The 243,793-nt window shown below is 45.7% G+C and overlaps 3 protein-coding genes across 15 annotated transcripts in view; all 3 read left to right on the top strand.

Annotated features, from left to right (window-relative positions):
* Positions 1–904: 904 nt before the first annotated feature.
* On the top strand, positions 905–107,018 carry HS6ST2 (heparan sulfate 6-O-sulfotransferase 2). Its single transcript, XM_039572109.1, has 2 exons — positions 905–1,551; positions 104,183–107,018. Exons 1-2 carry the CDS (start codon positions 1,040–1,042, stop codon positions 104,883–104,885), a joined length of 1,215 nt encoding a protein of 404 aa, XP_039428043.1. The 5' UTR covers positions 905–1,039; the 3' UTR covers positions 104,886–107,018.
* A 20,033-nt stretch (positions 107,019–127,051) lies between these two features.
* Positions 127,052–221,962, top strand: MBNL3 (muscleblind like splicing regulator 3). 12 transcript variants are annotated; one of them, XM_039572350.1, is made up of 10 exons: positions 127,078–127,159; positions 160,999–162,000; positions 188,789–188,953; positions 196,922–197,122; positions 198,554–198,790; positions 206,292–206,442; positions 208,717–208,752; positions 210,854–210,948; positions 212,376–212,449; positions 214,359–221,962. In XM_039572350.1, the coding sequence occupies exons 2-9, from the start codon at positions 161,827–161,829 to the stop codon at positions 212,430–212,432; spliced, it is 1,116 nt and encodes a 371-aa protein (XP_039428284.1). In that variant the 5' UTR covers positions 127,078–127,159; positions 160,999–161,826; the 3' UTR covers positions 212,433–212,449; positions 214,359–221,962. The 12 variants fall into 12 exon arrangements, 9 of the variants coding, with proteins under 9 accessions (XP_039428286.1, XP_039428284.1, XP_039428280.1 ...); XM_039572346.1 differs by having other exon boundaries at positions 214,356–221,962; XM_039572348.1 differs by lacking the exon at positions 127,078–127,159 and adding an exon at positions 127,344–127,393 and having other exon boundaries at positions 214,356–221,962.
* A 13,166-nt stretch (positions 221,963–235,128) lies between these two features.
* RAP2C (RAP2C, member of RAS oncogene family) overlaps positions 235,129–243,793 on the top strand; it is a 10,869-nt gene continuing 2,204 nt past the window's right edge. The window contains exons 1-4 of one of the 2 annotated variants that reach the window (XM_039572010.1): positions 235,129–235,225; positions 236,231–236,620; positions 238,334–238,653; positions 243,499–243,793. The exon at positions 243,499–243,793 is cut by the window's right edge and continues 2,204 nt beyond it. In XM_039572010.1, the coding sequence (XP_039427944.1) occupies positions 236,348–236,620; positions 238,334–238,612 (552 nt within the window). In that variant the 5' untranslated portion in view covers positions 235,129–235,225; positions 236,231–236,347 and the 3' untranslated portion in view covers positions 238,613–238,653; positions 243,499–243,793. Of the gene's footprint in view, positions 235,226–236,059; positions 236,621–238,333; positions 238,654–243,498 lie in introns of those variants that run through there. The other variant, XM_019287797.2, reaches the window with a different exon arrangement.

The raw sequence follows: 243,793 nt of genomic DNA, 5'->3' as shown, positions 1-243,793 counted from the left end.
GTCCTTGTTGTTATTGTTTTATTTACAGAACACTCTCGTTGTGCAGAGAGGTTTTGAAATATGCTGACAGAGATAGCGCAGGTATTTGCTACCTGAATCAACAGAAACCACTTGGGGCATCAAGAAAAACAGTTAATGCACTACCTCCCCACCCAAAAAAAAACCCAAAACAAAACCAAAACACTGGGTGTTAGTGTAAGCTGAGGAGAGAAAGTGGACAGCTCGGTGCCCAGAGATGGGAGTGTGTGTGATGGACGGGCGGGATGGTGACACCGCAGACGTACCACTGCCATTAACTGGGATGTTCCCTGTGGAACAGCACCATCCGCCCTGCGCCACGTGCTGCCAGCGGGCACTGGGGCGGGCAGGACGGGCACAGGGCCACGCACGCACTGACGAGGATGCGACGCTCCTCGGGCCGTCGCCCGGTCCAGCACGGGGACGGGGGGACGGAGCATCCCGGTGCGCCCCGGGCCGGCCACGCTCAGAGTACACTCCGTGTGCGTGGCGGCCGTTGCCGGCGGAAGCGCCGGTCCCGGTGCGGTGCCAGTCCCGATCTCTGCGTGGAGCGCGGTGCCGGTCCCAGTCCCGCTGCTCGTGCGGTGCCGGTGCGGTGCCAGTCCCCGTACCGGTGTCGGTCCCATTCCGGTCCCATTCTCGGTGCCGGTGTGAAGCGGCCGCGCGGAGCGGGGCAGTGCCGGGGCGGTGCCGGTGCTGTGCCGGCGCGGTGCCGGTGCTGTGCCGGCGCGGTGCCGGTGCTGTGCCGGTGCTGTCCCAGTGCCAGTGCCGGTACGGAGCGGCCGCGCGGGGCGGTCCTGGCGGGGGGCGGTGCCGGGAGGGGGCGCGGCCGCGGCGGGGCGGGCAGAGGAGCACGGCGGGGCCGGGCGCGGGGGCTGCCGGGAAGGGCCGTGGGCAGCAGCGGGCGATGGCGGCGGCGCGGGCGCCCCCGCGGCGGCGGCGGCGGCGGCGGCGGCGGCGGCGGCTCTGAGCGGGGGGGTGGCGGCGACGGCGGCGGCGATGCGCGGCGCTCCCGGCGACGATGGAGGACCGGTCCCACAAGGTGCTGCTGGCGCTGGTGATGCTCTTCCTCTTTGCTGTGATCGTGCTGCAGTACGTCTGCCCGGGCACCGAGTGCCAGCTCCTGCGGCTCCGCGCCCTCAGCCCCGCTGCCGCCGCCGACCCGTACCGGGCGGAAGACGAGACGCCGGCGCGTTTCGTTCCCCGTTTCAATTTCTCCGCCAGCGACTTGCTGCGGCGGGTGGACTTCAACATCAAGGGGGACGACCTGATCGTGTTCCTGCACATCCAGAAGACGGGCGGCACCACCTTCGGGCGGCATCTGGTCCGCAATATTCAGCTGGAGCAGCCCTGCGAGTGCCGTGCCGGGCAGAAGAAGTGCACCTGCCACCGGCCCGGCAAGCGGGAGACCTGGCTCTTTTCCCGCTTCTCCACCGGCTGGAGCTGCGGGCTGCACGCTGACTGGACCGAGCTCACCAATTGCGTGCCCTCCGTGGTGGACAGCAAGAAGGAGGTGCGGCTGCGGCCCTCCAGGTGAGGCCGTGTCCCGGGGGGCTCCCCGTGGACCCCCGGTCTGCGGCGGTGGCGGGGCGGGCGATGGCCCGCGGGGCGCAGCGGTGGCGGGGATGCTGCGGCGGCGGGAGGAGGAGGGAGCGGGGAGCGCGGTGTGACCCGATCATCCCGGCACGGAGCGGGTGACGCCTCCGGAAGCCGCACCGGTCCGGGGCCACCGCGGTGGGTGCTGCGTGCCCCGAGGTCTGCAGAGCGAGCAAAACCTGCCCCGCTCCGCCGGCAGGAGGTGATGGAAGTGATGTCCCGCTGGCTGTCGCCATTGTGACCGCTGGTGGGGAGAGCCCGGGGGTGATGAGCCCGGTGACACAGGAACAGGCCTGGCAGCCTCGCAGCTCGGAGACCCCCGGAGCGGCTCTCGCAGGAGAGAGGGTGTTTCGGCTGCTTCCCCTAGAGCTTTTCTATCTTTGGCTGTACAGAACTCCTACAGCTCCTGTGTACGCCAAGAATGAGTGTTGATTTTGGGAGTGTTGGTGAGCCACCGTATCTTCTTGGTACCTGAAGTTTGGCTTATGCAGATGGCGGCCTTGCAAAGTAAAGGTTACCGTTATGGCTGAGTTACCTGTAAATATTTGCATTGTTCTTTAGCCCTAACCTTGATTATTTTGTGTTTGCATTTTAAATTTTAGTGGCACTGCTCTCTCTTCATCCCTGGACCTTCCTTTGAAGTTGCCAAAACCGCACTGACCATAGCGAGGGGATTGCCTAAAAGCTGCCCCTGCTTTTCAGAAGCCCAGATGGTTTTTCCCCCTGAGCAGTGACGACCTCCTTCCTCTGCGCCCAGAGCTCTTTGATCAGAGCCTACCTTCGGTTGTAACAGACTGAGGAGCTTGTCTGTGGCTGTGCATGCAGCTGTACTGTGTAGCAGAACTGCTCAGGGTTTCAGTGTCTTTTCCCCTTATTTTGTGGGAAATTAGAAATTAGAGTATCGCTCCTATTGCACTGTGAGACTAATGGCAGGTCCCTTTACAAAGAGGCTGCTGTTATATATGATGCTATCTGAAGTCAAGTCTAAGCACAGATTCACTTGAAATACAAAGCAATTTCTTTCTAGAATTCCTTTTATATAGTGTGACACTACACTGCCATCTAGTAGGAAAATGCTTAGCATCATTATAATCCTGTACCCAAGGAGCAGCTCCTCATCAGACTTGGCTACTGTGATTCCTGCTCTTTTGTCTTCCCTACTGCTTTAAATTTTAATTGTCTAATTTTTGTGACATCCCATTTGCTAACATCAGGACCAATTCCTTGCCCACTGGGTGTATTAGCTTCCCGGTTTCAGGTTGCTGAGCCTTGCAGGCTATGTAGTTTATTTTACCTGTCCTATAAATAATGTTGTTTGTCAGCAGAAATGGAAATGGCGTAACATGTGCTCTGTTTCTCTGTACAGCTTCCAGTGATACATGTTTCTCTTTCCCCAGAGATGGGCCTGGCCTGCAAAGCTGTAGCTGTGGGTCAGGGATTTCCTTCCTTTCCCAGAGACAGGTCTGTCTGTGCTTGGTCTTAGCTGTGCCCTCCAGAAAAATGTGAGGCTCCTTGTCCTGAACCCCGCACCTGAGGGGGAAGGGAACATCAGGCTTGGAGAACTGGGATTTTGCCTGCAGCTTTTGGCTTTGTATTTTTTTTTTCCTTTGTTGGATACTAGACATGCTTTCCTGAGTTGGAATGGAAGTGGTGCATGTACCTGCTGAGGAGTTGAGAGCAATGGTTCCTCATTCTGCAAACAATGTACATTGTCACAGCTGACTTCTGAGAGGTCGCTAGGACATATGACTTGGGATTGAAGCCCAGAGAGAGGGAGGAAAATGAAGCTGTGATGATTTTGTGTTAGGTAGAGGTCTACTCTCTCAAAGCCTTCAAAATGATATTATACTTTTAATAACCTAATTACACAGCTTGCTGAATAGCTACAGTTATTCTCCAAAAAAATGTTTTGACAAGCAATTATTTGGACTGCAGCTTCTAAATGTTTAAAAAATACAAGAAGAGAAGTTCTTAAATGAACAATAGTCCTTTCAAGTCTTTCTGCCCATTTTAATACCTTGTCTTTAATTTTAGTTTGCATTCTCAATTTAGCAGTGTTCAGCTGACAACTAGTTAATTAGCACATCTACTTACTGCCAGTAACAGACAGAAATTCTAAGCCCTTTCTGGGCAGATAAAAGCTGCTTTCAGAGCAGCAGTAGGTGTAGGTTAAGGGTGTCTAAGAAGGGAAGCTGTGCTAGTTCCAAGTGGAGTCAGCCTGGCCATTCCTGAACTGAGGTTTTTAGGGAAAGGCCTGACCATCCTGGGTCATGTGTGCTGGTGGGAAGGGAAGGAAGTCATGGCCCTGGTGTGCAAATCTTGAGAGAAGGGGAAGCAACTTGGAGGAGTGCACAGCCCGTTTGGGGAGCATTGTGAGGTCAGGGAGAAGGATTCAATCAGGAACAGAGAAGAATTTTCTCAAGCGAATCTTGGCTTGACAAGGGTGGGAATTCCTGCATTTATAGTTGAGATGATTGAAAAGTGAGACCTGTTGTAAGAGTGATTTGAACTCCTTGGCAGCTGCATAAAGCAGTCTATAGCTACTGTCCTGGGGCTGTGTAGCCTTGTCTGGAAATACCCAAATGTTCCATCAAACCTTTTAGCTTGCACCTGTGTGTGATTACTTTGCACAGATGTTTGCCTTTTCAGGCATGGCAAGTTTACTTGTCAGATTACTGGTTACCTGGGCTGGTTGCTGGGGGCCTTTTGTTTTGTTTAAAAGTTGAGTCTTTGTTAGTCTGGAGAAAACTCTGTCCTGGACCATGCAATGCTCAGCAGCAGGTACAGAGCATCTCTGTGGTAGGATCTGATGGGATCAGCCTGGAGGGTGTACACATGAAGAACCTTGCTGCCTGCAGCAGTCATCCTGCAGTATCTGCTCTTAATTCCATTAGTAGTCTGCCTCTGCTTTCTCTGGGAATTGCAGGTTTGGAGTGCAGATTCCTTCACTGGAGCAGTAGAAATGCTCAGGATGGCTGTTGTGCTTTACACAATCCTGAGATGGATTTAACACAGTGGTGCTTTCCTGTCTATGAGCATGTAGGTTCTCAAAACTTCCTTTCCTTTGTAATGGTGGCTCGTGCTCCTTAATAAGTACTAAGCAGGTAAACAGATCTTCTCCTTCTTTGGTTCTTTCTTCCTCTGGAGGAACATGGTTCTCTGGATGTGAGGGGAGGGATTTTTGGGTTTCCCTCCTTGGATCCCATTGGAGTGCATGTTCTGTATGCTCCTGTTCCTGTTTGTTTCCTGTTCCATCAGCCCTACTCAACGCTGCAGCATCCAGAAATCACAGGAGAGGGAAGGGGGAAGGTATAGGCAAAGTTGATGCTTTCAGTGCTCTGGATTTGACGCTTGGGAGGTCAGTGGAATGGGCCGATGGTGGTGGCAGAAAGGAGGGAATTGTCTCAGCTTCTTGGCACCAGTGGTGAGAAAGGAGAAATGTGCCTTTTCCTAGTAATGAGTGACTGACTTGGGTCACTTGATTGATTCTGGAAGCCTCAAAGCTTTTGGCACACTGAACGGAGGCAGCATCCAAAGTAACTGTGCATCACAGTACTGAGATTTCTCTCAACTCTAGCTAATTATTATGGGAAGTGTCTACCGAAGTTGTCTGTAGCAGTAAATCCAGTGGCACCATTGCAAGAAACAAAAGGCCTTGAGGTTAGACAGGAAAATGTAATGAGACATGGGAGCAAATACAGGTACCAGCGTTCTTAAGTGGTGTCATGGCTTTGTCCCCTCGTTGGGTGAGAGATGTGTTTGTGGTTAAAGGTTGGGCTGTATTTGATGTTCCTCCTGGGTAGCATTAAAGGAAGGAGATGTTCCCTGTTGAAAGATGAACAAGCTTGTAGTACTGCCTCTGGAGCCAGAAAGTCTGAGATTGGAAGAAACTTCATGCTGCTGGTACTCGCCTGTTGGACCAGGTTGGTGCCTGCTGGCTTTTGGGAGGCCTGATGTTGGCACCAGGTTGTTGTGATGTGGGGCAGAAGCTGCTGGCAATATGCATGGGTGTTCTTATCTTGTCCCTGTGTGTTAGTGAAACCCTTCCAAGTTGAGTCTTACAAAAAATCTGAAAAAAAAGTTGTGTTAAAAGATTTCCCAGCAAACTGGAAATGCTTACTGTGCGTGTCTCTGTTGGCTGAACAGATTAATCCGCATGCTCATGAAAGTGGAGTCATCTACTTTGAGGTCTGCAGTACCGGGTCTGACTGAGGTAGGGTTAGTTTAGTTTTCCTCACACTTAGTTTTCCTCATGGTGCTGTGTGTACGTAGCTACAAAGGTGTTGATAACAGTTTCCCAGTAAACTGCTTTGGTGTGGAGGGGGAAAACAGTCATGTAGCACTGCTAGGGAGAGAAAAGTAATTTATTTGAAGGATTTGCTTCTTAGCAGCTGTTTAGTGTGCCTCTCCCTATTGCAGAGGTGATAAATGGCTGCACAAGTGGATGATCTCTGTGTTTCACCTGTAGTGGTGGAATTTGGGCAATAGTTAAGCCCCATAAATCAGCACTAAACCCCTTGTAGGCAGAAAAGATGCTTCAGGGTCCCATGGTGTCCCAAGACTTTGGGTGGATAATGGAGGCTGTGGCAGGAGGTGAACAATTTAAAACCTCTGGAGCTGGTGGAGCAGACACCATTTCCGAGGATAGAGTCCCCTAGTGCTGCTGCTTTGGGGGTGAAGCCTGGGGGATTGCTCAGGGAGAGAGGGAACCAGCACGGCTGAGCTGGAGGCTGTGAGAGAGCAGATGGGGTGACCTGCTGTAACTTGGTTTCTGGCCAGAGCACCAAGAGGGTGCCTGCCTGCCCTTGAAATACACATCACTGAAACTCCCTGGGAAAAATTAGGCAACAATTATAAAGAAAAAAAACCCCAAAAAACAAAAACACCAAGAAAACCACCACCAAACCACAAAGAAAACCCAGCCAAAACCCAGAGCTTTTGCAGAGATGCCGCCAGGCCTGAGTGACTCTGAGTCACTTCATTTGTCAGCAAGATTTCCTAATGACTGTGCTTGTTTTGGCCTGGTGGCTGCAGGATGGGATTTGCACTGAATATTATCTTGCCACCTAGAAACGTGCAGCTGCAGCAGCTGAATTTTCCTGCATGGCACCTGGTGAGACCAAAGCAGTAGAAGTAGTGGACCAGCCTACAGAGTAAAAAAGGGGTTTTGAGGGGAAGGGCAGGGATTATTTTCATAAATACAAGTGTTTCCTTCACCTAATCCCATTACAAGGCCTAACCTTGAAAGGCTTGGTTATAAACTTAAGTTCATGGACTATAGGACTTGTAAAGCTCTCTAAATTGGTAATGCTCGTTTTGCAGATAAAGTGTTGGACTTCTTAAAGGGATTAAAAAATCATTTTCCGTATTAGGTCTCTTCAGTTCTCCTCTAAGTCTTTAACAAAGTGCAAATTGACTTCTTGTTATTTAGAAGTATATGTTTCCTACTGCCTTTTACTTTAAATTTGGAGAATTTTTTGTGGGTATAGAGAAGGCATTCATTGTTGCAGAAATAAACCCCACTGATTGCAGTAGAAAAAGAAATGAGGCACAGGTGTTATACCTTGAATTGTTTATTCCATATACTATCTGAGTTGGTTCTCCCTAAAGAAGAGAGTGGGAATTTGAACACTGTTTCATGGTGCTGTTGTACTAAGACATGATCACTTTTTATTAAAAAGGTACCTTTCTGCTAATTTTCCTTTTACAATTTATAAATATTTAAGTTAAACTATAAATAAATGGTCCAACCGTATAAAAACAGCTTGTACCTCATGATCCCTCTTGATAACTTTATAACCTTTAATAATGGTTATCGAAGGCACTTGGAAGTCAGGCATTACCAGTAAGTTATTTTTATTAAAAGACAGATTTTTAAGTTTAACAAGTCGAGCGTTGGTCCTGAGACATATTAACTGAGATTAATTTGTGCTTCATTTATTTAATCTGAATTTTCAGGAATCATGTTCTCTACTGATGTAAATGTCAGCAAAAAGGACTTATTAGTAGATTTGACTGCTTTTTAAATTTAACTAGCAGAGATGCATTGGCATGCCTAAGAGAATTGGTCTATTTCTGTGAACAGTTCAGTGCCTAATGAATCACTTCAATGTACTTTTCTGAAGGAAAGCAGAGCAATTTAAATGTGCGATGCATTGATTTACCTTAAATGGATTAGGCCTCTGTGTGGAATCCTTTGCATTAATTTACTTTCTCCACAACTGTAATAATAAAAGCAGCATTTCTGTATGGCATTGGCCCAAATTAGCTCACATAACTTGCTAGAAAGCAAAAATAATTAATATGTGGCTGAAAATGGGATGTTGGAATGGGTCTTTCTGAGAAGACAGTGGCTTTGGGAAGTGCAGCAGGGTCCAGGATGCCTCTGGGTGCCATGCCAAGGGCAGGACCACTGGACTGGATGGAACCCATATCAAATGAACCTTGTGTCAGAGGTTTTCTTGACATTATTATGGAAAAAAATAGTATGTATATAGGTTTCTGTGATTGGGTGCAATCTAAGAGATTTTGGTGATGTGGCCAGGTTTATTTTTTTTAAATTACTGAAGAAAGAATACAGAAACTTCTAACTCCAGCATATTCACCTTATTTTATTCCTGCAGTAACTTTTCAGTCATCTCTTCCCCTCCCATAAGGCTCAACCTGTTGAGCAGCCAAGCGGCCAAGTTGCAAAGCTCTGGGTAATTCCTTTTTTAACCACTTTGCTGCAGCAATTGTGCCCGGGCTTTGTTTCACTCTGCAGGGATTACTGTGGGCGAGCAGCCCTCATCCATTTTTGAAATTACCCTTGTAGGCTTATTATATACTTGTGAGGATTAATCTTGCTTTCCCTTCTCAATCAGTTAATTCCCATTGCTGGATAGCTGCCTGCCCAGATGTGAATATGCAGGGAAGCAAAGGGGTGGAGCATCCCCACCTGCTGCCTTTGTCCCTCGGGAGCCTGGTTCCTTGCTCCCGGTTTGGGGATGGAATGCTTGCCTGAACAGTGCCTGTCTGAGTCTGCAGCATCTTGGATGGAAGCAAAGCCAACCAGAACAGCAGATGTGGGACGCTCGTTTTCTATGGGATGATGGAGGCAGCATGGTGACTGGAGTGGGTGGAGGTGGGGTAGTGCCATTTCTGCCTTCCTCTTCCTCCTCTTCTTTTTCCTTGGCATCTGGCAAGCGTGGATTATTGTTTGTGATTGACTTGCTGATGCTGGCAATTGTACACTGTGTTCTCGGACTAATAGGGTAGCACCGAATTATTCAGGCGTTATTGAAACTAATCACATTTGTGGTGAGTAATAAGTAGGAGACTTTGGTATTTATGAATAATTAACACAGTAAAGTTTTTCTTAGACATGAAGAAATGATTTGATTTCTACTGTGAACACTGTAAAATTAATGAAAGATAATTGCATTTGCTAATGTGAGACTAAGAAGCCAAAGCAACCTATTCTTTTGCATTTAAGTTCATATTGCTGATGTAAACAGCCAATGTAGAATTCCTTTAATATGTTTTCATTGGGTGGGACCTGTGTTTAACATCGACTTTGGTGGGCTTTGTGGAAGTAGAAAGTCTAAACACTTAATTTTCTGTTGCCTTTTCCATCCACTCCTGTATATCTGGGTGGATAGTGAATATATGCATATAACAAGATAATGTTTCTGAGTAAGTGGCAATTAGGACCAGCTTTTTTTCTTCTTCCCCGACTTTAGTCTTCTTTCTCAGCTGTTCATGCTTTTAAAACCAGAATCCATTTAAACTATTATATACAGCTTTGAGTGAAATCTCCTCTTTTTTAGTCTTGAAAAAAATCATTAGTCTTTAGAGGCCTATAAATCATAAGATCCATTAGGAGTGAGGCTCAAATCATGTTACTTCTTGCTTCTCAGCTGCTTATCCAACTCTGAAGGAGCCAAACTTTTGATGTAATATAACTAAATATATGCAGCTACGAGGGAAATAATCTTGCAGCATAAATGATTTTGCACATCTCCATAAAGGCATGAAGAAGAGTATGCCTTTCATGAGATCCTTGTAGCAAATGCTCCTAATTTCCCGTAATCAAAAGGATTGTGAAGTTTTGATGCTCTTAGAGGTCCAAGTAGCTGGAAGATCAATTGTACCATAACTCCATTTTGTTGGCTAAGTTAAAACACTGCAAGGCTCCCAGCAATGGCAATCTGCTCATTCAGAGTGCTGTTTGAACTGTAAGATCCTTCGGCAGACGCCCAAATCAAGTGACTAAAACACTCTCTGCCACTGATTATTTTCTCCAGCCTTCTTTGGGTTCACAGAAAGCAACTATTTTAACCCCCCTGTTAAGCAAAACCATGTTTCCTTGGTCAGAGCCAGAGAAACTGCTTTTGAGAGTTCATTTTCAGGGTAGAGCATTTCAGGGGAGAGCATTTCCTTCTGCCTGTGGGAAAGTTAGTCCCTGGACCAATCCCAAGCCATTCTGAGGTTGCAAGTTTTTTTTGTTGTGGGTTCAGAGAAAGTTATTTGGAATAAGCTTATGTCCTGCTTAAGCAAAATCTCCCAGGTACTAACTTTATCATTTTTTGCCAGCAGTTAACTTATCTTGATGGTGAAGGTGCTGTGGGGGTTCTCCTCCCCTTGGAGGAATTAAATAGGGCCGGAGGTGGGAGGAGGCATCTGTGCCTGCAACACTTTCAGAAGAGCAGCAGTTTTTGTTTTTGTTTTTGTTCCTCCTGGAACTAATTCCACCAACTATAGAAAGGGAGAAAGATGGCTGTGTGGCTTCTGCCTTTCACAGAGCTGTTTGTTTTTCTGTGGGGTATTGGATCTAATCAGAACAGTGGTAGAAGTGGTGGGAGAAGGGAGAAGGAATTGTCAGACACAACAGAATGTGCCTGCTGAATGGTAGCTGAGTGACTTGCAAAAACATAAGCGGCATAAATTAGTCTTTACTCCTTTAATTCTTGTGTGCTGCAAGTCAGTCTCTGGTAAGAGAAAAAGCTTGTGTTGGCATAGTCGCCCCATTTTCTCTTTTCCTAAGTGCACATCTTTAGCCGAAACTTCAGTAGGTTTGGGGTTTTTTACTTTGGTGATTTCCAGTAACTTTAAGTCTTTAGGTCAATAAAATGTGGGGTAGAATTTTTGCTTTCAAATAAAGCTAACTATAAGGGTCAGTTGTTTGTCCTTCAGGTGGCATGCTGCTGTTGGGGTCTGTATGCTTGATTCTGGTCTGCATGAAAGAAAAGTGGTACATAAACATGAGAGTGGGATTTGAGAAGCCAGGACATTACACCTGGGATGAGTCCTGTCTTCATCACCAAGTCTGTCATCTCCTCTCAGCCACTGCCTTGTCTGTGTAATTCAGCTCTTTGCATGAGGATATCTTTCCATCTGTACGTAGCATAAAGGATGTTGGATTTCCTGGGCTGACTGCATGTAGTAGCTTTGCTGCCTATATGTGACTAGTCCTAGGTAGAAGTGCTGGAAATATTTGTGTTCAGTTTGAATTTAGGAAAGCTGTAGTGTTCAAGTATAAAACGAATGTGCTGTAGTGACAGGTGACTCCAGCCTGCCATGTATGTGCTGGTGTCCTGGGAGGGTTGTGGCCTTCCTTCCTTTCCCAGGAAGGGAAGAGGGAAGCTCCCTGTCCACATGGCTGCTGGTGTGGGGTCACACCACTCCGTGCTTCTAGGCCAGAGCTCTTGCATGATCTTGTTTTCTCCCCTTTTCATGGATGAAGCAGTGTACAACTCTGCTCTTTGAAAGGAACAACTTAGGAAGATCCTAAGCCTGGTACATTTGTCCTAAAGTAAGATCTAATCATGCCCTAAAAGTGTGTTTGTGAACCTGATGCTCTGAATTATAGAAGGGTTTAGTGAAAAAAGCCAGGACCTGCCTTTTGAACAGGAGACTTTGGGTATCTGACACCAGGTGTCCTGACCAAAGTCAGTAGGGATGAAATTGCTGTGCTTTAAGCTATTGCTTTGTCTGGTGGCTGTCAAGGCTGCAGCTGCTCAGAGTGGAGGGGACTAGACCATCAGAACGCACAGTGGTAGCAGAGACCTAGGAGAACCTTCAGTAAGTTCATACAAGACTTCCTTCGTAAGTCAGTTCATTGTATCTCTTTAACTCTGTTAATTTGCAGAACTATCCTGTATTGCCGTTTAAGTCAACCCTTCTTCAGATAGACCCCATGTGAGCCCGTAAACATAACTAATGGATTTTGCAAAGCAGAGTTATGAAAGCCTTTTTTCATCCCATTTCCGGAGAAGAGGCATAAAACAAATGAAAGAGTAGTTGCACCTGCAGCTGCTTATCCTGAGATGAGCCAGCCTTCTACTGCCTCACTTTCCATGCTGATAGTTGCATTTTGGATATCAGTAGTGTTCTGGGTTGGAATATGAGCACTCTCAGAATTTTATGGATAGAGACAACTTCCTCACTGAGTTAGATTTATGGGGTAGTGCTGATAACATCTGCTGGAGATTGGAGCTCACAGTTCCTAGCACTGATGCAGAACAGCTGAGCAAGAGGGCAGTGGCTAGGGGTGAGTTTTGACTGGGGAACAGTTCTGCAAGCTGCTTTACCACCCAATATTTTGTGGCATAGTTAACATGCTACCATGTGCAAGAAGAAATTACAATTTTGCTAGAAATACAGTCAGCAGAAAATACTGCACAGGAAATACGTTAGCGTTGCCCTGTGTTTGGAATTACTGAGCTCTTTGTTGCTTGCAAGGATGAAAATGTGTTAGTAACTATCTTTGTGAGCATGGCTAAGTGCATTTGGCATGGGGTTTGGTACAATACGGCTTTTTGAAAAATCTGCCATAAATATTTTTAAATTTATTTATTGGGACATTTAAGTGAAGGCGTGTAATGGTGCTGGTATTTCTGGAGATGGGATCAGAAGGAGGTTGTGCATCACTAGGTTTAAGAGGCACACAAACTATGTCTTGTCAGGCCTGAACTCTGTTGTGTTAACAAAACTACTTAAATAGGTTGCTTAAGCATAGAGTCAAAGTGTTTAAATTTATTGCTCAGGGCTTTTCAGAATAGGGATCAGTAATGGTGTCAGCACCTTTTGTTGCCCTGGAGTGGTGAAGTTTTGTGCTCTGCAGACTTGGGATTCCATGTGTCTTTGCTGTTGTTTGGGATGCCAGTTTTCCCTTGCTTATGTAATTCTTGTTGTCTTGTACCTTGGGATTGGTCAGTGCTGCAGCTGTGTGTGCACCAAGACGAGCAGAGGATGCAGGGTCTAGTGTCTTGCTGAGACAAGTGAAAGTTGAGATTCCCTGTTACAGGACCCAAAGACCTGGGGAAGCAGCTTGGGTAAGTTGGTGCGTCCATGTGATGTTGTCCGTCTTGGCTGGTATATTGGGCTTGGGTTGGGGACCTGGAGAACCAAAAGCAGTAGCTGTTTCTGACTCTTGTGTTGCCAGGCCTCTGCAGGAGAAGGCTGTAGGAAGAGATGCCTTTCCTGGGCAGTTTTGTTTGAGGGTATAGGTGAAAATGGGGGTTTTAGATCTCTTTTCCATCAGCATCTGAAAGAGCACAGTAAAAAGGCCAACTTTCTTTGACCTGAATCCAGACCTCCCGTCAGCCAATCCTTTTCATAAAATTGGTCAGTGTATCAGGCAGCCTAGAAAAAAACACAGAAAGGACTTAAGAATAACTGAGCTCATGGTGAGATAAAAATTTCTCAGAGCCTAGATTATGGAATGATCCAGTTATTTGTAAAATATATAAGCAGATTCTCTGGCTCAGCTGTGGAGGCTCAGCAGTTGTGCTGGAGGATTTGGTTATGTGCTCAGCCCATCCTGCTGCTCTCCTAGGTACAGCTGAGTCTGGAAATTGAGGTTTAAGGCTTGATGATACACAACTTGATGACAAGTTGTGTATTAAATGTTACAAATTAACTGTACTTTGGAAATTGCAATTATAGGCTTTTTTAAGGAATCTAAGGCTCTCTTGTTTCTTGTCTAAAGGGTTGGGTTTGTTTTTCCCCTCATGTTATGTTATTTTTCTGGAATTAGCAGGACATTTTTGCTTCTGCTTTTCCTCGTGTATCATCTGATGTCAGGAAGGTGAATTGCTTCCTGCAATAAACCTGTGTATTCATAGAAGAGGTATGGGTATAAAGTGCAGTACCATATTTAATTTTTTCCCTTACAGGAAAAATACTTAATGTCTTATAAAATGGTCCATCACGATAAGTGATATTCTGGTCTCTTTACTCTTGTGATTAAAACTCTTTTTAAGGATATTTGTATGTCTCAGTACATGTTAGAGTCCCAGTACTTTTAGTTGTTTATAATAGAGGTTAGGTTGGTTAAACTTGAGGTCTGGCATCTCATTATGATGGGCACTCAAGCTGAAATCTGATCATCAAGAGAAGATAACACAGTCTGTGAAATGAGTTGCTCTTTTTTGGCAGCAGGTGTTACCAAAAGGCTTTTCTGTGACTTGCGTGTATTCAGCTTCCCAAGAACCTATTTCCTTATTGAGAACAGCTTTGGGGTGTTCTCAATACCTCATCTCCTCCTACCAAATACTCGGCAGAAAGAAGTCAGTGGACACATGAGCATTTAGAACCGGCTTGCCTGTCTAGGACTTTATCTTTTAAAGCACAGCTAATCATTTTGATTACAGCAGAGTAATTTTACTTAATTTTCTATGGAAAGGAGAAGCAGGCATCTGAGATGCAATACAAAGGCAGGAATTGCAGTTCTGGGCTACCAGAAGTCATTCACTTTTTGTATTTGTGGAAGTTTGTGTTGGGCTCTATTACAGGACTTGAGAGATGTACTTTCTTTTGGATTTAGGTTACCGTAGGATTTATGGAAGCTGAAGAGTAACATTGTGTCCCAAGGGCATGACCTGTGCTAGAGTAAGTGATCCTAAAATCTGCAGTGTGATAGCTGGTGGGAGCCAATCTTGGATGTTTGGAGAAGGGAGGAGCAGAAGACAGGCTTTTTAGCTCATGTGGATGACATCTTTTCATTTTGCAATGAAATTGGCTTTTCAGCTTTGCTTGAGCAGCTGAAAGAGATGAAACATCCCTTTCTGTTAAGGACAAAAGCAAAACCCTTCTCTTTAATGCAGGTAGCAGGGCTGGGATGTGCTGAAATCACTTGGCTTTGATCCTTGGTTGTGGTGTAGGAGTGCACAGTACTACTCAGGAAGGTGTAGTGGTGAAGTGATTTTAAGTCCCTGGTCTAGACTGACGCCTGTGTTGCTGGCGCAGAGTAAGCTGAGATCACTCCAGGCTGTGAGTGCTGTTGAGCTCTTTGGGGCCACCTGCAGCAGTCACATCCCAGCCACCTCTTCCTCACTGCCTGTTCCCCCTCCACAGGTGCCCCACAGGCAGGGAGACTGGAGGAAAACTTTCTGGAAGGAGTGTCAAAAAGCTGTCTGTTCTCTTCCTGCTTGAAGATTGGGATACTCTTATGGCCTTTTATTTTCTACACAGTTTTTGTGTTAAATGAGCAGCCTTTTTGCAAGCTCCACTGCTCCTTCAGCTGGGAGCAGGGTATCTGCCTAGCAGAGATTTTGTGGTAAAATTTATTGTGCTGTACTTGAACACTAACCTGAGTGGTTTTTCCCCTTCTCTCTTTAAAAAAAGCTAAAAAAGCTTTCTTCTTCCCCCCCCCCCCCCCCCCCCCCCAGTGGAAAATTTCAACTTGTCCTCCACTTAAACACAGTTCAAGCTTTTCTGGGAAAATGGAATGAATCAGTAACACTTTTCTCTTTTGCTTCTTGTATGTATTATTTTTATTGTTGTTTTGATTGCATAAAGGCCGCCTTCTGGCATAATTTTCTGCATAAGAGAGGGCAGACAAGATCTCTAATGTGGTGCGTCTCCCTCAGGAGCTGTGTTATCCCTAGACCTTCAGAGTTTGGAAATCACAGCTTTAGGAAGAGGCTGAATCTGAACAAGGGCAGACAATTCTTACAGTGTGTTGTTCTTCCACAGACTGAGGGGTTTTCGTTCAAGTGATGCACAGGGATGAGCATCCAGGAGCACAGGATGACTTTGAGCTTACCCTTTGGCAGCAGAGAGAGGCAGCTTCCCCCCACAGCTCCCAGGCAACCTCTTGGTGCTCCTCGTCTCCTATGCTGCCACTCACGCTCCTTGCAGATCCTAGCACTGTCCTAGAGGTTTATTCCTAATTGTTTCACTTTTCACATAGACTCGATGCTCTCTTGATTGATGTCTTGAAGCATGGGTTTAAAAATCAAATAGCAAATGACTGCACTCTAATGGATGTTATTACACTAGGCATAATGTTTTAGAAGTCACTGTGGTTAAGTGGAGTATCTCTGGAATCTTGTTTTTATCAAGACATTTATATTCCTGTCTAATTTTTGTGGAGAGTCATTTAGACGTTTTCCAGATTAGAGCATAATGGAACTGCTAGCTATAAATGTTCAGAGGAATCCATTACACATGCTGATTTAGTGGTTAGTCACAAATACTTTGGAGCTACAGTGTCAAATTTAACATCAGTCTTCAAAACCACATATTGTGAAATCCGGTCATCATTCCTATGAGATGTTCCTCCAGCCTCTCTAAGAAGAAGAAGACACTTTGTACAGCAAGATGTAAAAGCAATTTGCAGGGGACAGACCGATGCTGGAGGAACAACTTGGTGTAAGAAGCAAGCCAGCAGGCAGCTTTTCCCTGTAGAGTTTTAGCCTGTTTCTTTCTGCTTAATTAAAGTCCAGAAGACTGGTGGTGGCAGTGGGTTCGTGTGCTTATTTTCATGTGTGGCAGGTGCAGGTGGAGGCAGTGACTGATGGAGCTGGAGCAGGACAGTCCCTTGTGCTGCAAACCTGTGTCTCCTTCCTGCAGCATTGCAGGGTGCAGGGCTCTGGCTGCTCCCCGACAGCAAAGAGCTGGTCCCCTTGAGATCAAGACTGGTATTTCTGTTAATGGTAGTAGAGATGTTCCTGCAGGTTCTTTGGAGAAGGCACCATAGGCTGTAGAGCTGTAGTTAATAATTAGAGTGACTTTTGCATAACACAAATATCAACAGACATGTTCACTTACTGTAACTATATATAGGTGTGAGTTTAAAAATCAAATAGCAGCTGCTTTAACCAAAGCCTGTGAGTGGAAGCTGTTGCCTGTTTTGCTTTCAAAACACCATGTTTTCCCTGAGATAACTCCCTGCTTGTTGCAGTTGGCTGCGTGTTCCCGCATACCACCATTGGGAGTTGTGTGCAGTGTCTCTGACCTCCTGGGATGGGAATTATTGCTCTGAATTGGATGACCTGCATCTTGCTGGGTGTTGCTTGCTGAGGGAAGGCTTATGACCTGCAGGACTGTGTTTCCTCGCTCTCAGCTTGTGAGTTGAAAGTGAGTTCATCTGAAGGTTGTTGTAGCACTCTGTCTTGGGTTTTAAGCCAAGGGTGGAGGTGGTCAAAATGAAATTAACCTGAGATTTAGAGGATGAGCAAGTAAATCCCATTGAATTTTTGCATGTTAGAGTCTCAGAACAATATTTATATTAAGGGATGAGCTTGTGCAGTTAGCTGGGCATCCAGAAGCTCTTCGGTTGCCTTTGTTGTCCAAGAATATTTGTTTCCACGGTGGCAAATCTGGAAGTGTTCACAGGATACCTGAAAGTGCTTCACTGTCAATAGTTTATTAGCAATGATTTAATAGCACATTTAAAAATAACATTATTTGGTATTGTTAAGTTACTGGAGTTTCTTCTTGATACCTGGAGGAGATACTGAAATTCTAGGTTTGTGCAAGCTTGAGAGGGTCAGTACTCTAATCGATAGCTGAGTTTACTAGTAAAACTTCCTAAAACTTGTAGGAATTTTTAGCTTTTTTGGGTCAGATCCCCCTTTTTATCAGTTGCCCAGACATTAGAACACTTTAAGACCTGTCTAATGCACAGATCATGTAATGCTTTTATTCCCTTGGCTTTAGAACGTTACTTTTGTTCATAAGCACAAGGTAAGCTTTTAGAAGAGGTAACATTAGAGGATTTCAGTTCTGTGTTGAAATTAAGTTTTCTGGGAGTTAACAGCAAGGTTGCAGAGAGTTTGAACTACCTGGGGAAGAAGTTTGTACTGTCTGTTACGCCTCTGGCAGCTCATCCTCAGCTTGCTCCTGGAGGCATCCACAGGGCATTGGAAATGTCAAAGCAGATACTGTGCCGTGGGGTGCTGCCAGGTCTGATCATGATTTGATCTCCAGACCTGCCTCGTCGGGCTGCTGCGGAGCTGAAACCTGCAGACTGCCCATCGTGTGTGCCCTGGATTTGGCAGGGGTGGTGCTTTCACGGCCCAGCTCATCCCTATTAAAGACAATGGTGCTCATCCCACTGATTGCATGAAGAGCCCCCTTCCCTGGAGATGCTGCCTGCCAGGAAAGGAGATAATTCATGGCCTGCATCAGCTCTGTCTTAAATTGGCTGAAGAACAGGATTTGGTTAGCTTTAATGATAAGAGCTGGGATTTTGCAGTGTCAGCTCTTTTCCATGGGGTTTATGCTGGGATCTCAAAACTCACAGGAGTTGTATGATGGGATGAGAGGTTAAAAGCCAGTGTAATAGCCACAAAATGCTCCAGCCTTACAAAGAAATGTCACTGCATCCTACTTGGGTACTCATAATTAGTAATTCCCAATTTGCCCTGGCTCTTTAGAGGAGTCTGCTGGGAGGACAAACCTGTGAGCTGCACTTGGCTGCCTGGTTAGGGCTGTTAAACCAGAGTGCTGTTTCTGACATTGTTCATTTTTAGAACTAGGTTTCCACGTATTGCTTTAACTGTTATTAGCAATTTGCTGGGCTTCATTTTGGTGATGGGAGAGCACTTTGTGATCTCTGAAGCATTCAGAAGTGCAGCAATGTGTAGCAGTGACGGTACATAAACCAGAATGATAGTATTGCTTTCTAAGAGTATTTTTAAACTGTTTTCTCTTTAATTCTTCTGGGCAATTTAACTGAGCATATGTATTATTGTTAACATTTTCTTAAAATCAAATCCAGTACATACAGGTTTTTTATTGTTGCTTTTAGAGGACTAATTTCTTTTTTTCTTCCCCAGTAGACTGTGTTCATCCTTACCTCATGACTTTTTTCCTGTTTAATTGCTTCAGTATTGCACTGAGTTCTGCTTTCACTTTTTAATTGGCAGTCATATTGTGTCCATGGTAAAAGAGAGGGAATTTCACTGTGGAATTGAAGGCAGAGATTTGGACCACTGTGTTTTCATTAAATGAGGAAGGTACTTAGTATTTCTCTTCAAACTGTACCTATTACACCAGCAAGTGGTGTCTGCTTAAGTGAAGCCTATCAGATATATAATAGGCACTCTGTAAAGGATGGTAAATTAGGGCATTGATAGCAACTAATCAAGACTTTATGCCATGGCACAGCCAAGGAGGGAGGTTGGTGCCAGTGTCACAGAAGGTATGGGCTGACATGGGTGGTAGGGTTGTGGCCAGAGGAGCCTTTGCTTCTCTGGCTCTCAGGTGGGTGAGTGAGAAGGATCTCACCTTGACCGATGGACAGCTCTGTGCCCTCTTCTGTGCTCATGGGCAAGCTGGGCAGCCTTGCCTTAGCACTGCAGTAAAATGATATAATTCAGATGATTTCAAGGTTAGAAATTTCTTGTTCACAATGGGTTGAGATACCACTGATGCCTTTATATTCCTTATGTATGGAAAGCTTAGTTGCAGCTTTCATGCATTTTCTCTCTACTGGTTGCTCTGGGAGCTGGCTCAGTGTAGAGATGCACCTGATACGGGGCAGCAGAGCTGCTCAAACTTCTGGACCTGGGTGCTGTTTAAACCACCCAGCCAGTTTTGTTAGCAGATGAGCACTTCAGCTCTGCTGAGTTAGCGTATAAATAGCTTTTGTTACAGCAGTTCAGCCTCTATAAGTGCTGTAATGTCTTGTCTGTGAGGGTTCCTGCACTTAATATTTTAGGGTTCTTAGGGTATGGCACAGACTGTTATTGATGGCTTCTTATAGGTGCCTGTAGTTAGCATAAAACAGGAAAGTACAACTTGAGTTGTGGGCACTTATTTATAAATATCTTGCAGCAGCCAGGAAGCATTGGCAGGCACAGTTTGTGCCCCTTGGTATGGGACTGTGAACTTGGGTCATCCCAGCTCCTGTACCAGGGGGTTCAGAGCCAAACCCTCCAGCCCTGCCACTGGCAAGCACTGTGCACCTGGAGCTCACTGCCTGGATAAGGAGATGTGAAGGAACACCAAAGCAAGTTGTACTTTGGCATAATAACTACGAGTCTTATCCTGCCACCTGCCCAGGCATTGTGGATTTGAAGTCACATTGATGCAAATACGATGTTTGGAGTGCTGGGAGAGCATCTTTCCTGCTACTTTACCCTTTTGAAATGCATGCCTCATGGTCCTGGAATTCAGCTTAATCAGGCAGGAATGTTTGTACCAGGATTGGCTGATGTATTTATTTTACCTAGGATTAATTTATAAATTATATTCCTACCTGTAGAAGTTTGATTAGCATTATTAATCTAACGTGCAATGGATACTAAAGGAACTTGAGCTTAAAAAAAAGATGGGAAATTAGAGGGAGAAATCAGATTGAAATTGCAAGGCTGCCTGTGGTCCTGGAGGAGCTGGATATGGTCATGTTCCTGAAAAAATGTAGCCTATGTGGAATCTACTTGTTTTATTTATACAGGTGTTCAAAACATGCTTAACCCGGATCTGGACATGCCTTAATTATTTAGAGGTGATAACACTAACAGAACGTTTTTTTTAGTTGTAAAACTACACAATATTTTTTCCCTAATGTGACCTGTGGAAATAAATATGTAAATCCCAACAGGCAGCTGTGATTCTGGTTTTCATTTTTGTGATGCACAAGATTTTGAGCCATTGCTAGGACCTGACTGATGAAACCATGCCCATGTGAACACACATCTATCCTGCAAGCCAGATGTCTATCAAATCCTTGGTCAAGCTTCTTGTGGCCACCCTGTGAATATTCGTAGAGCTGCTGCTTGCAAACTTTATTTCTACAAAGTCCAAAACATTGGGATTTTCCTCCATTGGCAGACAAATGGCTTAGAGGAAAAAAAGGAGATCTTTTCCTGGAGAGTGGTGACCAGTATTGATGAAGTTTGCTATTGAAATGGTTTTTAACTGCAGACCTGTTGGACCTATTTGAGGGCAGGGGATATTTCTATAGAATAAGATTTTTTTGGGTGTTACTCCCAGAGTGTTGCTTCTTGCAGTTGCCTCTAGGATTTGAGAGTCATTGGGGGAGGTCCTGGTCTGATTTTTTTTTTTTTGCTTTGGTTGCTTTCCCAACTGTTCCCCACTACTGAATGGGTCCTGTAACTTAAATGGACACAGTTGTATGGATGAAACAAGACAGCAAGAGAGAGAGGAAGAAGTGAGGAAATGTTTCATGAGGCAGTTGAAGTGAATGATTTTGCTCATTGGTGAGGTGGCAGGCAGCCATCTGCTCACTCTCTGCATCCTTTCCAGCTGACCTTAGCTTTGTTCTTGATGGGTTTCTCCTAGGGCCCATCACTATGGAGAGGGAAGACATTCACCACAAAGAGATTCACAGCAGGTCACTCCTTTGTCTCAGACCTTCTCTCTCTATACCAGGTTGCTAAAGCCACCCCCGCATTCTGTCCTTTTCCCAGAGCGAACGTCAATGGCCCCAGTGTCTCTGTGCTGCTGACGAGGGCAGAGGGTCCTTGAAAAGCAAGGCAGTGACAGTGCAGAGCTGGCATTTTCCACTAGGTCTGCTAATTAAGGTCACATGTCCCAGCTATTAGTTTAGCCATTGCTTTTCTCCATTAAGCAGACTGCAAAATGCCAGGGAAGGGAAGAACAGTTCTCCCTTCCACAGAGCACCACCGTGACACTAGGTGATGGTCACAGGGTGCTGTTGAGCTGTGGGCATGCCAGCCTACTGATGAAGCAGTATTTGCTGCTTCAAATAGGAAAATTTGGGTTATATGACAAGAAATTATGCATGCTGGGGTGTTTCCCTGAGTTTTCTAAGGGTGTGCTTCGGTGAAGGTTTGCTAGGGAGCGAGGTGTTACTAGCTAAGCTTGCTGGGTGCATGCTGGCAGAGCTGAGAAGCAGGCTTTAGTATTTTTAAATAAGCAACCATTGCCTTGCTTTAGAAAAAATAATTCTTTTAATCAAGACTTAATGTGGAGGACATTCCAGTGCAGAGTATGTCACCGCTGCAATTGTCTAGACAGGTTACCAGTGTCCCTGTTAAGCAACCTCATTATTTATTTAGAGTTATTTATTATAATAAATGTGGTTGCCTGCAGTGAGACGTGAACTCCACAGAGTCATATTTCAGATCTCACAGCTGTGTTGGTTAAATTTTCAGAATAAATAAAATGTTTTCAGCTGCAAATAGAGCAGCCTCTTACACTCCTGGGTGGCTTCAGTTGGTGCTGTTCTTGGTAAAGGTGCAAGAGGAGGAGATGCTCAGTTTTGGGGAGGAGGAGAAGGCGACATCCTTCAAGTCCCCGCACACTGCCTGACCTTGGATGATGTCCTTGTGGGGGTATAGGAGCTGGTGTAACTTGCAGTCATTGCTGACTTCAGCAGGGCTAGAATAGTACCTCAGGTGCTGAATTTAAACACTTTAAATGGAAAACATCCAGTCTGTACAAGAAAATGGAGACTTTATGGATATGATGTGTTATCACAGGGATCATGTTCTCTGCTGCAGGCCCATAGACTTTGGTAGAGTTACTTAAGATTTGCCTTTCTCAGTGGCTATGATGAAAATTTGGTGTGTATTTCTTCCCTGGAATTTTGTTGTGTGGCAGGAGCTTGCCAGCATCCCAACAGCTCCAGTTTTCTGAGAGGAGCAAGAAGCTTGCAGGTATCTGACTTCAGTCCAAAGGGAATTACTTCCTTTTTGACCATTTACCCAAAATCTGGAGTTCTCTGAGCTATCTGGCCAAGGAGGGGAGGTTGCTAGTGAAGCTGGAGATGAACTCAGGAGAGAACTGACCAGAGGGAACAGTTTCCTTGCTCACCATTTCTGATTGGTGTTCAGCCTAGAAATGGTCCTTGCTTTCTCCCCTTGGAGTCTCAGGTCTGCCTCCTTCTGGGCGTTCTGTGGCTGCTGTCCTGGTTGTTAAGCCTCTTTCAGAAGCTTTCCAAAGCTCCTCTGTATGGATTCCACTAAGTTTTAGGCATGTGCTACTTGTATGTACCTGTCCTCTTGGGTATATTGTGATTACTTCAACTCCTTGGCTCTAGGGACAAATATTTATCCTAAATGAGGTTTATCCATCACGCCCATCTGTTTGGTGGGTGCAGAAGATAATCTTGTATGCTGCCAAAGAATGGTGGAAAGCTTATCCAGTGGTGTATTTTATATATATACTGAGTGGCAGGATTATATATAGTAGATCTGTGTTGGTAAGGTTGGTCGGATGGCTGCATCTGGTCAAAATGGTTGAGCTTGGCTAGACGTATGTTTTCTTTCCTATAGAACTTAATTTTATCAAAGTATGAAAGAACATTAAGTTTGGCATTTTATGAAATGACTTGAGGAAATTGAAGTTAGTTGTTCCTTGTAGCATTTGATAAAATACACAAAGGCCAGAAGGAATGAATGATTCACGTCTCGACTGTCAGCTGTGGTGGAAAAATGAGGTGAAACTGGATTCGTGATATAAAAATGTGTTCATCATCACTGAAACTTGTCAAAATATAATTTCATCTTGTTTAGGGAGTTATTGACTCAAAAGTAAATAATAAAGATTTGTAGAAGGAGAGCAAAACAGTGTTTTAGAGTGAGTGCTTATTTTTAGCTTGATTTTTTTTTTTTTGAAGGAAGATTTAATAAAACTTCCTGCTGTTATAAAGTTAACGTGTTCTTGCTCCAATAACGCCTGCCTCACTGCAGAATTTGAGGTTTAATCATGCACCATCAAATTCAATTTTCAAATTTAGAGTTAAAACAGTCTTTTGAGCTTAAGTTAATGTGCTCACTTTCATTTCAGTGCACATTGTGACAGATAATTATTGTGTGTGCTGTATTTCTCTCATTAGTAGGTTAGTATTACGGCTTCTGCCAGACCACAAATAATTAAGGGTTATTTCAAGTATGACTTTAAAATAAAAAACAAAAAGTAGTTCTGAGGAATCCTACACAGTTAGGTAATGAGTGTCTGCAACAGAAACCACATAAATGACTTAATGTGCCCAGATAGTCAAACATAAAACCTGCTCAAGCTTGTTAGCTAATCTCATCCATAGAACTAACTGCCTATTCTTCATGGATGTTAACCCAATTATACTAACTTTTTAAGGTAAAAAACCCACATACGTGGAAAAATTACATTTGGAAAGGGAATAATAAATGAGCCTTCCTGCTGTAATTAAACAGACCATTGATTCAACAGACCTGTGGAGTGATTCAGACACTGCCGTTCACCGTATGCAACTGGTTTTGTTCAACCACTGCTATTGAATGTGGTTGACCAGCCACATTCTAAGCAAAAGCTGCTGGGATGGGGACTTTAAAATTTCTATGCTAGTGTGTGCCTGCAGCAGATGGACTTGTAACAGAGGGGAGGATGTACTGTGGGGAGGATGTACATGGACTGAAGGAGTGCTTACAAAACCCTCTTGTGTCATTGACTTAGATGAGTTTGTGTCTAGCAATAGATGCAAGTAATGCAGCATTTTAGGTCTGGAAATTCCTTTAGGATCCCTGGATGAAAAACACTCTATTGCTATGAATTACTTATAAGTAGTTTTGCTGGAACTCTAATGAAATAGCAAAACTTGAGTGGTTTGGGCTGTTCTTGGGCAGTGCAGGTGTGCCATGACCATCCATCCTCCTCCTGTCTCCAGAAACACTGTGTAATAGAAAATGCACAAGGGTCCAAAAAGTAGTGGAATGTGTAAGAAGTAGTGCTCATCTTCAAAACTGGATTGGCTGTCAGGGTCCCTCTGCAATGCAGATTTTTTTCAAGTGGTGTTTGCTTGGTTTTTTTACTGCTAAAAAACAGCGAAGTCTTGGTATCCAGCTGGTCTTCCCATTCTTTTGGAAGGTGCTCCAAGGTGTGTGATGGTCTCACCTTCAAGAGGATGTCACTTGATACAGGAGAGCCCAGGCCAACCAGGTCTGTTGGCAACATCAGCGGAGACCTAAAGGAGCTGGAGGCTCCTGAAGATACTTTTTTATTGAAAGTGTTCTTGTAGAAGAAACAGAGCTACTTTCCAGCTGTTTTTCTTTAACTGTGTGGAAGATCTTGCTATGGAAGCAAGCTCAGAGGCTGGTTTTGCTTGGCTTGTGGATGGTGTGGGTGGCTTGGAGGTGGGATTCAGCTCTTCCCAGCAGAACTGGGAGATGACAGTCAGGAAAGGTGGGAAGGTTTTCCTGCATCTGAAGCCAAATAGCTGGTTGAGTAGAAAAGCAAAAAGGAATGGAGGACTGTATCAATGGAGATGCAGTTGAAATTGCTGGCTAGGAGAAGGACCTTTCTCCTCAGCTCTCTGAGTGGATACCAGCAGGACAAGATTCCTTTGCAGAGGTCAAGAAATGTGCTGTAATTGAGTTGTGCAATGAGCTGTCCCTGGGTAGAAGCTACTATGTGTGGCTGGGTAGAGAAAGGCTGTTCTGTAAATCTTATGCAGAAAGAATCAGCAATCCTTAGGTTCAGGCTGGCTGTGAGGATCTCAAGTGATTTGTTAAAAGCATGTTTGATGAGTGTAGAGATGAAGGGAAGATGGGAAAAACAGCTGGAGAAAGTGCATCTGAGCCTGGGAGGGAAAAGTGTATGCAGGGCAAGGGCAACAAGCTGGTGGAGAGCAGGAAGGTGGGCAGAGGTGGGCTGGAAGTCACAGGTACATGGAGTCATCACTCTGGGTGCAGTGCTACTCCCCAGAGCTTTACATTTCTGGTGACAAATGTGGAGAACTAATGTGTTGTGTTGCCAAAAGAAACAAAAATCCTAATACTTTCCCACTGAGAATGCAGGGTGCTTGTACAGAAAGCTAGAGGAAAGGCAAGTGTTTAACAGTGAGGGTAGTTTGACCCACTGATGGTTTTCTGTTCATTCCCTCTCACTGGTTTGTTGAATTTTAGTAGGACTGTAATAAATGACAAAGACAAAGATACCGTGATCGATTTGCCTTGCAGCTATTTGGGAGCTGATTCGTGGTGGTGGTGACTGCAACTGGGGTGGGCAGGCATTAGGAGGAGTCTTTAGCAGAGAGATGCTCCTTGGAAAACCAAATCAACCCTCCTGGCTGTTAACTAGTTCTTCCTTCCTATGTCCTACTTTAAACGTCTGATTAAATTTTCCTTATTTTAAAAAGGAGATGGCTTCTAAAAGAACTTGACGGTATGTTAGTGAAACCATTTGGTGTTGGCTGTGTCTGCTTTATCCTTTAGCAATGTTATTGAGAAAAAGATCCTGTGATTTCCTTTCTCAGATTCTGCATAGGAGTTACAGAAGTAGGGGAAATTGTTCACTGCTTTCGTGTTAGCTTGTAACATTCATGCAATTGGTATTTGGCAGGATCTTCAGTATATATAATCTGTCACAGAAATATTCTTGAATTGCAAGGTGAAGAGCTGCAGTAGTAATTTGGGGGGATGCATTTCTCTCTTCTTTTGCTTTTGGGGTTTTTTTTCGGGGGGGACTCTTGTTTTGTTTTTTGTTTGGTTTGGGGTTTTTTTCCCTTGGTGTTAAAATCAATATTGAATGAGTGCTGCTTTGAAAAACAAAATTATATTCAGGTGTCCAGAACCAGTAACCAACAGCAGTTGAAAGAGTCCAAACATGGCCAGGCAGAGGAAGGGGATCATTCATCACGCTCGCAGTTTGTTAGAGAGATAATGTTTGAGGAAATTAAAGTGTGGTGCAGAACTGCTCAGGGGTGCTTTTCCTGCACCATGCATATGCTCATGCTTTATTTGCCATTATTCTGCTGTAATGTATGTTTGGCTGCTAGCAAGCACATGGAAATTTAATATCAGGCTCAAACTGTGCCTCCTTTATTTATAAACAGCTTTTCTTTTGCTTTATGCTGATAGAGCATGATACAGAGACATCTTGCCATAGACTATGTCAGTATAAGGTGCCAAGAATGAAGAGGAAACATTTTATGTGATTAAACAACTGAGACGTTCTGACAGATGTTTGCCTGTCATAGTCTGCAGGAAAGGCAGCGACGCTCAGATCTGGTTGGTGCTCATGCATGTGTTTATGCCCCAAATTCAGGGGGAGGTGTTAACAGCTGGCTGTATCACACAGGCTCCTGGAACCCCTTCCCATGTGTTGTACAGTGGGTCTGAGTGTGCTTGGTATGGGCTCTGTTCCTGGTGCTGGGCTACCTGCAAAGTCCTTCCCCCTTCCAGCACCAACAGCTTCCTCTCCTCTCCAGTCTTCCTTTTTCTTGGCATCATCGCTTTTGTTTTCTGGCTCTTGACTCTGTTTCTTTCTTGTACTTCAGGAAGTGGTTACTGGTTTCAGTGAAGGCTTTTGACACAGATCTTTCCAAAATAAGATCACACTGAAGGTACTGGTTCTCACCTCTTGGCTGCAGCTGAATGTCCTTCCACTTTAATTCCCAACCAGAGGTTTGTGTGCTTTAAGGGCAGTTTATGTTGGGGTTTTGATGGTTTTTGACTATTAAAATAGCTTTACTTTGAAGTATGAATTCAAGATAATACAGCTATGGCTTTGGAAAAATTGCTGTTGATTATTTCATATTCTGATGTAGGTGGTAGAAAGGCCCTAAATATTTTGAAGTTGTATTTGGAGAAGTAATAAAAATTACTCACACCTGTCCAAACTAGTCTGTTAGGGTTTTTTTCCTCAGATTAATAGAGCAGGCTGGATCTTTTTGTGATGTGTAATCAAGGTGGAAGTTTTTTTTGAGTCAAACTGCAAAGGTATAATCCCCTTCAGGGATTATGGTACATTTTGCATATTGCCTCCAAGTGACTATCCAAGTTTTCAATGGATGCTTTAACCCTGCTGCTATCTGTAGCACTTTGGAAAGCATTCATTGATAAAACTGGATTTTACCAAGAGCTTTGCAAAGACCTGAAGGAAGGCAAGATGCCTGGGAGAGCAAGGAATATTATTGCCAACGAAGACTTTGCGATTCTGTCAATTGCAGTAATGAAAAAACGACACCTACCTTGTGTGCCTGAAGTACTTATAACTCATTTGGGGTTGAGTTCAACCCCAACAGCATGTGTTTGCTTTTCCAGACCAGCTCTCTGCTTGTAAACAGGTGGTTGTGTTGGAGTAAACCAGTCATGGTTTGCCATTAAGTCTTAATTAGTTAACAAATGGTAATGTGTTACATTATATCTGTTCAGTCTCATTTGCATGGGGTGGAAGGTAGTGTGAAGACTTCGTTTGTTGGTGTGTGGCTAAGAGGATTAGATCTGGCTGTGCAGAGGTGGGGGCAGATGACGGGGAGCTGGGGTGGTGGAAGAGCATCTGCCATAGTACTGCTTATGCCATAAACACTTATTTAAAAGAAACCCCCTCTTTATCCTGCTGTGTTTGGGTTGAAGGAAGCACATTTATTCCTTTTGACTTGGTTGTGGGAGAACGCTAAATAATTGCTTCATCCTACCAAAGGCAGTTGGTGAACAGGGTGGAGAGATAGCATAAAGGCTAAATAAGTGTAAATGGTTTAAGTGTTTCTAATTTATGGCACAGCGCTCACAGGGGAATATGCTCAGTAAGACCTGCAGCATCTTTCCTATTGAATGAACGGCTTAATGATGGCAAAGTCTGCTGTGTTAGGGACTTGGGTGAGGTCACTCCTTGTCTTTGGCCATAGGAAATACTTCAGCTGGAAAAGCCACTATTTCCTTGCGGCTGCTTTGGATTCTGCTTTTACGGTTGAGAGAGCAGACTCTTTTTCTGGGATAGTTTTGGAAAATATTTAATTAAGCGGCTCTAATGAGGGGCCATTATAACTGCAAATGGAATTGTTGTTACCATCATTTCAGCAGTTAACATTTTAAGGGCAGTTGTTCACATACTGTTCAGTAATTAGGGCCCAATTCACTGTGGAAAAATTGTAGCTGGGCTGCTGCTGCAAGTGTAACATGGAAAAGAACATTTGAAAGGAAGTCATTCATCACAGAGTGTGCAGTGGACATGTGGACCCATCGCTTTTCAACACAACATGGTCTCCTGTAAGTGCAGGCTGCAAAGGTTCAGATCCCAGAAGTGGTGTGGGCTACTGTGGCATATGCACGATAGGCTTATTCACTCACAAGTACTGCGAAATTGTCATGGTCCTTTTATAGGTGTGCAGAGCAGAGGTTTGGGACAGAACTGTGGAAACTCGTACTTGTGGCACAGCTGTTCTAATGATCACAGTCTATGGCAGTTCTGCAGACTTGGTGGTATTGTGGTATTAATGGCTAGGTGAGCCTTTGAGCCTCCTAGGAAATTAAACAGCACAAGCAGGGGAAAAGCACAAATTACCTGTCTGATCTTGGTAAGAAGCAGCACCTTACACAGCTTGATGCAAATTGTTTCTCGTTAAGGAATGTCTTAAAATGCAACTCTGCAGGGTTGCTGAGCTGTAGCTATAGTTAGAACTGCAACTATAGGTAGCATTAAATTTATTTAAGTGCTTATGAAGTGAAGTTTGCCATTTCCTCTGAGACTTATTTTAGAGCAAGTCTAGTGGAATTTTTGAGCATCTTTGTGCACCTCATGTTCAAGCACGTTCGTACTGCAGAGGCTGGGCAAGATCGCAGGGTTCTGTCAGTGTCTGGCTGAGTGGGCACTTTGCTTCCTTAGTCTGATTTGGGATGGTCCTGCAGAAGCTGTGTGGTTGTAGCAGCCTTCCTGCTGGTCCTGGTCCTGGCAAGGTGGCCAAGTGTGGCTGGAGCACAGGGCTCTGCTTCCACAGGGAACCATGTCTGGTATTAAATTAACTTTGTGTCAATCTCATGCTGGTTCATGTAGTTTTGCTTTCTGGATTAGAGTGTATTCTGCAACTCTTGATTGGTAAATCCTCTTTCTAAGCAGGGGAGGAAGAGCTTTAGCTCAAGAATGGGGCTTGGTGGCAGCACCAAGGAGCTCTGTAAAATGCTGGGTGCCACATCTAAGCCCTGAGACTGTGGATTTTCTTGTACTTACTCCTCTTCAACTTAAGTAAATGTTATCTCTCCTGAGAGCAGATGGATAACTTTTATTGGATCTGGGCAAGGCTTTTTCCAGGTAGCAGTGGTTTGATCATGGCAGAGAACATGGTAGAAAGTCATCAGTGCTCCAGAAGATGTGTTGTCAAACGGCTGTTGTGGTGGTGGGAGACCAGGGTGTCCTTATCCATTGACTCTGTGGGAGCACATGACCTGTTGTTACAGGACCATCCCTTGGAAAGTGGGTCTAGGGGTTGGGGTCAGGGTCCCTAGGTGAGTTTTTGGATGGAGAGCTGGTTTCCTGCAAGGCCCTGCTCTCCTGCAGAGGAGCTTTCCTGTTTTACAGGTAGGAACCACAGATAAATGGGAATTCTCTTTGGCACCATGTTGGAGCTCTGGGAGAGGCAGGCAGTGAAGTGCTGTGTCATTTTGGTCTGAGAAATGGTGTTTCTCCAAGAGAAGGGGGTTATGTCTCCTCCCATGAACAGCAGCTCATGCAGAGGGAATTAGAGATGCCTTCAGAGACCTGTGGGCCAGCCAAGGATGGTGGTAGCCCCAGGAGGTGTGCTGGGGTACGGAGGGAGCTGGTGCTGCATTGCTTCCTTGCAGGCTTGTTCCTGGAGCTAAGGCAGAAACACCTAGCAGTGAACTGAAAAACCTCTTTAGGTTAATATTTCCCATCCAGGGAATACCCTAGAGCTGAAATACCCTAGAGTCTATACCCTAGAGCTGAAATCTTGCTTTGCCTGCAGGATAGAGTCAGGACAGGCACAACCATCTCGTGTGAGAGCTCCTCCACTGCTGTGCTACAAGAAACAAGCCCAAGATTTCCAGCTGTGGAGAAACTGATGCTTTTCTCCATTCCCATACGAAGCAATCTGCCAGCAAAGGAATTCATGATAATGAAAATATTTTTTGTGCGAAGTACAGTAGCACAGAGCAATAAAACCCCATAATTGCAGCAGGAATATTCTACATTAAACCAAACTATCAATTATAGTTTGCACAGAGGTTTGCTAGACTAAAAAGGTGATGCTTTCATGTGAAAAAATATTCATTATCGTCTTTCAAACCCACCTTAATTGCCAACATCAAAATTATTAATTAAGCAATACATCTTGCAAAACTGGATTGGCTCATCCAGTGCATATCGAGTGTGGTAAGAAAGGCATGGGGAGCATACAAGTCCCTGGATCCTTGCAAGGGAGAGCTGTCTATGAAGTCTGTACTCTGAGTTGATTTTGTGGCAAATGTAATTTTTTGGGGTGCAGTGTATTTAATTTGGCAGCAAAGCTGTAACAGAAAAGGTGACAAATTCTTCAGCCAGTCCTTCTCCTAAGGTTCCCTGTCTGGCAAACCCTCTGGTCCTGCAGCTGACTTTGGGGATGGCCAGGCTTTGTGCTGGGCATCGCTGCTGCCAGATCTCCCTGTCCCTGGGGCTTAGCCCCAGGTGGTCCAGGTGCCCCGAAATGTGATTTAGAAACATCCATAACAGTTGTAGTTGGTGCAAAAAAAGGCAAGGAGAGAATCTTAGTTCTGTTTTGCTCATCTGTCCCCACCCCGGCTGTATCTGTGCTGCTGGCTTCCAGTTGCTTCCAGTACCGTTCTGAAAAGCACAACTGCTTGGAAAAACAGAGCTATCATTTTCATGCTAGCAGAGGCCTTGGATAAAATTAAATTTTAAGACTACCGGTTGAGACCTGGATATTTAATTTCTTCAGCTTCTGATACCTCAGTCCTTGCACAAAAATGGCTTTTATGTATAATGTGGTTGGTCAGCATCATATCTGATTAGTGCAAGGAGAGTCTCAGACCTGCTCTGTTGTGTATCAGATGCTTGTTGTTATCTTTCTATTTTCCTTCTCCTTGGTTTTATCACTCAGAAACGTCCCCAAATTAATGGTGAAAAGCTATCACACAGAATGGTCCTCACGGTTACAGGTGAGACTCAAGAGTACAGCTGGATCCATGGGTATCCATCCAGCTTATGCTGAACCAACCAGACCTTTCCTCTCCAGGCACTCCAGTGCACCTTCCCCGGGTAGAAACTCCCCTCACTCTCTCTTGATGTGCTTAAAGCCCTTTTTGTGCTTGACCCTGATTTTATTATATGTGTGAACTTTCCATGATAACAATGAATAAGTTTTTTTCCTCTATATATGATTTTAGAGAATGCTATTATCTTCTCTTTCCCATTAGCTCTGGAGGAAAGTATGCCTCTAAAGTATTTGTCTAATCAATTTACAAAGACTTCTTTATTGCCCTTGGTGGATCATAAAGGCTGCTTTCCAAGGGAATGTTTACTGTAAAAGCTAATGAAGACATCATTGCTTTCTGTGGCACCTTGTAGCTTGTTCTCCAGCAAGAGTGATTGACTTCTTGTTGTGGCTGTATTTTAGCTTCTAGGTGTGTGTTTTAATGATTTTTTTTTCTCCTCAGGTTGTTAATGGTGGAGTTGGTGGATTGGACAAAGGCAGTGTGGTCTAAACTGGCAGGGCTTGTAGCAGGCAGGGAGGATATCTGGGTGCTCTCTTTGCTTTCCAGATTTTCTTTGCATAAGAAAGTGCTATTGTGTGCATCACTTAAAATTTATTTAATAATTTTTTAAATAATATTTTTAATATTTTAATAAAATTTAAAATTTTATTTAATAATTCTTTTAAGATTTTCTCTCCCACATCTCAGTGCAGGTAGGGTGTTCCCAATTACACTTTTACAAGTATAGATTTTGCACTTCGCATTCTCAAGAGCATGGAAATGTGATTAATGTAAAAGATTGTCAGTAATAATCAACAGCATTAATCACTGTTGATTTCTTACCTGTTCCTGCCCTCCATTTTACTAGAGAGCCGTTGTGCTTGCACTGGCCCATCTACTTCTGTGCAGTGAATAAAATCTTACACCTTGGTGCCCTCTTGCCCTGTGTTTTAAAGAAGTACTGTGAGGAGCCAGGGAACTGCTCGTCTGGGATTATTGGGTAGCTTTAGTCACAGTGGAGAGAAATAATGGGAGGAGAGAATAAGCATATTCTATTTGATGCCATTGCTTTGCTGCCACATGTGCTAAACTATGCACGCAAGACAAGTGGTTTTACATCTAATGTATATTTTCAGCTGGGGTGGCCTTTGTGACACATAAGTGACATAAGGTGAACAAACTGCTTATTAAGGTAAGACAATGAAGGCCCAATTTTAAAAGGTTAAGATGTACTAGAAAGTATCAGAGCATCCTCCAAGTCATTAATGCTGTACAGAATGCACAGCATGTGGTATTTTGAAAGGCCACTGTAACCTTTTCAAGCATGAAGCATGCTAAAAGGAATATATTTCCTTACTGCCTTGAAAAGGGAAATCAGTCTTTAAAAGCCTTAGTTTTTATTCGTTTTAAAAAAGAAACAAATTTGGTGCATAAAGAGAGGGAGGATCCTTAAAGCTAAGTGAGCAGTGAGCTGTCTGCAGCAAGGGAGCAGCCCTGGAAATCTGTAAGTGCTGTGAGATGTGGAACTTTATTTATTAAAGAGAAAAATATTCTCACTGTTGTATTTCTCCCCCAAATTCTTATCTGTGTTTTAAACTTTGCACAAGCCTGGTTTTGGCTCTATTCAAAGCAGCAAAACATGGTTGGATGAATGTATGGTGTGGTATCTCTGCACCTGTTTGCAGTGGGGAGCAGAGGTGAGGAGGCTGCAGAGTAGAGCAGGAAGGGGCAGTTTCACCCATCCTTTGTGCTGGCAATGTCCTGAGCTTCAGAATCTGAAGTATTGAAGCAGCAGTTAGTTCAGTTGGTGGGGGGGGGGGAAGAGGGGGGAGAAACAGGAGACAAGTCTTCAGGCAAACAAGCTACAAAGACATGAAAAGGGTTTGTGTATTCCATAAAGCTTGTCTGGTCCTCTGAGTTAGTGTTTGGTCTTATCTAAAGGACAACAGCTCCCTACAGAGCCAGCCTTGCTGTCCTGTGCTGTCACACAGCAGCACCACTGCCCCCACCCAGCTGGTCTCTGTGTTTCCAAGCCTGGCACATCTCGTTACCTGCTAGCATCTGAGAGCAGGAACAGCCCATTCATTTCTGCCCCAGGGATGCTGCAGCCATGCACCCATCCACTGGGGCAGCAGTAGTGCTGAATAGTGATGGACCTGCTGCCTCACTTCAGATCTGTTAGGATGACTTGGGCAAGACTACACTTCGAAGTGCTGTGGAAGTCCAGTTGTACCTCCTCCTAGCATGGTACAACTTGAGGACTGTTTTTTTGGGGATGTTGTTCCCCAGCCTGCTTTGCATTTTAACAGAGAAGATTGTGAAGAGTTAACAAGCCTCCTGAGACTTGAGAAAGCCCCCAGGTTGCCTTTTGCTGAAGTCAACTTACCTGTTAGATGGCCACTCTGCATTGAAGCAGCTGGGCTTTGCAGCAGGCATCTTGCTTTTGTTGCTGAGAAGGTCTTCATGAAACAAATTAACCAGATGCAAGTTCTGACTTAAGCCCACTGGGAACTGGGAAGATAACAGACCGTCTTGCCATAAGTTAAATATGAGCTCTTTGAAAGAATAATTTAAGTGCTACTTGTAGTCTGTCCTTGGCATCTGTTGGCTAAATGGCCTCTTCAAATATACACTAGTGCTCCAACTTCACTTGCTGTAGCTAAGCTCCTGATTGCAGGATGCTTTTTACTCCTGACTATTCAGCCTTTGACTCTTGCAGTGTCAGTGGAATTAAAGAGCATAAAGAGCAGGATTTTACAGTCAATGCTGCGGCTTTTGCTCGTGAATCCTGAAAGCTGCTCTGGAAGAGCAGAGGTTTTGTGTGTGGAGAGAAGAGATGAATTAAAATGTTTTATCCCCTCCTGAACACAGAGAAAGAGAGTCCTTATGTTTAGATTATCTCGATCAGTGGATATCTAAAGGCTGAGTGATGTGCAATGTGCCAGGGTTTTCAGTACATGTCTCATGGGAGCAGGGCTATTTTGCTTTTCTGAGGGGATGGGGGAGATTTTGGTCTATCTGGGGTTTCTCCAAGTTTTGAATTTGGTTTGCAAGCTAGGTTGTGCAGACTTGCAACCAAGCAGTTGTCACCCAGGTCTCTCTTTTCATACTTTACAGGTTCATCATCCACCTCTAGTTCTCAGTTTCCTGAAAACCAATGGCAATTTCAGTGTCCTTGTTTTGGGACTCCTGTGGGACTGCTCCCAGTGTGACACATTCAACAATCAGATCATAAAAGTGAAGTCTAGCCCATGCAAGGAAGGGACAAAGGATCTTGGCAGCTCACCAGCCTCGCTGTCTTTCTTGGCTGAGGCTTGCAAGCATCAAGTTGCACTCCTGTGTGGTGAAACAGTGGTTTAATGTTTGATAGTGATCAGATCAGGAGTAGAGCAGAGCACCAGGCATCTGACAGGTTGTAAAACCTGTCATATCCCAGACTTTTCTTCCCCATGACAGGGTTAGCCACTAACTGACAAGGGTACACTTTGCCAGAGTGGCAGCAGAGCCTTTAGGAGGAAGAAAAATGCTTTCAAAAACGAGTTCAGCTGCTTTCCACGTATCACAACATCTCTGCACAAAGCTGCATTCTCAGATGTGCCTTTGCAATGACTTTGAATATTTTCCTTTCTCCACTTCCCTGTTACCGGAAAAACAAACACACAGAGAGCCTTCTCCACAGGCTGCAGGTGCCCATTGGATGAGGCACGGGGCAGGATTGTAGGGCCATAAACATCCCTTGTGGTAGCTCCTGGTGTGGGGTGGATGTCTGCAGTCTGAGCACCAGATGCACACAGCTGTGAAAACCCACCTCTGGTGACACTGGTGTTACAGATCAGGCGAGTTTGGAAAGGGATGAACTTCTTGTCTGAACTGGAGAGGTTTCTCTCTTGAGCCTTTCCTCCCCTACCCATACATGCCTCTGTTCTGTTTTTCAGGATATTGAAGGGGTGAAAGTGCCACAGTGTCCATCTATTCACAGCCCACAGTGCTGACTGCTGTGTTGGTAAAACGGTTCCAACTAAATATTTTTTTTTTAATGCGCTTTTAATACTCCCTCACCCCTAAGTGTCTGTGACTTTTGCAAGGCAGCTTGGCCCTGGGATTTTGTGATGCAGCCCAGTGTATGCTTGTGTTGCACACTTTTCCCTACTGCGTGCACATAATCATACATAAATGCATGTGCCCTCGATCCACTTTTCCCAAACTGTGGCCAACCTCAGTCACATTAATATTAAAACTATAGGTTTGCAAAACCTTTGTGGCATCTGCATTTGCTGTAGGAGTATAAGGATGTTTGTTAATCCTTTTCCCATGACGCACTTTATACTACCTTGGATCTGGTATAGCTTTCACACCTTCGAATCAAAATCATAAAGATGATCGTCATAAGGCATAAAAAGTTAGCATGCTCTTATCTATTTTAATTTTGTTTGAGTGATGCCATCTGCTTTTCTGAATATGGCAGGTAGCTGAAGCAGGAGAATGTACCAGTTGGGAACTGCAGAAACAAAACAACGGTGTATTTCTTGTGGCTGATGGATCATTATTTTATGTGCTGGTTAAGTGAGAAACCCGGGCATCCTGGTAGAACCTTTCTGCAGAGTTCATCCAACAGCCTTTCCCGGCTCTGAGCTCTAATTGCAGCCCTGCTTTTCTCTAAATACCAAACGCTTGGTAATTTTAGCCAGACAGAAGCAGATATGTGAGTGCTTTTGCAGGATAGGTTAGTTGCACGAATTCCCCTTTTGGGAATCAGTCATGCTTGTACCTTCTCTGTCGGTTTCTTGGGAGGACAAAGGCTGCTCTCCTGCCTCTCTGCTCTGGGAAATGCCACTGGGATGTTACTTAACCCATGAGTGAGGATGCACTTGCTGTGATCTCAGCTATGGGGCAGATCCCAGCCTTTGCATGTGCGTGGCCTGCATGGGTCAGTGGCTTGGGATTAGGCCTGAACTGCAAGACTTTGAATTAACGTGGTTATTCTTCTGCTGAAAGTGATTATTTTTCTGCTAAAGTATTACTACAACAGAGTGGGTGTGTTATGTAGAAAGCTGCATATTTGGAGTACTCACTGTTGTTTGCCATCAGATCCAGAAAGAAATAAACTGGTTTTGTTAGCTATTTTATTAGAAAGGCAAGAAGTATCTGCTTAGCTGCGCATTGGTGTGCAAGTTGGTTGTTTGATTTTCATCTGCTGTAAGCATCTGTTGACAGGTGAGAAGAGCTCTTGGTGAGCAGGCTTGTGGCTTTGTTGCCTACCTGGATATAGCTGCTGCCCAGGAGGCCGATGGGTTAGGAGAAAACCGCTGCTTTGTGCTGTGCTGTTTGTATGAATGGATACAGACTGGCCCAAGCAGCTAAGACAGACATTAAATAAATGCCCTTGACTTCAGAATGAAGAGCTGAAGCTGATCTGCTGTCATGCTAGTGCTGTGCAGGAGCATGTTTTTAAAAGTGGTAATATATGAGAGTTGTTTCACTAGGTTTAGTTTCCATGTCATGTTATGGATTCAGTTTAACTCTGGAAGCTGATACTCATCTAATGAAACCAGAATTGGTGTCCAGCCAAGTGAAATAACTGTCTTTGGAGAAGAGTGAGAGGATATTGGGCTCTGTAAGGTATTTGCCATGAGTAGGGTAGCTTCTTTGGGAATAGAAAGCAAGAACATTCAAGTGAATTTCGTGGTGTCTTGGTACTTCTCAACTTTCCATGTTCTTGGTGACTAAATGAGCTAAAAGACTTTAGTAAGAAAAAGAAAAAAGTTCCTCTTTTGACACAATGCTGTATATCTACTATATGTCTTCAGAATGTATGAAGACAGTCTTTGACCTGCACAAATATCAGAGGTCCATACAGTTGCTTTAAGGTCACTTGAATAACCCTGTAGAATAATATGCTGGCATTGCCTTTGACAGATTGCCTGGAGATTTGCTTTCTGAAGCCAGTCTTCAGAGCCACTGTGTCTTGGTAGCAAAGACTGTAATAAAATTGTTTTGTTCAAAACAGACCGTTCTTCATTTTGACTCGTAATCAATAACTGTCTGTGGCTGGTGTCGCCTCGGACTGTCTCATGGCGACATATTGTACAGTGGAGTCCTGTATGCTAATCTGTGTCTATAAATAAAGATCCATCTCTGTGGAGACTCATACATCCTTCTGGGGCTGGTGGAGAGCTAGGGGCTAAGAGGGGAGATCTTGTTCAGTAGACTTTGGTTAATTTGTATTCTGCTTTTTCCTGAAGGGAGACAGGATTTAGTACTTCTGGCTGGACAAGTGGTATGTTTGCCGTGTCTGTGGCAAATGTCTTTGCATTCCTCATGGCTGAATAAAAGAACAGCCACAGTGTTTCTGGCAAACATGCATAGATGACAAGTTCTGGCCAACCCCTCTTGAGTGTGGGTGGAGTAACAGCACATAGGGTCTTGTCCCTGCAATTAGGGAGGTCAAGTCAGTAGTGCTCAGTGCCATCTTTGGGTCAGCTCTTGGTGGGTACACAGGGATGGGTTTGGGGACAGCACAAACCTGTGCCAGTGCTTCCTCAACCTCTCACCTTGACAGGACCGTGTGTTCCATTGGCACCCCAGTGCCTTCCAGTGAGATGCTGGTTGGTGATAAGGATTTATTTAGGGATGTGGCTAAGTGCCACAGGAGTCTGACTGGTTCCACGTGTCCCAGTTTAGCACTGTAGACGCCAGGAGGGAGCTGTGGGCAGAGCATCCTGGTTGAAACGTGAGGCTCGTGTGGGATCTGCTGACTTACAACTTGCTTCTGCTCTGGTGGAATTGCAGGATTTTTTTTTAAAGATGCTTGCAAAGGCTTCTTTATATGGACGTCTGAGGGAGAGGCTGGCAGTGTGGTGGGAGGATACTGAGTTACTTTGGGCTGCAGGACACAGTGTCTGTGGAGCAGATGAGTCTATTTATACACACAACTGATGGTGGGCATGCGGAAGCTCTCGGGCTCCTATGTGAGCTGTTGTCTGTGCTGATAGGAAACAGCCGGATGGATACTGGGGAGGTCAGAGATGCTCTGTCATCCCGAAGTGGGGCTGTACATTATAGCTGGTATATTTGTTGTCCTGTTGCTGACTTGCTGCAGCATATGCAGGATGTGACTTAGATGCAGCAGAGTACTCGCCTTGAATGCCATGGTCTGACCAGAAAGGCATGGCTGCCATGAGATGTAGGAAAAAGGTTGTATGATGGTGGTATGGGGTTATTCCTGCAGTCCTGCTCTCTCATGGGCTCAGAGGGGGTTTAGGCACAGCCCAGCAAGGAGGAAGGCCCCGTGCCTCATGTGCCAGGGAGGGAGCAGGGTGGCCATGCGTGGCTGAGCTCCAGAAGAGCAGGCAAGTGCGTTGGTGGCTGCTGCTGGATGATAATGAATATGAAACAGGAGCAGCAGAACATGGATCTAACTCAATGTCTGCCTACACTGTTTCAGACCATGGCTTAAAGAGCATTTCTCTCCATCAGCTGAAGCTGCTTCTGCTCTGCTGCTTTCCTCATCACGGCTCTGTGGTGAACCAGGCTGGGGAGTCAATGCAGAGTAAAAATAACTGAGGTGGAAGAGAGTGCAGCTATGGTACACCATACCACTGAGGGAAATGCCAAAATGTGCCCACAGGGGTGAAGCAAGAACATGCACGTTTTGAGTCTTAGATGGCACGTGGAAACCAACCAAGAGCTGTTTTTCTGGCTTTATACTTCTTTTTTGCTGTTTTTGGAGTGTCTCTTCCTTTATATGAACTCTCTTTCACTGCAGGGAAGGCTTACAATTGGTATATTGAGATATCCTGCCTCTGGACAGTTATCTTAGAATGTGAGGTGATGGTCCATTTGGGATCTTTCTCTCTTTGGCTGTTAGATTCCATGCTTAAATTGCATAGCTGGCAGTAAATGCTGCCAAAATGTCTTGTAGATGAAGCAGCTTCATAAGAGCTTTAGTGCCACAACCTTTCCCAACCCCTACAATTACATTTTAATTCAATATTTCACTGGAGTTTTCGAATAATTCTAAATTAATAGGGACCAGATTGCAGAGGGAGGAGCTGGCATCATTCCCTGTTTGCTTATAGAGTCTTCTGCACTGCAGATACCCAGTTGATACACACAGCTGGGAAACCAGGTTTTCTCCAAGGACAGTTGAACGATTCCTGTTAGAGCTGAAATGCTCTAGAGTTTAAATGCTGAAACAGCTCCTAGGCAGGGCGCTGCAATGACAAACATGTTACACATTGGGGGGGGGAAGGGAAGGGTGTGGGAAGAGAGAAAAGCACTATTTTGGTTCCATCTTTAGTTTAAGAGTGTTGTTAACAAGCAGCAAAGCAGTTACAGGAAAGGTCCTCTGCTGTCATGCCTGGCTCTGAGCTTTTGAGTTTATGGATTGTGAGCAGGCATGCAGTGATGTCAAGGGGGCTGTGTCATTTGGGGTGCCTGCGGTGCTTCTGCCTTGGTAGGAATGAAGGCTGCACTTAGTTCTGCATCCACAGGAATCCCTGCAAGCTCATCCATGGAGAGCTGTGGGCACCTTCCCCTTGCCCTCATCACCGTGCTTGTGGTTTTGTCTGGGCTCTGGCCAACTATGACTTTAGCTGAGCCATCTCCTTGCCACAGGGACTCAATTATCTTCCCCCGATGGCAGGGCTGAGGGGTTTTCTGCCAGGGGCTGGCTAGGAGCTGTGCATGGCTTGAGGCTGGGTTGCCAGCTTCCCAGACAATCCTTGAGCAATGGGCATATAAAAGGATGGTTAAAATCTCATGGATTCCCCCAGAGGCAGTATTTCACCCCTTTTGCTTAAAAATGGTAAGGAGAACAAAGAACAGCACCAATAGTCTAGTGATGGACAGACTTGTGTAAGACTTCGGTGTGTTGGGCTTGATGTGTTTAAACCACTGGATTTAGTCACAACAAATGAAAGCAACAGCCTTCATTTAAATAATTGACTTGAATCTTGGGTTTGCATTTATATTTATTGAAGTGATTCTCATGGGCTGGTAGACATAAAATACACTGAGGAAGAGAGGCTGTGCTACACTGGATTTGGTGTTTCCGCTTTCTTATCCAGGAAAAAATCCAGTGTCCATGCATACATATTTAATAAGTTGTATAGATTTATATGTGTGCATTAGGATTTGTAGCATTCTTGATATAATAATTACTGTTGTTTTGCCGGTGATTTTGTCTCAAACTCTCTTTGAAAAGAGACTGGAATTCAATTCCTGTGCACAAAAATAGCATTTGCAAAGCTGTATTGAAATATAATTACCTAAAGCATATCAGATGCACACAAGAAATACTGTCCTTTGCATTAGTACTGTGCTTCTAATGAGGAAGTTTAGAATGTGAAAAATCTGGTCTGATGGCCTGTCTGTACCATGCTTCTGAAAATCTGAGGATTAGTAGATCTCACTGTTTCTTTGTAAGAGAAAACTCTACTAAGCTCCCCACTTTCAAGTGTGAGAGGATAAAGTTATTTGAAAAGCCTGGGGCTAGTGTGGTACCTTCTTACAGGGTAGATCTGCTGAGCCCCTGCACGCAGAAGTCACCTTCTTTAGTCCAGATTGGTGGCTTATTTGCTGTAAAACTTTGTCACCAAACCTAATTTTAAAAAGTTTTCTCTTTGAAATCTCATTTCTGGTGGTAAATAATTAATAAAAGTATTTGAAATCTTCAGCTGATAGTGAAAGAGTATTACAAAATGTATTTGTGATGTGGTTTGAGAATACTTTCTTGTTAAAAAAAAAAAAAAAAAAAAAGGCCATGCAGATCCCCAATGCAAATTGTTGCCTCAAATTCTGGTCCTGGTCTTGCAGTGACATTACTTTCGTGTGGGAGATCCACTGGAAAATTTGCTGCCCATATGTAAGTGCAGGCTTTGAGCCACTGGAAGTATTTCTAGTAAATTCACTTTTCAGGCAGTTGAAGGAAAAGCAAGTTTCTGTCAATAAAAATCTTTGTTATCTTGAAAAATCAGTTCTGAATGGAGAAACCATAACATCATCAAAATGTGTAAGACTAAATTGTATTTTGAGCATTTACTAAGGAAAAGATGACAAGATAACATACCAAAGTTCTTTAAGAACTAAAGATAGGAACACTGACTGTGAGAGTGAAAAATGGGCCATTTCAGGGCTCTTGTGGTTTCTGATATGGGAGGGAAATTCACTTAATTCAAAAGGGAGAAAGTTATCTATAAACAGTTTCATTAAGTTTTCATGATCAGTAGATTGGGAAAAAGAAACAATATCTATGTGACAGACTTCTTTGAGGTCAGAAATTCTGTCATTTTAGTGGTAGTGAAAAGACTGTAGTTCTTTTTCTTGACATAAATTGGGCCAGACGTTGCCAATAGTATTTTAAAAATTGGTAATGTGATTAGCAATTTAATGCTGACTTTACATAGGAACGTTGCTAATATTTAATCAATGTAAACACACTTTGTGTCTGCGCTTTGCAAGCAGGGGTGGTGTGAGACCTTGCAAAGCTGCCATGGCATGTGCCAGCTCTGTGCAAGCTGGTCACAGCCTGCCCCAGGTCTGCAAGGGGGAAGAGCTCCTCTGCCTCTCTATAGCTGTCACGTCCTGGTCTGCCTGCAATATGAGCAAATTTGATCTTTGATTGCCTCCAACATTAGAGATGTCCCAAGGGATCATTGTTTGGCCCTTTGTATCTCTGCTCTGACCTGTCAGGCCTTTTGGCTGCTCCTCCCTGGATGTTTTCTACCTCAGCGGTACCTTTCTGGTACCTTTATTTGCACCGAAGCTCATCCACCATCCATACCTCTTTTTTTCTCATTCACTCCACTTTTGAGGTCTCTCATCACTATTCAAGCCAGCAAGAGAGATGTTTGGAGTCAATCTTTTTCCAACTTCCCATGTTAGATTGATAGTTTTTAAGTAATTCCCATTTATCAGTGGATAGGAGTACTAAAACATGCTGTTTACAGTTGTTAGTATTCCTGCTCTAAATTTGTTGTTACACTTGCTGAACAGGCAAGCACTCTCCAGGCTAGTATGTGGCTTAGCACATGTCCATCTGCACGTATTTTTTTGTTGGGAATGGCAAATTCCATGGCTCATTGTCTTGGTTTGAAAGACAGGTGTCTGCCAAGGAAGGCAGGAGTCTCCCTTGAAATGAAAAAAAAAAAAAAAATTGCAACCCCCTTCCCTCCGAATTATTATAATTTTGAAATTAAGGGGCTTTCAGGCAAAGGTATGAGGAATAAGAATAACAGTTCTCAGCAAACGGAACCACAAACCCAGTCCCAGCCTTCTCGGCTGTCAGACCCTTTCCCCTCGGGTGCAGTTCCGCTCGCAGCCGGCAGGGGCGCTGGCGGCTCCCGGTGAGCAGGGCAGGTGCGGTGGTTCCCCCGCGGCTGCAGGGGGCGCTCCGGAGCGAGCTCGGGGAGCACGCGGCACTGGTGCCCTGGGAAGGGATGGAACAAAGGCTTCACAAACTCCTGGGCAGCCGATCCCAGTGTCCGGCCGGACCCTCGGGAACAGCAGGCTGGAACGGCAGGCTGGAACGGCAGGGATGAGCACAAATCCCAGGTGGCAGAGGAGATGTATCCAAACGGGGAACCCCCCGGAGGTCTGGGCAGGCAGGGTGAGCAGGGCTACAACACAGCGAAGGCTCAAAGCAACGGCAGGGCAGGGCGGCCACAGCCCAGCTCCCAGCGGGGCAGGGAAGGCGGGCTTGGGATCCCGGGGCTTCTCCAGCAGAATGAAAAGCAGCCAAAGAAAGCAGCCTCCCTCTCCATCCAAACGCCAGGGACCGACTGCCTGCACACCCAGGTGAAACAAAAGAGTAGCCAGATGCACCCCTCCCCAGTGGCTAAGTCTTTTGTTTTTCATATGTACCCAGCAATTTGTCCCCCTAGCAACACATATGGGGAAAATTCCTTTAACAGAAAAAAAACCCCAGGAGAACTCCTGAAACCTCTACACACCTCATCATCAGAATTGTGCCAATACTGTCTCCTACTTCACTGAGTTGTAGAGCTGTTTTAAGCAGCTGAGAGCCCTTGGCTCGAAGTATCATGGGTGTTTTCCAAGCAAGTTAGCAAAGAGAACACCCAGCTGGTCTGAAGTCAGCATGGAGCACAGGGGAACCCCTGGGTGCTTTTGCTTCAGGGGAACACGGGTGCAGTGTGACAAGGGCTGGGACCCCCCTGGTGTTGCTGGTCCAGCCTCAGCTGTACCAGGTGGGCTTGCTGATGGCTCCTTCGGTTCACAGGACTGGTGTCTGCAAGGAACACAGTTTCCTCCTTAGTTACACTGAGCTCAGAGCCTGTGGCTTGGAGTGTTAATGGCTGTGGTCATTATCAGTATGTGCACATGAGGCTGGGCATTTTTTCTGTGCAAATGGACCCATGGAGAGATGCCTCATTTTATTTTACAGACAGTGCTAAACCATGGTTTTCTCACACCCACCCTTTCTTCCCTGCCTCCACTCAGGCTCGGGGTGAGTCATGGATGAAGGAAGCAGCATGCAACTCTGTGAGAAGGTGGGGTATAAGCATTCAGTGAAACGTGCTCCAAGTGCAGTATTCAGCTTCCCAAAATAAACTGCGAAGTAAGCCCTTTCAGGGGCAGGCAGCAACAGCAAACGTCTGAGGAAAATACAAAAGCTGTCTGGAGAGTCCCTAGGGCTGCGCTCTGTGGAGGGGCTCTGGGCACCACAGGAGCAGTACTGAATACCCAGGGGGTCTTTTTCTTAATGAAAAACACAGCAACCCCCCCCTTGTGCTACAGAGACTTAATTAAACAACAGCATGCGGTTCTTGTGCTTCTTGGTGATAACCGAGTGCCAGATGATGGGATGTAGCAGAGCTTTCCTCATGTAAGTATTAGTACTGTGCTGTGAAAATGAGACTGGCATTAAACAGTCCTCCTGATTAATACTGGAAGTTGAGTGCTCTGGGTTCTTATGTATGAAATTAAACGTTGTGCATCTGATGTAAAATGCTTGCAAGACAGGTAATTAATAACATTAGAAACGAATTAACTGGAAGTCCTGTGTATCTGATGATGACTACATGAGCAGACTTGATTTGCAAATCACTCTGGATGTTGTGGAGAGGACTGGGGCTTTTATTCTCTCACAGCCTCCTGCTTGCTCAGGTGGGGAGGGGACAAGCCCAAGCAAGGGCTTGGTGCTGTTGTAGGCTTGTTGCAACCTTTCATCTTCCTCACCTGGAAACGCAGGGATGAGCGAATTAGCAAACAAGTTCATGCTTCCATGTTTTCCAGTCCCCATGACAAGGATCCAGTGGGAACTGGTGGCTGACACCTGGGAGGAGGATGTAGCAAGGCTGGGAGTGGGTCTGCATTAATGAGATGGTGCGTGCCTTGGCCCATTGCTCCCCTATGCCCAGGTCACACCGAGTGACATCTGCCAGGGCCACAGAGAGGCAGAGCTGCACTTCCAGCCTAATTAGCAGCAAAACATCTTTCCAGCACAGGAATGCTTTGGCTTCTCCCACATTCCTGCTTCCATCCATCAGTAGCAGCACAAGGGTGGATGGGTCTTCAGTGGGAAAGGGCTCAGTGACGCCTTGTGGTCCCCATAATCCATTCCTGGAGAGCTGCTGCCTTGTTCCTTCATTGGATTTGTCATTGGTCAGCTCAGGATGGATTTTGGAGGGGGGGAAAACCCCGGAGGTTAGCAACTCTGTGCTCTTGCTGTCCTGTGCTCCAGCCCCCTTCCTAGTTGACAACATCATCTTCAGTCTTGGATGTGGGGTTTTGGAGATGCTGTGGTGGGTGCTAGGGATGTGCAGGGGAGAGTGCAGCATGCCCAATCTGTAGGATATGGGCACCTTGCTGCAGAGGGGTGATTGAGTTGTTCCCTACCATCCCTGGCTGCGGGTCCTGTCTGTGGAGCAAAGATGTTTCAGGTGTAGGTGCTGCTTTTAATGCAAACTCCCTCAATATGAGCACTTGGAAACCCTGATGGAAGAGGGCCAGACACCTCAAACCAGCAAGGCCAGGGGGAAAAGTTAAAAGGGGAAAAATGTAAGAGTGAGCTGTGTGTCTGCTTTTGCCTGGTTTGGAATGTTCTCCCAGCCATGCGGAATACCACAAGCTGCTTCATGCACTGCCAGTGCAAAGTGGCAACTTGAAGGTGCCAAGAGGGAGTGAGACTTCTTGGAGCTTTTTTTTGTCCTTCCAACAGGTAGTAAACAGGGCTCTCTTCTCATTATTACTAAATCAAAACTCTATTGATTCTTTCTGTGAAAATCCAGTGAGACATAAAATGTTTTATTTATGCTTTTAACCCAGGCTTGCTGCAAAAATGCTGGTTTTGTAAATAAATAAAATTAAATTCATTGCCAAGCCAGAGGCTTTAAAAACAGACCAGCTCTCTCTGGCGTCTCCTGGTTGATGGGAGGCTCAGTCATGCTGGCTGATCCCTGCATGCCTGTGAGCTGCCCTGGGCACCACTGGTGTGGGAACAGGATCCAGCTCTATGTGCAGTGTCAGGACCAAAAGTGCTGTCATGTCCTTGTCTGTCCCCTGCCACTGCACTTCCTCCAGGAGCTCAGAAGCTACCAAAGTGCTAAAACACCTTTCCCTTTGTCCTGGGTTGCAGTGTATTCTATTACCATCCCCATCAGCCGTTGAAATCAGGTGGGGCAGTGTTTCCTTGCCTCCTCCCCCCAGACTATCTTTCTGTTAATTGCCCATCATTGTCCTGCCGCCTGACTCAGAGATAACTCCCTCTGGACTATCTTCTGTTAATGAGCCTAATCAACACTTTGGCCTCATGACTCATTACCCCATTGTGAGATGCTCCACCCAGAGGGAGGAACCAAGCATCCCATCGTGGATATAATCTGAGGCTGAACACCAGAGACACCGGCTTCCCACTGGATTTCCAGAGGACAGGAGCTACACAGCCACCACTGGACTTCCTGAGGAAGAGCAGACTGTTTTACTACAGGATCACTGCTTCAGAGGACTGCAGCCACCATTCTACCAGACTGCTACCACCACCCTGCCTAACAGGGTGTCAGGTTGTACCTTGACTCTGTCAGTTTGACAGTGTTTTCTTTTACCTTTTTTTTTCCCCTTTTCTTTAATTTCCATTAAATTGTTATTCTGACTTGGTGCCTCCCACTGGTTTGTTTTCAAACTAGTACATAATTTGGCGCCCAATGTGGGGCAGCTCTGAGAGAAAGTCAGAATTACAATTTTGTGTTAACCGAAACCTATTCACCATGGTGCTCAGCTTGTCTACGTGGGTACTGTATCTTGCTCTCTATATTTTTCCTCACATGGGGAACTACCTGCCTGTAGTATTACTCCTGTTAAAACCAGGGAATGGTATGAGAATTGCTTTAATGGTTTATTATGCCTACAGCATAATAACCTGTGAGGCGATGAATACCATTCGGAGTATATACTCAGTTTTGTTTGGCTGTCCTAGTCTGGGCTCCTATGTCTGGGATCTCCTCAACAATCGCACCCAGCCCCTGGTGGGAGGAGTAGAGAGTGGTTTCTTCCAGCCTTTCAGGCCAGGCACAGCAGTTTTTGAAAATATTGAATTCCCTCTGGATGTCAAAGATGGCATAAACTTGCTGTCAGTTCTGCTTGGTCTTCTCTGTACAGCCTGCACCATCTACACCATGCTTAGAATCAGAGCTATGGCACAGCATCCTCAGGATGAGGGAGGGAAAAAGAGCAGAGCAACAAACACCGTGCCTACGCAGACTGACACAGAGGAGAAAGAACCCAGACACAAGACAACAGCGTCCATGTCCACACAGACTGACACAGAGGAGAAAGAACCCAGACACAAGACAACAGCGTCCATGTCCACGCAGACTGACACAGAGGAGAAGGGAACCAAAAGCACTGTCAGCGTCCCCATGCAAACCATCACTGAACCAGAACAGCCTAAACCGATTGCAGTTGCCCCCGTCCAGAAGAAGAAATCAAAAAGCAAATCAGTCCGCATAGTGACTGACGAGGATGCAGCAGGACCTTCGCACCCAGCAGAAGAGGCAGAGCCAGAGATCATCACTCGGTCGCTATCCCTGGGTGAGCTGCGAGACATGGACGCTGTTGCTTTGCATTTGGTTCCTTTCTCCTTTGTGTCAGTCTGCGTAGCCATGGTGTTTGTTGCTCTGCTCTTTTTCCCTCCCTCATCCTGAGGATGCTGTGCCATAGCTCTGTTTCTAAGCATGGTGTACATGGTGCAGGCTGTACAGAGAAGACAAAGCAGAACTGACAGCAAGTTTATGCCGTCTTTGACATCCAGAGGGAATTCAATATTTTCAAAAACTGCTGTGCCTGGCCTGAAAGGCTGGAAGAAACCACTCTCTACTCCTCCCACCAGGGGCTGGGTGCGATTGTTGAGGAGATCCCAGACATAGAAGCCCAGACTAGGACAGCCAAACAAAACTGAGTATATACTCCGAATGGTATTCATCGCCTCACAGGTTATTATGCTGTAGGCATAATAAACCATTAAAGCAATTCTCATACCATTCCCTGGTTTTAACAGGAGTAATACTACAGGCAGGTAGTTCCCCATGTGAGGAAAAATATAGAGAGCAAAATACAGTACCCACATAGACAAGCTGAGCACCATGGTGAATAGGTTTCCGTTAACACAAAATTGTAATTCTGACTTTCTCTCAGAGCTGCCCCACGTTGGGCGCCAAATTATGTGCTAGTTTGAAAACAAACCAGTGAGAGGCACTAAGTCAGAATAACAATTTAATGGAAATTAAAGAAAAGGGGGAAAAAAAAAAGGTAAAAGAAAACACTGTCAAACTGACAGAGTCAAGGTACAACCTGACACCCTGTTAGGCAGGGTGGTGGTAGCAGTCTGGTAGAAATGGTGGCTGCAGTCTTCTGAAGCAGTGATCCTGTAGTAAAACAGTCTGCTCTTCCTCAGGAAGTCCAATGGTGGCTGTGTAGCTCCTGTCCTCTGGAAATCCAGTGGGAAGCCGGTGTCTCTGGTGTTCAGCCTCAGATTATATCCACGATGGGATGCTTGGTTCCTCCCTCTGGGTGGAGCATCTCACAATGGGGTAATGAGTCATGAGGCCAAAGTGTTGATTAGGCTCATTAACAGAAGATAGTCCAGAGGGAGTTATCTCTGAGTCAGGCGGCAGGACAATGATGGGCAATTAACAGAAAGATAGTCTGGGGGGAGGAGGCAAGGAAACACTGCCCCACCTGATTTCAACGGCTGATGGGGATGGTAATAGAATACACTGCAACCCAGGACAAGGAGAAATACTGATGCAGCCCCAGAGCTGCCGGGTGCTCCTGATTGTTCTGCAGGGTTTCTTCTTTGTGCTTTGAAATAGATAAAACTCAATTTTGTGTGGTAGGTCCTGGGATAGATGGTGTTTGCAGAGCCCCTGATGCAGCAGATACTTGCAGAGGTGGAAACAAAACAATGGCAAGGAAGGATGAGCAGCAGGCACCCAGAGAAGGAATCGTGAATCATGTGTTTTGTAAAGGGCTAGAACAGCTCCCTTGCCGAGGTGCTGCTGTGTGTGGGACGCTGCAAGTAACAACAGGAGCATTGCAGCCTCACACAGGGTCAAGTGCAAGGGCAGGTTTCTGAGATTCTAAATTGCTTTCAGACATGATTTGTGCAGAGTTGGTGTCGAAGGGGAGGCTGATCCCAGGAGACAGTTGTTGGAAATGAATCTGCCTGTCTGCACAGCCCCTCCACGTCCCTAGGTGAATAAAGTTTTGCAACTTTAAACAGTCCTGTGGAAGTCTCAGAATTGTGAAGATATGATTACACCCCAGTGCCCTCACTGCCAATTCTAGTGAGAGCAGTGTAATCCCAGTGGAGGAAGCATCTGAGAACAAACAAGTTACCAGTCAGTCTCAGTGGAGCACTTGACTTGTAAAACATTTTTTAACAGGAGTGATGCAAAGTAAATCAAAAAATGGGCCAGTCTTCCTGTGCCAGCTGACTTTTGCAGTGATATTGAAATAAAAGGGGTAACAGCTCTGTACTTGTAAGCTGGGAAAAATTGCTAGCAATTAGTGCGACACAAAGATTTTGGTGTCTTTCTGGTGCTTTTCTTAGGGGATCGAACAATGTTTTTTAGAAAAGGATGCATTCACAGTGGATAAGCAAAACCTGGGATTCATAACTCATTGTTGCTCATGGGAGAAGCTTTCTTAGGCCTTTTGGCATGAGAACAGGAAGAACACAGCCTATTCCATGTAAGGCTGCCTCTGTACATGATTTGACTCCATGCTGGAAAAGGGATGCTCCCTATAGAGCAGGAAAGTTTCCTCTGAAATTTTGAGGCAAACGGTCTTAATATGAACATCTCTTTGGTGGTGGGTGCTTCTTTGCAGGAGTCATTGCAGCTCAGACAAGTCTCCGCTGAGCAACCTTAAATTTTATAAATAAATAAATAGTGGCAAGGCCTTCAGAGAAGAACATTTTCAAAAAATGAGGGTTTTGACCAAGGTTGGTTTAACCTAGTTATTTGGAGGTCTGTAGTCCTGGCTTGGCAGGGGAGTGACTGCACTTGCGGGATGTGGGCATTTGTGTGCCATCCTGCTGCCACGTGTCCCACACAGAGCTCAAGTGGGAACTCTGAGGTGGGGAGACCCCAGGGGTCCCTGCTATGAATTGTCCTCATCAGCTCATTTCTCACAAGTCTCCAGCTACCAGTTTTAATCCACTGTAATTGAGCAAACGTTGGTGGTGCAAAGGTTGGGAGATGCCAATGTTTATTTTATGTGATTATTTTATTAGATTTTTACATTTATTGTGTTTCTTTTATTAGATTTTTACATCTAATCTGATGGTCTGTCTTGGACTGTGGCTCACCATCAGTTTTGAGTTAGATGACCCCAGGAAGTATAATCCCAAACTCTTGCACAATCACCCCAATAGCTGTGCACCCTTAGCCTGCTGTCTGCAACTTGTGTTGACACAAGCCAGTGTGGAAGCATTGGAGATCACACTAGTGAGTCAGGCACTAGATGGAACTATGAGGTTTTCAAGGCAGGAAGATCAAAATTTTCATTTCTGGTTTTTAGGGGCCTCGCTTCCTCCTTAGAGGACCAAGTGTAATTTCAGGTCTACTTGACCTTTTAGCTTGGAGAAAGGCAACCTTTATACATGATTCATGAGCACAGGGATGGTTTGTTCGTTGAACATGCAAACAAATTACTTGCTCCAGCCTGGAATTTAAACTGACGTTAAGCTCTGAGAACATCTATATTTAATTACCTCTAAGGGCCAGAAAACAAAATGGTGTAATTAGAAGTGAAGCCCTTCCTACATAAGGAGTTTATCATAATAAAACCCTGGCTTTCTACTCTGTGGAGATGCAAAGAAGTGTTAACTAAAGCAAATCATCTTTAGCACAGGTTTCTTGGTTGTGTTTTGGGACTCGCTTTGGGTCTGGATGTAACCTTCTGCAAGTGGTGGTTTGGAAATGTAGCAGGAATAGCCTGTCCCTCTGGCATGGGGTTTTTGTCCTGGGTAGCATCTCTCTCGTGAGCACCAGTGGCAGGTGGGCAGTGGCTGTCCTGGGGCAGCTCTCCCCTCTTCACCTTCAGCTCCTTCAGAGCAGTGATGCAGAACACTGACCCTGAATGCTTTTAGCCAAATGTTTAATGTTCTTTCCATCCTGCTTTTATTAGTGCATGTAATCTCAGGCCAGGATGGGCAGTGACTGAGGGAGGAGTAAAACCGTTTTCCATTTTTTTCTCATTTGAGGAGTTCCCAGGGGATGGAGACTTCTAAAATAAATATATACTTGCGTAAATAATTTTAGCAGCCCTGGCCAAGTTACGTTGCTTCGCTTTTGATTTTGCATTTCTTCTTTTTGCAGCCATATTTTGTCCCCCTCTGCCCCAAAACATTGCCATTCCAGGCAGGAAGTTGGACTCCACCTTGGCAGTTTGCCAGCTGCTGTCAGAGGTGGCAGCATAAAAAATTATGGATGTAATCTAGCCCTTTGAAAAACTGACTGTAAAATGCTGAACTGTAAAACCCTTACCTCCTCTCAGAAGCAAGGCCAGGGTTATTAAACACAAAATATTGCACATTAAAACAGCATTAATCAGCTTGACTGGAAAAAAAAATCTCTTAAGAATCTTCCAAACTCCACATGGACGCTAAGGTTTGTAGCTTTGTCCTTGACTTGCTGTGTTTTACTGTGTGCACAGTTTCTCCAATTTCTCAAGACCTCTGCAAATGCAAACTCTTGACTGAAAAAGCCAGACAAATTGGAAAGTGTTCAGGCTATTAGCTGAACACTTAGCTTAGACTACAAAATTAGCTTAGACTACGGTATTTGGTGACTAACTTTTAATAATTCTTAATATTCAAATTTTCTTTTAATATTTTTTCCCAGCCTTGTGGCATACTAAGTTTATGTTTCCAGAGAAACTGATTTTACCGAGGAAAGTGAGTGCAGGCTCTATCCTGTGCCTGAACCGAGTAGCAGCATATGTGTCCAGAGCTGTTTCAGCCCATGGTTCATTCTAGGGAGATGTGGCATTCTACAAAGGCTGCAGAGATGGCAAAATAACTGGTCTGTGTCAGAGGAACCTGCCTGTAAACTGGGAATATCACACTGCTTGCAGTATTGAAGCACCCTACAGCTGCCTTTGGCTGGTGCTGTCACGGTGCTTGGGCACAGAATTGCACATCTGCATTTCTAGACTGTGGATTCTGCATGCTGGCATGGGCTGCCTGCGGATGCATTGGTGTCGGCCTGGAGTCAGAGAATGTGGGAAGTTGGAAGGGGTCTCTAGCCATCTTTTCAATCCTTTCCTTGTACCAGATCCAGCTTCACAGTCAAGTCAGGTGGCCTGCAGGAATTGCAAAGTGATTTCTGCTTTTGGGGCAAAAATCTATGTGTGGACATAGATATCCCAGCACTTGGACAAGTGACTCGTCACATAACCTGTCATCAGAAAGAAATTATTTAAACCCTCCTGCTTAGAAAAGTCCCTTGCTAAGGTAGGCAGGAAACACTTTAGGAAAACCAGCTGCAGAATGTAAGACTCTTTAATGTTTGTGGAGCTTCAGGCAGAAACGTGTTTTACAGGGAAGGTGTGCACAGATGAGTGTGAAGTCTGCAATGCAAATCACAGTGGCACTGGAGGATGTGTGAGAGATAGAAATAGCCAGACTTTGCTCAACTAATTCGTTCTCCAGATCAGGAGAGCTGTTTCTATAAGTACAGGGAGCTGAGTGCTTTAAGGACCAGTACATCAGTTGGCGTTGCATGGTTAACATTCGCATAGGCAATAAACACCATTTGCTGAAGATTTGTTCAGCAGTTCTCATCATCAAATCCACTTACTTTGAAAAATGTCATTGGTACCTTAGTGAATACATTGCTGGGAGAATGTGCCTTCATTCTCAAAGAAACTGGAAGAAATAGTGGAGTCGCTTGGCGTTTATCATTGCAATCCAGCAGTAAAAACAACATTTGGGGGAGAAATTAGCATTAGCAAAATGTGTGATTATGGTTTAACAGCTACGATAAAGGAGTAATTCAAAGTGTAGTTTGCTAATGGCTTTCAAGAATAGTCTTTATCCTACTTTTGATTGCAAATAGTCAGGTTTAAAACAAGGAGATAGCAGAGGTTTAGTCTACTTCATTACTGGTTGCACTTCAGCTCGCTTTACAAAAGTACAATATCTTTTTAGTTCAGGGATTTTTTCCTTTCCTTGAATTCTGTGCAGTCACTGTTTTACTGATTTTTTTGTACAGTATCAGCGTTGATGTGATCTGCTGACGTGTCTCGTCGGGCTCTTTGGAAGAAGAGCCTTGGTGAAAGTACAGTGGGTGCTTTGGGTGGGAGAGGAACTTTGCCTTTCCCTTCGCCCACCCCCTTTGCTTGCAGGGACTGTCAGGGCTGTTTACTGTCATCAGGTACCTCACCCTGACTTTCTAGTTCAGACTCATTAAAACCAAGCAGTAGTAAAAGAAGAGTAAGAAGGTGCTGTTGAGTCTGGCATTGATTTTTTGATTTTCCTGTCGTTAGTAACTGTGTGCAATGTCCCTTGGGGAGATGCTAAGCCAGTGAATTTCCATCAGAAAGATGTCTATTTTGAGGACTGAATTATTTGAATTATTTGAATTTTAAAAACCCCAAACAAAAAACAGTGTTAAGCTCATTCTGAGCTCTTGCTCTTAGTCACTTTCTTGTTAGCTGATATGAGCAAATATGTTGATTGAAGATTCATTGGGCCATGCAGTGCCTGGCAGACATTTGAGCAAAATTATAAATTTTAAATTTTTTTCTTCCCAAATGCTTCAAAATTTAGACCGTTTCTGTTATTTTACTTTTCAAGGTTGTAACAGTTCGGAGTAAAGTGCAATAATAATTTTGAAGGGGTTTTTCCATTTTAAACTATGCAGACTTGAAGTGACACGGGTATGGAAATAATATTTATGTTGAAGGCACTGGATAAAGTGCTGTAATTATGATAGAGGTAAATGGGGATTTTGTCTTCTATGTTTTGGGTCTGCTGCTATCCCACCTGGGGACACTGGGGTGGTGGTTGATAGATGCTCTGTCAGATCCCTCACTGAAGGTCTTCTAAGACCTGTCACCTTTTTAAGACTGCTGAGTAAATAATTTTATGCAAACATATTAAGCTTATTCCTCAGCATTTAAATTAGAACTTTAGGCATTAGAGAAGCTGAAATACCATTAGGTTAAGACTTAAGACCTTCAGATGTTTTTTTCTGATTTGATCCCACAAATCTCTCATGAGCTTGAAGGTCTCTAGAAGCTCACAAAGTCCCATTGATTTTGCAAAGCTAAGCTTCCACTTAAGTGCTTTGCAGGATTACAGCCAAACTTGGGTTTTCGTTATTTGCTTATTCCAGGCCTGTGGGGATCACGTTTTCAAGCTTTTCCTAGTAATCAGGGGGTAGAAACGATTTATGTGTTTAACAGCAGTTCAGATTCTGACTTCACATGATTGCAGGAGCTCAGGTTGTCCAGTGTGTAATCAAATGTAAAGAGATAGAAATACTGTAAGGAACTATCTGTTTATCCTGTGTTTCTTATTTTATCTTTGAGATACCAGTTCACACATTTTCCTTAATTTTTAAAGGAGGAGGGGAAAAAAAAAAAAAACAAACCAACAAATAAACACAAGAAAAAGAAATACAAATTCCAGGCAGAATTTCTTTGTAGCAACCCCCAGTGTGTCTTTTCTAAGGATGCACTGCAAAGGTAGATTCCTCTTACTGCTCAGATGAGAACTGCTCCTTCTCCAAGAGCCAGATCAGTTGTAAGTAACTGCCCTGCAAGTTTCCATCTAGCTGCTGGGCAGGAATGTGAGCCACAAAGTAGTAGTGAAAGCCACCTGAAATGTGCAGTCTCCAGGAGTAGATGGAAAACAGTGTGCTCCATCAGGTTGGAGGAACTCCTCAGCTATTTAAATGTATGCTCAAGTATTACAAAACTATGTTTTACAGAATTCCTTCATTACGGTTATGTGAGGCTTGATCACATATGGGCAACAGCCAGGTGCTGGAATGAAGTTCTTACGGCTTTGTTTTGATTTCCACAAGGAAAAAGAATTAATTTGAAATGCACCATGCAGCTACAGATAGAAATCTTGGTAAAAGCAGAGCAGACTTTGAGTTCTGCTTGCTACAGGGTATAAATTACAGCTGTCTCCTTTCTGGACCTTTTCAGGGGTTTTTTATATTTTCTTTGCTAGAGGACCTGTACGTTCAGGCCAAGCTTTGCAAAGTTTTCCTTGTCTCATCTGCAATTCTATTGTGTGAGCTTTACCTGAGTGAGGGCTGTAAATTGGAGCCCAGTATTGTGAAAAGTGGTGTAAATCCAATCACAAATATAAGCAAATACTGTAAAGGAAAACTGGTATGACAGCTCCTGGTTCTTACTGGTATTATGAATGCAATTACAAGTGTTAAAAAAGTGTTTAGAACATTGTATTGTTATGCTAATCAGTGTCTTTTTTGTTTCTCTCCTAATGCCTTTCACCTGCAATAATTGGAAACACTTGAAATGATTGGATATTTGGCATCTTCCGGTTTTCATCTTAACTCTTCTGGAAATTCCTACTTGCAGGTAAGCTCATTGTTATTACACAATGCATGCAGATTTGCATCTTTCATCTAACCTAGTTTTTACATTACATTTTGGCAAGGAAATGGTCAGCAATTGAAATTGAATAATCCGTGGTATATTCCATTCTGTCCCCAGTGATTAGGTATTAGTACTGCAAAATATCAGCCAGGGTAAAACTGAATTTGATGGGCCATGTGAATGTCAAACACAGCAAAATACATTTAGGAACCTACCAAATGCAACCTCTTGAAATTGGTTTTTTGATGGTTCCTCTCTAGGAACAAAGATTTTACTTGCATTATTCTTCTTCAAGAAGCAAAACAAGTTTCTAATCCTCCTGCTCCTAAGAACAGCTCGAAGACAAGAACCTAAATGCTGAGAGCTGAAGTCAAAAAGCATGGATGTGTTTGTGTAGCTGAAGGATTCTTGCGGTTTTTCTCAGGTTTTGAAGGCTTAATCCTGGATTGCCTCCAGTTGCTGTTTTTATGTTGCTCTCCTGCACAGCCTTCACTCCTGGAAAGCTGCTGCTGTTAGCTGGACAGTATCCATGCTTAGGTGCAACTCTCCCCTGCTGTTGCTGTACACCCTCTGCAGGGCACTGGGATGACCCCAGAGGAGTGCCAGGAGGCCCAGCAATTCTGATGTGCTGAGTCTGGCACATGCATGAGCACCACCAGGCAAGGGGCAGCAGTGGCAGGTTGGCTGGCGTGGGATGAATGGGGATCCAGCCCTGCACAAATTCACTCTTTCACCTGCTCACCTCCAGCTCCTTGCAAGCAGAGGACTGTGCTGAGCTGCAGCACCCAGGTGTGGTGGCTGCTTTCTCGGTGCCAGTTCAGGGGGTCTCTCCATTCGTGACCCCTTTCCTGATGCCCTGCTCTAGTCACTCACCCAGCAGAGACAATCAGGTCTGAGCAAACTGTTTCTTTTTTTGAGTTTAATATCTCACCAACAGGCATAACAAAATCGTTGGCAATTCCTCTCAGGTCTGTCCAATCGGTCTGTTCCATTTTCATGATGCAGCAGGTTTTTTTGGCAGGACACAGATCACTGTTCTTATTTTGTGAAAGGAGATTTAATTACAGTGTGAGTGAGCCACATCCATCATTTCCAGTTCAGAGCCCATCCAGAGCTTCTCTCTGTGTTTTGGGTATGTGGAGTCACAGGGTTGTTTTCATTGCATTTCCCTTGGGTTTGCCAAAATGATAGCTAATTAGGGCAGAAACAGGCCCCCTGCCAGGCTGTTTCCTTATGGGATTTTCTTTGAATGCCACCATGCACTTTCCCCAGAATTGCAGTACTTTGTGCTCTTACCTCTATTTTTTTTGCACTAAGTGGTGTAAGCTTTGGAATGTGGAGCCTTAAATGAAAATGATAATGCAATGCTGGTTTTATTGAGCTGGAATAACTGGCCAAGAAAACTGGACAGAAATAGCAAGGCGAGTGTATGCTCGCTGCGAGTAAATGAGCAGGAACTGCTCTCGGCTGGGCAGGTTTGTGCTTGTGTGCAGTCTTCCTTCTCCCTCATGTTTTTGGTTTTTGTTTTATGACTGTTAGGTGTTTTAAATCAGTCTCCCCAAGTGTGAAGCAAAAGGACATCCCTGAAGCTGATACTTTTCATGAAATGAAGTTCAGGATAAGCATTGAAGCTTTTATTTCATGTACCTACTTCATTAGTAGTAGGAGGATCACTTCTTTGGGTAGCTCTGAGTCTTCTTCCTTTTGATTTATCAAAAATATGAATACCGATCTAATATCGATATTCAACTGAGACAGACAAAAACTCTCTAACAGTTTAGAGTTAGAAAGTGTATGTTATATTTGGCGCCAGGCACTGCGTGGGATAGCTCCCTAAGACGCAGGGCCCCGATCCAAGCAAACACGATACCTTTTATTTCCAAATATTATGAATATCCAAAATACAAATGCATATTCATAACATTAATACCTCCCATTCTCCACTTCATATGGAAATGAGCTTAAATGTCATTAAGCATGCATAGTGTGTGTCCTGAATGGAGTCGGTGGTCTTGAATTTGGTCAGTGGTCCTAAAAAGATGAGGTAACTCATCTTCCTCATTTTGACCTTTTTGCCTTTCTGAGCTTTAACAATCCTAATTACTTTAGTGACCTCTAAGTTTCTTCTTGCCTGACTTTTGAACAGGTTCCTGCCAAGGGAGGAAATTGGTAATTGTCCTTGTTCCCTACACCAACTTATCAAAGTTTCTATTCCTCGTTCTAAGCACAGCTAAGCAAACATACAAATGACAGATCATCAGTTATTTGGTAATCAATTACTAACATCTTAAAACCCATTTCAGGTCCAGCTCTCTTAACTATTTTAATTAACTCTAGCTGGGCCCAAATTCCTTCCTATTCTAACTAATTTCAACACAGCTAGCTTTAACTAAAATCTTTATGTTTCTTCTAAATCTATGTTTCACTTTCAGGCCTGAGAGTTAATGCTGCAAAATGGGCACTCTGAGGATCCCTACCATCTCGTGTGCTTCTGTCCCAAACACACCAGGTCCGAATTTCAGACAGATTTTGAGCGGGTGGAACTTGACCCAGTGGTGTCCTGAGAGCCCAGGATTTGAAGCCTGGCACCACTGAAAAGTGGCTGCGCACCTACCTATGCTTGGGGTGCAGCAGGTTCTCAAGAGACAATTCAAAACCAGTGGGGATGCTTTGATACTCGCTCTCCCATTTATTTTTCTAGGAGGTACCTGGAGTTTTTGTTCCTGGGACTGTGTTATTTTCTAGTGTATTAAACCTTCTATTTTGTGGCATCCCCGGGGCATGTGGCTGCTCCCAGGCTGTAACACCCACTGTGCCAGGCTGTGCTGCCAAGCAGTGAGCTAGCCATTGGCATGACTTTTAAAAATGCAGTGAGGACAATAAGGCACCTATTGCTTTAGCTATCCCTGTTGTACGTGGTTGCATAAATGTCCTAGATTATGATTATCTCTGCCTCATAATTAGCAATTTGCATAACTGCTTGCTGTGAACAAGAAGTCCCATCAGTGTTATGAAGGATTTATTTAGCTGTCTGAATATATTTTTGTTATCCAGTGCAGAAAGAAAACAATCAAAATTGAAGCACTCCCAAATGCTTGGTGTTATTTCTAACCCACACGCATAATTAACGGGAGTACTAATTGTTCAGCACCAGAAACTCCTTTGTTTCTCTGTAGACTGGAAGAACATTAATTCTCAGTGTGGCTCTCTTTTTTTTCCCCATAGCCAGTTGTATCATAAACTCTGCAGTCGATTGTAACCAGATTATATTTGTTGTGTTTGCAACATAGCGTCTGCGATAGTCTTGTCTTTTTCCAAGGTTCTGTCTAAGCAGTGAAATGTATGTAAATGTATGTAGTCATGGCTGTGTTTCAGACTCTCAACAATGGATTCTTGTATCTGCTGTTGTCATAAGAAGTGAGGGCTCAGCCAAGGTACCAGTGATACCTTGGGTACCTGCTTGTTGGCAGAGCATCCCTGCCTAGCGAGTGCCGAAAGATGAGACCTGCTTTGCTTTCTGGCTTCACCTGTTCAATCTGCTCCTACGCTCCAGATGATAAAATACACCTTCGGAAAAGAAATTTTGCATTTCTGGGTTTGATTTTGGAAAATGGGGTGCAGAGTTGGTCGTTCCCATGTGAAGGACCGGACTGACCCCATATAAAATTGTGGTTTTATTTGCACTCATGTACGCTGGAAATTGTGGGAGCTGGGAAATCTGCCTCTGTGAGCAGCATTTCCATTCAAAGCCATTTAAGTGTAAGTCTTGGGTGAGTCCTGTTTTGTGCCACATAGCCTGAGTTTGATGTAGAGCTGGGTTAGTAAGATGGAGCAAAGGATAGGCTGCAAAGAACCTAACTCTTGGAATTATCCAGTTTTTAATGTCTGCTGAATCCTGAGCTGCAGTAGACTTTATCTGGGAATTTTAAAAAGTACATAGCTCTTCCTCGGGAAGCTGCTGGGTCCTGAAAAAAATACAAGTTCTATTTTTTCTGATCCTGAAATGGGGCAGCACGTCTCACCACGTTCCTTTTTTTTGCCCAACCTTGTGCTGTAGGGCTGCATGGCCACTTTGTCCTTGGTGTTTAGGAAGGAGCACATTTCTCCCTGGTGGCAGCAGGTTTTTGCCCACATCAGAAGATGATCTGCAGAGCCTGTGGTTGAGTCTGTGCAGTGAGGAGTTAGGAAAAAAGTGTGAGTAGCTTAAAAAAATGATTGGATGAGAAGGTCCTTTTAAGCTTTTGGTGGCCATCCTGAAATATAAGATCCTCTAAAGGTCTTTTCCTGTACTAAGCTGTAGCTTTTTCTGCATAAATAATGCTGGAGAAAGTAACTTACTTGTGGAACATATGTCCTACATGGTAGCAAACATTTACAATGTCTGAACAAAGGAACCACTGCTGCTAGGAGAGCCTCGAAGGACAGGCCACTTGAAATCATGGGTCCCTCAGTATGGGGTTGAGAGTGCTCTTAAATGGTGGCCCTACTGCATGGTGGCTAAAAGAGCAAAACAGGGTCTTTAGAGAACTTGCTTGAAATGAGAATATTGTGTAATCCAAGAGCCAAATGATTTAATATGCAATGAACACAAAATCTCATTTAAAGGAGTGAATGTCCAGGCTTGCACCAACATAATTTACTTATTTTTATGAGTATCTTCCATGCACTGCTAATAAATATGAGCTATTAATGGGTTTTTAATCTGGTTTGCGTTTATTACAGGTTGAGTGTGAGGCTATAAATAATGCTTGCTTAGAAGCATGAAGGGTAAAGCTGTGTGAGTGAGTCCTCAGTCCTTCCTGGAGCTGGACTGTGCAGGGCAGTGCTTATTTGCAGTGAGCCACCAACTCAATTCATCAGGCTGTGAGGGTACTCTTCTGGAGCATTTGCACCACCGTTTCCTCTGAAACAGGGTCCTGCTCTGACTGCATGGGTTTGAAACAGGTATTTTGGGGCATAATCAGTGTTTCTCTGTTCTGACTTAGAAGTCAAACTGCTTATGAAAGGGAAGAGAGGTCTTGGAGATACTTAATGCTGATGTTTCCCAGTCTCCCATACTCTCATCTATCTCTCCCATCCTTCCTCAGCCATCAGGTAACACAAGTAATACAAGTAAAAAATGCTCATGTGAGGAAGGGAAGAGTTGGGCATAAATCATTAGAGGGAAAAGGGAAGATATCTTAAGGGCTTCTTTGCTCCTTTTTAATTTTTTTCTTCTTTCATGGAGCCATTTTCTCCTACAAGGTTGGATCCCCAAATGGATCTCTCTCTGGAGGGGGTTGCAGATTGAATAAGAACAAGAGAAGTTGCTTATTGGAGTGTTCCCTGTTTCCAACTGGGAGATTTCAACTCAAGAAAGGGAAGAAATTAGCAGCTCTGGCATCCTGGAATAGCAATAGCTAGGGCAGGTAAGAAATTTGTGTGTGTTCCCTGCTGGAAATTTAGCTTTTATCAAGGAGAAAATATGAAACAGGAATTGCAGAGAGGCTTTGCATCCTTATTTCACATCCTTTTTCTCACCATTTGCTTGTTGTGTCCGAAGGGTGTGCAGGGCCAGAAGAGCTTTCCCAGCCTGTGCTGCACAACCCCTCTTGCTGCTGCAGCCTGGTAAGAGATGCAGCCCAAACCAATTTGTCCAGAAAGAAGAAAATGCAAAGAAAAGGCAGCTCTAGGACTGCCTGGTGAGATGTGGCAGCATAGCTTCTCTTTGTAGCTGAAAGTTTTCTGATTGTTTTGTCTCAAATGTTTACCTTTCTGATCTGTGGAAGCTCCCTGAGGAAAAGAAACACTTTGTGATAGTTTTGTCAACAGCCCAGTTTTTCTTCAAAAGCATTCTCATGGAAACTTCTTAGGAACATGCAGCCTTGGTCTTACTTCCCCTTTATTTGCACAAGCAGATGTGATTTATTTTGCCCTTTGATGTATTGTGCAACTCCTACTGAAAGCAACCATGGTTGTGAAAAAGTTGTGGGAGCAACTCTTTGATGCATCCCAGGATTTCATTAATGAGTGGGAGTGACCCAAAGTCTCAGGGACTGTTTGATGGAGTTACAGCTGGCATAAATTAATTTATAAGCATCAGCCTGAAGTACACAATGACGTGGGCATGTTCTGGATCTTGTTTTCCTGTGTTTGTTGGTGCACTGTGCTTTTCACACTGGTTTCCATTCTGTTATGTGGCTGATACTAGTTTAATTGCAGAGAGGAGAGGCCAATGCCCTGGTTTGATGGAAGGAAGGGCAGAGGAGGTGTGTGTCCACTGAGCTCCATCTGAAGTTTGTGTAGCACTTCTGTTAAAAGCTGCATGCCTGCTTTACTGGAGAATATGATAAATATTTTATTCTGAGGTGGTTTTTTTTGTGATCTTTATAGTGTCATCCAGTACAAGGGTAGGGAGATTGTTCAAAACTTCCTTAAGGCACCAACTTGATACTGCTTAATGCTTTTTTCTTGTTGTTCTTTGTCTTCATGTTCCTTGCCTTGCATGAAAATCAGTAAATAAAACATCGGACCTGAACCCCACAATCTTCCTGGGGCCTAAGAGAGGAGGGGTTCCCAGCACAACTGTTGCGACTGCAGCTGATTTCCACTGGGGGCTTCAGAGATGGATGAAATCCCAACAGCGTCTGCAGGAAATGCACAGCAGAGGTCTTTAACACAGCACTGCAAAACCTGGCTCTGCACAGGATAGGGGTTCTTTTGGTGCCTGTGCTGCTTAAAATTTGGCAGCTTTGTGTGGCTTCAAAATATACACTGAGTGCCTTCAGATGCTGCCTTCCCCTTGGGCTGTGGCTGCCCAGTCGGGCCTTGGAGTGTTACTGGTGAGAGTGACAGTGTGGCCAGTCAGTGGTCAGGGCTGTCGTGAGCAGTGCAGGTACTTGTCTGTCCCAGATGGCACCTACATGTCCAATTTTTCATATTCATCCTTCTTCCTGCTGCTGGAGGTGCCTATTGAATGCAGTCTGTATCCCAGGCTAACTTTGCTGCCCAGAAATTATTAAAGGAAATTAATTGGCAGCACCTGCAATGCTGTTTGCTGTTTTGTTATGTAGTCCTAGAGTAAGAGCAGGTCAATACTGCATTAGTTCTGGCTTGATGTGACCTATCTGAAGCCACCAAAGTAAATTCAATATGTGTTTATTTCTGTCCTGGAGTCTGTTCTTCATGGGCTTGACAAGGAATTAATCTTACCATGCTTTTACTTATTTTGAAAGGAATAACAATGGAAGGACTTAATCCTGGAAAGACTTTGTGCTGGCTTTCAGATATGCCTTGGCTAATGTTTCTGTACAGTTTTGGGCTGATGGTGCTTAGCTAATCCATCTGATCGTAATTCTCACAAAGTCCTTTGCAGTCTCCACTGCTCAACCTCTGATTCCCAGGAAAAGTTTTTATAGCTGAGACAGTGCGGTAAATACTGCAGCTCTTAGCTGGGATTTTTTTTCCACCACATAATTCATGGACCTCAGTAATGTGACTTCCCCAGTGAAAGGGCATTTATAGATTTCACTCTCTAGTACCTGATCCATGACCTGCTGGAGTCAGCAGATGTCTTCCTGCTGACCCTATCTGACTTTGGCTCAGGTGATAGGGAGCCTTTTGAGGGAGAGCTATCTGCTCCTTTCTAATGGCTGTTTCATATGTCATAGATTTTTCCTGGTTAGAAAAGGATACAAAAGCTGTGATGTTAGAAACCATAATACTTTGTTAATTGAATTGCATTAAAGCACGTTAATCAAACTGAAAGGGAATGTTAACTGGATTTTCATGTCTGCTACCGCAGCACTTAGAGCCTTCTGCAAAGATGAGGACCTGTTTGGTGGTGCTTGAGGACAGAGGAGTCAAACCAGGGGTTCTTTGCAAGGAGCTGAATGATGCTTGTGTGAATCTGTGGGTGTGAGAATTAAGGGTGAGCTGCAGGATCCTGCATTGTGATCCCTTCCAGCCTGGTGCACCACCAGGCCCCAGAGACCTGAGCTCAAACCAATTGAGGGTTCAGGCTCCCTGAGCATCTTGAACATAGCAGATGCAACAAAATATTCATGTAAAGAAAGACTGGAGCTTGTCCATCAACTTTCCTGGTTTTAGAAGCTGTTTCTCCCAAGCCTCTCCTGGCACAGATGGCTTTTTCTCTCTTCCCAGAAAAGTTCACCAGGCAGAAACAGCAAATCCAAGCCTGTGAGCACATGAGCATCCTCACAAATGTGCCATCATTGCAGGTTTGTGAAATGATGCTGGTAGGTTTTAAGTCTACTTTTATGTAGAGATAAGTACGTTAAAAGACCTTTGGGTCCTTTTCTAGGAATCAGTTATAAAGGACCACAGGTGATATGATAATGATTTACCTTTCAAGCTGCTTTTTTGTACATCTCTCTGTCTTCTGGGAAGCCTGTTGGCTGCACCAGTTGCTCAAACACAGCAGTTTTGGATTGCTGGGAGGTTTTTTGCAACAAACTGGTTTTTATTTCAGTAGCAGGTTCTCATTATGCAAAAGGAGAAACAGGCAAGGCAAGTGTTTAAACCTACTTAAGATTTGGACTGCATCATCTGTATAATTGAAAAGCACTGCTTGGGTTATTGTTCTGTTCCAGCTTTGCTGCTACTACTTTGGCAGATGTTTAAAGATCCTTCCTGATGCTGAACCTGGCACAGGGACTTGACCTTGATGTGTTACAGGTCCTCCTGCTCCCCTAACAGATGGAGCTGCAGCAAAGGGAAGGGGCTGCAGCTTGATTTCCCCCAGTACAGCCACCCCACAAGTAAACAAGCATTAATCATCCATCCCAATGCGCTGGTCAGTTGAAAGTGGTTGTTAAATTCCTGATTGTAATTGTGATTTGCATTGCCAAGCAGCACCTCGGGTTTAAATAATCGATGTTTCATTTTCTTGTTCCATTCATGTGTGCTGGTTGTATCCCTGAAGGGAGGTTTGGTCTGATTGTTTGGTGCCTCTTGCTAACCCAGGTCCCCTTGTCTTACCTTTGCAGCTCATTGGTGAGTTTGATTTTTGATTCACCACTTGCCTTGGGTTGAAAGAAACATTCCAGAAAGTCACTTCTTAGAATTTGGTGTTAATTGACTAAAGTAACTTAAAAGTAAAGGATATATAAGAAAACAAATACATTTCTTGAAAAATTCTTTTCTTGCGTTCAGCTTTGACTGGGAAAGGAAGTATTGCTCACAGTTACACTCAGACCTGGTCATAGCTGGTCATCCCATCCGTTGTACATGATCGTACAAATTTTGCACCTTATTTTCATTCATAAACTGACAGTAGACCAAAAGCTGTCATCTTCTGTTTTTTCTTGTTCTGCTACTCAACCCTGAATGGTCTGATCATTAGCAGACCTACTTGAATAAGTGACTGGAGAAAATACCCTCTTTCCTCAGCAGATGGTTCCTAGGCTGTCCTGATCCTGTCCCATCCAGCAGACCTGATAGCTGGGGGAGGTGAAGTGTGATCATTCCCATCACCCAAAACTCAGGTCCTGGTCTGCTCAAGGGCTGCAGGACACAGAAGGTGTACCCCAAGGCAGGGGCACTGGGCCTAAGGAGAGGTGAGCCCAAGTCCCTGCTTCTCAGGTCTTGTGCAGTTTATCAATACAAATGTGCACCACTGTCTTGGCAAAGTGTTTTAACACACTTCTGAGAAAGACGTGTCCCCCCAGTGCTGTCAACAGTGTTAAAACAGCAACAAAGTATTACCGTATCCCACAGACCTAGGGAGGAGAGGAGAGATCCAGCAGGCAGGCATTGTGCAGCAAGATTGATTTATTTAATTATTTTACAAAATCTTTTATAGACTTTTTTCTTCATAGCCTAATTGGAAAAAGGATCAGCCACCCTCTGGGATGATTGGCTAAAATCCTAGAACATCCCTTGTCAAAATATTTTTCTACTGTACTATAAACATAGTTCTACAAGGTCGCAGGTGTTCATAGTTTACAGAACTTTGCAAATATCTTTGTGAGAGAGAAAAGTATCTCACACACCTAGAAAGAAGCAGGAAAATTTCTTGCTAACAGTATTTTTATATCCACAACAAAGCAATAAGCTTATCAAGTATCAAAGCCAGAGTAAATCAACAATGCAGTGTTGATGGTAATTCATCAAATTAGTGAAATCACTATGTAAGTATTTATTAATTTGGCTACTAATTTGAAGTCTAAGGGGTGACTCTCCTTCTGAGGGAGGTGATCTTCTGGGATTTCCAGTCAGTCAATCAAATCTATAATTGCAAGCTGGCTAAATCATATGGAAAATAAATTATCATCTGACACTTCAGCCACTGCAGCAGAACCAGCTGCACACATGTGGCATGGGAGGGCTGGGAAGGACTCTCCAATACCTTTTGTTTTGTTACACAGGGATGAAAAGTCATCAGGGCTCAGGAGCAGAGGGCTGCTAAGATGTGGAGCACATTTGAAGCTGTGGTCTGTCCCTCATCTGTGGTTGCGGTTGGCCTGTCAGCGTGTTCCCAGGGATTGTGGACGTGTTTGGTTTAATGAGAGGGAACTAAAAGGCCTGCTGCATTTTCAGATGTGTTTTCATGGCTCACAGTGCTGGATGCAGGCTCTTTTAATGTTGCTGAAAGAGGTCTTGCTGACTTCAACTGCATGCAACAGTTTGATCACATTGCTTTCAGGATATGGTGAGAAGTTGTAGAGGGTACTGTAGCTCAATCCATCTCTAAAGGAGACCAGGGGGTGAAGGGCTTTTCTGGGAGCTGGTGATGTTGGTGGACTCCTCCTCTTTGCCGGTTCTGTGACTCCAGCCCTGTTCAAGCACCTCACTTGAGTGTGTTATGCTGCAGGCTCTGGCCAGGGCTGCGTTTCTGATGCACCCAGCCGGCAGGAACCACCCATCCCTGGAGAGCTAATCTCATCGAAATGGCCGCTGCCAGGAAAGCTCCAGATGAAAGGCTGCGAGTTGCTTTTGCTTTTTATCCAGCAAAATGTTTTGTTGCCTTATTTATGACTTCTGTAACACAGAAGCCTGGGATGAAAAGGCTGATGTCTTCCTTTTATTTTTGTCTGCAAACTCCCTCTCACTGCTGTGGATTTGCAAGTTCTTTATCGGGATAAAAGTTGTGGCTGAGGCTGGCCTTCCCCTGAGTTGTTTCATTATGCTGTTGACATGAACACTAAATCCTGCTTTCCTTTGCTGCGTGCTGAAGGTCACTGCCACGGTATGATTGTAATGAGCCTCATAAGCCAGTGTCTCATCTCAACAGAGCTCTCTGTGGATTGCCCAAAAAAACCCCCAACCATTTATTTTTTAACCTTATCAGTCTACAGATGCCAAAGGCATTGTGTGAGCCTGAGTCTTGTAGCTCATCGATGTTGGATGATGCTTTGATCTTAAGGGACTTGGGGGCTAACAGAAGGAATAAGGCAGTGGAATAAAAGTAGGCAGCGTTTCAGGTAGTAAATGCAAGACTCAGCATCAGAGTGCCCACACTGGAAGTAATGACCCTTGTCTCGGGTCAGCAGGAGAGAGTTCATCTCCTCCATCTTTCAGATGTCTGAAAATTATGTGGAATTTAAAGCCTATGGGAGTAAGGCTACCATTGCAGAAAAGAGGGGAGGAATGGGGTTGTCTAAAGGCTAATTCCTTTCTCCTTCCCCCTTGTCTTCCAGCAATAAGCCTGAGAGACTGTGCTGCTGAACAGGGATGTGCTAGGGAAGGAGGGGAGCATCCCATGCTCTGGTCCAAGGCAGAAGCTTCTGAAATCTCCTGCCCTACCTGGCAATCTGCTCTGGTGCTCTGCTCTTGGTCAGGCTGGCTGTGATATGATATGCTTGCAAAGTCCTGCTCTGTGTGACTCCAGGAGAGTTAATTGACTCCCCCTTAGCCACCTGCAGGAGGGTGGATTGCACGAGCTGTAATTAGAGTGTGGGAATTTTCCTTTGGATTTGTGAGCTGAAACGAGGATCCGGGGACCTTTATGGGGCTGTATTTAGGACCATATTTGCTGCTCAGCACAGTGAAGAAGAGATTGCTGTGAGCGACACGGGAAGGCGCTCATCTGTGATCCAGACAGTGTGTGACAGCTGATTCAGCCCAGATCGGGCAGCCTAGCGTGCAGTGCACAGTGGGTTTGTATATCCTCCTCCGATCCCTGTTAGGAATAGTCCTGGGGAAGAGCCACTTGCTGACGGTGCAAACACCCCTGGGGGAAGGGAGGGAGGCAGCTGCAGAGCCAGTGCTGTTCGAAAGCCAATTATCTGAACATGTTTTTCAGCAGGAGGGACTTCCCAAAGCACGGGAGCAAAGAAATTTGCAAACTCCAAAAACTGCCTTATTCCTAGGTTTTGCTTTATTTTAAAGCTGCATCTGCCTCACTAGAGATCCAGGTTTTCTCCTGTGTGCTCCTCCTTGTCCAAGGCAGGCTCTCCTGTGCCTTTGCCATCCTCGATGTGCTAAGAGGTGTCTTAAAAACTGCAAAGAGTGGAAGTTCCTCCTCTTCCCTAGGCAATCTGTTAGTGTCCTGGTTAGTGGTACGCCTGCCCACGGGCATCATTCAGTGCTGCGTGAGCGAAGGCATGTGAGCACCCTGCATAGAGAGGTGGTGTTCTACCCCTGAGCATCATGGCAGCTGTGAGGAGCTGGCTTTGCTTGAAGCTCACTCCTCTCAGTGGACCTGATCAGTGAGCAGAAGAACTAAGTCAAAATCTGACTGCAAAATGATAAGGGCATGGCATTATCCCCCCACTGCTCGCTGGAGCCCTCAGAAGTATCAGTACGGTTTTTACATTTATAGCTAAGGTTGGCTCCACTGTGGATATATATTCCTGCCAGATTCATGTTCTTTGACATTAACTTGTCCAATTCTTTTATGATATAGCTAATTTGTCCCATGATTTCGTACTGCAGAGCAGTACACAAATCTGCATGTTGTGATCTGTTTAGCACTAGAGTGTTCCCCATTTGTTTGCCTTTGCATCTACTACTTTTAATTGTCATCTGGACAAAGTAAAAGTTTTATATTGTGTTAATAATTGCTGGTGCGCTGGTTCTGGAGCAATGCTTACAGTACCTGTGATGCCTTCTTGATGGGAAGGTGCAACTCCCACCAACCAACTCCCACCAGCAACTCCCTCCTGCCAGCATCACACACTCTTTCAGCCCCAAGATGTATAGCCAGGCTTTGAGTTGCAACCAGAAGAGAAATGTTAAGTCAGACAGAGGTGTAAAATCATCAGAGGTTTGATCCTGAGTTTTTGCAAGCATCTAGTGTGAATAAAGAGATTGCTTCTATCATTTGGTCTTTGGAAGAAGAATGGGCTGACACAAGCCAGCAGGCAGTTTTCTGGCCACATGCTGCTTAAAAGCACATTCAGTATTGATTAACTGTAAGTTTTAAGCCCGTTTGGACAATTCAGCCACTTAACTGAGGGGTTGGAACACAGTGGAAGAAATGTTAATAAGTGTAGCTCCCCATTTGATCATGAGTTTAAATTTTAAAGTCCTTCGTGTATGAATTGAGTTACTGTATTCCCAGGGAGAAGCCAGTTTGATTTATGACCTTTTGATGTCCCAAATACAATTAGCACTCCATCAGTATGCAGATACTATACTATCACGGGGTCCAATGACTTGAATGACTTCCAGTTACCCCTGTATCGGGAAGAGGTGTCAGAGCTAATGAAATTCTCTTCAAAAATTATTGATTCATTAGACAACACAATCCTTTGGCTGTCCTTTGCCCACTGAACTGTCAGGAAAAATGCATCTTGGGATGCCAGAATGTTCCTCTTGTTTCTTGTCACAGTTCTTTCTCCTCTCTGATGCTTCCTGGGATCACACACATTGTACACTGCTCATAGTAACACACTGGGGGCTTTTGAGCACCCAGAAAGTGTGACCCAATCCTCTGCTCAGGGTTATGCAGTGCAGATCTGCCTGGCAGAACAGATGCAGTCTCCTGAGCTGAGGTACTCACATGGCCAAAACCCAGGCTGAAAGACAGCAAGTGCATCTTGGAGGATGTGGGGTAAAGGAGTGATAGGGTGATTTGCAGAAAACCTGGTAATTCCTGTGTTAGACTTGGCACCAGGGATATTCTTAACAGATTGGTGACAGCCAGAGCCCCACAGAAATACCTTTTAAAAACTTAGTGACAGCATCCTATCCTTATGTAAATAGATATCTTTCCCGTGCTCCTGCAGTATGTTAAGACACTGTTAATGCTCTTTTTTAACATGCAAGGGAGTTGGTGAACACAGAGCCACAGAGCTTAGCCAGAACTTAGCAGAACTTGATGTTTCCAGTTTCCTTTCTTCACGGATGCACTTTGGGCTGTTTTCCCTTCATTTAATTACTGTGATGATAACTGCAATGTTTCCAGATGCTTTTTTAATCTATTTCCTTTCCCAAACAACCACTGGACTGGCAGGAAATGCTAAAATAGCACCAGACAGCCAGGGTGCTGCACAGCTGAGGCCAGGTTCAGTGACAGCTTGTGCCTGCTCACGTAGCACAGAAATCTTTATTCACCCCATATCTGGAGCAAATGAAATTTGATGAGCCTTGTGCCTTTTCTGAGAGGGAGCTGGGCAGTTGTTTTTTCCCCTCTTCACACTGCTGGCTCTGTGCACCAATTAATCCATGCTAAAAGGTCTTACAAGGAGCTTGTTATTCTGTGGGCTTGTGAAGTGGCGGCTCACCAGATTTGATCTCGTTTCAGATGTTTAATAGAAAGTTGATCACTTGACAGCTGAACCCATACCCTCTCAGTGACTCTCCCGAGGCTGTAAAACACTCTGGGATCCAGCAGCTTGGGAAAGGCCAGGTATTTATGAGATAGAATAACTTTTAGCCTAACTAAAAGAAACCACATAGACATCTGCCTGAGCTTCATATTATTTGAAGTCTGTCATGGCTGCCCCTCTGTTGACACAGTGCTGTCCTGTTTCATCTCCCCATCGATACAACAGTGATAAGCAAATAGAAAGATAATCACTAGCAGATTAGCTGTTGCTTTGGAAGATTATGCTTCACAGTTATGGAAATTTTGTTCTCTTCATTTAATCCAGCATGCACACAGAACTAAATTTTCTTGGTTTATTAGCTTTGTTTGTAATACATAAACCCAAGCTGAAAAATACATCTGGAGTGTATAAATATGGATTTGTTTGAGGCAAGATGCTTCTCAGGCAAACTTAGAAAAATCCTTGCCAGTAATTTATGAGGACAGGCTGTATGTGAACCCGGGAGAATATTTTGCCATCAATATCAGATGACACCTTAAAGGACAGAAGGAAGTCTTGGCTAAGGGCAGCAGCAACCTAGGCACGGGGAGACTTTTTTTGTTGTTGTTTTGCAGCCTTGGGATACCTATTTTTTAACCAAATTAGTACAAAAAATAAGAGCATCCAAAGTATCACTGTTTGGGGACAGGATTAGAGGTCACAGTTTGTACAGACAAAATCAAAGCAGGCTTGCTGCAAATGCTTTCTGTATAAAGCTTGAGGAGGGGCTGTCCAGGGGAGGAGTATGGGCAATAAACTGCCTGCAAGTTTGCAGAGTCCCTCCATGATGGCAGATGCTGTGCAAAATAGTCTGTTCCAGTGTTCTGAATGTTGTGCCAGAAAATCAGCAAAAGTGATTCTGTGGTTGAAAGCAGCGGAGGGAGAGTAGTTTGTGCTGGGTGTCATTTTTTCTTCCAGATTACTATTTTTTGAGTCTTCTGGACTTTATTGTGCTTTGGTGGACCTAGGCAGTTTGAGCATGGCCTAAGTCAGTGTAGTGGTTTGGCCCAAAATACTCATTACTGTTTATCTTCTGTGAGATAAGAATTAGGAGAAATGCAAAGCAGGCACCAAACTTGAAAGAATATAAAGAAGTTTATTAACAGACCTAAAAGAAGAAAAAAAAATTATACCACACCTTCAGAACTCTCCTCCTCCCCCCACCTTCCTCCCTTCTCCCACTGACAATATAAAAAGACAACCCTTGAGATGTTCAGTCTGTTTACCACTTCCATAATAACCTTGTTCAGTCCATTTAAAAAGAAGAGTCTCTCTTGCTCATGCTATGAAAACATTATCACAACCAGACAGCCGCCCACTTCCAAATATTGTTCAGTCCATTTAGGAAGAGTCTCTCTGCTCGCGTGTGAGTCCCTTCCCCCAACTTGCAGCTTTTCCCGCAACTGCTTTCGAGGGTCCACTCTTGAAGTTTTTGGGGTACAGTTTTAAGGTTGAGCCGTTCAGAAACAAAAACAGAGGCCTTTCTCCTTCCCTGGGAGCAAAGGGTCTTCCTCATCTTCATCTTTAGGACTATCTCTGGGAGCATCTCTAGGAACTGAGGTTTTCTCGTTTCCCATTTGGAGCAAAAGTCCTCATCTGGTCCATCTCTCCCTGTCCAAACTTCTCATGAAATTACAGCTGCGTCAGCATCTGCCTATCTCAGCGCAGGTGCTTTTGCTCACGAGTTGAACACTCCACCCCCCAGATCTTCATGAAATTACAACGGGATACTCAGATAGATCATAGCTTCACAACAGACTTTGAGCTTTAAGCATCTCCTCTTTCTCTTCCCTCAGGTTTTCAGCTCTTCACAGCAATAAAAAGGGTTAATCTCACCTCGGCCTTGCAGCTTTGCAGCAGGAATGTTGAATTTTTCTTATCGCAGTGGAGAGGGGGGAGAGCCAAGCTGCTCTGGCTGCCCACAGCAAAGCAGTGGGTGGGGGTTCCACGGCTGGAACAGATCCATCGACTCCAGGATGGCCGTGGCCCGGCCCGGCCTGGCCTGGCCCGGCCCAAGCAGGGCCTGGCTGGGCCCGCTGGCCCCCGCGCAGGGCCCGCAGCCACCTGTCCCAGCACCAGAAATGAGAGAGCTTGGGGGGGGGCGGGGGGGGGAGTTTGTCTATTCTTAAGTGTGGATCACAGAAGCGGTCACAACTTTAAGTGGCTTAAAGAATTGTCCATATTCAAACTGGCCAGCTGATAGGTTCTATTAGGTCCCAGAGGAAGCTGTAAGCACCCCTCAGCAAGGACATCCCTTCCGGGGCTGTGCTTTCTAACCTATGACAGTCAGGCTTTTGCAGACTTGGTAGGCAGAGGTGCTTTTGGTTCATCTGTTGTTGCAGAGCCTGTAGATAGCCCGGGAAATGGGTGAAATCCATGAAAATTCAGTGTTCAGATTGCTGCCTCTTCCTACATCCTTTCACAAGCACTTGGAGTATCTGATCTGAGCCTTGCTCCTTTCTCTTCAATTTGCCTCTCTGCAATTTGTCTTGGGGGAGCCCTTAGATGGTGATGACAAAAAGCCACAAAAGAAATATAAAAGGGCATGACTTTGACGGGAGGGCTCACACCTGCTTTTACCCTTTGTGATCTGCTGTGCAGGGAACAGAGTTTTGGGGAATTTGAGGTTCCTTCACTAAAACACATTTGATCCCACGGTGCTGTCAGGGAAGCAGAATCCACTTGCAGTTGTCCCTGGTTAAATGAGGGATAAAGCTGAATCCTGGTGTTTCATAGCCCCAAGTCGATTATTGGACCCTGGCAGTGCTCTGCTGTCCCCCACCACAGTGGAATTATCTTCAGTGGCCCCATACCTGGTGCTGCAGCATCTGGAGAGGTGCCCAGCTCCAGCTCCTGCATCATTCCACCTTCCAGCACAGGAAGGTGACATGGTGTGACTGCTCTGGGCTCTTCTCTGGCAGCAGATGAGCATGTTGGTACATAAATGCCTGTCTCACACCTCGATGCTCAAATCAGCGTCACAGCGGAGCCTGGAGATGTCCAGATGCCCTGCAGGATTAACCAAGATTTAAACATGTTTGGGGTTTTTTTCTCCATCCTGGTTATGCAGTAGGTTTTGCATTACCTGTTGGAAAAGCCTGCATGTGCCACTCAGATCCCTCTCCTGGCTCTTCAGCCTATTTTGGGATGGACTATTTTTGGATTGCAGCACAGGTGACTGACGTGCCTGGGAAAAGCGGCATTGCTAACAATGGCTGTGGTGCTGCTAGGAGGATGACACGGTACTGTTCCTCTGAAGCGAAGGGTTTAAATGAGTCACTGCCTTGTGATTTATTGGAAAGTTTTGGTTGTCGTGCTGGTTCTCAGCAGCTGACACAGAGAAAGAGAAAAAAGCCTGCCCCACCACAAAACCCTGCTAGAAAAGAGAACTGAATGGTATGTTCTATCCATTGCAGCCTTTGGTATAGGATGGGGTGATTGTTACACTAGTCTAGATAAAAATATAGTATAGTTACAACTGTGGATATGTTTGCTCTCAAAAATGCGAATGTTATGTAATTATTCTTTTTTTTTCACATGTATCCTGCCTATCAAGTGAGATCCAGCACTAGAGCATTTGATTAGTACCTTCAGTGTTGTGCTCAGTTAAATTTCCTGGTTGAGATCTGTTCCTAAAAACAGTTATAAAGTTATGTCTTGTTATAAATGATGTAAAGCCTGTTATTTAGCTGTGATTGGTATGCTTGCATGCAGAACAGAAAGTGCTTTGTTTATTGAGGCTTTTATTCCCCTGACATACTGCAACTGGATTCGTGTCCCAGGTGCCACACCCTGCCCTAGTGAAGGCTGTCCTTTGTTCAAATATTCTGTTTATTAGCCATATCTCGGCGGTTTGTTAAAAGCAGAAATTAAGATGTTTTCAGTCGCATTCCCCTAAGTTGTCTTAGGCTAAGTGAGGCTTGCAAATGATGTGCTGGAATTAAAACCCAATTACGTTAATAAGGAGAAAGCAGTTGGAAAATTGCATGTGGGTCTGTGCTGGGGCACCAAGGATGTTGGGTGTCAGCAGCAGACACAGGGATGAGGTTGCAAGAGCCCTTGAGCTTGCAGAGCTGTTCCTGTTAGTGCTTGCAGGAAAGTTTGTCCCTTTGCTTTATACTGAGACAACACGAGAAACCCGAAATAGAACAGGAAACCCGGAGCTGTCCTGTTACTGCCTTAACATGGTAGTGAAGAACCTATCCCAATGTTGTAAGGATGGGAACATACTGCAGCAGAAGAAATCTTAGAAGCAGAAGGAATATTTGTAAACCTGTTCTTGGTGTGAGTTTGGCACAGCCACCCTCTTGCTATCCCTCCCTCCATGAAATCCAGAGCTACTCCTCTCAAATGAATCCATCAATGTGGCTCAAGCTGTTTTGGCTGCAAGACCAAAGACTGGAGAGCATATGTTTCCTGAGTAATTCAGAGAACCCATAATGTATGGTGTTCACAACTGGTCTCCAGTTGTGAATTTTTAATTATGCCAGATCATTTTCAGTAAATGGCACTCCAGGCTCAATTAGGACTGTCAGATCCAATTTCTCACTCACCTACTATTGAACTCATCCTATATTGTTTGCAATAATTGCCAAATCCACAGGAAAGATGAGATTTGCAAAAAAAGGAATGTCTGTGGCATTTCCCATTCTCACAGCCTCCTTCAGCAGAGTTGATAGGAGGACTGGATGCAAGGGAAGGTAATGTGCTTGGAGAGATGTTTAAACTGTTGAGGAGTATTTTTGCCTGAAATAGCAAGAATACAAAGTCTGGTCTTTGTATACATCAAGGCAGCTCAGCTTGCCAAGTCCAAGAACTTGCATCTTAAAAAAATCAGATCATTTTCTCTAGTGTGAGTGCAGTTTTGTGGGGCACTGCTCTGTTGCTGGGTCTTGGGATGGGACACCAAGCTTGTACCTCAGATGTGATGGTCTGGTTGGAAGGGTGTGACTGGCAAGCTTGCCAGGAGCTTGCGCTGGTACTGGGGGGAGCAGTGGTCCTTCCCCTGCTCCTCCTGAGGGCTCGTCCCACCCTGGGACTGCCCCACTGCTCTGGTAACCTCACTGGAAGTGTACTTGACCTGTGCCTTTCTATTTCTTCAGCTTGCTCTAGCTGTTGTCTCCCTAAAGTGGAGAAAAGGAAGATGCCCAGATAGCAAAAAATGCTGCCTTTGCTCTATAGATCCATGCAAAATTTGGTTTTGAAAACAAATGGGCATCTCTGTATGCACTGACCTGGAAGAGACTGGAGATTTCTGTTTACTAGGCTGGAGCTGTGGAGGGGCAGCTTTCCTCCTGCCTTTGGCTCCTGGGGTACTGCAGAGCCATGAATGCACAGAGCGTCTTCTAAGATAAACCCTGAGTCTACAGAATGGTTTATCCCTCACAAGCTGCCTGGTGCAGGTAGATGTGGGGAGGCCCACTCTGCTCACCACAGGGAAGTGGGGTGTGTATCCAGACTCCCTATCTGGGTGCAGGAGTGCATGGAGAGGTTTACTTGGAACAGAAAACAGCACACAGAAATAGCAAACTGTCTTGGGTCAGCCAGCTCTGCAGTGGGATGCTTGGCTGTTTGCAGACAAATTGCACCCAGGCTCTTTGCCACACTCCTTTGGTGCCTCTCTTGTGGCTGATATGAGCCTCTTGGCCGCATCTGACTGAGGAGTCATTGAAGCAAAGTCCCTAACAGATGTTGAATGGTGCAGTGATGTCCATTGCATTCCTTCTTCAGCCAAAGGCAGTGGGGAGTCAGGCTGGCTGTGCTGTGAACCTGCTCTGAAGAACAGAAAGGCTGTGGATGTGTGTGAATGTGCTGGCTGTTCCTGGGAACTGCCTGCCCTCACTGGTCCCAAAAGGTTTGGAGATGCTGTACTTATTTTTTACTTAAATCCGAGAGCAGAACAAAACCTAAGGAGTGGGAGGGAAGGGGATAAAATGAGCTGAAACCAGTGTGAGTGTGCAGCGTGCCTGTCCTTGTCTGCTCCTTAAAGGAATGGGTACATGGAAAGAAAGGGGTGGTGAAGTGTAGATGGTGGAGCTTTTTCCTGACCATCCACTTTCTGGCACTGTTTCAATCTGCTCAGAGACTGCACTGAAATGAGAGCTGGATTATAAACAGCAGCATCCATATGGATCGCTGTCCCTTCCGCTCTCCGACGATGGCAGCACTGGCTAATGGACCAGGCGGTGTTGGGCAGGGAGATGTATTTACCCAGCCACTTACCTGAGCTCCAGCAATTTTAACACCACCGCTCCAGATTTTAACACCACTTAGCCCTCTGGCAAGTTAATAGCCTGCAATCTCTCCTCATCCTCTTAGTAAAACACTGACCCAGGTGAAGTCTGTGCTGACTGGGCAGAGAAAAACTGTTTCTCCCAGCCAAATGCTGGCAGCTACAGTCTGGTCCTGGCTCCAGCAGGCACTCTGCTGACTGGCAGCTTTGCTCCTGCGCTCCTGTTACCTTGCAGCCTGTTTCCTCACCCATTTCTCCTGTGTGTATACTCTTCTGATCCATGTATTTTTGTTGCTGAGCCCTTCTCTGTGTTTGATGCCTTTTCTTGCTGACAGGGAACGGCCAGTTCTTTCTGCACACTTGGATCTTCTCGCTTGTTTGATCCAAGAAAACCATTAAACAACAATAAAAGTACATCAACAGTGGCACTCAGCAGAACTGGCTTTTCCTACCCTTTTGACATTTTGCATCTTTGTCCCATTTTTATGCCTGATTTGAGATGATATATCAGCTGCTCTTGGCAGGAGGTCTGTAAAACGTCACTGGCACTTTTGGGACGTGGTGAATGCTGCTTTAGCAGAGCCATCGAGCGGTACCTCTGCATTCCGCCTCTGCTGCATCTGCCAGCCTTCCATGCTAAATATCACTGTGCGTCTCCATCCCATCTCAGGCACAGGTGACACGAGGCACTTGTGCCATCAGGCTGACCACAGCTCCCAGCAATTCCTGCTCTCCATAGCCAGCTGGGTGTTTTCCCCTATATCCCTTCTCAATGCTTATTTATCTTCCACCCCAATCTCCAGATAAAGGAACCAATTTAAAAATTATGGGGAGTATGGTGAGAGAGGAGGGAGGTGGACTGTGTGTTCGTAAGAGGCGGATTTCTTTAGAAAATGAAGCTAAAAAGAAGTTTAGTAATGTTTAGTGAGCGTTTGCTTCAAAGCAATCTGCTGAGTGTGTTTCATTCCTTCCTGCTCTGAGCATCTAACTGCTATCATGTTCTTGGCTGTAATTTTCTCTGCAGTTTTAGGGAGGCTGCGAGATCTTTGCTAATCACAGAGTGCAGACAAACCTTCCATTTTAAAGGTCCCATAATAAGCAAAAAAGAGAAGGAAGTCACAGAGTAGATGGCACAGAGCTCCAGTGAATCTGCCATGGAAAGATGAAAGCTTGCACTCTGGTAGCCAGCATTTGAAGTGGCACCTCTGAAGTCTCTGGCAGAGTGTTAAGACAGCCCTGCTGGTGGCATGAGCCAGTCACTGATTAACAATCAGCTCCCCCACACTGTGTCTGATGTGGGGGTGCCACAGCACCTCAGATAATGACACATAACCAGGGACCAATTCCGCAAGTGCAGTAATGGTGAAAAGGATGTGGCTTTGATTTCCCTTTGTAAAATTAGCCATATGGTGCTGCCTGAGTCTCCTGCTTGATGGAGGTAAGGATCCAGAGAAGTGAGGAGTCTATTGCATTTTATAGATTTGAACTGCCTGGATGTCTGTGTCCTTTACAAAGCGGAGCACAGCCCACAGTGCCCCTACATCCAGACCCTCAGGGACATGACATCCTTTCTCACCCGTAGTCACAGTGGTGCTGGATGGTTTTTCATAGAGCATCTCAGCAGAGCTGTGCTGAGCGCCATCAGCCTGACAGCCAGGCAGGAGAGCACTCCGGTATTAATTAACTTGTCCTGCCAAGAGCAGGTATTGATTTGCTTTTACAGGTCTTTGATGAGTCTTGATTATGATTCTATGGAGGTAAAAAGATTTCCTGCCCTCAGAAGACTAGAGCAGCCATAATTATAAAATAATTGTGCTTGTTTTCTTCCAAAGTAGTATTTTATTATTTGATGAATCTGTTGTTTGTACTGAGTAGACAGTATGACTTCACAAATTACTTGTTTACTGTCATGCTTTGATTTATAATTCTCCCTTAAAATTTTAGAGGGTGGGTTTTTTTCCCAGATATGCATTCAAATTACTGTAAAAGTAGGTCACATAATATTCGTGCAGATGTTCTGCTTCCCCTCTCGCTCCAGCTCCCCAGTGGTGTATGGGCTGATGATAAGTTTGTGCTGATGACCCAAGGCAGCACTTTGTGAAAGATGAACCAATCTCATAAATCTTTCACTGTGATCCTGCTGTGTGTTAAAGGCTTACATGTAGTTTGGAATATTAATTAAAGACAGTTAAACTGCGTTTTTTTAAAACTGTGTCCTTAGTGTCTTCTACCTAGAAGAGATGCTTGTTCTGCATTTGCCTTGCATGCACAGTCCCCTGAAGTGCTTGCTGAGGTTTGAGGAGTGTTGTTGGTGTGGGAGGGTGCAGCCTTGCTGCGTGTGCCAGCCCTGATGTCCCCTCTGGGGCTGTCCCCGAGCTCAGAGGAGAATAGTGGGAGGGGTCTCTTCTCCCACTCTACTCCATCAGGGCTGCTGCGACCTGCCGTGAAGGTGGGGACAGGATTTATGTTGGTTTGTGTGGAGAAAGAAAGCAAAAATAGGGTAGAAGCACAGTAAGGTAAGGCAGAAGCTCGTCTGGCAACAGCTGCGAGAGCAAAGGGGGTCAGATACAGCAGGAAGCAGATTTATACCACTGTTTCCTCCACACTGAATAGGAGTTTTCCCTTAGGAGGTTTTTATGGAAAGGTGCAAAGAGCTGTTAAGTCATTAGTGCAGTTTCCCATTGTGGCAGCATTATTTCTTGTTATCTCCACTTTATAGCTCCTCTTTCTCACCAGCGACTAGTGACCCAGTAAATATTTGTCCTGACTGTATTATCCACATCCCAAATGCTTACCTTGTCCTCTGGCGTGCAACTTAAAGACATTATAGCCCTTTTTTCTACCTGACAGGGAGAGTCTGGCGAGTGCTGGCCGCTAATTACTGCTCAGGAAACAATTCCTGACCTTCAGTAAGGGCTGGGCAAGTTTTCCCCCACAAAAGCACTTTTCTTCCTTCAGCTTTTAAACCCTCGACTTCGAAGGCGTCCTTGACGAAACAGCTTCTAAAGCAATCTCCCTATTTCACAGCAGCAGCTCTTTGCCTTCTTTTTTTTTTTTTCTGTTCCATTAAGTCAGTGTTTTGCAGCCAACACTCCTGTTAATTAGGTGCTAATTTATTATTCCAGCCAGTTGTTATTACTGTGTAACCCACCCCCCACACAGACATACCCCAGCCCCAGGCTGTCTCAGGTCTGGGTTTTGGGTGTTCTTCCAGCCATGGCATCACTATAAGGCTAGGTGACCAGCAGCCCCAAATTAGCATGCAAGGGAGACACCAAGGCTGCCCTGGCCACGAAGGGCGAAAATAAGGTCCCCCTGGGCCCATGGACCCTCTGGGGATGTTTCCCAGTGTTTCCCTCCCCAGCTCAGTATCATGCCTGTACATGAACCCCTACTCCAGCATGGTCTTTTCCAGGCAAACCATCCCCATGAGCACTGACAGGATCTTCTCCTCAGAGTATTTATGTCTCGTGGTCAGTTGATTTTAAAGAGGTGTGACTGCTTATTGGAGCACATGCAATCCCTCTCCCATCTGGACTCCCTCATGTCCATTAAAACCCGACAGCATCTCTGTGGGGGAAGGATGAGTCACAGTGGCAAAACTGGACAGCAGTTTTCTCACTCTATTCTTACAATTTTTTCTTTAAATATTCACAAGAGCTTTTTTGATGGAAAATCAAGTTTGTAAAAACTCCTGAAGACAGGAGTAATTATCCAGCTGGCTCTTGTTAGTGCATTTCATAGCTATCAAAAACAGTGTTTTCCTAGCTCCCTGCCCTTGCTTCAATTCATTAATTAGTGATATTAATTAGCTGTATTAATTGCAAGCTGATACTTCTAAAGCAGAGGAGGCTGATTGCAAGAATGTGGTTCATAACCTCTCTGTGGATGAGTAAAGGTTTATTGGAGGTGCCCTGAAGAGTCGTGGAAATGCCTGCCAGGTAGCAAAGGTGGCTATTGAATCACGCCGCAACCGGGCCAGGAGACACTTCTGAGACAGAGTCAGAGAAGTGGGTATTTGCTTTATTCGGCGCACCGGGTGTGTGGGGATCGCTCCTCCAAACACACACACCGGTGTTCCCTACAACACAGTATTAAGGGTTAAATTATGAATATTCATCACATTCCTTGGAACAGGTGTGGTTATACAAATTATTTCTTGGAAGTCATTAATATCATTAGCATACGGGCTATGCATGCGCTGTGTGTCCTGGTGGTCGCACCGAGGAAGGCTCCTCTTCTTCCTCCGGGGTCTTTCTGATGAAGACCAGTAGTCTTCCTCACAGTGCACTTTTCACCTTTCTCCCTGGGCATGCGTAGTCCTTTGAGGAATGATTCAGCAGTCTCTGGGATAATCCTTGTCCCCTCTATCTTGACAAGATTAGGGTGAATTCGGCTTCTTAGGTTTTGTAATTAACATCTTCTGTCTGAACGAACATTTGCTGTCTCCCAATAGTTAACTTGTGCTTACATGAGTTAGTTATTGACTGCCCTTTCCTCACTATGTCCATTACTGCTAGCAGGAGCATCCTACAATTTGGGAGATAAAATACTGATTTTAATGATGTTGTGTGTACAGGATCACAGCTGCTGTGCTGATGTCTCCCAGCTCAGTGGATGTTGTTCTTGCCTATGTGTTGAGGACATTTCTGTTGCTCCGCATCCTGGTGTGCCCTTCCCACCTGTTACAATCCAGTTTAAACTCAGAAGAGCAAAGAAAACTAAGTCTCTGTGTATAAAATGGAAAGAACTGTGCAGGTTTAAAATATACCCAAAAAATGTGATTAAAACCTGTGAGAAACGAAGCCCACTCCTCTTTTGGGGGTTTTATAAGTTTAATAAGGGACAATAGGGGACAAAGGTCACTTAAAGCAAAATTACAGCACTGGGTGTGTGGCTCATAGCCAGAGGCACACTCACACAAACTTTCCGGTTATATGCTTTAGCATTATGCATATTAATAAACTACAATGCATATGCATAGGTTTTTTCTTTGAACTAATTTACATTTTTTAGACTGTATTAACATAGTCCCTCCCCCAATCCATGGTTTAGAACATGCGTAATGTGATCATGGGGGTCCTCAGGGGTCTTCTCTGATGAAGGCTCAGGTCTTCCTCAGATCTTGAACTTTTTAATTTTGTCTTTGGAGCATGCACAGTTATGGTGTTCCTAGGTCTTTCTGTATCCAACCAGTTTAAATTCTTTACTTTGTGGCTTATTGGCTTCACTTTTGCCAATTTTTCATTAGTACATCCTACTGCTTCCCTCATCTAGCTATACTTGTCTATGTTTGAGATTATTCACCTGGTGAGTTTCCGTTTATTTAAGCATTAAGCAATTAGCTAACCATATACTAGCTATTACATTGTATAAAAAGTTATGATTCAGATTATATAGGTATAGAAAGTTATGAATCAGAATATATAGGTCTCTTATAACTCAAACTATAGAAGCATCTTGTAACTTTGACCCCAGTTATAATGTTAACTGGTTAATACCTGCATAGCAAAGTTATTCTTAACATGTTTGCACATAATATTTCCTAACATATTCTAATACATAATATTTCTTACATTTCACTCCCCGCGAAAGCCAATGCTATAATAGCTGTTTATCACAAACCAAAGGAGGTTAGATGTTGGTGCCAAAAAATTGACATATTTTATTTAATAGTAAAAGAAGCAAAGAGAGAAAAGAAAGAAAGAAGGGGGGGGGGAACAGGGAGGGAGAGACAGAGGTTAGGTAGAAGCACATCACCCTTCTGGGGGTCCCAGCAACGTCTTGTTGCTCCCCTCCATCTGGTCTTCTTGTTGGTGAGGGTCCCCCACCACCACGCTAAAAAGTACAGAATCCAGTGGATTAATATATGTTTAGAGCCAGGTGGGAACACCCACGTGCCTCCCTTGCAGGGGGCCAGTTTGACACTGTCCCTTGCAATGCTGTGTATTTGTTGCATCATGCTGCAGTGCTCTGGTGCAGGGTCTGGGACAGCTTTGGGGGGGGGGGCCTTTGATGGGCCATGACACCCCTCTCCTGTGGATAAGCTTTTCCGTGGGTGAAGGGTCCTGCAGCTTGGGGTCCCCTGCACAGCAGAGGATGGGTGTTAACTGCACCTCTAACCAGAGGCTTTTCCCGCACAACCAAAACCTCTCTTCCCCCCACCCTTTGGTGTGAGGGTTGGGCAGCTGATAGCCCTGGGGCTGCGGTCTCCACTCCGAACGTGTTAAGCCTTGTGGTTTGTGAATGTATCCTTTTTCCCCAGCCGTAAGTTGTTACTTTATCTTATCTTCATCAGCAAGTGGTCCAGGGCCTCAGTCAGAAGGCCTATTCAAAGTGTGCTGGTCTTTTCTGCAGCTTTTGTAATACAGTTTTGCTATAATAGGCAAAGGTCCTTCATAAAAATGTTTAAGTCATAAAATACAGTATTTCAGTCTCCAACACCTCTCCTCTCTGGCTGTGGTGTTCTGGGGGTTTTGTCATGCTGTGGTGAGCCCAGATGGCTTGAGAGCTCTGCTGGCTCAGCTCTGCAACTGGTGTTGCAGAAGGTGGTGAGTCCTCCTGACTCCACGTTCACTGCCCTGTGGGATGTTTGCCATGGCTCCTTCTAAGCCATATCAGATTGAAAGCCTGCATCAGCCCCAGTTCCCTGCTCTCATGCCAAGAACAGATCTGTTGTTGCCCATCCTGAAGGTCCACAGTTCAGTTCCATGTTTGTTGCCAAAACAGTGGCCTCTCTGCAACACGACTGTGTCAAGTCTTTGTAGTCTGGTGGCGTCAATCATGTCACTTGAGGATATAGCACGGTGTCATCAGGCCCTGCAATGACTCAGACTTAGCAACATGGTTGAGGTCATTTATGTAACCAGATGTGCTGAGGCTTTAAGACAGGCTGACGCTTGCTGTGAAGATGTAAGGGTGTATCATGTAATTTAGGCTTTCAGGTCTTTTGCATATGCCACAGTTGCTTAAGAGGATCATTTTTGTCAAGGAGAGCAAGGTACTGCCATCAAGGAAGAGACCTCTGTGGAGATGGGCATATGAGGAGACAGGTCACAATGTGGTGGCAGAAAAGGCTGAAGCTGCAGATTAACAAAAGATGGTTTGGTAAGAGAGTTGGAGTGCTGCTGTCAATTATCCCATTCAGTTTTGTTTGTGCTGTGGTCATTTGACTCCCCCATGATACTCCAATCCTGACAGGAACAGGTAAACAATCTTTGCAATTTAGTTAACATAGCTTCCAGTATGTGAGTTGAACAGAGAGCCATGGAAGCAGGGAGTTTGGGTACAGGTCCCTACTGTGCTCCTGCAGGGCAGTGCCAGGGTGAGCAATCCACACATCCAGGCCTCCTGTCAGAGATACTGAAATTGCTCGGATTTAATTCCAACGATGCTTAGAGATCAGGTAGTGTCCGTGGAATTTAGGGCCTTTAGTTTGAACATGTGCCAGGTATTGCCAACTCCTGCAAAATACCTGAGCTGGTTTTTGATTTTCCTTTTCCCTCTCCCGCATTTTATATCTAGAAATGTCACTAAGTATTAGTGCAATATTTTGGGCTGGATAAGCCATCAAGGCAGGACCAAATGGTGGCATTGAAGAGGTGGCGGGACAGTCACAGTTGGAGCATGGGCTCTCCTGTCATTGCTTCTTTCCCTGCTGTGGAGAGCTACCCCATTCCCACCATCACCAGGTTTTTCACTTTCTGTGGCACAATTACCCTGGGGCGCTTAGCAACTGAGTTGGCTGTGAGGTGCCATTGTTCCAACCTATGGGCAGGAGAAACCCACTTGGCTGAAAACATGGTGCTGGGCAGCCCTAAGGAGCAGTTGTTCTTCAAGCAGTTCTTTTGTCCATATAGATTAATGGTCCTTTAGACCAGGAAACTGTGCAGATTTTAGGGGTACAGCAAGGGGCTGCCAAGGTGGGACCATGCATTTGCAGAGTGGGGCTGCCTGTGGTGTGATCCTATGCTGTGACTGGGGGCATGCTCAGACCCCAGAGCTCACAGTAAATGTTCACTTGACTCCTTTCAGTGTTGATCTACAGGGAGAGGCTCAGTAGGTAGTTAACACTTTTCCCCCTGCTGTGTGCTCTCACAACTTGAGGTAATTTGGTGATTTGACATAGTTTCTCCCTCATGCTAAATATATATCAGCAAATTGGCACAGTCCTGCAGGAGTGCAGCAGCACTGCTGGCACTGGGGCAGAGGCAGTGGAGTAGGTGCTGTTAGTGTGCAGCCAGCATGCTGCTGGCATACTGAAACCTGAATTTCTGCAGTGTGCCAGCCCCAGGAGAGTCATACTGCAAGCAACCCCTCTTGTCCTTGCAGACCCTCGGCCCGTCACCCAACCCCTTCATGCCCTGGACCAGACAATGAGTGCGTGCTCTGCCCCCCCAGCTCATCACTCACAGCTGCGCTGGGGGCTAGCTCCATCCATGAGGTGCCCTGATGGCCTGGTGTGGACACAGGAACCCGAACTGGCCCACAGTTAATTAACTATGAGAACCACGAATTTTGTAAGGCTTCACAATTAATTTCTTAGTTTCTTTTTTTCTTGGTGTTTTTGTTAATGAATTCATTTCATGTGCTCATGGAAGTATCCTGGTGAGACTTGAAGAGCTGATTTACAGGGGGGAAAAAAAAGCCTCCCATTTTGCACCGGCATTTAGCTGATGAAATGTAAAGATGCAATGAGCTGATTAGTGATTCTGGTAATGTAATTAGTGCCTCTGTTCTTTCGTATGTGCAGAGTTGGAGGTCAAGCTGAGCACTCAGTGAAAATTTGCCCTAAATGCGCAGTTCAGCATGCTCAAAGTTATTGCTCCCTCGTTATGATTCCCCCCATAATTCCAAATTAAAGTTGATATACTTGTAAACTAAAAGCAGGGCATGCCTTTGAATTGTAAGGGCTAGAGAATTTGTTTGCAGGATGGGAATGTTACTGCTGTGATTCGCCACAGACTGGGCAGGGAGGGGCTGTAGCAGAGCAAACACCTTGGTGGCTGTCACTCCTGCCAGACGCAGAGCTGGTGGTGGGGTAACGCAGTTCTTGTGCTCGAGGCACGAGCTCTGGCGTGCCCCAGGTCAGAGAGAGTCCAACTGCGTTCTTCTGTGCGTCGCTGAAGCGACTTCGGCATCAGGAAAAGAGCTGCTGGCTGAGCTGGCTAGCTGGCTTCTTTGCAGAGGGAACACGGCAGGAGCCGATGGTATCGGCTCACGTTAGCTTGGAGACAAAGGAAGAGAGAGGCTGTTCTGGTCTGGCTCATAACAGGTTTATTGTTAGAAGTTTTGAAACCCGAACAAGCTCGGAAGGGATGGAATGCGATGGGATCCTCCCTGGAGGCTTGTCCTCAGTTTTATAGGGAGTTTGAAAACCGCGGGGAAAGGGGAAAACAACCAATGAGTTACAAGCCAGGGGGAGGATACAATTTAACAAGAACCACTGGGGGAAACCGAGAGGCGGGAGTTACAACAGAGTACCAGTGAACAATGGAGTAACCGGGAATTTTCCCGAACCGGGGGAGGCGGCTTGTACCCGGGCACCGCCCAGGGGGTGCGGCTTAGGCTTCTGAGCCGCCCCTCGACCCACCCTCTGAGTCTGCCTCTTCGGGAAACTCGATCCAGGGGATGGGCTGGGATTGATTGGCATCACGCTGTCCCAGCCCCGCAGTGGGCTGGGGCACCACGACAGTGGGGCCTGTCTCAAATCCTTGTCTGCGCTTCCCTGGCTGCTACAGGCAACCAGCTTTGTGTGGTTCTGCAGTTACATCTTCTTAACATCGCAACCGTCATAAACCATTAACGTAATTCCCAGTCTGAAACCAAGCTCGGATGAGCTCATTTTTCCATGCCACATGATTGTGGCATGCCTTACATGAAACTTCAATCTTTTTTTTTTTCTCCCCCATTTTTAATAAATATCACATTATCAAAATATTAGTGATGCTTGATTTGCTGCCGTTGGTTTACCATAGATAACAGCATGGAGTGTTCTTCCTGTTCTGATTCAATAGTGCATGACAAGGGAATCCAATTTGTTCAGATTTAGATGACATGCCTCCAATTATGTAATTCCATTAGGAGATGCCTGCAGCCAAGTCTGTGCTCACAGACTCAGCAGACATAACTCTAATGGGATGTGTTGCAATATTGCTATGTGGTAAGCACAACTTTGATAGAGAGCATGACCTGTCTCTCCCAGTCGTGTTTGTGGGAATGGAGAACACTAAAAACAACCCAGCTGTACTTGGGGCTCTAATCTGGCAATAAGTTATGTCACTACAAGAGCAAAGCTTTGCAGTGAAAGGTGAATTTGCAATGGCTATACATTTTGTGTATTCAAAATCAGTCACTAAGAGCAGTACTTTGAATATGATCTAATATTCAATTCCATAAATGGAAGATATATTGGTTGCAGTTTTTTCTCTTGAATACCATCTCAGATTCCTACATACTTGGAAATGTTGGATATTTATGAGAATATAAAGCAGTGATGAAAACATAAGACTACATCTTAGCACAGTTACTACTTGCTTTAAATTATTAATCTTTAAGAAGCATGATAAAAAATTCTGCTGTGCAAATTCTGTGGCACTGGAGTTGGTGTACATATCCATTATCATAAAGCTATCTAAATAGTGGTTTTAAAATAATTGTGTAATGTTGATGCAGAGTTACAGTTTCTGCAGCCAGGAAGAGGCAATTCTAGTGACAGATCTGTCTCCCCAAGATGTGGGATGTAACACCTCTCATAAATAAAGCTGTTTAGATGAATTTAGCATCACTTGCAAACCAGATTTCTGCAATACCTTTGGGTAGCATGGCTCAGGGAGGATTTGGCGGGGCTCAGCTCTCCAAGGGCTGGGAAGAAGCTGAATGGGCCATGTGGGGTGTTGTTCCGGTTTGGCCAAATTTAGAAATATATGCTCTGAGAGAAGGCACAACCACCCCTCCCCCACCAGGTTCGGGAAAAATGAATTTTCCTCAAAGGAAAGTGAAGGAGATTAAACTATTTATTTACCAAACACACAGGAAAAGGAAAATAATGCTAAATAATAAAATCTCTCGCTGTGGAGAAAAAACCTGGGAAAAAGTGTTAGAGTCCTCCCTTTGGTCTCCTCGGAGCTGGGGCTTGGCCCAGGGCCAGGCCCTCTGTGCCTGGTGGAAAGTCCTCCTGATGTGCTCTGAGGTTAAAAGCAGTCCAGTAGAAAAGGGAGAAAATCCGAAATTCCAGGGAAGGGAAAGCAAAGTTCAACTCTCAGTCTCTCTCTGGAGAAAAGGAAACTGAAAAAACTGGCCCAAAAGCTGACTGGAAAGCAGCAAGCTGGGTGCCTCCTTGCTCCCCTGCGGCAGCTGGGAAAAACTGCTATCTCTGTGTGACCTTGAACAAGCTGCAAACTGCTTTGAAAAAGTTTTGCTCAGTTTTTCCTTCCCCCTCTCAGGCTCAGTTTAGAGGCATAGAAAGACACAAAGTTAATTTCTGGGCGTAGAGCAGTGACATGGGATACACATCATAAAGTCACCCCAGGACAGGTGTATTTTTGGTAGAGGGTGCTCAGGCCTGTGAAAACTGCAGAAATGTAAAGGCATTTAATAGCCATAAAAAGGTCAAAGCTCTCACAAGCATGTGATGTCTCTTGCCCGGTCTTGCCCTGTGTTTGGGCTGGACCTGCAGACAGGTTTATTCTGCACACCAGGGATGTGAGCTATACCTCTGTTGGCCAGTGCTAACTAGAGCTTGGCCAAACAGTATTTAAATATATAGCTTTTATTAGGAAGAAAAGCTCCCTAATCCTTGCTCTGGGAAAGTATGAGTGATAGCATCTCTACTTTCATAATCTTTTGCAGTTCTCACATGAATATATGAAAGAATTTAATAATGTTCTAGGTTAGAAAATGATCGTGCATATGCATACATCTTTAAAATCTGTCTTCTCTGACTTACTTTCCCCTTACTTATGCTGAGAGAGGAAGCCAGCAAATGATTTCAATGTATGATGCATCCAGTATCACCTTTCACGTAAACAGAAAAAATATGCTTCCTCTGTTGATGTGATGAGACCAGGATGCATTTAAGTGTCTAGAGAAAGTGTCATTTTGTTTAAAATAATGTGAAGAGGAGCCCAGTCACAGTATGTTGAAATGAGTTACGGGGGTGCTGCTGTTCTAATGACAGGATGGGGGAGATGCAACTGAGGATGCTGCTGTTGTGCCTGAGCCCTGGCCCAGATCACCACTGTTGGGAGCCCTTTTGCACCTGCTGCTCTTGTCCCCATCCCTGCACAGATGCTTTGCCAGAAAACCCTACTCAGGTGGTGTTTAGCTGTGCATTTATCTGGCCCCTCGGTGGATTGCTAAGCCTGCAGATACAATGGAGTACATCAACCTCAGTTCAAAACCCAGTGTAATTTTATGGGAATTAATTGTTCAGATAAATTTGGTAGAGCACAGTTTCTTAATCTATTAAATGGGAAAAGACACTGCTGCCTGCAATTTGGGAATAAATTAGATTATTCTAGATTAACCCCTCCAGGGATGGAGACATAGGAAGAGGCTGTTGCTGCTCAGACAGTAGATTTTCAGGTTTATTTATTGCAGCAATCCAGCTGCCAGCATGACTGAGAGCAGAGCCTGAGCTGCTGCCATGCACTTCATCATGCTCTGGAGCACCTGTTTGCTGAGTTCAAATGCACAGGCATTGATCTGCTGCAAACCAGGCCACTTGCCCCAGCACTGGGGGCACTGGACACTGCTTTGGCTTCTCTCCCTGGGGACAAAATACCCAGGCGTGTTTCCCTGGGTGTTCAGGAGTTCATTGGTAAGTTTTGTTAAAGCATCTGTGCTCCAAGACAAGCTCAGCCCCTTCTGATCTACCAGTGCCCTGATTGGTTCCCTTTAGGAAGAGTTTCCCAGGTGGGCTTAGAGGAACACCACAGGTCTTGCCATCTTCACCTCTGGATGCCAGCGTGGTGCTGGATTAAGTGACAGTGAGAAAATCTACACACAAGAGGCAGAGTCTACATGGCAAATTCTTTTGTGACTAAACATTACTACCTGTCTGCAAAGCTGGCATTGGCCTCTCCACCTCCAAAGATCCACTCAATTTCAAAACAAAATGGCAAAAGTCTGGGGTCCAAAAGATCCATGCCTTGGCCTGTGCAGCCTCTCCCTTTGTCTGATCTTTGCAGTAGTACTTCTACATCCCAGGGGTGTCTGCACAAGCTGAATGGTGAGAGCAGAGCTGGTGGTCCCAGCACTGTGCCAGCACAGGGGCATGACAGGAGGGGTGCCCTTCCCTGGAGACCTGGCTTGAAGCTGATGCTGATGGTGAGAGGAATTATTGCTCAGTGGTGAGAGGAAATGTTCATTGTATTACTTTCTGGGACACCTTTCCAGAAAACGTTTCCTTGTGTTAATTGCAGCACTGATGCCATAAGCCCTGGCAGGAGCTCCCCTTTAGTGGAGGTGAATGGAGTGGAATATCAGGAAAGCTTTCCAGGATTCAGTTTGGTCACAGCCCGTTAAATCAAGAGCCTGTTCAATGAGGGCATCATCTGCTCCTCAGCCTGGCCACACACAGCTAGGAGAGACAGCTGAAAGCTCACAGTGTTTGCTGCTTGAATGTGGGGATGCTGCTACATCTGTTCCCCAGGAGTCACTGGACCCACACCCTCTCCCAGTGTGTTGTCTGAACTGGATAATAAAGCTCCTCAAAGCAAAGACCGTGTTTGCCATGGTGCTGTCAATCCAGGAGATGGATATTCGCAGGTCCTCTTTGTCCCCATCCACATGTGTGGCTCCTGTGTCTTGAATTATATTTCGTATTTTGTAAGAGGGGGGAAATATATACATGCGAAAGTGCAATTCTGATCTTAGGCATTGAGGATTTTTTGGAAGGATGGTAGACCAGCTATGAATGGAAAAGCTTCTGGTTTTGCTACTCTGTTGTTCCCCAGTGATGTGGGACTTGGCACTGGTGGGTCCTGAAGGGGCACTCATTCCATCCTGTACCTTCTCCCTGGAGACACCTTCTGAGGGGACTGCTCAATACACCAGATGGGTAGAGAAGGAAATCTCAGGACTTATAACTGATATGAGTGGTGTTCACTGAGGAAGAGGATGAGATAAACAAATCAGGTCCTTCATGGAGATGGAGATATCAGGATCACCACTTAGCTTCCTTGAGTAGGGCAATTCCTCAGTGCTCTCCCACTTCTTACCTCCCATGCTTTTGGGATGTACAGAGTTGTGCTCCACTTCATTTCCTTATTGGAAACATTTGCTTGGAGGAGGACAGCTTGGGTCGAATTTCCCAAAATTTCCCAACTTTCCCAAAGCTGCACTCCCAGCTTTGGAGGGTTGTGGTGTTTCAGATGGGTAGGGGAGATGCAGTAGAGACAGAACTTAAAGCTGATGATTGGTGAACTGTAAATTTGAGCTGGAAAATGTGGCTGTACTGTAAAATTCAGGACACCATCTGTTTCATTGCTTGCTTGCAGTAACATTTGTACTTGATAATTAAAATGTCACACACATTTTTAGCCAGAATAATCCATGGAGGAGTAGAACTGTGTCTTCTGAAAATATTTCAAGAGATACTCAGATAGGAACGATTCTGTTTTGAGCCATCTCTTGCTGCTCAAAGAGGAGTTTTGCTTCTTGCCTTTTTTTTTTTTGTTTTGTTTTTTGCCTTTTTTCTTTCATATTTTGAGGAGGAGGTATGGGGAGTGAGAGCAACAGCAGATCCTTTTGGAAGGAACTGTGACCTTAGTGAATAACCCTACATGTCATGTGGTTTATTTTGCTTTAGGTATATCATACTGGGTTTATCATATCCCTTCTGGCAGGGGTAGGTTATCTTTGGTTTCAGCTGAAATCAGCTTGATTTTAAGGGTTTCTCAGCTAGTCTAAGTAAGAATTCCCTCCAGCTGAGGGTTCAAAGTGCTGCCTGCTTGTTTGGCTGTGGGTGGTGAGGGCTGGGACCTCAAGGCTCAAGAACTGCAGTAAGAAGTTACTCAAAGAAAGGTAAGATCTTGACCCTCACAGTGAGAGAGCCATAGCAAAGGGTGAAACAAGTAGCACTGTTCATGGACAGCAGAATTGGATGCTTTTTGCATAGCTGTGCCAGTCCTTCAGCTGGCACAGAAGAGAGCTGGACTCCTCTCCTTGCCCAACCCAGGTTTCTGCCTCTCTGTGGTGGCCTCAGTTCAGCTGCCACTTTGGCTGGAATTTGCTTCATGGCACTGAAAAGATGGAAAAATTGAATTCACTTTTGACTATCTGCAAGTAGGATTTTGAATGTCTTAATGCTACAAATTAATTAACAATATAGGGTGCATCTGAAATCTAGAAAAATGAAATGTGTCCGAGCTGATCTCAGTGCCGAATGTGCTGTCACTGACCACCAGGAAACCATCTGATGAGGTTTTGCCAGCTCGGTCTCCAGTATCCAGGCACACCACAAGTTTGGACTGTGTGGATAGTCCTTCTGAGCACAACACAATGGACACATCCCTGGGGTTGTTCAGGGTTGTATAAGAGGCTAAAGTGACATTTTCCATTAACGTGGCTTTTTGAGGGCGTTGTCCTCACTGACTCAGACTGAGTAAGGTATACTTTTACTGAATGTTTGGGGTGGAACTAGTAGATGTGGGAAACAAGATGTTCTGCATATCTTGCAATGTTTACTTAGTCTTGCTTGCTTAGCTGATGTGAAACCCCTCCCAGCTGAGCTTTGACACAACAAATGCATCCATGGAGTTTTACTAAAAATGCACTCTGCTGTTCCATGACAATTTAAATCCAGTTATGTCAACTGTGTATGAATACGAGTTTTAAAATCCTGGTCTGCTGGGAGCTGTTTGGAGCTCAGAGTGTTGTGGTGCATCGGAGTGTGCCATCAGTAAGTAGTCAGGATTAAAGATGAAGTCTGGGGAGGAACCACAGCCAGTACCTCAGAAACACTTCCCAGCCAGCCAGCTGCTTTCAGGGCTGTCTCCCATCTTAAATCAAACATCCCAGCATCCATGCAGACCTTGTACATCAGAGCCCAAGATGTATCCACAGGATGAGGCCCAGTGCTTCTGCCAGGAGACTGTATTGTAATGTGTGAGACAGGACTTAAAATATTCTAATTGTCTACTATGAAATTGCAATTTTGTTCCCTGGAGTAGAAGAGTGAGTTTAAATCATTAACGCCACAAGTCTCAGTGATGATTACGGAAGTGTTTGCAAGTGACTTAATCAGTATAGCTTGTCTGAGTGGCACATTTTAATATTATTGCACTGATTAAGTTTTCGTAGCTAATATATGTTTCGTTTCCAATTCAATTAAATGAGAATCCCCTTCTGTTACATGGTATTACAGTAGTGCCCTAGTGGGGCAGGAGCACACTTGGTATTTTCAACTGATTCAGATTTCTTCATTATACAGTCTCATGGTGCTCAACAGAATCAATGAGAGCTGAAATTAAAACTGTAGAAGTGACAGCTGTAAATACACTGTCCGTTCCTCTACCCCTCTTTTGGCAGCAGGCTGAGAATTATTTTAGTATCAATTCATTAATTACATTGCAAAGACGTTTTCAATAGAGGCTTGCTTTTGACAAAATTTTAGAAAGACTGGGAAGGATTTTCCTTGGATTTCTGTATGCACAGTAATTATGATCAGCAAAATATAAGTTGCACTAATGTGCCTTTTTAATGTGCTATATATCCTCCGTTTAGTTTTTAAAAGGACTTTCGTGTAACCTGTCATGGGATGTATTAACTGGCATATGGAAGATTATCTGCAAATGGCTTGTGAAGGAATTACGTTCTTTCATGTGAGCCAAACCTCCTCTTATGTATTATTGAAGAGAATTGATTGAGCTCTGTTATAGTAACAGATGATTTTATAAATACCCTCTGGAGTTAATTTCCCATTGTGGGAAAAAAGCAGAGTTCTTGGGGCTGATAGTATGGTCTGTTTCTTGAGAGCTCCAAGGTTTCTGCAGGGCTGAGGCAGGGATGTTCAGTAGTAGCTACTTTCATATACAAAGGAGTAGGAAAGGGTGTTCAAGCAGCAGTGAGTGCTCAGGAAATAGGATAAATCACAACTTCATTTTCATGCATTCCTAAAGAAGACAAGTGTGCATGCCAAGCTGAGATGGGGGCCCTCCCCACCCACTTCCTGGATCGTGTTAGCCAGAGAACTTGCAAATGAAGCGCACGGGGTTCAGTGATCTCCTTCTTCCCGTGGCTGGCTGGTAGCTGGCAGGATGAGTGTCCACAGCCCTGGGGGACCTTGGGCAGGTTCAGTGTGGCAGCCCCTATCTCATTTCTCTTCTTTCATGCAGCTCCATGCAGCCACGTGTCAGCTCGTGCCCTCTGCTTGCACACAGCAAAGCCTGTCTGAAATATTGGTTTTATATGATTATTAAAAGTATTTTCATCTGGTCACAGAGTATGTGGCTTTGCGCATTTAAGACATAGCTAAAATATATGGATATAAGGATAAAGCTTTTTTATTGCTAAATATATGCTTTTTATAAACAAGAAGTTGTATTTTTTTTTTTTTTTTAGAATATAATAAATATTTTAGCATAGTTATTCTGGCTCCATAAGTGCAATGAAAATGTTAGCCTTGGCATATCAATCGCGCTTTACGGATGACTGTAATTTCCTGAATGTCAAAACTCCAAATTTCTCTACTAAGCAAACTTTTCAGTGGCAAAATAGATTGCCTCCATAATATATCACTGTGTGCAAGAAAAAATGAAATCTTTATGTACTGTATTATGAATCAATGAGGCATTAAGATTCTTGGAAGGGTGAGTGGACTCTGGAAAATGAAAAAAACTGCCGCTATTCCATCTCTGTAAACTGCTGCTTATGCAGCGTAGGCTTTGCAAACCTCAGTCTTTGCTGCCGCAGAAATATCAGTTACACATTGAAACTAATTCCTGCAGTAGCATTTAGGTGGGGTAAATATTGTTGTAAAGATCTGATTTATAGCAGCATCCTGTGGTTATTCACCAGCTCTGTTGCAGTGGCCTCCTTTTCGCTTCGGGATATCTGCCATGCTTTCTAATGAATCCATAAGAGCTCTGTGATACCGGACCACGCCTGGAAGATGTGTGTGATGCAGCTCCGGGAGCTCCAGGGGACAGGGACAGCTCCTCACACCAGGAATAGGAAGGTGCTCCTGGCACTCTGTGGGTGTCACAGCTCAATGTTTTAAAAGACATTGCTTAGACCTTGAGTTTTCTTGGTGTGTATTAAGAGCAAAATTCAGCTCTGCCTCGTGTTTATTAAGGGATAATTGCCCTAGGCAAGAAAGGCACTTTCCAAAGCCAAGGTCTTGCATGCTGCCGAGACCTCACAAATCCAGCATCACCTGTACTGCAGCTCGTCATCCATCACGATGGAAGCATGGCACACACTGATCCTCCTGTCACGTTCTCTCTCCTTTTCTTGGGTTTTACCTCCCATGTCCAGCCTGGGGGCTCAGTACCACTGCTGCCCTCCATCCTGATGCCTCTGTCATATACCTAAGCTCATGAGGTGGGAAGCTTTACTGCTCTATATAGGCTGTGGTGGAAGCTGGGTGTTTCCAAAGGGCAGTTCAGTCCTTTATCCAGCAGGTCAGGTGGGTGGGATAGTTCTGGGCCCCTCTGCCCACCATTGCCACCCTTTCCTATGCCACACTCCAGCCTGGAGGCAGAGGACTGGGGACTGGCACCAGCAGCTGAGCCACTCTTCTGTTTGCTGAGTCTAAAAACAGAAACTTGCTTCTCTTTTTACGCACTACTGAAAAAAAACCAGTTTAAAAGGCCACTATTCTTGCTGAATTGGTTGTGAGCAGGGGTATCCTGCAGAGATCTTAATAATACAGGCAATTATGAAATTAATACCATTCTGGCAGATCTGCAGGGCCACTCTCCCCTCCTCAGGCAACACTGTGGACAATTATTTTGTGCGTGAGGGTAGCTGGGAGCATGTGTGTATGTGAGGCTGCATATTTTTTACTTATTTAAAGCCTTATTTTCATTATCTTTGTTTGCATATGCCATGCCTGCACATATATGAATGTGTACCTTGACCTGCAAAATCACTGCCTTCCTCTGTGCCTGAAATGCTTTTTTTCTGCAGATCTTTCCTATTTGGTAATTTCACGGGCAATGATGGGCTGGTGTCATTGCTGTTCTTGAAAAATTCAGCTCCTTTTTATGGGTTCCTCTGGTACTTCTCTCCTGCTGCCGTTGCTGTGGGTAGGCTGCTGGCTTCCTACCCCCACCATTAGTGTTTCTAGACAAAACATCTCTGTGATTCATTGGGTGCTGATGGAAGTGAAAACATAATGATTACTTAGAGGAAATGTAAATTTGCATTTGCTAAGGACTTTAATTTGCAGTCCTGAAATATTTATCTCCTTTCCTTCCAGGCCCTTTTTCAGAGCTAATGCAGGATTTGCTTCTACCACCCTGAGACCCAGAATAGAGGAATACAGTCCAGGTAGTCTTGCAGGCTGCTGCAGAGAAAAGGGGTTTGGTCCTCCTCCTCTCCCTCCCCATAATCTTTATCCATCACTTCTTTAATGAAGAAGGGATTTGTTCATCTAGATTTTACTGTACTTTGAATTTTGGATGAGATGGACCTGGAAGTTTAGTTCCATTTAAATGACTGAATAAAGAGACGTCTCATAGGACCAAGTAGGAGCCAGCCCAGGGTCTGTTTGCTAGGCAGGAGCTGCACTGAAGTCCTTGGGGAGAGGAGAGAAGGGGAGCAGTCCTCTTCCAATACCCCTGCTCCATGGTTGCCTCCTTGGAAGAGCTGTGACAGGGGCAGGGGAGGCCCTGGCATGGGCAGCCAGGCTGCAGATCCAGGGCGTGGAGGCAGCCATGGAATACTGGGCATCAGATCTTCTCCCTGCAGCTCACAGGGAACTCGACAGCTCCCCTTGCTTCTCTCCCACTCTGAGATGGGGTTTGTTACCACTGTCTGTGGGGCCGGGAAGCCTTGGGAGCAGGGCAGCACTGTGGAAAGCCCATGGACAATGAATGCATCTCCACTGCTGCCGTTGCCATCCACATCACTGCTGGGAAGCATCTGGGACTGAGCTGGAGTGGATGCAAACATTTGATTCCCAGCACTTCCTCAGTAAGCTTGCCAAATGTTTTGGTCTCATCTCTGTGAGTTATGCTGTGGGAGCAGCTCTTGGCAGGGAAGAGGCTTTCTCGTTTTGGGGGGAGGTTCCAAGCAGGGATGGTTGAGGCAGGGGAGGCTCTCACCATGATGCTCATCCCTGTCCTCTTAGTTGTGTCTCTAGGTGACAAAGTTTGTCAAGAATCAGGATGAGTCACAGTATTAAATGAGCGCTTTGCCTATTTCTGAGTGATCTCCAAACAGATGCCAGACTCCAACAAATTAGGCAGCAGGGGTATTTTTCTTGGAGGAACAATCTGTGGTATTAGCAAATCAAACTCTCAGTTTGATTCAGTTATCATTCTCTTGATGGGAATTAACCTCAACTTCTGGGAGCAAAGCACTCAGCGCCCAGCGTGGCGTAATTGAGTTTGACTTCTCAGGGAGATGTGGTGGCCATGATTGATCAGCTGAGAGACCCTCTGCCAGAGATTAAAATCCATCAGCAGCTTTGGAGCCCACTGGGAGGGTTTCTAAAAGCAGAACAAGGAATGTGAGACTTGCACCGTTTGCATTCCTGACCTTCCATCATTGCCTGTGACTTTGCTGTCAAATAATCCTGAGCAGGGACATTTTCCGAGTGGTGTGGGATGAGGGAGAAGTGCAGGAGCCTGTCTGCGACAGGCTTCATTGCTGGGAGCAGTGGAGGAGAAGGAGATGGGATCTCAGATCTGTGTGCGAGGCCACGGTGTAGGAACATCTTCCTGTGGTCAGATGAGCTGCAACAAGTTGCCATCTCAAACCCCAAATTGCTCAGCTTTTAAAATAAGTATGTGACTGCTCTTATAAACGAGCTCTGTAGATTTTTATTCAGCAGCATGAGCAGTTTGTGCGGAGGGGGGAAGGACATGGATGTCCTTGTGCTGCTTGCTGCCTCTGGTGATTGTGCATTGTTTCTGGTGCTGAAGTACCAACCCTGTGATTATTTTTCTTTTTCAGTAGCTCTGTCCTTAATCCTTTGCATCATATGCAGAATCTCTGTTGTGGAGTTTTAGTTTGTTTTGTTTGCATTTCTGCTGGATGTGGCACAAATCTGGTCTGTCCCTTTGCCCCTGCACCTTCAGGGGGAACTTTCCTTTCAGAATATCCATCTTTGCCTGGAGCAGAACTTGGTTTCTCACTGATTCAAAGGAGTCTACTGCACAGCAAGGTACTGTAAAGTAAAGCACGCCTTTATTGGGCAGGCTGGGAGCACGCAGGGGTTAACACCTCCATATGCGTGTCTGCCATGGTCATCTTATAGAGGTTTTTTATATGTTTACAAATTTGTCATTCTCTGTTTACAAGTTCATCATTATACGTGTACAAGTTCGTCATCCACCTTTGCTTTGGTCACTTATCTAGAGTTACAGTCCTAAGGGGTCTTACATGACTTGTGGTTTCCTTATCTTAGGGTTACAAACACAGCACACTATTCTTAATACATTTATCGTATCTATTTTGTTAATACACACTTAATTCTACTATTACACATTTTGTTGCTATATTAGTTATACTTTATTTATAACTGTGTATTGATTATGTTCCTATTCTCCCATTACATTTTTCTACCCTTTTGTGGCTGTTCCTCTATCTGTCATTAAAACGGCAGTTAGCATGCATCTTCCCCCTTATCACTTAGCCTGTAGGGGTTAGGCCTCTGTTCTGCAGACAAGCAGTTAGCCAAACCCATTTGCTCGCATTCCATTCCCTTATCATCCTAGTCCACTCAGGTTTGTTTTTTAAGAGCAGTTAGTGTTAGGTATAGCATATCCTATTCACTTATCATCATAGCCCCTTTCCAGGGCTAGGCTTCTTGTCTTGCAAAAGCAGTTGCAGTCAAGCATAGCAGCCAACACCCAACTTTTACTAATCCATACTTTATACTAAAGCACCTATGTTAAAAGAATTTTATGTTTCATATGTTAAGAGTCCTGTGTTTAAAGGAGTCCTGTGTATCAATACTGCCCTGTTAATGTACCACAAAGTCCATGAACTGGGGAAAAAAGCGCACACAGATTTGGAAACTTAACAAATTTGCTTGCTTCCCCTCAAAGAGATGGAGACACTTTTATTAAATTGCCTCCCATTCACTGCACAAGCCCCATCTGTGATGCCAAACGTCCTAGCCAGGCTTGCCATCTGGATAAGCTTGACCTAGATACAAACTAGTGTGTTTGAGCCAGCTTAAAGCATAGCCTTTCTTTTGCATGGTGAATGGGACTGCTCCAGTACTTTCCCTGGAAATCATAGCTCTGCTTCCTCAGCCCTGTGCTGAAGCTGTGTTTTCCTGGGTTAGCTTGTCCTTTGGAACAGCCTGTGGGGAAGATGGGGATGTTTCTGGGGCTGCAGTGCTCCCTTTGCAAAGGCTCTCCCTTGGTAACCTACAAAGCCCTTCTTACTACAGCCTCATTTCTCAGCAGAAATGGGAAAAGGTCACTCAGTCCCTCACCTACTAATCCACTAATGGATGCAATGGTGAGTGGATGTTCAGCTTTCAGCTCCCCTCTCCAGTCCTTGCCTCATAGCTCCATCAAGTTGGGCTCAGGTTTCCAGGCTGAAGCCATGGCAACTGCCAGTGTCTGACCTCCAGCCTCCCTCGACCTCAACAGGCAATTAAACAGTGGGGCATTGGGGTTGGGATGAGATGTGCTCTGACTTTGGGAGATTCTGACCCATTTTGATGCATAGTAAGAATCACCGTCTCCTCACCTCCTTAGCTCTGCACACAATGACCCCCCTGAGCACCATGGTGTGGGTGCCTGCATATCCCTTCCCTGGCAGTTTCTCCAGACTCTGAAGTCGCTGGCTTTACTCAGTGTTGTCATCCCCTGGGGTTTCACTCTTCCTCACTTAGACTTCAATTTCTTTTTTCTTTAATTTTTTTTTTTAATGTTGCAATTTGAAGTTTGATGCAAGGATTCTTAAAAAAACTCATTAGATTGAAAAAAGGGAATCTCATTCTGCCCCTGTGTTTGGCAGAGGTGGGGAAAAGGCTGGCAGGAATGGACCGTGTGTCCTGGGGTGATGTTATAAGGGGTTTTTTTATTCCTTAACCATCTGCTTAATGCCCAAGGACACTGTGTATTTAAGATGGACCCGGAGGGCAGGGCCAGAGCAACGAAGCCAGGTGCAGGTCGGTTGAACGGCTGGGCCCAACGGCTGGGGGCTCCAAGGGTCTCGGCAGGGCTCGGGAGGGAGTGCTCCAGGAGCGCTGTGCTGCTCTTTGGGTTTTTTTGTTCCGGCTAGCTGGAAAAAGGTTGTGTTGGGATTTTTTGTTCTTTTTCCCTTCCCTCCCCTTCCCTTCCCTCCGGTCCGGGGAGCCTGCAGGGTGGCCCCGGCAGGCCTGCAGGGTGGCCCCAGCTGGTCCAAGCCCGTGTGTCTGTTCCCTCTCCAGGCATTTGTTGTATCTGGAGTTTTGTTTTTTTCCTATTCTACCCTGTTTTGTTTTGTATTAATAAACAGTTTGGTTTTTTTCCCACTTTCACTTGCTGTTACTAATTTGTCTCATCGGTGGAGGAAAAGGGCAGGCCCTTTTCCCTTTGGAGGAGGCACTCCTGGAGCGCTTCCTCCTAAAATTTTGTCTCCAAAAACCGAGACACTGTGTGACCACGGGATTATCCCTCAAAGCAAGCAGATGCAGTATGGGGAGCAAACTCAACATTGTGGGACTGTTCAGTCCCCACATTCCTCAAGGAATAGCAGTGCTCAGGGAGATACCAGAAGCAAGTCACTGTCACATCACCCTACATTCCTGATGCCTCCAGGGTCAACCTAATTTGTGAGTTGCCCTCGAGCTCCCTTTCTCTGCTTCATGGCCACCCAACTTCATCAGAAAAGCAGTGTTTCTGGTGAGTGCAGCTCTTAAGTTGGAGGGATGATTCGTGGTAGTTGGAGCTCTACCTGCAAACATGTTGTTTCGGGCTCTGAAACACACACTTCAAGGAATGGGCAGGAGCTCAATGCCCCCTTGGTAAGAAAGAAAGAACAAGGTGTTACGTACAGAGCTAAAAATAATTGAAAAGCTTTGAGTCTTCCTCTGTTGCAGAAGAATGATGCTCAAAGTGCTGATGGCCGAATATATCTCTGGCACGGCTCTGACTTGAGGATGCCTTAAAGCTTTTGTGACTTTCTGAAGCTCAGTTCAGATGAATGCAGAGCAGTGTGGCTGCTTTCCTGGAGCTGCCATGATTCCTAACTTGGAGGAGAGGCTTGGGGCAAAAGCAGATGTTCCCAAAACGGTCAGTGCATCTTTTGGTAGAATTTTAATAGGCAGGCTTAAGAAGGGGAGAAATGCATAAAATTGCTGAGATTGGCCCAGCAACTGACAAACCATCTCTCTCTAAGACATCTCTTCTCATTTTTTGAAAGCAGGATTCATCTGGGAAGTAACAACATGGAATAAGTAACAGCTGCGAGCCTGTTTCAGCGAGCTGTGCTCAGGCCAGGGAGGATATGGGCCCTGTCTGGGGCATCCCATGAATATCCCTGCCTGGCATCCTGAGCTCAGGATGCTGGGGAAGCCCAGACACCTCCATACTCACTGCAGAGTCCAGTGAGCATCTTTACTGAGCCTTATCCCCCCTGGTCTCCCTCAACTGCAGCATTTCCCTGGCAGGCACAGATGGAGATAACCTGTCCAGATGAGGCAACCCAGGCTGACGGTGATTTGTTACAACACAGCCTCTTCCACCAGCACACGAGTTTTTATTCATTCTTTTGTTTTTACAACAGCAGCCAAGGGAGACACTTAGTCGCCGCCTGTGGCCAAAGAGCACAAAGGGAGAGTGGCTAAAGAGTTTGAACTATAATAAAATGCTCACTGTATTGATCTTGGCTCAGGATGTGTTTCCCTTCTTGCATTAACTCCCCATCGATTTCTGTGATGACCTTGGAGCATAGAGTCTGGTTGGCCTTCTCCCTCAGCTGGTAGCACCCCTGTGCCTGCACCCTTCTCCCCTGAGCTGAGCTGCTCATGGGCCAGCTTGTACAAGGGTCTCTGGGGTAAGCAGAGCTTTGCTTTTGCCTTCTCAGTAATCAGAGGTTTGTTGCTGTGTGTTAGTTGCTATAGTTAATGTAGAGGTTGGTGCTATATGGTTGGGTCATTATTTCAGTGCAATGTCCCAGTAAACTAGCTCCAAGGCTCAGGAGTCCTGGCAGAAGGTAAAGAAGGGTCTTGGCTTTGTACCACAGGTGCTCCATTTCCCCATGTGGGGATCCTGATAAGGCTGTGTTGCTGCTGCATCAAAGGAGCCTGAGACACAAACATGATCAGGGACAGCTCCTGCTCATTGGAGCAGCTGATTGAGGTGGCACTCATGGAAAGCCCTTTCACTTTGCCAGGCTGGGTTCTCCAATGATACCTGAGACATGCTGAGATAAGACAGAGCAAAACTCTTCCCCATCTCTGCAAGGGACAGTGTGGGGTTAGCAGCTGCCACTCACTCATGAAAAGTGAGCTTTATTCTTGCTCCTTCTTACCTCCAACTCTCACAGTGAAATCACTGAATGGCACTTCTGTGGAAAAGGACCTTCCTTGGGATTGTGGCAGGGGATTTAGCTCCCTTTGCCTGTGTGAATCTGTGGCCAAATCCCTCTGAGCAGGGGTGGGGGGTGGCAGTAGCACCACCCCAGGTGAGGATGGGGATGGTGCCAGTTGTGGTGTCCGAGCTCCAAGCATCAAGTGCTATTGTTTCCAGCTACTGATGCTGTACTGGGCTCATTGGTTTTATTTGGTTTTGCACATTTATTGTACTTTCTACTTACTTAATTATTTATGAGTGTGGATTCTCTAAATAGGAAGAGGAATGGTGACTCTCCAGGTTCTCTTTCCTTGTGCAGTTGGATCCTTTTTGTGCTTGTGAATCACTTTTTAGTCCATTCAAAGACAATTTTCTGTAAAACATTGACATCTAGTGGTTTTTCTGCCAAAGGATATGATAGGGAACAAAAGTTTGACTTCAAGGTGGCCAGTCATGATGTCACTTGAGAAAGCAAATTAATGTCCTTCTCCTCCTAGGAGAAACACAGCACCTAGGACATGGCAATCACACCCTAGGTGCTCAGGGCTCCTGGGCACACACTTCTTGGTGTCCTCTTCCTGGAGGAGTGGCCTTCCCTGGCAGGACAGTTCGCTTATTGAGCTACTTTAATTCCATTTGCTTAAGCAGATAGCTGGTATCCTGATGGTGTTCCTCCAGCATCATCCAGGTGAGGCCATGGTCATGTTAGTGGAGGTTCAAAGAGCTGTGTCTGTCTTCAGGCTGTAATGGTGGACAGCATAGCGTTTGATGGTGGATATTAATGTGCAACCCAGAGTGAACTCTGGGCAAGTTCTGTGGTTGAACTTGCAGCTTTTCCAGCTGGTGGCCTAATGGGTTCCCTGTGGCAGCGTCTCCCCCACATGTGCTGCTATCCTGTTGCTTCTAACCAAAGCCAGCGCTTCCCTCGAAAATGTTTTCTCTTACAAAATGCTGTAATGCATCCTTTAATTTCTTGTAAGTCACTTAGCTCTCCTCTCTCATTGTTTCAGTCCTATATCACATGAAGGCAGGAGAATAAAACAGGATTTACATGACCTTTGTCAAGGTCCTCATTAGGGTGGACGTGGTTTGGGGCTTCTGGGCACACCCTATTTATCTGGCCTGTGAAAGGAAAGGTCCTGTAGGAAATGCCTTCGTCAGAGGTGTTATGCTGCTCTGAGGCTTGTGCAGCTGAGACCCACAACTGCTCATCAGGGAATGTAGCACGGGCAGCTCTTCGCTGTCTGTGGAGACCTGCCAGTGCAGCTGTGTTGTACAAGGAAATTAAAAGAGTCAGAGCTACCTGTGTCCTGCTTGGGTTGTGGCTTACATCCTGGGAGATATTTCAAGTATTCTCCCAAGGTGTGAGGTGACCAACCAGCAGGAGCATGTTGCCACATGGACAGCTCAGCACAGGGGGGAGTCTTGGGTTCCCTTGACCTTTGTAGACACAACACCTGTTAAACAGAGACAGCTCTGTGTATGTGCAGGTAGATACAACCCTTCGCACTCCCCCCAGGGAGTTGTTCAGCCATCCTTCGCCCTGTGGAGGTGAACTTGCAGAGGAGCCTCTGCAGCAGGGCTGCTGAAAGCCTCTTAAGTGCATCTCCCAGTTTGTATTGATTTTGAGCGTTAATGCACTCTGTGCTGGAGGCACACGGGACTAAACGCTCTGTTTTCCTCTCCCCTTGGCAGGAATTTCTACTACATCACCATCCTGCGTGACCCTGTGTCCCGATACCTGAGCGAATGGCGCCATGTCCAGCGAGGAGCGACATGGAAGGCGTCCCTGCATGTCTGTGATGGCCGGTCCCCGACCACCGAGGAGCTGCCCAGCTGCTACACAGGGGACGACTGGTCAGGATGTTCCCTGCAGGAGTTCATGGATTGTCCCTACAACCTGGCCAACAACCGCCAGGTCCGCATGCTCTCCGACCTCAGCCTGGTGGGATGCTACAACCTGTCGGTCATGCCTGAGGAGCAGAGAAATAAGGTTCTGCTGGACAGTGCCAAGGAGAACCTGAAGCGGATGGCCTTCTTTGGCCTGACCGAGTTCCAGCGCAAGACTCAGTATCTCTTTGAGAAGACTTTCAACATGAACTTCATCTCGCCATTCACACAGTACAATAGCACAAGGGCCTCCAGTGTGGAGATAGACAAGCAGACTCAGCAGCGCATCGAGGCCCTCAATTTTTTAGACATGGAATTGTACGATTATGCAAAAGACCTGTTTTTGCAGCGGTACCAGTACATGCGGCAGAAGGAGCACCAGGAAGCACGGCGGAAACGCCAGGAGCAGCGGAAGATTCTGCGGGCGAAGCAGGCACATCTGAGGGAGCAGGGGGAGAACAGCTCCAGCACTGACTACACAGGGAACGTGGAGCGGTGGCGGCGATAGTGCGGGGCATCTACCAGGTGAGGAAAAGAAGCAGAGCCCAACTCAACCTGAAAAACAGAGACGACAAGTGATGCTTCTCAAGGGTCTGAAGCAAAATGAGGTCAAAATGTTGCCTTTGCAGTTGCCTTTGCATAAATGTTGTACTGTACGTGGAACACTTAATCTTAGCGTGTAATTAAATTGTCCTTTTTAGGTTTGTTGGATTATTTATGAAATACAGGAACCAACTCGGCTCATCAGAAATGTTTGCTTGGATATTTATTTAAAAGAAGTGAAAGAAAAAAAATCCTTAAATTAGCTATGAGTACGAAACGGGATGCTGGAAAATGTTTATGATGCTCAGCTGAAATCAATCTGGGAAGCAAACTCATTTCCTAATAAGGAGCATTTAGCATACTCTCACAATACAGTATATGAACAAAACCTTTTCCCTTTGATTTTATCTTAATTTTGTTTTAATAATGTGTTTTCAAGGGCACCAACTGCTTATGGTATTTACCAAGTTAATGAGTGGGCAATGAAGGGAACAATAAAGGTCTAGAAAAATTATCAACTAGTTTTATGTATAATATTGGCTTTTAAAAGTAATAGAAGTAATTTCTCTAGTTCTATAAATATTTAAAATTTTAAACTTTTTCTACCTACTGCTGTTTAGAGTTTTAAGCTTGGTCTATCTCATACTGAAAAAAAAAAAAACCAACAAACATACATCTCTGAACTCAATGCCAATGTAATTTGACACTGTTTCCAGAATTTTTCAGGGCAGTATGATTTTAACCATTCTGGAAAATTTACAGCACATTCTCATGTTTGTTTCATAAAGCCTTCTCGAAATTATAATCCTGTAACAGTGTCTCATTTTAAGTCTTTCTTACCCACTAGAATACATAATGCTGAATTTATCATTCCTTAATAATTGGTGGTATAAACTAGGTGAAATTATGTTGCTGATATTTGTGTAGTGTCTTTAAAAAGTCATAAAGCTCTCTAATCCCAGCAATATTATGAAGAGAATTGCTCAACAGAAGTAGACTTAACACTTGAATTAGGATTTACTCCCAGTAAATCTTTGCTACACCAGATAAGAACAGGGCTTTTTTTTTTTCCTGTGCTCTTGAGCCCTTCACAGCAATGACAGATGAGGACTGAAAATGATGGAAGCCAGTTTTTCCATAGCCATAGTTACACAGGAGGAGAAGGATGTGTGGTGCATGGGGTGCAGCAGCTTGCTCCCAAGCAGGCTTTGCTGGGGCTCAAGGTGCAGAGCCGGAGTGGGATCACCTGCAGCCCTCCAGCCTCCCCGAGACCCACAGGGAGAGCAGACTGGGGACATGGTGCAAGGGGCTCCAATAATCTCTATGCAAAAAAATATAAACCTCTGCAAGGCTTGGGCCAGACATTCAGCAAGTTCAGAACATTTGTCCTGCAGTGCTCCTGAGCGTGGCACTGAGTGGAGACACCTGGAGAGGGCCCCCTGTATTCCCAGGGACACAATGCTTACAAGGCTCACTTGCACTGTTGCCTTTCACCTGTATTACTCTGTACACCGTGAAGGCAGGGGGGCAGAAAATGAGGCAGAAGGCTTTAAAAACATCTTACAGCTCCACACCTAAGTTACCTGGAAGTGGATGTTGTGTGGCAGCCTGGGGGCAGCAACCCTGCCAGGGGCAAGGGGAGAGCAAAGCAGCAGCAAACCAATACCCTGCATTAGCAGCTTCAAGAAGAGAATAACTTCATGTACAGCAATTTTTTTTTAAACAAGAACTGCAGTTGCCAATATGATGTCTCAGTTGTATTTTGGTTTTCACGGGGGAAAATAATTCGCTCTTGAAACTGAAAGGCACTGCTGTAAACAGGACTTAACTGTGGGCGAGCTGGAGGCCTGTTGCAGGAGGTGCATCTTTTTTTTATGCTGTGGTGTGCATGGTTTACAGAGACTAGTTGCATTTTCTTTGTGTATACTGTTTATTGTATATAGGGGATGTACGAATATAAGGATACCATTTTGTCATAACCATATCAAATTCTACTGATTTCCACGGTAGACGCTGTCTTATTGTGTAGATTTACAGGCCAATCCACTGACTTTGTGTCATTTAACAATAGAACTGATAAATAAAATTTAACCACAGACTTCTGATTTTCATGTGGTTATTTCTTTTTCTGATGATGTGTTGAGAGCTGCACAGTTCAGAATGGATGGTAATTCCGACATGAGTGAAATAGCAGTTGACAGCAAGTATGTGAGTTTGAAGTCACAGCTTTTCTGAAGTGTATTTAAACTACAGCTTTCAAGGGCAAAGCCACTGTGGGCTTTTGTCTGGTTCAGGAGTTACAGAGGTTTTGACTTCTTTTCTGAGCAGCCCTCATAAAAACAGGCTGTGGTTTTTGATTATTTTAAATATGATTGTTAGTGGTCTGGAGCATTAAGGAATTCTTTCTCTGTATGTACATATATGTGTGTGTATGCATATGATTTATTTTTTATCCTTTATGAGATACCCACTCCATTTTGACTGTGGGAGGATGCTGCCTAGGCACTGACTTCCAGTGCATCTCACTGTATCCCTCCTGGGGACACAAAAAAAAATTGACTGTCCTGGGTTGCTCCAAGCCCTGTCCAACATGGCTTTGAACACTTCCAGGGATGGGGCATCCACAGCTTCTCAGAGCAACCTATGCCAGGGCCTCACCACTCCCAAAGAGAGGAATTTCTTCCTAATATCTTAGGTTTATCTTCTCTCGTTCAGTTTTAAGACATTCCTCCTTGTCTATCACTCCATGCCATTGTCAAGACTCCCTCTTCAGCTCTCTTGGAGCCCCTTTAGGCACTGGAAGGGGCTCTCAGGTCTCCCCGGAGCCTTCTCCAGGCTGGATCCCCCCAGCTCTTTCAGCCTGTCTCCAGAGCAGAGGTTCTCTTGCCTTCTGAGAATCATCTTGGCCAGAGATGCCACAAAGATTCTTTTTGACAGTTTGGATGGAGGCATTTTTTTCTTGGTGGCTATTAAAGATCCACAGGTTTGCCAGCCTTGCAGCAGGACAGTTGACATGAAGGTGTCTGCAGGAGACTTTGCCTTGATCTATGGGAATTCCCCTGTGAGGACAGAGCTGCCCTTCTCCTGCCGGGGCATCTTACCTCTGTAAGGCTTTTTGAGCTCTGGGGAGCAGGAAGTGGAAGGGGTCTGCCAGCAGATCTGCGTTTGACTGGCTTTATAGACGGGTCTGTTAGTGCACTGAGAGAGCTGCTGCAGGAGCTGCTAATGGGATAGAGGTCATGCAAGATGACTCCCTGCAGCTAAAAAAGCACCCAGCAGTGAAGTCTGGCATAAAACCAATTGGGGTTGCCTTTTGAGAGGAGTAATTTGGCAGCTGAGAAAACTCTTACTGCAGGAGAGGAAGGATGGAGGAGTGGGGGATGTGTTAGGACAGACAAACTTCAGAAGGTGAGAAGCTACAGCAGTGAGTCAAGTACCTCTCAAACCCTCTGGCAAGTTTTGAAAAGCCTGGAGACATGTTAAGAAAACTCTTCGGAGCACTGAGATGCCTCTTACGTTTCCAGGGATAGAAAGGCATGTCAGCACCTCTGGCACTGCCAGCACCTGGGCCTGTCAGTGTGGAGCCAAGGGCTGTTGCAGAGATGGAGACGTGTAGTGCTAAAACTAATGTCAAAGAGAAAGTCTTGGTTCCTTCTGCCCTCCCAAAGATTGGAAAGTTGGTAACTGTGAGACCTCTGTGGCCTTGCAAAGGGCCGTATTGGGTCTTAGAGTTCAGGACTAAAGCTTTCCTAAAGAGCACCTGGTATGCAAAGGTTGTTGGAAGTGAACTGCTCAGCTGATTTTTGTCAATGACCTCTTTATATGACGTATGATCCATTTTAGTGATCTGTGATACGTCTGCTTCCAATGATGTAATTTTTTAGTAAAAACAAACTAATGGGCTTTTTCGTGTGGTTTTTTAAATTCACACATTATCTAAAATATCAGAGCCATGGGTAACACCTGACAGATACCAATGCAATTCCTGTTTCAGCTGTTTCTGCTCATGAAATCAGTGAGGAGAGAAGAAAACCTGATACATCTCCCCTCTTAAATTTGAGCCAGAAATATCAGGTAATTGAGGGAACCTGTCAAACTAATGCAAACCTTGAGCTGCAACCCTGAGCTGCCAGATTGGCCCAGTACTCCCAGGGAGGCACAGAGAGCACCTCTGGGTGGAGAGGTTATCCTTACGGAGACATCTTCTGCAGGAAGATATTTTTATTTTCCAAAAACTAAAAAATATTTTCCAAGCAGGTGATAAATTTAAATCTTTCAGTTACTAAAAATATCCCTGTCTCCAAAGCATTTGGGTGGAGCTGGGGGTGGTTTGGTTATTGCTGGACCCTGCTGGAGTGGCAGTGCCTGGGAGGGGGGAAGTGGAGGGTCCTTTACAAGTGGGAATGGGGGTACTGGGATGGGGACCTGGAATCTCCTGCCTCCAGAGTGGATGGAGCACTGCCAAACCAAGCTGTGATTCAAATGCAGGTGTGCTCCAGGCTCTGGAGGCATCTGGCACCATGTCCTTCCTGCCCCGCTGGCAGCTGTGGCTCCACAGAGGAGCAGCCTGCACAAACTTTCCTGAGCAAAACAGCGCAGCATCTGAACTCTTAACTATGAAATTCAATTCTGGGTTTCCTAAAGCAATCTCCTTGTTCCACCAACCTCATCAGGGAAGAGTGTAATTTTGTTTAATCCATTTCTTGAGTTCAGAGTGAACAGTGTTGCCATCATGCTAATATCACTGCTCTGCCATCTCTAGGGACGGAGTGATGAGTTTGGGCCTGAAATCAAATTTGGCTCTGAGCTTCCATAGAATCTATCAGCCAAATTACCCGTAGACTCTACCCAGCAGCTCTGTCATGCAGTTTAGCTCTGTGAGGGTACATTAGGTCAAGCAGGAAAGGTTATATTGCTTTTTGTTTGGGGAGCAATGAAATGCTGAAACAATACATATGCAAAGCAATCAAAATAGTTATAGTGAAGGCTGAGTGTTCATTTTCAGGACAATACAACCACTGCCTTTTGGTGTCCTCAGCTATTTTATCTATGTATTCCCTCATATGACTGCAAATAAGGTTTTAACTTCATAGGATGTGCACAAGCAGTTGCGGACATAAACCTCTATATAAGCTATAGAGATTAATGTCAAAATATATGTATTTTCTGATGGGCATTTACAGACAGAGGCATGCAAATGGGTCGTGGCACAGCACTCACTTGAGCCCTCGTTCTGATAACTGTATCTCAGCTCCACAGCATCAGCTGGTAGCCAATGGCACAACACTTGTTTTGCCAGTGAGTAGCAAATTTTCTGATCAATGAAGTTTGGGAATGATGAGAATTATGGTGGGAAAAGGATGACTTCAGGGGATATTTAGACCAAAGGAAAGATGAGATTTTGGAACAGCTCTGTGTTTTGGGGTTCTCAGCTCACATTTCATTATCCCTCCTTGAAGTTACATTCTTCTTTTGAATGCAGTCTTTAGATTGTAAAAGCAATCTGTAATGAGCTCAAATGATCCACAAAATGAATTAAACCTTTGATTTCAGATTAGATGGTTTAGCCTGACTTAGGATAGAAATATTGTGACCTTTTCCTTTCAAAACATCCTACAAAAAGAAGATGCTGGGTTTTGGGCAGGCTGTGGCTGTAAGGAGTCTTTCTTCCCTTTGCAATCATTGCTTAGTACTCAATACAGCAATAGCTCTGTAATGTTATTAATATTAGGTGAAGCACATGGAAAGTATTCTTTTGTGCCACATAAGCAGGTGAATAGGGGGGTTATGCCTCGTGGGAGGTATGTGTTCCACAGGGGGAGACTGGGAATTTCCCCTCTGGGCATGACAAGCTGGGAAGCATATTAATAGACATCATTACATTAGAATAATTGCTGTGGAATCAGCAAGTTCGTACATAATCTATAATGCCTGGGAAATCTCACACCGTTTCAAAATAATTAAAAGTGGGATTAATCTAGATGCCAGACAACGCCTGCCTAATTACTAATGAATAAAGCTGTCTGAATGGCTGCAGCACCCTCAGCAGCATCAGTCTTTGAGGTCAATCCCCTGCTAATGGGCGATAGGGTAGAGGCCCGGCCCAGTCCTTGTCCCTGTCCCCGCAGGCAGTGACTGTCTGGAGGTCGGTGAAAGCCCACCCAGCCGCGGCACCCAGCGGGGACGCTCTGGGGAGATAATGCTGCGGGGCTGGAGGCACGGGAGGCAGGGGATACACGGGATACATGGGACGGGGGGGCCCAGTCCTCCTGGAGCATCCGTGGTTGTACAGGTACACTCTTCATGTGGCTGAGAGCTGGCCCCGAGTCGGCCCCACAGCAGGGATTTGGGGACAGAGCGGGGTGTAGAAAGTGATTGTATGGCTGCGTGAGGAACCACAGCTGGGCAGGGGCCGTCAGCACCAGCTCCCATCCCAAACATCCACTCAGCAAAACCCCTCCTGTCAAAACCCCAGGTTGGCTGTAGCTGATGGTTGCTCACGACTCACAGCCTGAGCCAAGCAGGAACTTCTGCTCCCGGGAGCAGCTTCACAGTTTTGTGAGGCTGTAAATACAAGAAGAGCCAAAATCCTCCCCACAGGGGAGGTGTTGTGATGCACATCCCAGCTGAGCCCCGGTGATCCTGGGAACACACCAGCACACTGGGGCATGCTGGCTGCCTGTCCGAATCTGGTGGGTAGAAGCTACTGTGTCCAGATTGACCCCAGCTGCCGCTGACTGGTGCCCAATGTGCCCCATGGTTGTGCTCCTCAAAGGAGTTGGCAGACACCAACCACAGATTTACAGTCATTACTGGGATTTGTGTGTTCTCTGAAGAACTGCCACACCTGGAGTAACTCCTGCTGCTGGACTGAAGGCCAATGTAAGGAAATCCCCTTTCCTCTGTTCCCAGTGCTGGGGGTTTAGTGATAATGTGGGATAACCTCTGCTGCTGCTGGGAAGTGCATTTACTGCTGCCTTTGCCCCATTTGTTGTAATCCTTTGAGGGTTTTATGGGCATGTGTTTATTTTGATTCAATAGAAAATCACATGGTTAGCCCCCCAGATCAGAGGGACTAATTGTTGGGGTGGACAAAGGAATGCAACGAGCAGATCTGGGTGGATTGCTTATTTATATATATAAAAGTTACAGGTGGTTCCTGGGAGTAATGAATTGTGAATAAAAAGTAATGACACGCTGAGTTTTTAAAATAAAGAAAAATATATTCTTACAGTACAAGTGTATGGGAATAATGAGGAGGGAATCACAGAACTGATTCCCTCAGGTCCTGTGCTCCAGTGTCTGAGTTTGCACATGGAGGACTCACACCTGGAGGTGGCCCAGGTGGTGCCAGGTACCACCATTGTTGGCAGGCAGCTAAGCCAAGAGGTGACACGTGGGCAGCTATTGCCAAGACGAATGGTGGAGAGCTCTTTCCCTTGCCAAGGAGCCTGGAATGTGACCATCATTCTGGAAATCACTAAAGATTTGTGAGCTGTGAGCGGGCTAATCCCCTCCTCAGAGAGACATTTGGGACCTCACATCTGAGACTGCTCAGGGAGGGTGAGTAGGGGCACAGAGAAGGACAGACAGCATCCATGGTGAGTCCTTGTTACAGCCCTGTGCCCCTCTGCCCTGCCGTACCATGGGTATCACTGCTGTGTTTAGGCTGCATCCATACTGGGATTGCTCACAGATCCCCCAGTCCAGCAGGCCGGACCCTGCCCAGGGAGCCCACATGCACCAGGCTCTGCCAAAATAACACTGCCTGCTGGAGCTGATTCAATGTGCCAGGGAGGCACTGCCAGCTCCACACCAGGCAGAGGGGGCACGGTTGGCAGCAGCAGCTTTCCCAAACAGTCCCTTCCATCATGTCCTCAAGCTCCATCATGGAGAGAACACAAATTATAATTAAGGATGTCCTGCCTTCCTCCAGTGCCCTTCAGAGCACATTCTGCACCGTGGCTGCCTGGCCATCCGTGCCCAGGGTTGCTGTGGTGCTGCTGACTCACACACAGTGCCACTTCCCCTCACCAGCCGGCCCCACCATTGCAATGCTGCCTTTTTTTTTTTTAGTTCCCTTTTTATGGCCTTGCTGAGAAAATGCTCCATCAGCATCAGTGCATGCAAAGTGCTGCCTGCAGAATTCTAACTCACTTCCAGGGCCTTTCGGGATGCTGCTGCCAGTCTGGAAGGAGTTGTGCTGACTCTTTGTCAGACATCACATTGATTTTAAAATTGCTGTGATGGCTCTTTAAGGCAGTGCACTTTTTGTGGCCTTCTGCATTTGTCATAGCTGATGCCTCTCTGTGGAATGGCAGAAGGGTGGCATTATCTGGTTTGGCTGCATTGATTTTCTGGGAGTGGCAGATCAGATTTTGGATGGGGAGAAGAAGATCAGAACTGAAATTTCCTACTCTCCATTTTTTCCCCAGTGGTGCTCAGCTCCTGAGCAGGATGGGACTCACAGAACACAGAGTTTTTCCTCCCAAGACACCTGGGTGGTGGATAAGACAACAGTGCCTGGGCTGGAGGTTTGTAAGGCACGGATCATGATCTGTGATGAAGGGGAATTGGGGTCCGCATACTCCTACCTCCTTCTTCTTTGCTGAATCAGTCAACCCATGCCCTAAAACCTCACCTCTTTGACCTGGCTGCTTTTCTGTCACTTCTGCACAAAAGTGAAGGCCAAACCAAAGGCTGCAGAGGCAATGCTAGAAATTAAGATGTAAAGGTGAGTCATTCTTCACCTTCTGCAGGCTGCAAAACAGCCTTTCCATGAGGATAAATAAAATCTCTGTATCTGTACACTCCGCTGTTAATATTGTAAACGAAGTACAATGTTTTTCAGATTACTGAATCATTGCTGTCAGTAGAACAAGCAGCCCAAGCAGGCTGCCAAGGCAGGAAATGAACGAAATCATTCATTTAATGTTCCTGGTTCATGCACAAATTTCTGAGTGGGGGTGATTAACTGCTGGAACAAGCCACTGAGGGGAGCAGGGGATTCCCCAGTTCCTGCTGTCTCCAGATGAAGGCTGGCTGCTGTTCTGTGAGGGATGCTTTTGCCAGACAAACTTGCACTCTGTGCAAGTGGCAACCAGCTGAATTGTGGAGGGAGCCCACCAAGTGCAGGGGCCAAATGAAGACAATCTAATCAGCCACCCTTAACACTTGTGACATACTCTTAGAAAAGTTCTTGCTGCTGTGCAGGTTCTGAATATTCATGGCTCAGTTCATTCTGTCCCCTTAAAGAAATACCTCAGCTGGCACCAGCCTCTGGGGCAGTGGTGCTGTCCCCTGTGCCTGCAGGGATGCTGCAATAGCTGCAGGCTTCTGTCCCCTGCAGGATGCTGTGCAGGGCCCATTCTGTGCAGCCCTACAGCCTTCCCTGAAGGGAAACCCAGCCATGGAGAGGTGCAGCACTTTGCTTTTGGGGGTGGGAGGGAAGCTGCCCTGAGGGCAACAGCATGGCAAAGCTGCCTTTCATCAGTCAGCTGCAAAACAGAACTCTCCTGCTCTGCAACCTGTTGATCATTTTATATATTGCTTGTGTGCAGCAGATCATGGTAGAGGCCAGTGGTCCTCATCTGACCCTGGCACGGCTCATCTTCCTCACAGACCTTGTGTGGGGGTTTGGATGCATCCCCTGCACTTGCATGCAGCACCATAGGTCTGATCCTGGGAAATGGTTCTGATTAATTCTCAGGGCTGATAATAATTAAGCAGGATGCACCTTGGATTTGCTTGAGCAAAGTGTTGGGGTGTGGCTCATTTATTTTGCTTTGACTGATGGTCAGCCTGGCTCCTCAAGGGAGGGCTCAGAATCCAGGGGAGCAAAGAAGATGCAGTCAGGATAGGAGGGGACTTATCGAGCTCATCTCAAGGGTGACTTTCTTGTGAGACATCAGAGAAGAATCCATCTCTCAGGCCCCCAAAACCAAGGATGCTCCTTGACATAGGCTGTTGTGTGAGGAAAACTTTGCTGCTGATTATGGAGCTCAGTATTAGACGTTCTCACCTGCCAAGCAGCAGAGATGCATGGACATCACAAGCCAGCCTGATCTCTGCCATCATCCAGTGCCAGGATCTCTGCCCTTAGGGCAAAGTTCTTCCCTCCCTGGCCCCACCTGAGGTCCAGGGTGAAAAGAAGCATATATTGAAAGGATTTCTATGTGCTGGCCAAATTCTGCTTGGTATTCAGAAGTGGAAGAAAGCAGGAACCCTAATGTTTACATCCATACCAATTTAGGCTTTAATTTAGGCAATATAATGCAATCTTTCCCTGGACTTTAATAGCTTTTCTATTATTTTGCTCCACAGATACTTGGAAATGTGAGCTCCTTTGCTACATGACTACTTAGACCAATAAAGGAGCTGTTTACTTAACACATTAGTTTGCAGGCAGCCTCCTCCTTTCTCAATTTGGCCAAACCGGAACACTGCCTTTGTCCATGGCTGTGAGTATGAATATGCATAATTAATAAATGTTATTTGCTGGACATTTACTCCTGAGTGTCTCAGCTCTCCTTGACCGAGCAAATCTGTCTCTTTGAGATCTAATGAAAGGTTTAGACTTTTAAATTTATTTTCTTAGATTAGTCTCAGAAAATAATCCTATCATTCTAATAGGTAGATCCATCCCTGAGGAAGATATGAATAAATGAAAAAGTAATAGGTGAAAAATAAGCCAGAGCTGCTATTACAGAAGAGTCTTTCTGACTTTTTAATTTTTGGTTCAGAAACACAGGAAAACAGACTGTGAGCATGCAAAATGCAGCCAGCTGCTCCTGCAGACCTAGCAGCTGTTTTTCTGTTCAAAAGTGGCAGAATTTCTACTAGAGCAATCTTCTCTGGAAATACATTTTAAGTGTCTGTTGTATTAAATCCGTTTTAGGTTGCATCGAGTGCACGAAATTCAGTGTCTGTGTTCAATCCCATTTTGTATTGTACACACTAGAGGGAGCCATGGAAAAACCAATCCCCAGCCTGCTGCCAGGCTCCTGCCTTTCTCCCCAAAGGCCTGGGGCCTGCCTTCTCCTGACCTCTCCCCTGGGAAAATGAGTGTCTTTGAGGAGTAAACTCTTAAAAAAAAAAAAAAAAAGGCTGTAGGAGCAGTTTGTTGAAAGTAAAGTGTATTGCTTGAATATTCTGGTGTTGGTCAAAATTTTAGATCTGAAAAATGCATTTATTTCAATACATCTAAATGTTGCCTTCTGAGAATGCTCCAGGTTAGGTGATGTTTGTCCTTTTGGATGTTGCCCTGTACTGGTGTTCCCCAGTGAAACATTGTGTATACATCCAGGAGATGCTTTTACACAGTAGCCCACTCTCAGGAGGACAGCCATTGTTGAAGGTATCCAGGACTCAATTAAAATATTTCAGGAGACAGGAAATTATTTTTGCAACTCTGTTTCATCTGAAATTCGACTTGTTTCTCCTGCTTCCAAGATCTTTGTGTGCCTACCACCCACAAATTCACCTAATCTATTCTTAAAGTCCCCTGTGCTCCCAATGCTACTTCCCAGAGAGGTGAGTCCTTGGGGCTGGGGGAGAGGGAGCTCCTCTGCTTTCCTTCTGCCTGAGCCCTCTTTGCGTTGGGAAACAGGGAAAGAGAGCTCCTAGCTCACCAGCAAAGTCCCAGATTCTGACTGCCTCCTGAGCCCCCATTCTCCTCAGCTAAATGATGTTTGTTTATAAGGGATGATTTAGCATAGCAGATATTCATTTTTGCCTCCTTTGGGAGCTAATATTGGGAACTGGTGATGCAATCCCTGTGTGCGGATGGATCTTTGAGGAGGTTAATGCACTGTGCAAGGCCAGGATGACCCATGCAGCCACTCCAAGGCCTGTATTTTCGCAATGACTATTTGCTCTGGCATCTTTATGGAAAAGAGTGGGGCTGTTAGCGGAACATGGCTGGAATCAGAGCAGGGATATGAGAATTTAGCCCATGCTATTGTTAATGGTGGTCACAGTGCTGCACATGTGAAGCCCAAATGATAACAGGCGCAGACTGTTTGCTTTGCTGCCTTACAGCACAACAGCAGCTTTGTTGGAGCTTTGATGAGCTGTCTCTGCTGCAGCTTGGGTACAGGCTGCTTTTCTGTCTGCAAGGAAACATCATCTTTGTTAAGGCAGAAATGTCTCCCTCTGAATGGCAAGGAAAGAAAAGCCAAGCAGTGGTCTTGTCAAGTGCTGTTCCACTGATAAAACAGAAAATAGGACAAAAGTTTTCTCCCATCAAACAGGGTTATTCTCAGCCCAGAGCAGACATCTCCCATTTATTTATGTCCTCTTGCTCCTGTGCTCTTTTCATGCTCCCATCTGTATAAAGTTTCAAAGGGGCTCTGGGCCTGACCTTGCAAGTCCTCAAAAGACCTGTCACTGAGGTAAATAAATCAAGCAACAGGCTGTGAGAGAGTAACAGACACCAGCTAACTAATCGGGAAGGCTTTCTGGGATTGCAGCTGAACCCTGGCACAGAGGTGGATGCACAGCTCGGCAGGTAGGATACGCACACTGTCACATTTGAGGGTCAGGAGTTGAAGCTGTGGCAGTGCAAGGTGTAGCAATCCTTCCTGGCCTCTCCTGCTCTCCCACAGAGATTGGTGCACCTTTTCTAAGTCATGGAAAAAGAAATATTAGCTGAGTAATGCTTAAACAAAGCCTCTGTGTGTTTGGGGATGGTGGGGAGTATGCAGGCTGGGCTGCCCAGGCAGCCCAAGAGTAGATTTAGAGCAGCTTTTAGCTTCTGATGAAGTCTGGCACACTCTTCTGCTTGGACCAGTGACCCTGGAGGAAGAAATGAGAACCCATTTGGGAAACAGTGATACTTCCATAGCATCATCATATCCTCAGTCCACTGATGACCCAGGGAGGTTTCTTTCCATCTGAGATGGAGATACTATTCCAAAGTGATCTGCAATGCACACCAGACACAGTGTCTCTCAGTGCTGTGATCTTCAGGGAAAGGTCTCCAGGGGGGATGGTGCTGGTTGTGTTTGGAGACGATGCCATGATTCAGAGGGACACACCTGGGACAGTGTGTGTTTGGGTTTGCCTGCATGCTGGCCATTGTTGGGAAACAATTTTTCTCCTCCTCAGATGCATCTTAGGCTCTCCAAAGGCACAGCTGAGTGCTGAGGGGCAGAGTTGTGCCCCTGTGTGTTGTTCCCCACCATTGTACCTGGTTTTATTTAGAAAAAAGCCAGCAAGGCTAGCAGAAGCCATTCTTTGCCATATGATGTAGCAATTGAAAGGAGAAACTCTGCTTTTTATGCCTCTCAAGGAAAGGCTTCCCATTTAGCCCAGGAGTAGCAGCTGTTCTCCCAGTTTACAACACACAAACAGACTGCATTGTTTTCTGATTTGCCTTTTTTATTACAGCAGATATTGGATGGATAGCTAGCAAAAAAAAGCAGGGGAATACCAACCCAGCTGGGTCACTTTATGGCATTTGGGAACTGTAGGAGCTCAGCACATGCTCTTCAAGGCAAACACCACCCAGGTACACCTGTGATCATTGTTGCTATCTCTGGGTGCATGGGAAAAGGGTCTTCTTACAGTGGGTGGGGCAGAGAGCTGGTGGTCCCAGGGGACCTTCTTGTATATGGGATGTATACAAGAGCTGGGAGATGCCCCATGAGCCAGGCAAGAACCAGCCTGTGAGGGTGACTCTGCAGCCTGTTGGGAGCACTGCACTCAAAGGGAACTTTTCTCCCTCAATTCATCAAACACAACTGCATTAATGCGAGGGAGCAGAGCACTGAGTAGGCAGGGGCCATTTTAACAATGTGGCAATGTCTTTTATTTATTTGTTTACTTAACCAAGATCACACCTGGAAATGGCTGAATTGATTTCTGTAAGTCAGGCTCTTCTGTGTCAGGTCCTCAGTGGGTATTGCTGCCTCAGCTGACATTTATGCAGCTGATATTTATGCACTGGATGTTTTTTTAGCGCTTCCTCAAGCTCATCTACCCCTCCCGGCTGCTCTCACGGTGTAGCAAGGCAAAGGGGCTTCTGCCAAGGCTTGCCAGGCAGGCTACTCCGCAGGGCTCTCCTCTGCCTTCGGGTGACTTGAACGCTTGTTAATTGGCAGCAGTTTCTTAGCCCTCGCTGGAGGCAGAGGCTGTGCCAACACGCTGCTTCCTCCACCGCATGGCTCCAGTGATTACAGCTTGGCTCAGCCTTGCAGTGCTGCTGTTCTTCCCTTCTGAGCCTCTCCTGGGATCCAGAGGTTTTGGCAGGCACTTCCTCCGTGTAAGGTGTCTCTGGGGACCGGGGCTCACTTACCAGGACTGTCTCACATGTGCCCAAATTGGCTGCAGGCTCAAGCCATCTAGAGAGAGGAGCGAATGCCAGCAGCCAATGAGTCAGTGCACTCCCATGGTATTTGCTAGGCTTGGGTGGGGTTCCTCAGAAATGCCAGTTCACTTCCAAAGGAACATAAATCACGACATTTATACAAGCTTCAGTTCCACAGATCCCTGTTTAGCAGCCAGGATGGGGTTTACAGTTAATTAAAAAAGCAAAGAAGAAGAGGGCATGTGAAAGCAAGACCCAATGTCTTTAATAATTATCCCAAGAGCAAAAACTTTCACTCTTCTTTCAGATGATGACAAACACTGGGGAGCAGCCGCCCCCGGAGACTCTGGCCCCTCCTGCCTCCCTCCCTTTGAAGCTTGGTTTCCTTCCCCTCGGCGGTGCAGCAACGTGACGGGGGACAGTATGTTCATCACATGCTGGCACTCGGACTCTCTGCGGGGCTGAGCCCGACTGCTCCTGCAGCCGCCCATGTCCTCCCTCCAGAGCAGTTCCTCCGTGGCTGCTTGGGAGAGGGGCAAATGGGGCGGCTGTAGCCATTTGCTGGCTTCGGAGAAGGAATCCCTCCTTCCCCATCTTACCTGGCTCTGCACACCTCTGCATGGGTGACTTGTGTGGGACAGGGGGGACAAGAACACTCCCTTGCTGGAGGAAGGGACCAAGCATTTTTCTGTGCATAATCCACCGTAACAGTCATCAAAGAAAAACTCCCAAACCCTTTTGTTTAAAACAACTGGATCTCTCTTACCTGCTTCCACAAATTGAGAGCATTTTTTCCTGCCCTCTTGTTGCTGATCCAAGTCAATTGATTTGAAAGCCTGGATACCTGATGGCTGGGGTCTCTGATGCATGTACCTGATGCTCACAGCCACCCACAGCTCATTGCCTCCTTTGTGAGTCTTGTTCCCCTCCTGTGTTTCTACCTTTGACGTTACACTCCTTGTATTGCAAGTCCAAAGAACAAAGCTGTTCTCCCCACGCACTCAGGCACTCCTTCTTTTTCTGACTGATCTCTGCAGTGCAGAGTTATTAATAAAAAATCACAACGTCATGTACAGCCCGCACCATCACATCTGTCAATATCACCACCACGCAAGATTGTGTGTTTTTTCCAACTTTTAGTGTTTCTTTGCTGCAGAGGTTGTTTAAAAGGAGGAGGAAAGCTGAGAAATCCCTCCCCACCTGCCAGAAGAAGTGAGTGATGATTTCAGTTTGGGATGTGGCAGTTTGATGTCATCATGCATGGTTATTAAAAACTGTTATTTGCGAATCTTCAGTTGCTAAAAATAAAAGAATTCTAATACTTTACCATGATTTATCTTATTGAAGGTGTCAAAATGATCCTGGTTTGTCAACCCCTTATGTAAAATGTAATTTTCTAAGCAGTGCTCATGGCCTGTGTCTGCTCACTCCTTGGTAACATATAATAGCAGTGGCCATTAAAATCAGCCTCTGCTTGAGTGGGTTTAGGTTTTGAAAACTTATTTTCAGCATTTCCCATAGTTAGTAAAATACAGAAGTGCAGGAATATAATGCATGACCCTGTCCCAGCAAATGCTGGGTTTCACTGCCATGAGGGTGACTGATGTACAAAGCAACTTTGGACCCAAGGCCCCTCTGCCCTGACACACTGAGAAGCTCAGGACAAAACCTTCTGAAGAAAATGTTGCAGCAAAAAAATACAACACAAGAGAAAGCAGATTTTATGGTGGGGATCTTTCTGTGTATTCCCTTCGCAGCATAGGTGGGACCTCTAATGGGTTACCACACTCCCCGACAGCAGTGTTTGGCTCACTCTGCTGATTGTCTTGTAGCAAGAAAAGAAATTAGCTTGTGGCTTTCTTAGTACCTCAGAGGATTCACAATACTGAAGGAATATGGAGCAGGGGAAGGTGTCACAACATCAGCCTGAAACACTAAGTTCCTCCAGCATGGGATGCAGGGACCATGGGTCTCATGGCCCCCACAAAGGGATCTGCAGGTGGGTGTGAGGGTGACACTGGCCCAGAGAACCTCTGCAGCCTTCATCAGCCTTCTTGGCACAAACACTTCTTAAATAGTCTCTTTCTGTATGTGTGTGAATTGCCACTGGGGTGCAGCTCTGCAATCTTGTTTCTGCTCAGCACTCAGATTCTTTCATGTTACACATCCATGGGCAGCCTGTGTGTACCTTAGTGGGGCTTTTGCAGAGGACAAGCAGGGCTCTTGCCATTGCTGGCTCCTAGGGAGGTGGCACAGGACCCAAATGGGTTTGTTGAGAGCAAGCCAAAGCCAGAATTAGAGTGTGACTGTTGTGTCCATGGGGAGAGTAATGGCAGCCCCAGACCAATTCACTGTGTAAGCAAACAGCTGTCAGGAGGGCTTGGTAGAGCTAAGGGAATAGGGTGATGGAGAGAGGGCTGCCCTGGGACTGGAAGTCCCATCCCGTCCTCCTTTTTGTCTGGTACGTGAGGCTACGTGGGAGTTTCCTCATTTGCAGGTTTAAAATCTTGTGGGCTTCAGGGAAGAAGGTGGAAACTGCTGTGGGCTAGGCAGGAAGTAGATCTCTTTCAGCTGTAAAAATCCCTGAATGCCTTGTGCCAGCTTGTGTGAGTGGCCATTTACTTGCCAGCTGGAGAGCTGCACAGTGAGGGGGAAGGAAGTTCCACTCTGTGCTAGAATTGCTTTGGTGTAGAGTATCAGGGATATTTCTTCCTCTGTTTTTACAACTACCTTACACCACGTGCTACTTTCTGCTGTTTTATTTATCAATAACAGCAAAATGTCGCTTGCTTTTGCAGCCTGATGATGTGTATGTGCCATGGGGCAGAACATAGAAAGGACGTTGAATATACCTGATCCTTCTGCTATCCATGGGTTGTTCACAACACCACGTTAATAGCCCTTCCCTCCAGACACCTGCCAAAGACACAAACCTCTCCTGCTTTGTAATCCCTGCCCAGGAAGTTTGGGACACAGAAGAGAGGGTACAGACTAAGAGGCCCCAGTCTGGTCCTCTCTGACTTCTTCCCCTTCCCTGGGGCAGTCCCAAACACAGAAGCTCAGGATATTCCTCTTTCTCCTCTCTGGTTCACCCAGCTGGTCCTCTGACTGCTCACAGAGTTAAGTGCACAACCCAGCTGAGTACCCAGCCCAATACTCATGGAATGCAGCCCCTTTGAATCCACCAGCTAAGCCATCTGCTCAGGTGTTGAAATTTTGTGCAAATTCCAGCCCAAGTTTCCCAACCATGAGCATAGACAGGCTTCCTCAAATGGATGCTGAGAGCAGATCACACACTTGTACAGTGTGCAGGCAGCTTGACATGTAAAGCACCACCTCTACAGAGAGAAACCTGCCCTGTGCCAAATACAGGATGTGGCATGAGTCAAAATGAGGGACACCAGGAAATAATAGACTTCACATGAAAGAGAACAATAATTTGCAGCTGTAACTCACCTTTCATCTACAGATCACAGAGGCGTCTCAAGCACTAATTAGCACAGCCTGGCAGCATTGCTGCCCCATAACTAGTGAGGGGCAATGGTTATTCCATCTTCTGGCATGCAGCCACATGTCCTTGCAGGCACCAGCAAGAGGCAATTGGCTTGCAAGGTTGGTCCTGTTCCACTTCTCACAGCTGTGCTGGAGGTTCCTGAGCACCTGTGCCAAGGCGCTGCTTTGTGTCCCAAGCCAGTGCAGGTTTGGTGTCTGCTTCCACAGCAGGTAAGTGAAGATGGGCCAGGGGGAGCAGAACACACTTGGGATCCAACTAATTTCTGCTCTGGGTTCCATCTGATATTTTCTATGTGGAAATCACTACTTAAAGAAAACTTGAGTGGGAAAGGTAAGATCCTTCAGGAGCAAAAATCCACCCTTAACAGTATTTTAAGTGAGTATGGCAGGGAAGTTTACAATCTCCTAAAGTTTTCATAAATATACGTGTGTGTATATATTTAAATACATATATTTACAAACATTTTCAAAAAATCTAGAGTTCTTTAACCTTGGTAGTTATCTCTGTAGTGTTGGGGAGACACACCCAAAGCACTTGTTAACTAGGGCATGAAGCAGAGAAGACAGGTTTGCAAGGATCTGTACACGGAGTTGTTCATATTTCTCGGGAAGTGCGCAGAAGCCTAGCCAGCCCCAGCCTCAATCCCCTGCTTCTCCGAGTTGAGTCACCTTTCCTAGGAAAAATGAATTATGCTTTTCATGGAAGAATTTAAGTGTGAGAAAGTGGCATACACAGGAAATTTCCCAGTTAGCTGTAGGTGAACCAGACCCATCTTCCCTCCTCCTAGACTGGGTAGTTACAACACACCAGCAGCACCCCAGTGCATGAAGGGCACAGCATGAGTCTCTGGGTTGCAAAACTTGTCTGTTTTGAGTTTGCAGTGAGAAAAATGAAGCAGAAGTTACTGGACTTCATGTGGGAATTGAAATGTAAGAGAGAAAGAAATGTATGTGAAATATGAGAGAGGGGAATCAGACTGGTTAGTCTCTCTGCATCTGAAATGTCTATGAACATTGTTGAAATACTGCATGCAATCATTTTGCATGGCTGAAAATAGCTCTGCAAGGTGCTGGGTGGCAGTGCAAGCCAGCCCTTGGCATCACACAGCTCCCAGTATCACTTTATTGTCACACCAGGAGCTTTGCTGTACAAAGAAAGCACAACTGGAGTCTCCTGCTTTGTCCATGTTATAAGAAGCTAAATTAAAGGCTAGAGAGATTTTAATTTGCTCCAGGACATAAAGAATGTCGGGGCAGAAGTGAGACCTGCAAGCCCCAGCCGACAGTCCCTTGCCCTGACTTCTGAATGATGTGGGATTAATTTCCTTCGTTAAAAATAACCTTGTTTATAACCTTTGTTTCATGATTCAGCTTTTCTGCAGTCAACTGATCGTCATCAAAGCAGGGCAGCATCAGATTTCAGGAGGAGGATGCAATAGGCTGTTGCAGCTCAGGCGTGCTCCTTGCAAAGGGCAGTTCAGTGGAGGAAATGAAGGATACCTTGTCAAAGGGCTGCTCTTTTTCGAGAGGAGTTCTCTCTGAGATCGCTGTGCCAAATCCTAAAGTGCCTGGAGCTCCTGTTATGCAAATCCCCACCCATGGCTTCTGCCCTGCCAGAAACACCAGTGCCTCATCACCATGAATGTGGCCCCATGCAGGCCCAAAGCTACAGACAAACGTGGTTTTCCTGGTTCCTCTCTGCCTTCTTGCCTGTAGGTCAGAGCATCAGACATGTGCTCCTCTACATATGGTGACCTGGAGCCCTACCAGTGGCACAGCTACCAGTTCTGCATTTAAAGCAAGACTCATTGCTAAGAAAAATCTCCTAGAAAGTCCCACACACCCACTTTTATTCCTCTCACTGTAGTGTGACGTGTCCCACAAGCAGCACAACTCCCCAGGCTTCTAATGACCATGTTGCGAGGGTTTGCTCACTGCTGTATTATGTTGCCTGCAAAAATCAGGCTACACAGCTGCAATCCTCATCCCATTTAGCAGACTGGAAAGCAGAGGCACAAAATGGAAAGGACGATCCCTTTCCAAAACCTTCTGGTGATTTTTGGCTAGCTGTGGATTAAGTGGCCGTGTTCAGGTGATGTGCTCATGGACACACAAACAATCAGTAGCAAAGACCCAAGCAGAAGCCAAACCCTTAAGACACAATCTTGTGGTGCAAATTTGTGCTCATCCTTCTTTTTTCAGGAGCTAATCCTTTGTCCTTGCAGGAAGAGGAATTTTCCATAAATGTGGTATTTTTTTTACACCTCGTTGTGTGTTTAATGTTTAACAGTGGAATCATTATGGTTTTATTAGCAGCAAGTAACGCTTTGTCATCTTCAACTGACTTTGCAAACATTAACTAATTGATCTCAACTATGAATCAGTGGTGGTAACTAGGAAGGGAGGTGAAGTGGTCTGCTGGTGGTCACTGGGGAAGTGATTGTCAGAACAGGACACAGAAACCAGGGCTCACACTTTGCTGCTCAGACCACGAACACGACAGTTTTATTAGTGTTATTTCCATTAGTGCTGCTGTCAGGGAGGGCTACTCTGTGTGTAATAAACAACCCTCAGCTGCTTCTCTCTATGTCTGGTTGAATTCATACTTGACGAAGTGTCACCAACCCCCAAAAAATTCTCAGTTAAAAGAAAAAAAAAAACCTAACTGACTTTGTTTTCTTCAGTGACCTAGTGGTTGCTGGTTGTTTTCCACTACCCTATTGCAAGCATAATTCAATTATCTATATTTGTGGGAATTAGATGCTAAAGTCAGAAAGGAGCAGGGCTGCCTGCAGCCACAGTCTGAGAGGTTTTTAAGGACTGCATTGGCAGAGACTGACTTGAAGCATCCTGAAGCTGGCTGCCAGGAAGTTAGCTCCTGGTTTGCAGTATGCAGAACATGCATGGCGGCTTCATGATTTACTCATCTGCTTCACATTGTGCCTACTCTCCCTCGCGACTGTCCTGGCGTATGCAATCTTCTGTTGCAAAACAGGAGTGAAAATGAGCACTGCAGTGTGGAAGAGCTATGCCACTACCCAGGTAAGGGTGGCCAAGCCTGGCAGGGACACAGCCCCTCTGGGGGGGGAGTGACAACAGCTTCGGCGACGTGAGGCTGTGGTGGTGACTTTGAGGACAAACGAAATGTGTTTGGGGGGAAGTGATGATTGCTTGGGGGCAGTGGGGATACAGCCCCTCAGTGAGGGGGTGCAATGATGGCTTTGGACATAAGGATGGGTGTGATCAGGGGAGGTGATGGTGACTTTGGGGACAGCAAGAACAGAGCAGCAAGGTGTAATAGTGGCCTTGGAAACAGCAGGGATACAGTGGGGACATGTAAGAGTGGCTTTAGGGACAGAGGGTACAGAGTAGGAAGGTATGATGATGACTTTGGGACAGCAGGGACAAAATGGGGGGATGTGATGGTGTCTTTGGGGACAGTGGGGACACAGCAGGGATATGTAATGGTGGTTTGGGGACAGTAGGGATTCAACCCCTCAGCAGGGGACTGTGATAGTGGCTTTGGGGACAGGGGGTACAGAGTAGGAAGGTATGATGGTGGCTTTGTGGACACTGGGAATACAGCCCCTTAGAAGGTGGATGTGATGGTGTTGGGGGACAATGGGGACACAACAAGAAGGTGTGATGGTAGCTTTGGGGACAGCAGGGACACAGTGGGGACACGTGATAGTGACTTTGGGAACAGCGTGGATACAGTGGGGGTGTGTGATGGTGGCTTTGGGGACAGAGGGGACACAGCAGGAATGTGTGACAGTGATTTGGGGACAGTTAGGGATGCAACCCCTCAGTGGGGGGATGTCACGGTGGTTTTGGAGACGGCGGGGACCCATCAAAGAGGTGTGATGGTGGCTTCAGGGATAGAGGGGACACGTCAGGGAGGTGCGATGGTGGTTTTGGGGATGGAGTGGACATGCCAGGGAGGTGTGATGACAGTTGGGGGTGGAGGGGACACGGCAGGGAGGTATGGCGGTGGCTTGGGGATACTGGGGATGCAGCCCCTCAGCAGGTGGCGGTGGCTTTGGGGACAGGTGGGCTCGGTGCGGGGGCGCGGTAGCTCTATGTCCGGCAGCCAGGCAGAGGTGCGGGTGCCGGGGATGGCCGTGGTACAGCGGTGCCGGGAGGCGTCCGGGCATCCCGATCCAGCGGCGGGAGCAGCGGCCCTGGGGCGCGTCCCGCTGGTCGCGGCGGGGCGGGGGTCGCGGGGCGGTTGCCATGGCAGCAGCCGGGCGGCGCGCGCGGCCGGCGGGGCGCGGCGCGGCGCGGCCCCGGAGCGTACCATGTGCGCCCGGCGGCGGGAGGCGGCGGCGGAGGGGCCACGACGGCGGCGGTTGCTGCTGCTGCCCTGCTGCTATAGCTCCGCCACGGCGGGCCCAGCGACCAGGAGCCGCTGCGTCAATGTAACGGCGGGGACGGGGGCGGAGGGGACGGGGAGGACGAGGGGGGCCGCTGAGTGGCATTTCCACGCCGCGCGTGGCCGCGGGGAGTGGGGGGTGGGGGGGCGGAGGACGGGCGGGAGGCGTTAAAATGGCGGCGCGCAGGCGGCCCCCGCGCTAAACCGGCCCCCGTGGCTCGCCCCGCGCCGCCGCGCGTGGCACGGAGCGGCCGCCGCTGCCTGCGAGCGCCGCTGCGAGGTAAGGCCGGGACGGCCGCGGGGCGCCCGGGGACGGGGGGCGCGCTCCGGGGAGGGAGCGCGGTGGCGGCTGGTTCCGGTCCCGATCCCGCGGGCGGCTGTCCCGGGAGCGCAGGCGGGCTGGCCGCGGGTGCTGGCGCAGCTCCGCATCGCTCCTTTGTCTGGCAGCGGCGGCGGCGGCGGGCCGGGCCCTGCTCCGCTCTGGCGGGCGGCTGCGGAGGGCGGCTGGCGCGGTTGGAGTGTGGCGGGGGCGGCGTTCCGTTCTTTAATAGGAAAAAAAAAAAAACATAAAACCCACATCAGAACTAATTTTTGCAGCCGAAAGTGTCGCAGGCGCTGCCGTACCCCCGGACGCCTGGTAGCGTGGCAAACCTCTGCTCGGAGCAGCGGGAAGCGGAGCTTTACTTCTGGAAAAGCAGCCCAAACTCTCCGGAGGGCCCCGGCCGCTGCAGAGGCGAGAGAGGGGCCAGAGGGGAGGGGGGATTTTTTTTTTTTTTTTTTTTTTTTTTTTACTCTTATGAAGACATGCGCATTTGTTCATTCTTGCCACCGCACTGGAGTCTGCCTAGAAACAAAGAACACAGCCTGGCGAAGTTGATGCTGGCTCCCAAAGTGTCTGGCGCTTCCCCCCCCCCCCCCCCCCTTTCTTTTGCTTCATTTACTTGTGCCATGGTTAAAAGCCTCGAGATGTTTCCTTCAATTATTCCCATGTGCCTGCTGATGGAAACATCCCCCCCCGCCTTCGCCCCCTTCGCTCCTACCAGGCCAGGTTACGCATTTTGGAAAGTGCAGCCATGATAGAGCAAGTTCTCTCTCCCATTTTGCCCCGGCCTCGCGGTGTGACAGCTCCCGGGAGGTGTGCCTTCCCACCGGGAGCCACCCCCTTGCTGAATCATCGCTGAGCCGTGGCAGGACAGCTCGTCCGCCCGGGCAGCGGAACATTCCCCGGCCGAGCATGAGGCGGTGGTGAAGCTGACGCGAGGCAGAGACCTGTTAACATTCGGCTCAGGCGCGGGCGAGCGGCTGCGGGGAGAGCACCTTCCCGTTTCATGGCAGCGGGAGCCGCGGATGCAGTTTTGAGCTCAAAAGCAAGACGTGCTCTGCTGTAAGGAACATCCCTTGTCCGACTGCCTGGTCCTGCAACTTCTGCCTCTCTGAAAACTCCCCTCTTGCGCAGATAGGATCAGCACCTGGCTCGGGGAGCAACGTGCGAATTCGTGGTGTTGTGGCTCTTAGCAATAGTCCTCTGTTGCGTTTGCGTGGAGAAGTGTATGAACAGTAGTGTGTCTGTGCTATTTGCCTAAAACTAGTTTATTTTGCACTGTTGGAAGTCATTGCCTTTGTTACTGCAAGGAAATAATGACTTAATCTTTTTGGGGCTTGGGGTACGATTGTGTCAGATGCTGAGGTGTTGCTAGGTGTCCCTGCCTCCATTCAAAGGTTGCCAAAAAGTAAGAGAGTGAGAGGTGGGATGAGCAATTTTCAGCTGGGGTGTATCAGGCAAGAGTAAATTGCAGCAGTTGTTGGACATGTAATATGATCCTGTAATTAGAGTGAGGTTATAGTCTATACCGTGTTGAAACTATCGAGTGTCTGAGTTGGAGCAGTCTGAATTAAACTAGTTATTCTGGGATTATGCAGAAGCAGAAGTAATGCAGTTAAAGTTTCCACAGAGCAGCTTCCATGGGGTTGCAGAGATGTTTTCCCCCTATGGGTCCTCCTTGTGGGTGTTTTGCTGTTAAGGTAGTATGTGGAGGCTGCAATGGTGCTGTTCTTCAAGTTGGAGAAATGCCTTACACGGCACAGTCCTGCTCCTTGGAGCTTAATTTACTAATGAATGTCCAAATCATGCATCTCGGTCCTGGGAGGGAAAAAAATCCTGAAGGGAGGACTTGGGGGTTCAGCTTTGTGCAGAAGTGAAGTACTTAAAAAGGACTGTCATTTGGTCTTAAAACTTCCCTGCCCCCATTACTCTCCATACCCCAAGAAAGATGAGTGTTAGCAAGTCTGGTGGAGAGCTTGCAGGCTGCAGTCTTTTCAGTGCTCCTGCCAGTGGGGCAGGATCTTCCTGGGGCAGCTTCAGGTAGCTCTGGTTTGCTGTTGGATTGTACTGGTGTGGAGCTGCACAGGCAGACCTGGGAGGCTGTGGAGAGTTACAGTGTGTGGGCACCAGCTCTGCTCACGGGTGCTAATTTCCCTTGGGTGTGTGTGCTTATATATATAGACATGGTGCATAGTTAAATGAAGTCATTTTAAAGTAGAGATGGCCCAGAAAAGTTTGAGAACTATTTTGGTGTTTTGAGTGTTTCTCTGAATACAATGGACTGTGCTGAAGCTTCTAGGTATTATGGGATGTACTTATAGCAGGAGAAGGAGCAGTCTGCTTTGGGCTCAGTTGGCCTTCCTAGGAGTGGCTGAGTTTTATGTATGCACCTGGTTCAGCCTGTTTACAGCTGTGTGGCTGCTGCAGAGCTGGTGCTGCCTTATGGGCCTTTAGTGGGATATGTTGGCAGGGGCCCAAAGCAGACCTGGTGGTCAGCAAGGAAATTAGCCCCATGGTGCTGTAAACTGTCCTGCTCAGTGTCCTGCAGCATCTGGCCGGGTCAGCAGAATTCAGGGTGCCGCATCCTTTCCACTGCTGTGAGGGAGTGAGGGACCCACATGGAGAAAGAGGGAGTGGATCTAGACCTGTCATTCCTCCCTCCCAGTGCTGCAGGAAAGTTACTGACACTAGGGATACTGGGAGTTGTCCCTCTGAGATGTTGAATCCACACAGAGGATTTTTTTAGTGGTTTTTGTGCCCAGTTCCACTTCACAAGCAATGGGGGCCTGCTCTGCCCTCTTATTCTCTGTTGGGGAATGGCTGGCATTCTTAGAATTGTTATTCGTAGAATTTTATAGACCTAGAAATTTTCTCCTGGGCTTGTCCCATCTTGGCAAGAGGAATATGTGGAGCTTAGAATTTTGCACTTATGACGCCATCAGACATGAGGTTTTGAGGGGCTGTTCTGCACATTTAAGGGAATCTCAAAGTGCAACTTAAAAACCTGTGACTGCAGAGAGAGAGAGGCTGGCTTTCTTACTTTTTACAGCATAGCTTGCAAATCAATTTTGAAACTGGTGCTGTGGTAGAAGTGGTCCTGCTTCTGGCCTTTTTCTCCAGTCTCATCCATCCATGTGAATTAAGAATAATCTTGCAGAATAACAAGGAAAAAAAAAGATGCTAATTTGAGCCATCACTCTGCTTCTCCATGTGGCCACAGAAATGGTTGTGTTGGCACAATGACTTGGGGGGCCCAGGCAGGACAGGATGAGACTGGGCCACAGCATAACTGCGTTGCTTTCTGGCAAATGGATCTTCCTAAAGGCACAAGTCAAACCATGGGCTGTCCTAGTCACCAATGCCTGCAGCCTAGTCAGGAGCCTGCAAACAAATGAAGATTTTCTTTGTGGCTAATGCAGGCAGAGGTGAAGATGAGGAATCTACAGTCAGGATTTGGTGACTGATGCCCACAGTAGGACACCCCTTCTATGCTGGTGGTGGCCACTTGGCTTTGTCAGTGGAGTGAACCATTGCATGACTCAGATGTGTTGGGCAAGAGTATAGAGCATTCATAAGAGCAGGCTTTTTGGACCATGAACGTACTAGAAGTCACGTGTGGAAACTGAGTACTAGAAACACAAGGCTGCTCACTGAGAGGGAGGCTGAGCACTGAAAAGCTCAATTTGCTTGGATCTCAGTATCCAAAGGTAGTCATAGGAGTGATGGCTCTCTTGGTGTGATTTGAGAACAGTGCAAACATCCACCCAAAGAACTGCCACCTCAGACAGACACGGCATCCTGCATTTCCATTGCCCAGATCCAGCCTCCCAGCAGCCATCAGGAAAAATGTGAGAAAAATCTATTCTCATTTTGTGATACTTTTGCAGAATGCTAGAAAACCTTGGTTGGGGAGCAACTGCAGGCTGGAAGCAGGGAAGAGAGAATGTCTTCATTGAACAGTGTGTGTTTGCTCTTAAAATCCCTTAAAAGCTCTGAAGCTCAAGCTTGCTTGATTTACTGTGTTTGCCGTATGTAATATTTCAGTGAGAAGTTTCAATTCAGTGTGGCTGAGTTGATGCAGGAGTGCCTTTTTAGGTGATAGGGATCCACTTACCCATGTGTAATGTACTGGTTTGTTTTTTAGACTGTTTTTTTGGGGCGGGGCGGGGGGGAGAGTTGTGACTTCTTTTTAATTGGTGTAGTCCAGACCTCTGGGCAGTGCATGCATCCATCTCTAGGGCAATGCTCAGGTTCTAATTTTTCATATGATTTAAGCACAGACTTGTCTCTTTTGCTGAAACACAGTCTTTACACTGGAGCATTTATAATAAAACATTTTGTCGTTCTCTGTTCACCTCTAATGCAACATTATAGGTACCCCAGACTTTCTATCTATGTCTGCTGCTGAAATGGAATTCCTTATCATGCTAAGTATAGAAATTTCGTTTGTTTTCTCCAGATTCCCATGTGTACAAAATTACTGCCCCTGGCTAGATGATTTACCTGAATTTGTGCTTGTTATGCATTTGCAGTTGGGCACTTCTTGCCTGTTAAGCTATGCAGTGCATGTTGTTCTTTTAAAAGGTGTATATCCTCCTCTTTTTCCATGCCATCTTGCAGGAAGGATTGTCTACCCAGAGTGATATTATCGTCTCCCATTTTAAATGGTGTCAGCAGATACTTGTTTTTTCTCTTCTCCCATTCTGAAGCTCAGTACTCACCATGGGAATGAGTCCTGTTGTATTACTGACATGGAACAAATCTGTGTCTTGGCCTTCAAATTATATGGCCTTGCTGAGTGAAGGGGAGGGCCTTGGGAGCCCAAATAAAGGTGCCAGGATCTGTTTGCCTGGGGATTTTTTTGTAAAAGCACGTAGGCTGATAGCAAGCTGAAAAAGCGGTGGCCTTCTGAGCTGGATTTTTTATGTCTGAGGGCTTCTGAATGCATAAAATCAGAGAGAATGTGTCTGTGTAATCCGATCTGCTCTTGAAAGCCTTGTGGAGGGCTGCATGCTGCAGACATGAGCTGTGTCAATAAGAACTCTATTCACCCTCAGAAAACAGCCTCGTGATCCGGTTTGACTGGCAGGCTTCCTAAGGGAGAGCCTTTTTTTGAGAAAGAGCTCCGATTTTTTGGCGGTACTTCTGTCTGCCTTTTTGGATTCTCACTTATTGTTCTTTCCTTGGAGTGATAAACTTGGATATTTTTGCTGGAAGCTTGTTGGGGCAGAGGGAGGATTTCATGTAGCGCTGTAACCAGGAGTGTGGGGTGAGTTTCCTTCCTTGCAGTGCAGCCCCTCTGCCAAAGCCGTATTTATGAGCATGAAGGTAAGGGATTTAAAAGAATATGAGGTAGGACTAGAGGTCTCTGTGTGCAGGAGATTGTACCATACACTTGTGCTTGCTCAGGGTACTGTCTTGCAGAACAGTGGCACAAAACACCCATCCTTGTAAAAGTCTTGGATGTAATGCACAAAACGTGTGGTTGTGCATGCTTATGTGCTTTTTTTCCCCTTGGTTCTGCAGATGTCTGTGTTACCCAGAAGTGTTGCTGGGTGAAATTCTGCTTTTGGTAATGCTGCCATAAATCTGCTGTGAAGGCAGTGTTGTACTAATGGCTGTAATTTTCTGGTTGCTATTATTTATTAAAAAAAAAAAAAATCACGCAAGGCAAAAATCTAATTCTGCTTTATGAAGTGTTCTACACCTGGCATGTAATCTTTTAAAATCTTGTAGGAAAAATCTGCTTGACCTGGTAAAATGATACTTACGAGATTTGCTGAAAGCAGAATTTTAGTCAAGAATACCAGGTTCTGAGCTGCTGTTAAGTGTGTAGCATTTGTGTAAATGGCATTTTCTGCTGCATTACATGTGTGATATTTGGTGTTTGCTCTGCTGAGGTCTTAAAGCCATTCTCTTTGGCACTGAGTTACTGGCTTTAACAAAAGAGATAACGGACTTTCAGTTTTGCATGTTTCATTTTTTTTCTTCCAAGTCCTTTGGTCTGTCACTTTTCTTAAATTTTCATGTCCTTCATCAAGTGATGATTTGAAAATTAGCTCATCTGTATGTCTTTCTGGGTTATTCTTGTAGCTGCAAATGAAAGCTTTAAAATATAATTAGAATGTAATATGCACAAACTCAAAAAAACCAAAACCAAACCCAACAAAAAATGAAATAATGCAAAGCTATTTAAGAGAAATGCAGTTATGTTTTGAGCCAATTGAGGCTTGACTAAATTTCTCAGAGTTCTCTGGTGATGATGCAGTAAAACCAAAATTAACTCCTGAAACATGCCTGTCCCGAGTCAGGCTGGTGAAAATGGAGAGAGCCACTAAGGGAAGGGTAGTCTTGTTGGGGAGCCTGTCCCTGTGCGGTTTGCAAATGGATCTAGCATTTGGGGTGATTCCTGCAGTTCCATTTCCCTGGCTCTTCCCAGCTGAATCCCCTTCAGTAAAGGCCTGATCTTGCCTACAACAGCTTTAATAACAAACTGTCTGTTTTAGGTGGGATTGGCCCCTGAGCGAACAGTGTGCAGACCTTGGCGGCCATGGACAGGGCAAGGGTGGGCAGGAAACGCTGGCTGCTGCTCCTCTTAGTGTGGGGAGGCTGCAGTTGGATGATTTATTTTTACTTCCTGTTCCAAATCTGTTTGGGTCAAAAGTAGAGGTGTTTTTCCATATTAAGATGTTTGGCTTCATTCTGCTAGGCAGCAATATATTTCACACAGTGCACAATGCGTTTCTTATATTTCAGAGACACTTTATTGCTGCCTTTGACTTTTAATTTGGATGGTGAAACCTTTATTAGTGCTTTCTTTGTTGCACGACCTGCTTTTCAAGGAAAACAGAAAGCTTTTCTTTTTGTCCTCCTTTCCTTCTGTTTTGGGAAGAGCCTTTAAAATATATCACAGGTCTGTAGCTGAGCAGAGGGAGGGAGCTTGCAGGTCTGTCTGCCATGCCTGGCTCCTCAGCAGGCTCACAGGGAGACAGGGACACCTCAGTCTGCTTCTCTGCTCCTGGAGTTAATTAGGATGCTGGGACTTAATTCATTAGTGCTTGTGTAGCGTTTGGTAATGTTCTGGTGGAAGGTTCTGGGACTGTGTGGTGGTTAGATGTGGTTGTGCAATGCAGGGCTGTGATACTGGGAGGAGCCCGTGTGGGTTAATGGACCAGCTGTTAAAGTGGTCCTAAAGGCTGAAATGGTGAGCTGTCAAACATCCCCATGTCATTGATGGGAAATCCTGCCTGGTAAAGGACAAGCTCTGAGCCATGGCTGACTTCCAGGCTGCTGCTGGGAGTTGTTCTCCAGAGCACTGGGTTAGTCCACAGCATGCAAAATGTTACTGCAGGCCATAGGGTGCAAAACTGATGGAGAAGAGAGAATTGGGCTCTTTGGGCTCTTCCCTGTTTGGGCAGCAAAGGTGTTTGGGTTTCACTCCCCAAAATCTGGTCAAAACTCTTAATCAATGCTGGTCACTCTTCTTAAGTTGCTCAGTTGCAGGATCTTCTGTTCTGCAGCCAGCAAGTCAGGATGGATAAACCTTTTTATAAGCCATACCAGGTATCACTGGGCTCCTTTCAAGTATAGTGTGAACATTTTTATATAAGTAGTAATAAGCAGTGCTGGCCTGGGGGCTTGTATTGCATTTTCAGATACATTTCAGTGAAGTTATTTTTGAAGTACAAAAAAGAAACAGTAGCATGGAGCCCTCCACAGGGTTACAGGTGGTTTATCCTCCTTTCTTTTAAACCTCCAGATGGTGGAGTTGTATCCGACTGCGGAAGTTGGAGTGTAGAGGTGTTTTGTGAAGCCTCTATGCCCTTAGGCAGACTGCCCAGGTTTTGGCACTGGCATCTCCACCTTGCGTTTGCACTTGACTCGTGGATCCACAAACACATGCCTCCATTCTGTGTACTCTGCTTGTTCCTCAGACCAAGTCCATCACTGATGAATTTGGCTTGACTGATTACTCAGTGAAGCACTTGGTGTGACAACTTCAGTGCCCTTCATTAAGCAGAGCCTTGGTAATGAGCTAACGTTGGCGGTGTCCCAAGTGCCCAGGCGTGGTCTGGCTAATGAAGCAGCACCTTTCCCATGGTGCTTGAGGAAGCTGCATTTCAGGTCATGTAAATAAGGAAACCAGAGTGGGCTGCTCTCCTGCAGGATGAACGGCAAGCCGTTTCCCTCCTGCATCTCCACAGTGAGGTGACACCTCCCCTGCTGCCTCTGGGTACAACCAGTCTCTCCACCTTGCTCAGAAGTGCAGGCAGGTTGTTCCCACTCCTCCCCATGCCTGCACTGCGCACTCCCTTGGACCAGTCTGCCCAGGGCACCTCTCTTGGGTGGCTCTCACACGGGATTGACCACCTTCATCATGATTTTCAGGGTCTGCAAAGCAGTAGGTTGAGTAGTTGTGATCCATGTTTCTTCTAAGACTGTGGAGATGAATATGGCATGTAGGGTGGATTCTGTATGAGGTTTTATAGACCTTGCTGAAGGGAGAGACTTGCTGGGTTGAGGACTCTCCAGCTCTGTGACTGTGTTGTAATATGACTCATTCAGTAGCTGACACTCAGGTACCAAGGTTGGAATGAGGATGCTGCTGCCAAACGCCAAATTCTTTCTGTGCCCTATGTTAGGTGGAAGGTTATCCTTCTGACAAGACCTTGAGATCTATTCATAAGGTACAGGGAAGCTTCTGGTGTGCTTAATAACAGATTTATTTATTTTCTGTACAGTGCTACCTGTGTTGTTTTTCTAGAGATACCTGGATTTCTGAATTCGGCCCACGTGTAGAGACTGTTGTAGATGCCCGTAGTTGGGTGGTGACACCATTTTGCATGCCAGCTTACATGATAAAGTTTTCCCCTAGGTCTTGGAACTTTTTATGGGGAACGTGTGTATTTGGGAGAATTGTGGAAACCTCTTGACAATGGGGCATTGCCAAGGCAGAGCCATTGGCTGCTTGAGCTCCCAGGCTGTGCCAAGTGCTTTTGGCTTCATGGGTGCCATGAGGAGCTAAGCCTCCTCTTTCATGCACTTCATATGGTTTTTGGCACTGAAAAATGTGTTCTCTTTCCTCACTGCTGCTGTCCTCTTCCTTCTCCTTTGTCAGTCTCATGAATGCTTGTCCTGGCTGAGGGAGAGGGCAGGAATGATGCCTGGGCCGATGCTGCCTGTGTTTGGGTCAGCTGGAAAAGGTGGTGAAAGTGGAGCTGGAGGATGCCCAGTGCTGTAGGAGAGTGTCTGCATGGGTGAGGCTGAGTCAGTCACTGGTGACCTTTTGCAAGGTGCTGGGGTTTTTTGGTTCAATAAAACACTCTAATAATTATGTACTAATTAGAAAAATGCTTAGAGCATCCATTGCATAAGGCTGTGAGCTAAGGCAGGTGCCTTTTAGCAGCAGTAATTCCCTTTTGTTTCAAAAAGGACTGGACAGTTGAGTTGGACTGATCCCATGCAGCGGCAATTCACCATACATTGTATTTCAGATAACTGCCCACTGATTTCAGTTTTGTGAGTATGTGGATGTGTTGGCTTGACTTCCCAATGTAGGGACCAGGAGAGCAAGTGGGGAATGCCACAGTCCAGCCAAGCATGCCAGATTTGGGACTGAGTGGCAGTGATTTGCAGGTTTTTTGACATGGAGTTCCCTCTCTCTCAGTAAAATGTAGATTCAAACACTTGTGAGATGTTTTTTTAGCACAATCATTCATGATGTTCAGCAGCAAACTTGACTGGTGTCTTGCTTGTCTGATGGCTTTCTTTTGAGCATCCTTAGATATTTCTCTGTCGTGATGACTGGGGAGAGGGATTTTACAACTGAACTGAAACTTAAATTTCAAAAGGAGTTTTTTCTCATGAAAATAAATCTGTGTTTGGCTTTGCTGCTGTTAACTGTTCTCTATCTTCAGTTTGCTGGTGCTGGCTGTAAAACCATTAAATTCCTAGTGGGGTAGTGCAGAGCAGTGTCTTCAGTTTGAATCTGAATGTTAGTGAGGAGCAACTCGAATTTAAAATCAAGTTTTGGTCACCAGCAACAGACACTTTTTTGTTGGTCCCGTGTGCCTGCGACACGTGCTAGTGCTGTGGCATGTTCTGCGCTGGCGAGTGTCAGCTCCTTCTCCCTGGCAAAGCCCAGGGCTGAAGACCACTTTTTCCATCTGTGGGAGTGACACTACTGCAGCACAAGTGAGACTTTCCCCTTGCCTGTTGATAGGCAAAGAACCCATTAGGATTGCAGAAACTTATTCACAGACTTAAGCAGCAATTGTAAGCATCCTATCTTCCTGTTTTTTTAGGTTAAACTAACACTACAAATACTTTATTTTATAAGACTCCTAATACAACAAAATTGTCAAGGGGGAGAAGTCCACTGTGGTGATTATTGTACAAATATAATAACTTTGTGATAGGCAGACAGTGAGGCTGACTACAAATGGGAGTGATTCTGGGAGGAAGGTAAAAAACCTTAATATTCTGAATGATAGATGAATGAATTTAAATTCATTTAATATCAGTAATCTTTGTATTATTAACCATAATCTGCTTCTGAGAAGCATACGGATGTGGCTTCTTTTTTTTCCCCAGCTCTCTGTAGAACTGCAGTAATAAGAACAGAGTGTTTCTCCTGACCTCTGCCTTTAGACTATGAGCTCCCAAGGGCACACATTTTTCTTCTGTATTTTTGGACAGCATTTGCAGGTAGTGAAAGCTGCTACAAATAAATAGCAAATCTGGGAGCATGTTACCATAGTCCCAGATCATTTAGCAAGGGACTAATCCTGCATGATGCTTACAGGAGAGTGAAACAAGGGCTGCAATCTACTATCCTTGCGTGGGTGGTTTTAGGATGGTCTTAAACCTGTGTTGCAAAAGAGATTCTCAGTAAGGTGATCTAAGGAGGAAACTGAAAGTGTGCAAGAGGGTTCAGGCTGCTGTAGTTTTGGATACACAACTTTCTAGATGGTTTACCAGAGGGGAGGTACAAATGCAATGGTATCAATGAATTTGATGTAGTATTGTTAGCTGGATTGTGGAGGTGAGGAGGCAAGACTAGCTTTAGGATTGTTGTTGGGAGCTTTCAATGTGGGAAGAGAATGCCGTGGCACATCCAGCATCTTTGGGTGGGAGGTTATCACGATCAACCTCATGTATTCCCCTCTTCTGAGGGAGAGAGCTGGTGCACATGAGTTTAGGTTTCTGTAGGAATGTGATGTTGCTCATCCTGGAGATCCAGACAACCAAAATGAGAGAATTAAAGCATGAGATCTGCTTGCTTATGACCTGAATCCCCTAATCACAGCCCTGTGTAAGTGAAGGTCTTAGGCTGGGTTGAGTAGAGGGCGTCTCCACCCAAGAAAATGTACATCTGCCCTCCACCTCCCAGAATTAGAGCTTACTCCTGATGAAATGCAGTTTTAAGAACCTTAAACGTTGCCTTAAACCAGATCTGCTGTTTGCAACATTGCTTCCCCTGTGGCAGGCACATAGTGAAGGCATGGTGAAGAGAGGTGTGTGCTACCTGAGCTCTGTGTCCTCAGGACACCTACCCTGGGTGCCAGGAAGTGTATCCTGGTGAGTCCATGCCTTCTGGACCTGGTCTTTCATTTGAGGGCTTGGATTAGAGCCTTAATTGTATGTAAGTGTGATGCTACTTACGGAAGTAACATTGAGGCAGTTCATGCAACAGGGTGGCCACTTTCACTGACCCTGTAATTTCCTTTTGACTGTGGCTGTTTTTCCTAGGGTATCCCACTAATGCCAAGACAGTGGTAATCCCATGCTTTTCAGCATGGTGTTCAGTTTATTCCGGGTTGTAAGACTGAAGCTAGTGATGTAAGACTTGCTGGGTTTTTTTTTTTCAAGTAGGTAGCTAAACTGAAAAATCAATTTTTAAAAAAAGGATGGAATTTACTCCATTTTGCGTGTTTTCAGCAAAGAAGAATAGAAAAAATTGTCAGCACATTTTTGGCATGGAGATGAAGGGAAGAGCATATTTTTATGGAAAGATGTGTAATTTGTTTATTTATTAAATGAGAGGTAGAGATGTTTCAGCTGAGGGTGGAGGAAAAAAGAAAAGGGAAAAACAAGGGAAGAAGTCTAATGTTCTTTGCCTTTTGTAAAGAAATGCTTCAGTTTTTCTTTTGAAGCAGTCTGGAAATTCAGGTTAGTCACTGTAAAGCTGAATAAATAATTTCTCTAAAAAGCACTGCCTAGGTTGCATGCATAGCAGGTAGAAAGACAGGTTAAAATATTTTATAAAAGGACTTTAAAGCATTTTTGGCTCAAATCTGTGGTACTGTAAACTGAGGGAGAACCTCTGATTTTTCTGTTACCTGAGAATCTGGCTTTCGGTTTTAATCTCTTTTTCTCTCCTTCCCCTCCTCCTCCTGTGATATGAAAGGTGTGTTTGTATAGAGGATTTCTTGCAGCATATATTCAAGGACTATTTCAGAGCTCAGAGAATTTGATCCAAAGGCTCCTCCTAGCCTTGATGGAGTTTTGCTTTTACACCTCCTGTGAACTAGGGGAGTATTGGTTTAGCACTGTGTCAGATACAGATAACTGGGGTTTTGAACATCCACCACAAACACTTAACAGACCACTGTGCAAATGTTTTTGAGAGCTAGCAAAACCCTGTGTTGTTGCCTGAAGGTTGAATCCACAGCTAGCTGCCTTCTTGGAATAAGCAGATAACAAATTAGCTACTAATATCTTATTTGTGGTTTGATATTCCTACTGCTGCTACTGATGTGTGACTGGAGTCGAGGTTTTTGGGTCACAAGGTGGAGTGCAGGAGCTAGATCCTGCTCAGTGTTGACACCCTGTTTGTATGTATTTTTGGGCAAGATAGGACAAGGACAAGCTGTTGTCCATCCATCTCTAGCCTGTGCCTCCTGCATACTGGCCTCATGGAGTGGGGACAGCAGGGACCAGGCCATGTGTGGCAATATAAAGAAGCCATAAGCCAGCTCGCTCTTTGTACCATTGCAGCAGGTCACTGAGCTGTGCTTGGTAAGGTGCTGTCAGAGGGTGATGTGGTATCTGGTTGAAGTCCTTCGTGTTCAACTGGTGTCCTGGCTTCTGTTTCTGACAGAGGATGAGTAAGTGTTCAAGGCCAGGTTGGATGGGGCTTTGAGCAACCTGTTTTAGTGGAAGGTATTCCTGCCCATGACAGAGGCATTGGAAATAAATTATTTTTAAGGTTGGTTTCATCCCCAACTCTTTTATTGTCACCTTTAGATGAAGCTGGATATACCAGACTTGGCTATGGTTTCAGTGTGAGGCCAGAGCTGCTTCTGAGAAAACTTTGGGGACTGTTGATTTAAGGTTCATGTCCTTTTGGGTGAGCTCTAGGGTAAGGATTCAGCTTTCAGAAAGTACTGTGTGTTTTGTTTGCTTTTTGGCTTTTGAACACATGTGGTTTTTAAGAACAATCAGTTCTGAGGGAGCCTCCTGTCAATAATTGTTGGTATTTGTGTAGGATGATCAAAAGAGTCTCAGCAGGCTGAAGGGGAGACTGAGCATAGATAGGCCCACATTGGAGTCCTGTGTGTTCGCTGTGCCCTTAAGGTATAGGATTAAGCTTGCAGAAAAGGAACGAGGTCAGGTCTAGACCAAGAAGTAGACTCTGGAATCCAGCCAAGAGTGTAAGTAAGGTTTTTTCTGTAACAGCATCCTAGATGTGGCAGTTGTGTTGACTTAGCTGAAATGAGGCTGACATCTGTAGGTCAGGCCTGATTAAAAGAGAAGGAGGGTGGAGAATAGCTCTGCAGAGTAAAGAGGATTTAAAGATAACAGTGGGGGGAGATGCATGACCCTGACTTGCAGAATTTGGGTTGGTCTTGGGAATCTTGCTGTGCCTGGGAGCAGGGGCCTCCTGGTCCCCTGAGTTCTCTGTGAGCCCCAGGACACTGTGGCTGCTGCTCCAGTTCATGGATGTCTTCTGACTGATCCCTTCCCCCTGAGTCTGACTTTTTGGATAGAAGTCTGACTTAAGCTTTCCTCTTCTGCTGTTCAAGGGAAGCCTCCCACACAAACCTTTGGCTTGGTGTAAAACCCTACTGTGATGACAACACCCACCCCTCACTTTGTTGTGTTGGAGGGTTTAAGTGTCTGGGTCTCCTGCTTGGTGCAGATGAAAGGTGCCGTAGTGCTGTGCTGTATGCTGGAGCATTATGTGCTGGAAGCTGCTTCAGAAAATGTTTCTGTGCTCCTTTTGACCTCCATTGTGGCTTCCTGCCCAAATTCAGTTGTGCTGGTGGCTGAGGCTGTTGGAGGCTGTTTCTTTTTTGAGAGAGAAGGAAAGAGGAGGGTGATGGCACTTCAGAAGCAGTAACCCCATACTTTGGTAGAACAGCATATTGTGCCCAAAACTGTGCTTCATGATCATTAGCTGCTGCTTACACATTGAGTATGTTGCTCTCGGAAGTGCTCTGACACCAGGGATGGGTGAGGTGACACTGCCAACAGTAGTATGAAGGAACATGCCACCTCCAGGGTCAGGAATGTAATTTATATGTACTTCTTGCTTGGAGACCTTCAGGAGCTGGTCTGCTGTTCTGATTTTTTTCCACAATGATTCCTTTCAGCCTTTCAGAAAAAATGGCTTGTTTGATTAGATGAACACTTCTGTGGTATAAATCAGAAAGGAACAGGGTGCTTAGCTTCTTCCTGAAGCAGGAGTTTTAGTTTCCAAATGAAAAACTTTCTTAGTGTGATAAAAATAGAGAATTACTTTATGGGGTAAGTACTTGCTTCCCTCCTGGCTCTGCTGGGCAGCCTTCAGCCGGGAGGAAGTGGGGAAATTACCCTCAGCTCCCTTGGACCACAACCAGTCCTAGTGGTTTTCCAGTGAAGTAACTAGAGTTACACCAGACCTGTGTTTTAGCCCTTCAAATTTAAGGGATAAATGAATCCATATGAAAATTGAATTTTAAATCCTGCCAGGTGTGGTGTCCCTCCCTGTAGGACCTGCAACCTGTGTGGCACTGCATCATGAGGCGCAGGCCATGTTGAATGGTGAGATTAATCACATTGGGGTGCTCGGTCCAGCTAAGCAGCACGTATAGCTGTAGTCACCACTCACATCAGTCATTTAATAACTTTTATATTTAGAGAAATAACTGCATATGCAGTAGTGCCCTTGCTTAGAATTCTGGGCGTCTCTGTAAGGAGATGGGCAATTATTTGGTGATTTTGTAGAAAATAAATTATCTTGGCCTTTATTCTGGTCCCTAAATTCATTTTCAACTGTGACAAGAGCCAGGATTTAAGCCTGGGTCTCCCAAAGTAAAATGCAGTTAATTAGCCCACTCCATCATGTAGCCTTCTCTGTTAACAAAGGCAGTATGCTCAGCCAGACAGCTCTTGCTCACAAGTGATGCTCACCTTTTGTATGGCAGAGTGTTCGTGCTCAGAGCCCGGAGTCCTTGTTTGCATCCCTTTTCAGCAGTGCTTCTTAACCCCTCTGTGCTGCCCCATTGTAGTGCTGCCTGTCTCCAGTTGCGAGACTGCTGGCACCAGGATGTGTTTAGGTTTGAATGATGGTTTGTGTTACTGGCAATGACTGTGGAGTTTTACCAAGGCCAGAGACTGCTGCAGGGTAAAGGAGAAGAGGGTTTCTACCCCGAGGAGCTTGTAGCCCTCAGGGTGATGTGACATTAGTGTTGTTAACTGTAAATTGTGAACAGGGTTCAAGCAATGTTGGGGAACAAAGTGAGACAGTTAAAACAGCTTGATTTCTGAACTGGAAGAAGGATGTGTGAGCTATTTTCTGGGGTCCTGGCTTGCTGTTCCCACCAGACCAGATCTCCTCACTGGCTGGAAGCTTGTTTGCATCAGACACTGATAAGCAGGAGCTCAGCACTGAATGCTGCTGCGGTGGATCAGGTGTGGGGAAATAAACCAGCAAGAAAGATGAGTTGCTGGGGGACTCTGCTGCACTGCTCCTGGCAGATCAGGGGATGTGTTAGACATTTTTGTTTGCCATCTCCCCACTGATTTGGGTTCAGAGGCTGGGGTGAGGCAGGGTGCTTCCTGAGCAGGGCAGGCTGTTGTAAAGTTTTCCTAACTGGCCACTGACCTCAGGGAGATGACTTAATTCTGTTCTTCTGCAAAGGAGTTGCTTGGGTTAAATGTCAAGAACTTTGAGTTTTGCAGTATCATGATATTGTATAGTTTCAAAATACTATTTTTTTCTTGTGTGAATATATAATAAATAGTCAAATAAATTTGACTGTTGTACCTGCAATGTTACAGGATTTAGCAAACTGGGGAGAGGGACAGTCCTTATTCTAGGTATAACTATTGGCTGTAGTCTGTAAGAATGTGTCTGCAGTTTAAAAAACATAGGGCCTTATTTTCAGATTCTGTCATCTAATTAAACCCAGGCTCTTCAGTACTTGGCTGCTTCCTGAAGACTGCACTCACTGATATTGTAATCCAGAGCCTGTGTATGCATGTAGTGCCATGTGGTTGAATGCAATCCTTGCACAAATAATCATCTGTATGTAGATACTAGAACGTGAACAGTGATGTCTGTGTGAGTGGATAGCAGGTCACAACCCCCTGAAAATAGAAGCATATTGATGTTGTTAGCAAAAGCTGTGGAGCATGTTTTCCTTGAAAATTGTTATTCAATGTTGTCCTTGCTGTCTTTTGAATTAAACATACTGTAAGAGTTGGTTTGCTGGAACTTCGACTGTCTGGAGCACTGGATATTGGGTAGTCATTATTAACAGCCAGAGAAGGTAGCATGACCTACTGAACAGACAGCAAGATGCATAGACGCTAGCAGCAGGGAAATCTAAGACAACGCATGGAAAAATATGTACAAGTTAAAACTTGCGCAGCCAGCCCTTATGCAGCAAATAAAACAAGGTCTTACTGACCTTGGCAGCTGTACATGGCAGTCTTTGCATAAGAATGACTTGTGCTTAATATGCTAGAGAAATTATTCAGGGACAAATACTGCTGTTTTCTGCGGTAGTGGGGACAATGTCGTCTTCCATCTCCAGTCGCAACACAAATGCATTGCAGATGGGGTACAAGGAGGACCCGACCCTCTTCAAGCACAGACAGTTCTGCTTCCCATGGCCTAGAAAAGGAGATCTGATACTGTCGTCCTGGCAAAGCTGGATCCAGTGCTGTATAGCAGCCACCTTTGAGACTGGCAGTGGCTGGATAGAAAAGCAGCATGATGAGTGTCTTCCATGATTAGTCTGTGCAGTTTGTGTCTGCTAATAAGAGATCTGCTAGACTTGGAGATCAGAGGGGCACTTTGCTCTTCCTGTTGTGCTTTGTGGAGGCAAACAGGGGGACTAGACCTGCAGGCTGGTTAAATGCCAGGAGATACCAAGCCAGTCGGGCATTTCCTGTGGCCCAGTGCTTGCTTGCAGTTCTTGGACAGACTCAGCTCTCACCCACTGTTTGGAGTGAGCAGGAATTGCAAGGTGGCAGTGGGACAGATGGATGGTGAGCTGGCTGGAGTCTCTGCTGCCTATGTCCTGGGGCCCAGCCAGTCCCCATGCCACCACCATGGCCAGGTCTGCGCCTGTGCATCTTGACCGGTGGTGTTGCTTACTAAATCTTGCTACTTACTACTGCTATTTCTCATGGGTTTTTTCCTTCCTCTTCTACTGGATAGATCAGCCCCATAAATGTCCATGTTCAAGAGCAAAGCTATCTTGAGTGTTTGGCAGAGCAGGGTCTCCAAGGTCTCTCTATCAGGAGAGAGCCAGAGACGGTGTTTGTTGATATTGATCATGGGAAATGAAATTAATGCGGGTATAAAGTGTTAAATGTTAAATTAAAATGTGAGATTTAGAGGCAGTCAATAGATCAATTCTGAGGCTGGGATGAAATGCTCAGACTTTCAAACAATAATCAGATTTCCGATAAAATCTCACTGTGTGTAATTAAAGGGGTTGAAATACTAAATCAGATATTAAGGGAGTGGTATTTAGATGATGTTGAAAGAACAAAGATCCAGACAAAAAGAGCCCTCCTGTCTGCAGGCAGAGCTCAGGCTGGGCAGAAATAGCGTGGAGCTCAGGGGATGTGCTGATCTAGCAATTAAAACTGCGAAGAGAAGAGGATGATGGGAAAACTGCATAAATCTACATTGCTGAACATCTGCCTGGATGGAGATGAGACCATTTGGACCTCATAGCTCCCTTGTAGTCTGATAACACTTCTTAGACCTTGGTCCATCCACATGCACAGATGTCTACGTTTGATGTGGTCTTGGTGAGCCTTCCAGAGGAGCAAGGACAACATGTTAAAACCACCCCCTGCAGGAAGTACAGCCATACAAAACATTTCCCATGAGTTCAAAATACTACTTACTAACTGCCACTACATTTCAGTGGTATTCCAGCTAGTCAGTAAGAGCGAAGGCATGCAGTTGATATTTTGTTAAGAGTAACAATTTAAGGAGAGGGGCAAAGTTAGGCTCAGTGCTACTGACAGAGGGATATATGGGTGTGTCCTAGGCACATGGCATTTCCAGGACATTTCTTTGAAATTTATATTTTACTCTATAATCCATAAAAAAATAAGCAGAAAAGAGTCCAGAGTAGCCAACTCGCTAGTTTAACTGTCCTATGAGTAATGATACCAAACAAGTTCTGCTATAGGAGCAGCATCAGGCTTTGCTCCTCCAGTCAGCTTAATTTTCTGATGCTGTGAGCTGTGCAGGAGGCTGCAGGAAATATCCATTCCCTGAATATGTATCTTTGCTTTCATCCCTAAAGGGATAATTCAGAATATGGAACAGTCATAGTATTTACTGTGAGCACTGCACCTGTCAAGGTAACATTACTGTGGGATGGAAGGTACCTACCTCTGCTAGGTAAAATGGATATACTGGCTCATGAGCTCTGGGCACTTACTTGCTAACCTTGTCCTGTACCTGTGATGTGATTAGCTGTGAAGATGTAGCTGTAAGGCTCTCCAGACCCTTGAAAGATGCATGTTTTAAGAGTATGTTCTCATTTTGTTTTATAATCCTGGTGCAGCCTCTGCTGTGTAGTTCCAGAGGTTGAGATGCTGATTAGGTCCATGGATGTGATGTAAGCCCACCCAGCTGGTCATCAGTGCCTTGGAAACGATTCGTAGTTGTTGTTGCTTAACTGCAAAGCCCTGCCTTAGCCATGGGTTGAGCCAGGCACCTGCTCACCTTGCTCCTTGCAGAGCAGAGGGTGAAGAGCAGATAGGGTGGTCTCAGCAGTGAAGAACTCTTTTGAGCTTTTAAATAAAGGTCTCTAAAATTTCCACCGTGGTGTGGCTGGGCTGAGGTAACCTGATCTTTGGAAAAGTGCCTTTGTGCTGTAGTTTACAGAAGGGCTTCTTGATTAACAAAGCCTGAATCCAGGTTAGTTAAACTGTAGCCATTGTATTCAAGGCCACTGTTAATTTTTCTAATTGCAAGCTTTCTCCCAAGTCTGGGGTTGGAAATGAGACTTGTCTGTTTCCAGCTCCCAGAAAGGGTTGGAAATTGTGTCATTTCATCCTGCAATTACTGTCCCTCCCACTCTGCCACTTCCCTTTATCTAAGAGAAAAATAAGCTTTGTAAACCGCTGTACATAGATTTTAAGTTCATTGCTGATACTAGAAGTCCCAAAAAGCATGTGTCTCTGGGAAGAGACTGATGCTCAGTCTGCAGCATATCTTAAGATCAGACAGGGGAAGGGCAGGGACATAAGGGCATTACTGTGGCTGGGGACTTACAGGAGGTCTTTCCCCTCATAGTGGAGCTCTGGAAGTCCTTGCCAAAAGGTGTTGTGGGCACATGAAGCTTTCAAAAGTGTTGCAGAAACTGGGCAAGCACTAAGCAAGGAGTTGGATGGGGAATAGTGAGCAGGCAAACCGTGGCATGCTTAGGGAGTCCTCAGAGTTAGAAGGAGTGGGAGGCTGGAGCACCAGGGTGGGAGATTGTGCATGTCTGCTGTGCTGTTACTCCTGGGTATCTATGGAGGCTGCTGGATTGTTTTCACCAGCTGTAGCCCAGTTGGAAGGAGGGTCATTCCTCCACACTCCTGCTGCTCCTGCCTTCTTTGCCCATACCTGCCTGTATACAGGAGCAGAGGAAGGATCTACAAACAGCACACCACTCTGAAACATGATGTTTGAGAGTTTGTGTGCTGGAGGGGAAGTCCAGCCTCTCATGACTCCCTGTCAAGGAGCATTTTCTTGCCCTCCCTGAACCATTCCTGTGGTTCTGGTTCCAGTCTGCTGGGTTGTTTCCACCTACATACTCAGCACAAGTCGGAAACCTGCAGCACTTGACAGCACAGGAAGGGTGAAAGAGTGCTTTATGCCTGGTCCTGCACACTTTCCCTCTCAAGAGTCTTCCCTTACTCCTTTCCTAGAGATAATATTGGGAGGCAGAACAGAGATGCTAGTCTCTGGTCTTCTCAGATGCCTCAATGTTCCCTAAATGATACTCCCCTGGGTTAATGCTGTCCTTGCACATTTTTAAGGTGAAACTCCTTGTAGTCTCATTCCTAGCAGGCAGAGCTGGCTGCTCCTGCACTTGAGCTCTGGTGATCCTGGCAGAGCAGTGTCTGCATGGTGTATGTGGCAAGTCCCAGTTCCGTCTGCATGGAACAGCTTGTTCTCTGCTGTCTGTTAACCCTTGGAAAGACACTTCCTCTTGTGCTCCTTTGTTCTGCACTGGCTGTGCTCAGCAGGGTCAGCTCTGCACTTGGGGTTTGGGGGCAGAGCCTGCAAAGGAACTAACTGCTGAGTATGATGATGGCTTTCCCCAGCTGAAGGTCTGCTCCCATGAGCTATTTAAGCCTCTATTTCTTGTATCTCTGTGCCAATCAGATTAGCTGATGCCAGAAAATAGACCACGGCCTGCTTGCTCTTGAATGCACCCTTTTTCCTCCTTACCTGTTTATCCCAGTCAAGCCCCTTTCCGCTCTGCCTCTGTTCTTTAATTTAGCTTTATTCCTTCCTTTTCACAGCCTTACTCTGGCCCATCTCCTCTGCTTGAGGTGGCCTCTCTGGGTTTTGACATCCAGCCTTAACAACAGTCAATCCTGTTTCCTGTCATAGTCATGACTGCCCCCTTTGCAGAGCCATGTGCCCCTCTGCACTTCTGCATTGAGCTTTTCTTGCTCTTGATTCCCTCCATGTTTACCCTGTTGTAACTTGGATTCCCTTTAAATTGCAGTGAGAGATCCACAGATCAGTGGAGCTGCTCAAGGGACTCATCTTCCCAGGAAAGAAAGGGGAAGAGGTTGGGGAGGGGAGTATGCCTGAGAACTGCCTCTCAGTCATTCCCCAGGGCTGTTGCCACCCCACTGTCTGTGCACCCCCAGGCATCACTCTGCTCTTCTCCTAGCTGGACCCCTCTACTCATTCACTGATTTTGGCAAGGGAGCCTTTGTTGCAAAAAAAAAAAAAAGGAAGCTCTAAACCCCCTTAGGCTCACAGGACCAAGCATTCCAGCCTGGCCCTCTGTACCAAAACAGGCCCAGCCCCTGCTTCTTGTGAGGTCCCACCTTTATCCTTCTTCTAAAAATAAAATGCAATGACATTCCTTCCTTGTTACTCTGTTCTCTTATTCTGACCTCATTAGACTTTCCCAATAGAAAATTTCATTGAACTCCTCTGTTAGTGGTGGAAACAAACAAGACCATTGGACTTCCTCTGGAAAAAATGCATCTATATAACGGAATTGCAGGGAGCCAAATTTCCACTGCTGAGTTGGTGCTGTACGCATATGTTCCCTCGTATGGATTTAGTAAACAAAGTTAAACAAAGTTAAAACAATTTATCCTTTATATCTGATCTTCTTCCCTTGTTGGAAAAAGATTGCTTCTGTAGCATTATAAGGAGCAAAGTACTGTTAGCTGGGGTTGCAAGAACAGCTGTTTTTTTCCAGACCCCCTGAGCTAAATATATTTTGAGGCTTATGTATGTGCATGTACATAGGAATGATAGCCAGGTGATGGATTGCTAAGCCACATCATAAATTCAGTTTGTTGGACACCTCTGAGTACCTCCTCTGCACTCTGTCCTTAATCATTCTCCTTCAAACATCCTTCTAATGTTCTTAACAGCAGCCAATTAAAACAAAGACTTCACTTGCCGTCTATCCCCTCTTCCCTCTGCCATCACCCAAGCTCCTTCTCTTGGGTGGGGGGACAGAAGTGCATTAATGGATAGTGTTCAGAGTGTGAGCTCAAGGTTTAACAGAATATATCCCTACTTAGGGGTTTTTTGCCGCCTTCTTTAAAATTCAGCTTGGACAGACACCCAACTGCACAGGGGTGGGTGCTTGTGTGTTTGCATGTGGCTGGGATCTGCGGACTGGTGGCAGGAAGGATGAGGCACATGGTAGGCACTGTTCATTTGTACATCTGCCCACCTTCTTGGGTTCCTGTTTTTGATTCAGAGGTTTCATGCTGATTCAGATGCTTTCTGAAGAAAAGCATGCACACAGGCCTTAAGGGGGAAATTGAAAATAATTCAGGTCACTAAGACTTCCACAGGGGAGAGAAGTTACACGTTGTGGTGTTACGGATGCAGGAGGGTAATGAGATAATTGAAGATCTGAGGATTTCAGTTGGTGTCAATGACTCGGGCATCTCAGGGAAAACAGAGGATATTCACTCCCTGAAAAGTTGATTTCGTCCACCTGGCTGTGAGATGAAGAGTAATGAATAACAGATTTTGGGGTGCATGGAAGGCGGGAGATGCCAACACACTAACTCTGAATGGCTTGGGAAGTGCTTCAAGGGTAACTTTGACTTCCTCTTGCCTTTTTTAGGGCTTAGCTGTGTTGGCTTCTCTCTGCATGCACCCCTAAACCCTGTTTCCCACAGGGGCACTGGACAGAGAGTTGAGTGGGTGGTGCTTGGTGCCAAAGTACGCTGCCAGAACTAGCCCTTACACCTTCAGGTGCCTTTTGGTTTGGCTGCTCCCCTGTAAGTACTACAGCAGTGCCTCCCTTGGATGCTGGGAGGGTGGTTGCTGCACAAGCAGGATTGGAACTGTTGGACGTGCCTTTCATCCTGTTGTAGCCTGCTGGATTAATGGGGCAGATCTCTGTGCATGTGCATGACTTCTACTCTCCCTCCTGTATCCTGCTTCATACTGTAATGGCTGTGGGGTCTGAAATGTATCTGTTCATCTGGTGCTTGTGCAGCCTTTACTGCAGCAGTTTCTTAATGCCTGATTGCAGTTCCTGCATTTTATCTGCCAGACATCACTGAGAGATGGGAAAGTAACAACCCCAGTTTGCAGAGGGATTAAGTGACTTGTCACTTGTGGCACCTGTGGCTGCAACAGCATTTGAGCCCCTGTTTCCAGGGTCCCAGTCTGACAGGACTAGAGCATCTTTCCTGTCAAAATGATGACTACCTGTGCAATGATAATGCCTTTGGGGTTTGGGACTAGGTTGCTCTGGATTTTCACTGGCATACGGAATTGGAAAATATGCTCTCAGTTGTCACTATATTTGGTTTTCCCGCTTTCCTACATGTTCTAACTTCTTTATTTTAATTCTGAAAGAAAAATATTCTAAATACATTGGATGCTTTTGTTACCAGCCTTTCTGTCATTGAGTATTTGGTTTGCAACCTGAGGATACTGTTACAGGTCTGAGCTGAGAAATAAGTCAAGATTTTACTTTTCCTAAGTCCTGCATTGTTTGACAAATGTATTTTGAGTACCTTTGTGCACTGTATGCCCTTCTATGTAGCCCATAAATGATAGGTGTTTTCCTCATTGTGCATGAGTCCTCATTTTTAACACATTGTGTAACTCAGATGGACTCGAATGTAGGAACATAAAGACTTTGGAGACCTGCCCTGTGCGAAGGGGAAAATTAGTCTGGCCCAGAGCAGTGGCTTTGTGATGACTGCATTGTGTGCTGGTGTGCTGTGTTTGTACCAAACTGCTTTGCTGCCAAGTTACTTATGGCTTATCCAAGCTCTCGGTACAAAGAATGTTAAAAGAAAAATTTTTTGTTTTCTCTGAATTCTTCCAGCTAAGAAAGAACTCAAACTACAGTCCAAATGCTGTCTTCTCTTTCTGCAGGCCTCTGGCGACCAGGTAGGGCAGTTAACACTGGAGTGCCTTCAGCTGTTGTGTGTGTGTAGGAGCATGTATGTGCTTACAGAAGATATAATATGGGACTTGCAGCGAAAGTGCCTTTTTGTTGGAGAAAAACCTGTCTCTTTGAGCAGAAGGCTCTGTGATTGAGAAGTCTGGAGTGGGAATTTTCCAGGCACAAATGTGTGTGCTTGGGCAAAGGCACCTATGAAGCACTGGACCTGGGCTGGTCTCCTCTGTGTATAGAACATATCTGATACCTCCTGAAAGTCCCAGGCTGCCTTGCAGCACAGTGAATGGCTGAGCTGGGCTCCTGTTTCTGTATTTCTTGTGCCTGGCTTGAGGGTTAGGATCATGCTTGGAGCTTAGGAGATACCCGTATGGTTATTCCTGACAGGAATCCCAGGAAGGGCAGTTGGGTAAAAGCATTCCCTCCCCTCAGCTGTCCCAAACACATGCGGACACTTATCTGATTGGCAGGGACCTTGGGGGTTTATCGAACACTGAGTAGGATAATCAGATAGATTGTGGGATACATCTGCTTGATCCTATTTCTTATGATTACGTGGTGGGGAACAAGCCTTAATGAGCCTTGGCCTTTCCTGTCTCCTCTGTAAATTTGTTTGACTCAATTGAGCTCTCTTTGTGTGAGACAGTTCTCTTTGTGCTTGGATATGGAAGCATCCACCTCTGAAGCTGGCTGTGCTTTGAGACTGGGTTTGGATTAGCTGACCTCCAGAGATCCCTGCCAACAATTTTTTTTTTCCCCTTTTCTTTTGTGTTTGCAGCTGGTGTAATTGTGGTCCTAACCCCTCCCAAGAGGTGCTGGCACTGGAGAGGATTTTAGATTTGTTTCACAGCAAGTGCAGTAGCTGCTTCTGCACTGCAGAGGAAATGCTCCTTTTGGGTCAGCCACCTTGCTGTAAGGCAGCTCCCTGGCCCTCGGCATTGGGAAGTTGCCTCATGTAGGAGGCCAGAAGGGATTTGGGAGGAAGGTCCTCCCAAAATAGAAGGGAGCATCTTTCTCCATGTGTCTCTTACTGGTGATGGCCTCTGTCAAGCAAACTCCCACTTGGCTGCCTGATCAGCAGAGCATCCCCCAGATCCCACAGGGGTGGGATGGCAGTGGGTCACTATCAGTCCTAGTAGAGAACTGGAGTAGGAACGGGGTCTTGACCTCTAACTGATTCCAAATAAACTGATGGCAGAAAATCAAAAGCCCAAAAGAACAGAAATGTGCATGTGTGGTTATTCTAACAACAAATCTATTCAGTGAAAGAGGGGTAAGTTCCCTTTGCAGCACTGCAACGCATGCTGCCCTGGAACACCCTATGGAAAGGTATTTGTTCTGCCAAGGCATGTGTGTCCAGCACAGCAGCTTCTGTGACTTTGTTCAAAGACAAACAAATATAAAATGCTCCTTAAACTGCCATGTTTTTGTAGTGCATTTTTGGCTTAGAAATCCCCAGCAGACAGTGAGAAATAACTCCCAGCCATTTGCCTGTGGAAACATTTTGAAGAACTAATCCTGTAGGAATGAAGGGGAAAGGAGTTCTCTGAACTTTGGTGGACAAGAGGTGCTGAAGGTTCAGGAAGAAGGAAAACAGACTGAAGATTTCAGGTGGCTGAGGGAATAGGAGCACCATAGCGCACATTGAAGAATGGTAGATTTCAAAAACAAAGCGATTTTTTCAATATTTCCTTAAACTCAGTATTAATTTTTCCTGTGGTTGTTTGCTTCAGGGTGTAAGTGTCAAGAATTGCACGTACACAAGGGAGGATAAAGTTCCCTGTATTTGTACATTCTTTTTCTCTGCAGTGAAGGGCTTCCTTCCCTCATGCTACTTTATTTTGCATCTTTTCCTTTTTTTTCCCTTCTTGTTTTTTCAGTTGCCCAACTCTGTATGTAAGAGACATGCTGAGGTTGTGTCAGGGCAGCTAAGAGCAGTGGGAAGTGCCCAGAGGCCAGTGATGCATGATCCATTTTCCCAGGGACAGCAGCACTGCTGGCCCTGCAGACCCCCACAGCCATCTCCCAGGGTGCCATAAATCCAGAAGTTTAGCAAGGCTGGCAAGCCTCTGAAGAGATGGGATGTAGTATGTACAACCTTCCCCACTGAGGGGCAGGAGGATGTTCCTTGTGCTGCTCTATCCAGAGAGGTCACGACCAGTAACAGCCACTCTCCAAAGTTGCTCTAAGCCAGCAGAATGAGAGTGTGGGGAAAAAAGGACAAGTGTTAGTGGTTCCTTCAACACAGAAGTGTGTGAAGGAACCACTGATTTGTGTGGTACCTGCATGCTCAAACATCCACTCTGTTGCTTCTGTAGCGGGTTTGTCCTGGAAATGAGGCTTTTCCATTGCAGCAGCATTGGGAGGTTGTTTTACTTGCATGGGTTTATTATTAATTCCTGGGTTCTGCCATCCTGTTCTGAACAGACGGCACTCAGAGCTGAGTTGACGTATGGCACGCAGTGTGACCCCTGGTGATTCACGGCCCCCAACATCTGTGATTAGACCTTGAACAGAAACTTTTCATGCATGGCCACAGTACAGGAAACCTGCTCTTTTTCTGAGTAACTGGTAGAACAACAAAAGGAGGTTTATTTTCTTTTGGCTGTAGAGGTCTACCTTAAACTAAGTAAACTGTTCCCTGAGGGAGAAAATGTCCAGGTACAGAATGTTCACAAAGGAAATATTCAAAGTGTCTGCCATGTCCCTGAAGTGTTTGTTTTAAAGAATGAGGGCCAGAGCAAGAAATAGAAGATTATTTTCTAATTTGAAAGCAAAAATACCTCTTGCAGGTGACAGAAAATAAATTTACCTTCTTCAGGTCCAGTTGATACTGGAGCCCATTTAAGTGCACAAGGGCTGAGAAGCCCTGGAGAAGCTGCCATTGCTGAGATGGCTCCAGTCCCAGTGTACAGCCTGGGAGCGTGGGGGACGGGAGCCAGCCCATGTCTGAGGCAGCCCCGCTGTGTGCAAACTGTCGATGTTCCGCCAGCAAAGGAATTGTGTCTCTGGGAATCTGAACACTGCTGGGTTTTATGTGAGGTAGGGTAAGAGCTTTGTCATTGGTGTTTTAGCAATGGAGGATCCATACCTGCCCTTTCTGGGGGTTATTTTTGTGATTTCTTTTGCTGTTGTGAAGCAGCATTTTTGAATCAGTCCCAAGTAAAGCCTTGTGATCCAATTGTGACAGCACCTAACTTGCCATGGGCTTTTCTGATGCCCAAAGTGAACTTCTCTAATGTCAGCCAACTCAACTAATGTCATTGTGTTCCTGGCTTGGTAGATCCTAGATGAAGATTTTTTTAAACTTTTTTGTTTCCCCTCCTCACTGACTCCATAAACAGCCCACAAATGTGGGTTATCTTAACTCATGCATCACTGCCAATAAATGTAACAGTAGAATGGTTTTCAGTAAAACCATGCCTTTGACTATAACTTTTTGGTTCCTTTGATAAGCAAGGATATAGTTTCATGGGTTCTTTACTACATGCTATGAAAGTGGAAGAGAAAGTGTAGTGGTTTGGTCCAAAATACTCATTACTGTTTATCTTCTGTGAGATAAGAATTAGGAGAAATGCAAAGCAGGCACCAAACTTGAAAGAATATAAAGAAGTTTATTAACAGACCTAAAAGAGGAAAGAAAAAAATTATACCACCTTCAGAACTCTCCTCCTCCCCCCACCTTCCTCCCTTCTCCCACTGACAATGTAAAAAGACAACCCTTAAGATGTTCAGTCTGTTTATCACTTCCATAATAACCTTGTTCAGTCCATTTAGAAAGAGAAGTCTCTTCTTGCTCATGCTATGAAAACATTATTACAACGAGACAGCCACCCACTTCCAAATATTGTTCAGTCCATTTAGGAAGAGGAGTCTCTCTGCTCGCATGTGAGTCCCTTCCCCTGACTTGCAGCTTTTCCCGCAACTGCGTTCGAGGGTCCACTCTTGAAGTTTTTTGGGGTACAATTTTAAGGTTGAGCCGTTCAGAAACAAAAACAGAGGCCCTTCTCCTTCCCTGGGAGCAAAGGGTCTTCCTCATCTTCATCTTTAGGACTATCTCTGGGAGCATCTCTAGGAACTGAGGTTTTCTCGTTTCCCATTTGGAGCAAAAGTCCTCATCAGGTTCATCTCTAGGGACTGAGGTTTTCTCCTTTCCCGTTTGGAGCAAAAGTCCTCATCTGGTCCATCTCTCCCTGTCCAAACTTCTCATGAAATTACAGCTGCGTCAGCATCTGCCTATCTCAGCGCAGGTGCTTTTGCTCACGAGTTGAACACTCCACCCCCCATATCTTCATGAAATTACAACAGGATACTCTGATATATCATAGCTTCACAACAGAATTTCAGCTTTAAGCATCTCCTCTTTCTCTTCCCTCAGGTTTTCAGCTCTTCACAGCAGTAAAAGGGTTAATCTCACCTCGGCCTTGCAGCTTTGCAGCTGGAATGTTGAATTTTTCTTATCGAAGTGGAGAGGGGGGAGAGCCAAGCTGCTCCGGCTGCCCACAGCAAGGCAGTGGGGGGGGTTCCACGGCTGGAACAGATCCATCGACTCCAGGATGGCCGTGGCCCGGCCCGGCCTGGCCCGAGCAGGGCCTGGCTGGGCCCGCTGGCCCCCGCGCGGGGCCCGCAGCCACCTGTCCCAGCACCAGAAACGAGAGAGAGCTTGGAGGGGGAGTTTGCCTATTCTTAAATGTGGATAACAGAGGTGATCACAACTTTAAGTGGCTTAGAGAATTGTCCATATTCAAACTGGCCAGCTGATAGGCTCTATCAGTTCCCAGAGGAAACTGTAAGGACGTCCCTTCTGGGACTATGCTTGCTAACCTATGACAGAAAGGAAGGACTGGGAAAGATTCTCAGACTTGGTTTTCCATAGGAATGTGAAAATGCTCTTGGATGGGTGGTGGTATTCTCCACAGAGTTTTCTTTCTCTTTCAGAACAAAACAGTTCAATGCGCTATTTTCATTGCTCCCATTTCTCTTTGCCTTGCAGTGTTTCCAGGGAACACTGTGTTTATTTGGAAGATTGTTTGATAACAGAAACATCTCACTGCTGTTTGGGTGAGGAGGTCCCTATTCTGCCTTATCAAGGATGCGGTGGTGGGCACACCAAGCTCTTCCGTACTCATTAAGGTGCAATAAAAACCTAAGTTACATAATTGTCTCAAAAGTGCAAGGACTGATGAGTGAGCTTGACATTTGTACTGCCAGCTAAATTTAGTGCTTTGAGGAAAGCCCATAGCCAAAAGTCTTTTCTGGGCTCTGACAGTATCTAGACACTCAGTGAACATTGATAGCAATATTTAGTTTTAGTGGAATTGGTGTAAAATTTGAGGTCTTAATTTTGCAAGCACAGTTTCTCTATTGTTGTGCCTCCAGGGTATCCATCCATCCATCCATCCAGGCTGGGTCTGAGCTTTCATTTACCATAACTTGCAAAACTGGGTAAAGCACACTGCAGCCTGGCAGTGTAGGGCTGAGCTTGGACTCAGGAGAGCCATTCCTTAGTTCTACAGTCACGTTCTGGTGGTTTGAGTGGAAGAGGAGCATGGACAGCATTGCATATGATAAAGAATGGGCACGACTGGAACTTAATCTTGGGAAAACTCCAGTGTGTCTGCAGTATCCCTATTCCTCTTCAGGTGAAAGGAATAGCTGCTGCTCTTACTGGACTGTGAGTTAGGGCAACAGCACTTCTGTTTCTCAGCTGAGCAGTCGTGATGCAGAAATCCTTGAGAAACAGTAAATAAGGAACCCACCTTGGTACTTCTACTGAGTAATTTTTTCTTAAAAAAAAAACACAAAGAAAAAAAAATCTCTTTTAAATAGCGTCATTTACACTTGGAAGCTGCTTGAATCCATCTTGTCACATAAATTACCATTTCTGAACTCAGCTGTCAGGAAGTGTCCTTACAAGTTGATGTCCATGGGGCCTGTCAGTGGAAGGGGATCAGTTTCATGGCAAGCAGGAGGAATTCAAGTGTCAAGTGAATACGCTCGTCCTCATGTTACCTCAAGTGATCAGGGCATCTTAGTCCTGCCAGAAGCAAGCCCTGGTGTGACCTTTGCTCCTCAGACTGCCCTTGTTCCTCTGCACTTCGGTAGCTGTAAGGCTGGGTCTGACATCTGGAGCAAGTCCCATCCTCCTGCAGCTCAAGCAATTAGAGCTTGGCCCAGCAAGTGGCCCTGGAGCAGAGGCTTCAGGGATATTGTAGTTTCTTTAGAGGGATAAAGGCCATAGGCTTTTCTCTTTGCTCTGCTGCTTTCTCCAGCTTTGATGCTGATACCATTGAAATGAGATTGGCTCATGTGTAGTGGAGGAGCTGAGCCCTGCCAGACGGATCTGGCTTGCTGGGAAGGGTTCAAAAGGCAGCACCTACCCTTTGTTGTATTTCCTGCACACTAATGAAGCCCCTGATTGCTGGAGCTACTTTTTAATCCTTGTAGGTTGTATGTTGGTTTTGGCATGGATGGTTTTTTTTTGTTTTAATTCCTCCCATTTGAAATATATGGGAGAACAAAGGGAATAAAATGCCAGCTGCCCTACACCCTCCCCCCCAAAAAAGGGTAATAACAAGAGAATTGTAAGGGTGCATTCTGGTGAGAACAGTTGTTTCCTGCCAGGAGTTGAAACCTGGAGAGCTGAAGCTCTGTATTGTCAGTGGCGGGTTCCTGTCTGAGGTGTGCTGTCTTTGGGCTGTGCACGGGAGCCTTGCTGCAGCAGTGTGCAGCACTTGCTGTGATGTCAGCCCTGCGTGCATGCGTTTCCAGCCTTCTCCATGACCACATGGAGAAGGATTTGCAGCAATCCAAACACTGACAAAACTGTATTTGTTGACCTGCAGAAAAGCCTAACTCATGCTCCTCTGGGCTGCGATCATGTAAGCCGAAACACAATGACTGCTGCCTGTGCTTGCTGGCCTCCCAGTCCTGATAAACCTGTGAAGCAGATTCATTTATTTAGGCCCTGATTCAGCAAAGCACTTAAGTACATGCTTCAGATTGTCTTTCCAGAAAGACTGTTGGCATGCTCAGAGTTAAGCATGTGCTTAACTGCTCTCCTGAGTGCCCAGCAAACAAGTGATGGGGCAGTGTGTGCTGCTGTGCTCTGCCAGGTGCCTCTCAGGCTGCAGAATTGGGGTATGAAAAATATATTCATTAATTTGTCTCCCTCCGGTACAGGAACTATAGTGCCAGGGTCTGAGATGACTCTATCCTTCTTCAGGGAGGTGGGTTGTTTCCATAGCACAGAAAATTTCTTGTGTCTCTTGAATGTTGCACAGACAAGTGTGCCCTTCTGCAGGGTGTGGGGCTGGGGCAGTTTGCATTGGTGGGTTTGTTTCCTCCCCCACGAGTTGTAAAGAAAAATTTCCACTGTGTTACATGTGTCTGAATGTTTTGATATTTGTAGTTTAATGTTTTGTAGGATTCATTTGATTTAGCTTTCATTAACATGATGCCCTTCATTTTGAGGACTGAGCAGTTTAGTGCAGCCATGTACCTGTGGGCAGTGTGTGCTCCTGAGGTGCATGGCTTGAGAGCGAGGTCAACATTTGGTTTGTTACACTGGGATTTCTTGAGGTGGAAGGGCAGATGTTACTACACTGGACATCTTGGTGTTTGGTGTGACAGTGTGTTAAGTTGGACCCATTATATTCCATCCCAGCATTAACAGACCCTCACTTCCCTTGGGAGTCTGAAGCTGTGGAATAGGCACTTAAGCCACAAGATGGTTGTATTTCAGTCTGCTCTTAAGAGTTTCTGAGATTGCATTCTTTCTAATCCCCACCCGTATCTGACCTGTTCTAGCTCGTTTTTGAGAGCTGCACCCAGCTAGTCCTTAGCTTCCTGCAGAAGGTTTTCTGCCCATCTTTTCCTTTCTTTTGCTTGCTGAGCTCATTTGAATGGGGAGCCCACATATCAGTGAATGGGATTCCTGTATAAATTTGCCCCATTTGCACAATTGGAATTGATTTAGAGCATCTCTTCTTTACAAAACCGAAAAGAAATGAGCATGGTTAGATGTGCCTCTTTTCCTTCTCTTTGAAGTTTAAATCACGCTTAGCAAATATGATGTTTGCAGTCTCTGTTCTCCACCTGATGTGCAAAAATGCAAAGGTCCTTCCAGAAACATGGGTCAGACCAAGCTTTGTGGTGATGCTTCAAGCTGGATTGGAGGGATCTGGGCAGGTTTTGTTATCAACTTTAATCTTAATTAAGCCTAGAAAATACTTGCAATATAGGTTTAACGAGTGTTGTTTTCTCTAAATTGAAATAATTCGATCTGTGAATCAAAGAGCCTCTGTGCCCCACCCCCTGCTGCTGATGACAGCCTCTTCCCACACTTCTTCCGTGGTAGCATTGTTTCCATTGTTTCCAGCTCCAGTAGGTTTCAGTTACTGATCAGTGTAATTGCAATAACACACCAATAATAAAAGAGGAATTTAAGCTTCCTTTTTTTGTAGTTGGAAGCTCTTCTCCTACAAAAGCTTGAAATCTTAATAGTCACACAGGCAACATCCCGCGCCTGTCAAATGTTTGCAAAAGTGGACGGTCATCCTTTAGTAAGATAAAGGACTGGATTGGGAACTTGGAAACAGCCCAATCCTATCAGGCGGCAATGGTACAATTAATATTAGAATGGACGACTAGGGACAGTTGAACGTTTTAGTGGATGCCAAGGAAGCCTTCAACTGGAATGCATTGAAAGTTGTTTGTTGTATAACACGAGTTGCTGGAGTCAGAGTAATTCGAGTTTCCTTTGGTCTGGTGGAAAATTACAGCTGTGAGCAATGAGTTAATTTTTTCCGTGTGTGTGCGGCTTAGGTTTCCCTGGCAGATTTGCTCTTAGTGTTGTAGGCTCTGAATCCATAGAGGAGTGGCTGTGAACCAGTCGTTTGTCTTCATGTGCCATCGCAGGAGCAGCCCTGCGCTGGGGAAGGGTTTAATGGAACACCTTGAAGTGCGGAGGGGTGTAGGGCTGAGTTGTAGCCTTGTATATATGAAAGCCACCTTCCTGCCTGAACGCTTCCTACCCCTGAAGAGGGGGTGGGTTAGTTAATGTGAATTTAAAAAAAAAACAACCAAACAAAAAAAAACCAACTGAAGAGCAAAATATTCCCCCGTAGTCTGGAAGGGCCTGGGGGGTGCAGCCCCCGCCGCTGTCCCGGAGGTTGGGCTGTCCTCTCCTCTCTCGGCCTGTCCGGGCGGGGCCCGGGGGTCCCGCAGGCTCCCGGAGGGTCCCGGGGCTGCGGCGTGCGGCGGGCACCCACCGGGGCAGTATGAAACGGTGTCTTGTATTGGTCGGCTGCCCGCGGGTGCTGCTGTAACGGCAAGCGCCATTGGCCGGCGCCGCCTCCCATGCGCAGCGCGGCGCGGGCAGTGCCCCCGTGCCCGCAATGGCCGCCGGCGCCGCCCCGCGCCCGCCCGAGCGGGGCCGCAGGCTCCTGGCTGATTCTATTTCTCTTTTTCCTGCAGGTTGCTGAAAAGTGCCTTTCCTGAAGCCACCGCTGCTTGGATTTCTGTCTAGGGCTGCCTCTCTCTGCCCCTCGCGCCCCTCTCTGTTTAATTCGGCGTTGCTTGCGGTCCGTGCCCTGACGGCGGCTCCTCCAGCCTTGCCCTTTTTTTTTTTTTTTTTTTGCTCCCCATTTACACGCAGTTTGCTCAGCCATTTTATTTTTTTCCTTCCCCCGACTATGTAGCAAATATTTAAAAGAAAAGAAAGAGGAGAAAAAACATCAGGCATCCTTTTGCCTGTTTTGATGCTCATGAACCATAATTTTTAGAAGCAAGAAATAGAAGGAAAAAAACACCAAGCCCGAAGTTTTCTCCCCAAGGACCGAGACCGTTCCACAAACTGAAGTGCTGCCAGCAGCATATGCTTTTTGCAAGAATCATTGAAACCATTAACTGGAGAGCACAGAATTCTTTTGAAAATCTGCCAGTTATTTGCAAGTAACTTTGGCAGTGGCACAAAATATAACACTTGTATTTTAACTTCTACAATTGCACTTTTAGGAGCTGGCCTCTAATTTGATTTTCAGTTGTTCTGATAAGATTTCTATTTTATGATTGGCTTTATGTTTAATTCTTGTTTAAAGAAACACGATTTGACTTAAATGAAAACCTAAGTGCTGATGAATAGGAGTTCTACCAAAGCAACAAGTTAGTTATTTCTTCACGTTTAACTTGAATTCACTTTTTTACCCTTTTTTTAAAAAAAAAAAGAAGAAAAAAGAAGATCAGCAGTAAATATTACCCTGAGGAAGGGTGCGATTGCTTGCATTTTAATTTTTGTTTTTTAATATGGCTGTGAACGTTTCCCTGGTTCGTGATACAAAATGGCTGACGTTAGAAGTGTGTCGAGAGTTTCAGAGAGGGACTTGTTCTCGGTCTGATGCAGAGTGCAAGTTCGCCCATCCATCACGGAGTTGCCATGTGGAAAATGGTCGAGTTATTGCCTGCTTTGACTCCCTAAAGGTGAGGACTGTAACACATGCATTACCTAAGCTTCCTTGCTTTTCCTTCCCTTCCTAGTGGCTCGGTTTGCAGGGGTGTGGGATGTGCAGAACAGCTGTTTATTGCTCTGTGCAGGGAGGATGCTGCTGGTGTGGGATGCAGCTCCTGAAATCTAGGCTGAGTGACATTGGGTGCGATTTGCCTGGAGTGCCAGGCATTGCAGGGAGAGAGGATTTTAGCCAGGGCATTTTTCAGTGGTAGCTCAGGTCTGATATAGCTGTCCCTGAAATAGAGAACACGGGTTGTGGGCAGCAAATGAAATAAGAAGAGTAGAGAGAACTGAAACCCAGTGTTTGAGTGTCCAGATCACATCAGCTGTGCATTTGGTGCAGGGATCTGAAATGTGCTTTTAATGAGCAGAAATGAAAGCAGCATTTTAAGATAATGAATCAGCTTTACATGTATTTCCTGAAGACAGAGTTGCAAAAGCCACTCTAACACTGTCCTGTAGATGAGGACCAGCCAAAATAATTGGAGAACAACTTTTCCAGAAATGGCCATTGGGAAAATGCTTTCTGTGAGGAACACACAAACTCGATGGCTCTGCCAGGCCTGTTGGAGCAATGGCTGAGCCCTGTGGTTGGTGCTAATCCTTGCAGAGTCGATTTTGGAGGCAGTTAATGGCTCTTGGATGCTTGTCCCTGCTGGAGCTCCAGGGGTTTCTTTCAAAAATACCAAAGACCTGGGCTGTGAGTCACGGTGAGGAGTGGGGCATGCTTACAGGAGGGGGATGTTGGTATCTCTTTCTGGCCTCCCTTCACCATGGTTCTTGGGAAAGGAACATCCACTTTTTTTTTCTTTTACCCAAATGTATGGCTTCTCAAAAGTATTTTTACTGAGACCATATGGGCAACTGGTAGCAAATGAGAATTTTTGAGATTGTGTTTAATGTTTTGACCAGAGTAATTAACCTGTTAAAATTTGTAGAAAGAGTCTGGAAAATTTTATAATCTTAGAAGTTTTCTCTTGAACTTCAACTGTTGCTTGAAAAGATTTGGATTTATTTTTATGAGCATAATGAGTTACAGAACTGGTAGAATTATATATGCAGAGATTCAGACCAGGACTGGATCTGGACTAAGACTGGATTTCCCATTTTGTTCCTGTTAGTGGCTTCTTCAAGTTTTCACTTCTGTTCTCTTTTTCCAAGAAGCTCAAGTTTTCTGTTTGCGTTAGGTTTTCTCTTTTTAATCTGATTATATGCAATGACTCTCTTAGTTTTACGGTGACTTTCAAATGTTCATTTACATTGCTGGTTTGCTCTCAGTGAGAGACAAACAATTTTTTTATAGAGGGGAAAAAAACCCTTGTTTTTTATGCTCTTGAAACTTCTGAATTGTAGCAAGTGGCAATGCAGATACTTTTAATGAGGAGATTAATATGTTCGTATTTTATAGTGTTTGTTTGTGAATGGAAAGGAGGGCTGTCATGTTACGGAGGGTAGTTTTGTGCCCCTTGCTGGTGTTTGCAGCATCTTGGGGAGGTGTCTCTGTGCAGCCACCCAGCTTGGCTGGGCTCTGAGCTGTGCTGTCACCTGGTGTGTGACACTTCCCCACGTGTGTTGTTGGCAGTGCAGTTCCTGCAGCAGAACCAGGCTCTCTATGCCAGCCCCTCTCTGCACAACTGTGGCTGGGAGGACGTGCAGGACCAAGTCCATGGGCAGCTGGGGTTCAAATCCCACCCACTGGTATGAGCAACCCCTTTTCCCACTTCAGCAGTGGGGATGGGGTGGGAACACCATGTTAAGAAAACAAACAAACAAAAAACAGTGGAAGGAGTAGGGTGTGATCTTGTACAGCTCGGGGTGTTTCCGGTGTAACTGGCTGTTAAATAATGTCCTTGTTGCAGTTTCCTGTTGACACAGTAGCAGATGCCCAGTATGTGCTGGTTAAGTGGTCTGAATTTTCCAGGGAAGAGGTTTTTTGGACTTAGGGTAGCCTCATGGAGGGCTGACAACTCTGTCTTTGGGAAGTACTTGAGGAGAGGTCCAACTGTGCAGAGCACTTGGCCAAGGGTTGGTGATGGGGCTGTTTCTACACCCCTCTTTGCAGACAAGAAAGTGGGTCTTGGAGCACTTTCTTCAGACCCGTGGATTCAGCAGCTCTCAGTGGACAGAACCCTGTTTCCCTATGCCATGGAGGGCTGTGGTCCCCAACGCTGCAGCCTGTGTGTGTGTGTGTGTGTGTGTTTGTCTAACGACATGCATTTCCCAATGGCAATAACCCCCTGGGGACTAAACCCTCAAACAGTGGTCATTCTGTTCCTGGCCAGAGCTGAACTTGCAAAGCCTTGTTTGCAGTGGTCTTAGGGGCTCATGGCTGTAAGGGTAGCCACCCTCACCGGTGATCAGAGAGATATTGCATTCTCAGACCTGTTAAGAGGCTTTTCATGCCCATCCTGTGGACGTCTTTGTACCCAACAACTGTGGAACACTGACCCTCTCCTTCTGAGCGCTCAATAGCTGCTTAGTGCTCCCTTGTCTTTTCACGCCCTGCATTAGCAGAACATCTGTGTTGCTTTGTTGGCGGCAGGATATAGGATGCTTGCGGCTAATAAGTTTTCTCGTTGTTTTGCAGCTGCCCAGGGCTTTGTTCAGACGTTGCTTATCTGCATCCATTGTGTGCTGATGTTGCTTGTTTTTTTTTTTTTCTCAGAGACCTCTTAAGCTTGAACAATGCCTTCATACAGGAACTTCTGATAACCTAGCAAACAATAGTTTCACCTCACTGGTCAGGTCATGTGCAGCATCCATACGCTTACTGCATCCCCCTTTTTCCCTTTTTTCCCCTCAATCTCCTATAGCAGTTCTACACCTGTTTCGGTGGAAAAAGCAGTAACACTTCCAGAAGCAGTCAGACTGCCTCAGTGTCGGTTGTTTCACGGGTGACTGTGTGCTACCTGTAATCTTGTGAAGAACACACAGGACTCCTTGAAGCTAATAGGGGCCCTCACTGATGCTCAGGTGGTGTTCACCAGAAAAAGCTCTGCAGGGACATTGTGTATTGTGCAATGCTTTGGTTGTGAAATATCTGGTCTTGATTAGGTTGAAAGTGCAGGATCTTGCTGTCCTGAGCTGTGTTTCTTCGAATGGGTAGTTTGCACATTTGTAGGCAGTAGAAGGAACCTTTCTTAAGCAGATTGATATAAAACTTAAAAATAGTTCCTTGCAAGAAGCTGCAATTTGAATCTGATGCCAAGAGAGCTCTCACTCTACTTGTGCATCCCTCCTTATTATTCTGGAAGCAGTGTTCTCTGAATTAATTTGCTTGAATGGCAGGAAAGGCTGCACTGCTTGATTGCAGGGCAATCCAGAGGCACAAGAGCCAGCTGTGCTGGACCACCCTGCTTCCAGAAGTGGCCATAACAGCTGCTGGTCAGTGGCCGGTGCTCTCTGGTACCTCCTAGGCAGGTCCTGTGGCACCTCAGAGACATTCTGAGCAAAGGAGAGGGATATCATATCATCCCTGTAAACTCGTGTGGCCTTTGGGTTTGTTCATTGCTTCTCTCCCAGGCTCAGTGTGCACTGTCCCATGCAGAGCCAGTGCGTTTTGTAAGGATCAGAACATGGTTTGCCGGCTCATGGCAATTCCGACAGAGGTTTGTTTTGGCACTTTGGTAGGCTGTTCATCAAGTCATTAACTTTCCTATTCAGGCTGGATCCAGAGGGCAGGATATGAGCTTGTCCGACTCTTAGTTCCTGGCCAGCAAGTCATTGGTTGTGTTTTCAGTTTCTGATGTTGTGAGGAAGGAAAAAAAGCATCATCTTTCGTCACTACTGGAGCAGAGAGCTGAGAGATGAGGCATTAGGAGATGGTGACATATTATATAAAAATATGTAGGTAATGTACATCAGGTGTTCACAGAGGCTTTGATTTATACTGCTCACAGTTTGGGTATCAGCACTGAGGATTTGTGATTTAAAAAAAATTTATGAACGCAGCTTTGTGAGGTGTGGGCTGGGTTTTTTTGCTGTTTAAGTGTTTTAAAATTTTCTTTATGAATGTTAATGTGAATTGAAGCTTCAAAGAGCATTTTGAGATGGAAAATAGTGGGGTGAAAAATTTCAGTAATATGAATTTTGACTCTGGGAGGTCTAATGTAAAAAATGTTGTTAAACTATCACGTTTCAAAGCAGTACTCTATTAAAAAAAGGTGAAAATTTTCTGTGAACAGGCATAAAAAGGAGTTACAAGTAGTTTTGTCTAAATTGCCTATTTTCTGAAAGAAGTGTTATTCTTTGGTAATAATATTCAAAGCCCCATGGCAATCTAAAAAGTTCACACTGCTTGGGCAACAGATGTACTGTATGATCTTGAAACTGATGTCCCTGAGGCCGTTCCTCACAGTTTTCATGCTAATTTGTACCTGGTTTATGCTGACTTGACTGGAATTATTTCTGTTACTGGTTGGCAATCAAATCTATTTTTTAAAAATTTAAATAAACGCCAAACTAGGAAACAACTGAAAACACCCACTAAACTTAGCATATGGTTACACTTTTAGAGAGGAAGAAGAAAGCAAACAAAGCCATAGTGATATTTTTGGAGACATTCTGACTGCATGTCTCAGCTCAGTGTAATGGAGATGGAAATATTCCACATGAAGAGTGTTGAGCCAAGTCACCTGTGTAACAAACATCCACTTTTCCTTGGTCATTAAGTCACTTACCTGTGTGGCAACAGTAGATTTACAGCAGAATTCTGTCCGCTCTGGATACTTGTGTGTCTTATGGCATGTTGTAAGTGCTTTTTAGAACTACCAAATCAAACATCTTAAAGTGGGGAAAAATGTATTTAGACTCAATTTTATTTATAAAAACTGTTAATACTGTATTTCTCTGTCTTCTCTGTTAATTTCTGTATTTCTCTTTGTATTTCTCTCTGAAATAAATTGGTATTTCAAGGAGAATAGAGAGCTTGTGGGGGAAAAATAATTTAGGCCTGGTCCCTTCTTGTCTATAGATTACAACAAGCTTCATGTTTTCACAGCTTAATTTAATTGGCACACATGCTGTCTATACTCTCTGTAGTGTCTTCAGAAGTTTTTGGCACATCTGTGGGATGGAGAGCACTGATGGAGAAGCGTACCTGGCACTGCATGTGGCTGAGCATCTCCTAGGCCTGCCCCGGTGTCTGAACTGCAGATGCTCTCTGTGGGGTCAAGGCTGGTTACTTGAAGGTCATGTGTGACCCTCTCTAGTCATGTTCAGCTTTCCAGGGAAAGGATACACCTTGTTTCTTTAATCTGTCTAGCTGATCTTTCTGTGCAACAGAGGTCTGTGCACAGCCTGTTTGATTTGTTTAGTGTTATCCAATGGTTTCTCTGATGGCCCAGTAGTCTCACTTCATTTATCTGTGACTTTTTGACAGCTGAACTGTGACAGATGAGCACTGGTGGGCTTTGCAGTTGTGGTTTAAAAGATTGCTGCTCTGAGCTGTCCCCTTGCTTCTCTGTTGCAGGTTGCTGCCACTGTGGCAGGGTTAGCAGGAGGACAGAGCGCTTTAGACAATGAATACAAAGTCCAGCAGCTAGAATTCCCTTGGTCGTGGCTCTCTGCAGAGCTGCTGGGTGATGAATGTGTGTAATTGGAAACAGGCTGGTGTTACCTGGTGACTGTGCTGCAAGGACACCAGTAGACAGGGAGGGAGATTCAGGAAGGTCTTGTTCATTGCCAGCCATTTGCAAAGATGTAGTGCAAGAGTCCTTGACAGGAATTCTTGTCTGTGCTCTAAAGCAAGCAGGTGATCTTTGAGGTGTGTTATGGAGGGCAAAGAGGTTGGCCTTGTCCTTATCTCTGCTGGGTCTTTCTGTAGCTGAGCAGCCTCAGCAGGGAACACTACCTGGGCCTTTACAAAGACTTGCGCTTTGTGAAACTTGGTGTTGTCCATGGTAACATTGCAAGAAAGGTGAGATGTCTGTAGATTTCCTGGTGCACAGTCTAGTTCTGGTGCCACCCTGGAAGGATGCTCTCTTCTTAGCTCATTGCTTGTACTCCTGCTGAGGGTGCATATTTGGTGACTGGGTATTTGCTGTGCAAATAGACCCCACGTTTCTCCTGAGGGCTTGCCCACACAGGAGCAGCAGATCCCTTTGCTGTTGCCTGTGTGTGAGTGCCAGTCTCATGTGTGGTGTCTCTGGGACAGGTTCAAGAGGCTGGCAGAGGTGTAGGCACAGGCTGGCACATTGGGAGGCACTCCCAGTGCAAGGAGCAAGCACAGAACACCATCCTTGTCTGTCTTCTTGCATCTGATTAATTTATTTAAGCTTTTCCTTGGGCCTCAGACTTGTGTGCTTTTCCCCTTGTACATGCTGGAAAGCAGAGCTGTGCCCACAAACTGGTCCTGAGACCACATTTTGGAGGCCAGCCTCTTCAGGGAGGTGGGCCAAACACATTCAGCAGTGGGGTTTTGCTGCCAGCCTTGCCTCTCCTTTCCTCACCAGCCAGCCCTGGCAGTGCAGGGCCTCTGCTCCTCTGCAGCTCATGTTGCTTCCTTCTTCTCCCTGTGGTGTGAGCAAACCACCCACCTCAAAGGGTAAAGCCAGCAGCATTTACATTATTAATATTAGCCAAGAGTAACCTTGGGCTTCTGGTTGGGAAGATGATGGTAAAGTGCTGACTGCTGCTCACACTTGCCTGAAAATGCAGGAGATAAATTCTTTTGGGATGTGACTCTAAACCCTTCTGAGCTTCTGTGTGTACTTAAGCAGATACATTTTGAAACCTTTTATGGGCATATTGCAATGTTCCACTGGTCGTGGTATGGCACCTCCTGCTTCTGAAGCTTGCTTTCCCATTTTAAGGGCAAAGCCCTCCAGACCAAGATTCCGGTTCTGTAAAATACTTAAGCCTGATTTTAAGTGCTCTGTAGAGTTCTTGCGGGCAGCAGAGAGCTCCTTGTGCTGGAGTGAGCTGTTGCACCAGGTTTTGAGCCTGGGAAGTGGTCTTCTCAGCCAGTCTCTAAAGGGGGAGAGCTGCCCAGTGATAATTTCCTCTGCCACCTTTGGCTTTTGGGAGTTTCTTTGCACGCACATCTTGAGTTTGCAGTTGGGATCTGCAAGCACAAGCTCCATACCTGTGACCTAGCACAACAGCAGGGGGATACTCTGTGAGCCCCAGGGTCTTCCTCTGCACAGGGAGGAGGGAGATGAGGTGCTGTGCCCAGATAGCAAGTGTCTCCGATTGCGTTTACCCCTGCTTGCTGTGAGTCAGAATTGGCCAAGGGAGCACAAAGGATGGGTGTGTGCATACTGTGAGCTCTGGCACCTCACACGGTGCCATGTTGCAAAATGTGGCACTGACAAATTCTTCTAGGGAAGAAGTTCAAGCATTGCATCTTCCAGCCCTGATGTGTAGCAGTAGCTAACACTGGGATTGAAATAGAAGCACCAAACCTACATGTCTCTATGCCTGGACAGAGTCTGGCAAAGACGTCACTGTGATGTCCTGTCTTGCTGCAGTGCTGGTGAAGCTACCTAGGGACTTCTCATGCTCCTGATTGCATTAGGCCTGCAAAACAAGCTGGGGGGAAGGTGGTGAAAGATGCCTTCAAGGGGAGTGACTGAATGAGTGTGTGGAGTTGGTGGATTTCTTCAGTGGCATAGCATCAGTTTGATGTAATCCCTTAGCTGACAATAGCTTTCTGTCACTTGGTTCACCCTTCTGAAGGAGGGTGCAGTAACATGCTTTTATGTAATTGAGCTGTTTGAAAGCTTTAAAACAAATATAAACAAGATGTGCCAGGCTTTTTGGAGAGCCCATCGTCTGACATCTCTCACAGAGCATTTCAATAAGTGGTTAGATTTCCAAGTGAGGAGCTGAGCTCTTTGAAAATCTGCCCCTATAAATATTGTTTTGCTGGTATTAAAATAAATGCTTTGAAGACCTTGGGTGAATGTTGCCCATACAGGCGCAGTTTTACTTCTGGCTTATTAATACTGTTCTATTGCTATTCATAAAACAGTAGGGATCCAGGCACTGACCCCCTTCCTCACCCCCATATAGTCCTCATGCCATGTCTGGTGACAGTCTTTTGATTAGAGGAAAGGCCAAGGATTTGGAAAACCAGCTTTTAGAGCCTTGTGATGATGCAGACTGCTTCAAAGTGTTGTAATGTCAGTGTCTGTGCCTAATTGCACTTTTTGACCCCACAGGAGCAGTAAAAAAAAAAAAAAAGTATTTTAAGGCTGAGTGTAGCTGAGCTGCTGTAGTAGCAGGACTCTAGGTGTTTTAGATAGGTGTCCTAACTGAGTAAGCGTTTCAAACCCTGGCTCCTTCCAAAGGAATATCTATCAAACGTGCTTAGTTCTGTAAGCTTACCTGCCTGTTAGGAAAGCCCCCTCTTCTGTAATGGCAATGAAAATATTCAGCTAAATCATAGCTAATGCATTAGGATAGTAAAATCTTTCCGCTGTCCACACAGTAGAAAGTACATGGCACAAAAGTAATGCTGATCTCTTGGAAGCCCTAGGCTTTACATCTGGCTCTCTGAACCTCTGGTTAGTGTTTGGCCTTGGTTTAGGATTTCAGTGACATGGTTACTCGGTGTCCACACTGTCAGAGGAGCTGGATGCTGGAGTGAGGATTATTAACCACTAACTGTGTTTTTACTTCCTCTGTCTGAAGCCAGCACTTGGGAATGGCTCAGTGCTGTTCTCTGCATACTTAAGCTCCAAGCTGGAAAGCTGAGACCTGGAGGTGCCTTTCTGCAACATTTAGCTTAAAGCTGTAAGGAAGAATCATATTCCTGAGAGGGCACAATTGGCTTGCTGGGACATGAGCATAGTCAAATCGAGCAATAACCCACGTTTGTAATGAAATGTTACGGCAGATGGCCCACTTACAATGCAGGATATTATTAGAACCATGATCAGTGCTAATAAGGTCATTGGCGGTGGGGGAGGAGGTCAGTGTCTGACTTTGTTTGGAAGGTGGCAGCCTGTGCTCTGGGAAGGAGTTTTCCTCTTACAGTAGTGGAATGTGAATGCTTAAAACAAGCTACTTTGTGTATTAATCTGTCTGCTCAGTAGAGAGAAAGACCCACCACCCAGTCCAGCATAACTGCTGTGTGGGTGCTGCTGGTCCCCACCCCTTGCTGAGGTAGGTGCACAGAGCACCATTAACAAGAGAGGCAAATTCTGCTTAAATTAACAGTCCTGGGAATGGGAACCAGCAGCAGTTTAGCTGGTACTCCAGAATGGGTATGGTATCACAGTTCATTGCCCTGGTGAGTGGTCTCCGAATTCTGTCTTGCTTCTGACCATGCTCTGCATTAACACAGCACTAACTTTTAGCTGTTCTCCTACACTGGTGTCAGAAAAAAATCCAAAGCAACTACTACAGATTGTTGGAATCCAGCTGAGTTGCATGAATGGTGTCCACATCTCTGCCCAGCAGTACCCACACCAGGTTCTGATGGGGATTTAGGCCAGTAGCTTGAAACATGGTGCTTTAACTCTGTCTCATTACTTCTTCTTTGCCTTATCAACTCTGAGGTGCTGTGATCAGCTCTGGGTGAATAGTGAGAGGAGACAGCTCTTAAACAGAGGGGCATTTGGGATTATCTGGGGATGCAGAGGTGGCCAGGGCAGCACCAACACAGTGGAGTTGCAGCCAGCGTGCCTGAGAGCGCAGCCATCATGACAGTGCTTCCCTAAGTCCCTGTTATCCGCTGGGGCACGGCTGGTGCTGGGAACAGTCACACGGAGATTAGGTCCTTAAAGAGCCCTGCTTCAACCGAGCAGAGTTTGAATACAAAACCTCAGCATGTAATCCCAATGGTGTTGGCCGATCCCACTGATCTATGTTTCTTCCTCCTGCTGTCCATTTCTGAAGGATCAGAGCATGGGTAAGGCTTGTGGCCATTTCAAGGCTGCTTGATCCCAAATGGTTGGTTCATGCAGTGTTGTGCTGCATGCAGTGCTTGGGCTCTGCTCCCAAAGTCCCTTCCACGTGATGCTGCAGATAGCAAACCCAGGATGAGTTTGCCAGGAGAAAGCAAGAGCCTCATGGGGTTGGACATTTCAGCCCATGCAGTAGCACTTTAGTGCTCAGAGTGGTGGGAAGTTGAAAGCCAGACATATATAGATGAGCCTTTAAGGAGGGCTTTGCCATGGCAGAGATGATGGTGTTTTAGGTCAGCTGTAGGAAGGACAGCTCTTTCCTCACTGTGAGGGAATCTTGTTTCATAAACCAGCAAACTTTCAAGACAGAGAGTTTTCTTTGGAGGGAATATTGCTCCTTCCTAAACATTGTAGGGGAAGGTGTTAGAAGATGCTCCTGCTAATGCAGAAACCCTCCAAATCTTGCTCCAGTGGTGCAAGACTTGCAGCCTTATTCTAATGCCCTGTTTCTTCTTTCTGCTCCATTTCCTCCTCCCCTCTGGGCCTATTTGTCTCCAAGCCCTCCTGCAGCTCCCCTGTCCTCTTTGTCCCTGTTGTGGTGTCTGCAGGGACTGTACAAGGCAGCCCAGGAAGTCTCTTGCTCTCCTCTCCTATTTCTTCAGCAGTCATTGTTATTTCTCAGTGCATCTGGTGCCCTTGTAGATGAAGAGGTAATCACGGTTACCTCCCCTGAAGATTTTGACTCCCTGCTGTGTCCGTCCTGTTGCCTGTAAAACCTCGATGATGTGCGGCAGGGTAGGAGCCGGAGCAAGGCAGGCAGGTTGAGTGACTCTGGTGCTTGGAGCTGGAAAGCCATGAGGGTTGATAAAAGCAAGACAGGGATGTCTGAAACCTTCTCCAAGCTGCAAGGGATGACCTCGAGGGAAGGAGGTGGGGGTGACTCTGGGGAGGAGCAGTGCAGCTCCCCAAGCCACTTTCCCATAGGACTGGGAAGGTCGGGGATGTGGCAGGGACCCTGGCTACCCGTCACTGCCAGCTCTATCAGCATCTGCTGGCTGGCACGTCACAGCAGGGTGTGGATTACCTCGCACAGCCCAGGTCATGCTTGTCACCAGAGCCCACTCAAACTGCTCTGCACCATCCTTTGGCGCGTTGGGGGTGGGGGGAGTCCTTTGGGGGCTGAAAGACAAAAGGGCAGTGTAGGAAATCGCGTCTCCCACAGGGCAGGATCACTTTTAGCTGGCAATGCAGAGGTTGGACCGGCAGGCTGCCGGGAGGGAGGAGCTCAGGAGGCATCAAGGGCATCACAGCTGCAGCAGCCCAGCACAGAGCAACTGGAATGCAAGTCTGGGTGTTGCTGAGGCTTCCCTAGCTGCCTGGGGTTTTTCCACCAAGTCTGGTGTATTTAGACTGAAAACTCTTCAGGCTGGGACTGTCTCATTTTGTGTTTGGGTAGTAATTGGAGCAGGACCCTGAGCTGTAGCATTGGTGAGTATTTGTATTCCCACAGCTAGAAATCCCCTGCTGCGGCCTTGTGCGATAAAGCACAGATTGAATTAAGAGGATTTTCATTGTTTTGTGTTTCTCTGCATGGGTTTTTGAAGAGTTCCCAGTAATACAAAATCTTTAGAAGTCTTTACTTGGAATAGAGCTCACATTAGGTAGGACAAAAACACTACTGAAAACTGGGGGTTTTTTTCTGTTTCGATTGTGCTAATTCTTGGAGAATGAGTTTAAGCATCCTTTCAGTGCTTAGCCAAATCAGGGGAAAAGTGTTAGCACTTTTCTTACTTTGTCCTTCTTGGCCTGTATCAGAGGCACTTGAAGAAAAGTTTGTGCAGGGATTTTTGCTGGAGTCCTATCAGAAGTCCATCTATCTTGGTTTAAAACAGAGCGTTTTTCCAGTGAGTGCTGGAGTGTTTGCTTATGTGGGCACTGGTCCTGCTGCATTCCAGACTTGCTAATGACCCTGGAGCTTCTTTGCAGCTACTCCTCTCACGTGGTGGAGAGACTGCAGATGTCCTCAAGAAAGGTCACTCTTCCTTGCAGAAAAAATCCTCCAATCCCTCCTGCCCCCATCTATATGGGCCCATCTCACCTAAAAGCAAATGAACATTTGCATTCCAGCTGACTCATCCTGACTGTGCCTGGTGAGGGCAGTGAAAGGTCTTTTTCTTGCTGCCCTATTACGAAGGGAATTGTGCTGCATCTGAAGGTGTCTCTTGTCAGTAGCAAAAGCAAAATACTTGAGGTCAGGTGTCTGCTGCCTAAGGAAGTCATGTTGTTTAAGATTGCTTTTTAATAGAAAACAGCCTTCAAAAGGTAACCCTTGCATTCCTCCTCATCTACAAAAGGTTGAGCATCTCAGGCAGTCTTCTCTGCGCTGGTGAATGGGACAAGGATAAGCAGCTCAGGGCAGGAGTTCAGAAAGCAGAGCAGCAGTACAGAAAAACCCCATGGTAATTTGATCAGTTTGCTTTTATGCATCAAGCCTGAATAAGCAAGCACATCCACATGGATATGCTTTAGTTGCTTCTGCCTCCCCCGGCTTTTCTCTTGTGCTCTCAAACAAAAATAAGCGATTCTAGTGGTTATTAAGAACATGAACTCCAAAACACCAAGCAAATGAAAGGAAAGCCCTGATCAGTTCCATTCCTATTGGTGAGCTGGGACAGACACACATGCACACACAGGACACATTCTTTTCTTAGCTGTTCTGGCACTTCATACCAGTGCTGCTCAGAGGAGAAATTAGGTCAGGCCAAAAGTTGCATCCTGCAGGAGTAAGTAGATACATCCACCTAACTAGGCATACAGCCTTTTCAGTGTCCTGTCCTACAGCTCTTGTTACATTGAAGGGAACAGATCTCATCAGTGGCTACATGGAATTAACCTCTCAGCAGCTGAAATAATGGTTTCTACAAAATGCATTATCAGTTAATCCCAGTTCCTGGCTTCACGTGGAGAAAGCAGACCACTCTTGCTAGATTTTGGGGTCTTTGGGCTGTACATCAGTGTAGAGACCTGAATTTTGGCTATCTGGGTCAACACTGAATGCAGGGTGAACAGAAAGCCTCCTTGAGCAGTCTGGTTTGCAGTGTCTGTGTTGGCTTACTATTCCTTGGAAGGGTTTGTTACTTGTGTGCTAAGTTAGGGACAAGAGCATGGACCTGCTTTGGCTGAGTGTGGTTGGGAGTGTGAATCTGCGCAGACCCTCATGAGCCTGCATAACAGACTGTGGGAACAGGATCTGTGAGGGCTGTTGTAATTAGAAGAGGTAGAAATTTTGCTCTGTCCAAGGTTCTTGTAATAAATCCATTGTATATTAAAAAGTTTTCAGATGTTGGTGCAGAATTGGGCATCGTGTTCATTGAAGCTGGCTTCCTGTGTGGCACTTGTGACTAATGCATGTGAACTGCACCTAAATATGTCTCCCTAATTGCAGTTTTATCCCAGAATGGTTATTGCCAAATTCTCCTTTTGCCCTTAAAGATGTCAGTGTATTATCTTTGGCATTGTGAGCCCATCATGTTTACCTCCATGGCAAAAGGTTGTTGCCACCACAGCTTGCTATGCTTCTCCATGGGTTCAGCTCCTAACATTTACACTGCTTTAACCTCCCTTTCACCTTGAGATGGTTGCAAATATTGGTCACATATCTGCTTTCTAGTGGCAGGTGCTGCTTAAAGAGCACTTCTGAAGGTGTGTTTTAAGAGAAAAATCCCCTCTATGACTTAAATGTGCATATGTTACTGGTTGTAATAAACAACCCACTAAATAGATCAGTCTGCAAAAGCTGACCAAGGTGGAATATTTGCCTAGGACAAGGCAAGCTTTCTTTTTATTTTCGCTTGGTTTTTTTCTTTCTTCCTTTCTCTTCAAACCTTGCTGCCTCCTAGATGGAGGGCTGTGATTCGATATCACTTGGTCTGAATGTCCTCTTTGGAAGCCAGGGCCTGTGTGAGATGTGTGGTCCTTGCCTGCTGTGCCTAGCAGGCTGCAGGAGCTCTCTTGAAGGTACTTTTTGTATCTGCACCTTTTAATCCTTTGACCAACAGCAAGTTCATTATACTGTGGTCATGAAATGTGAGGCCTGGCATGCACCAGAAAGCTTTGGGGTCCTTGATTGAAGATGAGTGAGAGTGTGTGGAGTTTGTGGCACACAGTCAGCCCATTTCTGGTCTCTTGGTAGCTTCTCGGCAAAGCTAGAGCAGAGGGGAAGTGTGCTGCTGTGCACAAATATGCCTGGCACGTGTAGCTGAAAGAGGAGCATGAGGGCAAAGCTTGGTCTTTGGTGAACTGAACTGTAGCCTGGAAAAGTAGTTGGGGACGTCAGTGGGCCATCAGGGTGAGGAGCAAGGCAAGCTGGCTTTGCTGTCTGCTGTGGGGCAAATCCTAGCCAAGAGCAGAAAGGTGTCCTGTGCCTTGGAACATCAAACCCCTGGCTCTGACAGATGTCGGGGAGCAAATCCTGTGTTGGCAACTGAGGCCATCACCTTCCTGTATTGCTGCATCTGCTGTTGCCCTGCAGTCACCTCCTTTGTTGGTTTAAGCTATTGCACAGAGGGACTGTTGTGTCATGTTCTGACACACCTTGGTGTTCCCACCTGAAGTGTGGAAAGCCGGACTGGCAGAGCCCAGCCACATCCTTCCCTGCTCAGGGTGCTACTGCATCACCCCGTGGCAGCGCCACAGTAAAGGCTGAGGCACATCCTGCACAGGTTTTTTTTTTCCCAGGCTGAAGATTCTCCCTGGAAATTTAGTCCAGATGGAATTAATTTTTTTTAAAAGTTTTTTCATTGTCTTTTGAAAAACAGGGATCTGTTTGTGCCCATTTAGCTGTTGCTTTCTGAGCAAAGCAACAACACAAAATTTGGGCTAATCCTCAGTTGGTAAATGGTTGTATTTTGCCAAGTTCTTAGAAAAACCCAACCAAACCTAGCCACCTCCATATCTTTTTATTTGCAATTTCATTTTGCTTTCCGAAACACAGTGAGAATGAGGTTTTCTCAGCATGACTTTGCCCTCTACAGAACAGGAGGCAGGGTTTGGGTCAGATACTTAGTTATCAATTTCTGCTCTTCCCTATTTGCCTTTTCCCTTGTGTAAACTTGAGGCGTGAGGCTGCTGGAGATGGTCACATGTCCGATATTTGTATTCATGAACACAGTACTTTAACATTTATTCTCCTGGGCTTTAATGTACTTTGCTTGGTTCTATCTATGTGTGGTTTGCCTGCTGCAATTGTAATATTCAACAGACACTGTAGGTAGAGGAAGGTCAGAAGCATCAACTTTCTGTATGACCTTGACAGATTCAGCTGGTGAAAGTTACAGAATTGGATTATGGGATTTACAATGAAAAGATGGTTTAAGGGACAAGAGAAACTGCACTTGCTATTTTCAAATGCTGGCCTGGTGTAGTAGCAATCAGGAGGGACACAATTGAGGGAGATGGAAGGTAGAAGACATATGTGAAGTTTAATATTGTTTATCTGTGGGGTTTTGTAGTGTTTTTTTAATACAGTACTTGTGCAATATTGTTCCAGAGAGCTGGCATGGGCTTTTTTTGTAATTTATTATAGAAGAAAAATCAATAACTTGCCAGTGTTTCTATCTTCTAGGTAGAATTGATTTTTTTTACTTAGAGATAGTCCCACATTGAAGCCCACAGGAATATTAACATTGCTGGATGTCACCTACTCCACATCCTACTCTGTACATGCAGCAGTCCCAGGACTAAACATGCTCCTAAATGTGCTCTCTTTACTGGGCACTAAATGCCGCCTTCTGTAATTGTTATCGATCAGTTCCTTCATCAGGTCTGTGGCCAGGCAGGTCTGTTAAGTCTTGTCTTGAAGAGAGACTCCTTTTGATACTGTATTAAGCCTATTTTATTGTGCTTGTAACATTCCTGAACCTAGGAGAGTAGTGGAATCATACTTGGAAAACATTAAAAATGCTCAGTTCAGAACTCTGAATGATGATACTTCTACTCTGTTTAAACCTCATTTCAAATGTGTGGTGGTAACAGACTGATATGGTTCACAAACGTAGCATAATCAAAGTACAAAAGAAAGGAGCTTGATGAAGTCTTTATTCCTGTCTTTTGTGGCATGAGATTGCTGTTATTGGAAGTATTAATCTCTCAGATAAATGTTTTTCTGCTCTGTGGCTCTACAGCTCAGAAAATACACTTTGACAGTGCCATCCATACTCTTTTAATATATATTTATTGGACTTGGTAAACACTGTCCATTGCTTGGAGCAAGCTAAAATGTTCCACAAACCAAAAACATTAAAATCAATACACTTTCTTCATTGAGCATAACAGAGTGTGCCATTAGCCTCAAAGACGACAGCTTGGCAGGGGAACAGAGCTGGAAAGAGTTGTCAAGATGTAAAAATACAATGAAGGAGCTACTGGGCTTTTCCCCAACAAAATAACTGCTCTCAGTTTTTAAGAACCTTCAAGTATAACAAACATCTTGGAATGAAAATCCTGCGTGAAAGCAGGAGGACAGCCATGACCTCTTTGTGGTGTCCTGGGGAAACTCACTGGAACATTGCTGTATTCAGCAATGTGCAAAACTTCACTCACAGCAGCTCTCGGTTCCCTAATTGCCAGGTGAATAAGGATTTGGGAATTTATGCTAGTGCCTGTGGCTGCTTAGAGTCTACTGGAATGCAGTAGTTGCATGTCCCCCCTGTTCCTAATTAAAATATATTTTAAAATGTCGGGGTGATAGTACTTGTTTTAATACTTGAGCTCTATGGTAACAAGCCATCGTTTCTTTCTGGAGATGGATTTGCCTGCCGAGGTCAGTGGTTTGAAGTGATTGGCAATGGCTGTGAGTGGCTGTCACCAGTTAAGGTGCTACCAAAAAGGGAGATGAGGACATAGAAATACTGCTCTCTGCTTTGTTTTTATATCCTGCTCTGGTTTGAGCTGTGAAACAAAAACAAGTATGACAAGCATTTTGAGGCTGCAGATTTTAAGCAAGTCCTAGATAAGCATGTTTGAGTTCCAGCAGAGCACATCTGATCTTGCAAACCCCCCCATCTACGTGCTTTGCACTTTTACACAGACTCTTTGAAAGGGCTGGCATGTGCAGTAGGGCTTGGCCACGCTGTGCATCTGTTTGTTGCCAGCATTTGCAACTGATCACTCTCTTACCCTGGTGCGAGGGAAGCGCTGTGATGTGCTCAGTGTACATTTTTAATATACTAGTGAAATTGTTCAGCTGCTAAACTGTTTGTGCCACGTGGTGGGAAGCGTGTCCCCTGCTAGGGCAAAGTGCTGCTGCCCTTTATATGCCTTTTGGTGGTGACCTGTCCAACTATGCAATAAGTAGATGACCAAAGCCCTGTCAGCTTGGCCATGTGCCACAGGGGTTGGTCATCATGTGTTGGTGGCAAGGGGCAGCTTTCCAGTCCTGTGATGGGAGAGAGCCTTCCAGCACAGCACATCCCCCTGAGCCAGTGGCACACAGCACAGCCCCTACAGCCTGATTTGGGTCTGTGGTAGAGGTTGGCTTTCACAGACAAAGGCTGGAAAGACAAAGAGATGGAAGTGTTACGGGTCTTCAGCAGTGTTTGTTCAGCAATCTCCTCAGCTGGCTGTTGGCAGCTTTTTTTCTGGATTTGAATATATTTTGCAAAAATGATGCTGACGTTTTTTACCTTCTGTCCTTCTTTCCATCTTCCCTGCAGAGCAAAAACTTCCCAGGAGAACAGTCACAGGGAGAGGCTGAAGAGCAGCATCAGTATCTTAGAGCTAGGGATTGTTGTGTCTGCTTTCCATTCCTTGTGCATTTTTCTAACTCCCTGGACATACAGCTAGACCCTACCTGGACTGAAGTGGTTGTGCTTTGCTGACCTGTTCTTTCAAGGTGCAGAGGGATATAATGCTTTGGGTTTTTTAAGCTCAAACATTGGTTGGCTTTCCAAGGCTCTCCCCCACAGCTGTAGGAAGAGGAAAACTGGGTAGACTGTGTAAAATGCATCAGGGGCAGACTGGGACTGTGCAGAATGTACCAGCCTCCCTTCAGTGGGGTGAACGCAGTGTGTCTGCTTGGTGTGTTCCAAGGGTTTTCAAGCTGCCTTGCACTTGCATGTGCCACTGAGCTTTGCTTTGAGCTCTCAGTTCAAAAGGATCCAAAACTCTTGTTGTAGCTGCCAAATGTCACCTGCTTTCATTTGGAATCATGCAAAACATCAAGGTTCACTCATTTCAGTCAAAGTCAAGTCTAGGCTTGCTCAGAAAAGGCTTGACCTAACATTCATTGAAGCCATGAAGTTCAGTTGCTGTTTTAGTGACAGGCTGCAGCTGCGTTGAGAGTGCTGGGATTGTTGGTAGCCCTGGGAGCTTGTGATAGCTATTCTGGTTTTTCCACTGAAGTTATGTGGAAAGGCAGATCTGACTCTTGTCCTCTGTACCCTGACAAAAGACATGTCCCTGTTCACCTCAACAGTCCTGTGTCAGAGCTGACATGCTGCTGCTGCAGCTCAGAGCATCATTCAGAACAGCATAAAATCTGCAAACAATTCTCGAGTGACTGCAGGGGAGCTGAGTTGGGCCAAAATTTTAGCAGTTTTCTTCTCATCTGTCTGCGCAGGCTCAGGGAGGTGACTCTTTGGACCTAGAGGTGGGAATTTCAAAGTTAGGCAAAACTCATCCTAGAGATGTTGTAAAACTGTGGTTTGTGCTTTTTATGGGCTGTTTGAATTCTATTTCCAGCAAATTCTGTATTCATGACCTGTACTCTTTCTTGGCAAGAACATGCATTTCACAGGCTATGTATCATCCATGGCTGGAAACTACCAGATTAACCTTAACTCTAGCATTTTTATTTCCACACATTGAAATTGAAACTTCTGTATGGTAGGAAGTCTGTGTTGTTTCCTTTGCCTTCGAGGCTGATTGCCATCTAGTAATACTAACTAGAAGATATATTTTACTTTTTCTTTCCAGCTATGATCTATTCACAGCCAGATCCTCACCATAACAGCAGTCTCTGGGCTCTCTGTAAATGGATGTTACACCTGCATTTGAAAAATGTCAGCAGCCAGCTGTGCTGTATTTTTTCTTGCTGTTACAAGTAACTTTAGACCACCAACTTCTTTGTACCCAATACTGTATAAGCAGGGCTGCTGGCATAGGAGGGGTGCAGAGTACGGACTCTCCAGAATGCCAACATCTGTCCCAAGAGGAGCAGAAAAAGCAGTAGAACTGGAAACCCTTTGAGATGAGTTATTTCAGAGAGGGAGGATGGAGTGCTGGTGTTATGTTTGGGAGTCTTTGACGCAGCACAAATCCACTTCCAAATAAGACAGGGAACAAAGCAGAGGATAAACTTCTGTGTGACTATCCACAACAGCTTGGAAAACTCAGTTCAGTGGCAGTCTAGAAGGATGTGCTTGGTGCAACTGTTTGGTTTTGTTTTGTTCTGATAGCTTGAATGATGGAATAGAGAGAGTATGCTTAACAAGCGTGCTCTGAGCTGGGAGGAACTATAGATACTCTTTAGAGAACCAGATGTGCAGATAGTCTTGACAGGTTGGAAAAGTAATCCATAAAAAGGCAAGTGAGTTCAGTAAAAACAGTATGAAATAACAGCATTGGACTGAATCAGCTGCCTCATACCGGGTGCAGCATAGCTGGGTCTGGAGTAGTTCTGGAAAAGGCTTGTTGAGAGTGAATCAAAGAATGTTACATTGTTAGTAGGAAAGAAAATGCCATGCAGAGATGTAAAAACAGCAGTGTCGTCTGCAGGACATGTGAAAAAATCTGTGTACCTGCGCAGCCCTGGTCAGGGGTTAGGTAGAGCACAGTGCCCCATGCAGGTACCCACAGCAGCAGGGATTGGGGGAGTAGCCTAAGGAAAAGCTTGGAGACTGTGCTGGGAGAGCTGAAAGAGGACAGTTTGCATAGTCTAGAGCTGAGAGTTTTAAGGAAGGGGGGTAGATGTGACCACAGCCTTTAAGTATGGGTCCTTCCTCAAGGAGGAAGGGAATATTTCCTGTTCTGGCCTAAACCAGAAGTTTTAGGTTTCTGTTGCAAGTGGAGCAAAACTGCAGTTGAAAATCAGCTGTGAGGAGACTGATGTGTTGGAGTCCCATGTCTGGGAAATACATGAGTAATGGGTACAAAGAAAATTGGTGATCTGAGTGGGCAATGGGGAGATGTATCACTTCACTACATTCGTCTAGACTTGCTTTTTAGGATGCTTTTAGGTGGGCTAACATCCTCCCATGAGAACATATTCAAGCAGTGTTTTGTACATAATTACACTTTAAAACTTCTCTGTAAAAGTTTTTTAAAAAAGAGCTGTTCCAACACTGCTGGGAGGAAAGCATTGCTCTTAAGCAGAAGTTACCTGATGTATTGGGCCAGGGTCAATGTTCATTGGAGGTTGCAAGGTTGCAGTTCTTATTGGCTCAATTGGCAACATAATTTCTGACATTTCATTAGCCTGTAGAAAGGACTTGCAGATAAGGTGTGTTCAGGGCTGGCTTTGAACTGCAGCGAGTGACAGCTGGGCTGCATGAACACCTATCTGAGAGGTAACACTCGCTAATGATCGGACTGACTTGTCAGATCCAGCCTCCTTTGTTTTCTAGTTGAAAACGCCATTTCCATGCTATTTGATGTTGTTTGCCAGTGGAAGGTGTTTGATCCAGCAGTGAGATGGATAGCTATTTCCCTTCCTCCAACGCAGCTCTCTACCTGTGTGGAAAGAGGAGCGTGGTGCAGCGTTGGAGGTGGCTGGATAAGCCACACAGTGCACTGGAGATGGTAGGACGTGCCACTCAATCCAGCCGGCATTCCACTTGCTCAGCCCTGGAGCAGGTTGCTTAGGGACAAACGGTAGTGAGCACAAAGCACTTGAATAGAGGTGGTGCACTGGTGGTTTGCTGTCCTGGGAGGGTAACTTTGAAGCTGCAAGTCCTTAGAGGATTGGTGAAGGACTTAAGAGCTTGGGCATTACCAGGTACCAAGTCTACCTCCTCTCTCTTCTTAAAGAGCAGATGTCAGCAGGGGTAGACCTGGAACAGCATGTGCTGCTCAGTATATGTTCTTAGCTGTGCTGCATGGACACGGGGATGCAGCCCTGAGCTTCCCACTTTTTGCCTCCCACTGTTGCAGATCAGTTCATGCTCTATGGCAGTTCTGCAGCCTGCCCTGCAAATGTGGGGCAGACACCATGGTGGTTGAAGTTGTATTGTGTATGAGAAAGCCATGCAAGGCTGTGGCAGGAGCAAGGATCCATGGCCAGGAGAGAGCCTCTATGTGCATGTGGTGAGTGGGATGGAAAGCAGAGAGTGTTTCATGCCTCAGCACTGGAGCGACAGGCACTGAGTAAGCAGGGCCAGCACATCTCTGAATGTGCCTCCCCACTGAGTTCCTCTTGGGGAGGTGGAAATTTGCTGCTTCATGCAGAGAAAAGTTATGTCGACACACTGTGTTTTGGTGCCTGGTTTTGTGCAAAACACGGAAATCCTTTCCTGCCTAGTCTCTTTTCATTCTTTTTGCTGTCAGTCACTGCACATGTCATCAGTGTCTGTGGAAAAGACTGCACAGTCAGGGCACCAACCTTCTGCAGCCTCCAGTGTGTGAAAAGCCGCATTAGCGTGAAGATTTTCACATGAGAACTGCTGATGATTGATGAGACATAGTGTGCAGTGATTAAAACCAGAAATGTGTGTCTGGAACCCCTCACTGGTGTCCGGGATTAAAGAGACCGTAACAAACTGCATTACTGGTGCACACGTGAGCAAGTGTTGGGGTTTATGCTGGAAGCCTTGTTTCTGCATCACAGTTCAACTCACTTCAGCAGCCAGGGAGGAGAGAATTTGTGCAACATGCTTAGGAAAGGTTCATCCAACCTGGTGCAGTACCCAGAATGCTCTTATTTTCATCCCTCCAAGCTAGGATGCAGATGACAAGGTGCAAACTGCACACAGCCAGTATAATGCAGGTTTTTCCACTGGATTTCAGTGTGCTGCCATCAGTGCTGCACTCCAAACAGCTGGCTTTGTTGCAGTGCAAACGCTGTCACGTTAGCTGGTGTCAGATGCCAGCCATTTACAGTATATGCCATCACAGCATGACTTAAGTTGGCAACACATAGTCAATCACATGCCAGCAGCCTACTGTATGGGTGGGGGAGTGTGTGGGAAGAAATGGGGAGAAGATACTCTTATAAAATCCTTTAATGATTTATTTTTAATATCCATTTTTCAAGTCTTGGAAAGTGCAGTCCATATGCTTTTCGCTCCTGGCTGTAGTTGGCAAAGAAGCTGATGAATATGGTCCTTCAGACTCCTTCCACTTTGCGAGGAGCCAGAAAATACAGCTATATTTAGCATGTTACCAAGGCCAGCAGCAGTCTGTTACTGGGTGGTGATTCCCTGGCTGCAGGCTTGTATGCCACCCAGGACCGGGTGGGAATGTGCCTGTCCTGGAGTCAGTACTCAGGCTAAATTGACAGCAGCAAATTTCAAATTTTCAAATTTTACAAGAGGATGGCTGCACTGGTGCCAGCAGGCTCAATGTGCTGCTTTCCAGCACAGTTCAGTCACCAGGCCCCTTCCCAACATGTGCAGTGACCACTCCAGGTGCTTTTTGGTGCAACACTCAGCTTGGAGAATGTCTCAGTTGGTCTTCTGTGCACAGCCCTGGAACTGTCCTGTGCCCTATGCTGAGCTTTTGATATGCTGGAGCCACAGTTAGTCCCTGCAGGAAAACTGTGCCTTGTAGCATAAATATGCTCATCTAAAACTTGGGGGCCTGACTCCTGTTGTATTTTCTCACATTGTATTCCTAAGCCACACATATATAAAGTGGAGTTGTCCTTATCTATCCCCAGCCTGGTATCCACACAGCAGATTTGCTACCGGTTTCCTGTTGCTTTCCCTGCTGTGTTGCAGCTGGTACTGAGGAGTTTAAAATGGCAGTTCCTTTGTCCTTCTGTCGGCTTTTGTAGAGCTGAAATTGGTCTTGAAGAGTGTGTGCGTTTCTGGGAAGTACCAAGAACTGTGGGTGTTGTGATGGAAGGGTAGAAGAAAGGCTCACCCCTACCAGTGTTGGAGTTTAGAGGGTACTAGTGGGGCCCATCACTATAGAGCAAGACATCTTCAAAGTTGTTACATAGCAAGATGTCTGAACTGGGAACATTTTGTGTCACTCTGTCACATCATCAGTGCCTAAAATTCGTCTGAGAGATGAACAACTTACTGTGGTGCTGGAGAGGGCAGCTCAACTCAGCTGTGGCTTCCAATATGCCGTGGTGAAACACAGTGGTTGGTGGTGCTCAGGATCAAAATGTTATGAGGAGGAGTTAGACCAAAGGTATGGGTTTGAATCTGAGTGTAGCAGTGATTCATTTAGTCTTTCTGAGTCCTCGAAGGCCTGACTGACAGCACTTCACAGCCTTTGCTCTCCAGCAGCATCTGCACACCTCTGTCTCTTACAAATACATGTCCTTGAAACCAGTAATACTGTGTGGGCACTGATTTCAGCTTACAGGCTCTGTCTGCAAGACCAAGGCCTCGTGCTGTATGGTGGTTTTTTTATTGGTAGTAAAAGAGTTCTGTTTGTAGAACCCCCTGTTAGAATTAAACAAATTGGTTTGAGAGGAAACAAAAAAGTAGAACAAAGTTTCACACTAAGCTGGGGTTGCTGGTATCAATGATATTCACAATTTCAGTTGAAATAGCAAAGTCCTTCTCAAGTTGAAGTCGACTGTGTAAGTATTGTTCAGAAAAAATAGTAGTTCTTTTTATCATCTTTTCCATTCCTGCAGTGTAGAAACATCTACACAGATTTATTCTACACAAATTTGGTAGAAATAAGTGTTTTCCCAATCCAAAGCACTTGTGCCAAGTTACAGTCAGGAGAAATTTCTAAGGCTGATGTGTAAGCCCCTGGAGGCTGGAGCTTGGAATCAAGCAGCTGCCTAGCCATGGACAGCCTGTGGTTCCACGGGGTCGGCTCCCAGTCAGCAGCAGCCCTGCAGAAGCTGTGGAGGCGGGACACTGCAGATATGCTCTGAGGCAGAACCCTGGACTCTTGCTGGGTCCCAGGTGATGGGAAGGGCTGTAGGGAGGCCTGGTCCCGTGCAGCCATGAGAAGGATGACCCAAACCTGCCTAGTGCTGATGAGTGTTCTCCTTGCACAATCATGTGGTTATTTCCTTTGTAGTGGCACTGGGTGTCTGAGCACCAGCCAGCTGCGTTGTGCCATTTTACCCTCACTTCACACAGATGTGAGAAAGTGTCTGGTGACAAAGATTCATGTCCTCAGGGGTGGTGAGCAGTTAATTTACTGCTGGGGATCTGGGGCTGTTGGATTGCTGAGAAGCCAAAACAACAGCATTAAAAAGCCTCTTTCTTTTTGAGTTGGGTTGTTGGGAGCCACTGGGCTCTTTCAGGAGCAGGGCAGAGTTTCATTCCACAAAGCCAGGCTGCTAAAGTTTGGAAGTGGGTTTTTTTCCTGTCCCTCTGGGTATAGCCCATCACTTCTTGCATTCAATTATTTGCCTTTTGTTTAACTCTGATCTCCTTGGAGCAGATAAGAGAGGAGCCTGTTCCCATGACACATGTCAAACAGCCCCTTTTAAGCTGTAGTCAAACTCTGCAGCCTTCTCCCCAGTGAAGCTGTTGTCTCCGTGTTCCAGTTTGGCCAAATTTAGAAGTACATCCTCTAAGAGAAGGCAGGCTACAATCACCCCTCCCCCACCAGGTTCGGGAAAAAAATAAATTTTCCTCGAAGGAAAGGGAAAGAGAAAGAGATAAAAACTATTTATTTAACAAACACACAGGAAAAGGATAATAATGCTGAATGATAAAACCTCCCGCTCTGCTGAGAGAAACCTGGGGGAAAATTCAGAGTCCTTTTGTAGATCTCCCTCTCCCTCCTTGGATCTGGGACGGGGTGGTGGGCCCACCTCCAGGGCCAAGGCCTTGGTGGAAAGTCCTTCCAATGTATTCTGATGTTGAAACAGTCCAACAAAGAGAAAAGGAAAAAAAAAACGAAGTCCCAGGAAAACAAAAGTTCAGCTCTCTGGAGGAAAGGAGCTGGGGAAAAGAAACTGCCAAAAGCTGGCTGGAAAAGAAAAAGCAAACCGGGTGCTTCCCTCCCCTCTCACTCCCCTGCCGCAGTTGAGAAAAAAAAGTCTCTATCTCTGTGTGACCTTGAACAAGCTGCAAACTGCTTTGAAAAAGTTTTGCTCAGTTTTTTCCTCCCCCCTCTCAGGCTCAGTTTAAAGGCATAGAAAGGCACAAAAATAAATTTCTGGGCATAGGGCAGTGATAATGGGATACACATCATAAAGTCACCCCCAAGACACCCCACCAGGAAGGGGGGCAGAGAAAAGCTTGGAAATCTCAGGCTGCTCTACAGCGACCTGGCATGCTGGTGAGCCTGGCTGGGGATTCAAAACCAGCCCCTGCAGTGGGTCATGGTGTTGGCTTTTTGCAGTGGTACTTGGACTGTCCTGTGATTCCACCTGTATGTTTGCAAAAACCTTAAAGAATCCCCAGGAGAGTATCCTGGATGCATCAGGGGCTCATCCCAGGAGGTTCCCACCTGAGCCTTGGGTGCAGTGATATGTAACAGCTGTATCCTTGTGGACCTGGTTATGGGGTTACAGCTCTGCTGCACGTGGTCCTGCTAACAGGTGCAGGTACATGGGGTCATCTGATGTGCCCCTTTTGGAAAGCAAATTTAATTACACTGAGACTGAGAATTCTGTGCCCAGCCCTTGACAAGAGTGCCTGGGACAGGCTGGGTAATGGATGGTCCTGCACCTTTGCTGGCTGCAGGAACCATTATTAATTATCTGTCATGGAACAGCTGTGTGGCTTCCAGGTCTGGCCTTATTTTAATAGGCTCTGAATAGCTCAAAAGAATTTGTTCCTCAAAAAAGTCACCATTTTTGCATAAAAGTTTTATAAATAAGCATAAAGTTACATTAAGTATTTCATGTATTCTGTATGCCTTTTGTTTTTTGAGGAAGAAATTCAAAAAGAAAGGGGGGAAGAGAAACAACTTACTTTTCAAGAACGATTTTATCTCAATGACAACATTTGTTACTAGCTTTCTTATTCAGTGATGTATTGATATTTATCCTCTTATTTCTATTTGCAAACACTATTAAAGTAAGGCACAGTTCACACGTTTTTAAAGTGATGATCTCAGTGGATTTGCAGGGATAACACCAGTGATCTCTTGCTTTTTAGGAGCCACTGGCATGGCCAGTGCTTATGTTTATTGCAGGGGGTAAGGAGTCAGTGATGCAACATGCATCACTTTTGAAAAATGAAAGCATGAAGGGGGAAAATTGTTTCAGTTCTTCCTCCTGTGACTACCTGTTCTCAGCATCTCAGGGTACCTGCATGTTGTGGATCAGAGGTGCTGCCTTACAGAGCTGTCCTCTTAAGGTTTTATCCAGTGCAGCTGGGGAAGTGGTGGAAACAGTTTTGTTTCTTGCTGTCTGGTTGTCAGGGCCAGTTAAGTGGTCTGGTGTTGGGAAGGAGGGGAAAAGCAACCCACGCAAGGAAGCAGGGCATTTTTGTTGTTGTTTCTGGAATTGTTGCCACTAGCTTCTGAAAGTATTGGTGTTTGTGTTAAATTGTTTGGTGTTTTTTCTTACAACCATCATTTTAATACCAGGAAGCCTGATTTTTTTGGTTTAGCTTGATAGTATTCAGTTAGTGTTACTGCAGGAGAAGTCATGTTGCTCTTCTCTTCACCTGTTATCTGAAAATCACAAAAGAGGCACAGTAGCTACCAAGCCACTTCCGCCTCCATGATTGTGTTGTTCCAGTAACCCAAACAATCCTTAATTTCTCTGGCTGCCCTGGGTGTTACATTCACTGAAATGCTGTTCCATTATGTTTTTTAGGGCCGGTGTACCCGAGAGAACTGCAAATATCTCCACCCTCCCCCACACTTAAAAACACAACTTGAAATAAATGGACGCAACAACCTGATCCAGCAGAAGACAGCCGCAGCCATGTTTGCTCAGCAAATGCAGTTCATGCTACCGGGTGCACAACTACAGCCAATTGTGAGTTACAGCCACGGATCCATCGGGTTCATACTGCTCCCTGTTCCTCCTGTTTGTTCACAGAGGCTCCAGCCCTGTGCCTGAGCTCAGGCCATTGTCTGTGCTGCCCAGAATTGCGCAGAATCTTCCAGAGGGGTGTCTGATGCTGCCTTTGCATCTTCTTGGCAGGCTGTGTCTCTGTTTTCCTCTGATAAGTGAGGAGCTGTGAGATTCAGGACTTCAAGTGGAAGGGTCTTACCACCAGGTGCTTATTTGACCAGTTGATTTATATACATCCCAGAAGTTCTGAGTGGCTCAGTTCCAGTGGATCCTGTTTCAGATAGTTGTTTTACACTGAGATGATGCTGACTCCCTTGGACTAGATGTGTTGCACTGTTGGACTAAAACTGGGGAAGATGAATCCTGTTTAGACTTTAATACTTTTTTATGTCTGGGAGTGAGACCCATTTCACTGCAGTTGTCTCAGCAGAGAGTTATGCTAATGTCACAACCCTGTCACTTGTTTTTCACAGTAGTGGTGATTTAGAGTAAGAGCAGGAAAGATTTGCTTTTCTTCAGGTAAGAAGGGAAGCCTGTGGGAGACAGATGTTTGCAGAGTAGGTAGTTCAGAGAAGCCTTCACTGCCTGTCCCTGCTTTGGCTTGTTGGTTAAAACAGGTTTCAGGCTGGAGAACCCTGTTATGCCAGAGGGAGGATGGCTTGTGTCTGCTGGTTGGTGTATCTGGGAGGGGATGACATTTGTTAGCTGAGTTTTAGTCTGTCATAATGTATATTTTAAGAACTGTCAGAGGTCTTGAAGCAGCTCTTCAATGCTGATCTGAATCAGCAGAGAGTAATTGGGAGAATTAACAGAGAGTTAATTGGGAGCTCTCAGTATAAAGTTGGGGCTGAGTATCTTTCCTGGGGCAATGTGCACTTAGTGTGCTGTAGTTGGGTGAGGCTCCTCATGTTATGCCACACAGGAGGACTGGCCAGATCTCTTGGACAAGCACTTCTAGCCTGAAGGTGTCAAGTCTGTGAACCAGCCTGAACTTGGCCTCCTGGTGTCCCACCTACAGTACCTGGCCTCTCTGCCCATGTGAATCACAGCATCTGTCACCCCAGCTTTGAAAAGCTCAGGTGTTTCTGGTTCATCCTCGCCAGAGAACAGTGGAGGATTCCTCCTTGTTGGAGGCTGTTGTGATGTTTGGTGTAAGAACTTGTGATGGAGCTGTTTCAGCAGAGGAAAGCTGCCCAGTGTCCCTTTATAACGGTGTTCTGCCACCAGACTGGGGCGTTTCCTCAGTCTGGCATATTCCCCCTGTGTTTTGGGGGCTTTTCCATGTTTGCCATCACTCTGATCATCATGAGTGTCTGCTAATAGCTTTATCTTGGCCCTGCCATATAAGCTAGGAAAGTGCTGTTAATTCTTCCCATTTTGAAGATGTAAAGGTGAGAGAAAATTTGCCACAGAAAAAGTCTTTAGTTGTGCTGTGCCTTAGGCTTCTATCTGCTGTAGTCTTGCACCTCTTTTTTGTGGAGTTTGAACGTATATCCACATCAGAAGGAAATCCTGAATTCCCACAAAATAGTAGCACTGATTTCCAAGCCCAGTACTAAAAGCAAACCCTTCCTGTTTGGAGTTTTCCTCTGTGGGGAATTCATGGTGGACACTCTTTGGCTGGCTATTCAAAGCATCTTTGGGATTTCCTCTTTGGAAAGTTCCCATCTTCCCACTTCGCAATCTTGCGGGTCCAGTATGCTCCTAAATTTTACTCCTGCCTTTTAAATTGCCTCTGAGACTGACGGTGTTGGTTTTTCTGGTTAGTGCTCTCATTTCAGAAGTAACCTTATCTGATGAGAAAGGCCCCTGGTATCTAAATTGTGCCATGGGGGAGACATGGACAAAGAAGAAAATAAAAATTTGTTCTGCAGTGACTGCTCCTTTCCTGCTTTCCCACACTTTACTCAGACTAAACAAGCTCTTGGTCTGATTCCTGCAGCCCAACTTGCTCCACACCAATTTCAGGACAAACAAGAGATTGCTCTTTCAACTGCCTTTGATTTCCCAAAGATGCTGTCAGTGGAAGCTGGCTTTGAGAATTTTTTTTCTCTCTAAATGAGAAGGGTGGGGCCTCCTTCTGGCTACACATGAAATTCATCAAAGCGGAAAGTATTGGATCAGATGCAACAGCAGAACAAATCCCATGTGATCTGAAAGCTGATCAACGGGGATGCCTGCTTAATTGGGATGCTTGCCAGAGATGAGATTTGAAACAGCATGTGTAATAGCTCTAGCAATAGCTGAATGCCTAGACATTTTAAAGTGCAGTTTCACCAGGAGTTAAAAAAAAAAAACCAAACAAACCACCACCAAAAAAACCCCCACCAAATCCAAACCAAACTAGCACTTGACATAACAGCTTTTCACCAGGCTTCCTGAAATGGCCTTGAATGTGTCTGTCTATGACACACAGAGCTGGGCTCTGGCATTGATAGGAAGAGCTACTTTGGTCAATGTTGTGTCTGGTTTCTCAGATATGCTCACTTTGCATCCTGTGTGTGCCAGTGCAAGACCACCCAAAAAGTGCTGCACCTTGGGCCTAGTCCCCACCCTCTCCATCCTGCTTTACCCCTTTGCAGCAGTGTGGGACAGACTTCCAGAGCTGACCATGGAGGTGCTTCAGCCCAGGGTCCAATTGATGTGGTGGAGCAGGGCACTGGTTTGCCCCGTGCTTCCCCATTAGTGCCTGAACAAGCTGTTGATGGAGCACGGCAGTGGTGACACACCTGCCAGCACTCCTGCCCTTCAGCTGCCTCTGCTGCTGCCTAGGGAAGCTGTTTCCTCTCTTTGTTTTCAAGCTCTTCATCTTTTCTTCCTGTCAAGGTCTTTGCAGACAGGACTATCTTGATAGTTCTGAGTCACCCATGCCCCTGAAGACAGCCCAGACTTTAACCCAGCCCTTTGTCCCCTCCTGGGGCAGCAGGATCCTGCTGCCACTCCTTGGTGCTGAAGGAGGGATTAAAGCAGAGGGTGAGCAACTTGCTTGACTAGTGATGCTTGGAGCAAGTGCTGGAGCCGATTTCGACAGGTGCTTTGCACAGGCATTTGTTCTGTGCAGCAAAAACCTGATTTATATCTCAGCCTCTAGTCAAAGGCATGCTAGGAATGAATAAACATACATACCCTGGCCCACCCAGGAGGTGGTATCTCCCAAGAGACAATGCTGTGGGGTGTTAACACCTGTCTTTTACACTACAGCAGCCCACAAATGAGAGATCCTTTGAACTTAGAGTGTCTTTGCAGTCTGGTTGGGGAAATGAGCATCTGTATAAGTAGCTGGATGCTGTGGCCTGTTGGATTCACTCCAGCATGCTCAGCCTTCATGCTGGAGGGTGGCTTTGCAGCCAGCCAGCCCCATGCAGTTACATTGGAGGAGAACACTGGGTTTTGGGTTTTCTGACAGCATCAATAACGTTTTTAATATCAAGGTTTTCAGTCTTGTCAGTATGAGATCTTTATCTTCAGTTTCTATTACCAGACTGTAAGCTGCCATTGTTTTTTGTGCACTTTCCTTATATAGCTCCTTAGTGGTGACCTGTCTCCCCTCCTTCATTCTATCAACACCTCTGTATTTACAGTGGGCCTCTCATTTTCAGGCTTTCCCTTTTTTAGGGTCTGAGGTAACTCAAAATCAACACTTCCTGGCTGAGACAGAGCTTGTGTTTGACAAAACACCAACCACTCCTCTGCCTTCCTCTTCACACCCACTCTGTGTTTCTTCTCTAGCTTTAGCACAATTTCTGCTAGGCAAATCAAATGCAACTTCTAGATTGTTAACAAAATCAGCTGTTCCAGGTTCTGTTGCCACCACTGGTGACAAATGTCCCTCCCTGGGATGGTGCCTTCTCTCTGCTCACACCTTCAACCCACCAGCTTCCATGTTTGAGGTCTATGAGGAGCTCAGAGCTGTCAAAGTCCTTGGCAACCCTCCCCCTGAGATGTGTTCTGAAAACAACCATTTCAGCTTTTTAAAATTATTGCTATTATTACAAGCATTTTAATACTCAGTAAACCAGTCTTGTGAGCTGCTACCAGCCTGAACCCTTTGCTGCTGCACTGTAACCTGTTTCCCTCTGCACAGGAGTTACTGGTAGTGTCTCTGTGATGTATAAAAGTTAATTTGCAAGGAAACCTGTCTCTGTATTTCCTGAATTAGCAAGAGCTTTAAGGGGGGGCAGCAGAAGTAAGTGCTGATACTTTCAATCCTTCTGTTTTGCCCTAAAGCACACCAGCAATTAAGTTGAGAGTTTGGTTTTTTAGTGTACAGCCATAATATTGCTCTGGCAATGTCCCCTGTTCCTCCCTTCCTCTTCCTCACACAGCTTTATATCAGGAACATGATGCTGTTTGGTCTGGGATATCCCTTGGGTCAGTTGGGGTCAGCTGTCCTCTGTCCCCTCTCAACTCCTTGTGCTGCCCTCCATAGTCAACTCACTGGTTGGGTGGGGTGAGAGGCAGAAAAGCCCTTGACCCTGTGTAAGCACTGCTCAGAAACAACAAAAACATCCCTGAATTATCAATGCTGTTTCCAGTACAAATCTAAACCACAGCCCCACACCAGCTACTGTGGAGAAAATCACCTGTATCTCAGCCAAAAGCAGCACAGCTGTCACAAGAGGTGGACAGGAGGCATGTTGAGGAGGGCAGTGCTGTTTGGAGTAAAAATTACATTTGGGTTCTGGCTGCAAGGAGGAAATTTGCTCAAATTCCCTGAGGACATGGAGGACCTGCACAGACATAGAGGAGAGAGCTGGCTGGCAGCACTCCTATTACTGATACTGATGCATGAGCCAGACTGGATTTCCCAATCCAAGACAGGCAGCCAGATCTGGCGGTGAGCACAGCCCATCTTTTCCCCTCATCAGCCACAACAAATACAGAGCTCCCTGGTACCAGCTCACAAAGGCACAGTTTTCAGAGTGCTTCACATACTCCAGACTTAAAACCCCAGCTCTTGTATGTTTAATGTGTTGAGTGTAGTCTGCTTGTTCCCTGGCTTCGCACCCACTTGGTTGGGATCGGCAGCCCCAGCCTGCAGGCAGGGTGTGGAGCACAACTGTCACTTCCAATCAGAGAAGCAGGCACGTGGTGCAGGTGGGCAGAAGAAGCAGTTATGAAACCTTGGGAACACAGCAGCAACTGTCAGGGCACGGAAATGGTTGAACAAACAGCAGCAGCAATAAAAACTCATCCTGCTCTTACAAGCATCACTCTGCAGGTCTCCAGGGTTGCAAGTGGATCACATTACTCAGTTGTTCCTCATGCACATCTTTTCTCCACGCGCTTCAGCTTGGGTTTGGATCCATTAGCCCTTGCTGATTGCTCCCAGTGAGAAGAGGGACTGCTTTTGAGGGAGATGGAGATTGTGTTTCAGGGAGCAGGTCCTGCTTCCACCTTTGTAGTAGCTTTGATGAAGAGGCTGGTGTATCATCTCTTAGTGAATGTTTCAGGTGAATTCACTCAGTGTGTGGTGTTGCAAGCCCCCAGCATTCCCAGTCTGCACAAATCCCTCCTTCAGCAGTGGGAGGAACATCTTCCCTTTGTCTCAGAAACCAGCGAGGTTCTTGGCCTGGCTTCTGGTTGTGTTTGAACCCAAGCAGGAGAAGCCTGCTTTAAAGGATCTCCTGGAATTTTGGAGCAATGTTTTTGCCATACCTGCTCAGTCAGGATTCTTCTGCTATATTAGCTATATTTTATTATGCTAAAAACATATAGGGTAGGTTTGCCCACACATTTGTGCAAGTCATATGTACTTCAACGTTTGGGCTACTACGGGTGCATAAAACAAATGCTGACAAAATGTCAGGCCCTCGCGTAACCTGTGCAGACTGGCCAGACTGGAGAAGCTCCTTAAAATAGCATTTATGGTGCAAAAGGTGACGGAAGTTCAGCAGATACCACTGTAATTACTGGTAGTCACACAGAAGAAAACAGTCTAATGGATGCTGCCTTCTCACTAAAGTGTTCAGGGAGTCACAGCTTTGAAAATCCTTAAGAGATTTTTTTATCAGCAAAAGGTATAAAATGTCTGGGAGCCACAGAGAATTGAAAGAGAGGAGAAAATTATTTAATAAAGGGCTGTGGATTGGGAGATCTCTGGCTTTAGTGGCTAAAGTGTCCTGACAGTTAAAGCAGTGTTTGACTAAGGCTCCCAAGAAGAAAAATTGGAAATCCCTCCCAGAGAGAGAATTATTTGGTTCTGCTACACTTCAGGCATCCAGCACCACTGATGCAGGAAGCTGTGTCTTCTCACTGAGGAGGAGAAAATGGGATATATTCTGTCAACGATTCCCTTTCCTATCGGCTTGGGAGCTGCTTGCTGTCACTGACCATAGGACGGGGAATTGTTGAGCTAAAGCTGGGTTAGGAGAGTTGGCTGGTGTTAGTGGGGGATAACTTCTTCCACATCACAATAAGCAAAGTATGAAAGTACCAGGATGAAGATGCTGTTGAGGAACACACTGCCCATATGTTGTTTCTTTTAGAAGTAGCAAAACGAAAGAAAGGTGGGAATGATGTGTGTGGCCAAAAAACTGCCCCAGGCCATTGTGTAAGCATACTTGTATTTATTGCCAAGTAGAGCCTGTAGCTCCCAAGGATGGTATCATGGACACCTGGCAATGTGAGTAGCTTTAACTGAAACCCAGAGTTCACAGTGGAACAGGTGACAGGAAGGAAAATAAAAATGGTTGCAAGTTTCAGGCTGCTTTCCTTGGGGGCTGCTCAAGCCCCTGCTATAGGAGCAGGTGTGCTGCCATGCATGCTTTCATTTTCAGTGGGGGCAGATGGAGTTTTTCATCAGCTGGAATTGGTTTAATTCCCAAGAATACTTTGGATCTTGTGCTTTAAAACCTCACAGACTCCCTGGCTATAGGGGCTAGTCACAGACTTTAAACTGAGCATCTGCTTAGGACCCTTGTGCTCACCTGCCTGCCAGCACAGCAGCTCCTTTTCCAGAGAAGCTCTGCTGGAGCAGCTCAGGTTAGGGAAACACCTCTGGTCCCCTGCACAGAAGCTCTGCTGCACTCAGAGGACCTGCCTAACACAATGGTAGGGACCTAAAGTGGTTGAGATCTTTTTGGCATGTTGTTCTGTCCCAAGGAGAACATGGCTCCTTGTAGCACAGGTGGGGTCTTGGACCTTGCACTAGTCCACCTGAGCCATCTCATCTGGTACATGCTATCATTGCTATTCCAAGCCCAAGACTCGCCTGCTCTTGCCAAAGCCATGAGATTTGGCACGTTGTGACGTTAATGAGTTTGGTGTCCTCTTGCTGCCATTCACATGGAGCGCAGGCTTAGATCTTTCTGCAAAATGGCTTTTGCCTGGAGTGTGTTTGCACTCTGAAACCAACCCCAGATGTGCAGGATGCCTGACCACTGAGCATACTGCAGTAGAGATACCTCACATGACTGAATGATGCCTTTGGCCTAACCTGAGGCACACTGGCCATGCTAACATGGAGCTCAGGGCAGGCTGATAGTGAACGCAGCAGAGCAGCTAATGGAGTTACCTGCTTCCAGGTCCTGAAGCTGCAGTTTACCTTGGAGTCTCTGTACAGCATTGCAGTGTAGGCATAAAGAAGCTGAGACATTAATTTGGGAATGAGAAGTCTGTTTCATTTGGGCCTGCCCTAATTGCTGGCATGAAATCCTTAATTGTGTCATTAAACTATAAGGATCATCAATATGCTTTGATCTGACAAATCAAGATGCCTTGTATTCAGGATGAGTCACAAATCTGTGAGTCAGGAGAAGGGAATGGATCGCAAATAAATAGCAATAAATGAATAGACTGGAGAGCACAGCATTTTGATGTGGCTAATCAAATTGTCTAAAAGGATTGAAGTGTGATGCAAGGCTTTGATGGGTAATCCAAGACAGAGCTTTTTAACTAATACTTTGTTTTCCCTCTTTCTATACACAGACAACGTTTCCTGTGACTCCATCACTTGCAACAAGCCCCACAATGGCTTTTAGTCCCTACCTGAGTCATGTTTCTCCTGGGATGGGCTTGGTTCCTGCAGAGCTTTTACCAAATACTCCTGTCCTGGTTTCCGGAAATCCTGCTGTTACAGTACCAGGAGGCTCTGCTGGGCAGAAACTGATGCGTACGGATAAACTGGAGGTATTTGGACGTCTGATACAGTAGTGCTGACAGGGATGAACAGTACATGTGGTCCCAACTGTTGCTGTCTGCTAAAATGACCTGATGCAGCACAGTACAGAGTTTAACTCGCAGCTTTCCTAATGCAGGGCTGCTGCTCTCCGCCAGAGCAGACGCTCTTGCGGGACCTTTTCCCAAATCCTCAGAAATTTGGGAAAACTCACTCTTCTGATATCAGTGGCTATTAGAGCAGGGTTAGGATTGGTTTTTGTATGTGGTCTTCCATGCTTAAAAAAAAAAACAACCCAAAAAAACCCAAGTAGACGGACTGCCCTTACACTTTACTGGGTGGGAGATGTTCTGGAGCTAGCAGACGTTTCCCTTTTGTAGAGCTGGGCTTATTGAGCTTTTACAGAAAGCTTTAAGCATTACACTGACGGGAGTGATGAGTGTGGGGCATTGGAAAGACATCTCTCCCTCCCCAATTGGCTGGACATGCTGGGACTTAGTGGTGGAGGAGTTGTAAATGTCTTTCAAACCCTAAGCAGAGACTCTGCAGGAGACAAGGGCTGAGGACCTGAAGTCAGAGGCCCCTGCAGGTGTAAATTATAACACAGGAAGATAGTGGAGAAGGGTGTAATTTCAAAACGCATTGTTTTGTGTTGTATATTTTATCTTGCCTTGCTGATGTCTCATCTTTCCCCACACTCAGTCTGACTGCACAATGGTACATGAGCTACAGCACTTGCTATATTATTCAAGATCTTCTCTCAGTTCCTTGGACAAGAAACCTTGCAGACTTTTTGTAGAACCTTTTCCTCTGCCTCTGATGCTTCAGTGGTCATAACTTAAGAGAATCTGCAAAATCCTAGTGCACCTAGTAATTTCGACAACACCTTCAAACACATTGCTATGTAATCAGATGTGCAGTCATGTAATGCCAGGGTCGGGGTTTTATTGTGAAGGGAAGGGAGACTATTTATGTGAAAGAGGCACCTCCTATTTAAGAAAAAGTACTTGTTGCAAATAGCCAGCAGCATGTAACATTTAGAATTAAATGTCCTACCCAAGAGTGTGATCCACAACAAATACATAATCCAGGTGAGACACAAATAGCAGAGTTATTAACATTTAAGTCAGGGGAAGAATCCTGACTTGCAAAAGCTTTGTCAAAATGACACTGATTTTCTGGAGTCACTTTCCATTCTGCACAAATTCTGTACTTCGCTTGCATTTGATAATTGGCCTTATTAGCGTTGTGGGTTTTTTCATCCCCTGAAGCAGTTGTGAGTAGCGCCAGTTGCCCCTCTGTCTGTTGATATATGTGTTGCCCCAGATGAGCATGGATTTAGAATATACGCATGGTTTAATGTGGCCAACCGAACTATGTATTGAAAATACTGAATGAAAAGTAACTTGATGTTCTGTTCAACAACGTGACTTTCTTTTAAGGTTTGTCGAGAGTTTCAGCGTGGAAATTGCACACGTGGTGAGAATGATTGCCGCTATGCTCACCCTATAGATATTGCAATGATAGACACAAATGAAAATACTGTTACAGTTTGCATGGATTACATCAAAGGTCGATGCTCTAGGGAGAAATGCAAGTACTTTCATCCCCCTGCACACCTGCAAGCCAAAATCAAGGCAGCTCAACACCAGGTGAACCAGACAGCTGCAGCTGCAATGGTAAGTAGAGCTCTTCTCAAGCTACATTTCCATTGCAAAGAGATTTCATGTGTCATTTGTGGAAAAGTAGAGAGCTTTGTAAATGGCTGACTAGAGAGCTGAGAGCATGTGCAAGATGCATCCCATCTCTTCATCCTGTCTCCATTCTCACCACAGCATGAAGCCCTCAGTGCCACAGTACATCTCACCAGATAGGGACATGGTGCCCAACCCTGTGATTTGCTGACATGGCATTGTGATGTGACATGAATGCAAGTGCAGCAGCACCCAACGCCTTCCCTGGCTGACTCATAGGGGTCAGTTCAGCTTCCTCAATACATAGTACATCCTTTTCAGGGAGATCCTGGCCTGTTCTCTGCAAAAAGCGGGTGATACCAGTTGCTTGAGCTTAGCAAACTTGTGTCCGATACCTTTGCCAAGACTTAGTGAAATTACAAGACACAATCCAAGGGTGACTTCCTGACCTGTTTAATGCTTTGGACCTGGAAGACATGGTCCCACCTGCATTTTAAGTTGAATTCTGACTACTTATATCTACAGTTCTGAACATGAGTCAAGGAAGACTTACCAGGTGACTCCTAGCTTATATAAATGTTTGCCATTCTGTTGAGTTGGGTTCAATGGCACCTATTATTCCAGAGATGAGAGAGCTGGGGAGGGAAGAAGAGGCCCAGGGGAGCTTACCCATGTACATAAGTTCCTGATGTGGGAGGTAAAGAAGGTGGAGGTAAACTCTTCCCAATGGTGCCTAATGAAAAGACAAGAAGCAATGGACACAAATTGAAATTCAGGACATACCATTTAAACATAAATAAAAATTTATTTACCAAAGAAAGAACAAAGACTACAACAGGATTCTCCATCCTAGGAGATACTGAGAACCTGCCTGAATGGAGTCCCAAGCAAGCTGCTGTAGTTGACCCTGCTTTGAGCAGGGTGTTGGTCTAGCTGATCTCTAGAAGTCCCTTCCATCGCTTCTATGATTTCTTAATTTTTTTAAAAATTAATATTAAAAAAGCTCTTACCTCCTCTTTGATTTATTATTAAGGCTACTAAAATTTTTCTAAATACCTTTTTCTTTTTTTTAAGATAGTAAAGGAGGTTGCTTTTAATTCATTATGAAATTTAATGCAGAGCCAGGGCAATTCTAGAAATTAAGCAAGTGCTCTCCTTGTAGTATCAATATTACCTGGAATGTAATTTGAACAATTAATTTATACTGCAGTATTTATTTGTCCTGCAGAGTTTATTTATTAGTTTTCTTACTGTTTTTATTGTTGTTGAAATAAGAGTGCAGGTCTGTTGAAAAATAACCTTCTGAAATAAAACTCTTGTGTTTTTCACAATTGAATCTTTATTTTTTCACTAATTATATAGGACACTGCTACTTAACCAAAGCCAAGGCATGTTTTATTCATCCTGCTGGCTTCTCTTAAAAATGTAATTAACCCTATTTGTATGCTGCTAACTAGAACCTTTAAAATATTTATTGATGGCTTGTTGCATCACCCCTGCTACCAAAACAGCCTACATTATTCATTGACTTTTCAAGGTTTGATGCATTTACTCTACCTGTTGAGGTGTAAGACTTTATTAAAGGAAAGAAAGGTGCTCCATTTTCTTGGAGTGACAAACAGATGCCAGGCTATGGGTCTACGTTCTAAAACAGATTTGGAATGACTTCAAATCTAAATTCAGCATTTCTGAGGGACCCAATCCTGCAGTTACTTGATGTACACAAGTAGTAGCTTTACTCACTCCTGCTTGACTGAAGTTAGTGCAGCACTGGATGAACTGGGTAAGGCTCAGTCCCAGGACAGCACTTAAGCATGTGCTTGATGCTCCCTCCTTTTCCAGTGGTCTTTCTTATCTCCATGAGTGCTCTGCTGGCCTCTGCATGATGTGTAGCTGCAGCATGAGGGCTGGAGCCCAGTGCCAGTCCCTGTGCAGGTGCTAATACCTGAGCGCTGCTGCCCAGATGTGCCAGCCGATGTGATGAAGCTCCAAAGCACATGTCCTGTGATGACATTTCTTTACTTTTAAAACTTATTGAGGAAAAATAACTGACTTGCCACTAGGCCAGGTAATTACCCAGCCACCCCGTGTTGTGCGTGCCTCGTCTTTTTAATATCTTGTATAATGCATTCACTTTTTAATTTTTTTTCTCTTCGCCTCCCCAAATTGCTGCTTTCTCTTGACACACCTCTGCTTGCTGTTTTTGTTACTGTGCTTGATCCCCCTCCCCGGCCCATTGCCATCAATGTGCTCGCTGCCTGCTAATTAAGACTCAGCCAGCTGTCAGATCACTGAAGCGACCGCTCGAGGCAACCTTTGACCTGGTACTTGGACCTTTCACCTTCTCGCTTTGCATGTAACCATCTTAGTCTGCATGAAAGCCTTCTGCTCTTGCTCTGTGGTGTTAGTGCCTGGGGAGACTGCCCATCCCAGCCAGAAATGTTCAGTGTGCATTCAGACATGCCAATCCTGTGCCCCACACACCATCCATTAATATCTGAGCTTTGCCTCCTGAAGCCTGGATGTGTTTTGGAGACAGTGAATAATCTTGCGGGGAGGCAGCTCTGGATTTTGAATTGTTTTTCCAAACACTTTGGAGTCACAAGATGCAATGTTTCAGGGAGAATTAGAGAATTTAGCTCATTAGGTCTGCAGGGTGCTGTAAATGCCAGAGGATTGGGTGGTTGCGGGACAGATCCAGTAACTTTTCTTTGTATTCCCAACATCACAGTCTTGTCTGGCAGTGCCATGCTGGTAACTGCCCTCCACAAGGATATTCTGTGTAATGGGCCTAACTGAGATTTAGAGGGAAGAGGGCTAAATAGCATTCTTAGGGATCTGTGCTGGGAACTGAAGCAGGTGCAATGTGGGACTTGGCTCATGTGTTGGGTAAGCTGGGGAGATGGCTGTCCCTTCAGCTAGCTCTGTCTGTGGTTCATCCCCTCATTCCCCAGTGGGACAGTGTCAACAAAGGGACCTCCCTCTGGGTGCCTTTTGCTTCAGTCTTAAGCATGGGATCTGCTCCCCGAGCTTCTGCCTGCAAGCTGTCGTTATATAAGCTGTCTTTGATTGTTTTATGAATCTCAAATAATATGTTTTACTTGGCTTTATGATGCTCATAGTGAGGCAAAAGCCATCCTCACAGTACTGTCAGTCCTGGCTCCATAGAAGACAACTCCTTCCCGTTTTCCCAAATAATAAGGGATACAATACATTCTAAAAAAAAAGCTCCTGTTGCCCAGCTATAGCAGGGAGAGGGAAGAGTGGACATAGAGGAGCTGTGAAACCATCAAGCTGATATTGCTTCTCATTCCCAGAGCTAGAAAGGAGAAGCTGACCTGCTCCCCTTCCTCTCCAAAGACTTGTTTTTGGGTTTAAGTGGTCAAGAGGTTTCCTTATCAGAGTTTGAGGCAGCAGCAGTGGGAAGCCTTGCTAGGGCCCAGCTTCTGCCAGCAGTGGTGGAATGATGCTGTGAATGATGTCGCAGCCTCTCACTTCTGCTCAGCTGGCAAAGACACAGCCGCAAAGCCAGCACAGGCGGACCTGCACAATGTCTCGCTGCCCTCTACAAGAGCCACCACTCTGAGGAGACACGGTCTGGCAGAGAATGGGAGAGCCCATAAGTACTCCCCCACTGAACAAACCCTACAAGAGAAGTTACTTGTCCGAGTCTTCCTGCTCTGACACATCTAAAGGTTTGCAGCCAGTTGTTGGAATATGTCACCTCTACTGAACCATTCATGAGTGATAAGAGCATGTATGATTTTCAGAGGACACTGCTCACATTGCTTCTGCTGCTTGCCAGGGAATGGGTGCCCTCTCTCAGATCATTCTGTATTTGTCATGCCTGGCAGCAGACCCAGCCCCTCTTTGCTGAGTGCAGAAGAGTAGAAGTGTGATCTGGTCCTGGGAGATAGAGATCTAAGGGGAACTTTGAGGTGCAATTAAATTGTTTGTTGCAAAGAATTAATCCAGTTCTTGTCTTGTGAAAAATAACGAGAGGTTTGTTAACAAGCACGTGGGAAATTCTGACTTTGGCATGCAGTGTGTTTTTATCTGTCAGTCTTGCTGAAGAATTGCTTTCCATGCCATGGAGAGAAGTGGCACAAGCCTCTTTGTTCAGATGCTCATTCAAGCAGGACTGTGGCTTTCCCAGCCCAAAAATGAGAGTCTGCCTGGCATTTTAGTAGGGGAAATTGTTCATTTGGATCAGTGGAGGACTATCACATGGATACTGAACTGAATTAACCATTTCACTGGTGAAGATGTCCAGATGCTGGTGCAAGGGTTGCATACCCATGTGTGCACACAGACACACAGGGAAAAAAATAAAGTCAGAAAAAGTTACTCTCCAAAGCTGCTGCTGTATTTGTGGTGGTCAGAGCTTGTCCAGAGGGAAAGCACAAGCAGCTGCATGAGGTAAATTCATCAAGTAAGTTCTTTGCTACAAGGGTTTAGTCTAATTCCTTTGCTGCAGTGGGGAGACACTGGCTACAGAATTTGGTGGTGAGGAGTCTCCATTGCTTGTATATTCTGCTTGTGGGATTCCTTCAGAACCAGGACATAGTGGGAGAAAAAAATAATGTATCCCCTAGAGCTGCTACAATTCCTGCAGGTCTTGAGTGATACAAAAATTGTAGCCCATGTCAAATGAGAAACATTTGTGTGATCCTGTGACCCTGCCAGATCCGGGTGCAGAACCTGTATTAGCCCAGCTTCATCATGTGCAATTTTAGATGCGTCTTTAAGGCATTATAGATGCCTTTCAGTGAGTGTGCTCCTGGCCTGAGGCTCTTACCTCTGCACAAGGGCTGGAGAAGGGCTGAAGCCAGATCCTTCTGTCTCCCTGGGCCCTCCTGCACCTTAGTATCTAAAATAAGATCGGTTGGCAACAGCAGGAGCACATCTTCATGGATCCTGTGTGAACACTCCTCCAGCTGCTGGGGTGGAGGGGTGACCCACAGGGCTGTGTCAAACCAGAAGCAGATCAAGATGGGTTCCTGGCTCCTGTGCCCACAGAGCCCACATGGGAGAGCTGGACTTCAGATGGCACAGCAGCTGCTGCAGAGTGCTTGTTTCTTTAGAACACTCTGGAAATACTGCATTTATTTGTGTTTCTCTAGCTGGGTGCTGTTGAGGGAGCAACAGTGAGGCTGCTATAGCCCCTTTCTTTCCCTTGCTCCCAAGGGGCTATAGCAGGTTAGTAGGGAGGGTGATGCTGGAGAGGTAATGGGATAGTCTGATGTGTCTTGACATCCCTGTGGCCTGCTGGTGTCTGTATGCTCCCTCTGACTGCAGTGCTGGTCTTGGGAATTGTCCTAGGAAGTGCCGGGACATCACAGCAAGGTCTCAAAAGCCTTCAGCTGTTCTGCTTTTGGCACTACCATTTTGGGGTTTGGGGTGGCAACAGCCTTTGGCCAAGAAGCAGGGAGTCAAAAGTCCATTATGTGCCTGGCACAGTTGCTTTGCTGTAATTAGTAAATTCTTCTTCTGAGGCAGATTTTGGAAGTGTCTGAAAAGGATTATTTAGCAATTGGATACCATAAGGGGCATTAATTTAAGTAGCAAGTTCTTCAGTCACTGTAAAGCTGTAAAACCTCTGTGATGTACATGAAACTACTCCAGACTCTGTAAGCTGCAGATCTGCCCCATGCCTGGAGGAACATTCATATAGCCATCATTAAACAGATGAGTTGTAGATACAGGCAGATTTAATACAGATACCAATGAAAGCTTACTTAGAAATGAAAACTGGTACATCATCCTAAAATATGGATCTTAAGTAAAAGATTTTGGTGTTTGTGTCTGAGAATATTGTCCCATCTGCCTGCTGTCTTTTGGTAGGAGCCAGAAGAAATCTGGGAAGATTATATCCCAATGCTGAGAATGGATGCCTGCTAGCATAGGCAAAGGATGTGTGCATGTCTGTGGGCAGTTTTGCAAATGCAATTTCTTCTAATTTTCTTTTTTAATATTAAAACCACCCAAAAGCCACCATGTGAGTAGAGATAGGATGGAGTAATGTTTTGCCTGGAAGTACGTTGCTTAACATTTCTCAGATGAGCAGTCTCCTATAGCAAATTAAATTTAAAGTGAAAACCTGTTTCTAGATAGCGACAAACTGTTGCAAGCTTTCACTTATGCTCTTGTTGTGTGTTGATCTTCATAAGGCTTTAAAATATCTTTACTTGTATCCTTTCTTCTGAGTACTGTGTTTGTAGCTTTAACCCTTCATTAGCCAAACCTTCTCCGTTACCTACTATTCGTGACCTATTAAAATAAAAGTAGGAGTGATAACCCTGTTTTTCAGCCATTGCTTTGCTACATGATACAGACTAACAACTAGTCAGAAATTACCTGCTTCTGCATGACTTCCACGTGCTTAAATCTCATTGATGTCAATGGGAGTGTTACATGGAAGAGGACTGTGGGGAATAATTAAAAAGGACCCTTTTCTATCACAATGTGAAGAAAAAAATGTGGTTTCTTACTTGGGTACAATGAAAACCTGTAAATCATTAGAAACATTCCTGTCTCTAAAGAACCTGACATACTGCTTTGCTGTTGAGACATGCTTGGGTGAATGATGAGTAACTCACTGAGAAAAGTTCCTGAGCTGGGTTAATGCTTTTTACCAAGTCTGATCATGAAACAGGTTTGACGGCCTGGAAGAAGCCCGTGGTGTGATAGAATGAAAAGAAGGCATTTGTCAATGGCTTTTTCCACTGTTAATAACAAGTGAGCAGTATTTGACTGATGGAGGCCACCTTCTGTAAAGTGGGAGCTGGTCCAAATCTGCTGGTGGGCTGTGCCTCTGGTGTGAGCAGTGGAGAATCAGGCCTGGTCTTGACCATGTTGCTCAGCCTCTCTACTAACAAATGGAAATGCCTTTTACTGTGAATGTAATGTTACGTGTGTAATTGACAACAGCTACAGCTTTACCATCTGGACACATGGGTTGGCTGCACAGTGTGCATGCTTCCACACATGCACACATACATGTAGGCAGGTGTTGAACCAGAGGCAAGCATCCCTTTTTTTTCCATGGCATTTGTTGCTTATGCTAATCTTCATGGGTTTTAAATAGTCATCTACTATATTTTTCCTGTTTGTTTGGGGGTTTTTAATGCTTGTTGCCTGCAACTGCTCTTTGTAGCATCCTGTCCAGGTGATCACCTCTCCCTTTCCTTTTCCCTGTGCTTTTTTCTCCCTCTGTACCCAAGTCAGTCCTACTGAAAAGCTCCTTAGCATCCCTCCTCCTTCTGGACTCTGTCCTTCCTCCTGGTGCATTTATTAACTGCTTACCTAGTGAAGCTATTGTTTCTACTCGTACTGTGACTTAGCTGCTCTTCTCTTTCCTGTCTTGCTAAGTTGATACAGTTGCAGGTGATTTGCAGCCAAGACCCCCTATTATTTATTGCATGCTTGACCTACATCTGGGCCCCTTCATTTACTCCACGTGTCTTTAATGACTCCTTATCCACAGGCCCTGCCGCCTGGTGCACTTCAACCTTTACCAAAGAGGCCAGCACTTGAAAAAAACAATGGTGCCACCACAGTCTTTAACCCAAGCGTTTTCCACTACCAACAGGCTCTAGCCAACATGCAGTTGCAACAGCCTACATTCATCCCTACAGGTAAGTGTCTCCTCGCTTTCCCCACCATCATGGTTTATTTTGTGACCTTGGTGTTCAGCTAATGAGCAGTTTTGTAAGAGTCCTTAGCAAAAGAGTATTGGTGTGTAGGTTCATGTTAAAAATGGATGAAAAATTAACATTTGTTGTTTGACTTTTTTCCCTTCATCTACTACAGTTTAGAGCTTTTCACATGTAAAGATCCTTCTTAGCCCTTTTTGTGTGGTTTGGGGTTTTTTTAAAGCAGTCAAACTAAGAAAAATGTCTGCATGTTTCTTGAATTCACATTTTCTGTTTTTCTCCTTATGGTTCAACTGGTTAATCCCAAATTAATTCTTTGACTCTTGCGTAGCCGTCTTATGGACTCATGTTAAAGTGTCTTATGGACCTCTATGCATGCTCTCTTGAGCCTGTAGGCACCTTCCTGAGCTTGTATCTTACTGACCTACATATTGCAGCAGCTGTGATGTTTATAGAGGGAAAGGTTAGTCTTTAGTAAATACAGATTATATAATCCTCTTTAAAGGCATATATTTCCCTCTTTCTTGTCTTTTGACCAGTACAATACCCTAAGATTTTTAAAAGCAATTTAACTCCCAGCTTTTATTGTACCTTTAAGGTCTCAGAGTTAAATTGAAAGATACAGTTCAGTAATTCTTATAGGACTGGAAATATTAATGTGGCAGATGTGACTGACTTCTGACTGGCAAATTAACTGCAGTCAAATGAAAACCAAAACCTGCTTAGAGTGGAAAGTATTATAAGTGGCTGAATTAGGACTATTCCAGGGTTGATACCTCGTGTTTTAGTATCATTATTATCGTTCAGAGCATCATAAGAAAATTAATGCCCAGTGTTTTTAATGTTTAATGCTGTATTTACTTGTCAGATGATGTTTCCAAAAATACACCAAGTGTTTCTCTGGGCTGACCCCTGGAGGTGAACACACAGTGAACCTGCACTGTGGCCCTGTTGTTCTTTGGGGTCGGGGGAAAAGCTTTAGAGACAATCCTGTCCTGAGAGCAAACTTTCTCAGGTGGAGTGTGGGTCCAGGGAACGGGGACCTAAACCCTGTGCTTATGTGGCCTTTCTGTTATGACAGCCCTTGGAAGCACTTAGAACTCAGCAGCTGCCAAGATGTTCTTCCAGGGAAGTGGATTCTCATGTGGAGAGGTGGAGTCGTAGCCTTTTACCTTGTGCTCTGCAAAGTGTTGGAGGGGCTGGGCTGAGCTGACCTTACAATAGTTCTGTCAGATGCCAAGTGAAATACTTCTTCAGGAAGCACAAAACAGAAAACAGGAAGCACTTTGGGGAATGCCAGGTCCCCCAGCTGGCTACACACTTCTCTTCCTCAAGGTCGCAGTTGCCAAAGTTGACATAAGGACATGCATTTCTGATGGAATACCATAAATCAGCTGTACCCAGCTGTACTTGCTGTGCTGTGGTGCTGGTCTTATGGCAGTGAAATTACTGCAGGGCTGATGCATAACAGGGCTGCTTACTGTCATCTGCTCTTTTCTGAAGACATTAATGCTGGGCAGAGCAGCAAATTTCCAGTCAGAGGATGGATCTGTGATGAATTTATGTTACACATCAGACTCCAGATCTGGGCTCGGCCTTGGCAGCGCTCAGGAAAGCAAAGCAGAGAGGTGGCACATTGCAGCCCTCACCGTGGGGAGGGGAAGGGAGCTGTTGCTTTTCTTAGTATCTCTTGTTCAGTTGTTGAGAGATCAACATCATGGGTTGCCATGGCAGGGGGAGTCAGGCTGTCTCTTGAAAACAGCATCACCACTGCAATTTTTTCAAGTCCAGAAAAATAAATGCCTCTTTCAGCTTAAACTAGAGACTTTGAATCCCAGTCCCTGCTTGTGGGAGTAAATTGCTTTTGGAAAGTCAGTTTTAACATGAGTGTGACGTTCTTCTAAGGGCAGTGTTTTTTCTGCTGACATGATCAGAAAGAAATCAGCATACCCAATACCCAAGAAATCCCAAACAACCCAGATTTCTGGGATTAATCGTGTCATATAATACCAAGGTGGGAGGAGTTTATTCTCTACTACTCAAGAATTAAAGAATTAATTTGGTTTGCTATGATCTCTTAAAACTGAGTTTAAACTATTTGTCTACCAATATGCAGAATTTGTTTGCATGTGCTTAAATATTGAATGCTGCAAGGAGAATACCTGCTTTTTAGTTAAAGTGATATCTAACACTGAAGCTTCACTAATGAAATATCCCTTTTGTTCATCTTTCCACGCTTCCATGCATGGTGTGCAGGGTCAGTTCTGTGCATGACACCCACTGCAAGCGTTGGTAGGTTTTTCTACACAAACTTCTCAATTTTTCCTAATCTGAAAGAGATTGCAAGTTAGTATGCATCAGTGAGAACCTGGGTGGTTGAGTGGTGTGATTGTCTATCTGCTGTCTTCTTTGAGGCTTAAATGGTTGTATCCCTTTTAATTTCTGTGCAGTGCAGTGTTTCATGTGACTTATAATAAGAGAATCCAAGGTGATGTGTTTCCACCCCTATTTAGTTCTGCTTCAGAGACAAGAATCTGTCACTTAAATGTCTTTACAACCTATTTAAGTCATTGTCATCTAACACAAGGAAATAGCAATGGGAGGATCCTGTTGGCTTATTTTGTTTTATTTTGTATCAAGCAACAGGCAGACTTAAGTTTGGATTTTTAGTTGTTCTTCTGAGGATATTTTAGGAGATTGGTTTAACAAAAGTGCTAAGGAGGAACACATCTGGGGTCAGCCCCCCTGCCAGAGCAGGGTGCTGCTTGTACAGTGAGAGAAGCAGGATTTGGACCATGGACTGGCTGGAGAGTCATCTCTGTAGGGCAGTGTTAGGTGTGCAGGTACAGGAGATCATAGGGAGTTACCACTGCAGATATACGTGGGATGCAGGGAGGCAGTGGGTCTGAGTATGTGCTCATTAGTGCTGCAGGGATCCACTCTGTTCAGGCTCAGCATCTGGGTCTTACTGAAACCTCTGCAGGCCTTTGAGGACCTTCCCCTCTGTCTACAGCTGCTGAGCACAGCAGGGTGGGTGAAAGCTGAACTTTCATCCTCTAGCCAAGGTTATGCAAGACTACCAGCATCCAGGTGTGTGCCTGCATTAGTCAGAGGGAGAGAAGCAGGAGCCCTGGGGAGGGTGCAAGGCTTTCCAAGAGCAGGTCTGGAAGCTCTGGCATGAATGGCTAAACACTCTGCTCTTGAACCTGCCTATCTCTATAGAGCAGGGAGGACACATCACTTGCATAATAAGGAGCCGAGTCCCTCAAATACAGCTCTGCCTGTAGGAAACCCCAACCCACACGTTCCAACATCTCATGGCCAGAGTGTGCACAGCCACAGCCACACGCTCCTTCCATGCTGGGGCTGGCCGTGGCTGCTGGGGTGGAGGGGAAGGCAAGTCTGCTTCCCCACCACATGTTTGTGGGGATGGCTGGGCCTTCCTGTGGACTTCTCGGCCCCGCAAAACCCTCTCGGGTGTGGGGAATGCCCATGTGTGCACCAGAGCATCCCTTCCAGCACCGTGCTCTGTGGGACGCACAGCTTCAGGAGGCTGCCAAAGCTCCCTGCTGCCGTGTTGTTCTTTTGGATGCTCTTCCTGCAAATTGTAGCTGTTCAGATGCATTTGTGTATTTTTCCCTCTCTGTCCCATCCCCTCTTCATCTCCCCCACCCCGCAAGAGGGGAGTTTTGCCAAATCACATAGAATTAGGGTGGAAAGGAAGCATGCTGAATTTGTACAGAGAGCGCTCAGTCTGCCAGCCGCTCGTTTGCCATGCCTCCAGCTCTGTCCCATGCCAAAACATTGTCCCTGCTAGAGAGAGGCAAGAAGACCTGGTGACAGGGCTGCGGCAGCTGCTGCGAAGTGCATCATGTACCTCTGGTTGCTGGCGGGGACAGGGTGGGGAGGGAAGGGGACAAGCTTTCCCAGGCGGGCGGGAGGGTGCGCTTGCCAAAATGTCCCCACCCAAAGGAACGTGCACTGGCTGTGTCTAACTCCCCACGGGTGCGAGCTGACATGGGCTTTTGCTAGCACACCCATCCTCTCCCCCCTTTGGAAATTTGGCCCTCGGAGTCTAATACATCATTGTTCTGCTTATAAATGTACTAAGTGTTGAGAATGTTTTGGTTTTTTCCTTAATTATAATTGTAATTGGCTTTTCCCCTTCTCTCTTGTTTATTTTTTTTCCCAACGCTGTCTTGCTTTGCACTGTGATTGCATGCTGCGCCCCGATGTGTCCTTCATGACGATGTCACATGGCTTGTTGCTGTGATTCCTGCCACGCCCCCAAATCCACCACATGTTGCCATGGTTACATAAAACCAACCAAACAAACAAAATGTATATACACTCCACCCTCCCGTATGTCGCTTCCATGGTTCCCTTCCGAAAGTGCCCATGATGCACGGTGCTACGCCCACCACTGTGTCTGCAGCAACAACTCCTGCCACCAGCGTCCCCTTCGCTGCAACAGCTACCGCCAATCAGGTTTGGCCCTTTCAATGGCTTTCTTTCACGTGTTCAGATCTCGAAGACCGGGCGAGGGGCTGGATCCCGTGCAGGGTCGAGCGCCATTCCGCCCTGCTTGGCGCAGGCTCGGGCTCGCAGAGGCAGCGTGTGCGTGTGTGTGCGTGCGTGTGGCCGGGGATCCAAGGGGGCTGCTCCTACCACCTGCGGGATGGGCACAAGCCCAGCCGGAGTGTAGGGATGGGCGATTGGCAGGGGTGCAGGCTCTCCTCCAAAAACACACCTCCCCCCGGGTCCTCAAAAAATGGGCTTTAAGTCTCCTGAGCATAGAGTCACACAAGACCTGCAGCACTTCTGCTTTCAGTCTCAAGCAGAAATATTACCCCGAGCATCCTTCCGTGTGGTATTTTGGCATGTTCTCTCTGGGCTGGAAAGCGGAAGTGGTAACACAAAGTAGCCTCCCCCCACCACAAAATTGGACTCTAAAAACTACCAAAAAATCCCCAAACAACCAAAAATCAGGGGTGAGGCTGTGAAGTCTAAAGTTTTTTTTATGCCAATAGCATGTCACCCATCCCTACAGAAAGGATTCTGGATGTGCAGTACGTGCCATTATAGCACTGCCGTAAGTGTACAGGATTCCATGCATGTCTGCCGAGCTATAATTCTTTCCAAAACTTTCCTCTGAAGATACCGAGTGTGATGGCTGCTTCTGCACCCGTCCTGAACTGTATATGCACAACCTGTCCTAGTGATGCTTCCTGATAATTTGGTGTGACACAACTTCTCCCAGTTAGACCAGAGACATTTCAAACAGTTTTTAAAAAAATTTTCCCCCAGTACTAATTTTAGCATTTTTATTTGTCATGCTCTCAGGTTTGGAGCTATTGCAAAGAAATTGGGGTGTCACTTTATTCTGTTGGAGGCTGTTAGCCATGCTGAATGCCAGTAATATCTCTGGGGGCATCCTCTAGTCTTTCGCTGGTTGTGAGGTCATGAGGATTTCAGTAGGAGTTTTGCCTGCATAAGTCCTAGGCAGTGTTTTACTGCTCACAGTAGGAACTGCCAGTCTTTTTCTGTGCTTTGTCATTATTTTCAGGTAGATCAGGTCTTACTCAGACTTGTATTGGTCATGAGAGAAAAGTAGAAATTCCTGTGCAGTGTTGCTCTGTGGCTGTATGAGTCCTGTTTCAGCCAGATAGTTTCAGGGCATTTCTGTAGTCTATGGAGTCAAAATCCCAGTACAATCACCAGGTACTCCACAAGGCATCAGTAGTGGTGCAGATACATTGTACCTAATGTGTAGCAAAATACAGACTTGGGAGTGGATCCTGTTTTAAGACACTGATGTACTTATTAACCTGATACTGAAGACAGAATAAACAGCCCGATCTCAAGGCAATGTTTTAATGTGTTGTGTTCTTTGGTTTTTTTTTTTTTTGCTGTAGATATCCCAGTTATCAGTAGATGAACTGAGTAGCAGCATGTTTGTTTCACAGATGTAGAAGTTCCCGATAGAACAGTAAGTTCCTTTTTGGTATTTCTCTTCACGGTGAATCAATTTGTACATGGGCACTGCATCCCCTAAACACGGGGCTGGCTCAGGGAGAGGGATGAGCCCATGGGACCCCACTGGCTTCATGCTCTGCCAATTCAACAGGAATTCAGCAGCTGCAGCATGGACACGGACCAGCCCCATAGTTTATAACGAGCACTGTTTTCTGTGTCTCAAGTACTTGTTCTGCGGTGTTCGCCACCTCCCTGTGCATTCCACCAGTCCCATGGCTCTGTTTACAGGTTGCTCTTGCTCTACACGGCTCCCAGCTGCCTGCAGATGCCTCTGGGATTTGCAGTGTTGATGGCAAAGACTGCTCTGGTAATGAGTCAGATGAAAAGGTGTAACTTCTCTTTTGCTATTAGTGATATATTTCCTTTCCTGGGGTGAGCAGAATTGGGTCAGCAGCAGCTGCTGTGCATCTGCAAGGCTGGCTTGGTCTGGGCAGAGCTCTGCTAGTCAGCTGCAGAGAGGGCCTGGCTCATGGTGGGTTGAAAACCAGAATGAATGTCATAAGCAACACAGTCTTCATCCCACCTGCAGATCCTGGACTTCCCTAAGGTGATAGTTTCCTCTGAGGGGAATGATGGAGGAATTTGTCCTTGGACTTACAGAATATTATTTCACAGGCATAGCAGCAGTGTCATTTTTCCATTGCTTTTCTTTGTGAGTTTTAGCTGATGTTCATGAGCGAAAATCCCTGGATAGTTTCAGTTCTTGACTGTGTTTTTTTACCCCAAGAGAGTAAAGAGCAGTTCAGCCAATTCAACAAGAGGTCACCAGATTTTCTCAAAGCAGCCATTTAGTATATGCAGATATGCAACTCATTACTTCCTTAGGTCATATATTACAGGCAAGTACTTAAATGCTGGAAATTAATTTGGCAAGCAATTCTGTAGTGATATCTATTAGCAATCAACAGAAGCTACTTTCTCAGTGATGGTCCTTATCTCTGCTGACCTTAATTAAGTACCATATGTATACATGACCTGCTAACTGTGGCCGTGGACCTTGTTCATCAGGGGTGACACCAAGCTTATCCACGTTAGTGAAAATGTTCAGCTTAGACTGTACTGCTGTTTCAAATGACACACAGACATGACACCTGGCATGTTAACCCATTTCCATAACGTGTAAAACAGCCTGTTCCACCCAATATGGAAATCGTTTGATTGGAAGAGCTTAATCTTAAAGTCTTTTGAGATTGTTTTCAGCATTTTTTCAGGAAACTTTCCCTGAGTGGGACTTCGGTAACTGAAACACTTGCTGCTCTGACAGATGTTTTTCTTTTCCTCCAGGGCTGAAGTAGCCCTGGTAGCCAGGCTGGTTAGTCTAGCTCTGCAGGACATAAGTTGTTGGGTCCTTCAGTGGAGGATTTTCATAAGTACATCCCAGAAGAGGCAATTTGCTCACATAAGAGGGTCCCCTGAGCACAGGGTTTCTGTGTCTGTGTTTCATCTCTGGGCTCAGTTTGCCTCTGGCTCGTCACTCCTTAGGATCAGATTTAATGTGACTGTCTGAAGGAAATGAGCTAACATGAATCAGGGATTCCTTTGGCTCTCTCCTTAGTCGCCCTCTACCTGGCATCCCATCCAAAAATCAGACTATTATTTGTCCACCTTCCTCTTTCACTATTTGTCCTGTCATCGTCAAAAAAAGCCATAGGTGCAGATTTAAGAGGATGCCAAGTTGTGTTATTGGTGGTTCACCCTACATCAGAAAATTAATGGAATAAAATGTCTCTCTGCAACACACAAATGACAACCTCTTGGGCAACACAGTGAGGATGTAAAAGTATTAGAATGACTTTAAATTATAGATGTATTAACTTCTCACTATTTCTTTTTTGTTGTTTTTTTTCTTTCCCCTACAGCAGACCACGTTGAAATTCTGAACAGTAAAATTATGGAGCACCAGGACTTCTTGGTGGGAAGCTGCGCATGGCCTTTCTGTATATATTCCCCTCTTCCCTCTATTGTTCTCTATCACCTCTACAGTAAGCCTGTTGCAGCCTACATGTTAACCAAAAACTGATCAATGGGAATGTCAAAAAAAAGAAAAAAAAAAAAGCACTATAGAAACAATTAACAAACAGCGCTCTGTTATATGAGATATACAAGTAGGAAATTATAATAGACTTTTATAACACATTACTTTAACACACTTAATCATTTTATGACTACCATCCTGATAAGTGCATCTGCACAGTGGACTGTTGGTTTACTGTATACTATCGATGGATAAATGTTTGTCTTGTTTTTAAAGTGTTATCTTACTGTTTTGTTTACATCATAGACTATTGATTTGTTTTAAAGTGTACATCATTATCAAGTATACTCAATACCATTTTTTCATTATTGTTATGTCTTAAGTTTTCATATTCTGTAGGTTTTATGGGGTTTTGTTTGTTTTTTTACTAAAAATGTTATTGTGGGAAACAGGAATTATGTGCTTGAAAAACACGACACAGGAATGTTCTGCCCTTTGCTGGATTTTGCTGTTAATGTCAGCTGAAGTTCCTTATGTTAAATGCTCCTTTTATCATTTAAAATTTGCCTTCAGATAGTCTCCAAATTTTTAGTACCAGTGAAATGAAAGGACAGCTGTCATTTTTAGTCCAGTTCAGGGTATTTCTTTCAATACAATGAGCTGATTCTGGAAACTTTAGGAAAAAAACCCCAAAACCACAAAAGCCCAGGCTCAGTAGGGACAGGAACAATTTGATCAGACAGGGGTAAGCATCAAGGGATTTCTGCAGCTCTCTTGTCCATTGAAGTGCATTCTCAGCTGCAAACGGCGCACAATCTCTCTCGCTGTTTTCATGGTGCAGTCAAAACAAAAAAACAAAAAAATGGTGGTGGAGTGAGACAGCTTCAGTTGGGCAGAAGCTCATTGCATTGGAGAGGAGCAGGTGCCAGCCGTTGGCTGGGGAGGGCCCGGGACCATGGCTCAGCCCAGGCTGGGTAGCACCAAGCCCTGGGGCTTGTCTCCACCATGCATGCTGAAACATTTTGGCCTGAAATCTTATATGTGTCTCTTCTTAAAATTTTGTCAGCATGCCCCATTTGTTTAATCACCATTTTCTGTAAGTGGGTGATTTTTCTTCCCCGTGATCTCTGGCCCTTTAAAGCAAACACAGCAGTAACAAAGCAGCAAAAAGCTCAGCATAAGCTTTCTGCTGTAGATAAACATTCATCTTAATGGAGTTCCTGTAGGTCAGTGGATTTATTTTGGCACCTTCTACTTGGTCAAGAGCAATGTTTGCTGCACAACAAGGGCTAGTTCTCAATACCTCCTTTTCATACGCATGAATAAAACCATTTCACCCTGTGCACCCTGGACACCCCTGCCTGTTGTTATGCTGCATTGCTGAACAATCTGGCTGCAGAAATGCATTTTGGTTGAGGATACCACCAAACCATTTAGTTGAGGATACCATCCCTGCCATAGCTCTAGATAGTCATTGGCATTATGGGAGAGATGGATTTGCTGCTGTAAATCCACAAACTCCATACAAGGAGAAAGAGAGTCAAGCAAGAGGCCAGCTCACAGTGTCTGGAGGGGCGACCACCCCGAGCTCAGAGTGGTCCTGTAGAGTGCCAAATTCAGACAACCAGATTTTCTTCTCTTTTCCTACTTCCTTGGCCTTGGTTAGATTTTCCTTGCCCCCTCTCCTGCAGTGTGAGCACGGATAGTTTACTAGATGTGTATCTCCATGGGCCACAAGTGATGGAGTGGGACCTAGGATGCAGCCTGTGGCGCCCCAGGGCAGGTTCTGACCATCTGCCCATGGAGACTCACTCATAGCATGAACCTTTGAGGAGCCCAGCTCAAAAAGGCCTTGAGGAATCTTTTTGTTCAATTCAGCAGACTTTGAACCACATCCTGATAGAGAGGGGAAAAAAACATCCCCCCAAGACCTCCTTTATGGACCCTGAGTTTGACAGTTGCTTGTGTCCGTGGATGTTCCCCAGCTATCCACGCTCACAAGCAGCAGAGTGGCCTGAAATCAGTGACTCTGATTTGTATTGGCGACCACATACCTGTTCTTTTCACCACCGAGTTTCTGTTTCCCAAAGCCATAACATTGTTAGAGGAAAAAGTGGATTTGAGTACTTCCTGTTTGAAATTATTTGTGTATCAAAAATGGGTTTTGCACAACCTGTGCCAGTGCCTCAACAAAGAACAGAGCTGATCTTCTTAAGCCAGAAAGGATGCATTCAAGCTTGTATGGCTTTATGAGTTCAAGGAGGTTGAAATTTTTTCAGTGCTAAATGGATTTTTGTATATCTTGACACTTTGATGTAACCTCCTATTTTATTTATCGACTTAAACATCTGGCATAGATGTGCATAGAATGTAAACCTAGAATACAGCTGTTTTCATGTCACATTTAAAGCACTGAAAACAAAAGGTGTTAAAGGATTATTTTTTATTAAAGAGGTCCAGTGAGGGATGTTCAGGGTAGTTATATTAGGTGCCACAACAGTTTTTATATTGCTGGCAAATTTAGAGTTAATTTGTAAATGAGTTTAAGGAAAAAAAAGCTTGAAGCACTAAACTTCACCAAATTCAAAACAATCTTGGCAAAAATGCCATTTTGAGGTAGCACTATTTAAACCAGTTGTGCAATGACTTGCTCTAATTTTCTTTGTTCAAGAAAGAAAAGAAAAAAAACCAGTCGCCAGACTATAAATTTCCTAAATAGACTATTACAAAGTCACCAAGCTAGTTAGTGACTCTAAACAAATGTCATAAAAGCATGAATATCATCTTTTATTTGACAAGAGATGTATGTAAGTTTGTTTAAATTGATATAATTTTAGTGACATTTTTATAAGCTTCCCACTTTCCATGAACCTATATTTTTTATTTATCCAAAGTTATTTCTCTTTGTCCATTTCTCTCAGCCTTATGCAAACAATATGCAAGAAATGCTGAAACTTGGATAAAACGGGTCATGCAGAGGGAAAATGAAAGCTGAGATTGATAATTTTCATGAAAAAAAGTTGTTAGTAGTTTCAATAAAAAGTACTACTACTAAACTGTAACATAAGCAGACAATAAAAGAGGGATTTAAAATAAAATGGATTCATAAAACTATTAAGATTATTTTTGTTAAATACAGTGTTTTTAGTAATTTGGAACATGATTTCACAATCAGCCGTGTTTTTTAGTTGGAAATTTTTAGCTGATGATTTTTGACTGTGTATTTTTGCATAGCAACGTTCTAGAAGCTGTTATGTCCCCGGGCAGCCCATGCAGGCCCTCTTCCCAAGCGCTCCGATGTGCTTTTGCTCCCAGCCACCCCACTGCTCCATGCTCGCAGCGTTCCCCAGGGTCGGCACGGCCGGGCTGGGGTGCCGCTGCTCCTCCCGCTGTGCCACTGTCCCACCGGAGCGGGGACTCGACAGAGCCAGCACTGGAGCTGGGTGTATGTTGGTGGCACAGGTGGCTGGAGCAGGACACACGTGTGCTGGCAACATCCTCTGGCCTGGCTCGGGCTGGCACTGGCGCGGTAGGAGTAGCCCTAGGACACGCGGGTACACAACGACTGAGAAACTGGAGTCCTCGTTTTGTTTATCCCTTGTACATTTCACAGACATGAAAATTGAAAAAGGTGAAATTTATGAGGAAAATCTAATTTCCCATTCCTGTTGAATGGATTTAGTTTGATATTGACCTGATTTTACCATGTGCCTGGTGAAGGCCTTAGAGTATATACTGTATGTTAAAGACTGTAATAACTTAAAAAAAAAAAAAGTAGTTGATAGCCTAATCCAAATGTAAATAGAGCTACAACTCATTGTTAGTAGGCTACAACGCATTAATTCATGTCATATATTTTAATTTCTCTACCATTAGTTTTTAAGGTTTTCATTATTGCTTCTTTTGATATCTTTGGTAACTAATGAATTTAATTTTGAAGGAGAGTTAGAGAAAGTTTTAAATTTTTAATACATGTATTCAGCCCATTTAGTTATATTCTAAACCAACACTGAAGCATGGTAAGGTATAGAATACAGTCCGTAACTAGTTTGTATAGTTTACAGTTTAAGAACAAAATTAACTTTGTATGTAACTCCTACAATGATAGATTCATTGTTAACTAATTATATTAAGTTGTTGTTGCTATGGCAACAAAACTACAACATGGCTACCTTTGTATACATTATTTGTGAAATTTTCACATGTAAATTAAAAGTGATGTGTAACAGTATGAGCTTGTTAAAGGTACAGTTCAATACTGTCAGATAAAGATATGATTGAATATTTTTAAAATCCCAAAGTCCCATGTGAACGCTGAATTTGTGTCTTTAAGGTCACTTTTTCAGTCAAGAAGTTTACAACACATGGATTTAGAGTCAGGTTTTATAGCTTGTAGAAATTGTTGTGTGGCAAGGGTTATTCCACAGTATTTTCACTTCGGAAACACGGCAGCCTGTATTTACAACATAGTAACCGGTCTTGCTTTCATTTCACATTCATTCACACGGTGGGAATTCAGAATTAATCTGTTTCAGTACTGTAGCTTTGCCTGCAATTTTCTTTTCTCCAGAAATTGAACACTCACACAATTACGTTATGATCAGGGCTAAATAATTAAGCATATAATTATTTTAATACTAATTTATATTAGCAAAAACTGTACATAAGAAAAAAAATATTGTGGAATGACCCCGTAACAGTGTTGAAGATACAAATATGCTGCAGTTAAACTGATTCAGTTAGTGTACGAATGTGTGAGACACACCTTTTTTGCACTTATGTACATAGTCCACAAAAGAAATCCTTGGAACTTATTTTGAATATAAAAAGTCTGTAATAATACAGGAAAAGTTTGTAAAAGAGATAGGTATTACTAAGGCTTTGAAAAGGAGGAGTTTTTTGCTATAAAACTTATCTGAAAGCATGATGTTGCTTTGCTGTTGTAAAAGCTTTGTAGTTTGCCATAGCTTATTATACAGCAGACTGATAACAGGTCAGCTCCAACCTGCAGCACAGAGAATGGGAAACGGTGCGGAATGAATTAGTAAGGTCACTAGCAAAGATTCAAATTACTTTTTTTAATCAGCCTACATTTTCAAACACACCCCAGATCATGTTTCTGATAGGTTATGTTCTCAGTGAATCATATTAGGACTGGTAGGTCCATGGCAGCACACACACATTTTTCCTAGCACCTAATCCTATATTTTCTCTGGAAGTGTTTGTCTGTCGGAGGTGACTGTCATTGTGGCAAGTGTTTTAAATCCCAGAGCGAATTTGAAATGTCACAACTACTTTTTAACCTTTTGGGGCAAGGTAACAAAATGGAAGGACCTGGTGAGCCATAGATGGACAGGAATGGGTTGGGATTGTCTGGGACCAGTTCTTTCTGCTGTGTGACAGCCGTGGTGCTCATTTGAGAGGCACATGGTAGTGCTGCAGGTGGTGCTGGGGCAGGGAGGTGAAGGCTCGTAGCAGTGTGGCCAGCTGGGTGCTCCAGGCTGGGACTAACAAGCCCCTTTGAGTTGCCACCACAGAAGAGCAAAGCTGTGGCCCCTCAGTGAGCAGCCTCTTGTTCCTGTTTGTGTTGGTACCGCTGGGGCTCTGCAGTGCTGGGGGATTTTGGAGCAGCTGAAGCGCCTGTGTTGACCCATTTATTTTTGATTGGAACAAGTTTCAGTTTTCGTTGGATTTTTTTTTTAAGTACTTTTTTTTTTCCCCCCCAAACCCAAGCCCTTGCTTTGCTTCAGAGAAGTAGCTGGTTTTGATGTGAGTCTGGTCCTTACTCCAGCAGTGAGTCAAGTCCCCCAGAGCAGAACTGGTGGGAGGTGGCACCCAATGTCACTGTCGCCCTTTCCTGGCTGCCCCAGGGTTGGGGGCTGAGCTGTTGCTGCCCAGTCCAAGACCAGCTCCTTGGCCAGCATTCCCGACTCCTGGCGATGCCAGTGTGTGCTCAGCCAGCCCACTCTGCACCATGGGGCTGTGCAAATGGTGGTTTGCTGAATTGGAGTAGCCCCAGGGTCTTTAAAATGAGGAAAAATCAGATGTTGCTTCTCTCCGTGGTGTTATATAATAACCTAGATTTTAATACAAAATAATCAGCTAGTTCAAGCCACCACACGATTAAGGCTTCCTTTTGCCATAGTCAATTGCTATAATCAAGCTCTTTCTCATTTCTAGGATTATGAGAGAAAAATATTTTGCACTATGTGAAATGAATCATAGCTGGTCAAACTTCATTGGAGTATGAGCATGATCATGACAACACTGCTAGAATCTTTGCTAGTGATCTTTACTGACATCCTCTATCATCAAAAATAACTCTATATGCCTCTCAAAGGAGATATTTAAACATACAAAATAACACAACTGTTAAATAAAATGAAGTTATTTTTCCAAACACACAACAGAGAGAATTACCTGACACCGAATTACAAGGTTCCAGTTCTTTATTACTGTACACAGATGCTATTTGATAGTGGTGGAAGCCAAATGATTTTGTTGCCATGGCTTTTGTATCCTAGCAGATGAGGGGATGATAAGACCATTCTTAGATTGGATTATGGGATTTTTTTTTCTTTCCAATTAGCTTTGTTTTAATTTTTTTTTTTTTAGATCATGAAAATGAACTGACTCCTCACCCTTTATTACATCACCTGACAACAGATCACTTTTTTTTTTTATAAATAGAGAATTGTATTTTAGGCAATCACTAAAATCAAAGAAAGAATGTTCTCCTAAATTGTCAATTTTAAATTTAAATATATAAAAACATTTATACTGTACTGTGTAAAGTAGATCTTTGAAGCACATTCTTCTTTTCATAGGCATTTCTGGTAAAACAAAATAAGGGAAACATTAGTTATCAATTTAATGGTATAGTTTAGAAAATGTATACAAACAACTACACTTAGCCCTGTGGAATTGTAAGAAATTAAAATATCATTGGATCCAGACTGGCGTAGGTTAATGCAGTATTTCAGTTCCATAACAGGATAGTTCATTCCCTCAACTGCTACCAACAGGGTGTACGCTTTGAATTTATTTTTCTTTTTGCCACATTATATTGCTATAGTGCTTGTACGTGCTTTAGAAATGTGCATAATGCTACTCATTTTAGTATGTTACTTCTATATTGTTATTGTTTATTTTTTGATCTTTTAATAAAGTGTATAAAATTCTTGGTTATGTTTTTTATGGATCCATATCTACACATTAATAGGAGTTTACTTTAAAAACTTTTCCAGTTCCAGTTTATTAGTTCCAAACTTCAAAGATTATGATGTAAAAATAATAACTAATGAATTTGAATCAATGTTATATCTGAAGTGTAGATCAACAGAATAAATTTCTTTCCAGAAAATACCTTCAGTATTTTGAATTCTATGTAGCCAGTGCCTCCTTTTTACTGGATGCATTTGGCCTAGCATATTAAAGTTACTAACACAAGACAGACATTTGTATTTTAGAAAAATAAAAAGTAAAACTTTCCAGATGCTGCCTTTTGATTTCTCTCATGCCTTAGACTTAGGGACGTGAGTAACTGCCCTTGTGAAGTCCGAGTGTCAGTCCAGCCTTGGCACACTTTGGGGACACGTGATGTGGTCTGCTTGGCTTGTTATTTTCTATGCTTCCTTTCTGATCCTGTCTGTGATGTGATTAGAGAGGAGATCAGAGCTGTGCATTTGAAGATAACCATGAAGAATAAATCAACTCCCATTCAAAGGCCTGCAGCTTTTGTAGCACAGTGATGTGTGTATTAATTTTTCTCTCTCAGCATTCAGGCTCACATCTCTGGCTGGCACAACCTGGGGCTGCCTCTCACCATGGTCTGGAGCCACCCTGGCTGAGCTGGGTCTAGGCTGCTGCAAGAGAAAATTGCTTCTTGATGAGCTTGCGTAACTGAAACGCTGTAACACTGTGTAGATTTAGATGTAAGAAAAACGCTCAGTAGCGTGGCCACCTTGGTCACCACCTTTTTACCAATAGCATTGTGTCAAAGGGGCTTTTACCCTTAAACTGGCTGGAGGTTGCTCCATCAAGGCTTAAAGCTGGAGGCTTAAACCCTCCAAGCCAGGGCACGTGGCTGTCCTAGGTCACAGCGTCACTCAGCTCGTGGGTGGCAGAGGACGATGCCGGGAACCCCAAGGATGTGAGTAACTGCCCTTGTGAAGTCCAAGTGTCGGTCACAGCCTTGGCACAGCCTTGGCACCCAGGTGGCTGTGACAGGACACCAGCATCACAGGTGAGCCTGGATGGTGCAGCCTGAGGAGTCTGGTGCCAGCACAAGGGAGTCCCCTCACAGCAGGGGAGGGATCCTTGGCTGTTTTCCCAAAAGGGTTTTAAGAATCTGACTCTTATGACGTGGGGGAGGGATTAGGAGTTTGAGAATGTGTTTCAGGGGATGTGGGTGCAGTAGAGCTGCTCGGGGCAGGAGCCATGGCAAGGAGGCACTGCCAGAGGAGGCTGGGCAGACACCGCTCCTCATCCCCAGTAGGACAAGCTGCTGACTTTGAGAACAGACAGACCGAGCCCAGGACAAATTATGTAACTGCTGCTTTTTCATCAGTCTATTCCCCTGACTTCTCCTTGCAGGTTAATTGACTCTCTTTGTGTGTCAAGGCCACTTAGAGCTTTCTTCTATAAATGACTCCTGCCTCATCTGATGGCACAGTTAAATGTCTGAATTGTTTCTAAGATCAAAAAAAAAGTGGAACTGAAACTTTTCTAAGCAGTTGATGTGGAAGCATGGGATCCTTCCTGAATGGTTACTCGTAACTTTTATTGCTAGCTTTGGTCTGGCTTGCTTTCACTGCAGGATGGAGACAGGAGCTTTCAAGTGATGCTTTCCTTGGAGATGTGGGAAGGGCTGGGCCTTGGCTGCTTGGAGACACCAGCTCTGCTCAGAATCCTCCCCTGTGGAGGAGGTTGGGGGTAGGAGTCCCACACTAGCACCAAAAATCGAGGGTAGTCCATCAACAAGAGACTTTGTGTTTCAAGGCCAAACAGCATCTTTGGGCCAGGGATGTGGGATTTTACCTGGGGCCCTTTTGCAGAAGTTATAGGAGGAGCTGCTGCAAACTACTTTATAGATGGAGTTGGATTAAAGGATCTGAGCAAAATTATTCATGATGCTGTATTTACTGCATGTGTCATTTTGAAGTCTTACAGCACCTGGCCTATCTATCTTCTTTTTCATTGGGGCTTGTCTGTGCAGGAAAGTCAAGTTTAATACAAAAATCTCTATTTAGCTCTTTGGTTCAGTGGGAAACATGGGAAAAATTCCATTTTTCAAGACTTGCTCCATATTCAGATGGACTTAGTGCTGGATAAATAGATGAATTTGGTCTATTTATTATGAGAAATAAGAGAATGGAGAAATGTTTGGCTAATCCCCAATGAGTTGTGGATCTAAAATATCCTCTCCAACACAAGTAGCCCTTAACTCTCCCCAAGAGGGGTCATGTCAGAGTGCAGGGCAGTGTGAAACAGCCTGTACCTTCACTTGTGCCCTGAGCTGTTACTGCAGATGATGGACTCAGGTGCCTCCTCCAGCTCAGGTGAGACCTGCCTCGAGTACATCTCTGAGATGGCAGTACATGCCAACAAAGGATCCCTGTGAGTGGGCTGGGAGGCCTCTGCAGTGTCTGTGGGCAGGGAGACAGAAAAAGCCACTGCCTGAAGGCCATGGGGACGGGCTTGAAGGAGCAGCCACCCAGCAAGCCAGCTCTGATGAGGTCCCAGCAAGGCTTGGCTCAGTTGGAAAATATTTACTTTGCCCTTCCCTCCTCATTTTGCCTTTTTCAGGGTGGCTCTGCCAGTCTGTGTAGCAGGCATGTGCCCTGGCATCTGCCTCACTGTTCCCACTGCCCTTCCCCTGGATCCAAAAGTGTAAATACAGCCCTGAGGGGATGGCACTGTGACACCTCACCACCTGCCTCTGGAGGATCCCTGCAGCCAGGCAGGAGGCCCTGGTATGGTGCTGCTGCACCATTTCTCTCTTCACAGCCGCAGCTGGGTTCCACAGAGGTATTTCTGCTTTGCTCCATAGTTCGTGTAAATTATTTGCTCGTAAATATTATCAGAGCCTTCCCAAGGGAGCTGCTGCCTCCCACCCTACGCAGCCACCGTGTGCTCGAAGCCTGTGTCTGTAATCGATGCAGCTTCAGCTTTAATGTTTCACAGCACCAACATTCAGCCCATCTCCATGGCAGTGCTTCTGCTGCAGCTCCTGCATGTCCTGTGCTCCCCATGGCCATGAGAGCTTTGCAGCCGTGTCCCCACCTGCCCCACAGCCCTGTCAGCCCTCAGTTTTGCCCCCACACCTGCAGCACAATGGCACCTGAATGTCTGGCAGGGCTCCCACTGGTGAACAGCTTCTGGCAATCACATCAAGGGGCGCTGGGGGTGTTTTGGGCTGCATGTATCTGCACCAAAGCAAAGGTGTTTGTGCTTTGTAAAGCTTCTGGAAAACTCTTGTTGAAGAAAACTGTTTTGCTTTCCCCCACAGAAGCCTGAATCAAAGCCATCAGTCATTTGCCCTGTGGGGTGAGCTTGCCTGAGGGTCACACTGCCACGCTGGTAAGGAGACACAGGATATTCCCATCGCTGTTCTCAGAGCTGTGTGTGGCTGTGCCAAGGCAGGGGAAATACAAAGGTAAGACCATGTATTCTCTGGGGTGCAGAGTGCTGGTGGCCACCCACACCCCATGATGTTGGGGTGTGCAGGAGCAGCAGGTGCTGGCTCAGCAGCTCCCCTGCCCAGAGCATCCCTTGTGCTTTGGAAGCTGAATGTGCCAAGTCCCACTGCCCTGGCCTTGTCATGACTTGCAGTGAGGTTTGGGACAGGCAGGGCCCCAGCAGTCCTGGCAGCAGGAGGATGGGTGACACACGGATTACACACTATGATGCTACTTGTGCTATTGCATGAATCAAGGGGATTTTGGTGAGGGTAATGAGGGCAACTTGGGGCTCTGAGCTGGGGAGGATGAGGCCTTGGAAGACTTTAATTTCCTATATTGCACAGTTTGAGGGTGGTGGCTGTGGCCACATTTGGACCAGTGGAGTCAGACTGAGGGTAGCACATGCTGAGGAGGGAGGTGGGCTGCAGTTCCCCCCACCAGGCTCTCACCCCTCTGCCAGCTCTGCTCAATTATGGGAAATCCTTTAAGCTTTTGCATTAGTGCTGTATTTAGGTCTGCACTGTATTAGGGCTTGGCATAGAGAGCGCAGTGAGATTTCTCACTTAATAAAGAATGTTTTAAAGGCATTTGTCACCATGGGTCTGGTGCCAGGAGCCAGGTTTCTGGGCAGGCAGGGAGGGTGCTGTGGGAGGTGAGGGAGGTGGGCTGGCTCCAAGGCCTGCTGCGCTTGGCCCTGGCCAGGTCCCATCTCTGGCCCTGTGCTCCCACACTGAACACTGGGACAGAGGGTCCTGGTCTGCCCCCATTACCAACCCAACATCAGGTTGTGCATCTCAGAGCTGGAGCTTGTGACCCTCCCAGCCCATCTGCATCAGCACAGCTGCTGGCAAAGCCCAGCCACCCTCCCGTAAGGTTCCAGGGCTGCTGTGCTGGCGGGAGGCCCATTCTGCTGGCAGTAAATGTGTCATTGGATGGTGATCAGGGATCTTGAGTCACGAACACCCACCGCCAGCCAGCCAGCCTGGGCGGTCCAGGCACAGGGCTGCAGAGCACTGGCAGGAGCTGGGAGAGATCTGCTACCTCCTCCTCCTCTGCCTCTCTCCACCGGCAGCCTCACCAACCTGCATCTTCTACAGGGCACCAAATGATGGAGCATCCCTCTGGCAGTGCTCACCTGGGGCTGAGGTGACAGGCAGCTTCCCTGGACCAGTGTGGGATGTGATGGTCCCCCCACACCCCTACTTGCAGGTGTCTGACACTGCCACAGCACTACCCACAGCTCTTGGATAGCTTGGCAAGGATGGGGCTGGGGGGGCTGCCTGCGGAAATGTGTGTCCCCTGGACTGCAAGTAGCTGAAGCTGGGGCTGGGCCAGCTAAGGTGTGCTGCTGGGAGCCAGGAGGAGCCTCTGGACTCCCCTTTCAGTGTGGATTTTTCTTTTAATCTGGTAATTGTTGAGGCAGCGGAGTATGAGATCCAGATTTTGGGCTGCTGCTGATGGTGGCTGTGGCAAATGGCCCACACTCTTGTGGAGGGCAAAGCTCAACCCTTGGCTTGTGAGCAAGCGAGGAGCCTTCTCTCCCTGCCCTGTGAAGGGCACTTCAGATCCTTGTCTCCAAACTCCAACCCCTGCAGTCGTGTGAGGGTCACGGCCTGGAGAAAGCCAGGCTTCCACATCAGACCATGGCTGCTACATGAAGGACAGGAGAGAAGTTGTGCTGTGGCTCAAGTGACATCCCTGAGCAAGCCCAGTGTAAGTGCATGTGGCAGCCCCCTTGTTGGGGGCTCAGCTGGGAGCCCCGGCAGCCTCTTCCCCTTTTCCTCAGACCTGCCGAGTGAGCAGGAAAAGCAAAATTTTGTGGGATTATTGTGAATCTGATGCTGAACCAGCCCGCAGAGCAAAAGCAGCCCCAGTGCCTCTCCCAAAACCACCACTGAGGTCCCCAGGGAGGGCCCCAACCCCAGAGAGAAATCATCAGACAGGAAAAGCTTTTCTTTCTGTCTTTGCCTTCTCCAGGCCCAGACTTGATTTTTCCTTTCAGCAACACAAAGTGCTAGAGAGGCTCAGCAGCCAGAGATCAATTTTCTCTGCTCTTGGCATAATGTGTCTGTGCAGGGGGAAGTGGCTTTTTTCTTTCTCTTGCCACTGTGTTGAGACTTGGTGGGTAACACCAGGGGCAGTGGCAGCTGCATTGCTGGAGGGAGGGTGATGGAACGCATGCCAGCCTTCACCTGGTGCTGTGCTGATGGAGGGTGTCAAAGCTTTTCACTCATGGCCATTGAAGAGAAAAGACATTGCTGGGAACGAAATCTGAGCTCGGTTCAGATATCAGTATCACTCTAAGGCACAGTGCAGGGTGGGACCCTCCACTGCTGCCTCTGCTCCCGGTGTGACATCCCCTCTCATTCATCACAAAGCACTGGCTAATGGAGGATGACTTTCTTTCTGGAGAACATGCAAAAATTTGTCTCCACAGGAATAGCATGCAAAGATCTCATGTTTAAGTGATTGGAACATAGTGGCAACACAAGGTATGAAGACTAAACAAAGGGATTCAAGATATTCTCAATTACGCAGACAAGATAAGGAAAAAATTAAGAGAATTGCAGAATTTCAAGAGGATGGGGAAGAACTTGGCATGGGATTAAATACTAGAGAAAATATTAGAAAAGCAAAAAAGCAGATGAGAAAAGCCTGAGGGGTGAGGCAGATGGACCAGAGCAAGGAGAGCTGCCAGCCCACGGACAAGGACTAACCTAGGGATGAGCCCTGGCACTGTCCCCACAGCATCCCAAGTCCACATCCCCACACTGGAGCTGTCTCCAGGTCTGCTGTGGCACAAGGCAGAGGGAAGAGAATCCTCTCCCTGGCACTGGCATGGCTGGACTTACTCAGGGGCTGCTGACAGTGAGGTGTCCATGGCTGTGGATCAATGAGGCAATGGATCAATGAGGCAGTGGGCCCTTGGCATAAATGGTGGCTCTGTCCGTGCAGGGCTGTTTGTTGGTCCATCTGTGCAGGGATGGGAGGTGGCTGCCTGTCCTGGAGGCTGGGATGGAGGACTAGCCTGGCAGAGCCACACTTTGCTTCCACCAGCCACTGGTTTGATCCTTTCCAGGCTATGCAAATTAGGAAATTCTTTGAAATACCAAAGTGTCACACTGAAATACCAGGCAGCAGCCCCTCACTTCTTAAAGCAGAAATACAGCTGGGGTTTGGATCACCGGCTTTTATCCACAAAATGCTTGAGCAAGTTCATAAACTGCAGAACAAAATACTAAAGACTGCAGACAATTATGGCAGAGACCTCTGGAGTCCTCCCCAGCACAAGGAGCCCCAGTGAAGCTGTCAATGGCTCCCACTGCTTCTGATCCTGGCTGGCAAATATTAATTTTGTTTTTTTTCAAGTTGAGAAATTAACTGTTTTGCAACCCATCTAATTTGAATACTCTAATTAAGCAGTTTTGGCGCTTTTCTCGTCCCAGGACCTTCCCTGGCCAAGCACTTTAACACCTTGGTTCCCGGGCTCCTGGAGCAATCAGCCTCAGAGGTCTGCTGGTTTGGCTCTTTTGGATGACGATGATGGATGCCACATGTTATCCAGGCTGCAGCTCTTCAGGGTGTTATGAAGACCCTTGCTGGTGTCTGGATTGTCTCCAAGCAGCCAGGTGTCCTTTCCAGGAGAGCTGACAGGCTCTAGTGTGGAGGACACACAGCTTTGTACCATCAGCCTCCCTTGACATGGAAGCTGATCAACTGTCTCAGAATGAGCTCGCCGTGTTTCTGCTCTGCAAACAGTTTGTTGGCTGTTGACAAAGGCAGCCTGGGGAGAAGCTCTGCCTGGCTCCTATTGCCCATGGCTCTGCCACTGCACTGCTATGGAAAGCCTTTCCCTCTGGCCTCAGGTTGATCTCCTCCGGAAGCATCTCATCCAAGATGTGCCTCCACCCTCATCAGAGGCACGTGCAATGTGGCCATTTGGGGACGAGTGCCAGGCACAAGCACTCTCTGCTGATGTGTTTGCACATCCTCAGCTGTGGCTGGGGAAAAGAGATGGAAGGGAAAGTGAGTGTTATCAGCATGGGTATCAGGGCCATGCCAGGCAGATGGTCTATGATATTCTGATTTGATATTCCATGATTCTAAATCGAGTAGGACATGCCACCCTGCAGCATTTGGTGACAGCGGCACTGACCACCTGGGAAGTGTATCTCCCACACTCCATGAGTGCTGCTAGAACTCAGGTATTGTGCCATCCACTCCCATCCCAGCCAGGAGTGATGTTCCAGGAAAGGGCCACCAGTATTCCAACAGAAATGTCTCCATGTCACCCACCGAAGGCACTGAGGTCCTGCCACAAAAACAAGGTGCTTGGCTGTCTTTGTGACACTGCCTGTCCCAGGCTTGGGGACAGGACAAGGCAGTGGGTGTTCTGGTCTCAGGTCACCACACAACCTGGCAGCAGCCGCCCAGGGACTCAGCATGCTTTAATGAGCTCAGCACCAGAGCCTGCATGGAGGAATTAATGTTTCAGAATAATACTTGTCACTTTGCTGTGAGGAAATTGTCAAGTGAAAAGCAATTTACTAAAAAAGAGGGAGGAAAGAAATGGTTTTGCTTATTTAAAATCAACATCACATTAAAAGTATTTTCTCAATACCCCATTGGTGTTGAAGTTTACATTTTCTCTCTTGTTCTCACCAATGAGAGTAAAGCAGGGGGGTTCATTCTAATTAATTGTTGGCTGCTTCATTTGGCCAGCAAATTTCATGAGCAAGGCTACACATTTCTGTAGCATTTGAATTGCAAATGCTGCAGGAATATGATTAAAAAAGGAAAACACGTGGAATTCTAAAAGCAAATGTGAACCTTTCTGTAGGTTTAAAATTGCTTTATTTTTATTGATGCCATGAAGATTTTTGCCTTTTCTTTTATACCCCTGTTATACTTGTTGGGGTTTTAGGAGCTCTCCTGGGCTTTTTTTTCTGTTAAAGGAATTTTCCCCCATACATGTTGCTAGGGGAACAAATGGCTGGGTACCTAAGAAAACAAAAGAGGTGCCTATGGGGGTGGGGTGCATCTGGCTACTCTTTTGTTTCACCTGGGTGTGCAGGCAGTCGGTCTCCTGCGCTTGGACAAAGAGAGAGGCTGTTTCGTCGACTGCTTTTCCTTCTGCCGGAGAAAAACCCTGGCATCCCAAGCCCGCCTTCCCTGCCCCGCTGGGAGCCGGGCCGTGGCTGCCCTGCCCCGCCCTTGCTTTGAGCCTTCGCTGCGTTGTAGCCCTGCTCACCCTGCCTGCCCAGACCTCCGGGGGGTTCCCCGTTTGGATACATCTCGTCTGTCCTCCGGGATTTGTGCTCGTCCCTGCCGTTCCAGCCTGCCGTTCCAGCCTGCTGTTCCCGAGGGTCCGGCCGGACACTGGGATCGGCTGCCCAGGGGTTTGTGAAGCCTTTGTTCCATCCCTTCCCGGGATCCCAGGGCACCGGTGCCGCGTGCTCCCCGAGCTTGCTCCGGAGCGCCTCCTGCAGCCGCGGGGGAACCACCGCACCTGCCCTGCTCACCGGGAGCCGCCAGCGCCCCTGCCGGCTGCGAGCGGAACTGCACCCGAGGGGAAAGGGCCTGACAGCCGAGAAGGCTGGGACTGGGTTTGTGATTGTTTGCTGTTACTGCCATAGTTATTGTTGTTTGTTTGACTGGTTATACACGTATGGATATATAATAGTAAAGAACTGTTATTTCTATTTTCCACATCTTTGCCTAAAAGCCCCTTGATTTCAAAATTATAATAACTCGGAGGTAAGGGGAGTCGCATCTGCCATTCCAAGGGGGGCTCCTGCCTTCCTTAGCAGACACCTGTCTTTCAAACCAAGACAATACCTTTTTTACAACTTCTGTATTCCTAGTGCTTTTTGCCTACGTTCTTGGACTTGTTAGTCAAGCTGAGAGCCTAAACATTTTTAGAAACTTCGTAGTTAGGGATCAGTGTGCCCCAGACCCCAAGGTCCTCTCCAGAACACATTCTGTAAACTAAGACAGAACCATCCAGGAGAGGGTTCCTTGGGGAGGGGGGCTCACTCGAGCCTCTCATTGGGGAATTTTTGATAGATATGCCAATTAGTAAAACCTATAATGATATACCAGCTCTTTTGGGGTGGGCATTTTGCAGGGTGCATTTCAGTGCATATGACCTGGACGTGTGCACCTAAGGATCCTTAGAATAAATACCAAGGTAAAATCCCTTTTCCCCTTCTAACCGTGTATGAGTCTTGATTTTAAGACCAGGAAAAGGCATCATTACAAATCTTAAAAATATATCTTGACAGAGTGTTTAATCTTCTTTTCATTTGGAGTTTAAAGCAACAGGTTTGGTTATGCATTCACTGTTGCCTTCTGGCTTTTTAGCCTTAAGGAGGTGCATTTTCAGTTTTACTCTACTATTGACTAGAAACTTTAAAATATGTACGTATATGTATTTCTAGGAAGAGGCTGTCCCATGTGTTGGTGATTTAACAAAGGCAAATCTGAGAACAGCCCCATCCCCACAGCTTTGCAGAAATTCGTGGAAGCTGGTACCCAAGGAGAGGGTGCTGTGCTGGCATCATGTTGGGTGTGTGGAGGACAGGCCACTTTTTGGGAGCCACAGAGCTGCAGCTTGGCATGAGCCCAACACAGACCTGGTGAGCAATAGCCGGAGGTGCTTCCCAGGCACTGCAGAAAAGATTACAGCAGTTCGGACTGTGAAGGGCAACGAGAAGAGAGCTCAACATCTGGAGAAAATAGAAAGATAAATGACCCAGGAAACCACATTTCTGGCTTCACCACCACTAGCTTGCTCACACAGAGTGGTGACTCATCACCACGCAGAGACCCAGACATCCGCTTGGATGCTGATCCTGTAGGCAAGAGATGCAGCATCAGAGGGGATAACCAGGAGAGAGGGCTGGTGGGGAGGCAAGGGGCTGCAGGCAATGAGTGTGGCAGGGTGTAACAACAACATCTTCCACTGTGGTGCTGCTCAGTGCCTGGGCCAAGCTCTTCTAAATCGCTGGTGATCTGGTACCATGTCTGGGAGCCAAAGAGAGATGCTTCTCCTCCCAGAAATCCCAATAGCCCCCTTGTTGTATCAATTATATTTCAGTGCAGCCCTACTTCTGCTTCAGAATCGGTAATTGCTTTGGAAAATGTTGTTTACCTCTTTTGAAGCACCATCATCCTTTTTGTTGCTACTAAAGTAATGGCTAAAAGCTGAGGGATGGCAGAAAACCAGAAATTTCTGAGAAAGGTCCTCAGGATTTGCCTCTGAGTCATCTCTATATTGGCAGGAAAAGCTGGCAAAAAAGAAAAGTATCTCTGCAGGTTCTGAAACAGCCCCAGAATTAGGAGTCTGGGCCAGGTGGACACATCCAACCCCTAGGACACATTTCACTGGAACCTGAGGGGGCTGAGATCAAAAGCTGTCATTGCAGTTATGTGACTGGTGTGACATGACCTCTTTGAACGAGCTGCATGTGAGAGCAGCCCCCAGTGCTCCAGTAGCCATTCAAGCCCCGAGGTGATCCCTACTCTGCAGCTTCCATGCTGAACACCATAAGGCACAATAAGTGGATTAGCAAAACCTCTGGAAGAGGGAAAGAAGAAATAACACTAGGTCCTAGACTGGTTTTGCATGTATTTACGCAAATGATGCCCCCAGCTAGACGGTAACTGAGGTGAAATCTGGGCTATCCCTGCTGGCCTGGCTCAGCAGCCTGCTGCAGGCTTCCTGGAAGAGGAGAGCCTGGGTTGTAGCTTGGGCAGACACAGGGAATCAGAGCCAATCAATGCTGGCAGTGGAGACAGCCCACAAGAGGCAGTGGTGGCCATGCAGCGTCCACACTGTGGCTGCAGTGGGGAGGCTTTGGCTGCTGGGGGGTAGTGCAGTCCCACCCTGGCATCCAAAGGACATGTTCCAGACTCCTCACTCCATCCATGGCTTGGAGATGCTCCTGTCACCTCTCGGGGTACTGCTCCCAGTCCTGCCTCCTTGCTGGGCACAGGCAGGATTCATCTCTCACATTGGTGAGATGGGGACTGCAATTATTCCTGGCCCTTGCTTGTGCCATCTGTTTGTTCTCTGAACATCCCTGCAGGATCTGTGTCTTAGCAGGTTAATTTAATAAGAGCCTGCTTTATTGTTGCTGGCTGCAGGCAGAGCATAGAGCAGCTGAGTCCATCAACAGCACAGAGCTGCTCTGGCAGCAATCGAATCCTGCCCGGATGTTCATTTGGGAAGATTGTTTTGCTGAGAAAGGGCAAACCCTCCCGAGGCAGCACCGAGGGCTGAGCCTTGCTCCTTTCTCCGTAGCAGAAGATATGGAGAAAGTGGCAGTAGAGATTAAATCAGGCCTTTGACCTGGGTTGTGCCACACCTCACCGGGAGGAGATGGTGATAGCGAGGGAGTGGCAGAGGTGGTATTGGCAGGAGGTACCCTGCATGTCTGACTCGGGACTTGGCCATTTATGGCAGAAGCAGCTCTTCCCATCCAGAGTTTCAAAACCTTTTACATCACCAGCTATTTTTGTGGCTCAGGATATGTGGTTAGGCACAAGGCAGTGAAAGAGCTGTGCAAACTGTTAATGAAGGGAATGACTTGTCTTAAGGATAATGAACAACCTGGTGCACTTCGAGATCGGCCTTTTTTTCAGCTGTAGACATCTATGCCCAGGTATAAAGTGCTGTGAGTTGGGAAATAAATCTTGGGAATCCAAATCAATACTGCAGGAGGGAAAAAAAATCCAGTTTCCCAATTCTGTGTCCACCTGCTTAGGCTTCCCCTCAGCCCAAGAGTGAGGCATTGCTGGTTAAAGTCAATTGCACAAAAATACATTTGGCTTTTCTCCCGCTGTGCTTTGTTCCCTTCCTCTCCCGCAGTCATTCCTCCACCGATCACAAACATATGGATCAGCAGTGCCACAAAGCCATGCACATAATGAACCTAAGTGACCGTGTAATCTTATTATTGTCACCCTCATCCTCCCTTGCCCCTTTTCTCCCTCCCCCCGTTTGTCACTGTCACCATTGTGTCATTGTTAAAATTAGATGGGAAGCTCCTCTGGGAGCAGCTGTGGCTTTCCTTTATCCTGAGCACCCTGAGTGCCTTAAGGTACTTTGCAACAACTCGTGATTTCTAATGGGGTTAAAGTAGGAGGCAGCCTGTTTTAATGCTCACCTTTTTTACGTTTTTGAGCTGATTCACCAGCCACATGAAAATCTTCCATCCAAGCACGTCTGCCTCCTGCCAGCAATTCACTTGACAACACAATTCTGCAGGCAACGGCAAAGGAAGGAGAGGGCTTTTTACTTACATGTAATAAAGAAGAGTGAATCAAATTTGGTGTAACTTAAGTAAGATTTGTTCTGGAGGATAAAAGTCCTCACTGACCTTTTCCCATAATGGACATGTTCTCTTTATGGAAAGAAAGCGAATAAAATAAGGCTGTTTGTGAAAACAGCCACAAGCAGAGTCACCTTCTCAGTACCTTTGGATGGTTTCAGCCTGGACCAGGCACCTCTCTAGGGCTGCTGGAAGCCCAGGATGGACACAACGTGGCAGCTGTGTCTTCCTTGGACTTGCAATCAAACAGGTGATGCAGAGGGTAAAGGGACAAATCCAGCATCTCACACGTGTCTGCTGAAATTCTGCAGGCCTCAGGGAGCAGCAGAAACAAATTTGGTTTTATTGGAGGGCAGCTTCCCCTACGGGTGGGAATCATCGAGTTGGGTCTGAAGTGACTGGGGGATTTTATTTTAGATAGAAAAGAGACGTTGATTCTTTTTAGTTACTTCCTCTTAACAACGCGGGAGTTCCATTGACGAGGGAAGCGCCGGGGCCAATTCCCGAAGCGGCCGGGAATGGCCCTGGTGCTGTGCTGACACCTGCTGTCAGCCGCGCCGCGGGAGCCCCGACGCCGCCAAGCGCAGCATCCGGAGTTTAGCTGGGAAGACTCGTGCCGGTTCTGGGAGGATTTCCATGGAGAGGGCTCCGACGGAAACGGAAGAAAGCGCGTGGCAGCCGAGCAGTGAGGCTTGTGGCAGCTGTGGAGGTGAAAAGACACGGGACAAATCTTGCAGGTAGAGGTAACAACTTTCACAGAATCACAGAGTGGTTTGGGTTGGAAAGAACCTTAAAGATGATCTCGTTTCACCCCCCTGCCATGGGCAGGGACACCTTCCAGTATCCCAGGTTGCTCCAAGCCCTGTCCAGCCTGGTCTTGGACACTTCCAGGGATGGGGCAGCCACAGCTTTGCTGGGCAGCCTGTGCCAGGGCCTCACCACTCTTACAGTAAAGATTTTTTTTCTTAATATCTAATCTTAACCTACACTCTTTCAGTCTGAACCCATTCCCCCTTTCCTGTCACTACATTTGTAAACAGTCCCTCTCTGTCTTTCCGGTAAATTCCCTTCAGGCACCGGAAGGGGCAGTTAGGTCACCCCAAAGCTTTCTCATCTCCAGGCTGAACAATCCCAATTCTCTCAGGATTTACTCATATAAATGGATGGGTGCGCCATCCCTCTGATGAACTTGGTGACCCTCTTTGTCACCAGCCCAGCGGGCTTCCAGGGATGAAGAACCGTGGTACCGGTGTCACAGCCCGCGTCCCCTCTCCCGCGGGTCTCTTGCCGGCAGGGAGCTCAGAGGAGTTTAAGGAGTTCGAGCTATCGAGTGCTGAGCAGGAGCTCGTGGAGGGACAACACGCCTCTCACAGAACCGCCCTTGAAGGGACTGCGGGCGCGACTGCCATGTTAAGGCCGCCATATTGGGGGGCCGGGTAGGGACAGTGCCTCGGTGCCTCACGCAAATCTGTCCCCCATCACAGTGCGGGTGCCTCGGTGTCACATTCCAACCTGCCCCCCCCGGGCGCAGTTCGGGCGTGCCGTGACGCAGGACACCGGAAGTGAGCGGGCGGCGACGGGGCGGGGCCGCCTCCGGTGCCTCAGCAAAACCCTTCCGGGTGGGGGGTGGCCCTGGCGGGCGGGTCCCGCGGCCGAGGCGGTGATGGCGAGAGCGCGGCGGTGAAGGAGGGCACTGGGGCTGGGGCCGCGCCGGGTACTGACGGGGCTCTCCCTCCCCCCAGGACGGCGCAGGAGCAGCGTGGCCTTGCCCTTTTCCTGAGGCGGGCCGGGGCTATGCGAGGGCCGCGGTGCTGCCTTCCCTAGGCCCGGGCCCGGCGGGGAAAGGCGAGCAGGGCCTGATGCGGGAGTACAAGGTGGTGGTGCTGGGCAGCGGGGGGGTGGGGAAGTCCGCCCTGACGGTGCAGTTCGTCACCGGGACCTTCATCGAGAAGTACGACCCCACCATCGAGGACTTCTACCGCAAGGAGATTGAGGTGGACTCGTCCCCCTCGGTGCTGGAGATCCTGGACACGGCGGGCACTGAGCAGTTCGCCTCCATGCGCGACCTCTACATCAAGAACGGGCAGGGATTCATCCTCGTCTACAGCCTGGTCAACCAGCAGTCCTTCCAGGTAACCTCGCCTGATGTCCCGTCCTCGGAGGGAGCCGTCCCTGCCCCCGGGAAGGCTCTGGGCCGAGGAGGAAGTTTTAGGGGTAGCCCACGTGTGCGTAGAAGCGCTTTATCTCCGAGGGGCCAAAAGTGTAAATGCCCACTTTGAAAGCGCATTTACCAGCCTTGTTTCTTGATGGAAAACTGCTTGCTTTGCAGGTACTTATCAGGGTGCCACCATTGTTAAATCCCACGCAGTGCTGGAGAACAATGACTAGCTCCCACTTCCCCAACAGAAATCTCTTGGCAATCCCCTTTTGTGAAGAAATCACTCGATATTAGAATCAAGACTTCCCCTTCCAATCCCCTCTCCTTCCTAAAAGGCATGTTTTTCCAGTTGCTCTTGAAGAGAGTCTCATTGTTCTGGAGTTGTGACTTGTTAAGTGAGCTGTTATTTTCTGCTCCCTCCCCCCAAATATATTCCTGTCCAGCATGAGCTCGATGCTCTCACAGCATAGATGGAGTACTGGAGAGGAGAACCAGCTGTATGTGATAATTTGTGGATCTGGATTTGATTTCTATTATTAAAACTCTCCAAAAAAATGGAAATATCTCAGCCGGTTACTGGTCTAAGCTGCCTGTAGAAACGGGGCTTTGTTTTTGGGCAGTAAGTGAGTTTAGCAGCGCTCTATGCAGTGCAGGGTTTTGCAACTCCTGCCTTGGCTTGGGCTGCCGAGCTGGGTGTGCTCCAGCTGCTTGGCAAGACCTTGCACACCCCCAGTTTGCTTCTGCTGAAGGCTAAACCTTATCTTAGCAGAGGCCTCGAAACAGCCCTGTGCAAGCTGAAGACATGCTTATCTCTGGAAAACAACAGTGACATTGGGATGCTTCTGCTCTCATTTTCACTGATTTTTGGGTTCCAGTGAGCCCGCATTATTTGAGGAATGGATGTACAATAATCCACCTTGTTAATATTTAATTATTTCTGTCTGTCTGTAGTGTGTTTGCTCGGAAGGCTGTAGGTGTAAACCACTCTGCAGTTCTTTACACAGTGGTAACTTCAAACGCTGGGATTGCTTTGTCTCAGTACTGTGCAAGAATCTGTAGTACTGATAATAACTTAAAACACTCGGGGCAGAGGAGGCTGACTCAGTCTTTCAAGTGTAAACTCCCCATGTCGGCTCAAACTTGAATAAATGCATCTCTAGGTAATAAAATCTCTTTAGAGCATCTAATTTGGTTACTTACATGTGATTAAATGTGTTCACAATGAATTATTCTAAGCATTGCAGGACTGAGAAGGCTTTATTTAAATTTATGGCTTTCTCAAGCTGTAAACTAAGCACAAACTTCCTAAATGGTTGTGTAATGGCATGCCCCTGCTAGGGTTACAGGTCCTTAGAGTTGAGACAACTTCTTCAGAAAGCTGCAGCTAGCCTTCAGAGCAGTGATACTGTGTCCTCCTGTGGCTGAACTGACTGTCACTTTCTGTTTGTATATGCACATAAATTCTATAAAATGTGCATGTATTTATATAAAAGAAAAAGTAACTTAGTGATAGGTAGTAGATTTTCTCTGAATTCTAGATCTGTGTGACTATGAGTTTAAGAAGTCTTCCCATGTATTTTTAATGTTCAGTTGCACGTGAGGGTTATTAAAATGTGTTTCTGTAGTGGTTCTATAGCAATTCCATGTGATTCCTTACATGTACTAACCAGCTGGATTGTTTGATCAGGACATCAAGCCGATGAGGGACCAGATTGTCCGGGTGAAGAGATACGAGAAAGTTCCTCTGATCCTAGTGGGGAATAAAGTGGATCTGGAGTCAGAGAGGGAGGTCTTATCTGCAGAAGGCAGAGCCCTGGCTCAGGAGTGGGGCTGTCCCTTCATGGAGACGTCAGCCAAGAGCAAAACAATGGTGGATGAACTGTTTGCTGAGATCGTCAGGCAAATGAACTATGCCTCCCTGCCTGAAAAACAAGATCAATGTTGTACAACTTGCATCATCCAGTGAGAGAAATTAAGAAAAACCTCAACCACGGCCATACAGAGCAGGTTGGTGGAACAGTCATAACTAACTGAGGTGCCCAAACACGGTGTTTAAATACAAGATAAAGGGACAGGGAGTCTGAAATGAGGCAGTCTAACCTGGAGGCAGCCTTCCTCCAAAAGAGATGGGAGCTTGTGCACGTGGTTGAGTCAAATGGACTTCTTGTGTTACCTCAGTAGGATTAGTCAGGGAATGCTGCATTTGCATGCAGTAATTTTACAATGACACAAAGTGAATGATGTTATCTGCACCTATTTTGACTGTCAGTGCTGTATTTGATGCTACGTTATTCTGAATAATGCTTTGTGATGTTGCAGTGGGTTTATTCTTGTAGCTGGTATCTGAATTATTTTCAAGTAATGGGAGCTACCTTGGAGTTCAATGGGATTATTGTTACCAAATTTCCCAGTAGTTGTTCTGAGAAGACTTTGAGCTTGTTTAAAAGAAATAAAATTCTGTGGTACAGAAACTGACTGTACTTAGAGTACCCTTCTGCCTTATCAGTGGAATAAGTTTCTTTTGCAAGAGAACCACCCTGAGAGGTGAGAAGTGGCTCGAAGCCCATATGTAATAGTCAAGGGCGTGCACAAAGTGCTCTTCATCTCAAATCTCCAGAGCAGAGAACTGTAAAATGGCTTCCCAATGCACAACTCTCCTTTCCCAGTGACTCATAAGAGGTGTGATGAGAGTGCAGTGTTCAGAGGGCCCTTTGTAAAGCTTCCCCTGTGTCAGGTGTTGCTTTGATTTTTATTTTTTTCCTCCAGGACAACTGTCGTTGGCCTTTCACACATGTGGTCCTTTTACACGTCTTTTTCACCTGACTGTGAATGGGTCTGTTCCTCTCCGATGTGCATTCCCATGAGGTGGTTCTGGACCTCCCCCCCCACACTCTTGTTTCCCCTGTAGCTGTTGCAGGTCTTGTTTCACCGCTGTCTCGAATCCACGTTACTTCAAAGCACCATTGGTGTGCTCTGTATGCAGCCAGCTGGTCCCTCAGACCTCCAGTTGTCTGTTGGACCTGTCTTTGCAAACAACTCGTTATGATCTCCAAGGGCAAGTGCGGGAATGAGGGAGGACGTGGAAATTCAGGGGAAGGAACTGCCCCTCCTGACAGCTGCACTACCTGAGGCTCAGACTCCCACTGCCATGTTAGTAACTTGCTTAACTCAAAAGAGCTTTTTGTATCTGAGTGACAAGAGGGAAAATAGGTTATTACTGGAAGCTTTGGACCATGTATCCTCTTTAATCTTGAGTGCCAGGTCAGAGAGTGAAGTCTCAAAGCTTGTCTTTGAGATTGTTATCAAGTGCTTTGTAAATATAAAATTGTAGGTGCTCATGGCCCTAGCATTGTCATGCTAGAGATAATACATGATGTTTTTATCTCCAGTTCTGTGAAATTAGGAAGGGCTGCTGTCACTGTGTAAGAGGTGTGTGTAAGTTTGAGATTTGCTTGTTGAAAGGTGAGTGAACTTGTTTTGGAGCAGAGAAAAATACCCAAGTCTTTTATGTTAATCACACCTGCAGAATCTTTAGAGGTCTAGGAAGAAATGAATCTAAGAAATTACTGCCTTTTTTAAAAAAATTGAGTGCTGCAGGGGTAATATTCTGAGTTGTGTATAGTAATGCAATGTTGCAGCTATTTCTGAGGCAGCTTCACAGACAAGATTATGTGGACTAGAAGTATCATGCCAAAGGGTATGGCAATCCCCTGGATTACTAATGGTTCATCCTGTGCTGGTTCCTGTCTTAAACTCTGACACAATCAGGCCTTTCATCCTTGAAATTTATAGTTCTGGAATTGATTGCTTCTAAGGGAGGCTTTGTAACCTCTCTGCTTCTGGATTGAGCGCTAAGTAGCACATTTAATCTTAAAGGTGAAATTGAAGTAGGGGCAGGGCCACATGTTATTCCTTTGAATGACAACTTGTGTGTAGATTTGGTGGGTTTCCTAAACATGTTCTTACTTTAGAAGAAACAGCTGTATTCTTATGTCTTTGTGAGCTCTTGAGACAGAGGATCCTAAGCTTTTGTGATATAGATTTCCTCTCCTTCCTTCTGCCTGGCTTAGACAACCACCCCAAGCCTTTAGCAGCAAACTGCTTCCTTGCTTCTGGGGAATGCTCTCTCTGCCCAATATAGCCTCATCACCTGTGCCAAACAAGTTGTTCCTTCCTGAACCATTTCCTATTCAGTTCTCACCATGTCTGGAACTTTTATTACTCATTCTGGCTTTTCAGTCTTCATGCTCTGTATATTTCATTTCAGCCTAACACTTTTGGGGTATTTTCCTCTTCCTGGCTCCCATTCTATCCTTGTTTTTTGATTGAGTAGATGTAGGATCTCATTAACTTTATCATATGCCTTTGCTGCTTGATAATTTCTGTCTGATGTGCTCTGGTAGGAGAGATGCTGATGGTGTCTTGTGATAGCTCTAATCAGCTTTGTAATCCTGCTTATCTGTGATCCAGGAAACAATTGCTGCTTGTCAGACCTCTGCTTTAGGAGTGACCCCTCCTAGGTAAATTGAAGCTGAGGAAGTAGAACCAGGTGTCTGAAAATCTGTGTGTAGGAAGTGGGCTTGAACTACAACTGTGTCCTGGAATAATCATCATCATCTCTGTGTTCTGTAACCAGGTTGTGTCCAGGAGGAGTCTTAGGTGTGTCAGTTCAGAGAGCAGTTCATACAACCGTTTGTGTCCCTGCAGTTCTGATGCAGAAACCCATGGGAGGGGTGGGGGTGGATTTTTTGCTGGGCCTGGGTTTGCCTGAGGCTGTTCCAGTGTCAGTTTTAAATCACAGGTATCATTTAACCTCTTTCTGGTGCTGATTCCTTGGCCTGTCTGTCAGCTATGGTGTGTAGGTTCTTTCGTGTTTTTGAGGAACATTTGCTAAACTGCTGTTCCAGTCAGCTGCCTTGGGTGAGATGAAGGATGGAACATAACTGCATAGTCAGGATAACCCGTAGTTCCTTTTAAAAACGTGTGTTGTTCTCACATCCTGCTTCCCACCTCCCCTTTCCTGTTTCTGCAGTGGTCTTCTGTTGTTTTGTTCTTGCATTCAGAGATAGGAGAATTCCAGGACCTGCTTTGTGTTCCTTGCTCCAGTATTTCTCTTGGATTTTCAGTATGACACTGTTTTGTATTTTGACTCTTTAAAATATGGTATCTGGTACAGTGCTCGTGCACTGAAGTCTTTCTGATATTAATAGGATTTGTAACACCTTAATGTTGGTATGAAAGACTGATGCTGGTTAGTGATTTCTGTCCCCTGTGTTCATGAGTAACTGTTATTAGCAAGGCTGAAGGAAGAGTATTCCTCTCTAGGAATAAGAACGGAAAGTGTACTCTCTTCTGGTTTATGTGGCTGTGCAACACAGACACATTTATTGTACTATGTTGTTGAACTTCCCCATCTCTTCTGCCTGCTTACAGAAGAGACCAGAGAGTGCTAAAAAATACCACAGGCAGATGAAGCCAGATAAGGTACCATATAATGTTAATTGTAGTAACTAAACACAACTTAAATGGAAAGATGACAAATCTGAATTGTGGTGTCCCTAACCTGCAAATACAAGGATGTTGAAGGGCATGTAGAGGAAAATACCGTAACTTTTTTTTACTGTTCTTACTATTCCCAGCAATTCTTTGCTGACCACATTATTGAATGCCAGGCTTAGATGAAGTTTTTGGGGTGGATCTCACTCTGGTAGGATGAGGAGCTGCACTGTAAATGGTGCCTCTTCTGTGTGCTAAGGAAAGATAAAACATGTATTAAGCAAGTCTAATCCATCCCCATTAGAAGCTAAATGTTGGTTTGCTGCTTTTGACAGCAGAGGGACCCTCTCTGTCTAAAACTTTTGGACCAGCAACAGTGTGTGAGGTGGGAGTGATGTCACCAGACTGGGAGAGAATTGCTGTTAGTTGGAAAACATACAAACAAGCAAAAAAAACCTGGCTGTTGGCTCCTGTCAGGGCAGGAGTGCTGCTCCTGAATGTTAGGCAAGAAGGAGAACCCTGGCTATGTCAGAGCACTCTGTCGTGACAAACTGTTAACTTAGGGCAAATCAACAGCTGAAAAGAAATGGTGCAGTGGGAAACATAAGGTCCCGAGTTGTTTGGAGAAATCACTTCAAGAATTGAGAAGGCTCCTCAAAATCCCTGAAATGCCATGGATCAAGCTAGAGTGAAGTACATGCACTTGCAGTGACAATTTTCTACAGACTTTGAGCTTTGCCTGAGACTTTTAGGATATCTCTGCAGATAAATCGTGGGAGCTACAAGCAAGTTATCTGAAATGCAAAGATGTTTTGGTCACATTGGTAACGTGTTGGTGTGCTTGATTGAGGATGGTGGTGTACAGCTCTGTTCCTGCTGAGGCTATCTGAATGCTAAGGGGCTTTTTTAGGAGTTGTTTAGAGGATCTGATAGCTGAGAACTCAGATGTCAAAACTGAGTTAGTTGGCTCATTTGCCTATTCCCAGAACTTGTGCTAAAGGCCATTGCTGTATGTTACTGGGTGTTACACATACACTGGGTCCTGCATTGGTGCATCTGTATAAGAGAACTTAAATTTCCTGGCATTTTCAGATCTTTAGATGCAATTTCATGTCCCACAGCAGCAGCTGTTACAAAGTTAATAGCAGTAGGTTGTTACCTGCTTGCCTCTTGTGTTACCAGAGTTAGTGGAGAATTTGGGAATGCTGCTGTAGAAAACAGTGCTTTGGAGCTCAGGATGGAAAACTGGCTGTTCCAGGCAGGGGAGAAGCCGTGTTCATTTTGAATGTGTATTGAATATGGCTTTCATTAGTGTTTTTTGTTTGTTTGTTTTGTTTTGTTTTGTTTTAATTGCAGATAAAACTCAGAGGAAACTTGCACAGATGCTGCTTTGGAGAACTTTCAGCCCAGGTTGCAGAGCTGAGCCTTGGTAAACCTGTCTCTATCACAGCACATTGCCATACATCTAAGTGCATAAGGTTGGTGGTCTCCAGGATCCACACACCTTAATCAGAATGCTTAGCATGTTTACCATAAGTTTTAAAATCTGTCGTTTATCTATCAGTCATTTTATAGCTTTCTAGGTTCATATAATGGCTAATATGCAAAAGTTCATTTTTAATATTTTAATTGATTTCTTTAATCAATTTCT

The sequence above is a fragment of the Corvus cornix genome, chromosome 4A (assembly GCF_000738735.6).
Source record: "Corvus cornix cornix isolate S_Up_H32 chromosome 4A, ASM73873v5, whole genome shotgun sequence".
Classification (NCBI taxonomy): Eukaryota; Metazoa; Chordata; class Aves; order Passeriformes; family Corvidae; genus Corvus; species Corvus cornix.
Note: the sequence above shows the minus strand (reverse complement) of the source record. Positions and strands in the feature narration are given on the sequence as shown.

Bases quoted from the DNA above. Each gene is read 5' to 3' on its own strand.
- HS6ST2 (XM_039572109.1), top strand. From the start codon at position 1,040: ATGGAGGACCGGTCCCACAAGGTGCTGCTGGCGCTGGTGATGCTCTTC. The intron at 1,552-104,182 runs GTGAGGCCGTGT...TCCCCTTGGCAG, and splicing joins GTGCGGCTGCGGCCCTCCAG to GAATTTCTACTACATCACCA.
- MBNL3 (XM_039572350.1), top strand. From the start codon at position 161,827: ATGGCTGTGAACGTTTCCCTGGTTCGTGATACAAAATGGCTGACGTTA. The intron at 162,001-188,788 runs GTGAGGACTGTA...TATGTTTTTTAG, and splicing joins CCTGCTTTGACTCCCTAAAG to GGCCGGTGTACCCGAGAGAA. The intron at 206,443-208,716 runs GTAAGTGTCTCC...CATGGTGTGCAG, and splicing joins GCCTACATTCATCCCTACAG to GGTCAGTTCTGTGCATGACA.